Source organism: Amphiura filiformis, chromosome 11, assembly GCF_039555335.1.
Source record: "Amphiura filiformis chromosome 11, Afil_fr2py, whole genome shotgun sequence".
Lineage (NCBI taxonomy): Eukaryota > Metazoa > Echinodermata > Ophiuroidea > Amphilepidida > Amphiuridae > Amphiura > Amphiura filiformis.
Window position 1 is genome coordinate 50363499 of NC_092638.1, and position 288358 is coordinate 50651856.

General features: G+C 36.3%; 5 protein-coding genes and 1 long non-coding RNA gene across 7 annotated transcripts; 3 read left to right on the plus strand and 3 right to left on the minus strand.

The window, feature by feature from the left end:
* The first annotated feature begins 380 nt into the window (after window positions 1–380).
* LOC140164960 (uncharacterized) lies at window positions 381–4512 on the plus strand. Its single transcript, XR_011860611.1, has 2 exons — window positions 381–551; window positions 2826–4512. It is a non-coding gene; the product is annotated as an uncharacterized lncRNA (long non-coding RNA).
* Window positions 4513–10331: 5819 nt separating this feature from the next.
* Window positions 10332–11662, minus strand: LOC140164961 (late histone H2B.L4-like). The gene is made up of 2 exons (XM_072188367.1): window positions 11508–11662; window positions 10332–10728 (listed from the first exon to the last, which is right to left on the minus strand). The coding sequence occupies exons 1-2, from the start codon at window positions 11634–11636 to the stop codon at window positions 10492–10494; spliced, it is 366 nt and encodes a 121-aa protein (XP_072044468.1). The 5' UTR covers window positions 11637–11662; the 3' UTR covers window positions 10332–10491.
* A 14022-nt stretch (window positions 11663–25684) lies between these two features.
* Window positions 25685–152221, minus strand: LOC140164962 (collagenase 3-like). Of its 2 annotated transcripts, none has more exons than XM_072188368.1 (9): window positions 152080–152221; window positions 82267–82449; window positions 62777–63087; window positions 40440–40744; window positions 34591–34749; window positions 32643–32752; window positions 30913–31054; window positions 28545–28799; window positions 25685–27164 (listed from the first exon to the last, which is right to left on the minus strand). In XM_072188368.1, the coding sequence occupies exons 2-9, from the start codon at window positions 82417–82419 to the stop codon at window positions 26920–26922; spliced, it is 1680 nt and encodes a 559-aa protein (XP_072044469.1). In that variant the 5' UTR covers window positions 82420–82449; window positions 152080–152221; the 3' UTR covers window positions 25685–26919. The 2 variants fall into 2 exon arrangements, with proteins under 2 accessions (XP_072044469.1, XP_072044470.1); XM_072188369.1 differs by lacking the exon at window positions 152080–152221 and adding an exon at window positions 94270–94432.
* Window positions 152222–157239: 5018 nt separating this feature from the next.
* Window positions 157240–169558, minus strand: LOC140164964 (matrix metalloproteinase-18-like). The gene is made up of 8 exons (XM_072188371.1): window positions 169289–169558; window positions 167615–167898; window positions 162297–162619; window positions 161579–161737; window positions 160873–160967; window positions 159835–159982; window positions 158768–159040; window positions 157240–157469 (listed from the first exon to the last, which is right to left on the minus strand). Exons 1-8 carry the CDS (start codon window positions 169427–169429, stop codon window positions 157309–157311), a joined length of 1584 nt encoding a protein of 527 aa, XP_072044472.1. The 5' UTR covers window positions 169430–169558; the 3' UTR covers window positions 157240–157308.
* A 6551-nt stretch (window positions 169559–176109) lies between these two features.
* LOC140163746 (uncharacterized) lies at window positions 176110–187291 on the plus strand. Its single transcript, XM_072187062.1, has 7 exons — window positions 176110–176415; window positions 178418–178546; window positions 179188–179772; window positions 181120–181437; window positions 182927–182967; window positions 185353–185469; window positions 186702–187291. Exons 2-7 carry the CDS (start codon window positions 178492–178494, stop codon window positions 186924–186926), a joined length of 1341 nt encoding a protein of 446 aa, XP_072043163.1. The 5' UTR covers window positions 176110–176415; window positions 178418–178491; the 3' UTR covers window positions 186927–187291.
* A 7979-nt stretch (window positions 187292–195270) lies between these two features.
* On the plus strand, window positions 195271–200449 carry LOC140164965 (uncharacterized). The gene is made up of 5 exons (XM_072188372.1): window positions 195271–195471; window positions 196572–197009; window positions 197867–197895; window positions 198823–198933; window positions 199613–200449. Exons 1-5 carry the CDS (start codon window positions 195402–195404, stop codon window positions 199865–199867), a joined length of 903 nt encoding a protein of 300 aa, XP_072044473.1. The 5' UTR covers window positions 195271–195401; the 3' UTR covers window positions 199868–200449.
* Window positions 200450–288358: the final 87909 nt, after the last annotated feature.

Here is a 288358-nt window from a genome sequence, read left to right on the forward strand (position 1 = left end):
CAATTGGGTGGATTAAACCCACTTAAAATTTGATGTGAGATTCTTTTGTGTTGTAAACTGTCATCATTCTTTTGTCTGCGTGTAACACGGGTGGTAGAATGCAGTTTAAAATATCCTTCAAGGGCGCATCATTTCACATTTTAGGTGAGATAGTTGGTCCCCGTCGCGGCTATGGCCGCCATTGAGGTGCAGGAATGCGTGAAATTTGATTCGTCTATAGGAAAATATGATTTTGACTTCATCTTCAGTCTCAATCCCAACCCACAGCAAGTGAGCAAACATAAAGTCTTGATTTTTGCAGAGTATGTAGGCCTACTATATGTTTACAAAGCAATCGTGTAAAAACAGAATTTTGAAAAATATTCAGGGCTGTCCCCTTAGCAAATGTTACAATGGCTTTAATTACAATGTCATACTGTATTGTCTTTCCAGAAACTGGCACACGAAAGGTCCATTCTGCAAGGCATATCTTCCAAAAATCTGAACTATAAACACACGCTGAAGCAAAGCACCTGCAACCGAACAGCACAGCTTTCCTTATTGAGGAGGATGTAAGTAATTTCATTTACAAAGTTGTAGCCAAGGGGTGCAGCACACCACACAAAATGCCAATACCTTATTCCTATGTGTTCCTATATTTAATTCTCAGGCACGACAGGTATATATGAAATGAAAGTGCCCTCTGACAAAAAAAAAAAAATAAAAGAGAAAATCAGAAGGGCAAAAGAAAAGAAAAGGGACAAGGAACCCTTTTCTACCGAAATTAACCTGATCATGACCGAAAATAGTGTAAAATACGAAATTTTTGCGTGCTACGTCCCAATATAGCCTTTTTTAGAAGCTCAAAGACATACAACCTCTCTATGTATAATTGTATGATGCAACTTTTTTTGCAATGCAGAGTTTTTTTGTGTACCACCTAAGTGTTATTTTGCCCTCCTTACTAAAAAAGATGGCTATGCCCATGAAACTATGCACGACTAGTAGACTTAGTAAATTACAGATTAGTGCTTTAAATCTGTCTCCGCTCTCACAGTTCATAAAAAAAAATTAAAATTGCAAAATGATTGCAAGCGACTACTTTTGACTTTATGACCTTTGACCTCACACCTATTGAAATAGCATATCATGACTCTGCTACAATAATTTATCATTTTGGAAGGAAAATCTAAAAATTTAAAAAGATAGTACATTAACCCTAACACTGACCCATGCTTTTTGGTATCGGAAGTCAGAGAAGATCCGAATTTTTCAAGAAGAAGAAGAATTTTTGACTTGGCACCCCCGGGATTCGAACCTTTGACCCCTCGCATGGCAAGCGAAGGATCGCGGACCGGTAGCTGCTCGGGTTATTGCTGCCCGGCCAGCAATTCCGTGAGCATATCACACTTCGGTTGATTGCGTCATCGCAGACCCTGGGATGCATGCATGTTATGAATATTTCATCGTGGTATTTTGTGGTTTTTACTGTTGTTAGGGGTAGAGGACACTCTAATCTGGAAAAATACATCTTTTTTAACCCCCCCGGGATTCGAACCTTTGACCCCTCGCATGCCAAGCGAACGATCGCGGACCGGTAGCTGCTCGGGTTATTGCTGCCCGGCCAGCAATTCCGTGAGCATATCACACTTCGGTTGATTGCGTCATCGCAGACCCTGGGATGCATGCATGTTATGAATTTTTCATCGTGGTATTTTGTGGTTTTACTGGTGTTAGGGCTACCGTAGAGGACACTCTCATCTGGAAAAATACATCTATTTTAACCCTAACACTGACCCATGCTTTTTGGTATCGGAAGTCAGAGAAGATCCGAATTTTTCAAGAAGAAGAATTTTTGACTTGGCACCCCGGGATTCGAACCTTTGACCCCTCGCATGCCAAGCGAACGATCGCGGACCGGTAGCTGCTCGGGTTATTGCTGCCCGGCCAGCAATTCCGTGAGCATATCACACTTCGGTTGATTGCGTCATCGCAGACCCTGGGATGCATGCATGTTATGAATTTTTCATCGTGGTATTTTGTGGTTTTTACTGGTGTTAGGGCTACCGTAGAGGACACTCTAATCTGGAAAAATACATCTATTTTAACCCTAACACTGACCCATGCTTTTTGGTATCGGAAGTCAGAGAAGATCCGAATTTTTCAAGAAGAAGAAGAATTTTTGACTTGGCACCCCCGGGATTCGAACCTTTGACCCCTCGCATGCCAAGCGAACGATCGCGGACCGGTAGCTGCTCAGGTTATTGCTGCCCGGCCAGCAATTCCGTGAGCATATCACACTTCGGTTGATTGCGTCATCGCAGACCCTGGGATGCATGCATGTTATGAATTTTTCATCGTGGTATTTTGTGGTTTTTACTGGTGTTAGGGTTAAGGCTTTAAGGGAGTACTATAACCCCTGGCCAATTTTGTGCTTATTTTTTGCATTTTTCGCAAAAATTATAGCACATTGGTGACAAGTAAGATATGTATAGGGGCATGGACTCCCAACTACTGTACTGAAAATTCAGCAACTCAAAGCAAGTAGTTATTGATTTTTTGATCAAATATTGGTTTTCCCTCATTTTTGACTGTAACTCCACAACTGTTGTCTGTGCTGATATAAAATTTCCAGTGCAGTAGTTGTAGTCCTTGCCCCTATAATATACATATCTTACTTGTCCCCAATGCCCTATAAGTTTTGAGAAAAATGCACAAATAGGCACAAAATTGGGCAGGGGTGTAGTACCCCCTTAAGGCACACAAACAGCCTAGATACCATAATCCTGATAATAATGTGTAATAATTAATCATTGGCTATTATTTTATTTTATTCCAATTTCCAGGTGCAGCAGTACTACTGAGGATACTGGTTTCGTGAAAGACAAAGAGGATGATGGTTTGGAAGTCAACAGCTGGCATCTGTTATCTGTCGCATCACTCGCTAGCCGTACTATAGGGCTTTTTAAACACACTATATCCGAGAACTGCTAAAACCCACTAACCGCTCCACCCAAGAGGGGGAATTAGCAGTCTGGGTTTAGCAGTTCTCTGGATATAGCCAGGTTTTACGATATAGCATGGTTTTGGACCACCACAGTCAAAAGGCCGTAGTAGGGCTATTACTCGCATGTATTGAAAACTTTCCCAACATTATGTCAACAATTAAATTTTTTGAAGAAAATTTTTTCTGGAGGGTGAACATTTGATGAGAACTTAAATACTTGCATAGTAATTTATGTGGTGCATAAACTAACTAGTAAATGTTTGCTCCAATTATTAAAATAATAAGGACCTCAACAAATGACTCTGACATCATGTGATGTAATCGTAATGCATAGTTCCTTACAGGCTGTAAAAGTTGCATGGAATTATTTCTTTGGTTTGCCTCAAATTCAGCAGTGACGTCAATGTCTTTTCATGGCTGCGCCACACGAACCACCCTTTTTTGCTACACAATTAACTATATGCACACGATTCAATACGGCGCCCACTAAAATATGCACCTACGTCACTACTGAACTTGAGGGGAACCAATGTATAGCCAAGGTTCCCTAGTCCAAAAATACGGATCGCTAGTCCGAAAAAATAGGAAATGGTTCACAAGTCCAAAAATAAATAAGGTTTACAAGACCTTAGCAATGGAAAATCTGCAGCCATTAGGACTAGCGACCATTTTTTTCTTGGACTAGTGACATTTATGACTAGCGCACCTTAGGATTAGCGGATGCAGGATAGAGTAATTGTAGACCAAATTGTTTAGTAGCTGCTACTGGTTTACCTTCATCCCCGTAAATATGATGAGTATCCAGTCCACTAATCAAGGGTTTAGGACCAGAAGGCCTAACTGCAATAGCTGCCCCATAGACATTTTGATAATTTATCTAAAATATGACACTTGGCAGCTATTGCAGATAAGGCCTTGTTAATGTCTGTTATTTATTAAATAAATAAAAGAAGACCCTACATGTAAACCCTTAACATAAAACTAAAATAAAAGAAGGTACTACATGTAAACCCTTGACTTATAAATGCTTTTAAAGGAGTGTAAGTGTTCATAGTTTATTATTGGCAGACACTGTTTCTTTCATGAAAGCTGTGACTGTGCATCAATGCATTCACACCCAAAGCCTCCAGGAAAGACTAGCCGATGTCAGTCAATGCTACAATGTAGTCTTTTGTGAAGGCACCATATTAACACACAAGCTGGACTCGAATTTCAGTCAGGGCCATTGCCTGCAGTTTTTCAGTTTTGGCCTTTGTGCCCCTGATCTTTGTTAACTTCAAGGTGTTCTTCATTCCTCTTGACAAGTGGTGCCAAATGGCCTTGACAAAGGGTCCCCCCCCCCCAAATGAAGGTCTGAACAAAAGCCTTCTCAAAAGACTAGTGGCTGCCAATAGACTGTAAATAAATGGTCTTTTTGCACTCATTATCTCATACTTCATTACTAAATGTATTTTTACACCTATTTCTCTGGTACATAATTATTAGAAAGACAAGAGTTCATGAAATAAACAAAAATGCATGGTGAATATGTAGCTTTGATCATTGTTTTAATTTATTTTGAGATCTGTAAGGAAGTGAAAAATAAAAGCACTATTTTTTTTTCATTAAAAAGTATGAAGAAGGAAGTCCAACAAACCAAAACAGTTGAACACACCTACTTAATAGATAATAAATGATGGGGATTTTTTTACTACATGTATCCTCTATTGTGTGATGGAAGATATCCAACAAAAAGTCTGCACAAAAAGTAACACAGCTGAAATATGCCTATAAGTTCAGAACTAGTAATCGTTTCCACAATATTTCTACATAGAAAGAAGGATGATTTATTTACGCTCATTTTGATACCCCATTTGTGAAATGTCGTTCAATACTGATAACACAGTACATAGTGCTTTTAAAGAAAAACCACAAATTTAAAAGTTGCCATTTACAGCAATCAATGGTTTCAATCAATGACTTCATATCAATACAAATAACCGCAACTTTCAATTCGGGTATTTTTCTTTAAAAACACTGCTGTGTTGTTATTATTGAACGAGATTGGACTAATGGGGTATCAAAATGCGCGTAAATGAATCATCCTTCTTTCTATGTTGAAATATTGTGAACACAATTATTAGTTCAAACGCTACAGGCATGTTTATAACAGCTGCGTTACTTTTTGTGCAGTCTTTATTTTTATAATACAATTCAGCATATTCCCTTTAAGTGATTGTGATCTGGGACAAATCCAAAATTGGATCTAATCTATTAGAAATATTCAATCTAGAATTCAATCTTATTTGATTTTTAATCTAAAAAACATTTGGATGGATTTTTAAAAATCTAATTTGAATACATCTAATTTGATTTTAATCTAAGGGGTTAAAAATCAATCTAAGCAATTTTAATCCCATATATTAAAATTGAATTCTAATCTATTGGATTGAATATTTCTAATAGATCTTAATAAATTTTCACACATTCTGTTACACCTAATTTATGAGTCCCGACTTTCAACACAAGTATTGTTCTTCAATTAGTGAGATTGAAGTGCGTTTCTGAATCCGGTCATTATTTCAGTCCTTTTTAATATTTCATTTGTTCCATGACTTCCATCTGCCTCCGCTGCAAAATGTGACATGAAATGGCTCACAGTGGCATTGGTTAATGGTGTCTGGCAGTTGGTTGTTACTTGTACAGTGTAGCTCTGACCTTTTAGTAGGCCTGAAAAAGAAAAAGAGGATTTTAGAAAATTTGTCAGGGTAAAGCTGGGACAGTGGCACAACCCCCCGCATGGGGCTGTTACAGCGGCTTGGTTTGAAATCCTTGCCCACCCACTTCCCCAAATGAGCACATGCATCTGTATTCCCCAGCCCCCCCCCTTGGCGGTGGTGGCAGATTTACCCCAGCTAGCTGTTCCCTTGATTGCAATGAAAGTGTAGTTTTGCCACTGGTGCCCCAATCCCCCTCCACCATCGGTTGCACACCACAGGGTTCATTTATGTGCCATATTAGGGGCTGTGCAATAATTATCGGGGGTAATAAAATGTCCGAACGACCCACCAAAAATAGCTTGCCCCCCCTCTCAGCCTGCAACATAATCGCTTTCCTCCCTCTTTTGGCCTGCCAAAAATCTTTGCCCCCAACACATGGCAAATTTTTTGGGATCCCAATTTGCAAACCTTAAAAGGTCTAGATATGTTGCGAGCATGAAAATTTGCATATTTCAGCGTTTCCATACTGTTTTCCTAAGCCTTTTTTAGAGCATTTTATTTAAAAGGCACCCCATGAATGTGTGCCAAAATTGCTTGCCCCCCCCCCCCTCGGATCGCTTGCTTGCCCCCCCCCCCCCAATTTTACCCTCCTTCCAGGGCTCATAATTATTGCACAGCTGAGCCCCTTATAGGTATAAGGGGGCTATCATTTTCTTCAGAAGGGGGGGTCATGAATATACTGGGGGGTCATAGAATTTTAAGACCAAAAATAGGGGGTTATAATTTTGTAGCAATCAAAATAGGGGGTTATAGAATTATTAAGGGCTGGCGACTGGTGTAACTTTTCTTACACTTTTTTGAACAAAATGTGCACACAATCTTTATACAATGTAAGATTTTTGCGCTCTCCGTGCGCCTTCTTTACGCTTATGGTCAAAAATTTTAACGCGTTTCGTGTACTCCGCTCTAAAATTTTGACAGAAGGGGGGTCCTAAAATTTTTGACCCACGATAGGGGGTCGTAAAATTTTAGCCCGCGATCCGCGATGGAGGGGGGTCATAAAAATTGACTTCAGTCACCGACATATTCATGACCCTGCCGAAGAAAATTACATCCCCTGAAAGGTGAATTCAGTCAAATTTTGCCATCAAACACTGCATCATTTTATATCAAATTAAACTCCTTGATTATAAAGAAAGCCAAAACTGAAAATCGTTTTGTCATAGCACTTTCCGTAGCAAAATTACATCTTGTCACAGATTGACTTTCATGATATCATCAAAAACATTCAGCCAACATTAGAAGCTTCAATTGGCAAAACAAATCAGGATCTAGGCTCATGATGGAATTCCCGGCTCATGACAGAGCAGCTTTTCTACGGTGCGGGAACTGCTATCAAAATCCCTCTAAAATTCCATGTGCGATTCTCTCATTACAAAAATAAATCATATATTTGGGTCAAGTGAAGTATTGACAACATATGAATTCATATAGGTTTCCTTGACCGATCTTTTCTTTACGAGGAAAATTTACAAAATATTGTTGTATTTTAGCCTAGTCGTAAGAGATTCCCATTGAGTTTACATGTACGAACCTGTTATTCCCACCTAGACCATGCCAAAAACATGCCCACATTTCAACTCGATTATCTACCAAACTGGTCATAGATCTCCTACAATTTTTTGATATGACATAAATGAAAGTGTTACTTACCTAATGTATCCATTTTCAGTCGAGATCTATGACTGGAATTCCTGTAATTCGTTGCCAAACATTGGTATTTTCCTCATTTTGCACCACACAAACCAATGGAAAAAGTTACTTCCGGGTTGCCGAGAAGGCAGGGAAAGTAGGCGGGGCTTGTGAGAAAAACTTCTAGAATCGTTGTGAGTCGGGACGGTAGAAACACCGAGTGCATTAAAATATACGAACCCAATGTGGTGGTGTGTATCCCGCGCATGAAAATTGAGTATTTAACCCAAAATGGAAAATGGAACAATTTATTGGAAATCTGTTTAACAGATTTGACATCTTTTCTGCACTGTATTATACCTAAATTAAGAATTTTTTATAAATATTCAAAAATATAGGTCATCCAAAAAATTGTGATTTTTACACATTTTGGGGCAAAGGAAAAAATAAGCAAAAATATCAAAATCTGTTTAACAGCTTCATTCATCAAGTCATAACAAACGGCCTACATGCTTAATTTCTAATAAAATATTGAAATTGTGAAAAATATAGGTATTTATTGATTTCCATGTTTTTTCTTGCAAATATGCTAATAATATGCAAATTATGAAGTTGCAAAATAAAGTTTCTACATAGCATACATCTTTCAAGTGTGATGTTCAAAATGACAGACATCAAAAAGAGATTCGATGAAATGTGAAGGTGTAGTAACAATTTTGGCATGGACTGTCTGGTCAGGAAAAGTACGGCAAGTTGAGCTGTACGTGGAATAGTGTGTAACGGGCTGCTCCTGCTTTTCACACACTTCCTTCAAGAAACAAGTCTTGTTCCGCACTATTCCACTTACTCTCAGATTTCTTGTGTTGGGTGGCCAATTATTTAACTGAATGTGGTCCAGAAAGCTGTTCCATGTCGGTCGCGGTGCATTTTGCCGTTGTGTCAGTTGGACAACTGTTACTGACCAGTGTTAAGAGTAGAATATTGAAATAATCCTGTGTGCAATTTTGGTTAATTTTTATGGACAGGATTTTAAGATATGACCTTGTTTCTTTTTGAGGCCAGTTTAGTTGGGAGGAAAAGCCGATCATGAAATGTTGCCTATCGTATTGATACTATGGGCTATTCCAGAAAATAAGTGCACACCCCCTATAGAGGAATAAATTTTTACCCAAAGAAATGTCTGGATTTCCAAGTCTGCTTTCTGAAAACTGGAATTCCAGTTGTCAATGTCGCTTGAAAAAGCTTGGAAATCCAATTAAATGAAGGAAAAATCACGGAAATGTCTAAAATGGGCTCTCAAATTTTACTTTGAACTAGTTTCCTGGATTTTTTCGCCTCTGGACACTTAAAAAGTCTGGATTTCCAACAATCATGACTGGACAAAAAGTCTGGATATCCGAACTCCTCTATAGGGGGTGTGCATCTATTTTCTGGAATAGCCCAATACATGAAACAAATACTGCACGGTGGGTGACCGAGCCCTTGAAGATAAATGAATCGGGGGTAACTTGTAAAATAAACGTCGATCCCGAAGTTATAACGACAAAAAAGCAAAGCCCAATAATACAAAAATTTAAACATCCAAATGCAACTTAATTTATTCAACACTCATTACAAACACAATATTTGAGACTGGAAACATGATAAAGTAATCGATATAAAATCTTAAGTATAATTTTGTAAACATTTTGCATGTCATTTTGATCATTTTTAATAAATACAATATTTCGTTAATTTTCATCTAAATTTAGTTTTGATATTTTACATATTTTCAAGATTACGAATAACGGGTACAAATCACAAATAATGTTAGCATGTTACTGATTAACTGATGACATTCAGAATAAGGAGTGCGTTAATAGCCATGGTCGAGATTTTCGGTGAAAATTGAACGTCGCAACTCGTTATTCAACAATGCATCCCATCACAAAAGATTCAATTTCGAACCAAAGTTTCTTGTCATTTGATACCAGCAACTCTGAAAAGTTCCAAGTGAATTAAATTAAGGTACTGGTACATTTGTTTTCCTTTTTGATTTTGATTACGTTACTTGCGTTTTAGTTCTCAAAAAACAAGTTTCTCTAAAATAGTTCTTGATTTTACCAAACGTTTACGAGAACTTTTATTAAAATTTCGAATACTGAACACTGTTCGAATTTAAATCTTATAAACTTTATTTTCTGTACGTCAAAGATCATTTACATTTTCATAATTCGTTCTTGGATCACTTTATACAAATATTTTAGCTTTATTACAGACATATACAAAATATATTTACAAGTGTTTAGATCATAGAGTCATCGCAGCGCACACACGTTTTCAATATCACTGGTACATTTCAATCAACCAGAATCGTAGGAGTTTTTGTATATAATGTTTAAAGGCATTTGTGGTCAATTGTATATTGCAAAATGATTTGATGCGCATTTAGATTACAACGTGTACCCCTTTATCGAAATAGATGCATGGCAATTTTGTTTTCTGTGAAGTATTTGGGTTATATTAAAATTATGATTGACCTTTCAAGACGCCTTATGCTCTTCCTTATCAGGAAATTTTCAACTTTGCTAAGATTTTATTTAGAAGTCCCGAGAACTATCCCAAGTGATTTTCCCCATGTAGCCAGAAACTTGTGATCATGCATCTCGAATAAGGCACCAAATGGCAGATCTGTTCCAAAAACAAACACTAAAATCTTTATCGTTTCGTCCTTTCAGATAAATCTTGTCAATTTTTGCAATGATTAGTCTTTCCAAGAGTCCATCTCATTCTGAAGGAATGAAGTTAAACAATGTTAAATACATTGTTTCAACTTTTAATATCCATTTCAGAGTGAAATCAACGTTTGAGAACATAGTTCAGAACAATCAGCTATCTACGAGATACCGATCAGGCGGCACAGACATTTGACTACATGTTAGATGGCAAAATTGAATGCAGATTCGCCCTTAAAATTTGCTGACACATTTGGCTGTTATATGGTCGGAGCTGTGGTGTGAAGTCCCAAATTGAAGACAAAAATGTCAAGAATGCCCTATAAATGGCAATGATATTTCCCCTTCCTTACATAATTCCCGCCTGGGAAATCCCCGCCATTTTCGTATCATATTGAGACTACCGAGAAGTGGTGTACTTGGTCACGGCCTTGGTTCCTTCGCTGACAGCGTGCTTGGCAAGCTCTCCCGGTAACAGGAGTCGAATAGCGGTCTGCACCTCGCGGCTGGTGATGGTCGACTTTTTGTTATAGTTGGCAAGACGGGAGGATTCGGAAGCGATGCGCTCGAAGATGTCGTTGACAAAGCTGTTCATAATGCTCATTGCACGGGATGAAATACCGGTATCTGGATGCACCTGCAGGGGGGTTAAAGAATGTAACAAAAACGATTAACATTGTTTTTACCTTCTTTCTTTACTTTCAACATTTGATCGACTGCTTAGTGATAGAAGTGGGTAAATGCAATAGTTGGCCTATATATGAACATTGTGCAATTTACCAACTATATTGTACTGATCTAGATATACGGCAGCTATTGCCCACTTCTGGCACCGAACAGTCGATATTGAGATGTTGGTTCAAGACGTGTATTGTATTAGCTGCCCTGTAAATTTTATATTGTTCACATAACACATCTTGGTTTTAAAACTGCCTCTGGCAGTCGGTGGCGTAGTCAATGGACGCACCTTCAACATATTCCCCAGGACTGTAAGGAGGGGAGGGGGCGAAGGCCAAAAAAGTCCCCGCGAGCACAATAATACTGGGTTTTTTTTATGTCTTTTTGATCAAAAAACCCACTTTCCAAAATCCACCCCAGTCAAATAAATCCCGATTACGGGCCTGTTGCCCCCTATTGGAACCTGGCTATTACGATATTTAGAGTTTATTTTCGGGTTTTTTTGTCCCCCTCCCCCGAAAAAATTTGTTTACATTTGCTTAATCTTGCTCTTGTTTTCTCACTATTTGTGTGTTTTCATACGGGGACACTTTTTAAACATTAAGAGTCTTGTGATGATTGTCTAGTCATGCCCGTAGCCAGGGGTGCGACACCCGATTAAATCTGGTCCACTTTTCGTGGAAATTCGGCACCCACAAAATATATTTATGGCTAGTAAGTTCTTCATTCGCACTTTACCTGTTTGAGAACCTTGTAAATGTAGATGTTGTAGCTCTCCAATCGTTTTTTCCTCCTTTTCTTATCGACGGAACCAGACTTGGCCAGCTTACCAATTGCCTTGGAAGCTTTGCTTGCTTTAGGCGGCATTTTCTGCAAATATAATGATAATCGGGGAAAAGATTAAAAATAATAAATTGTAAGTCACACGCGAAAAAAGAGTGAGAACTAGACTTAGCTGTGGTCTAACCCACGAACACAGCCGTGTTGTGACCCCTAATGACCTTTGACCCCAAAATATATGAAAACGCCCATAGACATTGGCTAATGTTAATGCATGGGTGCACGTGGCACCACTTTGCTATGTTACTTGTGGCAGAAGGGGCATTTTGAAGGTTTTTCGTCTCAGACCGGAAGTGACCCTTAATGACATTTGAACCCAAATAAAAAAATACCACATATGAATTGGGTAACCACAATTCATGTGTGAACATACCGTTACTGTTCTATGTTTTTCCTATCAAATAAAAATTTTTGAAGGTTTTTCTTTTTATACCGGAAGTGACCCCTTAATGACCTTTGACCTCAAACAAAAAAATACCACATATGCATAAGGTAAACATAATTCATGTGTGCATACTGTGCACATACCGGCACTCTCCTATGTTTTTCTTAGCTTATAAAATTTTTTGAAGGAATTTGGTTTTATACCGGAAGTGACCCCTTAAATCTGTACGATTTACAGACACTGGACAATAACAATGCATGTGTGCAAGTGGCGTTACTGTCCTACGTAATTTGTGGGAGAAGTAGTATTTTGAGCTGAAATCACGTTTTTGACCCCTGTGACCCTTACGTGACCTTTGACCCCACAGATTTCATGTGACATGTATATAGGGGCATGGTCAGTGATGATTATGACCAAGTTAGGTCATTATTATGTTTTGATGGATCCAAGTTGTGATAATATTGGATCCAAAACATAATAATGATAAAATTGATGCTTTACGCCCAATATTTATTGGTCTCGCTATGAGTTGTAAAATATTGGACTCGACTACGTCTCGTCCAATATTTTAAAACTCATAGCTCGACCAATAAATATGGGCTCAACCGATCCAATTTTATATCAAAATCGGTGTACGGATGTCAGTGCTAGAGCAAATGTAAAGGTCGACAGAAGAAAAGAAAGATCCTGTAAGAAAAAAGACACAGCCGTGACTATAATGTCACGGCTGTGTAACTATAGGCCAACTTTATAGTGGGTAGCGATATGAAATTGGGATTACTTTGCCAAAAGCATACATTATACTAGTTTTGTATGGGTATTGCAGCCTACAGCTGCCAAACTCCCAAACTGGTAACCACACATCAAGTACAAGATTTTAAAATTGAGCCATTTTGGAGTTGACCCCTGACCGCTAGAGGCCATGAACGGTACAGGACCCCTGACCGCTAGAGGCCATGAACATTTCCCATCTTGTTGAAAGACATACCAGACCAAAAACCAATTTTTCGCCAGCCCATCGGGCTGGTACCTGTTTCTGGGATCGTGTTTGTATGCTCAAGAGATTAATTTTTATTGGTATTGGAATGACTTTTTGTTAAAACTTTTTGTGGTTGAATTTTTTTTAAAATATTTTAATTCGATGTGTAAGGAAAAGTAAGTATGTTTTGCCGTTTCAACGAATGAAAACGAGTGAGTATTACCAAAGTTATGTTTGAATTAATATGACTTTAGTTTTAGTTTTAGGTATAGGCCTAAAATGTAACAATAATAGTTAATATACAGCATCATATGGTCAGCAGAAGAAAAGTATGTCATTTCAGTGTCTTTGACCCGGGGTCCTTGACCACTGAACAGCGTGATATCATGTTGATAACAGATCTAAGAATCAAAATCTTCATCATATGGACCATATTGATGTCAAAGTAATTATCTATCCTATCCTGTGTCGTTTTATGGATAAAAATGACTCAAAATGCTATTGATGAAATAGTTGCTATCATGAACATCAGTTTTGCCTTTTCAACGGGAAAAATCCGATGCAAAATAAAGTTTTTAGGGCCTAGCTATAATATGGGCATACTTTATGCATGTACGCCTATAGTATTGAACAATGTACCCATTTGACATGCACTTATAGATAAATAAATTGTCTTACTTTATTAATCTAATAACTTCTAAGTTATAAATAAAATGACACATAACGTAAGTGAAGCTACTTTCTATCTTTTTTATTTGATTCATAAACTTACAGTCAAAACACACAAGAGTGAAGATTGCAGTGAGTAATCAGTCCTTTATAAATGTTCTTGCCACCATCTATCATATAAACTGGTCCCAAAAAGTAACTTACCAGGTAAGAAATTAGTCTGTCAAGTTCAAACGACAAATCGTATTATACTGAATAGCATATGAGTGGAAGCGGTGTACATTTACGCGGAGTTTGACACCTCATTTGTCGCAAACAGATCAAAACTTTTGAAGTTATGCTCATTTGAACAAGCCTACTATCAAATTTGAAAGTTGCAGGTCCGCCCCAATGAATTCACACAATAAACAGACACATGAAAGGATGTTCAGAACTTTTATTCTTTGTCAACTCACAAGAAGCAATAGGAAAGTTAGTCATGCAAAGAAGAAGAGGAGAGCACTGATTACACCTGTATACTGCCAACCATCTCAAGTGGTATGAGTGCAACTTTCATTCCAGTGGATAGGTTCGGTTAAATAAGCATAACTTCAAAAATACTCATCCGTTTGCAACAAATGAGGTGTCAAAATTCGCGTAAATTAACACTGCTTCCACTCATATCCCATTTAGTGTAACACAATTTGTCGTTTGAATTTGACAGACAAATTTCTTACCTGGTAAGTTTCTTTTTTGGAGCAGTTTAGTAAACTATACATTGCGAATTAATATCAAATTATTTTAAAATAAAAAATGTACATGTAAGGTGAGTTTATTTTATGTTATATGGCGAATTAAAGGAGTATTTCGTGATCCTAGCATCCTCTTTTTATGACATTTTTCAGTAGATATCCACAAAAAAGCTTATTCTAAAAATTTCAGTTGATTCCGATTTTGCCTTTACGAGTTATGCATGGTTATGTGTACACAATATGTTGCAATTTTGTTCTGGTATACCAGAACGAAATTCAAATTTCACGATTACTTTGCTAAACGAATTAATCTGCAAGAAATATTTTGTACATAAACATTATGTAGCCAGAGGTTTCCAGTAATATAAACATCTCAACTTTTTTTGAGAAAAGTTAGGGGATGATGCTGTGGATCACGAAATGCCCTTTTAACTAAAACCGGCAGTGTAGTATTTGTGACGTGGTATATCGAAAGCAGACACTTTTGGGCAGGATCGTAAATGGAGAAATAGCCAAACATCTACCCGGGGTGATTTTTTCACGATTTTAGTTTATGATGTTATTAAGGGGGTACTACACCCCTCGATAAATTTGTGTCTATTTTTGCATTTTTCTCAAAAACTAATAAAACAGTGGTAACAAAAGTTATGTATATTATTGGGGCAAGGAATCCAATTACTACACTGGAATTTGAGTGACCCAAGACAAGCGGTTTGTTATTTATGATCAGAAATAAGGTACCGCTAGGATGTACCTCGTTTCCTATCATATATACTAAACCGCTTGTCTTGAGTCACTGAAATTTCAGTGTAGTAATTAGATTCCTTGCCCCAATAATATACATAACTTTTGTTACCAGTGTGTAATTATTTTTTTTTTTTTTTAAAAATAGTCACAAATTTACCACATGGGTGTAGTACCCCCTTAATGTTTAAAATATTGTCTGATCGTTTCAGACCGGAATATAACTGGCATGTTGTATTTTTGAGACATTTTTCAAGGTAATTTCTACTCTCAACATTGTCAATAATATTTTTAAAGGCAGCTTATCTATTATTAATATTAAAGGCCCATTCAGTGATTTGCTCATCCGGACGATCGTAAAAATCATCAAAATTTTGGTACCGTACCTTTGTTATTACATAGATGTGCCAAGTCTGCGAATGGTTCAGCTAAAAGCCGTGTAGGCCTATTTAAGACAAAATAAGACATTTTACACGAATCTGTATTTTTAGATACTGACAGTATCTAAAATTAGCTACAAGTATTTGAATGGCGGGGCTTGAACTTCGTCAGTACTGCTGTTTTCTTCATTTTTTTGCCAAATTTGGCATTTCAAAAATACCAAATGACAATTTGAATGACTTAGGCCTATCCTTCTCTTTTAAGCAAATTATAAACAATTTTAATTTTTTTACTCTTGCGCTGGGATCACTGAATGGGTCTTTAAGAAATGTGGCGTATCATGTCAAAAACAGACATCTTTTGGACAGCTTATAAATTTGGAGGCTTTCACATAAAGAGTTATTTTGCTCCACAACGCCGTTTTCCCCAATAAAATCGGACATTCCTAAGCGAATAAATTGAGTTCGTAAGTTTAATTATAAACATAATTAGTAACATTTACACTACGCCAAAAAAGTATCCTTACAATTGGAAAAAAAATCCTAATTTTAAAACTAAACCATATTTGGGTAAATCCGGCACATTATGACACCCCATTGAATCCAATGCGACTTCAAGGAAAGTTACAAACATCTGTCTATTCGATTGCTTGCAACTTTACTTCTCTTGAGGTCACATTGGATTCAATGTGGTGTCATAATGTGCAGGAATATATAGTACATCTATTAAAAAAACCAAATTGACCCCAATATGGCTTACATAATTAGCTTACAAAATTTGTTATTTAAGGGGTACTACACCCCTGCCAAATTTTGTGCCTATTTCTGCATTTTTCTCAAAAATTATACTGCATTGGTGACAAATAAGATATGTTTATTATAGGGGCAAGGACTACAACTACTGCACTGGAAATTTTATTTCAACACAGACAACAGTTCTGGAGTTAACAGTCAAAAATGGGGAAAATCAATATTTGATTAATAAATCAATAACTAGGCCTACTTGCCTTGACTTGCTGAATTTTCAGTGCAGTAGTTGTAGTCCTTGCCCCTATAATATACATATCTTATTTGTCACCAATGCGGTATAATTTTTGAGAAAAATGCAAAAATAGGCACAAAATTGGCCAGGGGTGTAGTACCCCCTTAATGTCCAATTTCATTGTGGAAATTTCCCCATCACACATTTCCGCACAAATTGGCTTAATTTATATTCTAACATTACGCAAGAATGGTTTTCGTGCAACAGTTTTGGAAAGGTTTTAATGCCGTTAAGGGCTGGGGTATGAACGTTTGGACAGTATTTATTTTGGGACATTAGAGCACATCAGACATATCGAATTGCATTCTGAATACGAAGAATGTCATTCTGATATCAAATAATTTTGATTTTTGAAATTCGCAATTTAATACACATTTTATGGCAAATCATTAAAATTGATATTTTTGATATTTAACAGTACTTGAAGTAAACTTTATAAATCTGATGATTTATACTTAAAAGTGTATGTAGGTGGGATGAAAAGCCGACGATCAATTGAACATTTTGACCTTTCGTATAGAAGATATGGATTTTTTTCCCAAAACACCAAAAAAAATTATGTCTTTTTGGGAAAAAAAAATCCATATCTTCAATATGAAAGGTAAAAATTTTCAATTTACCGTCGGCTTTTCCTCCTGCTACATACACTTTAAGAATATGTCATTAGATTTATATAATTTACTTCGAGGACTGTTATATTTCAAAAAATTGAAAAATATCAAATTTTTATAATTTGTCATAAAATTTGTATTGTATGATTTTCAAAAAATGAAAATTATTTGATATCAGAAAGACATGCTTCGTATTCAGAATGCAATTCGATAGGTCTGAAGTGCTCTCATGTCCCACAAAAAATACTGTCGAAAAGCAATAAACGCTCATTTTAGATCCCTTAAACTTAAACACACCGTAAATTCATTCTACCCGGCTGTTTCTCAAAAAATACCTCGAGTTGATTTGGGGTTGAAAATACAATGATTTTAAACAAATTTTACCGAAAAATTACAACTTTTCAAGTCCAAGTATTGTCAACCTATCCATTTATCGTCATTTTTCTCAACATTCAAATGTACCGACTGTTTTGGTTTGGTCTGTTCGTAAAAAGATTTTGCTAAATGATGTTCAACTTATTCGCACTATTTAATTTACCCGGCTGTTGTTTCTCAAAAATGCCGCGAGTTGAGATTTTTTTAACAAATTTTCGCTCCAAAATATCCATAGTATAAAGTAAAAATACATCTTAACTTTGAAATTAAATTTGAGTATGAATTGTTGTGGATATTACTGTCAAATGACTTCAAATATCCATGAATAAAAAAGTTGCATCGTACAATCTTGATGTCATATTTAATGATTTTATTCAAAGATTTGATAAACTACAAATTTTTAATTGATTTAATACAAATATATCAACGTATAGGCCTATATTCAGTTTATATCAATTTTTTAACATTTCAATATACCGAGAGTTTTGGTTTGGTTCGGTCGTAAAAAATATTTAAAAAAAAAGAAGTCAAAGCTGAATGTTGCGTATAATCATAATAATAGTAGGCCTATGTTGATATTGTAAGCTTGTCATTTTTGGCGAAATCTGCGTTTTAATTTGTAACATTTATAGTTTTCATTTTCAATATTGCAATATTTTAATATTGTAAATTAGCTGACTTACGTATATGTTATCCCTTTCAAGCATTCATGCAAAAAGAACATGTAAATGTGACGAATTCCTTATGGAATTACTGACATTTATACAGTATGATATTAGTTAGTCTTTACAGTGTTTTTATTGATGATAATAATCATGATCATGTAATTGATTTCAAATGAAAGACCCTATTTTTCGCAGTACCATATTGAAATTAGTTCCATCTCGGTGTATTTCTGAAGATATCATCAAAAAACTGTCTAATTAGTCTTAAACGTGGTATACCGCAATCGAGACTAATTTAACATTGACGATTTCTTCAGAAATATTCATTTGGAACGCCTAATTTCAATACGTTAATGAGAAAAATAAATGAGCTTTCACGCGATACCAAAATCTGCATTTTGATGGGGTAAAGTTTATGATGAGTGTCAATCCGGTTACCCACCTTTGATTCATTATGAAAGTTTTCGCAATTTCGGCACATTCTGACATTACTTGCAACAGTTTTTGAAAGGTTTTAATGGCGTTAAACTTTTATAGACACTGTAAATTTTACCCGGCCGTTGTTTTTCAAAACATGCCGTTAGTTGAGATTTTCTGATTAAAAATACATTTTACGATTTTAAGGGGGTACTACACCCCTGCCCAATTTTGTGCCTATTTTTGCATTTTTCTCAAAAATTATAGAACATTGGTGACAAGATATGTATATTATAGAGGCAAGGACTACAACTGCTACACTGGAAATTTTTATTTCAGCACAGACAATAGTTGTGGAGTTAGTCGAAAATGAGGGAAACCAATATTTGATCAATAAATCAATAACTACTTGCCTTGAGTTGCTGAATTTTCAGTGCAGTAGTTGTAGTCCTTGCCCCTATAATATACATATTTTACTTGTCACTAATGCGCTATAATTTTTGAGAAAAACGCAAAAATAAGCAAAAAATTGAATAGGGGTGTAGTACTCCCTTAAACAAGTTTCACCCCTAAATGTCAATAGTAAAAATCATAAAAACGATTTCTCCCCAATATCGCATCAAGATAGTGGGGCAATTATTTTGTCCATGCATATTGAATAGACATGTGGCATATGTTCTGGACAGCAAAATATGACGGTCGTATGTCCCCCCTATTAAATTTGCAAGTTGCGGCTTTTATTATCAACCCAAATATTTCAACTCGCGGTCACTTTTCAGAACTGGCCGGGTAAAATGAAAAGAACAATGTGTATTAGAACCGTTGACGACTTGTTCTAAAAGTGTTGCCCCCCCCAAAAAAAAGGCATAATCTACTCAATGCTAAACACTAGTTCCAATAATTGGAACTCACGGCTTCGTTCGAAATTTGTAGTTACTAACAACTAGCTAAACACGGACTTTCCGTTTTGGACCGCACACACGCAAAACATTTTGCTTTTCAAATCTGGCGCGTTTATGGCACCCTAGCTAACTGCCGTGATTGGAAATAATACACTGCAAAAACAGTGTTTAGAAAGTGAAGGCAAGAATGTATTTAGGAATGTTATGTTTAGAATATGGATGTCAGATGTTTAGAAATTGAACACCATCACTGACCATTGTTCAGAAATTTGACACGATGTTTAGCTTCTAAACGTGTTTACAACGTGAAGGCAAAATTGTATTTAGAAAAGTGTTTAATTTCTAAACACTGTTTTTGCAGTGTATGCGTGATAAAAACCAGCAAAGAAATTCAAAAACATGGAACACAGAAGTCAGAGAAGCATTCGCATACCTGTTACGGGATAGTGACTCGGTAAAAACTTGGCGGGAAGACGATGTGCACACGATGACTCGCAATGAAAAACTGATGGACTGCGTGGTGTGATGATTTGCGGAAGCCAAATTTGCATGACATCACCATCACGCCGATGTATTGTTCACTCAACAAAACCAACACCTGGGCTGGGTTTAATCACGTGATAGCCACTTTCATTCTTCAAAATGGTCGATATTTCAGTCGTATTTGCATATTGGATCATTCTGCTTCTGGTGCAAGCGACCTTTTGTCCTTTGTTCCTCATCAAGGTAATTTTTAATGTATTAAATAAAATACATTAATAATTAATTGATTGATTGATTAATTATTTTTTAATTAATTGAATTAGTTAAAATTAATTAAATGAATAAATGAATGGTGAATGAATGAATTAATGATTGAATGGTGAATGAATGAATGAATGAATGAATGAATGAATGAGTGAATGAATGAATGAATGAACGAATGAGTGAATTAAAATTAAATTCATTACTTGATTTATTTATTAACTAATTAGTTTATCAATAATCATTAATTAATTATTGGTTGATTGATTATTAATTATTTAATAATTAATGAAATAATCTCTGGTATAGGCACAAAACGTCACATTTGTGTGTGTACATTCACATTATGTACAAAACACACCCCTACAGAATCTAATCGGGTCAAAATTCGGCAATTTGTATTTTTGGATCAATTTAAGGGGGTACTAAACCCCTCGCCAATTTTGTGCCTATTTTTTGCATTTTTCTCTACAATTATAGCACATTGGTGACAAGTAAGATATTTATTACAGGGGCAAGGACTACAACTACTGTACTGAAAATTCAGCAACTCAAAGCAAGTAGTTATTGGTTTTCCCTCATTTTTTACTGTAACTCCACAACTGTTGTCTGTGCTGAAATAAAATTTCCAGTGCAGTAGTTGTAGTCCTTGCCCTATAATATACATATCTTACTTGTCCCCAATGCGCTATAATTTTTGAGAAAAATGCAAAATAGACACAAAATTGAGCAGGGATGTAGTACCCCCTTAAAGTAATTATATAAGTAATTCAAACATAACCACATACTCTTCAGATGGGGATAATAGATGTCTCTCATAGAGAAACCCATCAAATTTGATAAGATTATCTTGTCATAAACGCCCCCCCCCCCAAAAAAAAATCAAATTTGAATAGTTTTCAGAAGGGGACATAAGAGAATATTGTCACACTGAAATGTGCAATCTTGTCAAATATTGAGTTGGAGATCTTGTCAATTTAGTTAATTGTTAAAATAAAACAGAAACTATATTCATTTGATCAGATTGTCGGATCACGTGATATACCTAATCAAATTAATGAAAATTATATCTCATCAAAACGAATAGTTACGGGGATCAAAAATAAATAAGTAGGGCTTCTATTCAAACATATTAATAGTGAGAAATTAGAGTGTGTTGTGTAGAAACAGCGATTTTGAATTCAATTTAAAAACCCCATGAGAACTACCTGCCGATTGGCCAAAATATTGTCCAATTTTGAACCGACCGAGGAGGGCATAAAATCGTCTGCAAATGCAAGTTTGACCGTAATTAGTTTAAGTCACTTGGTGGCAGCGATTTTGAATTCAATTAAAAAACCCCATACCTGCCGAATGGCCAAAATATTGTCCAATTTTGAACCGACCGAGGAGGGTATAAAATCGTCTGCAAATGAAAGTTTGACCGTAATTAGTTCAAAGCCTAGTCATAATTGGCAATTGAAATGAGCATTTCAAGTTATCAACCAATCAGAAATGCTGTTAGATGACCAATAGTGTCAAGGGGGTAATTAAAATAACAGTATATTCTCAAAAAACATTTGTCAAAAATGATACATTTTATTTTGTGGCATTGCTTGATAATTACAATGATCTTCAACAACTTTCAATATTCAATTATTTATCAAATAATTATACATTGATACAACATAAACAAGTCATATGGTTACATTTACCTATCGGACAAGTTAATTTAACAAAGAGTGTATAAATAATGGCTGATGTTGCCATGACAATTATTATTTACAAAGTTAAAAACTATGATTTGAATTTATTGCTGAAATACAAACAATCGATTTAAGGGCTCGGATAGCGACGTTTTCACGTATTTTTGTGGGTCCTGAGAGCACATCAAACATAATATCGAATTGCATTTTGAATAGGAGGAATGTCCTTCTGATATCAAATAATTTAGATTGTTTGAAATTCGCGATATAATACACATTTTATGGCAAAGGATTAAAAATTGATATTTTTGAAATTTAACAGTCCTCGAAGTAAATCGCTAATGTACTTAAAGAGTTTGTAGCTGTGATGAAAAGCCGTCAATCATATGAACATTTTCTATATCTTCGATATGAAAGGTCAAAATTTTCAATTGATGGTCGGCTTTTCATCCCAACTACATAAACGTTAAGTACGTATCACTAGATTTATAAAGTTTACTAAATATCAAAACTAACGTCTATAAACAATATCAAATTTTAAAATTTTGCCATAAAATTCTTTGAAATCAAAATTATTTGATATCAGAAGGACATTCCTCGTATTCAAAATGTAATTCGATATGTCTGATGTGCTCTCATGTCCCACAAAAAATACTGTGCACACGTTGCTATCCGATTCATTAATAGAAATATAGCCTATAGCTTTGTTCAATCATTCGCTATGATTTCCGCATAATGGCGAATACAAGCTTACTATAAACAGTCAGAGAAACAGTCCCTATACGTAATGGATGAAGCGCTCTGCGCGATTCGTCCAGCGCGGTTCTAGCATAATGTTATTTATTCATAATAAAAAACATTTTGACAACATTTAAAAAAATTTCATTGTAGTGTGTTTTCATACAAAACATTGTAGTGTGTTTTCATACAAAACGTTTGCATGACCTTTATAAACACGACATTTTTAGCCGACGATTATTTGAAATTTTTTAACTTTTCGTACGAAAGGTTAAAATTTTCAAGTGATCGTCGGCTTTTCCTCCCAGCTACATACACTTTGAGTACATATCATTAGATTTATACATTTTACTTCGAGGACTATTTAATAATTTGCCATAAATTGTGTGTTATATCGCCAATTTCAAAAAGTCAAAATTATTTGATATCAGAAGGACATTCCTCGTATACAGAATGCATTTCGATATGTCTGATGTGCTCATGTCCCACAAAAAATACTGTGCAAACGTTGATATCCGATCCCTTAATAACGTAAGATGATTAAATCATGGAAAAAATAAATTTCTTAAATAAGTTTCTTAAAACATTCCAGCAACTGTAACAAAAACTGCAGCATAATTATCATAGAAAAGTTCAAACGGTCACATCACATTTTCGTCATTTGCAACTACCAAAGGCTTACATTTTAGCCCCGTATATCGTTGTGACCGCATAGTGCCGAATCGCAATTGACTATAAACTGTCCGCGTCACCATCCATTATATTATTCGTCAATAGAGGGCGACGTCATCGATTTTTTTGCAGTGTATTCGATAGGGACGGTTTGTATAGCAATCTGTTTCGGCACCATGCACAAAACCACAACGATAAATACATCCATTTTTTACATAACTTAAAATCTACCAACAATCCTATTTATTAAACTCTATGAACATACTTGCTCTTAATATACAAACATATAGGCCTACGACCATTCACCTTTTTAAAATCACGATGATCAAACAAGATATACATATAAATGTAATATTTGTGCAATATTATTATCCAGAATTAAGCATGGAGAACCTTACACTAGGGGCACCGATCTTAAAGCCATAATTATATATAATATATTTTTAAATAAATTTTCTCAAATCTATAAATCGAGGGCTCATCATAACGCTGCATCATTTCCATTTTTTTAATATAAAATTGGATCAATTGAGCCCATCATTATTGGTCGAGCTATGAGTTTTAAAATATATATTTTAAAACTCATAGCGAGACAAATAAATATTGGGCGTAAAGCATCCAATTTTATCATTATTATGTTTTGGATCCAATATTTTCACACACTTGGACTCATCAAAACATAATAATGGTGAAAATTGGACGTTGGTACCAAACTAAACAATTTCAGCATTTTGAAAAGGGTGCTATAAAATCTCCTTATTTCAGAAAACGGTATATTTCCTTTTAGGCGCGAATAATAATCAGTAATCACCTGGCTGTGCATACACTCTAAATTTCAAGGATTTAAAATAAATCCCAAGGGACTGTGATTAGGGACCAATCAAGTTTCAGATTTAAAATTAAATCTTTAAGATTTAAAATTAAATCTTTAAGATTTAAAATTAAATCTTTAAGATTTAAAATTCAAATCTATTGGTCCCTAACTACAGTCTTAAGGATTTATTTTTAAATCCTTGTAATTTAGAGTGTAACTCTAAATGTGCGACTCACTGACATAATATGAAGAAGAGAGAAATTTAAAAGTTGGTCCCATTATAAATACTTCTACGACTCTAAAACAAGTCTAATAAATTAAACATCTCAAAAAAAGTAACCAACCCTCCTTAAATAATGACCATTATTCAAAAACGCATGATTGTATTACAAATCTGTAAAATGCGTTGGAAGCAGAATTTATGTCTGCACATTTTGACACCTCATTTGTAGCAATTGACTAAATATTGATGTCACAGCGTACATTTAAATCAATGTAGCCCAAGATTTGAAAGTTGCAGTAAATTGTATTGGTTTTGTATTCAGTGTAATGGAAGGAAATCTGTGCAATGATATCTGAGTGTTTTTGTATTGTAAAAATTTGTATGTAAGTGCAACTTTCAAATCTGGACCTCACTACATTAAATTGACCGGTGTTTTATTGTTTTCTGGGCTAACGTATCAAATGAGGTGTCAAAATGCGCAGAAATAAATTCTGCTTCCAACACATTTTACAGATTTGTAATACAATAGCCCCCTTTTGAATAATGTACATTATTTAAGGGAGGTTAGTTACTTTTTTTGAGATGTTTATTATTGCTATTCGTTTATTATTAATACATGCATAGATGAGTTAGCCTATGATGTGACCCATAATTTAGAGCAGGGTCTAAAACAAAAATGCCCATTTGAATTTGTTTCTCAAAAAGTATTTCTTCAATTGAAAAGATATTTTGGCGTGCATCATTCAGCAGACTCATACTACACAGATTTCACATCCATAGCTGACTTCATGCTTGAATGAGCACACATTACACGAAAGAGCTCACTGTAGTTCAAAAGTATTCGATTATAATGCACATTTTCCTGATACCGGGTGCTCGATTATAATCTAAGTATATAATGGTTGCCCGATTATAACGCAAGTTTTCCCGACACCGGGTGCCTGATTATAATGCAAGTGTCCGATTGCAATTGCCCTATTCTGGTCAGACAAAAAGTGGATGCACAGTAGCACATACTGATTCTGCTTAACCACCCTCCAGTAAAAGGATGCTCATTTTTAGGACTTTTAAAATCAGCAATCTCTCCATTCTTGTGTGATTACTCAAACTTGGCCTACATCAGAACACCTGTGGGATCAGTACCATAGGGTATGATTAGGCCATGAGTCTGTTGATGTCAGATGCATGTCAAAAATATTTTCAATCCAAGGAATGCTTTTTTACAATAATTATAGAAACAAATCCAAAGTTATTTTTGTTTAACTCTACTCTTTATATCCACGACGCCCTCAGTTGCAAAATAGTCATAGCATATTAAATCCTTTCAAAACCAAACTTGCAAAACCTTTGCTGTTTTAACATGTTAACTTTTGTGATATTATGTATAGCTTGTAGTACCTGAAAGCAAGAGCTGACAAGTTTGATAACAGTTTTGGTATCATTAATTTGCTTTAATTTAACTATAAATGTCCTTTACGCTTCAGCTTTTATCGCAGAACAACAGAGGGCGTACCAAATGTCAACTTGCTTTCTTGGCACAAGTCATTCATCATATTCATTGAGAATGAGTTCGGCTGGACATCATTTCAGATACTTGCAAGTTGCAATACGTAAGTTCGCAGCAATTGTACATCATTTAGGACTGTTATAGGGTCTACAGTGCCGACACTCAAGAATTCTTTTTCTATAGGGCCTATCAAATTTCCTGACTATTGTATCCTCATATTCACATTTAAATTCACATGAAATGCATTACACTAAGAACTAACATACGCAGTGTTTAAAGATAATTCGTTCTCCAGAATATTGTCTGTCTTCAAAATTGGGCGTGTATCCCCCGGCGCGGAGCAGCCAGGGGAGCAGCTGGCATCATAACGACTGGTATGTAGCTCAAAATGCACATTTATAAAACCCGAATTTCGGCTCTGACTAACAATAAGCAAATTCTACATCTTTGGGATCAACAGTGCAGCACAAGAACCAAAACCAAAAGGATTCACACGATATCCTCCTTGTCAGTTTCGAAAAGATAACCATGTTGTGAAGCGAAGTCAGGTCCTCACATCGCGTCCGGCGCGAGAGGCTCCAATGAATGTTAGACAGAATAGCGTCGTCGAAGTCCACGTCACCCCAGCGAGAAACACATGTCCTCTTAAAACAATAGCAATTTGTTATCCATCTAATCCAAGTTATTAGTTGGACCTCATCAGACTGGTCAGTGTGACCACAATGGCCTCATCCCAATGGCATAGTTCAACAACCGCAATTAAACAATCATAGCGCAAAATTTGACCTCAAGTTGTAGAGTATGAGTTTTAATACCCAAATCTTCAAAGGTCATTCAATGAATGTACAAATGTATTGGGGTTATAGAACTGTGCCCTGATAGATGAGCATGTTGTGGATCCTAGTGTTACTCATTGGATACCGGTCGACATGACTAAGATGCCGCAGTTTGAAAAACAAAATCTATGATTGTTTTCTAAACTGTGTAAAGAACATACATGTAGTACCAACTTTTTAATAAATAATACTCAATCATATAAATCTGCATCATGTGTGTATTCTACATGATCATCTAATAATTCATCTTCCTCGTCATCAATGTCCAAATTGTCTGGATTTTCCAATTTCAAAATACCGTTCTTCATCGACTTTCTTGACGGGCAACCAAAAAAGTCCATGCCGAATTCATTGGGTTCTCCTTTGGCATTAGCTACTGTTTTGAGTCGCGTTGTCATCTTCCAATACTTTGCACCTTTTAAGAAGTACGAATGACCTGGAAAATAAGAGCAAACAATTAATTAATTAATATATTGCATTTTCCCAACCGAATACTAGTACACGTCCTTGCTTAGGCTACCCTTGTCTGGCCCGTGCTGTACGCTATCATAGCGCCCTCACTTTACATTTGAGCAAAATGGAGTTTAGCAAATTTAAATGTTATACACTAAGATTCCAGATTTAGGAATATAACCTGAAAATCACTGGGTCTGAGTCTCGGATAGTCGGATAGGGTTTACACAATTGCCAAAATGTATTTTTCTCAAGAGTAAACGGAAAATAACGTGGCATGATGATATTCTAAACAACATTATTCATGGTCTCACACCACCGGGGTCTCACGTACTATGCAACTCTATTTTACTGGAAGGTATGGAATGCATGCATGGCAAAGGTGGTCTCTGAATACTGTACCCGATTCGGGTCCCGTATGCAAGGTATGGAGTCACCATTCATGGAATCTCTAGCACACGCTTGGTTAGGGGGCTGTGCAATAATTTTGAGCACTCGAGGGTTAAAGTTCCAACGGCGTGCCAAAATATGCTTGCCCCTCACTGCACTCGAGCAGGAAAATTTGCAGTTCAATAAGCGTTTCCGTATTGTTCTCCTAAGCCTTTTAGAGCGTTTTAATTAAAAGGCGCCGCATGAATGTATGCCAAAAATCGATTACCTCCTCTCGGCTTTGTTTGCCCCCCCCCTTCGCTGGCCAAAAAAATCTTGTCCCCCCCCCCAATTTGACCCTCCCCAGGGCTCATAATTACTACACAGCCCATTATACCTTGGAGCTTGTACAAGAGTCAAAACAGTCCCTTATCCAGACAAATGAGGTATCAAAATTTGCAGAATTAACCTGGGTTTGTTTTTGCTATTTCAGTTTTTAAATTTGATGCATAGATTTTGAGTTTTATCTCGCAATAAAGGAGGGTATTTACTTTTTGGTATAATTGAAGACAAAGATAAAAAGACTAGTTTGCGTCTGACGTCACTGTCAATCAAATTCTCTACGATCTTTGATTGGTTAATAGCGCGTACAAGGAAGGTCGATTTATCTGGTGCCGATCGGAGAAAAGGAATAGCAGTAAATGGCGAAAAATTACGTACTTTTACAAGGCAAAAAGCAACTTTTCTAGGCATTGTTGACATGCTGCCTTCGCGGAAGAAAGTTTCCTACTATAAATACCTAACTTTTGTGATGGTTTGTATGTTTGAAGGTGCAAAATTAACAATAAGGCACCCGGTTTTACCGCCGTGTTCAGCAACTCATATCATCACGACACTTGTAAAACAACCCGCGCTCGAGTTTGATTGACAGATGACGTCAGACGCAAACTGGTCTTTTTTTTTTATCTCTGTCTTTCATTAGACGTTTACTTACCATCATAATGAGTGAACCCCATTCGTATTCTATGAGGTAGTCCTTTGAATACATCTCGAATAGGTCTCGGGAATCCCTGATCAATTTTCTGCTTGCGTTCGTCAAATCGCCAAACCATGGTCTTCTTGAAGAAGAAGGTTTTTCGTGAGCCTATCGGAACCGCAGCATCAATAGCGTTAGGCAGACCCAACTCCTTGACCCGTTTCGGATAACCTGAGACTGGATATTTACTGTAGTAAACCCAGTATTTGTTACCTGTAGAGTATAAATAGTAAAATATAGTAATTAGGCTCTATAGACCATCCCTATAATTGGCATTTTCCTGCCGTTGTTGGGTTTTTCGTGAGCCTATCGGAACCGCAGTATCAATAGCATTAGGCAGACCCAACTCCTTGACCTGTTTCGGATAACCTGAGACTGGATATTTACTGTAATAAACCCAGTATTTGTTACCTGTACAGTATAAATAGTAATATATAGTAATTAGGCTCTATAGACCATCCCTATAATTGGCATTTTCCTGCCGTTGTTGGGTTTTTCGTGAGCCTATCGGAACAGCAGCATCAATAGCGTTAGGCAGACCCAACTCCTTGACCCGCTTCGGATAACCTGAGACTGGATATTTACTGTAATAAACCCAGTATTTGTTACCTGTACAGTATAAATAGTAATATATAGTAATTAGGCTCTATAGACCATCCCTATAAGTGGCATTTTCCTGCCGTTGGTGGGGGGATAACCTGAGACTGGATATTTACTGTAGTAAACCCAGTATTTGTTACCTGTACAGTATAAATAGTAATATATAGTAATTAGGCTCTATGGACCATCCCTATAATTGGCATTTTCCTGCCGTTGGTGGGGGAATAACCTGAGACTGTATAATTATTGGCTGTAGTAATCATCATCATCATCAGTCGGCTGCGGAGCAGGCGACTACAAGCTTTCTCCAACTAATGCGATCTTGGGCAAGCGAAACAATTTTGTTTGGCTGCAGCATCCCTTCAGTATCTCCCAGGAGGTGCTGGACATACTGTAAGTACAGTGTGCGCGGCCGTCCCGGTTTCCTCTTCCCATGTGGTGGAATATAAAGCGCATATTCTTTCACAGGCTCGCCATCTTCATGACGCAGTATATGGCCGAGAAATTTGAGTTGATGAATCTTGACTCTTGCAACCAGTGGAGTGGTGTTGGTCAGGTTGTAGATGGTTTCGTTTGGAATCCGATCCACACGCTTGATGTTTAACATGACTCTGTAGCAAGATGTTGCAAATGCATTGATCTTGTTTTCCATGTCCTTGGTAATTACCCATGACTCGCACCCGTACAGAAAGACAGTAACACACGTTGTCTGAAACAGCTTGATTTTTGTTTCGATTGGCAGGGACGGGCTTCTCCAAAGGCGTTCCAGTTTCCAGAAAGCTGCCCAGGCTAGTGCTTTTCTTCTTTTTAGGTCTCCAACACTAGAGCCCATCTTGGAACCCAAATACCTGAAGTCTGTGACATGGTTGATGGTACTAACATAGACTTCAAGTGCTGGTTGGGCGTTACAGTTTGCAGTCATATATTCTGTCTTAGGTGCGCTGATTACAAGGCCTAAATCTGCTGCTGCAGTTGCAGTCCTAGTAAGCTGTGACTGGGCCCGGTCTATGGAAGATTCCAGCAGGGCAATATCATCAGCAAAATCCAGGTCATTCAGCATCTTGGCAGGATACCTGCTTGACCGACGTGGGTAGGTAACAATTCCAGCGTCAATTCCAGAAGTTGATTTCATCAGAAGGTAGTCTACCAGGATAATAAACAGGAATGGTGCCAACACATCACCCTGAAGCACTCCAGTTGTTACTTGGAAAGGCTCTGAGATACTGCCATCTACCATAACGGCACTATTGGAGTCTTTGTAGAGCACCTGGATGGCATTGACCACAACCTTTGGTATTCCATAATGCCGCAGCACTGAAAACATGACGGACCTGTTGATGTAGTAAACCCAGTAATAAAGTGTGGGATTATGCCTGTTGAATTTTGGAACATAAAAACTGAATCTGAACTGAATGCAATTCACTCACTGGTGTTGAAATACCGTAAAACCTCGTCTACAAGCATACAATCAATGTTTTTGATGAAAGCTTAATTAATACGAAACAAGTATGAATATACCAATGCAATAGATTGGCCTTACAATAATACTTGTTTGTATATGCTTGGATCTGTAATTTATTTGCTCAAACTCCATAATGGCACCTGGAATAATTTAGTTTTCCTCAGAAGCACACTATATGCTTGTAGACGAGGTTTTACGGTATGACAGTTGGTATTCAGGCGTCAAACGGGTGATTATGCAAATTTACATCTACATAAGGCCTACCTTTGAAAAATAAAGTTTTGCCATCTTTCCTTTGGTACACTGCGTCAATACGAGAAGGCAATTTGAACCAGTTATCCCTGATTAATTTGCCTTCATTTGCGGATAGAAGCTTACCGTCCCAGACCTCCCAATAGCGAGAGCCCTGCAAGAGAGAAAAAAGATGCGTTATTTTAGACAAAAACGGACACGATGCATAGTAAGTTTTTAAAATAATGTTAACGCATCAAACACGAAACGTTTTTAAAACGTTTTAAACATTTCAGAGCTATTAGGGTAAGTGTGGGTAATTGGAGACTGTAGGGAATAGGAGACCATTAAGCTAAATCCAGACCTCACTGGCTGCACTGGGTTGCAATGTTGCTGTAGCGCCATCTATAGTTTGTAAAAACACTCTTGTAACATTTGCAATGCATTGGAGCTAGAGGTCGTCATTTATTGGAGAGAACTTTCTGAAAATGTATACCAAGGGACAAAATTGTCATCCTAGCATTTTGCTCTGATGTAAAAACACATTTTCAAGGTTTTTAAAATAATGTTAACCCATCAAACACAAAACGTTTTTAAAACGTTTTAAACAGGTTACATTTTGGACCTCGGTTTTGGTGAGAACGCTTTAATCACATTAAATGTCTGGTTTTATAAAGGTAATGAAAACGTTTGAAACATTTTGTATGAAATCACACTACTACAACTTTTTAAAAATATTGTCAAAATTTTGCAAACATTTTTGCCAAATATTTCGTCAAAACATAAATAATATTATGTTAGAATATTTTGCAGTAAGTTTTCAAACAAATGTTTTTGAATGTTATGAAAACGTTTCATATCATTTATATTTATAGGCCTTTTATATAACCCGGCATTTAAACGTGGCAACCTTTTGTAATTTTTTCCGTATAATGTTGAAAAGTTTTGTGTTTGCTGGGAGGCTATATAAATTTATTCTTCAAACATGTTAAAGGAAGGAATGATTGAATACCAAGAAAATTTTCTGAAACATATAATGTGAAAAGTGTCTTGCCTCCATTCTCCGTTAAAAAAAACTGAGGTTAATACTAAAGGAATAAAAAAATAAATAAAAAAATATCAAGACAGAGAATAAGAAAACAGAGAATGAGGGGAGAGAGATAGATGGAGTCAAACAGAAAGAAGGGGGGGTGAAGAAGAGAGGAGGGAGAGGGAAGGGGAACAGAGGGGAAGGAGGGAGAGAGAGAGAGAGAAACGCGTGAAAAGAGAGAAAAAGAGAGTCAGAGAAAGAAAACGAGAGTAAGTTGACAGCCACAGCGCCGGTAAGATTGGTATGCACTAATCAGGCCCGTACGCAGGGGGTGGGGTGCGGGTGGGGGGGGGGAGGGGTGCGGGGGTGCGTACCCCCAATTTGAAAAAGTATACAAAAAGTATGACAGCTTTCCTGTCTGATATAGTATAAATCAATCTGGAAAATGGCGGCCATTTTGAATTGGCTGGTTAGGCCCCGCCCACATAAAATAAAAAATGTGGCAAATACTTTTTTTTTGCTTCTCTGGTGTTTAACATATCCAAAAATTACTGGCTGTAGCAAAAAATTAAGCACCCTTACAATATTGACTATAGACTATTAATCTCCCACACAGATGTAGATTTCAAATACATTCGTCAATTCAGGTAGCCCAATTTGGAATTCAGATTAAGGTCATATCTTCCATAGGGGGTGTATGGATTTCAACTGGAATAACCCAATCTTTACTTACTTTAAATAGATATAGGACGCCACCAATAGATACTACTGTGTCGAAAACTTTGGTACAAGGTGATTGGACAGTGAATATGCTTGGTCCATTTTTGTTATTTGCATTTTTCCCTGCGTAAAAAGAAAAAAAAATATAAAGAAAATTCAGTTATATTGACAATTAAGCTAAGAAAAATCTAGTGGAAATATATTTTCGATTTTGTGTTATCAAACATAATCTCACACAAGTTAAAAATCACCGCCACTGATCGATTATTAGGTGTTGTTCCTTTTAATACATCGGTCGTGGGTTCGACTTCTTAAAGCACCATTTAGAGCTAATCATTTTATGAACATTGCTGATGTATTTTCTGTGCTAGAGCTTCCCAAAATTCTTTTCCAGTGACCCAAATTTCATAACAAAAATATGGCGCGACTCACAAATGCTGTTACTTACGAAACTTATCAGCGGCGTATCGGGCAAAATTTCTAAAAGGACACAATTTCCCGGGCAATTTCCAGATCGTCGTCCCGCTGAACCAGTTCCCAAATTTGCAATGTTAATGCTGAAATGGGCAAACATGTGGTTGCATGACCAATACGATGGACTGTGCACTTTAAGGTATTAAATAAAAACTCCCGCAAGTTCCACGACCCCTTTTGAAAAAAGTCGTGACCCCAAAAAGGTCGCGATCCACAGTTTAGAACCACTGGCTTACAGCTGTCACCAGCATGACCAGTTCGACCGGTAAAAAATATCCCGGGAAAATATCGCGCTTAGCAAGGGCAAGGCAAATTATGCTGCAACAATAACATGGGCCTGCTGTTAGGCGAAGGAAGAAACAGTAATGAAGATTGGTCTTTTTCTAACACGACAAGAAGGCTTGTCCCAACGTATCAAGTAAACGTTAGCCTTTGGGAGCAGAGAAAGAATATTAAATGCCCATGTCAGACTTTCCTGCCGCTTGCAGGTGCGACAAGGAGCTTGACGTATCAGCCAATGACAAGCCTCGATTCTGTCGGGGTGTATGCAATGCGCATACGTCACGCCGCTCAGCGACAAGCGGAATGACAGTATGAAACCAGCATAATGCAATATCAACATAGGGGTTCATTTTATGAAGTGCCGATCAATATTATTAAGATAAGCTCTTTAAAATGTGTGCTAAGGCCCAAAGGACTCTATATCATTTTTAAAGCCCTTATAACTCATAACTAATTTAAATCAAAATAGAGCTAATTCCGAAAATTAATAATTATGATATAATCATGTAGAATAGGCCTATTAAATGTGAGCGAACGCCACAAACCAGCCGTAAAGTCGGAAGTCGGCCAATTGAATTGTATTCTGAGTTACAGTGTAAAATGTGCGTGAAGGTCGTATTCATAGGTACCTCAAGTTGGTGCTACATGTATCTCATTTTGCTAGTGCCAGTCAAACACCTTTTAAACCAATCAATAATCCTATTGTTGAAGAGGATAATAAGCTTCTACCTGTGTCTATATAGAATTCTTTTAAACAAAGACTAGAGCTATTTAAAAATAGCTCTAGTCTTTGTTTGCTTTGGCTATAATCCTGTTCAAGTGGTGGGTTACAAAGCATTGTATTTTTGTATAATAACCAACAATAACAATGAGCGGACATTCCAGAACCTCGTTGACTTGGGGGTGATTTGAAATAACCGACCGATTATGACAGTTTGATATTTATTACCAGCAATATGGAAAAAGAAATACACGTATAGAACCGAAATAAGAACCATTTTGTTGAAGGAGCAAAGTTCCACAAACAACCCCGCTTCTGGATATCGTTTGAAGTCAAATGATATAGCATTTTAAAGCTTATGATATATATTTTCTAACACGAAATAAAACAAAATTGACCGGGGTCAACTTTGCGGCTGGTGGTTTGTGGTGGACGGTCACAAATATAAAACATAATTTACACATACTATCACACACATATTTACCATAAAGGTGCTGAATGCCAAGAAGATCGTCTTTCGGCAGACGAAAATTATGAATGTAATGATAATGCGGCCACATGAGGGCGCCAGGATCGTCGGAGTGATCTAAGCCAAGAGCGTGACCTATTTCGTGGGCAGCTATCTGGAAAAAACTATAGCCAGCTGAAAATGAAAAAGGAAAAAGACAAAATTAGTTGTGGAAATGTTACATTTGTTTCTGTTTACAACTGTGATATAAAGTTACATTTGAAGTTGTTGATGGAATGCCCATCCTTTAACGGGCGTGTATGCGACAAACCATTTCCAGACCACCTGTGTCGGGTAATTAAAGCACCCTATACTAGTAATAGTTTTGGACTGAAAATAATCTTACCCTAACCTTACACTTAATACATGGTATGTATACATACATAGAATATATAGCAGGGGAGATCTTTCTACAGTCTGTGAACATATCTACTTGCTTGAAGATGACATACCGACATCAGATGCCCAAATCACCAGGCGTGTCTCACCTCACATTATGAAATAGACTACATGTCTACATCACCATTATGTTAGTGCTACTTGAGCACGCACACATGCCACATTAACTTCCAAGATTTGAAATCACCAGTTACTCTGGGCCGGGATGTGAGACTCTCACATCCCTGCTCTAGGTAGGCATATAGGTAAACATACATGTCAAAATGATGGACAGGAAGTGTCATTTGGCCCAAGGACGTGTCAAAAGTGTCCCCTCTTGATACTCCTGGTCCATCATTTTGACATGTACTCCTGACAGTTCCCCTATTGTTATTTTAATAGTTGAGAGCTTCAGAGGATGGCACTCGCTAGAGGACCAAAAACTCAACCCTCTGAAAAGGTCTTCTCATGGAAACATTAAATCCTATTCACATTAACGTCTGTGCCAAATTGAAGACCTGAGCGCAAGAAGACCGTAAGTCCACTTGGCCCCTCAACATGTATACACTAAAGATACGTATAGTTTCTTAGGGTTTTATTATGTTTAATACATGTTCCAGGGTGAAAACATCATGAAAGGTTGTGAAAGATTTGTTTTGGCCCCAAAACATGTATAAAACATTACCAAACTATACGAAATTATACGCAACTTTAGTGTATACATGTTGAGGGGCCAAGTGGACTTACGGTCTTCTTGCGCTCAGGTCTTCAATTGTTTATACACATTCAATACTATTTTGTGTAACATTGAATAGTAACTTGTTAGGAACATGGAGGTAGTCATTTTCCACTGTAGTAGAGCAGATTTTGTTAAAAATCGCGCACATGTGGAGAAAGTCGTTCAAGTTACTACGAAAGATCTTTAATCACTTGATAACTCTTTGATCATATAAAGACACAAGGTCAGAAGGTAGTACCTAGTATGATACTTGGACGAAATGAGTATAAAATCGCAAGTTGGTAGTTTCGAGACATCCTGGCTGACTGAGTTGATGTTCTTTGTTTGCCGCGTGAATGGCCCATTGTGCCCCCATTCACAAAGGACATAGACATACTTCTTGCTTGAACAGGTGCGTACGAAACAAAGAACACCAGCGCAGTAGCCAGAGTGTCTCGAAACTACCAACATGCGACTTAACGCTCATTTCGTGTAGTAGGTCACATTATTAGACTTTTAGTTTTAGCAATATAATTCTAAGTTTAATTTGAGCACTGTGTACAAGCTTTATATACACCTATTAGCCCTATGCAGTGATATCAACCATTAGTAAATTATTTTGGTTAATAATCCTAATGCCGAGTGTCAACTGATCCAATATTAACATTAATCATACTGCAGTTACTGTCCGTTTTCCTATACACAATACACAGTGCTCTCACCATTGAGCTGTGACCTCTACAAATCGTGCCACGTTAAAAGGATAGGCATTTGCCTAGTTAACGTCATGTGTGAAAAATAACCGGCCAATATTAAAAGTACTCTCAAAAACTTCTAGCAAATATATTTCTCTAACATGACCTAAAATTACAGCTAGGTTAGATGTTCAGAAATATTCGTACTTTGGTAAAACAGTGAGTGAGGGCAAGGCATAGCTAGCCAAATCCCGTGTTAATTGAATGGAGATTTGACCGAAAATTTTGGTAAACGGACCGCTCACTTCTGAAGAATGCCACACGGTACAAGCTACATTTAAAGTACTCTCTGTTCGATCATCATGATGAGTTTTTTAAATAGTATGCCGAAATTTGGTACTGTAGGTAATTGACAAAGGGTCGTACTTCGCTGATGAGTAAGTGACAGTGAACATGAAAATCAGGGCCCATAACCCAAGTTAGTAGCTAGTTAGTGGAGGCCGTCACGGGACTGATTATTGATTATTGAAGTGCCTTATTAATAGATACGCACGATTTAGGGCAAGAAAAAAAAACCGGGACACTTTTGGAGACATCATCATCATCATCATCATCATTATCATCATCATCATCATCATCATCATCATCATCATCATCATCATCATCATCATCATCATCATCATCATCATCATCATCATCATCATCGACATCATCATCATCATCACTTTCTACATTTTTTCTAAACAACATAGGGCCTACCGTTTTAATAAGATTTTTTCTTGAAATGCATGTAACTATAATTATTGTTTAGAGCGTGATGAAATAAAACATCACGATTTTCATCACAAAACAAATATAATGCATAAGAAATCGTTTGTTTTAGAGCGTGATGATGAAATAAAACATCACGGTTTTCATCACGAAACAAAGTAATACATAAGAAATCGTTTGTTTTAAAGCGTGATGAAATAAAACATCACGATTTTCATCACAAAACAAAGTAATAGGCCTACAAAAGAAATACATTTTTCGAGAGTGATTAAATAAAACATCACGATTTTCATCACGGAACAAAGTAATACATAAGACATCGTTTGTTTGATTGCAATCAACCGCGACAGTTCGTCTCACACACATAACAATGCACTGCGATCAAATAGGTTGATGACAACATTTGATTGAATGGACTGCACTGCGCCATGATTACGTGCACCGGTTCAAATCCTTTGTTTGGAGCCAATCAATAATTTCACGTACAGCCTCTATGCAAATTAGAGTTTACACACGCTGCAGCTGGGGTAATCGACCGAAGCTGGTTGCCGTTAGTGATGGAATGCATGAGCTTATTTGCTTTATTGAATCGATTTACTGGATTAATTTCCTGTTAACTGGGTTTAATGCCACAAAGGTCGAATCGGGCTTGCCATGGACCATAAGTGCATCATGTTGACATTAACACTAATTCTCATTAGTCTCCGGCAAACAAAATATTATATATCATTAATGTATTTCAAATTTGTGCATATATTTTGCTACAAATGTCTGAGATTGGCACTGTAAAACAAAATGGTTCCGGCTGCAAAATTCCTAGGAAGGATGTGCATGACGGTTTTCATTTCTCAGCCTTTGCGATAGAATTAAGGTCATTCGGATGCCAGTTGTAATGCACACCTTAGCTGAATGTGTTATCCAATCCTCTACAAGTTTTATCTCACATCCCCCCATGCTTGTAAACTTGAACCTTTGCTACACATGTTATTTTTGGTTGTTTAAAAGATGTTTATAAATGGACATGTGTATATGTGACTTAAGCCATAACGCCGTAAGTCGCCGTTACACGTCTAACTTCATCTAGCTAATCGTCCCGGGCTAATCGTGCAAGGTGTACATTTTATACATTTAAGAGTTTAAGTTTAGCCAGGCTAGACCTGTATGACCTAAAGGACTAATCTTACAGATGATGTGACGACAGTTTTTTTTAATAAACGCAGGTTAGGAAACGGTCTATACTGTGTGCAAATTGTCAAATGTTCACAGGGCAGCTATTGCCCTTGTCCACTTCTGGCACTGAGCAGTCGACATGTACATTTAGGGGCGCACCATTAGATTTCCAGGGGGGAGGGGCATGGGAGTTTTTTTGAAAAAAAAAACTTCGCCCACTAGTGAGACGAAAAAAAAAACTTTGCCCACTAGTGAGACGAAAAAAAAATTGTTTTTGCCTCACTGATGAGTAAAAAAAAATTTCTCCCACCCAACTTTGTATAAAAATTTACATTAAAATTGAAAAAAAAAATACTTCGCCGCCGAAGGTGGCGAAAAATTTTTTTTTGGTGCTCTCGGAGGCGAAAAAAAAAAAAAAATTCAGCCGCCTTCGGCGGCGAAAAAAAAAATTCAGCCTGACCCAAACTCCCATGCCCCCCCTGAGAATCTAATGGTGCGTCCCTTAGAAAGTGGTAAGAATAGACATCCTTGAGGTTGCAGTTTATATGACCATGCACTTTACTGATCGATGTGAAAATATTGCCTCAGATTTGGCGCGATTTTTAAAAGCACTGGTCCTCAAGGTTGCCCGGTAGTTGTCGACAGTTTATCATCAATCATATTAAATTATCTATGACTCATTCCTATCACAATAATCCTAATCCTAATTATAAAGCAAAAGAGCCGTACTCCTATACACTAATCCTAAGATAACATGGTTGAACCTGCATGGCAAAAGGCTCCGATGACTTTATGAGGTTTACATGGTTAATGGAGACATTAATATTTTGAATGACACTTCGTACTTCGATGACTTTTATGGAGACATTAATATTGAATGACACTTCGTAGGTTATCATAGTTATACAAGATACGCATCAAGCGCGAGTGAATCACACGAGTTTTAAATCAGATAAATATTACCATATTATGTGTAACAATTCTGGTTTCAATCTCGTTATCGCGAAACAACACAGGTTTAGTGGTTTTTAACAAAGATAAACATCAAAAATGTCAAATAAATTTGTCGCAAATAGTTTATATCAATTGAGATCAAAAAGGACAATGAAGCAAGAACAAGCGCGGATAATGTTGTCGACTCCACCCAGAGGTAACAGGTATACTTGATGAAATTGTCGGAAGTTAGGAGGGGATATTGATGACATAAATTAAACCAATGATTGATATGTTGTCATTGATATTTAGATGACAAGCATGCGGGATACATCAATTCAAATCTAAGTCCGCGTATGCCTGACAAGTAGTGTCAAAAGATTTTCAAACAAGAAGAGTCCTTAAAAAAATGTTGGGAGTGCAAAGTGTCAAGGTTTTACTGCACATGTCGACTGCTTAGTGCCAAAAGTGGGTAGTACAATAGCTGCCATGTGTAGATGAGTGCAATATACTGTGTGTACATTTTGTAAATTGACAAGTGTTCACAGGGCAGCTATTGCCCTTGCCCACTTCTGGCACTGAGCAGTCGACATGTACATTTAGACCATGGTAAGAATTGCACCATTTAGTGTTTGCCATTTCATCTGCTGTCAATCCAGTCACGTTCGCACCAGCAGACGCAGGGTGTATAGCTGCTGTTTGTGTTTTCATTTACAGCATGCAATGTGCACAAGCACAGTGATGCACAAGAGAACTCACACACCACTGCAATTATACACACGGCAGCTTTCTGCCATGAGCCACTTCTAAAGGGCATCAGCACACACACATACCTCTCTCCGATAGAATGCGACGAACATCATTCGAACCTTTACTTCTCCATCGTGCCTCTGTGGCTCAGATGGTTAGAACGTCGTGCTAGTATAACGAAGGTCGGTTCGAATCCGGCCAGATGCACTGGGTTTTTTTCCAACTTTTAGAGAGCGACGATGATCGTATTTGCCGGAAGCCCTAACCCTAACCATTACCCTTACCCGTTCCTGCATAATACGGTCACCTCTCTACTGTTTATGTGCACTGGCCCAGTGGCCCTACTCTGGGGAAAGATTAAAATCTGTTAGTATAACTTTCAGACCTCTCTCTGTAAAAGAAATATTTACCATTGTTGCCCGTTTCCATAGTAAAAACTTCATCATTGTCAAAATGAACATCACCATCAACTTTCCCCCAACCGGCATTAGGTGAAAACGCATGCGCAAGATCTCCATCCGGGCCATCAAATATCGGGTGATCTTTGTCCAGAGAATGGCGCCCGCTATAGAATCCGATCCGAATATCAGCCTCTTCTGGTTTGGTTTCCCGAAAGGTCAATGTTGTCACTTCACTCCAAACTTCAAAGGCTCTTTTAATCACAGTTCGTACTTCCCAGTCTTTGTGGTTCCCACGACGAGGATAATTTAAAATTCTGAAACGAAACCAGAAAAATCGTGATATTAATGACAATAACGAATGGACCGCTTGACGAGACAATGGGACTTTTCAAGCTCTCGACTTTTCAAGTTGTTAGCGCTCCTTTTTTCAGCAGGGCATTCAATTTATTTAAATGAAGCGCCTAAAGTCAGGTGGGTGGTAAAAAGATACATCGTCAACAAAAGCCTCCTTTATAGAATTCAGACCCACACAAGCGCACATTTGGGATACGTGAGAACAATGGTACCACTTTACACATGACTGCCCTTACACATGACTGTATTGTGGTCACTTATTGATACTCGCCTGTTGTGTAAAGCGTTTATATGATGCCGGATCAGTGACCAATTTAATGGCGGAACCCCTTTCTCGAAACAATGGTACCACTTTTATGAATAGCCTATAGACGAATCTAAATTCACGCATTCCTACACCTGACTAGCAGCCGTTAGTTGGGTAGCCGTCGGCTACAATGCACTCAAAATGTGAAATGATTCGGCCTTGGCGGAAATTTTAAACTGCATTACATCACTCGTTTTACACCTTCCGCGAAAACACAGGCAGACAAAAGAATAACACAATACAGTTCCCTTCGACAAAACACACAGCATGGTCTATTCGCTGTTGAAGTGACATAATAATCGGATTAACTACACGCGGTATCTATGCATTGATGTACTTGCGAACAAAAGCACTATGTATGAATAGATGCGACGGGATTACCTGCGGAATTATCTCCATTATATATATTATTAGCTATTATTCTATTAACCCTCCTCGTCCTTGCATCTTCTCTAGGTGTTAGGCGGCTTTTATTTGCACAATTGACGCTCAAAGCACCAGGTTGGTGCTAGCGGCTACCCAAAGATGTCCGACCAAATCCTGACCATGACCTGGCTACTTGGATTCGTCTATACCGGGAAATCTAATCAGCATCAAAGGAACAAAGCATTACGTAATCTATTTCTTCTCCTTTCTATCTCTAACCTTCTTGGTCGATACCCTCTACCAAGGTCAAATCATTTCGACCACGGTAGCTTTCTAATGCTGCTATTGTCAACACCAATCTTTTGATGATTAGTTTCTGAACAATAGAAAAACCATAACTGAGAACTTGAAAAGGCACAATGTCTGTATATCTTTATTCTCGTCTTTTTTAAATAAATAATTGTTTACAGTGTTTTATTTTGAAAGTCACACTTTCCATTTTTTTTTCAACGCTAACATAACTTGACTTTTAATCGGTGGCGAAATCAGCCATGACATGAGGGCTACTACTGAGCATGTCCGACTCAATACAGTCGAGGTGACCGGCTAGACTGCTGCCCTCATTCGTCAACCTTGCGCAGTGTAGATACGGCTGGTGGAATAAGTCTAGTGACCGGTACATTCGAATGTCAATCCGGAAGTCGTGCTTGTCATTCCATTGACAATAGAAATAACTAAACCTAAGTGTCAGTTGAGATGGGATTAAGAATTTCCTTTCTGCTGAGCAAACATAATTGATTTGTTGGGAGTGGCTTTTTAGAGTGTAGCATGTTTAGTATCTTAATATCTTCTAAATGTAAAAGAGAGAAAAACGCACTCTCCATTAGAGTGAGAAGAGTGTAAATCACTCCTAAAAGAGTGAAAACCACTGCTAAAAGAGTGGAAACTACTTTTTCAAGGTATGATATAAGGAATATTACACGAAAGAAAATTAAAAAGCAATAATTTACTGAGGAGGGCGCCCTCAATTTTTCTGATTTTACACGATTGCAACATACTTCAATGACAACATACCCAACTATGTCGAAGAAATGTGTACAAGACCTGAGCGCAAGAAGACCGTAAGTCCACTTGGCCCCTCAACTTGTATACACTAAAGTTGCGTATAGTTTGGTAATGTTTAATACATGTTCAGGGGCCAAAACAAATCTTTCACAACCTTTCATGATGTTTTTACCCTGGAACATGTATTAAACATTATAAAACCCTAAGAAACTATACGTAACTTTAGTGTATACATGTTGAGGGGCCAAGTGGACTTACGGTCTTCTTGCACTCAGGTCTTCACATGCATTCATAGACTGTCATTATAAGCACTGAAATGAAGTAGTGATTTAAATTTCTTTGTAGATACTTTATTTGTTCGGCTCAAAATTAAAAGGGCATTTTAAACCCTGATCGTTAAACCAAACATTTTGGCGGGCATTTTGGACAATATAAATCTATTTTTATGGAAATATTGCAATATTGCTTTAAACGAGACAAACAAAAGCACAGACAAACAAAACACTAACACATGTCTGCATTCAAAGCCCAATTCCCTTGATTCAATTCATAACGAGATATATCAAAAGCAATCTTCGTATAAATGACACATGCTGAACCGGTAAAAATGTGTTTTCCATCTACCAAATCAAATGCAAACATTCTTTCTTTTCAAATGAAACCTGCTGCCACGAAATGAGCGTAAAGTCGCAAGTTGGTAGTTTCGAGACGCCCTGGCTATACTTAGTGTTTTTTGTTTCACACGCACCGGTTCTTGAAAGTCAAAAGTATGCCTGATTGTCCTTTGTGAATGGGAGGCACAATGGGCCATTCACGACGGACATAGGAGCTACAGGTGCGCGACAAACAAAAAACAGCAACTCAGCAGCCATGATATCTCGAAACTACCAACTTGCGACTTTACACTCATTTCGTAGTATAACAGGTCACAAATAATCAGCTTGTTCTATTATACATTATTTCCTTATACTCCAATCTTTTATAAAAACCATTAAGTCATATCAATGTAAATAACAATATTCATCATAGATGAAATATGACAGAAGGAAGCATGGGTATAATTTAGAATCCCGAAGGAAATAAAATATAATTGGATTCGGCTGGGAGCATTTATTCTCGATAATTTGGCTTTATAGAAAAAAATGTAATTCGAGTGACAGTGATTTCATCATTAAGTCTGCATATTGAAGTGTTAGATAAGGGTTGTGTGACTTACAACTTCACTTATGAGTGCGATAATGGAAAAGCAACAAGTAATGTATAAACGCAATGTTGTACTGTAAACGAAGCGAATTGTTAACTTTGCCTAACGACGCTCTAGCGCTGAAGTATTATTTTTAAGGTGGACAGGGCAAGTTCGTAATAATTGGTTTTTACCATTTTACTGTAATGTATTAAAACACATCTCAAAATGTAATTGTCCCTTTATTGGAAGGCCGGCGACCCATAACCTATGTCCTAAATTTTGATACCATAATTCGTCTAAATAGTCCAAACTATATTGTTGACATGGCGAACTTTTGCATGAAATCAAATGCAGATTCCAACATGTTCCAAAATTGAACTCAAGCCTATGTTGTAACATATTGCAGGATGTCCCAAACATTTCAAGTAGGGGCCCTACATCACCTACATCATCATGCATGATCTCAAACATCAAGACATAATCATCGGTATATACCTGTACATCCATCATGTCCATATATGCATATACTACTACTTGTAGTACGAGCGTATATTGGCCTTTCAATATCTGGGCAAAACATAGTGCAGTTACTGTCCGTTTTTCCTATTCAGTGCACACATGGCGCTCCAATTGATGATTGACCTCTAGCTCACTCACTGTACTGTAGATATAGGTAATGGACTAGTTAGTAAGCTGGTGGGAAAACCCTTCACCCAATAATAGCCATAGAAGCTCACATGTGAATTATAATGTTCATCCTTAACATACTACAATTTGAAGTAAAAAATGTCACGGGAAAGCTGTTGTCGAGTTGTTTTCCCGAAGAGAGTCTTCCAAAATTTCATAACAGTCGGACGTGTAATTTCAATGGCAAATTGTGCTATTCAGCTGACTCGCGATAGCTCCAACTTCGAACGAGCACCATCGTGTGATCGGTTTGATCAATTTTCGCCATAGAAGCTGTAAATAAAATTCAATTCTTTCCCTCTATAGTCATATAAAAATGATTAAAATGCGATTTTGGGAAGATTGTTGTCGAGCCCTCCCAAATATGGAGTTCTGACTGCCCGATAGGGAACTAAAAAATGGGAAAGTTTTTCCAACCCGTGTTAAGTCCAAAATCACATGTTTCTCATTTACTTGTGTGATACGATCACAATAACTGTGACAAGTTTGACATGAGTTGTACCATCGACGTGGCTGGAAAACAATAAGCAGGCTATTGTTCTCATTTCGGATACAAAGGCCACACTCACTATTGTTACTGTGCGTTTGCTTTGTAATGGTGCATCCAACTGAAATTATAATACCTATTTCATTACAGCACATTGAAATATCGCACAGGTAAATCAGAAACATATGTTTATGGATTTAACCAGGGCTATGAGACGCGTCCCTGATTTAACATAGTTGAGCTGTTTTCAATGAGGTTTATCTTGGTTTAATGGGGTGTAAGTCCTGCAAAGGTCGTGGTGAATTGGCTGCATAATGAACCTCATACTCCGCAACTTGAGGTCAAATGTGGAGCCAGGGTTGTTAAACGAGGGTTATTGAACTCTGCATTGGAAGTGAAAACAAAACAAGTAGCAGTTGGCGGCGGCCGGCGGTGTTCCACAAGCATCAAGAAGGTTTTTTGAAGTATGGCGGGCACAAAAGTAGAGGGCGTACTTTGATTTGGATAATCTTTTGTATGCTTTCTCAGCTGAGAACTATTACCCTGCTATATTACCCAAATCAAAGTATATACGCCCTCTCCTTTTATGCCCGGCATGTAGGGCCTACTTCAAAAAGGCTTATGAAGCATAAAGGACTGAGATACAACCGTAACCTGCGTTTTCGCTGGCTGCCATTGCTTTTGGACATCTAAATCATGTGGTTAGAATTTTCCTATAATGAAATATAGAAAAGTGTCTATTTTTTGCAGTGTAATATACGTCAATTGCTAAAATGGTGGTAACAGGGCAGTTATACATTGACAGTTCCTCCACAATCGATCAGTGGCTGTTGATGAACTCATGAATGATGTGATGATGAAACGAATGTATAAATCATGTTTCTCACACGCAATTCCAACTCGAACTCCGGTGACTCAGTCATAACATACATAAACTAGATCTGTTTCCGCACATTTGGAAATATTTACATGATAACATATTTTTACTCTTTTGACATTTTCTAGTTTTATATATGTCATGTTGTATTGCCCAGAACATAGGCCTACAAAGGTTAACTGGTTAAAACAAAGCCTATGATAAGACATGTAAGGCATTTGCATAGCAGGCCTATTTCTTGATCCCAGGGATATTCAGAATACCTGTCACATGTGTTCATTACCATATGTGATTGGCTAGGTAGGCCTACTGCAAGTTGTTTACATCATGATCCAGCCAGATGTGGTTTTGAATGTTTGCCAAAGTGTGGAAAAACAAGTGATTGTTAAACCCTAACATATGAGGGGGGGTCTTAACTTTGGTTTGGGTGGAGGTGTGTGGCAGGGACTCCGAAAAAACCAGACCCGAAATTATACCAACTTTTGGAAAATGTTCGTAAAATTTTGATAAAAAGTTATGTACAATCGCCACGGGTGATTTTGAAACAAATACCCTTTCGTAAACCAAATTTTCATACAATCGAGGGTCATGAATACACCTGACATTTCCACTAAGAACCCTTCCGGGCCCTAACGGTTAAATACCACTAATTATGTATTACACGGGTTTCAATGGGGAAATGGCCAATTTCGGGTGGAATTTTCTCATATTCAGAACTCTCACAGTTAAATGCCACTAATATCAGGTGAAACTATATGATTTAGATGCCAAATGATCAAAAACTCAACATACCTGAGACTTTTCTTGTTTTAACGCACTGAACCGTAAACACCTTAAAATGGCAGTGCGCCCTCGAAGCTGAAAGTTACAATATGGTAGGGCGAATATTTACTAAAATCCGAAGCCATGCGTATGAATTTTGGTACTATTACACCAAAAATGTCATATAATGAGAGAAAATATACCATTTTGAAGCATCAAACCCTAAAAAGTACTTTTTTGGCTATATAACTTGATCAATTTCAGCGATTTTGATGCAGTCTTTTCAGATGCCATGCAATCAAATAGTTACTCGTCGTATTTCCATGTATCGCCCAGGCCTATTAGTGGTATGTAACCTAACACGGACCAATATCCAATAAACTCTAACAGCACTAGCGACTCCAATCACGAGTATCTCACTTGACCCATGCGCAATGATCCGAACAGGCACACACGAAAACGTTGAAGGGCAAGTGTTCAAACTCTCGTGGCTCGCTATTCCCGGTCTTGTCCTCCGTACCTGAGGGGTCGGTGGTTCTAAACCGCAGCTGGTAGGAAAATAACTTTTCTCTGCATCTTCTCTGTTCCTTTTTTTTTACCTGTCCCTTTAGACAAAAGACAGAAAGGGAGTTGATGTGTTACTTTTCAGTGACCGATTGTTTGAATCCACACGAATTAGGCGGAACTGAACAGTAAAAATGTAATGTTGGCCTATAGGTGACCCTGGAATGACGTCACAAGCCGTTGACCTCCGTTGACAACAAATCCGATTCAGAAGTCAAAATTTGTAGTTTTCTGTGGTTTGTCCCTTTTCAAATCGGCCAAAATACTACCATTTCTATAACTTCTCGACATGGGGCCTCCAGCCAACAACAAAAATAAAGACTCTCCTCTGCATGTTCATGTGTTCACTGTTCAGCTTCACAAAAAATGCAATTTTCGCCAAGTATTTAACCTTTATTTTACCGAAATCGGCCCAGAAATTTGCTCGATTCGAGGTCAAAACAGAATGTAAACAAACTGAATCAGCTCTGCTACAAGTCTTCAACTAGTCGCTCTGCTCCACGATCTATTGTGGGTTGAAAAGCGTCATGTAAAATAAGTACCCGGAAGCTCCCGGATGGCCGGGGTCACCTATAGAGCGTTACATCTCATGCTTCTGAATGATTTTATGTTCTGTTGTATATAGGGCAACACTATCAGGAATTTATAACACTGTATTTATTGCATTTTATATTATTGTGCAAAGAGTGATATTTTTTACCACTGGTTGAAAATATTAAATAAGTTTTAGATAAACGAGAGAGATGGATGAAAATACTCCCAAGATTTTGGACAAATTATTCACATTTTATTTGTTTTTACGTTTCATCAAAGACCTTGCATTAAAGGTCTTTCGTTCCAACTTATTTTCCTTCTTGAACTTATTAAAAACGGTTCTCATAAGTTTTTGAATTAAAAGTTTGCCATAATTATAGCTAAAGGCTTATCAGCGAACCGCGAAAAGTGCTAAAACTTTGACTTATGTGGTTAAACAACAAGAGGGTTATAGAGGAAAAGCAGGGGAAATTCGTGGCCCTCGGGGTGCCAACTTATTGATATCACGAACAGATGGCCACTTCATTACAGTTTCCCTTATTTTGATGAGTACATTTCTGAAGTTCCATATTTGTAACAGGTCACGACGTTTAGCTTAATTCTAGAAATCCAAGACACGCTTAACGCTTTAGCGACATTTTGGTAACAACATATGGGAACCGTCTCGTGGGAACCAAACTGCTACAACATCCGAACAACTTTGAGCTTGTTGGGTTATTCAGGGATGAAACTCCACTTTTGACAAAAAGCCTTAAAAAACAGCGTGAAAATGACCAGAATGGCCCTAAAACCCTGGGCTGAAAATAAAAGAAATTGCGTAAATCTGGACTACAAAAAAGCCTGAAAACTTACATCCGTGCTATTCCCGTAAAATTTAGACATGGGGGAGTATAGATTTCATATATAGAGTCCCCCATTTCAGGTAACCCTATTTGAAATTCATACTGTATGTGGAAGGTTATAAGAGTGTACGGGCGCGGAAATGTACATGTATAAAGGATACTTTTTAGTATTTGAATTTCAAGTGGAATATCCCCAGGAATATCCCATTTTATAGATCAAAATAGAGTGATAATTACGGGGGGTTCTCCTAAGAAATAGTGTACGGGGATGCTCAAAGGTTTTGAGGTGCATTTTCATCGTTTTTGGTATATACCAATGGGGTGGTTTTGAAGTTGTTTCGGGTATACTAATGACCCCTTATTTTTGTGATGGTATTGAGATGGGCTGTTGTAAGTTTTTGGGTATATATTGATGACCCCCCAGCAAACACAAAACGTTTTCGACATCATTCGTAAAAGGTTATAAAAGCTTGTCAGAAAACGTTTAAATGTCGGGTTATATAAAGGGTATATTAAGGGTATAAAACGTTTTCATAACATTAAAAATAATTTTTTGATAATCTACTGCTCAGCAAACAAAAGATGTTTTACAGAAAACGTTTAAATGTCGGGTTATATAAAGGCTATAAAACGTTTTAATAACATTCCAAAAACATTTTTGAAAACTTGATACAAAACATTCTAAACAGAATGTTATTTTGGGAGTTGAAAAAATATTTTTGCGAAAAATGTTTGCCCAAAATATTTGCAATAACGTTTTAAAATCGTTTTCATGACCTTTATATAACCCGACATTTAAATGTTATTAAAACGTTTAAAAAAACATTTTAAGAACATTTCTGTATTTGCTGAGTGCAAATATTTGTAACATAATGTTATTTAAGTGTTGATAAAATATTTGGCAAAAAATGTTTACAAAAATAGTTTACAATAACATTTTTTGAAAACATTTTTAAAATATTATTGTAGTGTGTTTTCATACAAAACGTTTTAAAACGTTTTCATGACCTTTATATAACCCGACATTTTAATGTTATTAAAACGTTTTTATGTAAACCAAAAGCCAAAATATAACTTATTAAAAACGTTTTTAAAACATTTTTGTGTTTGCTGGGCCATCACCTATCACAAGTCTACTCTAAAATGATGGTTCACCATTTCAGGTAAAATGGTATAGAGATGGGGTGGTTATTTGATACAAGCGAGGTTAGTAATCGGGTGTTTTTTTGCACTACGCAGGTATAGAGATGGTCAGCATTCTGAAGTCTACTTTTAGCACCCCGTATGAATATTTTCCAAGAACCCCCTCCCCATCGGATAATTATAGCACAAGAAGTGAAAAACAATTTCCCACTGAAGTCGGGAAAGCAGACACTTACGCTCAAATAAATGACACAATGACTCTATGATGTGGGACCTGCATTTTTTTTGGAATTTTTTTTTGATATATTTTTTGGCATCGATGGGACACCGTACTTACAGTACAATTCTGTTGGTATTTAACAATTACCCTTGTTCATGACCTTAATATGACCGTTGACACATCCTAGTGTCTCAGCAAGTCCATATAAATTTTCGTTAAAAAACACGACCTTCAATAATTCAGGTATCATAGACATTTGATTTACATTGCAATATTTATTTATTTATTTATTTATTTATTTATTTATTTATTTATTTATTCATTTTGTTTATTTATTTTATTTATATATTTATATATTTATTATTGGTCAACTGACTTACTCATATACTTATCAATTATTTTCGTGGATTAAGTAGCTTTCATAAAAAAATCCTGCCCCATTAAGCAATTATAGGTTGCCATGGATATTGATTAATAAAATGGGTTTTAATTTAACAAATTTGATAAGTAGTAAAAGTAGGTCTACCTCTAATCAATTATAGGGCGTTAACATTTGGTCACAAAGTGCATTCATATCAATGTAATTAGTGAAGTAATTTCAATATTCAAGTTCACCCAGATACCTCTGCCCAAATACTGCCAAATAATATTAAGGGGGTACTACACCCCTGTCCAATTTTGTGCCTATTTTTGCATTTTTCTCAAACATTATAGCGCATTGGTGACAAGTAAGATATGTATATTATACTATAGGGGCAAGGACTACAACTACTGCACTAGAAAGTTTATTTCAGCACAGACAACAGTTGTGGAGTTACAGTCAAAAATGAGGGAAAACCAATATTTGATCAATAAATCAATAACTACTTGCCTTGAGTTGCTGAATTTTCAGTGCAGTAGTTGTAGTCCTTGCTCCTATAATATACATACATGTATCTTACTTGTCACCAATGCGCTATAATATTTGAGAAAAATGTAAAAATAGGCACAAATTGGTTGGGGGTGTAGTACCCCCTTAAATGTTCTAAATCCCGTTAATAGTAATCTTACAACAACCCTAGGTAATGTGTGTCATTCCTAATTTGGTGAAGCTTCCTTTATTTCCAGCATGCGCAAACGTCTACAAAATTCACGATTCAGTGCACGCACGGTTCAGTTTACATCTTGATTTTCATGATATTTTTCAGCGTAATGATTTGGAATTTATATTTATAAGTTAATAACTTAAAAATCTAAAATTTATGAATATAATTATACAATCGTGTGTAGTAGTCAGTGTAGTAATCAATGGCCATGCCCATGATGTATTTTGTTTGCTTTTATAGGTCGTATAGGCCTACAATCAATTGTTTGTTGCCCACCCTCCCTCCCTCCCTCCCTCCCGCTTCAGTTTCTGGGATCAATCAGATTAATTGTTATCGAATGACAGCTGAAATATGTTTCTTAGAGGGAAAAAGATCACTTTCAAGTCTTTTTGTGGTACTCTGTGCATAGTCGCTTGCAGAAAGGGTAATGTACCCCCTATTTTCTGGAATATTTCAATCTGAATATCGGGTTCAGCATGACCGACAAAGACGCGAGACCCAAGACACTAGAGAGCGACACTAAATGAGTTTGTAGCTGTTGGCTGTTGACACAAATGATCATTTGGATGTCAAAGTTGCTTTATCTATAGCCAATATTGCCACGCATTCTTCCGATTGCTATCACGCCTAATAACGCAATTAATTCGCCATGTCATCTTAATTCGGAAAACTTAACACTTATTATAGGCTTAAAAGTTTAAAATGTCATCATCAACGTCAACATGGTCAAAAGATTTCGAGTTTGGCTAAATTAAATGGCTTCCATACCTCAGGCCCTGTTGACATCTATCGGACATAGGCCTATAGGTGTAAAATGGCAATATTTCTTGGTTCAGCGTTAGAGGTCGAGGGTACCATTAATTTTGAATAGGTTGATGATTTTAAAACTCCCCATCCCATATGGACATTTACCATGTTTACCATACGTCCATATGTGGAGGTGGTACGTGAACATGTGATGTTATTATGTCAATTTATCATGACAAAATCAAACATGTCAAAATACTAGGCTTGCACGATTAAATCGCCAATAGTCGTAGTCGCGACTATTGAGCGATAATCGCGACATATGATCTTGATTTTGATCTCAAGATATATACATTAAATAACTTCAGACAACTATAATACATTAAGTTTTGCAAACTGAACGTTTGACATCCATACAAATTTATAGGTTATTTTGTGTTTATACTATAGACCTATTGCCATGGTTGTTATATTTGCCCAGTCTCGTGATAGAGAAAAAAATGAAGTCGTGCAAACATAGAAAGTAAATGCTTAACGCAGTTTTTGCTAAGTTGATGTACATTATGCAGTTGATTTACATTATAATGACGTCACACATTAACGTACCACATTCACATATTCGATTGATTCAAAATTACGATTGATTGATTTCAAATTTCAAAATTTTCAACACACTCAATTGATAAAATTGCAATGTTTATATATAAATATTTGAACTTTCAAACGGCTACCTCATTCAATAGATCAAAAGTAATTTATCTTAACCTGTAGTCCTTAGGAGCAACCTGTACTCTTGCAGAGAAACCTTTTCCAGGTATTTCCTATCATCTTTAATAAATTTAAGGGTAATTAATCAGCGAACCTCCCTAGACGCTAGACGCCTAACATCTTTACCTATTAGCACTGGGCATGCTAGGAGCTATTCCAAAAAATAGGTGCACACCCCCTATGGAGGAGTAAATTTTCAATCAAAGAAATGTCCGGATTTCCAAGTTTGCTTTCTGAAAAATACTGGAATTCCAGTTGCCAATGTCACTGGAAAAAGCTTGGAAATCCAATCAAATGAAGGAAAATCGCGTAAATGTTAAAAATGAGCTCTGAAATTGAGGATTTCTGATTTTGAACTATTGTTCTGCCGGATTTTTTTGCCTTTGGGCACTTTAAAAGTCTGGATTTCCAATAGTCACGACTGGACAAAAAGTCTGGATATCCGAACTCCTCTATAGGGGGTGTGCATCTATTTCCTGGAATAGCCCAAGGAGTGAAGTGGTCTTTTAAACCAGCCCATTATAAAGTATACACAAAAATGTCCCGAAAATGTCCTTTCAGGACTTTTTAAGCGTAGATAAACAAACAAACAAACAAACAAACAAACTAAGGTCAGCGAAATGACTAAGTGTGCTGGAATTGGATAAGGGATTATCGATTAGCATATGATTTATTGGTAGGGATGGGCTATAATACATTAATATGCATAATCGCCCGGCATTGAAACAGTAAAGACGACCATGTCCTTACATATCACATTGAAACAGTAAAAACTGTTTCAATATTACACTATTCGTGTGACTTTGACAAGCCATTGATCCCCTACAAATATTATTATTAATAATGTTCTTAAAAACGAAAACAAATCCCTCCATCTATAACAATTATCGAGACAAAATGGTAAACTTCCGGCCCAATCACATTCTATTGCTTTTCAAATGGTCATATGCAATAAGGCTCGTTTTAGGGTCAATTTTGGCAACTCTCATGGGACTGGACTTGTCCGGGACTTACAGGTCAGATCTAGAGGTCAAGTCATGTCAAATTAACGTAGTTAATCCTTGTCTCTAGTGAATAAATAGACATGTCTGATTTTCTTTCATGGGAAATAGTTACCACGTAGTTAAAAATTTTAGGGGAACAACTTTGAAAGTGGTGACAACTGCTTCAAGAACATATGCTGCAAATGTGGCAATTGCGCAGAGAATTGAACACGTTCAACATGTTCAAAGTGTGTTTTCTTCAAATTAAACATGAGAGAAATATTTGAAAGAAGTAGGGATATTGTATTCAGAGTCTTCGGTATGATTGCCGACGGTTAGTACAAAATTAGCACCCTTCCATTTCAAAATATGTTTGTTAATGTGATGATACGTGTTCAAATCAAGTTTTTGTGTTGTTTTAAGGGTATTTGGACACGTGCAAAGTATGTTTTCTTGAAATCAAACATAAGAGAGAGATTTAAAAGAAGTAGGGATATAATATCTACAGTCTCAGCTACAAAAGGCGATGGTTAGATCAAAACAATTACCATTTCATTTCAAGATATGACTCTTAATGTGAGGATACGTGTTAAACTTCAAATCATTTTTCGTGTTGTTTTAATGGCATTTGGATACATGCAAAGTGTGTTTTCTTGAAATCAAACATAAAAGAGAGATTGCAAAGAAGTAGGGATGTATTATGTAGAGTCTTAGGTATAATTGGCGACGATTAAATCAACTCACCATCATTTCATTTCAAGATATGACTCTTAATGCCGGGACACGTTTTAAATTTCAAATCACAGTCTTTGTGCGTATTGTGTTGTTTTATGTGAATATGGACACATACAAAGTGTGTTTTCTTGAAATCAAACATACTGAGAGAGATTTGAAAGAAGTTGGGATCAATTATGTAGAGTCTCAGGTATAATTGGCGTTGGTTAAATCAAAATAACCACCATCTTATTTCAAGATATTCAAGATATGACTCTTAATGTGAGGACACATCATGTTAAACTTCAAATCAGTTTTTGTGTTGTTTTAAGTTTAAGGGTATATTCGAACACATTCGAAGTATGTTTTCTTGAAATCAAACATAAGAGAGAGATTTGAAAGAAGTTGGGATGTATTATTGAGAGTCTTGGATACAACTGTCCATGGTTTGGTCATATATGCCGCTCTTCCATTTCAAGATATGACTCTTAATGCGGGGACAAATATTAAACTTCAAATCAGTTTTTGTGTTGTTTTAAGGGTATTTAGACACATGCAAAGTGTGTTTTCTTGACATCAAACATAAGAGAGAGATTTGAAAGAAGTTGGGATGTAATATAAATATGTAGAGGTTCATGTATAATTGGCGTCGGTTAAATCAAAACAACCACCATTTCATTTCAAGATATGATTCTTAATGCGGGGACACGTGTTAAACTTCAAATCAGTCTTTGTGCGTATTGTGTTGTTTTAAGTGCATTTGGATACATGCAAAGTGTGTTTACTTGAAATCAAACATAAGAGAGAGATTTAAAAGAAGTAGGGATGTAATATGAAGAGTCTCAGCTATAATTGGCGACGATTAGATCAAAACAATCAACATTTCGTTTCAAGATATGACTCTTAATGCGGGCACACGTGTTAAACTTCAAGTCAGTCTATGTGCGTATTGTGTTGTTTTAAGTGCATTTGGATACATGCAAAGTGTTTTTTCTTGAAATCAAACCTAAGAGAGAGATTTGAAAGAAGTTGGGATGTATTATGTAGAGTCTTAGGTATAATTGGCGTTGGTTAAATCAAAGTAACCACCATTTCATTTCAAGATATGACTCTTAATGTGGGGACACGTGTTAAACCTCAAATCAGTATTTTTGCGGATTTTGCTGTTTTAAGTGAATTTGGACACATGCAAAGTGTGTTTTCTTGAAATTAAACATAATAGAGAGATTAAAAAGAAGTTGGGATCAATTATGTAGAGTCTTAGGCATAATTGGCGTTGGTTAAATCAAAATAACCACCAGTTCATTTCAAGATGACTCTTAATGTGAGGACACATCATGTTAAACTTCAAATCAGTTTTTGTGTTGTTTTAAGTTTAAGGGCATATTCGAACACATTCGAAGTATGTTTTCTTGAAATCAAACATAAGAGAGAGATTTGAAAGAAGTTGGGATGTATTATTGAGAATCTTGGATACAACTGTCTATGGTTAGGTCATACCTGCCGCTCTTCCATTTCAAGATATGACTCTTAATGCGGGGGCATAATCAAACTTCAAATCAGCTTTTTGTGTTGATTTAAGAGCATTTTGGATACATGCAAAGTGTGTTTTCTTGAAATCAAACATAAGAGAGAGATTTGAAAGAAGTTGGGATGTATTATTTAGAGTCTTATGTATAATTGGCGTCGGTTAAATCAAAATAATCACCATTCCATTTCAAGATGACTCTTAATGTGGGGACATGTGTTAAACTTAAAATCAGTCTTTGTGCGTATTGTGTTGTTTTAAGTGAATTTGGACACATGCAAAGTGTGTTTTCTTGAAATCAAACATAAGAGAGAGATTTAAAAGAAGTAGGGATATAATATCTACAGTCTCAGCTACAAAAGGCGATGGTTAGATCAAAACAATTACTATATATTTCATTTCAAGATATGACTCTTAATGGGGGACACGTGTTAAAATCAGTCTATGTGCGTATTGTGTTGTTGTTTTAAGTGCATTTGGACACATGTAAAGTGTGTTTTCTTAATATTAAACATAAGATAAAAATTCAAAAGAAGTTAGGATGTAATATTTAGAGTCTCAGGTATAATTGACGTCGGTTAAATCAAAATAACCACCAGTTACCGCCCTTTCATTTCGCGTGTTTAACTTCAAATCAATTTTTCGTGTTCTTTTAAGGGTATTTGGACACATGCAAAGTGTGTTTTCTTGAAATCAAACCTAAGAGAGAGATTTGAAAGAAGTTGGGATCAATTATGTAGAGTCTCAGGTATAATTGGCGTTGGTTAAATCAAAATAACCACCATTTTATTTCAAGATATGACTCTTAATGTGGGGACACGTGTTAAACCTCAAATCAGTATTTTTGCGGATTTTGCTGTTTTAAGTGAATTTGGACATATGCAAAGTGTGTTTTCTTGAAATTAAACATAATAGAGAGATTTGAAAGAAATTGGGATGTAATATGTAGAGTCTCAGGTATAATTGGCGATGGTTAAATCAAAATAACCACCAGTTCATTTTAAGATGACTCTTAATGCGGGGCACGTGTTAAACTTCAAATCATTTTTCGTGTTGTTTTAAGGGCATTTAGACGCATGCAAAGTGTCTTTTCTTGAAATCAAACATAAGAGAGAGATTTGAAAGGAGAGGCGATGTAATATCTACAGTCTCAGGTATAATTGGCGTCAGTTTAATCAAAATAACCACCAATTCATTTCAAGATATAACTCTTAATGTGGGGACACGTGTTAAACTTCCGTGTTCCGTGTTGTTTTAAGGGTATTTAAACACATGATAAGTGTTTGTACTTGAAATTAGACATAAGAGAAAGATTTGAAAGAAGTAGGGATGTAATATATACGTTGTCTTGTACGATTGCCGATGGTTAGATAATGTGGGGACACAAACTTCAAATCAGTTTTTGTATAGGCATTTGGACACATGCACATCGTGTTTACTAATCTTTTTTGAAATTAAACATTAATTTGTTTATATTAATCCACGATGTTACAATTCCCGCCGATTTATACGGGCTGATCAAACTATACCGAAGGTGCAAAAGTCACAATTTACTGAATTTAGCAAAGCATTTTAGTAAAAGTACCATTAAAAGCGTCCAATTAGGGCAAATTCGGGTGATTTTGCTTTTTGTTGAAAATTTATCCCAGCCCCTGGGAGGCAGAGCCTCAAATTATAGATCCATAAAAGGAACAAAGTCGTTTGATCCAAAAATGTGTGACACTGATGGATATTGCACTGTAATCACGGTCAAACTGAATAATATTTTTGTAGTAACCGCCTCATAATTATATTATAACCTTCATCTTTATTTAGAATAAAAACATCTCTATTTCAGTATAACATTTAATTTGATCAAATTATGATAGGAAATAAATTTCAGGTCAAACACTTGTAATTCTTGTCGGTCTGTCTCCGGACGATGTCAAGGCAGGGAGCAGTTCTGGGTATTAGGGAGTACGGACTGTCACATCGCTAAACAGATACCTCGCAGATCAATTACGCGAACTGACCTGTTTCTCCAACAGGCTACTAGTATCCTCTTATTGCCTGTACGTACTACTAATTTACCTGGCTTTTGTTGTCGACCGACCAGTGTAATTGGTCAGTGGCACACTTACATGGTTTCTGATTTAAGTCTAGGAAGCCGGATTATCCTTGACCAAATTTATACTCTTAAAATAAGTTCAGTGTCCGATACCGTTATTTCAGTTTTTGAAAATTAGGCCAAGGATTTTTCCGATTGATGGTTAGTGTTGCAATTGTACAAACAATTTAAATATAATTATGTAAGCTTTATAATTTAATAATAAGTGTTATTTTTGTACGCTTGAAGGTCCTTGCTATTTAGTAATCATTATATGATCTTGATGACACAAATAGGGGTCTAATATGTGAAAAGAATATGCAGAGAATTCGAATAATTAAACAAATAAAGTAAATTAGTAAGCCTATACGAAAAATTCGTCTAAATTCCCGATCTAATTACTGGAGTAGTGCGTTGTTGATACAAACACACAGTAATAAGTGAATTAGCCAATCAGAGACCTTGTTACAATAGCACTTGATAGCTACAATCTATCCAGACATTGCGTTGTCCATGTGGACTGAATGCAACTTCCGTCACCGCCTCAAAGCAATTATTCACCACGAAACATGCTCATGACCTACTTTTAAGCAAATAATATAAAGAACAAAGGCTTGTAAAGAACAAAGGCTAGGTGAAAATATCAATAACAAAGATGTATTCAATTTTATAATGAATTTTAATCAAAGTTGTCGTTTTATACAATTATATCTATATTAAATCGGGTCTCAAAAATAATATTATCCATACAATATTAATCATATCTTGAACAAGAATCGTGAGAATATAGGAAATTACAATACTCGATTAAAAGAAACTTTATGGAAACTCTAACTCATTAATAACCGTTCGACTTATTTTGTAATTAAACGTTTTAGAGAAACTGATTGTACTTAAGATTTGCAATATAAAGTTGTATTGTTATTTGAGTCAAAAGTTAATAAATATTAGTAATTTTACTATTCGCTTCATATAAAAAAAAAACACCCAAATTTGGTATACTTTTCTGTTTAGTTTATACACGGTATGTATAATTGTGTGAAGGCATACTTGGACAAAATGGGAAAACTTGTGAATTTATGTTACCCTATAGTATTATGATCAATTGTCAAGGGAAACGCAATTTACTTAGGCTACGCAATCAATATTTTTGTATTTTACAAGGTTTCTCGGTACAAATCATGCAAGTTATAAGTTATAATTACATACTTCAAAACATATTAAATAGTTTACACCCGGGATTTTACAGTAAGCCTTTATTTTTGTTCACCTGATTAGAAGTTTCATCAGCTTTAACAGAATAATATTTTACCTTACTAAAAAAACACGCCAACTTTGCTCACGATGATACGTGCAATAAACTAACACTCAAGATCAAAATGTAACGAAATATCTAATGTTTCTACCGTTTGCAATCACATTATTTGAGTAAAAATCACAAGCATACATAAGAGAATAAGAACTAGAGTAATAATCATTGTGGTGATAGAATACCCAAGTTCAAATTTACAGAAAGGAAAAAAGGTCTCAGTATAAGTAAGAAGAAAGGGTTCACTTGTATGTTAAAACAATAACGGACATACTGTGAACAGGTGCACGGTAATAGCCGTCAATCACATCCTTTAGTGGGAAAACCCCTATATTTCTTAGGGCGTTCTTAACAGTAAACACTTAATACTCTGCGTGCTAAGTCCAAGTTTTGAGATATTTTCTCAAAATATCAAGAGCTATCTTAAGAACTACTAAACCAATACTAGGCTTGTTTGTACTCATTTTAATGCATTTTTCATACTGATTCCAAATATTGTCATGACAATTTACAATTCTGAAATTTTTCAAATTTATTAAAAAAAAAGAAACTTGTCGTCTGCAGTCCGACGCTGGCGGGAGAGACTTAATAGTAAGCACTTAACAGTGATTAAGTCACCAGCACGACCCCTTAACCTAAATAACAACGACTTACAAAAACTTTCTCAATCAATGAAAATATCCAGAGGAAACAAAGTAGTTTTCCTTGATTTTTTGTTTAGATTCAGAAATCGCCATCTTAATCATTTCCTCACGTATATTGTGACAGAGGAAACAAATAAGTATAAAACGAAACAAAAATTCTCTATTTCCGCTGGATTTAGCCATTGGGTATCTTATATAGTATTTGATAATACCCTTGGTACAATGGGCTCTTCCGAATGAAATCCGTACACCCCCTGTGGGAGACATGACCTTATTCTTCCACACAGGGGTGTGAATTTCAAATGGGTTAACTGAATGGGTGACTCCATTTGAAATCTACACCCGGAGTGTGGGAGATTAAGGTCATGTCTTTCACAGGGGGTGTATGGATTTCAACTGGAACAGCCCAATTTTGTTAAAAGTTAATTGAGGCATCAAAGTTAAAGTTGGATTTTGATTTCCCTAAATGAATTTAAAGGTGGGTGGACAGATTTTTTCATATTGTGTTTCCTATCTTACATTGAGCAGGGAAGTGCACAAAGCATTGACGTTCATTTAAGGCCATCCATTTACATTGATGTGTCATCCAGTGTATCAATCTTATCTTTATACTTTGCGTGCTGGACAAAACCATATAGATGAATCTTGATCCAATGAGTTTTCAGATGCGGTGATTCTTCAACCAAACAAATCTTTGCCCTCGTGTAGATTTGGTATACATACATAGACCCAACACTCACAGATCATGTGAATCGTGACCTAATATTGTTTTTCTTGGGGGAATCCTGAACTAATATATTTGGACAGAAGGTGAATCTCTGCCTAAAAATAATTTTTTTGAAGTGTGAACCAAGGTGCTTGAAGGGCTTAAGGATAAAAGAATCTGTTAAATTGAGTTATATAGCTCCAGCGGGTTTAATATAAAAATATAGGGTAATGCATCATCCTTTACACCCAAATAATGTGTCCTAGGCAATAAAAAGTAAATAATGGGTGATACGCAACTAAACCCATTATTAAACATGTTTTTGGGTGTAAAGAATAATGCTACACCCTTTATTTCTATTATCAAAATCTTAGTTTCGATGAGGTATGGAGGGTAAAGGCTGTTAATCTGGTCACACACCTTTAATGAGGAAAAATTCGATTGAATCCATCAAAACTTTTTAAAGAAACACCCTTAGAGAAGAAAACTCCAGAAGATTTTTCTATTAAAAGACCAAATCTGAATCAATTCTTAAATAATGTCAAAAACACCTTTCTAATTCTTGAAAGTTCAAATCTATTAAGACTATTTTAAAATACCCTCCGAGTAAAAAACGTAAGAAGCTTGAAGTATTTGTACAGTTTCAAGTTTTGACAAAATCCCATGGAAATGAACTAAGTGTGGAAAGATTTCTTCAGACATGTCAGAAGTATAACCTGAAGTGAGATATTGTTGATGATTTGCATTACAAACACTTGACAGAGATGAAAAGAAACACCGCTTTGAAACGCTCAACACTAAAGCGGAATTCTGGGTAAAATGTAATAATGAAATAGTTAACAACCGAATTATAATGCCATTTGGTATTAAGCATGACGCGTTGCATGCTTCTGAGGATTTAGAGCATGCATGCAAACCGCGTTCTCAAAAGTTTGGAAAATTTTAATTTAATCGAGCTTAAAAGGTTACGCTTTTTTACATAAACTTTATTTAAATTTGCGTGGTCATGGTGGTGTGAGTTGGCCTATTATATATGCCTATGCATGTAACTTACACGAGTCCAAAATTGCTTGACCCTCAGTTGGGAATCGAACCCCATTTACCCCTGTATCTGGCGCTTACAAACTATAAGGCAATCAGCAAATGAGAACAAGAATTGTTGACATTAAACTATTCGAACATCATCAAGTAAGTTCGAGACGGAGAAAGTAACACTAAATGCGGTACTTAAACATTAAATTCATCAGATCGACACTAGGATCCACAGCATGCTCATCTATCAGGGCACAGTTCTTTAACCCCAATACATTTGTACATTCATTGAATGACCTTTGAAAATTGGGTACAAAAACTCATACTCTGCAACTTGAGGTCAAATTTTGCACTGTGATTATGTAATTGAGGTTATTGGACTATGCCATTTGGATGAGGCTAATTTGTGACCTAAAGTGATCTTAAAGTCACCCAAAAGGACGTTTACACCACGTGAGATCTTTGTAATGCATTTTGAGTCTGATGCTATAAAAGACGTGGAATCTAATACTAGAAACTACGGAAGTTTTGTGACTTCCGTAAGATTCACCCTTATATCTATATTTGTTTACATCTACTGATGACTGAAGCGTTCACTATTAAGATGTCGTGCAGTTAGATTTTAACAGGAACATCGGTTCCAGTGGCCATAATCATGATCGCTTTATTTTTATCATTTTCCTTATAAATCACACTCAAAATATAAGTGAATACCGCAAACATTGTTAAAGTAAGTCCCTTAGCTTCTTCCCTTAAGTGTAAGGAACGCATACCCATTATATTCTGCCTTTTATTATCAATTCGCTGTCGAAGTGACGTAATAAATAATGAATGAATACAATTTTGACTATATCGCGCTGCACTACAAGCAGGTTGCACTCATCACCTGTGTATATCTGCAATTATATAGCTTTGAATACAATACCGCTCTTTTCAAAGATACTTATCTTACAAGTGCGAGTGATCAACATGATATGGTTCAATGCATAGGTACCGCGTGAACGTTGTAATGCAAGGCGATAGTCAAAAATTGTATATTCATCCATTGCTATGATAGTTAATCCGATTATTACGTCACTTCGACAGCGAATTAATATGAACTTTCCGAACTTTTATATTGGAATTTTATTTGCATTTTTCTCTTCTCACTCCCGGTTCTCACTCTGCGGAAACACTTGGAAATGGAACATTTATGCGCGCTTGTATGTTGCTGCCAGCCCAAAGAAGCGAAAAACAGATATTGTTAAGTTATTTGCAATGGGACACTGGGTCCCGCGCACTGGGTCAGGTTTATTGTAATATACATAACTGGGCCCCTTATTTTTTAAATTTTACAGACAAAATACTTACGAATATGTTAATTTGTGATTACTCCATTTATAAAATCCACCCGGGGCGTTGTATCTTTTCCTGCGATGATTGGTAGTCCCGCTCACTAGCTCATTATTATCATTGTCAAATCTTACTATATCCGGGAATCCACATCGAGGTGCCCACATTGTATTACGCGTAGTATTATCCATATGTCCTGATGGGGGAATCTTATAGAATTGTTGGAATTTGATGATAGCAGTTCCTACTTCTTGTTCAAGAATTTCTGGAGGATCTTCTATATGTACTGATGGGGATAGATAACCATTTGTTTCTAGATATTTGTATTCCTGCAAGAAAGAAAGACAATAAAACAACAGCATGTTAATAAACAAAACGCTGTACTTTTGACCTGGTAAATATGAAATATGATCTTCATCATATGGCGTGCGTTGTCTTTTTTAAAGACAGTTCTTGTTATAGTTGATGGGTGTTTCGTTCTCGAGGTATAATCACAAATTAGTGGTAATTATACCTATTGTTAGAACCTTCACGACCCAGAACCAGCACTCTTACCATCAACTGTGCTACCGTAAAAACTCGATAGTTAGCATATATGCTTACTATCGAGCGCTTTTAAAACATGCAAACATGAAGAGCCCCATCCACAAAAGTGTAAAGAATTTTGAGTAAATCATCGATACACATAGTTATATACCAACAAGTAAACCTGCAAATGTGTGTCTCAACCCCATCAGCTCAGTTTGTAAAGCGCCGGACTTTGGTAGGCCTACACTAAAAAGCGCTCGATATTAAGCACATTATGCTAACTATCGAGTTTTTACAGTATTAGCGAAGTGGGATAACATCTGCGCATTCTAGCGAAAAGCTATCTCCTTCATGAATTATTGAAAGAACAATCATTAAAAGTTATTGGGTTTAAACCCGGGACTTTTGGACTCCAGATTAGTTGGCTTATACCAAATGAGCTACCAAGAAAGCTTTTGTCATAGGAACATAATAATAATATATACTATATATAAGACGACCCGCGGTTCGAATTCGCATGGTCCGATGTTGTAACTCAGATTAAAATAATTTGTAATTAGGCCTAATCATACAATTAGTAACAATATGGAGCTCTTTAGGATACTTGATACATGTTTGTTTTCTGAAGTATCAAGAGGAATTTTGTCGGAGATACTAAATGATACACTGTGATCTATACTTTTTCTATTAAATAGTTAAGGTATAGCTATATTTAGTTCTTAACTGAAAACGGTACGAAACACATGTATTAAATCATCTGATGTGGTAAAATACGTAAATAAAGAGGTTTTTGATATATGTGATATTTTTCAGAAAATGACAACAAAAAGTAATGCAATACCCATGGGAATTACGATGTCACACTTCAAGCCAAGCCCACTTCAAAAGGCGTGAACTTATAAGTCCTGGTCATGCCTTGAGAAATACAAAATATTTGTACACCTGTAAGTTGGCATTACCTGGTGAGAATTTATGTATGTATAGCCCAACACTGATCATCTATGTACATGTGCCCATCCCTACAAGGTAGCATCGTATAATGCGAACAAAGCTAATTTCGTTCGCAACTTGTGGTCAAGGACCACAATACGGTCCCTGATGCTAAATTTAGTGTCTTGAGCCTTGAGGGCTCTTCTTATTAATTGGAACTCCAATGGTTGCAAGTCTTTACTGTGGAAGCGCTCCAGGATCTGTGATGGAAGAGTTACCGACCTTAGACCTGCCGGGCTTGCCGCCTTTATTTTATGTTTTACATTGTGGTCCTAGACCACAATTTGCGGCCCAAATTAGATATTTGCATCTGAAAGCTGCCTAAAAAAAACCCCATTTTTAGTGTCTTGATATAAAGGTGGATGACCCGATTGTAACACATGGTTCTTTCTACCTCACATTGACACATATTACCCAAACACTAGCACGGCAAATTGGATCTAGAAGCAAACTATACCAGGCATGGTTTTTTTTCCATACCGCCGAAACAGAACATATTCCAGCACTAAAATGTTACTGGGGTTAGGCGAAAAGTATGAGCTTTCACCGATACCAAAATCTGCATTTTTGAGGGGTAGGCCTACATGGGGATGAGGCTGTCAATAGAGTCACACACCTTTAAGCATGTTGGATCCGTAGTAGGCCTATATATCACGTTTGCAACATGTTTTTGTTAACTGGTGTTTCCAAAAAATACAAACGTAGAAATATGACAAACAATCAAACAAAATATTAAAATTATTGTTACGTAAACTAAAGAATACACAAAACACTGTTACGTAAACTAGAGAATACAAAAGAATACACAAAATACGTAAACTAAACAATACACAAAATATATACGCTATATATAAGAGGCCCTATTGAGGGCCCCACTTTAATATTAAAGAATATGTTATTTTGGGGTAGGCCATTGTCGGAACATAATAACATGCATGGTCAAAGATGTCATCATGTTATATTATTGGTTTCCCTAGGGAACTCAGAACAGCAAAACATAACAACTAACATCCCGCGCTTTAAAACGTCCAGGTGCAGGCCATTATATAATGTATAGCCTATAATGCGTAAACATGCTTTATGTAAAAAATAAATAATTATATAAGCGATCGACTTTGTCAACATGGACATTTGACAGTATGGTGTGACTTATAGGGCATATTCCTGCTAAATGCAAAGCTGTCCAATTTAGCTATTTCTGAAACAAAAATGACCCAGTGTCTAATAGGTTGGGTGGAAAATGTTTTAACTGTCCCTGGAACTGTCCAAGCAATTATCTAGATAAATGTGGTCACTGGCCACATTAGCAAAAATAATGGGCAGTTCAACGAACTTTCGAAATTTCATTTAGAAATACAATAGAAAATGGAACACAATAAAATGCGGAAATGTATATAATGTCCATTGGGTTCACTATAGTTTTAAGACATTTTAAAATAAATCGAAAAGTTGCAGACGAAATTTTAAATTATAACATTTATTGGCAGCCTATTTTGTTTCTTGCACCTGGTCCCGTTTACAGTGTCACACATTGTTGTGTTAGGTCGCAATGGCTCATTCATGTAAGACAAGGTGCTATTTTAAAAGTTGCACTTACGTACATTCAACTTCCGCAAAGTATGCAGAATATTCTATCCTAAGATTACATTCTTTGTGAGAGTTCAATAGACCAAGTGCAACTGCTTTATTTAGGAGCATAAAGACTGAAGACTGAAGACTTTCAAACCTGCAACTTTCCCGGTCCACTTTCATTACATAATGAGCCATTGTGACCGAACGCAACGACGTCTGGCCTGTAATTGTGAAAAAATAGTCTATACCAATAATTTTCATTTCTCGATTTATTTATATACCTGTCATAGTTATAATGCTTTGGTATTGTCCATTGGAAGACTCTTTTGACGGAAGCTCCTTAAACACATCATCATGATCGTGTAATGTTGGCCACACCCAAGGCATGTTTCAGTAAGTCATTTTACATGATACAACAAGTACACCATTGTGATTCTACAGAAGCTTACAGGTGGATTTGATTCAGACGTCTTTATCATCCCACAAATTGGGCTCATGATACGAATATCTATATAGACTGTGTTGCATTCCCCCTATATCCGCAAGATTAACCGCCTTGCATGGTTTTCATGACACCGCTCTAAAAACTCCCGAAAATACCGCCAATCCACAAAATAATACCAGACTTACAATCATTACATACGAGAAAGGATTTCATTCTTTCACTTAATCCTGTGGAAAGGCCCAAGGAAATAACGAAAAGAGGCTTGAACGCATTGGAACATCCAACACTTCAAACATTACCACAAACTATAGCACACGAGAAGAAATTAATGATGCTTTACCGCAATTCTTAATATGAATATACTGGGGAAAGAAGAACCACACATCGCACACTATAAGGGAGCGATCGTTATTTATGGCAGGGGGGGGGAATGGGTAAATTTAGGGGGAACACAAAATTTTTTGTGGTCTTGAGGGGGAACCTGAAATTTTAGTTGAACCAGGAGGGGGATTGTTAAATTTTAAATGGAGAAAATTGGGAAAACAAGGGGAACGCGAAAATTTTGAGCGGACGCGAGGGGGGAACGCAAAATTTTTTGTCGATATTTTTGCCAAAACACCCATTCCCCCCCTGACGTAAATAACGATCGGTCCCTAAGTATAACACATGTTTACATATGACAATACAATGTAAAAAGTAACATGATTATAGACAGGTAAGTAAAAAAACCAAACTTGACTTGAACCCCAGACCTTCGGATAGTACGTCCGCCGGATGCTCTAACCACTGAGCTACTGTCCCTGATAAATAGGTCTCAAGTCTGGTACTTATGGATACGAGACCAATTTAAGGATGTTTTTCTTTTTTGTTGCTAATAAGTAATATATTCTTGTTATATACGGAGAAATATTTTAGACTAAAGCGGATATGTACTTTGAAAGTTTGAAACATTAAATTCAGGTTTAACGCCATGGTTATAATCATTATCATCAAACTGTGAACTACTAAATAACGGTCCCTGCAACTGAAATTGCGATTAACATTCGCAATTCACATACTTAACTTAATCACAAAAACTTGTTTTTCCTATACAACATAGCTAGCTATTTACATTATTATGTAAAAAGATGAAAAAGACCGGTAATTGAATGAAACTTATGTCGGAAAAGCATTTTATTTGCGCTGATGTGACCGAGACGTGACGGGCCTAAAACGGGGATGAAACAAGCACCTTGCAGGTGTTGCACTGAAAGATGTTATTGGTTTTTTAGGGATTATCCGGCCTATCCTCACCCGACGCAAACCTGTTGATAATACCTTATACAGATTTAAACCCTTAACACCATGTTTCACATTTGACAAGTGCAGACAACAAAGACGTTTACTTCAAATAAATTTGGCAAGTTTTTCGAATTCTTCTATTTCTATAGCAAGTTTTGCGATGACTTTAGGTGTAGCTTCTTATTATGCGCATTTTTGTACATTGTCGGAAGTCTCCATTAACCATTACTGCACTCCTAATCCAATTTGTCATCCATGTTATAGATCATATAGATCCTTTTACCATAGCCCGCATGTGGAATGATGCTCTCGCAGATCCTTGCTATCAGACCTCTGACCAGCTTCAGCAAGTAGGTTAATAGTTACCTGGGCGCAAACCTGTCAGCAGTCTCTACAAGATGCATGGGTAATGCATGGAAATACCATGAATACGACGAGCAACTATTTGTTTGCGTGGCATCTGAAAAGACTGCTTTAAAATCACTGAAATTGACCAAATTATCTACGCAAAAAAAGTACATTTTGGGGTTTGATGATTCGAAATGGTATATAAATTTATTTTCTCTCATAATATGACATTTTTGTTGTAATATTACCAAAATTCATCCGCACGACATCGGTTTTTAGTAAATATTCGCTCTACCATGTAACTTACAGCTTCGAGGACCCACTGTCATTTTAAGGTATTTACGGTTCAGTGCGTTGAAACAAGAAAAATCTCAGGTCAACCTATGTTGAGTTTTTGATCATTTGGCATTGAAATCATATAGTTTTACCTGATATTACAGGCGTTTAACTGTGAGAGTTCTGAATATGAGAAAATTTCACCTGAAATTAGCCATTTTCCCATTGAAAACCGTATAGATAATTAGTGGTGTTGAACCTTCAGTAGGCATTCACGTTTATCAAATTTGGTACTCATCAATAGGATATGTACGGATTGCAAAAACTAATGTTTTCACTCACCATTCATCCATAGGTACCAGACTTACGGTGGTATTACACCCTTTGATAAATTTGTGACTATTTTTGCATTTTTCTCAAAAAATAATAACACACTGGTAACAAACGTTATGTATATTATAGGGGTAAGGAATCCAGTTACTACACTGAAATTTCAGTTTACTCAAGACAAGCGGTACGTTATTTATCATAAGAAAAGAGGTACCGCTAGAATGTACCTCATTTCTTAACACATATAATGAATCACTTGTCTTGAATCACTGAAATTTCAGTGAAGTAATTGGATTCCTTGCCCCTATAATATACATAACTTTTGTTACCAGTGTGTAGCTATTTTTTGAGAAAAATGCAAAATTATTCACACAATTTATTAGGGGGTGTAGTACCACCTTAAGACAGTTTGCGTGTGTAGCTCAGTGGTTAGAGCATCGAACGCACAATCCGAAAGTATGGGTTCAAGACTCCGCACAGCCAGGTATATGTGCGGAGTTTTTTTCTCTGGCATAGCTACATATGCATGTTATGTTTCCAAAGTAATTCATTAGAGAATTTAGAGAAAACCTTCTGATAATTACAAACACTCGCTGAGCAGCAAGACCTTCCCTCTAAGCTTTTAATCCGATAAGCTGATTATCTATTTGTTTTCATGAATTGGAAGACATTCTTTGATGTATTACTGAGCTCAATCGTCTGAAATTACTGGAGCGTGAGCCACCCAGGCTGATGGCTCAGCATAGTATTTTATTAACAGAAGGTTTTCTCCAAATTTGTTTCCTAATGTTCATGTTAAAACCGCTAAAAGAGTGCAATGCGTGGATGGTTCTTGTATCCCCTGTATATTAAAATGTTATAAATACCAATACGAAAGACATGGAAGATTTAATGATGTACAAATATTGGGCTATATGCTGTGTGAAAACAAATGTTGTTCATTATTCATCTGCTCAATTGACCCATAATTCAAAAACCAAGACCTTATGAACTACGAATGCTCATGCATGTCACAATTTACGTGGAACAACATATTTGCACATTGTGTGTTATGAGCTATCCAAGTTCTGGGAAATGTAATAAAAATATACATGCATTTCAAAGCCCCGAGGTAAAGTGTCAGATACAAATATATTATTTTCTCACGAATATGGTGATAGAAAGCACATGTACTTCTCGAAGATGGGAATAAAACTTGAGTCAATCAACGGGTTACATGCAAGTATTTAAAAACCACACTGGAACTTTGGAAACCAGACGCTTTTAGAACATGGGTTTGTTCGGGAACATAAGTAATGTTACTCAAATGAAAGCGTTTTGTCGGATTGGTCCTTAAATAACAATATGTTATCTGATTATGATTAATAAAGCATACTTCTCGCGGATGGAATAAAAATTTAGAACATACTGACTAAGTTAACCTTTTTGCCTTTGAAACTAAAGAATTAACTTAAGCATCAGAAGCTCTGTATGGTTTATTGTTTTGTTTCGGCAGTGATATACCATCCCCATACCAGTAGTTATTATTAGTTTGTTTCAGGATATACCATAGAATTCCATCTACAAGCATGTCTCTAAGAAAATGTTTTTGACGAAAGAGACGAAATGCAGATACCCTCCACGACACATTATTTGGAGTTTAAGCAACTATTCTTACTGATACAGACGGCTGTACAAACATGTATTATGGTAAGCCCCGTAGAATTCCATCTACAAGCATTTAATATGTCTCTAACTGACTTTTTTGACGACTTTTTCGACGAAAGGCAGATACCCTCCACAAAATCATTATTTGGAGTTTGAGCAACTATTATTACTGATACAGACGGCTGTACAACCATGTATTATTATCACAATCTATCATAAATACGATCATTAGATAAACATAAATAGCATGGAGGGCGCTTGTACTTTTCCCAATACGCGTAGGCCTACATTTCTCTGTAAGTGTAAGGGAACAAAAAACACACACCTGTTCTTGCCCGAACGACCCAGATCTTAAGAAATTGGGGGGGGGGTTCCGGCGGTGGCGATTTACTGGGATATTGAAAGTACTCCGTCCTTCGGAGGGGACGTTAAGCCGTCGGTCCCGTGTGCAGAGAGCCATACCTGTACATGTATCTCGCAGCCAGTTTCAAAAAGAGTAGGGTGCTAACCCCTGACTGTTCCCAACCCGTCCCGGTGTTCAAATGGACCCCAATGGCAATAAGCTTCAATAGAGGCTTTCTTGGGTTATCCAGGGTTGTCAAAACCCGAACAAATCAAAGAACAAATCAACTTAGAACAACGAATTCATACCTGTTGCATCAAAATATTTGATGCCGAATAAAAAGTATGAAGCGGGACTAACTCGTAATCAGACAAGTTTGTCAGTCATCGTGGAAGTTCAATGTACTTGAAATTATTTCAAATATAATAATAAGTCTTGATAAAGTTACCATGGAAACGAGATCCAAACACTTGTTTGCATCAGATGGCTCAAATAAAGCATGTAACATGAATGTCGTTTGTTAATATACCGAGGCAAAAAACTTGAATGACAATAGAACTGACGGAAGCAAGAGAGAACAAGAAAATGAAGTTGGATTTGGGGTGTATGATTATTAATAAGTTTGCTACCTTGCCTTTCAAGTTCAACCACACTATAGGCCTAAGGGGTCTTATTGAACTGACAGCAGCTTTACATTAGGTCAAGAGGGGTCTATGGGTGACAAATTGCGTTGCTAATGAGCATTTGGTGAAATTGTCCAGACATTGTAATTTTCATTTTGGCAATTGTGTGAGCAAAAAAGGCTAAAAGGAGATCTTTGGGAGCAATAACCTAGGGGTTTTTTTGGGTGCGGAAGTTTTGAAAATGAAATTTCGGGTGTAACACAGGGGGCCTATAATATGAGTGTATCAAATTTATAAGCGTACTGCCGAGTTGGCACTTGGTGGTTCGTAAAATACTTTAGTACATGCATGGTTTATACGTGAACCAGGATGCGTGATGACGATTGTGATTTAAAGGGACATTCGCAGATTCGCCAATCCCAAAGTACACTATTCCCCACTAAAGCCATTTTTTGTAGGCCCCTACTTTTGAAATGTGTATGGAGAGACCAATCTTAATTCTCTATTTACTATTTTGCCGATATTTCTGAAATGAAAATGGTTTAAGGGTAGGCCTATATCTCCGATTTATCAACCAGTTTTAAGTGACTTCAGATTTTTTAACAGATTTTGTTGCTCCTTGCTCGACATAATTTCTAAAAGTCTCTTTATATAGGGACATTGTGCAGTTTTTAGTTGTCACACACCCGTACTTAACTATCATATTTATAAGCTTTTCCTTATATGCAAGAAAAGATGCGTTCGTGGTTAAAGTCAGGAATTAAAGTATTAATAGATTATACTGAACTTGATAAATTTCTTGTCATTGCACCAGCGACACTCCGTGCGACCATGGCAGTAGAAATCGGAAACCATGGCGTTTAGGCAGATAATACATCCAGACAAAACATTTTGACGATAAATTAATAACCAGAATATCTTTTAAAACAATATTTAAAGGTATGCACCCACGAGCTGCGCCTTTTTCCGAAAGTATGCACGTACCGTTCTCAAAATAATGTATAACAGGAATGGCGTACCAGATTCGAAAAGTTGGAAGCCTTCCGCTTGCATTTTGTATTGATATATACTTCTGATATAATTGCCATCAGGACTCGGGCGTACGTGCGCACGGAACGACTGTACCGTTTCAGCAACAACCAGTGGCGTAAGGGGCTGTGCAATAATTATGAGCCGGGGGGTAACATTTCCAAACGGGTCACCAAAAATCGCTTGCCCCCCTCTCGGCCCGCCCAAAATCGCCTGCCCCCCCCTCTCGGCCGGCCAAAAATTCTTTGCTCCCCCTTGAACATGCCAAATTTTTGGGATCCCTAATTGCAAACCTAAAATGGTCTGGATGTATTAAGCGTTTCCGTACTGTTTTCCTAAGCCTTTTTAGAGCGTTTTATTAAAAAGGCGCCCCATGAATGCGTGCCAAAAATCGCTTGCCCCCCCCCTCTCGGCTTGCCAAAAATTGCTTGCCACCCCTTTCGGCTTGCCAAAATTTCTTGCCCCCCCAATTTTACCCTCCCCAGGGCTCATAATTATTGCACAGCCCCTAACCAGACCTGACCTTCCGGGGGGGGGGGGCAAGATTAAAAAATTTCCCAATTTCTGATGAAATTTGTGCATATTTTTGCCCCGTCTTCCCATTTTGTTTGTGTCGGTGTGTGTGTGTGGCGCGGGGGGGGGGGCTTTCCTCCGCACTCCCCCTCCCCTTCCCCCACTGATTACACCACTGCAAAAAACCCATAAAAAACATAGTGTTTTATTTTGTATTCGTCATGCATTGTCCTTCACCTTCGAAGTTAAACAACAATATACGTGGGAAACTCGGTCTGAGTGAAAACTGTGATTTGATATTTTTGTCACTCATCTCCGTAAATCCTGTGACTTCAATTTAAAGTGTCTGGGTTATATATCATGTAAATATATCGAAAAATATGATGCACTCTACCATGGGAGCAATTGGCAACATTTTCATGTAGAAAATTTATATCATTTTGAGAAAATTGGATAATTTAATTTTCCACTTTAAAATTGGTACCAGTAAGCGGAGCAGAGACCCCTGCGTTGGATCATCCTGCCAGGAGGAATGTATTGGATTCAAGTTTGTTTGTATACACATCAACATGCTCATCTGTTAGGTCGCAGTTCATAGACCCAATCATGTTTGAATGTAGAACGAACGTTGAATGTGGAATATAGGTATAACAAGAAATGTCTTTAAAAAAGACAACGCAGTGGAAATATGTTGCATTTTCACATTCGGCAACTTTAAAGGTCACATTTTCTTACCATAATAATTGAATGGAGGTTAATCATATAATGAACTATGTCGTTGAAACCGAGACAATTTTGGCCCATGCGCCATTTATGCATTGGGCTCGATTTTGAGTATTTTATTTCACAAACAAAAATGTTAAAAAAACACCCCATTTTGTGTAAAAAGGACTATTTGCAATGCCTTTTACCTTAAAAAAAAAAAAAAAATAAAAATATTGATGAATAAATATTGAAAATAATAATAATAAAAGGACATTTACAAAATCAGAGAACGCAAAGTGCTCTCTGTATTTTTGTTTTCGAATAAAGATAATGTTTGAAAATTAATTTCCTGGTTCATTTAAGGGGGTACTATACACCCCTCGATAAATTTGTGTCTATTTTTGCATTTTCTCAAAAACTAATAACACAGTGGTAACAAAAGTTATGTATATTATTGGGGCAAGGAATCCAATTACTACACTGGAATTTCAGTGACCCAAGACAAGCGGTTTGTTATTTATGATCAGAAATAAGGTAGGCCTACCGCTAGGATGTACCTTGTTTCCTATCATATATATCGAACCGCTTGTCTTGAGTCACTGACATTTCAGTATAGTAATTGGATTCCTTGCCCCAATAATATACATAACTTTTGTTACCAGTGTGTAATTATTTTTTGAGAAAAATGCAAAAATAATCACAAATTTACCACATGGGTGTAGTACCCCCTTAAGAGAGAAGCACGAATGAGTCGCCACTATCGATATGCACTAATTTTAAGAAAGTATGGCTTCAACAACTATAGGGCGGTTCTCACACCATAGCTGGACTATGGGGCTTCGGCCGTAATGTTTGAAAATTATTTTCCTGGTTCCTATTTAAGAGAGAAGCACGAATGAGTCTCCATTATCGATATGCACTAATTTAAAGAAAGCATGGCTTTAAAAACTATAGGGCGGTTCTCACACCATAGCTGGACTATGGGGCTTCGGCAGTATCTTGGTACCTCGGTATTCATCCATGATGGAATAGTGTTATAACACAAGCTAATATTTCAGCACAGTGCCACCAAACAAAAAGGTAAGTCAGTAAGTAAGCAAGCTAGTAAGTATAAGCTAGACATACACTTGTAATGTATAGACTGATACCACTTGGTTCAACAAAAATGCTTCCAAAGCGATCAGCTGCGTGGAAAAGTGTTAAATTGCTGAACACAATTTTTGCAGTGTCTTTGATGATGATTTTTGTTGATTCACGTTGCAGGGTTTTGAGAGTACGATGACATTAAGGAAGGTCGATGTATACTCCAAGTCCTAATGACATAAGTAGTATATGGCCCAAAAAACGGGTTTGAATTAAATCAATATCCCTTCGCTTATTAATGTCATAAATCATTTTGACATTGACGATAAAGAAATACAAAAACAACTATGTATGTCATTGTCTGCTTAATTTCATACTTAATGGTATTGCTCTAATATATATCGAGATATATATACCGGGAAATAATGTTTTCAAAATGCATGACACAAACAAGGTATGATGCCAATGCAGGAAGTTATCGAGGGACGTATTTGTTACGGTTGTTGGGAAAGGGCACATCGATTTGCCCATGCCAAGGCCGTCGTCTATTTTCGTTATGAACATAATTATATAACTTAATAGGGAGGGGTGTAATTATGTTGCAACATCACGATGATTCTGCCTCTGGTAACTGTTTTCCCATGAGAGATTTAAAATTTAAGAATCAAGGTTTTGAAGATAATTATATAAGAGATAAATCGGATCTCTAATTTTCCTATCCACTTTAAATGATTGATTTATCGTTGAAGCATGGAAGTACAAGATGCCTTGTACTTCCATGCTTGAAAGTAATAATTCAAGTTGAAGGCAAATATAGGTTTTAATTTTGATGATACCGTTTATAATGGTTATTACGTATAACATTCCTGCATGGTACAATGAGTCACAGCCAAGGGGAGATTTTTTTCAGAACGCGTCCGACCGTACCACATTATAGCTTTCTTGAAAGACTACTAGCAAATTGTCACATCGTAATCATGTTAATGCCTGACTGAAAGCATAGATGCTAATGTGCTGAAAGTCTCGCAACAATAGGATCTGAGCTCAACAAATGAGGTCACATTGGTTATTGGGGCATTACCTCAGTGGCATGATTGGGGTTCCCAATGTGACCATTCGCAACTTTACCCATGCATCTTATTGCCTGAAAGCATAGAACCTTATGTGCTGAAAGTCTCGCAACCATAGGATCTGAGTTCAACACTTCAAATGAGGTCACATTTTGTTATTGAGGTTCCAAACGTGACCTCATTGGCAGGATTGGGGCTCCAATGTGATCATTCACAACAAAATGAGTCACATTTTGTTATTGAGGTTCCCAACGTGACCTCAGTGGCATGATTAGGGTTCCCAATGTGACCATTCGCAACCCATCTTATTGCCAGAAAGCACAGAACCTTATGTGCTGAAAGTCTCGCAACAATAGGATCTGAGCTCAACAAATGAGGTCACATTTGGTGATTGGGGTTCCCAACGTGACCTCATTGGCATAATTGGGGTTCCCAATGTGACCATTCACAACTTTACCCATCTTATTACCTGAAAACACAGATCCTAAGGCTCGCAACCCTATAGGATCTGAGCTCACCACTGGCTCAAATGAGATCACATTGGGAGCGCCGATTATTGGGGTTCCGATTCCCAACATGACCTCACTGGGATTCTCATTACTGCAGGTCAAATTACAGTCGACGAGGCGTGCGCCATAAGCAAACTCACTCCATCCATGCTCCATAACCCTTGATCACAACGTCGCGAATACTGATGTTACTTCAAGGCCAATGCTCAGTCGTCTTTTGTCAAAGACGCGGGGCTCGGGAGTGGGATCTCTTGCCGACTACTACCCGGGACTACTACTAAGGTGACGCAACTCAAGTTCAAGAACATGAGGCGTTGTGACTGAAAGAGTTATAATATACAGTTATTTAACAGATCCCACAAGTCTCTGCCATTCTGTGCGGTTTTGGGCTACTCTGAAGGCGTCCTTGATTGTCAAGTTAATGGCGTTGAGATCGCCTATGAGCTGAGCTAGATATGTGCGGCGAAGGGCTCCTCCACGGCGATAGGCTTCTGTGGCCTAATTGTTAGGATGGAGGATGATGGAAAGTGACAGTTCCGGTCTCCTTATTGCGTGGCCCACAGTCCGTAGCCTGTTGCATGCGAGTGTCAATGTCGCGGGTGCAACTTTTGCCCGGGCATACAGATTGTCGTTACAGATAGGCCTAGGGGCCTACAGATTGTCAAACGACAATCTGTATCGTGCCGAAGACGAGAGAAGGAGAAGCTCGACAGCGAGGGCGGAGCCTGAACTGTAATTCATAGATTACAATTAGGGATGGAATCAAAACTCGACCGCCGGTTCCGTCCAGTTCCGTCCGGTTTCTATTGATCTAAATAATGGAAACCGGACGGAACCGGCGGTCAGTTGCCGCCGGTTGAGTTTTGATTTCATCCCTTATACTTAATGGAGAGATGTACTTGAAACGTGCGTATGTTGAAAGTCATCACACTTAACTTCAGATGGATCAGAGTATATTAAAGCAATATTTTTGAGAACGGCATAATATTTATGCATCCAGATTCATGCAGCAAGTCGGAACGAACAAAGCAAAGTGTTGTTATTGAATTCAATAGTTCTTTTCCCAACTGAAAGTAAACTTTGTCGGAGACAGCGTATAGCCTGTTGGCCAGACCGGCAATAAGTAAATACATCTTCTCATAGGTCAATGCTACGGTTGCTACCTGCCCGGTTACCTGTCCTTTGAGGACGACGAGATTGTACACAAACATGTTTTCTTCATGGTAATCATGTTCAGCTCAAGGAAATCTAGTCAGCTGCAAGTGAATTGAGAGCATTCCATAGTTGTTCCTGAAGGCTAAGATATGATTCCCCCAACAATTGAATGCTGGGTTTGGGCCTTCATGGTCCTCTCTTCTTTTTTTTCACACGGCATGGGTCAATCTTTTTTTCAGCATTCATTAGATGTTCATCACTCAAGACAAGAGTTTAGACGTTTTGTTTCACGATCCCCACCATCAGATAATAAACAAAGAGTTTTACGTTTACTATCCTGATGGGGAACTGATGCTAGGCACTACATCTTAATCTGTTTCGCAAGTCCGATGCAGGGACCTGCAATTTTGACACCGGACCGGATTGAACGAGCATCTGTATGTATATAATATATAAACTTGAAACTAAATCACTGCCCTTGGTATAATATCCACCACCTTCGTTTCTGTTGGAGGATGAAACCATTTACCTGGTAAATGAAGAGAATTCGACCCCTCCCCCCAAATTATTGCATGGCCCGGTTAAGCCATGTGGTAGACGTTGGACCGTGAATTTGGGACTTACGCTTTATCACGAACAATACACATGTATTTCTTCGGAACACAGTGGCTAGGCAAAATAGCATTGCAATAATAGGTGCCGACATGTCACGTATGCTTAAGCTTGAGGGGAAATAAACAAAATGAAATATTTGAGAATCATTATTTCATTTGAATCACTTGAGATATCTTCATGTTTCACGATCTATACAAAGTTCTATTGAGATCTTTACACATTATAACCTTTTCCAAGCAACAGTTCAGTTGACACTCAAAATCGTCACGTTCAAATTCAATAATTGTGATATACACTATACATGTTCGCGTTAAAGGCATATTCAGACTATATTCAAATAAATGCTTCAAGCTTTTAGGTTTGGAAATCTAAAAGGGTACTGATATTCATATTTTGATAAATCAGTAACGTTAATGGCAAACTCAAAGGCATAATGTTTGCTGCATGCCACGGACGCGAGGCACTCAGTGCCAGTGTATTTTTGCACGCGGGGTGCCTTTTCATAAATTTCGGTATCCATACTTTAAGTTTTACATTGAGAAGAAACAATTCTGACCCACTGCTGATTTTTCAATATATGTCTTGCCTGCCTGACAGCGATTTCAAAAGTCATTTTAAAATTGAAATGTGCATTAGTATAGGAAAGAGTAGAACTAGGGCCCTGTTCGCAAACCGCGATGCCCCTCGAATATTTGGCTGCTCTATTGGGCTACGGAGAGCATCAAGTCAATCGCAATGTGTATTCTGTTGCACGATACGCGATAGAAAGTGCCATTCGGGAATCGGGATGTTGACTTTTCTTGTTAAAAGTCAGGCACTTACCAAACACGTATTTTTCCACTCCTCTTGGGGATAATCCCATTCAAGGTTACGGAGACAAAAGAGAGGGGATCACTGGGTGTCAAAATACATACTTAAGAACCCACTTGAGAGATATTACCTGTGTAATATAATCGGATACCTTAATACGATCCACTCAAGGGAATTCAAATGACAGTAGCAAAGTGTTATGGTGACCATATGTCGGGAAGTGCTCCTTTAATAATACTGACTATTTGACTGTTTGGTGAACCATAGACAGTGAAGGAGAACTAAACGTGGAATTATCACACATTTGAAGATACTGTATGTCATATTCGATATTCACAAGAGATGGCAAATATTTTACCGATATCACTATGGACCACTATGGCCTCATCCCTATGGCATAGTCCAATAACCTCAATTAAACAATCATAATGCAAAATTTGACCTCAAGTTGAAGAGTACGAGTGTATTGGGGTTAAGGAACTGTGCCCCTGATAGATGAGCATGTTGTGGATCCTAGTGCAAGTATTTTACCGATATAGGGTCACACCAAAATAGACACAGTACAAAAGTTATTCGAAAGCCGGGGGGAGGCACTCGACTTTCGAAGTGACTGGGATGTGCGGACAGCAGTTCGAAACTATAGGGGTCTTTCGGTGAGAGCCTTCACACCGAAAAAAGGGGGTCTTTCAGTGAAAAGGCCCCCCCCACACACACACAAGGGGCGTCTTTACGTGAGACTGGGGAAAATCTTACCAAACAAGGAGGTCATTTAGTGAGACTGGGGAACATTTTGGGTAAAAATATAAAAGTTGATAACAAATTTTTGAAAAATTTGAAAATTGTTGACAAATTTGAAGAAAAAACATGAAAAAACAGGGTCTTTCAGTGAGAGATTTATTAAAAATTTCCCCAAGATTTTGAACAAAAGGGGGTCTTAGTGGCAAGAAAACAAAAAAAAGGAGGTCATTGGGTGAGATGGAGTTGAAAAATGGGGGTCAATGTGGCCGCACATCCCCGTTATTCATTTTTAGGGAGTGCCCCCGGTAGAAAAGTTATTCGACAGATTCTAGGGTGATCATCCAACAAAAATTGGAGACTACAAGTCTAAGGACAAGAATGGTATGGACATAATTGTGTTAGAAGCCTTCGGTCATTTTGAGTAAACTGTGGCTTAGCTTGTCTTGAATGAAGCCCTTTGTATTGACATGACACATCATTGGAAGAAGAAGACTGCTTTATTTTATGCGGAAATCACACATATTGCCTGCAATTTGTTGCGGTTTTGTGGACATGGTGTACCGACATTTATATTGTTTTTGATAATTTGCCGTCCTCGTTTCATTCTTTCAAGTTTAAAGGCTGTTATCTTGAACCGGACTATGCACTGAACCAACAGGTTCTGATTTAAAGCCATATTTTTATATAAAAAAAAAAAGAAAAAAAAAAAAAAAAAAAAGAAGAAAAAAGAAGAAAAGAAAGTTGTCTCAGCTTGCCTTGGCCAAAACCCTTTAGCCCCATGCGAGAATATACATACATCATAATATTTACTATTTTCTAGCTCTAATTATTTATATGTTGATGAAACATAATTATCAAAATCTTTCTTGAAAATTGGCATTTTTCAGTTTCTTGTTATAAATATAGAACATTACATGTTTATCAGCATTCACTGTAAAGTTGCGGAGTTGTTTAATGTCACAATATGTCACAAATGTCACTAAGTAGGTACTGTTATCAAATTCAATTTATATATGATTTCCTGTCGTTTTATCAACTCATAGTTTTGCAACATTACAAACATGTGACAAAGGACATTTATATGTTTGTTCTTAATACCTGCCAAAAACTAACCACATCACATTACCATGAGTTGATGATTGAATATAAAATATCGCAAAATACATAATAACAATGACGCTAACATCATTATCATCATTATGGCCAATATTTCTACACACGCACACATTATGTACATTCTGCGTATAGTTGTAGTATGTCAGCCCTAAAGTTAATATTGCATGTTGTCATGAGTCAGTCCCACCTTTTGTGTGTTTTAATATTTCAATTCATGCAGAGGTGGGTAAGTTCAATAGCTGCTATGTGTATAGATGAGTACAATATACTGTGTGTAAAATACTAAATGTTCACAGGGCAGCTGTTGCAATTACCCACTTATGTCGCTGAGCAGTCGAATTGTACCTCGTATTGTTGAATTCTGTTTTTCACGTTCACAAAAAAGAGATTTTAATAAATCAGGCTCATCAATAGAATCAAGAAATGAACAAATATATATACATACATAGAATTTTTTTAAAGGGATCTGGAATGAGCGTTTTGAGCGTTTCGACGGTATTTTTTGTGGGACATGAGAGCACATCAGACATATCGCCCCAATTGCATTCTGAATACGAAGAATGTCTTTCTGATATCAAATAATTTTCATTTTTTAAATTCACGATATAATACAAATTTTATGACAAATTTAATATTAAAATTGGATATTTTTCACATTTTTGATATATAAAAGTCCTCGAAGTAAATTTTATAAATCTAATGATATATTCTTAAAGTGTATGTAGCTGGGAGGAAAAGCCGACGATCAATTGAAAATTTTGACCTTTCATATTGAAGATATGGATTTTTTCACAAAAGACCTAACTTTTTTTGGTGTTTTGGGGAAAAAATCCATATCTTCAATACGAAAGGTCAAAATTTCAATTGATCGTCGGCTTTTCATCTCACCTACATACACTTTAAGTACATATCATCAGATTTATAAAGTTTACTTCGAGTACTGTTAAATATCAAAAATATCAATTTTAATCATTTGCCATAAATGTGTATTACATTGCGAATTTCAAAAAATCAAAATTATTTGTTATCAGAAGGACATTCTTCGTATTCAAAATGCAATTCGATATGTCTGATGTGCTCTAATGTCCCACAATAAATACTGTCCAAACGTTCATACCCCACCCCTTAATGCAATTATGGAAAATGTTAAATTACTAGCAGTAATTAAAGACGTGTTTTTTTGTTTGTTTAAAAAAACACAACAAAACAAAACAAAACAAAACAAAAAAACCCGCCAAAAACATCGGTAAAAGTATAGGCCTATATTTTAAAAGCCTTTGTTGGTAGAATTGTGTGAATCACACTTTGTGTATAAGAATATAAGCTTTGAAAGTTCCGAACATCTCCGAGTTTGTGTCGAGGAGAAAAAAAAGCGAAAAAAGAAACGCACTCCGCTTTGGATTTTAAAATTTTTTTTGGCATTATTCGTGTTTGAGAAATTAACTCTCTCCTCGCGAGTGGCGACTGCAGACGACAAGTTTCAAATATTAGAAAAAATTTCAAAATTTCCAGAATTGCAAATATTCATGACCATATTTGGATTCAGCGTGAAACATGCATTAAATGAGTACAAACAAGCCTAGTATTGTTTCAGTGGTTCTTAAGATATAGCTCTAGATATTGTTGACATATCTCAAAACTCGACTTTTTATGCTGAAAATGAAATCTATGACTAGAACACAGAGCATAATTAATTCGTTGTGTCACAGATATGTTGAGAAATCACACTATCCTATTGAAGAAATTATTTCACATAATTTGGTGCATTTAGAATAAACTTACCTTTTCTTGTAGATGCAATGGTAATTGAGTGGTTGACATTATTCCAGCTGACTCTGTTGTGACATCACCTATTTGGTTTTGTTTCGATATTGTACGAGCCCATGATAGGCCTATTACACATAAGACGACAATATGCTGAAGACAGTCCATCATCAATACTTGCTGACATCGGATACACTGAACCTAAAAAACAAAATAACAAACAATATAAAGTGAAAATGGTGATCACGTGACCAAACCGTATTCTATGTTATAGCATTTGCTATGCTCATATAGCCATGCATGTAATTGACACATAAGTGGCTCAAATTAGACCAAAGATGGAACAATCATATTCTTGTCAAAGTGTCTTCCTGGAAGCTCTCCTGAGTATCTTCATGGCTATAGTACAAGAGGAAATTCTTTAAATCCACTTCTTTACTGTTCTTTCTTAAAAGAGCAGCTCTGCTCTGGTCTTAGAACTTATCATGTTAGAGCAGATAATCTTTGGAAAAACTCAGTTGACACGCTCTAACTTTGATTCAATGTCACTTGGTCAATTCAAATATTCTATTCAGGGTGACTGATCATTTATGATAATGTTTGTAATGATATATTAATTAATGTAATGTAAATATTATTCCATTTTAATGTACTAGTTTATGTTCTACTCTGTTACAGGACCCCCTATAAAAGTAGTGCTTTGTCACTGAATTGAAGGAGCTACCATATAGGCCTATATATTATTTTTTTTAATTTTTATTACAAAGGCATTTATTAAGCGCCATTTCAAGCGATCACAGCGCATATACAAGCAATATACATAATATGAACAGCATAGTTATTAAAAGCAAAATTAAGACAAATTAAAATAGGCAATTAAAAAGCCTATACATAAAAAACACATCATAATTTTAAAAACACGTGGGCAGTGGTGTCATATACAACCTAAAAACGTGGGAAAAGATGGGTTTTTAATTTCCCTTTAAAACTGGACACAGAAATTGATTCACGAATGGTGATCGGCAGCTTATTCCATTCCCTTGGAGCAAAAGCTTGGAATGACCGATCACCCGCTGTTACTAAGTTGGTTCGCGGCTCGTACATAATATAATGAAAGCACCAATAAATAAATATATACTTCATAGCCTCTTTTTGAAATTTATATTCCAATAACAATACCCATCTCAAAATGAACTACAAGTTCAGAACCAACGAGATCCGCGATTCCCAGAGAAAAAGGCTCTGTGCATAGGTGTTATTTTGTTGTGGAAGGTTTACGCGACCGCTTTGTTTACACTAACTTACTACGTACAGTCGTATAGTATGTCAGCCCTAAAGTAAAACACTATGTATTTATGTACGGAGCGTGCACGTTAATAATATGTACACTGATGATGAAAAATACGGATATGTGATTGTAAATTAGTGATTTATTTTGGAACTTACTATGTAAAAATATGTTAGGATGAGGGTTAGGGTTAGATAAAACTCTATATCATGCAGCATGCCACTTCCACCTTGCAGACGCACATTCAAATTAAATAAAAATACATGTACTGTCCGAAACAGTGAGCTGCGGTAAATGCATGTGCATGACAAGTAACTCTACGATAATATTATGACGATTAAACTAATAGTTTCCCCTAGGGGAGCGTGGCCCAGCGGTTAAGGCGTTGAACTGTGAATCGAAGGGTCGAGGGTTCGAATCCCAGGTCTGCCTAAGCTCGGCTGGCTCTTTGTGTCCTTGAGCAAGGCACTTCACTCTACTTGCTTAGTGCTTCGGAGGGCACTTTAAGCCGTCGGTCCCGTGTACATGTATTTCTGACATTAATGCAGTGTGCACGTTAAAGAACGTCACAGGCTATTCGAAAAGAGCAGGGGATCATCCCGGTACTGTTGACTGTATACTTTAAAAATACACTCATCTACTCTAGGTTCCAGAGTAAAAATAAGTACAGCTTGTCTGCACGCAGTGCGATAATTCTCATACATATGAGGGAGGCACTAATAAGGAAGAAGAAGAAGAATAAATAATGTATAAAACTATGCATTCATTTCGCACTAAAAAGTGCAAGTAAAAACATGTTCTGTTTTATCGGACCTACACCAAATACAGGGTTCATTAAAGAGCAACGGGCAAGAAAAATGATCCTAAGGCACGAAGATAAGAGCGAACATGAACCCGAAATCTTGATATATAGGAGCATTATTTTCATAAAATCGCATAACCTTAATATCAGATATAAAATTAAAAGTATTTTGACACTGATAAATCATTAACAGTTACATCTCCTTGGGCATTACCTGAAAAAAGGAAAATAAACGAAATGAACGAAATGGTGTCAATCAAGTGTCATCTTTTTTTTACACCAAAAACACTCTGAGGTCATTATGTATTGTATTGGTTTAAAAAATGGTGTTTTCCCGATAAAACATACACGCTTTAGGTGTCTGTTAGCGCTTGTTTGAGGTCCTGATGACAAAACATAAGGTTCTTTTTTGCATGGCTATTGTTTTCGGAAAATTACTGATAATGATAGTTTTTACACGTGTCTTCATTATCCGGCTGTAACCTCGCCAGTCATATAATTATAATTGGACATTTTTTTGTTTTCAATGTTTAAATGAATTATAATACATTGAAAGAAATTTTTCTTGGAAACAATCATTTTAATGTACTGCCTGGCACCAAACGAAGTTGATATAAAAGGCTCAATGAAGCTGCATAATTAGTTGGATAAGTACAAAATGGGGTGTAAATTTTGCCGTAATTGAGTTTTTTTGGTTGATATATCAATATAGGTAAAGCGTATATTTTAAGCTACTTAACAAGACTTTTGACACTCACACAGTAACTTTAAATGCATGCATTATCTATATTTAATTGCTTAAAAACACTTCGCTAATTTTAATTGAATCTTAATTAAAAAAAATCAAAATCAAAATAATAAATAAGTAAGATTTTTAAACAGATTATTATTATTATTTCAATTAATGGTCGTTTGGACATTGTTTTCAATATTTAAATTAATTATTTAAATTAAAGGAATTTTACTTGGAAATAACATTACCTGACACTAAACAAAGTTGATATAAAAGGCTCAAGGCTGCATAAGCCCAAGTAAAAATAAAAAATATGTTTCTCGTCCGGGTTTTTAAAAATTAGGAGGATGAGGGCCTTTTTATTTTCTATTTTTTATTGGAAAACGATGTTAATATCTGTATTTAGCACCATATTTTGGGTATTCGACATACAAATTGATATCTGAGAAAAAGGAGGAGGCCCTTTTAATTTTATTGTTTTGAGAGGTAGGCCCCTCTAGTGGTCACAAAACTCTCCCTTAAATGATGTATTATGCATTTACAAAGCTGTAAAAAAAGTTTCAACTTCTGAAACATCTTTTTCAACAAGTTATAACTGAAAGTTTACAAAATAAAATGAAATTTGAAAAATCTTCAAAAAAGGAGGAGGGCGCGGACGAGAAACATGTATTTTTTTTACTCGGCCTAATGCGTTGGATAAGTGCAAAAAATGTGTTCATTCGACGTTCTTTATACAACACACAACAATACCGTAAAATTCCGTCTACAAGCATATGCCTCTAAACGAGGTTTTTTTTGACACAAGAGACAAGAGGCAGACACTCTCAACAAAAACGTTATTTGGAGTTTGAACAACTATATTACTGATAAAGGCGGCTGTACAAACATTTGTAAGACTAATCTATTGCAATATTTTTGAGAAGGGTATTGGCCTTTCATATCTTTCGTTAAAAAAAACCCTCGTTTAGAGGCATATATGCTTCTAGACGGAATTCTACGGTATATCATTACACTTTATGATGTTTCAGTTGAAAATTTAACATTTCCTGTTTTGCTCACCTTTCAGGCAATGAACATGAAAACACTCACTTAAATAGCGGTTGATTTTGATTAAATCGTAATGTTTTTGAATGTCAAAATATCTAAACAAATTAAAAGATTAATACTGCCAAGATCACAGAATTAGCTTCTCTAATTCTGTGGTCAAAACTCATTTTAATGACAGTTTTACATCCCTTAATACGGACAAACATCATGAACATGGCGGAAGTGCAGTTTGCACCAAACTTTTGGCAATGACATTGAACTGACCGATTGACCAATCATGAACGTCATGTAAATTAAGAATATTTACCATATATACTGTAATATTAGGGGGCCTATATTAAATGTAAACATTATAAACGATATAACGCAAATGAAATGAAACTAGTGGCAAATGGTGGTCATAGATCACAAACCTAGCTGGGGCGTGTTGGTGTTGTGGAGGTATCTGACCCCTGCAATATGTTTCAAAATGTTTCCCTGGTCACGAGGCTTGTTGTCACCAAGTTTGAGTTCCGTACCCCTTACAGATGTCCGCATTTCTAAAATTTGACCTCTGCATGACCTTTGCTCTGACCCCTGCAAAATGTTCCCCACCTATTCACCTATACATGTTTGGTTGCTGCATTCAAAAGAAATTAATCTGCAAACTTCGCGTTGAGGAATGATGCGCTTGGAATTGCCAGAAAAAGAGGAAGAATTGCCCCGGGAAGAATTGTTGGCCAGGTCAACTAAGTCAGTAACTGTTTTTGTGCAGCAGGCCTATCTATAATTTACCAGCATTTACTTCATAAAGTAGCCCCTTCCTAAATATTTATACTAGGATTTGGGCAGCTATAACCTTGTCCTTAAATATCACCCTGTTCTTCTACACTGGTCTGGACCTTTGGGACTTGGACTCTTCAATTAGCACGATTATGTTTAGCCATAAAATGTTGAACTTGTTGAAACACTTTATGAACATGATGAATAATTCCAGATGTGTTGCTTCCTCTGGACTGGCCTCTTTTATTTGGGTATTAAACATTTTAATTTTATTTCTTTTATTCAACTATGCCATAAAAATGTTAGCATGTAGTCATAAAATAAACATGTAAGAAACAATTAATGAAAATATCATGCAGAAAATTCAAAATTTATCACAATTGTTTAATGAAAGGAAAGCAGTAGACAGAACATCCGAAATATTTGGTCAGTTCTGTTGTGAATGGTACCCTGCCTATATGATGGTACAAATATTCATCAAGATAATGGACCTGTCAATCATTCAAAGTGATGTATGGTCACTTTGATTGGCAGGTCCGTTATGTGTATCTTGATGAATTTTTCTTTGATCTTATATTTTTCTTTATCAATCGTTATTATAAATATAAAGGGGTACTACACCCCTGGCCAATTCTGTGCCTATTTTGGTAACAGGTAAGATATGTATAGGGGCAAAGACTACAACTACTGCACTGAAAATTCAGCAAATCAAGGCAAGTAGGCCTATTGATTTATTGATCAAATATTGGTTTTGACCTATAATTTTTGAGAAAAATGCAAAAATAGGCACAAAATTGGGCAGGGGTGTAGTACCCCTTAACTCTTAATTGTTCAGAATTGTAAATTGTCATGACCATATTTGAAATCAGCATGAAAAATGCATTAAAATGAGTACAAACAAGCCTAGTATTGGTTCAGTGGTTCTTAAGATAGCTCTTGATATTTTGAAAAATTTCTCAAAACTTGGTCTTTTTTATAATATGTTGAAGCTTATGACTAGCACGCAGAGCATTAAATGACTCTTATGATATTCAAAATGATTGAAGAAGAAACACACACTCCAGACTAAAGAATTGAGTACTCAGTCTGAGTAGGTAAAACGATGCTTTATACAGCTTTCAATGAAAATTTTTGAGTATTTCACGGTATTTCGAAGTATGTCCTTGGTACTTATCAAGAAATAGGAAATACACAAAAAAAAAATTACCAGTATTACCAGGCAATTACTGGTAATTTGTTTTGTGTGTATTTAATGCAAAATTAGTATGAAACATGCTCTTTATCTCTGGCGTCGTCTGGTTATTTTGAAAGACAGTTGAGCCATTCCATGTCAACTCCAGGGATGTGCACCGCAGCACCTCTTCAATTTTTTTCTTTTTCCGTGTGGTGGTAGATATTGATGAGAAAGTAAAATCCTGAAAATTTGAGCTTCATACTTCATTTCGTTTTCCCGTGGCATCAATTTGAAATTTAGGGGGATCAGCGTAAAAACCGGGCGTAAAAAATGTGTCGCAACGCGAAAGTCAAAATATGAAATATGAGTGTTCCAAAACGCTACTAATTCAACGACGCAGCTTGAGAGAGCAAAAAGTGGGGGCCTGAGCCAAATTTTGACAAGCCATATCTCCAAAACCGCTTGGAGTTGAGCATTCATTTTTTCCATGTGTTCATTATGCTCATAGAGGTATGCTAGAAATGATTTTCAGCAAAATTTGAGTGGATGACCACTGACCAACCAACCCATTTTGTTGATGTGGTTGGAATGACATACCGTAGAAACCCGTCTACAAGGAATAGTAGCGACTGTGATGATAGCATATTTCACGCTAGCGCCCTCCACAATATTATATCATTATGGAATTTGAGCAAATCATTTACCGACACAAGCAGGTATACAATGTATTATTTTATCTTTATTTCGCATCTCACGAGCATAGCTCACTTGGCAAGGCATAAGACTTTGGTTCTTTAGATCGGAAGATGGTGAGTTCGAGCCTCATCACGGTCACACAAACTTTTATAAACTAAATATTGTTCAAACTTTTCATTTATATTTTCTTGCATTTTCTAAAGACTCCTTTCGTGATCATTTTTTTTTCATATTTAGTTTAATTTATTCTATTGTTTTTCTTTTATTGTTTCTTTTCTTTTTTTCTTGTTTAATTTTATTTTTTCTTTATTTTTCTTTGATTCATATAATATTGGCAGGATAAGGAGAGGAGGGAACTAAAGACCCATTCAGTGATTTACTCATCCGGACGATCGTAAAAATCATCAAAATTCACCTTTGTCATTGTCATAGATGTGGTAACATAGCCTGCTAGTGGTTCAGCAGAAAACCGTGTGACACATAATATACATTTGGCTACATTTTATTATACGATAAATACGAATTTATTAAACATGGTAACACATATTCTCTAGCAGATCGGTTATACGATGGAACTGGTAGGCATAGGCCTATTATAAATTCGGGATATTAAATATCTTCCTGACGAGACAGATCTGCGCATGTGGTCAAAGACGATTCCTTACTAGCCACAGACCGTCCGCTGGAATTAGTTGAACATGAACCATTCGCTATGGCTGTTGGTCGGACCTCTCATCTCTCCACATCGATTGTGACCTATAATCCCCGACATTGCCCTTATGAACTCACATCCTCCTGTTTTATTCCAATACGCTGGCGAAGTTACGTAATAATCGGATTAACTACCATAGCAATAGGTGAAAACAATTTTTGAATATACCGCGTTATACGCCGTAGAAGTGACGTAGTTAATCGGATTAATTACCATAGCAATAGATGAATACAATTTTGGCTATATCGCCCCGCACTACAACGTTCATACGGTACCGATGCATTGAACCATAGATGTCAAAGAAATGCTAATCACTTGCACCTGTAAGATTAATCTCTTTGAAAAGAGTGTTATTGTTTTCAATCTATTATATGATTGAAGACAGGCGATGAGTGCAACCTGCTGCAGTGCAGCGCGGTATATTCAAAAATTGTATTCATCTATTGCTATGGTAGTTAATCCGATTATTACGTCACTTCTACGGCGTATACACTGATACGTTCAGGCGGCACCTCTTCATTGAACCATATCATGCTGCACCTGTAAGATTAGTATCTTTGAAAAGACCAGTATTGTATTCAATCTATGATTGCAGACATACACAGTACAGGTGATGAGTGTAACCTGCTTGTAGCGCAGCGCGATATGTTCAAAATTGTTTTCACCTATTGCTATGGTAATTAATCCGATTAATTACGCAACTTCACCAGCGTATAATGGCCGAATAAATTCTGACCATCACTTGGCTTGTTGGATTCGTCTATACTACAATTCGCTGTCGAAGTGACGTAATAATCGCAATAACTACCATCAAGCAGATTGCACTAATCACCCGCGCGTATGTCACCAAACATAGATTGAATACCACTCTTTTCATAAATACTAATCTTACATGGCGAGTGATTAGCATTTCTTTGACAACTATGGTTTAATGCATAGGTGCCACGTGAACGATGAAGTGCAGGGCTATATATTCGAAATTGTATTCATCAATTGCTATGGTAGTTAATCCGATTAATTACGTCACATCGACAGTGTATGTCCATTGCTAGCTATGGTAATTAATCATGTTAGTGTTTACATCACTACTTCGGTGAAGACAAGAGAAGTGTGCCTTCTCTACCAACGCCTGTGATATAACAGGTGCAAGCGAAACAAAATTGAATGACCAGAATAGTTTCCTTTGTCAGATGAATTGATTGAAGTTTTTGAAGACACTCTATTCTTGATGGGACAATAGATTCAAATATGGAATAATTATTATTCCTCATCTATTTTTTTTTATTGAAAAAACTGCAATTGTGGCAACAGAACAATATTTATTTTGATATCATTTCAAGTAGAAACAAAATCGTGCTTAAGCCAAAAACGCACCCTACCTACCATTCCTCAAGAATTGGGATGGCACAAAGGTGCAACATAGGTTTTTATTGCAAAGACGAGGACAGACAAGTAGTTACAACACATCTGTCTAACCGTGGGTTTCGCTATTATTTAGAATAAATGCTTTTACTAGTTTCTATAAAACCACAAAATTACTAAAAAAACTATTAAAAAAACTAAAAAAAAACAACAAAAAAAACACACCTAAAATTAAAAGAAAAAAGGAAGATTTGAAGAAAGATAAAAAGAACATGTCAAAAAGATAAAATTAAACGAGAATGAAAAAACGGAACCGGTGCCCGGACCATGCTCTCTTCAGCATGTCTTCAGTTCCAAAGTCTGACGCTCTATCAATTGAGCTATACGATCCTGATATACGAAACAATCGTTATTATGTCAATACAATTGATTGGTGTTACAACATACTTAGATGGAATGCATAGCCACCCAGTGCCAGTATATATTTGCTCAAACTCCAAATACAAAAAGCAACCAATTTTATTGAGGGCGTTTCTTAGGTATATCCTTGTAGACGGGGTTTTACGGTATATGTGAGTAGGCAAACTTAACTGATGTTTTTAAAGCAAAGTCATCGAGTCCCAAAGCCAATATCTCTCAGAAATGTTGTCCAGGAACATATTTTCAACATACCTGAAGTTGATGGGGTGGGGCAAAATGTCTGACATTGGTTTTCAGGGGGGTCAAAATGTACACAAAATGTTCAATTGGAGTTTTGCATGGGTAATATCTCAGCTAAAAGTATTCTAATAGGCTCAATATGGGATAAGAGTAATGTCCTACCAAAGGGCTCTGACTGGCAAAAAAATGGACAAAAAAATTATTTTTACATGGAGTTCTGACCCCCCGAAGTTGATGGACGAAGTTGCATTTTGAGGGCCCTATATATCTTTTAAAGTAAAGGAGTCGTGAACAAGTTCACTGATGCCAGATTTGAATTCTACACCAAAAAGTACCCCAGGATACCTACTTTTCAAACTTGTTGGGGGTTCCCTTTATACATTTATGGACCTCCAAACATCGTCTTTTGCGTTGCGACACATTTTTTACGCTGATCCCCCTAAATTTCAAATTGACGCCACGGGAAAACGAAATGAAGTATGAAGCTCACATTTTCAGGATTTTACTTTCTCATCTATATCTACCACCACACGGAAACAGAAAAAAAATTGAAGAGGTGCTGCTGTGCACATCCCTGGAGTTGACATGGAATGGCTCAGTTCTTGTTTCATTCATTGGGCTATATATATATAGTGCAGTTAGTGCACACCCCTATAGAAGAGTAAATTTCAATAAAAGAAATGTCTGAATTTCCAGATTGGCTTCCTGAAATACGATTGGAATTCCAGTTGCCAATGTCACTGGAAAAAGCTTGTATGTATAAAAAAATCAAGGAATTGTCCGAAATAGACCCCTTAAATTTAGGATTTTCGATTATGAACTATATTTTGCCGGATTTTTTCGTATTTAGACACTTTGAAAGTCTGGATTTCCAACAATCACGAAATCCAGACTTTCAAAAAGTCCGGAAATCCGAATTCCTCTATAGAGGGTGTGCATCTATTTTCTGGAATAGCCCACAAGGCTATCCTAATTATTATTAGAAGGGGACTGGTTAAATGTTTTGGCTGTTCTGTCTACTGCTTTCATTCCTTTGAAACAATTGTGATACATTTGGAATTTTCTCCACTTGACAATATTTTCATTTAATGTTTCTTACATATTTATTTTATGAATACTCAAGACTACATGCTAACAGTTTTATGACATTATTGAATAAGTCCAATATTATTTTCTAGCGGTTGAGTGAAAATGCCCAAATTAATATCCTCACAGCTTTACCATGTTCACACACAAAACTTCAAAACCCGGGTGGACAGTTAAAAAAACCATTTGTATTTCTTAATCACCTTAAATATTTTTACCTCTATATTTCCGCAATTATTTAATTAAAATGACACCAAAATACGACTTTTTTGCATAAGCACAATAATGATACGGTATAAGATTGGATCGATTGAGCCCATATTTATTGGTCGAGCTATGAGTTTTAAAATATTGAACGAGACGTAGTCGAGTCCAATATTTTAAAACTCATAGCGAGACCAATAAATAAACCGGCGTAAAGCATCCAATTTTATCATTATTATGTTTTGGATCCAATATTTTCACACACTTGGATTCATCAAAACATAATAATTACTGTCATTGTACTATACTTATGTTTCAGTTGGAAATAGAACATTTCCTTCTTCGCTTATACTTCTCAGGCAACGAAAGTAAAAATACACGCTTAAGGGATCGGATGGCGATATATGAAGAGTGCTTACGTGTATACGGTATGTAAGTCGCAACCATTATATTACACTACAAACTACAAACCTAAATGAAAACAAATAAATCATATGCAGCATTATCCCTAATTTCACAAGAAGAGAACAAAATAACTTTTCTCAAGAATATTGTATCCAACAAATTCAAGCAAATGCTAAAAACCACGCTAAATGCTATAACTTATAGCATCGGAAACCACTGTGGCCAAACGTCTGCTTAGCACGATTGCTATAACTATACGGCACTTTTTGAAAATCATCCTAAAAATGTTTCAATACGATGTTAATGTTGTAACCATGGTAACGGATCCACCTGATGATCACCGAAGGCAAGTGTCAAAACTTGTCCAAGTCCATCAACTTAAAAAAAATTGCTATATAGATTTGAGCTATTATGCTTTGAGCAACCTTTTCATTTCATTGCCTGATACTGTGATACACATTGGTGTAACCAGGGGGAGCAACCTCCCCTGTGGGATGCCGGCCACCCTGATACTTTTAAGTATCTTAATAATATATGCTTTTTTTGTACCTTTTAGCCAATTTTTGACCATTTTCGCCCCCCCTGAAAGTTGCCGCCTTACTCCCCCATTCTGAAAGGCTACTCCACTGCTGATATAAAACCAACGGTCTATTTACCGCAAAATTTTAAGCTAATGCCGTAAAAACTCGATAGTTAGCATAAAAAAATGTGCTTTTAAAAACAAATCGAGCGCTTTTAAAACATGCAAAGCTGAAGAGCCCCATCCACAAAAGGGTTTGGAGCAAATCATCGATACACATAATTGCATACGAACATGTAAACCTGCAAATGTGTGTCTCAACCCCATTAGCCCAGTTGGTAAAGCGCCGGACTTTGGTACAATTTCATGTTTTCAAAAGCGCTCGATAGTAAACACATATGCTAACTATCGAGTTTTTACGGTACCTTCTTTTAATTATTCCTGAAAATGCCTCAATACGACATTAATGTTATAACGAAATCCATCATCATCTGGAAGTGTCAAACTTTTGTTTCAAAACAGGTTATATTAAACAATATCCCACATTGTGTTGAGTGTTGTATTACTCACCTTGCAATGAATCTGTAAATCGACCGTACTGCTAACTTCCTCGACAGGTTTGCTGAAAAAAGGCTTTTCCTGTCTTGTGAAAATAAAAGTTTTTTGCTGATTTTAGACCATACTTAAGTCTGTGGCACTTCCAACGTAAACATGTGTGGATAAGATCCTGTGAGTCCTGCTCGCGCTGCAGCACCAACTGAACTAAGTCACATTTCATGAACTTGTGAGTTGCGCTGAAATCTGCAGATGCTTTGGTGGTGCAGCACATGCATTCAGGCGTATAGTATTCAAGTAAGACTAGTATTTCAAAATATCTGGGGTAAAAGTAAGCTTAGCTTACACACCTAACACACCTAATACAATCTCAAGAATCACTGAGCCAATACTTAATACTGAGCCAAGACTAAGCATGTTTGCACTAATTTGAATCCAATTTCAAATAAATTCAAAATAATCATGGACAATTATTACCAGACAGTACATTAAAACAAGAAAGCAACAGGTTATAGTATTAACTATGAGAAAGGGCACTTTGTGTCAAACACTGTCTCAATCAAGCTCATCCATTAGGACACAATTCGTTAACCCCGCATGCTTGCACATTCATAAAATGACCTTTGTATATTTGGGTACAAAACCTCATACTCCGCAACTTGATGACAAAATTGAAGCTAGTGCTTTTCAATGAGGGTTAGCGACATTTGCCATTACAAGTGAGAGTATTATTTTAAGCTCATATTGCTGTGCCTCAAGTTATCAAGCAAAGGGTGAATTCACTACATTGACCATAAAAAAAATGCAACTTACAACCTTCACTCAACAAATTTAATGGCATAGAACTTATCCGTCAACTCTGTATTACATGTATTATCCACCAGGTTCAAGGTATTACCCAGGAATCTTAACAGAAAACCTTTTCAGATGTCAGAATTGGTTTAGTTGTCTGGATACACGATGTACAACAATGAAAGTTTAGTAAAGTTACTGACTTTTTAAATTTGTAAAGTTTGCCCTGAGGGATATTTGATTGAAAAGCGAGAAACGTAAATATTTCCCTCGGCGTATATTTAAAAGCAAATAATTCTATCCAACTTTAAGCTTAAGTATAAAACTTTTCAAAAAGTTTTAAATCTATGTTCTATTAGTTAATCATTTTCGGAATATATTACTGCATGGGAATTCTTACGCTGCCAAAATCTAAGTGTTAAAAATAACACAATAAGCATGATAAGTGTATAAAATAACATCATTTGTGTGAACAGAGGACCACAATAAACGGCAAATTTTTAACACTAAGAGTCAGAGTAAGAGTGTTCAGGACTAATCAAGTTAAATAAAGTGATATACGCGTAAATGTGCAAAAAAATGTCACAAGAAGTGTTAAATGGTCCTTTTTTGGTTTGATGGTAAAAGTACATTATTTTGAACACTAAAACTTTATTTTAAAAGTGTAAAAAAGCTATCGCGTCCCTCTGCCACTGCTTGCACATGAAAGGGTTCACGATACAACCATGTACATATCTAAAATGTCACTTAAAACACCTTTACCCTGATTCATCTGATCCTAAACCCAACCTCCTACTAACCTTCAACTTGAAGTTCAACCATGGCTAGAATAGTATAGAACACCCAACTTCCCAAACAACACTTGAAACATCTGCTGAACAAAATTAATAAAGCATTGGGAGCAACGAGTAAAATGAACCTTCAATATTTGGATTCATAACGATTTTTAGAGAAAAGCCGAATTGAAAAAATTAAAAACTTTTTCAATTCGGCTTTTCTACCACCATCATGACCATTAACTCCAAATATTTTGGTTACAAACCAACTTCCTGTTGAAATTTAATGCAATTTTCTTGACAGAATTGAAACAAACCCTTTCACTGTTACAAATAATAGAATTGTATGATTTTATGCCTTTTTATGTCGGTATTTTTTAGGTTAGGGTTAGGTTATAGATATATGCCATACTTACACCGTGCCGCGGTATCTAGCCCCCGGGGGGGGGCACTCAACTTTGGAAGTGACTGGTATGTGCCTACCGGAGTCGCGAAGTAGGGGCCTATCGGGTACAAAGCGTTATTTAAAAAAAGGGGGTCATTGGGTACAAACAAAATAAAAAAGGGGGTCATTGGGTACAATATTTTGAAAAAAGGGGGTCATCGAGTATAATATTTTAAAAAAAGGGTCATCGGGTAGAAAATTTTGAAAAAATGGAGCAAAATTTTGAAAATTTCGGCATAATTTTGAAAAAATGGAGCAAAATTTGATAGTTTCGGCATTTTTTTCTTGTATTTTGATGATGTTATTCTAGAAAAAGGGGGGTCATTGGGTAGCCGCAACCAAAAAAAGGGGGTCATTGGGTAGCCGCAACTAAAAAAAAGGGGGGGTCATCGGGTATGGCTTTTAAAAAAAGGGGGTCATCGGGTATAGTCGCCTTCAAAAGAGGGGGCCTATTGACAGGCACATACCGTCACTTCCAAAGTTGAGTGCCCTCCCCCCCCGGGTATCTAGCCGCAATGACTTGGAGTATATAAGACTCGAATAAGGGTAAGGCTAAAGCTAAGATAAGGGTTTATATAGGTATTTGATCAGAATTTTCACTAAATACTATGGTGATGAAGCAACTTCTGACGAAAGCTTGACACGACACCTTTGTCAATTAGACCGTGTATCAGTCATGCGTAGATTTCTTTTTGACATTGGGAATTGGTGTAAAATCCTTGAAGCAGAATGAATGGAGCGTTTTTCACTCCCATATAAATACATTTCCTGGAATAAGCATGATAAGTGTGCGAGAAAATTTGCCATTTTGAAGGTTAAATTGGAAGAAATGCGCGCGAAAATTTGAAATTTGTAAAACTAAATTGGTAAAATATGAGGTTAATTTGATTTTAAACAAGAAATGTCTTTAAAAAGACAACGCCATGGATGAAGATCATGTTTCATAATTTTGCATTGCAAGTACTTGGAAAGCTAGTAAATTTGAATGTTTGGCACAACTAACCGGGTGCGAAATATTGGCATTTATTGGTAAATACCACCAATGACATACTAGGAAATACTCAAAATTTTCATGTCGAAAGCTGAATTGGAATTGTGTGCTAAATAGGTCTACATTTAATTCATAATTGTAACAAACGGCTCAATTGAAATCACATCCTCTGAGTTTTACAACAATCCAACAATCTATATATCCTTAAGAATGTTAATTAAGGGATTTCATATCAACCAAATTTCATGACAATCCAACTATCTATTATCAGTAACTGTTAACCTTGATATGACCTTACATTGAGGATATGATTGCATAGATCATCCCCTCCCCCATACATACCGCGCACCTGATGAAGCCCTTCAGACCTCTTCTACATTCAGTGAAACTGGCTTTCCTTTTTAAAGGGATATTTTTATTTAGGAAACATCGTTGGCTAGGCCAACTGGCCAGGCCAATTGACCAGTATCCATTACCAGCAATAACACTAGGATCCAAAACATTCTCATCTATTAGTGCACAGTTCTTTAACATTTGTACATTCATTGAATGACCTTTGAAAATTTGGGTACAAAAACTCATACTCTGCAACTTGAGGTCAAATTTTGCACTATGGTTGTTTAATTGAGGTAATTGAACTATGTCATTGGGATGAGGCCATTGTGGTCCATAGTGTAAGTAAATGTTTATACTGTAGGATTTAGGTATAGGCAACCTTGTCCTTACATTTACCGGGACACTTCAATTATCATCAATATGTGTCGCCATAAAATGTTGAGCTTTTGTATAAACACTTGATGAATAAATTCAGATGTGTTGTTTCCTCTTTTTTAAAAGGTTTTGTTGCTGGTTGAATGAAAATAACCAAACTGGTATTAAAATATAGGTTTATATTTATATTAGTTACAATAGAAAAAATTTGAAAAAAAAGAGAAAAATTTGTTCAATAGAAACATTTGAGGAAAAACTTGACATAAAATGACTTTATATATAAAAATTCCTTTAAAAAAGGAATGGGGCGCCCAAATTATGTGAGCTTGGACGTGATATGGTGAATTCCATGGCATGGTGTTTAGATTTGGTCCCGGGGATTTGGTATCATAATGATTTTTTCTAGGGAAGAGTAGAAGATGATCAAATGCAAGACAAATGTGTTTGATTGGTGAAGGTGTATCACATGACCGTTTTGGATGAAATAAATTGAATCGGAATGAAGCTGTCGTGTCAATTTGCGATTATGTGGGGTGGGGGAGTTCAATTTTGGGGCATATTGTAGTGATGATATTGCTTTGGATATTGAATATTGTTGAATTTCGTTATGCAGGGGGGTATATGATGGATAGTATAGAAGAGGATCTACCCCTATGTTGACCAAAAGAAAAGTTTTTATGAATGTATAACGTCTGTGATACATATACATCATAACGTCTGTGATACATATACATCATCTACTTGCTAATACACTGAAAATCTAATAGAGATGAAGGATAAAAGACAATTACAGAACATTCATTCTTCAAAAGTAGCTATATGGGTATACAATGTTTACAAGATAAGAACGTTAATGTTTTGTACATGAACGTAACATCTTTGATACATAGTTGTTAACACACTGAAAATCTGACTAGAGATTTACAATTTGATGATATCCAAAAGAATACTTACTAACTTAGCATTGAAGAATTAAAATAATTACAGAACTTTCATTTGTTAACATACACGTAGCAATGATTAACAATGTTGAAAATACAAACGTAACGTTTTGTTCATAAACATAACATCCTCGACACATCTAGGATCCGCATAATTTGTTGATTAATGTCATAAACAGTCACAAAAGATTTATGGTCTGATCATTTTATCATTTTAAGGGGACCCGATATTGCATTTGGAAGAACCAGGCTTTTCAATTACTATCAAAACTGCTGGGTACCAAACTTTTTGATACAGCTTGTATAGTAATTTGTTCTAATTTCCATGCAAAAGGAGCCAGTTGTTTCATCCTTAAAACAAATAGGCTACACCATAATTTCCAATTACCCCATGCAGATAGATAAGACCTTGGTAAGATAAGCGTGTTAATTGTTATGTCACTATCACTATCTTGATCTTGATAAGATGCCTGACTTTGAAACTTTGGGTACAAAAACTCATACTCTGCAAGTTAGGTCAAATTTTGCACTATGATTGTTTATTTGAGCTTATTGGACTATGCCATTCAGATTAGGCTATTGTAATCCAAAGTGTTGGTCACCGTCTATCGGGTTCTAAGAGGCGGTAAACTGGTTACAAAGGTCAAAGTGGTTACAAAGGTCAAAGGTCTCGATTTATTTGGTGTTTTACAAATCCATTAATTTTGTCTTTTAAACAAAGAATATACGCACACCATTTTATCCTGTGCATAACAGAAAACAATAATAAAATAAAATCCAAGCATATTGTGGATTTATTTCTGAGCAAGGGCATAATTTTAGCAAAATAGCACAACAATTGCGGAGTAAATCTAGTAAGACTGAAATTAGAAGCTACTCACAAGTACATGCCAATATTGTGGGACGCCTCCGTAGAGGGCGCCCCAAAAAGGCAATTGGTAGAATCCAATCTTTCATCATCAGAATAATCATTGGTACATTAAAGGGTCAGGTTACTTACTCGAATACAAAGTTAGCTTCAAAAGTAATCCTAGACGGACAAGAAGTTGTTCAAAGTAGTCTAATGATCAAACTGGAAGGTTGTGAGATACATGTTGAATTGGGGTCGTCAACCCCAATTACTAAAGTAGATTGGCAGTCAAACACCAAGTTATTCAATTCAAGATCAGGACTACCACAAGAAGGCTGAAGGGCGAAGTGATACCAGACAATAATGGTAACATATATGCCAACATTTTTTTTATGTCAGCTTTCTGGAGACTTTTACATTTGAAGACATGACCCACACTTGGAAGACCCGTTTTAATATACATAGCAATGTGCTATTAAAGGAGCCGATGCACTCTTCTCTGTTCGAGAAAAGTATGTCGTATGGAAGTTCGAATCCGAACCATTAAACTTCATGCAAATTTCGATATTTTTGTAATACATATGATACATTGCATTGTGCGCTATTTCGGCCACCTGCACAGCCCAGGTACACCATTGCTAAGGTACTTGGCTGGTACTGTGCAGTACCAGCTAGGGGAGTACCGTCAGTACCACTGTTGATGGATCCTCTGCAGTGGCAGCATTGGTACTGTTACTGTATAGGTACTCTGTGTGTACCAGTCACGTACCTGTACAGACGACCGCAATAGGAATCTTATAGTGTACGTATAATGTTATCAGAGAACCATACCATTGCGCTTGAAGAAGTAATTCTGCCAAAAGCCCCAACGGAATACGGGTGTCACTTTCATATAAGATGTTATGTATGCAAAGCTGATGTATACAAATTTCTACGGATATTGGTGGGAATATTATGAGAACAAAATGTCATAAAGAGGAAATTAAAATTATCATGACTTGTGCATAATAAGTATGATGCTATCAGTTAAAGGAAGATCATGTATAAATGTTAGGATATTGATAAAGAACAGATCTAAACACTCAGCGGAAAATTAGTGTAAATCATGTAAAATATAAATGGGATTGCATATCTGATAAGACACTCCTGAGGGAAATAAATATTTCCCAGGAGAGTGGTTCAAGTGTTGGCATGATCTAAACCCTGTCTTTTATTATTATCTATCTATTTGAACCCAAACTCTGTAAGTTTTTCTAAATGATCCTGCAGAAGCGTGTAAAATAAACAAAGGTATTGTGTAATTTTCCGCAAAAGCACAACATTTGGCTCAGTTGAAGCTTTTGATGTGCCAAACAAATCGGGAGTAAGGACCAAAATGATTTCTTTCCAAGATGGCCGCCAAATACAAAATGGCCGCCACAAAGTAAAATTTCAACTTTTTGCATATTCTGGGTATTCACTTGTGCTTATTTATCACCTTTTGGAGTAGGAATAGGAGTGGAGGTATCAGCCAGCCATGATTTAATGAATTTGACTACTTTTACTTAATTCTTTTAGCAGAGATAATGTTTACTTAAAAATGGGATATCTTTATAGCACCATTCACAGTTGCAATGTATAGGATGCATCCATTCCACAATTTCATTACATTGGAATTGAAGGGTACATCCCGTCAGTCTGAAACACCGTCAGTCCGAACCACCGTCAGTTGAATTTTTAGGGTTAGGGTTCCTAACGCTAACCCTAACCCTAACCCTAACCCTAAAAAATTCGGACTGACGGTGTTTCGGACTGACGTGGAGACCCCGAATTGAAGACACTTCTGCTTCTGCTTTGATACTCCTCAACGCTACATTTGTAACCAGACGAGGAGAACTCTGGACCCTAGAGTTAATGAGTGTATTTTTGTAGTACAGACAACAGTACCGGGATGATCCCCTGCTCTTTTCGAATAGCCTGTGACGTTCTTTAACGTGCACACTACATTAATGTGAGAAAATATGCCTGTACACGGGACCGACAGCTTAAAGTGCCCTCCGAAGCACTAAGTAGAGTGAAGTGTCTTGCTCAAGGACACAAAGAGCCAGCCAAGCTCGGGCGGACCTGGGATTCGAACCCTTGACCCTTGGATTCACAGTCCAACGCCTTAACCGCTAGGCCACGCTCCCCCTGACACAATTCAGTAAAGAAAACATTTAACTCTTTCAAGTATTAAAGTTCAGTAAAGCTTTCGCGCCTCTAACCTTTAACTAAAGAAAAATACAAAATGTGTTACAAAGACGGCAATATAAAGTTATAAATTACCATAAAGCTTCCGCGGTTTGCGAGGGAGGAGGACAAGCATCACCCAGGCTCGACATTTCGCGCCTCATTACCAGCACTTTCATGTTAAATGTTTTCCTGTCTATGTTGTTGATAATGGTTTTGGTGATTTATATAACTACTATGACTACTGAACATGATGATGGTGGTATCACTCTCTGGCATTTATGATACTCATATTAGAAGTCCTGCGAATCTGGGACCTCTCAAAGACCTCTACACTTTAACTCTCTTCACGCGGGTGTCGACTGCAGACGACAAGTTTCAATTTTTTTTTAATTCAAAAATTTCAGATATGTACATTTTTATGACCATATTTGGAATCAGCATGAAAAATGCATTAAAATGAGTACAAACAAGCCTAGTATTGGTTCAGTAGTTCTTAAGATAGCTCTTGATATTTTGAGAAAATAATATTTTCTGAAATATTATTTCAAAACAGAGCATTAATACTGTGTCATTCTGTTGTCGTTCAGTTAGACATTCTGATGGCAACACTGCCAAAGTCTGAATACACCCTGAACCCTGGTCAACGGATGATCATGAACGGGTGCACGAGTATGAGGTAGTGATGTACTATGTCCCATCACTTCCATGCATAAATCTCTGCAGACTCATAGTGATGGGTTATTGAGATCCTGTACCTGCAGAGCCACTTCTCACGTTCATGATTATCAGTTAACCAGGGTGCAGGGCGTGTTCAGACTTCAGTGTTGCCATCGGAACATCTAAATGACCGATAACAGAATGACACAGTAAGCGTTGAGGTCTTTGATATCAGAATTTACAGGTCCAAGATTCGATCCCCGGTGGATCCAAAACATTATTATCCGCTCTATACTAAATTTGATTTGAGATGAGAAAGACCAGGCAAAGCCTCTTTTTCCTTGCCTCAAAACTGAACGAATCATAAACACCCACTCTATTCCATCTATATGTCCAGAATAAAATTGTTAACTGATTAATAATGGTATTTGTTTTTCATGATCTGAGCCATCGTGATACTTTGTAGACTGAAGAGAAGAATGATTGATTACAAGTCGTACTACTGTAAAAATTCAACAATAAGCATATGTGCCTATTAATGAGTTGCTCGGAAAAGAACGAATTTTTAGGGTAATTTGTTAAACTCTTTTAATTTTTTTTCTTTTAATTTATAAATATCTGTGTTAAAGATATGTGTAAATTAAAGAAAAAATTATTTAGCTTAACAAACTAGTCTAAAAATTCGTTCTTTTCTGAGCAACTCGTTAATAGACACATATGCTTAGTATCGAATTTGTACGGTATTGTACATAATACTTTCCGCGTCCTGAAGGTGGTGATCTGAACTACAAGTACAAGGTAGCTCATTTTTAAAGTTCATACAATACCACCTGCCATCTTGAAACTTGACATTTTTGCGCAAGTTTACCAAAGCACAAAAAACACCTCCTAATCTGACGTAAACCTATAGGAATTAGGCAAATTCTTCACTTCTATAATGGGAAATTTCAACACTATCGTTTGAAGGAAAAAGCCCATTCAACACTCTGACTTTGATCACAGGGTCTGTGCTTTGATGATTATCGCGCCTACAGTTTCTTTGCTTTAAACATCAGCTGTGATGCCCAGTGGCGGTCTATCTTGTTAATTCTTTCAGGTATTACGGTATTTTGCTTCAGAGGCGATATAGAGATCAAACGGGAAGATCAAACCCACAGTTAACCTGACGAGTTGACTGGCTGTGACTGATTGGGATTCACTGCCTTAAGGTATTCCCCCAGTCTACACAGTGTCCCAATAAAAAGTTGCACTTGAATTGAATTAGATGAACCTACACTACACCCTCTGTTTAATTAATTTCTATATGTGAGAAAATATTAGTGTGATTATTGTTTGTGAACAATACGTATTACGTAAAGGATAATGACAAAGAATTAAATGAGCTTATTTCCAAACCGTGTTTGTGGACTTAAAAGTCCGATATAGAAGTCCACAAACATGTTTCAGATTTAACTGCGATTATATTGCTGTGGGTTGTGATGCTATAGGTATTATAATTTCAGTTGGATGCACCATTACAAAGCAAACAGTGGATGGACGCACAGTAACAATACTGGGTGAGGCCTTTGATTCCCAAATGAGAACAATAGTCTGCATATTGTTAACCAGCATTGTTGTGGTAAATAATGGCTTGTTGATGGTACAACTCATTGTTGCTAATGTCAAACTTGTCAAAGTAATTGTGATAGTAATAGTATCACACAAGTAAATGAGAAACTTGTGGTTGTGGACTTAACACGGTTTAGAAAATTATAAGCTCTTCAAATACAAATGGTGTGTTATTGTTTATATCGCTCCATTTGTGCAAAATAATGGAGCGAAAAACAATAGCGTGACGTCATAGGTGTGTGTTAGATGATGATCATAATTATTAGCTGTCCGAAACTCATGGCCACAATCCGTGGCAATCAATTGTAAACTGCAGACCTTCTATAATGTCTTTGCAAGATGTATAGATAATTGGTACTACATCAGGGGTATATACTTCGGAGGTAGTGCCCCAGGACTACTGCATAGGAACAAGGAACATGACATGAGCATGATGAGGACATTCGTAGATCTAGATTGCGACTCTGATTGCGACCTCAAACACAGCAAAGAAATTCTATGTTTAACAAGACACCTTGTAGGTTCATGCTTCATTGTAAGGATCCAATCTTGCAGGTTAGGTGCAGCTTATCCATCGAGCCAAGTGATGGTCAGAATTTAGTCGGCCATTACTGGGTCCCGTCTGCACCAAACTGGTGTTGTTACCGGTTGTTACTGCCCAATTGGGTGGATTAAATCCACTTAAAAATCGATGTTGAATTGTATAGTGTTGTAAATTTTCATAATTCTTCTGTCTACGTGTAACACGGGTGATGGAATGCAGTATATCCCCGCCAAGGCCACATCATTTCACATTTTAGGTGGGATAGACCTAAGGGGGACCCAGCTATGGCTGCCATTGAGGTGTAGGAATGCGTGAAATTAGATTCGTTTATAAGCATGATAAGTGTGTATAGTTGGATACAGTTGCATGTGTTTACATCATTACTATACAGTTCTAGAAGTACATTGTAAACAATGATTTCAACTTCAGAGAGGAATTCGGATGTGTTTTAATAAAATGCGCTCATTTAAGTGCATGAAAGATGCTAACTTCACCAAACGTAACGCAGCCGAAATACATCATACATCATAGTTACATTCATCATAGAAATGATTGAACTATGCGATATGAAATGAGGAAACTTGGAGAAACTTGGCTCATAAAGTAAATTGAATGACTCAAATTTTTGGAGCAGAATGGGACGGATAAGAAAAGTTTTCTGTGATAACATTACATGTATAGAGCTTAAAACCAATCCCACAAGTAAGCAACTTGCAATTAGGCGTTAATTTTCTAACAAAGTACCTGGGGCTTGGGTAGTTCTCTTGTTGTTAGTAAATAGTCTCAAAGGACACCTTAACACTAGTATTCCCTACAGGATTTCTATATAGCAATCATGTTTAATTATGCATAAGAACAACGAAGTGCTGAATCATGGTACTCAGGTTAGCAATGAAGAACTATAGTAAAGTATACATGTATACGAACGTAAGTAACAGAACACAATTTTTACTATAAATAACTATTATAAACTTTAGTTATTCTTGTTTTTTCTCTTCAGATTTTGTGTTATTTCTTTCGTTTCTTAGTTAGTGTGTAACTTGTAAGTACCGCATATGCAACAACAGCATCAGTAGCATAACATTTTATTATAAATATAGCTATTAAGTTTTTAAGAGGAAACCCCGCCAGGGCATTTCTTCTGTGGTAAACCAAACCTGCCTGGTTATCAAATTAATCAGTGACAAGGTTATCTCTGAATTTGACAGGTGCTAATTGATGTTTTAATGTTATTGCATCAATTAGCACCTGTCAAATTCAGAGAGAGGCGATGACATCGTGTTGTGCTCTTGGGCAAGGCGCTTTACCTTACTTGCCTCTCTCTAAATTTGATAACCAGGCAGGTTTGGTTCACCACAGAAGAACTGTTCTGGCGGGGCTCCGTCTTTAAGTTATTATTATTTATCAATCTTATTGTTTTTAATTCTAATTTTGGTTGCTTGTCTCACTTCTTCCCTATAGTTTGCCTTTATACAGCAAATTGATATCTCACAGCAAATTACGTAAAAACCAACATATTGCCTCATGGACATTCATCTTATACATCGCCGAATCAGATATATCAACAGCTACCAACACATTACCTCGTGAATATTCATCTTATACATCGTCGAATCAGATATATCAACAGCTACCAACACATTGCCTCATGAATATTCATCTTATACATCGCCGAATCAGATAGCAACAGCTACCTACACATTGCCTCATGAATATTCAAGTTTATACATCGCCGAATCAGATATAGCAACAGATAAGGTCATATCTAAGTCAGAATGATGATAGCCTAAATGATATATCACTCAATTTGAATTATTTTTGATCTATTTCATTGGTGATATTGACCTATATTTGCGCTGAATCGTGAAAAACGGGAAACCTGAAATTGTACCGCAACATGATATACATGATTCATCAGAGTATGATGAAATCAACTATTTCTGCTCTTTTTAAATGGTGTGGTATGAACGTTTGGACAGTATTTATTTTGGGACATATTTAGAGCACATCATACATATCAATTGCATTCTGAATACGAAGAATGTCCTTCTGATATCAAATAATTTTGATTTTTGAAATTCGCAATTTAATACACATTTTATGGCAAATCATTAAAATTGATATTTTTGATATTTAACAGTACTCGAAGTAAACTTTATAAATCTGATGATTTATACTTAAAGTGTATGTAGGTGGGATGAAAAGCCGACGATCAATTGAAAATTTTGACCTTTCGTATTGAAGATATGGATTTTTTTCCCAAAACACCAAAAAAAAATTAGGTCTTTTGGGAAAAATCCATATCTTCAATATGAAAGGTCAAAATTTTCAATTGACCGTCGGCTTTTCCTCCCAGCTACATACACTTTAAGAATATATCATTAGATTTATATAATTTACTTCGAGGACTGTTATATATCAAAATTTGAAAAATATCAAATTTTTATAATTTGTCATAAAATTTGTATTATATTGTGATTTTCAAAAATGAAAATTATTTGATATCAGAAAGACATGCTTCGTATTCAGAATGCAATTCGATAGGTCTGAGGTGCTCTCATGTCCCACAAAAAATACTGTCGAAACGCAATAAACGCTCATTCTAGATCCCTTAAGAAGTAGCTTACACGTATAATGAGAAGGGGACCACAAAATTACCTTTTCATCGCAGTTAATTAAGATACGCATCATATGCCACCATTAGAGGCGGCAAAATTTGTTTTATTTCCAATTTTAAATACTATACGGTGTACAGAGTTGGGTGGGGGAAATCCCGGGGGAAATATATTTTGTTTTACTCATCAGTATATAGGCGATTTTTTTTCTCGTCTCACTATAATAGTTGGCGAAGCTGTTTGCTAAACTTCCATCTAATGGTGCAACCCTGATGCCAAATGGTATAATACTAAAAAGTAGATTTCAATGCCCAAGCTCAGTAAACATTTGAAAAAAGTATATGACAAGTGACAAAATAAAATTAACGACGAACCTTCGCTGCCGGCGTTCTACTTTTTATATTTTGTTCGATTTATAAATGGCAAGACTCATAACATTAGGCATGTTAAGCAATAGAATAGCATGCACGCAGTTGGGTGCATCACCTAAAGATCTTTATTATATAACTTAAAAGTGACAAAAAAAAATAATTTTTTGTTACTATGCGCGTCAATAAAGTTTATCTTATCCTCGCGTTCGCCAGTATTGCGCTTTATGTAATGGTAACGAGTTACTGGCGAACGCGAGAGTAAGATGAACTTTATTGACACGCATAGTAACAAAAAACGAACTTTTTTGCCATTTTTAAATTGAACAAAGTATAGTCAAGATCTTTATAGTTTAACTTTCATTGAACAAATCACCGCGCCGCTAAGTCCGATATACCGTATTTGACTGTATTGCTCATGTTGCTTGTTGTTCGTTCGCTTGTTCAACAAGATAATAATGATGCCAGAAAGGTCATAGAACACACTGTATTAATTTGCACCATTTTATATCGACAAAATATGCCTGTAAATGGTATAATTATGAGGTTCTTTCTAGGTCAAAATTACTCTATATTGATAGATTGCTTAATTTGAAATATTTCCGACTGTTCCATTGACCTGAATTTGTCACAGATCGTGACCAACGTGCAACGAAAAACCTAAAATAAATTTTGAAACATGATATGAATATTATTAACCATGTTAACCTGACTAAAGCAACATGGTCACATGTGCGTGCGACAAAGATTTTTTTACCTTATAGATTTCGAATTTTCTTGTTCTATGTTTTATTTGTGTAGCAAACAAAAACAAAATTAGATTTGTAAATTACCCGAAAAAAAAAATTAACATGAAGAATGACCTCAAATGACCCCTAGATAACCAATGTCAATATATCATTGTGTCCAAGTCCTATTGAAATTCACCAACGCATGTGAGAGAAATCTACAAAAGAAGTCTAGGATTAACATTTGGGTCAACATTTTCGTCACCATTTGGTCCTTATACATCAGACGCCTATAGTGAGTATAGTTCCCTTCAAACTGCCTTTGCCGTGAACAAAAATGATACCTGTGGGGGCACGTTGACGCGGCGGTACGGGCTCTGCCTTGTAATCGGTGCATTGCGAGTTCGAGCCCCAGCGGTGACATTGTTCACTTTGTGCTCTTGGGCAAGGCGCTTTACCTTACTTGCCTCTCTCTACCTACCCAGGGGTGAAATGGGGAGCTGATATGAATATTGTCTAAGGTATGAGCATGGCTTGGGCATTGTATGGCAGCGGATTCTAACGACAACAGAACTTAGGGACCGATCGTTATTTACGGCAGGGGGGGAATGGGTGTTTTGGCAAAAATATCGACAAAAAATTTCACGTTCCCCCCTCGCGTCCGCTCAAAATTTTCGCGTTCCCCCTTGTTTTCCCAATTTTCTCCATTTAAAATTTAACAACCCCCCTCCTGGTTCAGCTAAAAATTTCAGGTTCCCCCTCAAGATCACAAAAAAATTTCGTGTTCCACCCTAAATTTACCCATTCCCCCTGCCATAAATAACGATCACTCCCTTAAAGCGCTTTGGTACATGTGCACATGTGAAAGGCGCTGTATAAATACCAACATTTATTTTTTATTTTTACCTATATTTTACATTGCACATTTTTTCCATCGTTTTACATCGACAAATGCATCCAGAAACAATATTCCACTTTATATAATAAGGTATTTCTAGGTCAGAATTTATGATGTGGAATGGATCACTTAATTTGGAATGTTTCCGACTGTTCAGTTGGCCTATATTTGCCATGGAACGTGACCAACGGAAAACCTGCTAAGTTATTGAAACATGATATGAACATGGTGTACCTGAGATTATAAACAACATCGATTTCACGAGTATTAACATTTGACGAGTTAAGGCGGATCGGAGGGAAGCATGACATAGCGGTGTTTTCACTCAAATATTGAAACAAGTAAAGATGACGCTCAAGAGAAATGCTATGGGTTCTATAAAAGAGAGTACGCGTACATGGCTTAATATCTCCTTCCCATGTGCAATATTTTCTCGGACGCGGAAAAATACACAAAACGTTCATTTTTATATTTTATTGGCTCAAGAACAGCAAGAACTATGAAAATGCGATTTTAGGCTCATTTCTAGACCAAATTTTTACAATTTTTACGTTAGATGTTTAAAACTGGACAACTTTGGCTCCTGCCATCCCATTCGCATTACGTTAAGAAAGAGAATCATAAACGATTGCTCCGTGCGCAGACACACTTAGGTCCTTATAGGACCAGGCTCAAACAAAATGGTCAAGCCAGGCATAAGCATGCAGCAAGCTGGCATATTTTTGTTTGTTTCACTTTGTTCGCATGCACATAAATAAAAATGGTGCAGGGCCCACTTTACACAAAAGAAATAAGTTGCAATGGCGTCACGTATCAACCAATCAGAAGAAAGAACTTCAGCAACCAAGGTGTTGCCCACCAATCAGAAAAAAGAAACATCAGCAACCAAGGTGTTGCCCACCAATCAGAAGAAAGAAACATCAGCATGGCTCACTTTACACAAAAGAAATAAGTTGCAATGGCGTCACGTATCAACCAATCAGAAGAAAGAACTTCAGCAACCATGGTATTGCCCACCGATCAGAAGCAAGAAACACTCAACAACCAAGGTATTGCCCACCAATCAGAAGAAAGAAACATCAGCAACCAAGGTGTTGCCCACCAATCAGAAGAAAGAAACATCAGCATGGCTCACTATACACAATAGAAATAAGTTGCAATGGCGTCACGTATCAACCAATCAGAAGAAAGGACCTCAGCAACCAAGGCATTGCCCACCAATCAGAAGAAAGAAACATCAGCAACCAAGGTTTTGCCCACCAATCAGAAGAAAGAAACACTCAGCAACCAAGGTTTTGCCCACCAATCAGAAGAAAGAAACACTCAGCAACCAAGGTATTGCCCACCAATCAGAAGAAAGAAACATCAGCAACCACGGTAACCAATCAGAAGAAAGAAACATCAGCAACCAAGGTATTGCCCACCAATCAGAAGAAAGAAACATCAGCAACCAAGGTATTGCCCACCAATCAGAAGAAAGAAACATCAGATATTGATGGATCACTTAATTCAGATTATTTCCGACTGTTCCATTGACCTATATTTGTTCTAGATCGTGACCAGCGGAAAATCTAAGACGCTTTGAAATATGATATGTTATGATTCTTCTGGCAATGAAAACAATGTTTTATATGTTGAAGAGGCACTCAAATCTCAGTTTAACTTCAGTTAGTCTATTTGCAATACTCATACTTAACCCCATGAGAACTACCTGCCTATTGGTCAAAAAGAAGTTTTCATTACCAATTGGCCCAATCAGCAACAGTGTTAGAATAATATTTCACCACGCAAAAAAATTGGGGTGAATTATTTGCAAAGCTCCTTTCTGATTGGTGATTAAAGTGAAGATATCATGTAATTGACCAATCAGAGGCAATGTAAGATCGGCAGGTAGTGCTCAGGGTTAAGGTCCTTTACGAATCATAAAAGGCCAAGAAGGTATGACCCAAGCTCAAGCTGCGGGTTCAAGCCTCATTATAGCTCATTTTGAATAGAAAGTCACTGTTTTCTGTTCTTGATTGCTATAGCTTATACATTATTTTGATGAGAAGGGGAAAGCACTACATTAATTCAACATTACAATTAATGCTTTAATGCTTATAAATTTTATATATAGGCCTAAGCCTTGGCTTTATGGTGCTGCTGATCAAAACAGAATTCAACGAGGTTGGTGAAAATCCATGTGGTAAACAAGAAAGTACTGCATGAGCACGTCGAATTTTCTTTTGAAAACTGCACAAACATACTTGCAAAACATTATCGTATACCGATTACCAGTATATTCCTACACGCAATATACAATAAAATACATAAGCCTAAATTAAAGGTCAAACAGAACATAGTTTCATGATTTCATTGCTTCATAAAATTTGTTGTTTCGCTAATACCGGTATTTTATGCTGTTTATTTCACTCGTTCGTTATGTTGTGGAAGCGAAATTGGTGTCAGAAAGGCCACAGAATACATGAGCATAATTATTTTTGCGTAATTTTACACGGACAATTTAGAAAAGCCAATTCTTCTCGCAAGGCAGGTGGAGCGCTTAATTTGGAACATTTCTGATTGACCGATATTTGACATATAGATCGTGACCAACGGAAAACCCGATAAGTTAGACCTATTGAAACATGATAATAGATACATGATAACCAAATAAAACCACCAATTTCTGATCATTTTGAGGTAGTATAGATTGCATCTGATGAGAAGGGCCTGGGGAGAAGGGGAACCACAAATTTACCTGTTCAACGCAGTTTGACATTAAGTCAGGCACTATAATAGATAACGACGATTTTTTTAGCGGAATGGTGGTAAAAAATAGATAGCAAGGTCAATAAACTCATTAGGTGTTCCCAGGGACGTTACTTCATTTCGATCACGACAAATGACAGTTAAATTACAAAAAAACAACAACAAACAAAAAAACCCCCAAAAAACATGAAACTTTGCGATGCATGCGTTTTACTTTTCGGAAACGTTAGCCATGTTTATTGATGATGTCAACAATAATTGAGCGACTTCGTCAGGATTAATACTCTAAATCTATTATGTAGAAGTGTAGATGCCCATTGGTTTAGAGAATCGCGGCGCTGTCCAAAAATGAACAAGTAGAATGGCTCGTATATAAGGAAATGGTGGCTCTGAAAAGAGCCGGTTAAACTAGGTTCCACGTTCTTACTGGAAATGCGGTGGCTCTGAAATAAGCACTGAAACATAATCATGCCCATCAAGGTGATGTCCGAAAATGTATAAGTAAAACATGTAGAATGACCCGTATCTACTGAGGATAAGGAAATGGTGGCTCTGAAAAGATCCGTTTAAAATAGTTTCCACATTCAAACTAGAAATTCGGTGGCTCTAAAAAGAACACTGAAGCATTGGTATTGTAGTAATACGGTGTTGTATAGTAACGTCAGCTGGTAACACTGTGAATTGATTTGTGGGTATTTCGAATGGGCATCGTATAATGCAAAGCGGTTTACAAACTCTGCAAACATATAACCCTGCAAATATAAACCTCAACTAATTTACAAATTCGGGCTGCCAAATGAAACCGCTATAGCGGTTAGTTTTCAAAGTGTGATGTTCTCACTGCATGCGCAAATCAATTACGTTCATGTGTTGCCACTTTTTAGTTTTTTGCAATAAAAAAATTCCAACTTCCTACATTTGGTTTTGATCGAGACACATATTTATCTATCCTGTTTATGACGGATCATAATGCAAATGTATGTTACGTTTGATGAACTACTTTCAGGCATACTGCAATGCATGTACATGCAATAGTTCGTTTATGTATAAGCAACATTTTCAAAGACATTTTGACAATTTTTTTTTAAAACTTAACCCACGAAGACATATCACTGTGATATCAGTCAATATGACTGATAATGGACGCTTTTTAAAGTAAAGTAATCATATACGACAAAATTAAAGTACACTATAGACTAATTAAAGTACACATATATCATATCTCATTTAAGGTTGGTCTGAACCCTGGAATTATGGAAACTTTCGGGCCTCATAACTTCTAAATTGTTGGTCTAAAGTATATAAAAGTATACATATTTAGAATGGCAAAGACTTGATAAGTTCATCTGAGAGGTCAAATTTGGGCCAAAATGGCACTTTTGGCCCAAAATCCCAAAAATAATGGTTTTTGGCCCACTTCTTTTTTGTGCACCGTAACAAAAAAATTCTTGGCCAAAATTTTTTGAAACTAATTTTTAAAAACTAGATCAAAATATCTGGGACCCGTTTTTTCATTTTTTTGAATTTCGACTAACTTTGAGAAATTTGCGCCCAAAATGGTCAAAAAATGCTGATTTTTCAAAAAAATCATAAAAAAGCCCGATTTTGGCACAAATTTCAAATATTTTTGGTGAAATTGGTCAAAATTAAAAAAAAATGAAAAACGGGTCCTAGATATTTTGATCTAGTTTTTAAAAATTAGTTTCAAAAAACTTTTGGCCCAAGAATTTTTTTGTTACGGTGCACAAAAAAGAAGTGGGCCAAAAACCGTTATTTTTGGGATTTTGGGCCAAAAGTGCCATTTTGGCCCAAATTTGACCTCACAGATGAACTTATCAAGTCTTTGCCATTCTAAATATGTATACTTTTATATACTTTAGACCAACAATTTCGAAGTTATGAGGCCCGAAAGTTTCCATAATTCCAGGGTTCAGATCAATTTATGAGATTGACTTCAATCTGCAATCAGCGGTCCCAGGTTCAATCATCGCTAAATTCCACACACTGATTGAAAGAGCAATAGTGTGTGGAATTTAGCGATGATTGAACCCGGGACCGCCGATTGCAGATTGAAGTGTTCGTATTGACCGTCAATACTTCATTAAATGAAATATGATATGTGCACTCCTTAATTAGCATTGGTTAGAACGTTTTTGACAACGTAGTTTATCGTATATGATTACTTTACTAACAAAAATAGTTATTGATAACTGTGTGATTCTCATGAGAACAGTGTTATCTTGTTCTCTGTTTAATTAACGCTTTAATTCCTGAAACTGAAATGCTCAAATCCACAAAATAATACGGTATGGTTATAGTACTATGTGTCACAATATTTAGTTTGGCCTATACATCAAATTACCCTTAAACGTGACATAATGAGATTCGTTCCATTTTGCACAATTATTTGTTTGGTTTCCGTCGCATTTTTTTGAATAAGCACGATTTGAGATAATTTAACGGAACCTGAAACACAACAGTATTAAATGCACCAAATCCAATGTGTATACTTGGGCTCTCAATCTGTTCCGCACGCAAATTAATAAACAGTATTATTACCAAAATGGGACACGCAACCGTGACTTTTTATACAATTAAATTATTGTAAGATTCAAAGAATGAATAATAAGTACGAATAAAAACCGCATTTTATGACCCATATTCAAATAAGGCGCCCTTTAGGTAAACTTTGAATGGCACCTCTAAATCGGAATATGTAGTAAACAATGATACATTTATATATTTGAACAACAATTTCTTTCATTAAAAATTAAATGTCATAATAATTACTGAATTTTAGTTGATATATGTGGAGCTAAGTATAATGTCGTGCGTTGTTAAAATTTTACTTTGGTGTTTTTTGGTTGATTTTATAATGAAATTTCCCTAAACTTGGTCAACTTCATTAAAAAGCGTATCACGCTTACATTTTGACTATGTGACTCAAGTTTAATCTTGATGTGGTTCTTAAATTACGGTCAAAAGTGTAAGAGGCACTATGATCGCTAACCTAGATCTTAGATTTTGATTGTTGACAGAAATGATAGACATAAAATGTTTTGAATTATTTCGCAAGAATTAAAACACACGAAAATTAACTGAATAATCATGAACAAGTTTTAATAAGATTCGAATGTAATTAACGCACGCTCTCTTTCTCATGGACTGGGTATGTTGTCGGGTGGGGAGGGTGGGGAGTATAGATTGGAGGGGTGTGGGATGGGGGTGTATGCGTAAAATAATGGAAACCTTAAACCATCACTTTCTAATAATATACCATATACCATTACATTACTATTGCATCTTTGAGTAGTGTATACATGTATATGAATTATGATATTCCTAACATACACTCTAATTTTGTACTATTCATTTTTAATAGAATCCCTATTCATTGATTGATGCCGCAACTATTCGTGTTGATGAGATATACTGTTCGTTTATTTTTGACAAGAACCTATTAATTTTTTTTAATGACAAGGCAGTTTCTTTTCTTGTCATTATGATGAGAAAATCCGATTCATTTGAACAGAAATCTGTTAATTTTGAAGATAAATTTGCTCCCTCCGAATATTCATACTTGTCAAATTTGAATAGATTCTATTCATTTGTAAGGAGTTAATTTTTAGAGTGCATCGCGATTTATTTCAGGAATCTTATGTACAGCTGACGGTCTGATGGTGGTAACTCGATTTAAAATGAAATTATCAGCAAGCAGAAATATGAAGCATAGCATAATAAATCGAATCATTTGATAAAATCAAAGACATTTGACTTGTAAATTTTTCAGCAGTCTTAATCGGAAATCCCATGTTCATATTACATGTAGGTATGGGCGATATGGATTCTTCTTTCTAAAAAGTTTGTTTGCAAGCTACCCTGCGGGATTTGGTGTAACAAAACTCATTGCTAGTTACAACTAATGCCAATATGTAAAGATGTAAATGACGCAGATATATCAACTCAACTTCCCATAGGAATGTACAGTAAATTGGAATGCGAATCAACTAAATTAACTCCAAATGAAGTTAGTGATAGATATTCTGAATTCTAAATGAATAAAATAAAAGGATAATATCGCATTTCATACAGATATTCACCTTTGTTTTTGTGTCCCAGTTGTATGGTCTCACTGTCGCACTAGATCACCGAGGTTGTGCGGAGTTCTTTTCGGATTAGATTATCGCAGTTAAGTTTTTCGTGCACAGTACTAAGGAGCTGTGCAATAATTATGAGCCCCCCCAACCCGGGGTGGTAAAATTTCCAAACAGCTCGGCAAAAATCGCTTTTCCCCCCTCTCAGCCTGCCAAAAAACGCTTGCACCCCCTCTCGGCTCGCAAAAATTCTTGCCCCCCTTGCACATGCCAATTTTTGGGATCCCAATTTACAAACCTTGTGATGGTCTTGATACATGTTGCGAGCGCAGCGAGCAGGACAATTTTCCTAAGCCTTTCTAGCGCGTTTTATTTTAAAGCCAAAAATCGCTTGCCCCGCCTCTCGGCTTGCCAAAAATTGCTTGCCCCCTTTCAGCTCGCCAACTGTCCCCCCCAATTTTACCCTCCCCAAGGGCTCATAATTATTGTACAGCCCCTTATACGGAGTGCAATTCAGATGGTTCTCATAACGAGATGTGTGTTTGTCGATGAAATTAAGGCACCGGGAACTGGTTACTGGTTTTTCGTTTAAATGCCCGCGGGGTTTATGTGATCTCGATATAATTCAACATTGAGAATAGCATCCGCTGCGTACGGATGCTTCACTTCGATGGCATGTGATTTTTCATAAAATAATATCCGTATCAGTCTAGAAGTACCCCGGGGAAGCACCCACAGTACCAAAATTCACATAGCGTATAGCGTCGCCTGCAAGCGTACGCATGTTGTTGAGTTTCCCAATTCGACTGACTTGCTCGCACAGAGCACATCAGATCTGCGCACAGAGATAGTGTCAAGTCCTGGGACAAGAAACTATACATTAAGTTCTGAGAATTAATACGCTGACAAAAACGCACCTTCTGACCTATTTATGTCAGCGCCCAGCGGGTAGGTTTACTAGATTGGTAAACATTAACATTACAGTAAATGCGGAAAAGCGTACGCCAGGGTCAGCAGTGACTGACGGATTTCTGCCTGTCCCCTTCAATAGAGCAAAGAGAACGTGTGTGCAGTGTTAGGAATAAGCTGCCCTTTTAAAGGGTCGCGCCCTTTAGGTCTGGACATTTACGAACCTTCATCAAACTTAACGGGTCCGAACTCAAATTCTAATTGACACATATACCTAGGCCTATTCAAGGATCAAGCTTATTGGCATTATAGGAAATATAAAGCCAAAATAGTCCAAATCTATACCGTGATGGGCCCGAGAGCCCGCCCCGGGGAGCCCGACTTATTTTGTATCGCCTTGTGTACATGTACAATGCGTGTAGGGAAAGGCGATGGATATATAGGCCATTCTACCATGTCAGTTCATCAATGGGCGCGGCAACCCAGTTAATCTCCACTGGGACTGGGTGCAATAGGAAGGCGATTGTTTCCGTATGGGTAATCTTTTAATATTAGATCTTCCCAATACACCAAATTCCTCATTTTGAGAGACAAGCGTATAGAGTTTATTATTTGCTTTTGAACATTTTTTTTATTTATCTAGTATACCACCTTTATTGCATTAATACAAAGACAAAGATTGCAACCAAAAGCACAGTCATTTGAATATGCTGTTCCAATGACATAAGCTCACAAAGGATCTGGATTGGTCTAGATATTTTCCATGGACCTAAGCGGGTGTCCCTTACGGACCAACCTAGGTAAACAAATAAATAAAACAACAGTGTTGATAAGATTAATGTGTGTGGTGCCAGTGCCAGTGCCATGTCGAACATCAAGAAATGACCCTTAACTTCGTGTTTGTAAATTTTGGATTTGAAAAGGATGCCCTTTTTATTTACATCACAAGTTCGCGATTTGTCATCGTCGACGCTATTATTCTCTCGCATGACTCCAAGTGACAATCCAATTATGCACGGTCGAGTGAGTCTAATGCGTCTTGATCAATTGGCAATATAATTATGCACGGTTGAGTGAGTCTTTATACCTCTCCAATTGAAGATCCAATTATCATCACAGTTGAGTGAGTCTAATACCTCTCCAATTGACAATCCGATCATGCACGGTTGAGTGACTCTAATACCTCTCCAATTGAAGATCCGATTATGCACGGTTGGGTGAGTCTAATACCTCTCAAGTGACAATCCGATTATGTACGGTTGAGTGAGTCTAATACCTTCCAATTGAAGATCCGATTATGCACGGTTGAGTGAGTCTAATACCTCTCCAATTGAAGATCCGATTATGCACAGTTGAGTGCGTCTAATACCTCTCAAGTGACAATCCGATTATGTACGGTTGAGTGAGTCTAATACCTTCCAATTGAAGATCCGATTATGCACGATTGAGTGCGTCTAATACCTCTCCAATTGAAGATCCGATTATGCACGGTTGAGTGACTCTAATACCTCTCCAATTGAAGATCCGATTATGCACGGTTGAGTGACTCTAATACCTCTCCAATTGAAGATCCGATTATGCACGGTTGGGTGAGTCTAATACCTCTCAAGTGACAATCCGATTATGTACGGTTGAGTGAGTCTAATACCTTCCAATTGAAGATCCGATTATGCACGGTTGAGTGAGTCTAATACCTCTCCAATTGAAGATCCGATTATGCACAGTTGAGTGCGTCTAATACCTCTCAAGTGACAATCCGATTATGTACGGTTGAGTGAGTCTAATACCTTCCAATTGAAGATCCGATTATGCACGGTTGAGTGAGTCTAATACCTCTCCAATTGAAGATCCGATTATGTACGGTTGAGTGAGTCTAATACCTCTCAAGTGACAATCCGATTATGTACGGTTGAGTGAGTCTAATACCTTCCAATTGAAGATCCGATTATGCACGGTTTAGCGAGTCTAATACCTCTCCAATTGAAGATCCGATTATGCACGGTCGAGGGCGTCTAATACCTCTGCAATTGAAGATCCGATTATGCACGATTGAGTGCGTCTAATACCTCTGCAATTGAAGATCCGATTATGCACGGTTGGGTGAGTCTAATACCTCTCCAATTGAAGATCCGATTATGCACGGTTGAGTGAGTCTAATACCTCTCCAATTGAAGATCCGATTATGCACGGTTGAGTGTGTCTAATACCTCTCCAATTGAAGATCCGATTATGCACGGTTGGGTGAGTCTAATACCTCTGCAAGTGAAGATCCGATTATGTACGGTTGAGTGAGTCTAATACCTATCCAATTGAAGATCCGATTATGCACGATTGCGTGAGTCTAATACCTCTCCAATTGAAGATCCGATTATGTACGGTTGAGTGAGTCTAATACCTCTGCAATTGAAGATCCGATTATGTACGGTTGAGTGAGTCTAATACCTCTCCAATTGAAGATCCGATTATGCACGGTTGCGTGAGTCTAATACCTCTCCAATTGAAGATCCGATCATGCACGGTTGAGTGAGTCTAATACCTTTCCAATTGAAGATCCGATTATGCACGGTTGAGTGAGTCTAATACCTCTGCTCATGCTGCTGTTGAAGATCCGACTATGAACGGTTGAGTGAGTCCAATACCTCTCCAATTGAAGATCCGATTATACACGGTTGAGTGAATCTAATACATCTCCAATTGAAGATCTGCTATGCACGGTTTAGCGAGTCTAATACCTCTCCAATTGAAGATCCGATTATGCACGGTTGAGTGCGTCTAATACCTCTCCAATTGAAGATCCGATTATGCACGGTTGAGTGAGTCTAATACCTCTCAAGTGACGATCCGATTATGCACGGTTGAGGGAGTCTAATACCTCTCAAGTGACAATCCGATTATGCACGGTTGAGGGAGTCTAATACCTCTCAAGTGACGATCCGATTATGCACGGTTGAGGGAGTCTAATACCTCTCAAGTGACAATCCGATTATGCACGGTTGAGTGAGTCTAATACCTCTCCAATTGAAGATCCGATTATGCACGGTTGCGTGAGTCTAATACCTCTCCAATTGAAGATCCGATTATGCACGGTTGGGTGAGTCTAATACCTCTCAAGTGACAATCCGATTATGTACGGTTGAGTGAGTCTAAAGCCCAGTCTAAAGGTATATTAGATCCAATTATACACGGTTGAGTGAATCTAATACCTATCAAAAGGTCAAAAGGATTCAATTATGCACGGTTGAGTCAGGCCAAAGGTAATATAGATACGATTATGCACGGTTAAGTGAGTCTAATACCTATCACAAGGACTTAGATCCGATTATGCACGGTTGAGTGAGTCTAATAGTAATATCTCTCAAGTGGGTGTCAATCATCGATTCAGACATCCTGTAACCACTCCTCCACGAAGAAGAGTGCACACTCTGTTTTTAAGCTCTTGACTAGCATAGAAAAGGGAAAACCCAATGTCAAATGATATTTTCTAATCTGCGGGCTCTGTATAAGTTGTGCACATGCATACTAAGATACAAGGTATAAATTGTGTCTACATTTGATTCATTTTCCAGTACAAATGCAACATATATCTAGCAGCAAAAACAAATAATAATAATGATTTTGCTAAGAAAGAAGATAAACATATCAAATTACACTTGTTGTACTTGATCATGTAGATACTTAGAGAAGGTATGACGTATTTTGTTATTAAAAGGTAATTAGAGCTGGATCTGTTTCACGCATTTTCCAGTACAAATACTACAATAATAACTTGTAGCAAAAACAAATAATTATAATGACTTATACTGATGTCAAATCGCTATCACCATTTCCCTTCAAAAACTTTTAAGTAACTCCCAAGCCTAAAGCTTTGTTTACTACTAACAGTATCCAAGTGAAAATAGCAATAATAACAAAGTCTTACGTTAGCTCTCCCTTTTATAATATGTATCAATTTAAATCCCGGACTATCAATTACAAATAATCATGTATATCGGAATGTATAAAATTACATTAATGTTCTCTAGATTAGCTCAGGGATATACCAATATTGATATACATACACAGAGCGACAATTGGGGAGGTAACCATAACAAGCATGTATTTCCTTTATGATAAAACCCGAATACTACTTAAATTAACCTATTACTGTGACATTCCCTGTAGGTACCATGCCGAGAGTGACAACACCTTTCTAATAATTTCTAGCGCGCGACTGAAAGTTCAAGTTGGAGAGTAAAGTTAATTTAATATTTAACTTAAAATATGACTATGACAGAGTTGAGTTTTATAGGTATGTATGCTGCCATTTGGAATGTGCTTTGCGCCATACTATTTTCAATACAACTAGTTCACCCGTTGCTGTGAGAGTAACTGATGGCAATGCTATTTGACCCCTGATGACATTTTGACACAATCTCCTCATCTCGAGGATTCTTTCTACCACTTTTAAGCCCAGTTGGGCCTACTGACCCCATATGACCTTTGCCCTCGAGTGACCTCGGTTTGATTTTGTTCATGCTCCCGTGATATGGAGAATTACTTTCACCAAGTTTTACCCGAAATCAGGCGAAGTTTAAAATGCAGCCCCTGGATGACATTTGACCTCGGATGACCTCGATTATATTTTTTATGTGTTCCCTCATATCAAGGATTCCACCCACCAAGTTTGAGCCCGATCGGACAAAGTTTGAAATTTGAACCCTCCGTAATGACCTTTGACCTCGGTTGACCTCGCATTTCATTTCGCGCATATATTCCCCTGGTATCAAGGATTCCACCTACCAAGTTTGAGCCCGACCGGACAAAGTTTGAAATTTGAACCCTCCGTGATGACCTTTGACCTCGGTTGACCTCTGATTTTATTTACCGCATATACTCCCCTGGTATCAAGGATTCCACCCACCAAGTTTGAGCCCGATTAGACAAAGTTTGAAATTTGAACCCTCCGTAATGACCTTTGACCTCGGTTGATCTCGCATTTTATTTCGCGCATATATTCCCCTGGTATTAAGGATTCCACCCACCAAGTTTGAGCCCAATCGGACAAAGTTTGAAATTTGAACCCTCCGTAATGACCTTTGACCTCAGCTGACCTCGCATTTTATTTCGCGCATATATTCCCCTGGTATCAAGGATTCCACCTTGTAAGTTTGAGCCCGACCGGACAAAGTTTGAAATTTGAACCCTCCGTGATGACCTTTGACCTCGGTTGACCTCTGATTTTATTTCGCGCATATACTCCCCTGGTATCAAGGATTCCACCCACCAAGTTTGAGCCCGATTGGACAAAGTTTGAAATTTGAACCCTCCGTAATGACCTTTGACCTCGGTTGATCTCGCATTTTATTTCGCGCATATATTCCCCTGGTATCAAGGATTCCACCCACCAAGTTTGAGCCCGATCGGACAAAGTTTGAAATTTGAACCCTCCGTAATGACCTTTGACCTCGGTTGACCTCGGATTTTATTTCGCGCATACATTCCCCTCGTATCAAGGATTCCACCCACCAAGTTTGGGCCCGATCGGACAAAGTTTGACATTTTGACCTTTGACCTTGACCTCCGGTGACCTTCAAAACCACCCGGTCAACAGGCTTTTCCCGATACATATCCATATCCGAAATATCGGATCGATGCGTCGAAGCGCGGCGAAACGCATAGCCGGACAACCAGACAGACAGACAGACAGACTTCGCTGGTTATTTTAGTATAGTAGATATCATATTAAATGCATCATGTTATTTTCTTTGGATATATACGAAGTTAAAGTACAGTCCGCAAAAGAATCAAGGTACCAGTTATGTTCACCCCTGTATATCCTAAATACAGACAGATATGTCATAATTGGAACCGGCAGCCAATGCATCTTTTAGCTTGGATTTAAGACCTCATTCGTTGAAATCCCAAGGAAGATGCAAATTCAACAGTTGCAGCTTGCTCCATTACATGCGTTTTCGAACTAGTATAGCGCCGCGGTGATTCTGTTCCTTCCTACGGTTTAATAGATCACCGTCAATTCTCAATTGACCATAGCATTATGTGACAGATTCCACTTCTTGAAATCCCTGACCATAAAGAAATCGAACCCATTTACCAGGGAATCCGGTACTGAAACGGATCAGATACATTCAGATACTAGTATGCAAATGTGAAAAATCATGTTGTCATCAAGGCACCTAACAACTGTTGTTTTAGTCCCCTCGAATGGATTCTGACAAGGGATCCGATTATATAAACGAGAGAGTTAATCTAATCCACTCAAGTGGATTGCAATTATTTATTCAAACATCCAGTGCTCACATCTCTTTTATCGCCTCAACCTTGGAAGGGCTAATCCTTAAACAATTAAGAGTGTGACAATTTGGGGTTAAACTGGGGTTGCTTTAAAGCACCTTATCATGATGGTAAGCAAATGACACTTTCTTCCGTGTTATGGTAGTTATATGTTTAAGTTGTATATTTAACAATTATCCTATGCAGGTATAATATCTGTGGTATAATCCAGTTTCCTTATTAAAGAAAAAGGGAAAAAATTGAAACCACTAATCACTCTAATTATCCCCTGCTGATATTGATATAGAGCTGTCAACAGGGTGTGAAAAGTGTGCCAACAGGTTCCATATTAAATCATGATAATCATATGTGGTTTATCATTGGGGTAGGTCTTACCAACAGGGATTGAAATTAGTCAAAGGGGGTAATTACCAGTAATTGGGCTTGGTTTTATATATATCCTTTTTCGTAGCAAAATCCAACACTCTGCTCTCACAAGCAAAAACGCACGTCCCGAACTTGGATTTTTAATACGAAAAAAGATTTTTAACCAAGCCCAATTACTGGTAATTAATTTACTCTCTTTGGCCAATTTCACTCCCAGCTGGCCAGACCCATCCCAATGATAAACCATAGTGGATGAACCAATGGATAGAAAAATGTTATACAGAACCTGTCAGCACACTTTTCAAGCCCGGTTGACAGCTCTATCACTAGGATGAGCTGGTATTGGAGCGATTAGTGGTTTCAGATTTATTCCCTTTTCGTAGGGATACAGGACTGTATAGTCCAGGAGCCCCTGAGGTTCAGGGGCCTGAGCAAAAGCAAAAATGAAATAAGTGAAATAAGGGAGAGAAACAGAAAGGATAGGGCTGATAAAGGAGATGTTAAAAAGCCCCGCATGGTTCCTTGTATGGGCCCGAGGCTCTTGCTATACGCCCCTGAATCAGATACTGGTATACTAGTACTTCAAAGATGGAAACATCTTATTTCAAATTATATACGATGGCTCCATGGAGAATTTCATTTGCAGGATCTATGCTATAATATGACAGGTCAAACCCATTATGTTTTGTTTCCGCTCAGCTAAAGTGCTTTAATATATCATCAGTTTTGTCTCAAAGTGTTTTCGTTCTTATTAGCATTTCCTTCTTTTTGTCGTTTGTTTTGTCAATGTCAAAACACGTACAAAATATTGCCCACTTTTGGGCGATCTTCGTAATAAGTTTTGTTTAGATCACAGATCCTGGAAGAGATACGTTTCATATCGTGGGCAGGGTGTGAGTCCATCATAAATACAGTGCAATATAATAGCTGCCTTATGCAAAACACATATTATTTGCAGTTACAATCCCTCATTGTAAATTGTTGAAGTTCTGTATTAATTTTCTGATGGCCACTTAACTGAGGCAATAACCAATAGATCTTTCTATCAACCATCAAATTAATGCTTGGTCGATCCTTATTCATAAATCAATTGACTATTGTTAATTGTGATTACTTGAATCTGTTTATATAATGATATCGACCAATGCAAATTTGCCAATTTTGATTGATTAGATATTAAGTTATTGATTTATACAAGCATCGGCGCAGCATCGACGCGTCGCACACCGACACCGCCTGGCTAATAATTATTTGGTGGAGCAGAGACATTAAAATGAATACACGGGATCGATACACGTGAATTGCTATGCACGATTTTGATATCAGACGAAAATCTTCGGATAGTGGGTTAGAAATTGATGAATATCTCCCGCAAATGAATTTTTCTCAAGAAACCAGATGTGGTCTCATACACTTGAAAATACGTGTTGAACAGATATGATAGTCGCTAGAATGCGCTTTGAAAATTGGCCGTGCGCTTTGAACTCAAAATCTGACAATTTTATATTGCGTTGGTCCTGTATTACAGCGTGTAGTACAGCTGCACTCACTGTAGGCAGTATAAAAGTCGATGACCATTGACCTCAATGGGGTATACAAGCTTATTCACGCACAACCAAGATCAATTACACGGCTATTGTGTATAGCCTTAGTTATGTCCCTCGACTAATTATTGGTTTTAAAGAGCTTTAAAGGTTTGAACCAAATGGCTAATCGTGGCTGTGGATTCAATCTACCATGGCGATTCCTGCCATGAAGATATAGGGTCGATGACACTATGCGTCGCGACGGTCGGTCCAAAGACCGAACAAGTTTGGTTCTGGTGCCTAACCCATCAAGCTATCACCTTTACTTGTAGTTGGGGTTCTGAATGTGTTATTGATCGAAAGTAAGGACGTTGATTGAAATGATTGTAAATGGCAGCTATTGCATTCTACTGCACTTACTATGGCATTGCACTCTGGCCACAATATGTACTTCTCCATACCTGCATACTGTGTCTTGATTTGCGAGTCAGGTGCTTCTGAATCAGTTTATTCCCAGAATAAAACGAAGTAACTGGTATAGTAACTTACAACACACATACTGTCTTTTTACTAGGATGGTCCTCCCATCATGGGAGATATAGACATCATATCAGATTATTATACTTGTCAAAGGTATACATGGACTAAAATAACATATTTCGATGTGATCTCCTTACTTCCTATATAGGTATGGCTAACTCTATCCACGCGGGTGTCGAGCGCAGGCGACAAGTTTCAATTTATTTTCTAAAATTTCAACAATTTCAGAATTTGAAATTGTCATGACCATATTTGGAATAAGCATAAAAAATGCATTAAAATGAGTACAAACAAGCCTAGTATTGGTCCAGTAGTTTTTAAGATAGCCATTGATATTTTGAAAAAATATTTCAAAACTTCAACTTTTTCTGTTGAACCTATGGATAGAACGCAGGGCATTAATATTCCCAATTGTAGTTTGTAATTTGACGAAGCAGACGACAAAAAGGAGGAAATGCTAAGGACAGAAAACACTTAGGGACAAAATTGATGATATAAACCCTAAGCGGAAAGAAAACAGAATGCATCTAATATGACATATTTAAGTCTCCAAGGAACATAGTTTGAAATGAGATGTTTCCATCTTTGAAGTATTTAGTATGAGTTTAACCAGTGGACAAGAAATCAGTTACATCCATCGAGACATCGGTGTGCAAGACAACCTTTCAAAACTTGTTTTTTGTCTGCCAGTGTTTAGTGTTTTCACTGATTTCTGTGGTGTTTTTAGAATGTCGAAATGCAAAAAAGATTTATGACTGTTTTTGTTTTTAGAAAGGTGTTGTATTTTTCAAAATTGATTATAAGTGATGTTCAAATCAGATGAACTTGAACTTTATTCATAACAAGTAATTGGATTCTAAAGCGCACATTTTTATCAAATGATTGGGACCCACCTTTGAACAAATATGTGCATGTTTTGTTAAGACTCCCAAATACAGCCTATGTATGTGCTGTTGGCTCTATAGTGGTTCATTGTTCTGCAAATGAGACAGTTGACGCTCCGTAGCTTTTACAGAGATTTCGGGGCTTGCCCGTTCCCTATTTCACGTGCTCAAGGACATATATTTACAGGTGAATAAGCATCAAAAGATTCTACCGCACGGCTATTTGGTGCGGACTAAAATATCACATTAGTGTACTCAGGGAATGTGTAATGTGTATCACTCAAAGTAAAGCAGGATACCATCGCAACAACCATTGTAAAATTGAAGACCTGAGCGCAAGAAGACCGTAAGTCCACTTGGCCCCTCAACATGTATACACTAAAGTTACGTATAGTTTCTTAGGGTTTTATAATGTTTAATACATGTTCCAGGGTGAAAACATCATGAAAGGTTGTGAAAGATTTGTTTTGGCCCCTGAACATGCATAAAACATTACCAAACTATACGAAACTATGCGCAACTTAAGTGTATACATGTTGAGGGGCCAAATGGACTTGCGGTCTTCTTGCGCTCAGGTCTTCAATTATAATTCAGGTTGAAAAGATTCATTAGCACCTCGGGTTGCCGTCCGAGTCTGCATCTTTTCTTTAGATTTTAGGGTGTCCCTATATTCAAACAGAAGTCCTGCATGCTATCAACTTGCGCATTATCTTAGTATTTTTCATGGAAAAGCGCTTGTGTTAAATTGGACGCTTGATGAGCCGGCGGGTTGATAAAGTATTAGAAAGGTTAATTAAAAAGTATATCGCAACAATTACCTTTTTAACAGGCAAACCTGTTAGAATGTATCTCCAAAAGTGCAGTAGCGTTGCGCGGTATTAGCTGTACCATGTTCTTAAAAACACCACTTCATTATAAATTTGTGAAAACATGCTAAGTTCACCTGCTGCCGGTTTTCCCGTCTCCGTCATTCGAGCTTAACTCTTCAAACTTATGAAGACAGAATAAACCTCAGCTGGTTGTCATCTAGTTTAATAAACAGTGGTCGAATTCATACCTAACATAAGTGCAAGATTTCCCTTAAAGTGAAAAGGCTTAAGTTTTACAGCAAGTGTATAACATCACTAAAAGTGTAATCCTTAATCCTATGAGTACTACCTGCTAATTGGTTACAAGAAGATTATTATGATGTATTGAACCAATCAGCGATATCATAAGAAAGGTGGTTGGGCAAAAGGATTGGGATGGATATTTACAAGCTGTATTTTAATTGGTTACTCAGGTGAATATACCGCGTAATCAAGTTATTTAACCAATCAGAAACGCTGTTAGAAATGGTAAGTGTCATGGAGTATAAAATAAACTAAATTTGATAATTTTTGCGCTGATGAAGTACAACAGCTAAAAGCATAGTGCGCGATTTTAACCGAATATTGCGATAATGTTCTTAACAATATTTATATGCACAACATTTGCGTTCTAATTTTAAAGATTTTCCTCAAAACCTATAAAAATGAACTCCACAAGAAAACCAGTGAAATTAACTACTGAAGACATACTTTAAGAGAGATATGAAGTCCAAGTTACTTTTACAACTACCAAAAATTTCTTCAAAAAACAGTTAAAAGGTTATAGAATAATATTCCCGTCGCTGAAGTTCCGTACAATTCTTTAATATTTCTTTAAAAATAAGAAGAATATCCAATTCACTGAGTCTAGGAAACAAATTGGACAGAAGAGGCTATTTGATTTCAAATAATTATTTAACTATTTTACTTATTCCGAACTTACTCCAAAATGGTAGTTGCAATTGGCTTGACAGGGGTCTACGCCGATTCAATTACACGCGGTGAATCAGTAATTCAATAGTTGTAGTTAATTGTGAAGCTATAAAGCGAAATAGGTAACTTGTCGCTCAAATTTATTGATGTATGAGCCACATGAACTATTTAAATTCTTTTGTATTTCTTTGTTTTCAGCGACATACTATTATGTCTTAGGGACCATGTGTCCAATTTGATGTACTTTTCAGCAGGTCTAATTTGTTCAATTGGTTAGAATATCATTGTACTTAAATAAAAAATACATTTGGGCGCGACAAATGACTTATTTTTTTGATTGTTTCACAATTTCTTTTTATGTAGGACGCTGTTTTGACCCCAGCACATGTGTATTTTGCATGTGACAGGTTTCGTCCACAATTTTTAGAATAGGATCATATTATTTTACAAAAATCATGTATAGGATCACAAATATAGGCCTAATCGACTTGAAAACGGAGAATTTACCGGGAGAATTTATTAAATCAAAATTGAGACTTTAATTAGCAATAAATAAATAAATAAATAAATAAATAAATAAATAAATAAATAAATAAATAAATAAATAAATAAATAAATAAATAAATAAATAAATAAATAAATAAATAAATAAATAAATACATAAATAAATAAATAAATACGCCCAAAAATGCTTTCCCGACTTTCTATTAAATAGTTACATGAATTTTGAGACTAAAATGAACACAGTGATGTCATATGACAACTCCGCGATGAGGCGATTCAGCTCAGATATAGTTGTGACCCTGTTCCACAAATTGCGGACTAAATCTGTCATATACCATGTTCTTTACTGCTGAGTTTGTCTTCGTTTTACTAGTAAATGCATGACTCTGCATCAGTAATTAGGTTTATTGGCCAATTGTGCCCATATTAGGTTTATTTACTGATAAAATACGAAGGTATTCTAATAAAGTTTCCTCGCGTAATTGATCCAAAGCTCGTTGCGTGGCCTGGGAAAGGGTATATCTTACTTACTTGTTTGCTTGCTTGTACTTTCTCTAACTCAAATGAAATAATATTATATTCGTATGCCTATAATGCCTAACCTTTTAAACTTTAAGCTTATCACTATGTTCAGATGTTGGCATGTTCAATTGGCTTGCAATATTTGTGCTTAAATTCCTTGATTTGTCGAAATTCATTTCTTTTGATTAACCATGTTAACCCAGTTAATATTTTAAGTTTATCAAAAGCTGACTATTGCTGAAGTTCAAATGCAACTTTCATAACTTTCATCTTGAGAATGCCTCGGCCTATATCCTTGCGGATATAACATTATTATAGGCTTCTCAGGGATGGCTTTGCAGGGATATCTAAAAAAAGCAATAACTGGAGTTTTCCTCTTATTTTCCTGTAGGCCTATGTGTGCTTAGATCAAAACAGATCTGTATGGCAGAGAATGCAAACATAAAAACAAAGGACGCAGCATCAAACAAACAAACAAACAAATGACATCTACAAACATACACACCCCAACAAACAAACAAACAAACAAACAAACAAACAAACACATATATCGTATAATGGAAAATATAATAATGGCAGTCTCTGAATAAGGCCCCTTCACAATAAATAAATAAAATAAATGTTGACATTTATATAGCGCCTTTCACATGTATCAAAGCGCTTTACATTTATTGCGCCGTCGTTAGAATATAGGCATGCTCATACCTTTGGGCGGCGCTCAATGGACAATATCCCTAACAGCTCCCCATTTCACCCCTTGGGTAGAGAGAGGCAAGTGAGGTAAAGTGCTTTGCCCAAGTGCACAACACGATGGCACCACCGGGGCTCGAACTCGCAACCCTCCGATTGCGAGGTAGAGCCCGTACCACTGCGCCAACGTGCCCCCACAATTGATTCCAAGTTTACGAGGTGACTTTTAATTATTAATTATCTATTATTTTCTTTATTTAGTATTAGTTATCACAACCAATTATCAACCCGTTTTGACTGGAGCCGGCACTTAATTATTTTATTACTATGCTTACTTTTACACATAGTATAAGGTAGGCCTACAGTTATGCTGCATTATTGTTGATATGATTCATGTTAGAAAATAGCAAGTAAAAGTCATTAGAAGCAATTTTTAAGGACAAAATGTAAAATATAAATAAAATGATATATTTTGCAATTTTCAATTTTGGACGCGGGCGGTTAACAGTAAACTAAGAATTGATTGTGAAGAGCCTAATGAAAACTTATATATGACGCGCCGGTATCCACCATCAACAGGTGAATGATCCGAAAGTAACACATGATGATGCTTTCTAGGCCCATCACCTTATATTCAAAGTCTTGAAATTTGCTCCATAGCTCCAGTGGTTTAGGGCGGAGCAAAAATGTGCATCAATGTGCAAAAATGTGCATCACCGTGGCGCGTGATCCTATGGAAGGTCGATAGCGTCAAAAGACACCGAGATGCAATCTTAGACGTCAAAGATTAGACGTCCAAATAATAGTAAATACCAGATAAATTATGCACATTAATTAAATATCAATCACAACAGACGAATCACAGAGCCAGAATTCACGAACAGCCAATCTTCTATAGCGTATCAATAATTGACCAATGAAATCTTCGACACCTACATGTAAGCTTTTAGACGTCTAGCTGAGATTTCTTGGACGTGAGCAAATTGTTCTGCTTTCTACTGCTTTCTGCTTTCTACCTGTGTCCCACGAAATGAGCGTAAAGTCGCAAGTTGGTGGTTTCGAGACCTTCCAACACTGTCCAACTGTGCTGATCTTTGTTTGAATACACCTATGTGTCCTTTGTGAACATGGTGAATGGGGACATGATAAATACTGTATTAAATTCTGTCCCCATTTACAAAGGACATACCACTGCCAGTAACAGGTGTCTTCAAGCAACATACTGCAGTTACTGTCCGTTTTCCTATACACAATACACAGTGCTCTTTCCCATTGACGCGTGACCTCTACAAATAGCCTACTTTAAAAGTATATGGGGATATGCCTAGTTAACGTCGCTGTGTGAAAAATAACCGGCCAATATTAAAAGTACTCTTCTAAAGTTCTAGAAAATATAGTTTTGTAACATGTCCTAAATTTTTAGCTCTAATTTAGATGTTTGGAAATATGCGTACTTTGGTGTTTTAGTTAATGTTATAGGTAATAGTACATTGCCTAGTTAACGTCGCTGTGTGAAAAATAACCGGCCAATATTAAAAGTACTCTTCTAAAATTCTAGACAATATAGTTTTGTAACATGTCCTAAATTTTTAGCTAATTTAGATGTTTGGAAATATGCGTACTTTGGTGTTTTAGGAAGGATATGTAAACGACAGATAACACCAAAAAATATGAAGAAATTATTTCCAAACCGTGTTAAGTCTGCAAACCACCATGTTTCTCATTTTCAGGAACGCTGGTTAACAATAAGCACGTATTGTCTCATTTCGTAAACAAAGACCACACACAATTGTTCTCTAGCGCTTACTTTATAATCGTTCACCCAACTGAAAGTATAATCCCAGCTCATTGCTCCATTGTAGGCCTACGTGTAAAACAGACACATATGTTGTGTTTTTTTATCCAGAGAAGATATGATTGAATCAGTTGAGCTGTTTTCAATGAGTGTTATCTTGGTTTAATAGCTTTTAATGGGGTTTAAGTCCTGAAAAGGTCGAATTGAATTCTACTGTAGACATGACTGCATCATCATGAAGAACATCAACTCAACAGTTGGAACATCTCGAAACTCCCAACCTGCGACTTTACACTCATTTCGTGGGAGCAGGTCACATGTATGAGTCGGGTAAACAAAGAGAGCCTTTATAGCCATGTTTTAAATATTTTTTCTTTGGATTGTATTTTTTAAGATACTCGACGTACATACGAGGAGTTTGGTAGCTCAGCTATTTAAACTCAGATGTATTTGGGCCGGATAAAACTATTTTACTTCAATTAGGGTTTTCAGGTCAACCAGCAGAGATTTAGCTATTTTGGTATAAGAAAATTGAGTCAGTGATCTCCTGCTCGCGTTAAGTGACACTTCTATCTACCCCGACAAATCAAAGAGTGCGTGAAATGTGAAAAATGCGTCAACTATTTTCAACTCCACATGAGCATTATGCACATGGTGAACATAGTTATTGACGATTAAGTTAAGGAGTTAAGGTTAGCAACTATTTTAAACTGTTGCAATTTGGTAGTTCACAGCATCTTGCGAATAGTACGGTAGTGAGCTTTGGCAAACATTGCATTGATCATGTGGAAGAATTCAAATATCACAGATATACTTTTGTAGGTCCTGTGGTTCTTGAGTTATGTCGTAAAGAGGGCTGAAACAACAACACTTTTGCAATACGTACATAATTCATTAACAACAATAAATCAAACAAGTTTCCAAAGTCATTGATCATGTTGATTTGTAGAATGAACTTTTGAAAAACATTAAAGTGTTATTTTTCAATAATATATTGATTTAGATAACGAAAATCGATTTTATAATATATTTGACAATTTCTGCATTCTTGTTCACATATGAACACAATAACACCTGTCAGGTGTATTGCAGATACGGGGCCTTCTTGCACAACCGCTTAATCTGAATTTAATACGGAGTCCATAAAGTGCATACCAAAATGCGGATTGACTCCACCCTTTCTAAAATTAACCGCCATACGGCCCTGATTCATTTTTAAATATCGGATCACCCTTATGAGCGGGCCCATAGGATTATGGAATATACAAAATCTGCGGTCCATTTAACTAAACTTTGCGTAGTTTTGTGAACCTAAAACTCAATGGTAACTTTTCTCCGTAAGTGCTTAGCTAGCTAGTATCTCCTTAAAACGTGTCCCTCCTTAACCGGATCCCTCCTTAAACATGTTAAGGGGGTACTACACCCCTGGCCAATTTTGTGTCTATTTTTGCATTTTTCTCAAAAATTATAGCGCATTGGTGACAAGTAAGATATGTATATTATAGGGGCAAAGACTACAACTACTGCAATGAAAATTCAGCAACTCAAGGCAAGTAGTTATTGATTTATTGATCAAATATTGGTTTTCCCTCATTTTTGACCGTAACTCCACAACTGTTGTCTGTGCTGAAATAAAATTTCCAGTGCAGTAGTTGTAGTCCTTGCCCCTATAATATACATATCTTACTTGTCATCAATGCTCTATAATTTTTGAGAAAAGTGCAAAAATAGGCACAAAATTGGACAGGGGTGTAGTACCCCCTTAAACATGTTAAAGAAAGTGTATCAACGCATTCTCAATCCCATGACATACATAAATACTCATGTGATAATAAACATGATAAAATGTAGCATGATTGCATACAACCAATAAGACCTATGATGACAGGACCAATTCAAGCGTAAGCTTATCTCAGATGTTTCTGTAGATAAAATACCAGCCTTCCTATTTTAGTGATTAACATTTCCAAATTTCAATAAAACCATTAATTTTGATTATTGCCTTTATACACGCCCTACATTATTTCGCCAACTTCATGCAGAATATTTCAACTTCACTACAAATTACATTAGTAGAGTTGTCAAAACCGATAAGGGAAGTTTAGTGCTACAACTGGCACATCTAATCCGCGTGGTAATGTTCTTTTAAGAATATTAAAAGCTCACCTCGTCCTAGATCTAAGATAAGGGGGAGATGAGATTACATACATGTATGTATGTATACTATGTATGTATGTATGTAAACCAATATAAGTGAGGTTATATTATTCTATACTATACAATACATGTACAATGTCAGAACAGTAAAAAATGTGAGGACAATTTTGATGTCCTCACATTTCTATGCTGTCAAGGTCACTGGGCTTTCTTGCCCTGCGGGACCTTTTATATTGGAACTCACTTGGAATGTTTAGTCTTCGTATGGGAGTTTCCGGCCTCGGGCCTGTCGGCCCCGCGGCCTTGATGTTTTTCAATGATACTGGGCCCCCATATCAATAAAAAAACATCAAAGCCGTAGGACCGACAGGCCCGAGGCCTGACACTCCCATACAAAGACTAAACACTCCAACCTAGTGATCTTGACACCATAGAATATATATTCTACTTTTTAAAACTTTTACCCATAGTTTCCGTCATTTTTCAAGTCCGGCACTCTATCGAGGGCTAATTTATCGTTTAAGCTTCTTAACTGTACACATATTTTGTGGTTGGTGCTTCTTTGTTGCCCTGCAGGGCAATCTATTTGGATATCCAAATTTAGCGGTTAATGGGTTATTTTATCAATAAAAAACATCAAGGCCGCAGGGCCGCAGGCCCGAGGCCCTGCCCTCTATCGGGGCTAATTTATCGTTTAAGCTTCTTTGATGTATACATATTTCGCGGTTAGTGGTTCTTTGTTGCCTAATTGGATATCCAAATTTAGTGGTTAGTGAGTCTTTTTTTAACATTTCGAATCTCAGTTCAGTTCATATTTTAAAACTTTCATTTCGGGGTATGTGATTAAAAGAAATAGACTTTTCTATATCTCATTAACCAATACCAAGAGTCACATATGTAGTAAAAAAAAGCACCAACAACAGACATGAAAGAAGCCCCAAAACAAAATAAATAAGTTTCTTTCTTCAATACTTAGCTGCAACAGTAATAATATTAATCACCAAATGATATCAAAATAGATATAATTCTGTCAGCGGAGATCGCTCCATTTCCAATGAGGGGAAATGCGGTCTCTCGGCTCTGCAAAATGACGCGTTCTTCCCCGCTTTCGGAACCTTTTAGATTTGCTCTGACAAACCCAACTGACAAATTGTGTGTCCCCTCCCCTTTTTTATGTTTTTTGTTTATATTTCGTTTATGAAGGAAGAGATAACATGCAACAGAGCCCATTTAAGAATACAGATTTAAGCGCTCTTATAGATTTATACAATCTACTTCGAGGACTGTTAAATTTCAAAAATATCAATCATTTGCCTTATCGCGAATTTCAAAAAATCAAAATCATTTAATATCAGAAGGACATTCCTCGTATTCAAACTGCAATCGATATGTCTGATGTGCTCTCAGGTCCCACAAAAAATACGTGAAAACGTCGCTATCCGAGCCCTTAAGGTATCGGTTTTTAATTGAACCACCCCATGCATGGAACGCATTTAACGTCGGTCGGTCGGATCCTCCATAGAGAAGTGATACCGTAAAACGGACATCCTCAATCACCTATGTTACAATTATGACGTCATTCTGTTGCTTAAAGATGAGCACATGATGTCAGATCTTAGATATGATATATCATCTTACAATTGAAGACCTGAGCGCAAGAAGACCGTAAGTCCACTTGGCCCCTCAACATGTATACACTAAAGTTACGTATAGTTTCTTTGAGTTTTATAATGTTTAATACATGTTCCAGGGTGAAAACATCATGAAAGGTTGTGAAAGATTTGTTTTAGCCCCTGAACATGTATAAAACATTACCAAACTATACGACACTATACATGCTATACGCAACTTGAGTGTATACATGTTGAGGGGCCAAGTTGACTTACGGTCTTCTTGCGTTCAGGTCTTCAATCATGTCAATTGAGACGTGTTAACATTACTCATCTGTGTGATGTGTCTAAATTGATCACCAAAAATATGATTTATTTGTCCCCAAATTATATACAATCTGCAGAATGAGCATACTATCCATACATATTACGATAGCCAGTAACTGTTTGTCACAACTTGCACGACTTGTTCGCTGGACCAGATTGGACCGGGGATTGGACCAGCTTAGCACTCCAACTATGATATGTTTATAATTACGGTACATTGATTTAATATTATTCAAGTTTTTCAAAAAAAGTGTTTATAATTATTATAGTCGTAAGTCGGAATATTTCTTCCGTCAAACAGCGTTAATGTTTAAACTTTTTAAGCAGTGTATAGATGAGTTGACCTATGATGTCACCAGGGCTGGATGTCACATGTATTCAGACCGCCCTCTGTTGTTTCAAGCCAGGCAAAATGTGTATAGCTTGATGCATTTGTAAACAAGTTTGATAACATTTTTAGTATTATTTGCTTTGAAACCAAAGTCAATGAATAAAAATCAACGTCTTCCATGTAAACTATAGTGTATTTTGCCTGTCAGTTTTGATCTCAGACCAACAGTGGGCGTATCAAATGTAAACACACCCCAACTCATCTATAGCGCTCAAATTTACAACTAGACACCCGGGCAATTAGTAAAATCGTAGCATCTATCATATTAACTTGCCAAAAGCGATCGCAAAAACTCAATTGCCATTTGCCAATAGGCGAATATCAAATTTGAGCAAATATCATGGGAAAGCGTATTTATAGTCATATGATCTCGCTCGCACACCTTTCAGCAAATCACGAAGTTGTTTATTTTTTTCTTTTTACACAAAACAACCTGTTGATGTTTTGAAAGCCCTCGCGTGCAATGTTTACAAATTTTAAAACCTGTATGATAACACCTTACCCGTAAAGTTGCAAACCCTCCCTCGATAACATATAGTTTTATGTATAATACCTATAAAAATTGGCAAAATCAAGGAGTGAAAGGTGAACAATTATAATAGTTGACGCGCATTTCCAACACGCATAATCCAGCATAACATACAATAAAAGTCATTTTAAAACTTAATGGATTATTTCTGGGATTTATACGTCAAAGTGACCACTTAGTTGTTTTTAATTTGACATGCACAATTATTATAGGCTACCCATAGTTGGGAGTTGTCATTTATTGGATTTTATCACGTGGTAATTATTTTTCTTAATTAGTCCGCCAAGAAGAGAACCAATGATACGTCAGCGACATTCTTGACGGGCTACGTACACCATGTAGTGGGAACACGGGAGTGGGACCACTGTTCATAGATATAGATGCATGTCCAAGCCAGGAGGCCCCCTCCCTAAAATAGCCTTTGAAGCCCTAATTTGTCATGGATAATGTGTATGAGAACTGACATCAATTTAAGGTGGTCCATATATAGTGCCCGGATGCAACGGGATGCTATGGGTGGGAGAAGGGGTTTGGCAGACATGCACCCCCACGATCACGATCACGAGCTGTTATTACTGTACTGAATGTAACAAGATCTCTTATACACACCGCAACGCCCGCTTGCGCGAAAATCTACATGGTTAGGCCTACTGTAATACGCTATTCCAGTTGAAATCCACACACCCCCGATAAGGCACGACCTTGAATCTTATACACAGAGGTAGATTTCAAATGGGAGTCACCAATTCAGCTAACCCCAAATTGAAATCACACTCCCTCTGTGGAAGATTAAAGTCATGTCTTCCATAGGGGTATGAATTTCAACTGGAAGAGCCCAACTCCGTTCTGTCACCTCATACAGGCAACATAAAACATCTTATATCTTATCTCTGGCATGGAAAAGTGTAAAATTAACGTTAAATAATATTTTCCCTCCTGAATCAACATCCATCCATGTCTAGTAGGTGTTAGTCGACGCTTTTGGAGTTGCGTTTATCTGGTAGATTTCCTTATGAGTTAGGCTCTGTTTCCGTACCAGGAACAGACTTTCTTTAGTAACGCTAACATTTGGGTTAATAATGAAAGGATAAGAATTAGACAACGTGTTCGACAAATGTTGAAGCTTGTTTATAAATGCTGTATGGACTTGAAATTCACCCAATGTGACACCAAATCTTTGAAAAGGTAAATTTGACCCTCGTTTATATGAAAATATTTATCTACTAAGAGATTACTCAGAACATTATTTCATGTAATGATGCTATATAATAGATCTTAAGGGTACACGACGTATTGTTGGTCGAAGCTTTCAACAACAAAAAAACACTTTGATGTTTTGCAAAAGTTCATTCTACAAATCATATACTTTTAAAACGTGCTTGATTTATTGTTGTTAATGATATATTTTATGGGCGTTTTACAAAAGTGTTGTTGTTCGGCCCTTTTTACAACATAACTCAAGAACCACAGGACCTACAAAAGTATATCTGTGATATTTGAATTCTTCTGCACGTTCGCTATGAAAATGATCAATGCAATTTTTGCCCAAGTTCACTACCATTCGCAACATGTCACAAGATGCTGTGAACTATACCAACTCGCAACAGTGTAAAATACCGGTAGTTGCTACCTTTAATAATTTACTAGCACTTTCGATCCTGGAAGTGTAAGACGGTAGCAAATGAAAATAATTTAATCATGAATATTTTTTAATAAAGTGAATTGAAATTTTTATTTAACTATTTTTCTGCTGGATTTTTTCACCTTTGGACACTGAAAAAGTCTGGATTTCCAACAATCACGACTGGACAAAAAGTCCGTAATTCTGCGAACTCCTCTATAGGGGGTGTGCATCTATTTTCTGGAATAGCCCAAGATGGCGTTGTTCGTAGACATGATTTTAGGCCTACATGATGTATAGGCCTAAGGAAGTCCCGTGAGGAAGTCTTTCCATTCAGTTGCTTGAAGGCACACAAGCTTTTTATAAAATTATTTGACATTTTAAGCTCATAATTTCAAACGCTAAATCCACAGTTCAGATTAAGCCGAAGTGCATGTTTTACGTATAGTTCAGTTCTTTAATTTGTCTAGGCATACTGATCACAAAAGACAAAATGCATTAAAATAATTTATTTTAAAGTGCCGCTATCTCGAATCACTTATACTGAATTAGTGAAAAGTTTTAGGACCAATTTTAGCTTTAAACATTTTTATTGGTTCTTACATTGAAGAGGCTCCTAGATATTGATTCAATTGCATTTTCAGCTGAACAAAATTTGAAGAAAAAAACACCTAATTTCAACACTTTTTCCTTGACGCAGGAGCCGCGATATATAACTGCTATAAATGCTAATTCACAATGTATACAATTAAGTTATAGTTGTCCCAGCCAAGTTCGCTGACAACTAATTATTGGATATAGCCTATATCCATCACTTTAGTGATATTTGCAGTGTCTTTCTTGGAAGAAGGGCAGTAATTTCAAGTTGCCATAATAGAGAATGTATTAAGGTCGCTACAGACTCCTAGTATTCGGCGTGGAATATTCTATATAAATTATCGATTTTACGTCATCAAACATTCGTTAGAACTTAAACATATACTGGAAATAGATAACGAACACTAAATAGCGAATATTCTACATCCACTAAAAAGTCTGTAGCGGCCCTTATGTTAATAACGAATATGACAGAATGCATCCTTTATCATTATGAAAGCGAAGGCTTCGAAGTTGAGCAACATTTTAGGAAATGATACCTTCCCAGAAAAATTCGATTGAAATAATGAAAAACAGACCGTGCCCCAGAAAATAGGAAACAAAAACGAATGTACAGATCAGTAGGCCCTATTATTTCGTTAAGGAGTTTGCACTCAAATATTTAGGACAAATAAAGCTGACGCACAAGAGGACTGCGTGGATGGTATGGGTTCTTTAAAGGAGATTGGCTTGGTATAAGGGGGTAATTTCTGCCACATGTGCATGATTTTAGACTGTTCTAAATAGGCAACATTTGCTCTAATACTAGATCTGCAGTTGACTCATCAAAATAACTTTCGTCCAAATTTAAACATCAACAGATAACACGTGCTGCAAAATATGTCTCCGCTGATCTACCGAAAAACGATAGCTTGGGACTCGCGAGCCTCGAATTAGACTGTCCCACAGTCTCGGTTCGGTCCGGCCTGGATAATTGAACGATAGGCCTACATAATAACATAATAGCCTATCAAAATATGTCATAGTCCTTCACCCCCCCGATTCTAAATACACAGCGCCCAAAACCAATTCACAGCGCCCAAAACCAATTCCTCTTTCTACACAAATTGATGCCACTACACTAATCACACCTCCTATATTGAACGCTAAATTTCAGTGACCGCTATTGGGTTGATTTTTAATGCTATGTAATCTACATTACCAGTCGTTCTCCACGGACCCGAGGGAGGGTCTAGCCTCGAATGCGTAACTAGACCGTGTGCAAATTCGAAGTTTGATTTCTGGAGTAACTTAATATTGGTAGCGAACATGACGGAATTTTAATGAAGCATTTGTCATGTTTATAATGTAAGCGAAGAAGACTTCAGAGGTGAACAACATTTTGGGAAATAAATGTTTCCCAGAAATATATTCAATCGAAATATTGAAAAACATGTACACCCACAAATAAATTGAATAAAATGAAAAACAAAATGTAGATAAGTAACCTGACATGACAAATTTATGTTAGGGTCCTATGATAGATGCCGTTCTTTTAGAATGTCCACATCAATAATTTGACATAAATCCTGACAATCGCTCCATGAAACATTCTGAGAAACTTGCCGTAAATAAACAGTCTGGGAAGTTTACATTCCATTTAGTTCTTTAATGTCAATGTTCAAGTTTATCAAGTTCATGTACAGTACCGAGTGTTCCAAGAATGATTAGATAATCGTTATTGCTCGTTTAATAAGAAAGAAAGAAACTGCATTAATTTACAAAGGACTACGGTATGATGAATTTGGGGTGCAAACAAGAAGTGTCTTTAAAATTGACAGCACGGGGAAAGGTCAAAGTTTAGGTCAAATGTAACATGATAGATATTAAAGCTTTGAAACCACCAAAGGTCATGTCAAAGGTCATGTCAAGGTCAACATAGGTCATTTATAAATCAAAACGTCTGTTTGATATCGCTTCATGACTGTGAAAGCGTAAAACACTTTTCGAGACGCTATAAGGGAAACATCTTTTGGAGTAAGAATTTATATAATGCATACCGTAGACTATGAAGACACTATCCACCCACTCCTAAGTAAAACTTTCTCTAAAAGACTTCGCTCAACAAGAAGTTGTTCCTGATTATGCATGGCTTATGAAAAAGGAAGCTTTTACTCACGTTATGCAGAGCTGATTCGGACATGGAATTTGCGACTATTGAAAAGTAGACCTACAGCATGGCAATGGCAAATTTCGCATTATATACTTTATTGAACGTAATGGAGTTAACATTAAAATCCAAAATCACGCATGCAACAAGGCTATATCTAAAAATTTAAGAACTGATGATGTTGATGTTATTTCGACTGTTCAGTGCCAGTAGTGGGTAAATGCAATAGCTGCCCTGTGAACATTTGGCAATTTACACACAGTAAACTGTACTCATATACATAGTAGTTACACAAGGCAGCTATTTGCACTTACCAAATTCTGGCAACAAGCAGTCGATTTGTTCTTCGCTTTTTGTCCGTTTTTCGCATCGCTAAATGATACTTACTGTATGTATACATGAACTAGTGTAAGGTGTACCTTTTTGGAACACCGTGTAATAATAACTTACATGATTGCTCTCTGGCCTAATTATTTTACAGCCTTCATGAGACAGAACCAATCCCTCCCTTTATTTCAAACAACGTGATATTGTAAACACAGGCTTTGTTTCAAATAATGCAACACACTGTGGTTAAATAATAGGAAATCTCCCCAATTTCCCGTAAAGGAATTTAATTAGTTGCCTTTTGATTCAAACTTTGAGTTGATCTAGGCCCGGGGACCATGTCCATACTGTCCCATGGGACTCCCATGGGAGACTATATCGGAACGGCTGGAACGGCTCTCGGTCAACGCCAATTACCTGTTGGCTAGCCTTTAGGTGCTGCTGTATGTTTGCAATGTACACCATTTAAACATTATATGTGAAAGTTGCTGTAAGGAATTTAACAAAGTACTTTTGTCCTTATCATGTATTATATTGGTAATGATAATTTCATTGTTACTAATCCGAATGATAAAACTTCGATCAGTCTTGCAATAGATTAATTAATCATGACCACCCATCATGCCCATGGGCGACGCCATTTTAAATAATCTATTTGGCCAATGTGACGTCACCATGTATGTACCCATAGATAGTGAAGGAGATGTACCACATAAAATACAATGACCAATCTACCATTCATGCTTCACATGGTCAACTTCTATTATTTATGACAGTGCATATTTAAGTGAATCGCTTTGTCATTGGATCATCATTAAATTATACTGATATTCAATGAGCGACGCATTATGCTGACACAGTGTTTGAAAATGACACATCCCATGTTAAGTGATGATATTTTAAAATGGTCAAAAATGGGCTTAAAGGTTCACAAATGCATACAAATCTTAAATATCAGGACGGCTATCATGGGGAGGGGCCGGGGAGGGCAAGACTTCTCACTGCGCCACTTTGGATGCATGGAGGAGAGGGATGGAGTCCTATATTTATAGCAATTGCTCCAGATAGATGAATATCTGAAGAAATGATTTTGAGAAAATGTCACACCTGCCACAGTAACCATGGTAACGGTCGTATGATACGATTTGTGCTGAATTCAGAAGTGGATTACACTCATGATGCATGGTAAGGCCGCCATTGCTTCCTTGAACAAGAAGTTATAATGAAAGTTTCGCCTCGCTCCACCCAGGGGTAATGAGGAGCTGTAGCGTGATAATCACACATATAGTTTGTTACACCTCCACCCCCCTCCACCACATACAAGTCAGTAAAGTCACGGTTGATATGTAAAAGGTAACATACCTAGATGTTACAACTTTATCATGTTTATTATTGGGCTATTCCAGTTGAAATACATACCCCTTATGGAAGGCATGCCTTAATCTCCCACACAGGGGGTGTAGATGTCAAAGTAAAGGTAATCCCATTTGAAATTCACACTCCCTGTGTGAAAGATTAAGGAGTACATATAATGAGAGGGTTTATGGATTTCAACGTGAATAGCCCATGACCTTCGCCTTGCACTTTTGTCGCACACACGGAATACACCCGGAAATATTTTACATTGAATTAAGGAGGCGGGTTGTATTTCCTTCAATAAACGTAAAATTAATATTTATTTCTCAGTTAAGAAATATCCTGAGAATTGTAAAGGGTATCACGAAGCCTCACACACTGGTACTACGTCATTCTTTACATAATCTAAAATATTGTAAACATTAATCCTAATATTTAGAATTTGAGATCAAAGGGAAAACACGGAGCTTTACTGAGATTAATATATTATGGTGTCACAGTTTATTGGGATTGCTTTTTGTCAGTTTATATTTTGTTGTGAAAACGCAAAATTACAATCACAGCTAATCACGTGCAACACGTCTTTTCTAAAAAGGGTTTAATATTCAAAATTCAAAACTATAAGGGACCGTTCACAAGCACTTGTTACGGAGAAGGCCTGATGCAAATTTTTTTTATCCCTCTGTATGGGGCCTTTAAAAATATCACTTTAATTTTTCTTGAGAACTTGAGTTTACACTATTTTCTAAAGGGTTGACATTCATTTTTCATGGCCAAAAGGGGCCCGAAAATAATTTTAGGTCCGAAAGGGGGACCCTGAAAAAAATATGCGATTTTTTCTTTTTGCATCATGCCTCCCTGTTATAGGCCTAAGTGTTTGTGAACGGTCCCTAATGTAGAATGACTCTACCTTCACATGTGATGCAAAAATGGTTCAAATTCAGTCATTTGCACTTGTCTACAAGTTCCTGGAAGTTGAATGGACTTACACCATGTACACGGTGTTTTAAAAGTTGCAGTAAACCGTCAAAGAAAAGGTGAATGTTTTGACATAGGGCCGAACAAGCGCGTTTTCGTTAAGTTTTCTATGCCTTTTTAGGGCGTTTGATTTAAAAGGTACCACACGAATATTATATCTCTTCCCCCCTTTTGACTTGCCCAAAAATCATTTGCCCCTTTTTCGACATCCAAAATGGCGTTTCCCTCTAGCTCTTTTGTCCTACCAAAATTGCTCGTCACCTCATTTCGTCCCCCGACAGATAATTATTGCACAGCCCCTAACAATAAGTTGGACAAGTTTTTATAGTCATCAAAATTGTTTGAATTCAATAACCGAATCAACTGAGAGCGTGTTTAAAAAATACATAATTTTGTTTGAATATTCCATCGGGCAATTTAAGAGAGTACCCATGGAATTGCTGCAAAAACATGAAAAAAATCATACAACTGTATGTACATTCGAAACAACAACATAATTGGATAATGTTCGCATACCGTAGTTTCTATAAAGTAACGATTTTCACAGCTGAAACAAAAACTAAAATCTATTGAAATGTCAAAAAATGTTTCATTTTATTTTACATACTCATCTTGCCCGGGCACGTATAACATGCTAACTTAATTATTATGATTAGATCAAAACGTGAAATAATCCACTATGATCCATGCACAACATAGTTAAGGGTGCATTATGCAATTCTCATACCGCTTTCTGACTGTTGCATGTAGGCCTATAGTATTATTTGGGAATGCCATGCAGAGTCATTAGAACCCAACCGTGCCCATGGTTTTTGCTATCGGAAGGGAAATGAGAAACGAAAAAGGAGAGAAGATGAACAAAGAAGTCACTTGGTACCCCCGGGATTCGAACCTCGGACCTCTCGTACAAGATCACCGGCCTGTAACCACGGGTGTTACGCTGGCCCGGCCAGCGATTCCCTAGGAATGAGTTAGGCTGATTGCGTCACCGCATCACATGGAATGCATGCGCGAGCAGTGGTTTTAATTGTGAGCTTTAGTGAGCTCTGGTTAGGGTTAGTGTATCAGAGGGGAGGGGAGGAAGGCAGCGTCAAATAGTCAAGAATGGGCTAAAAAGTCATGAAAGAGGCCTTAAATCTTAAATATCAGGACGGCCAGCATACAGGAGGGTGGGTATGGGCAAGGGGAACAGAACTTCTCACAGGAGGGGCAGCTAGCTACCCTTTGCTCCCTAGCTACGCCTGGACACTTATAAACTTGCCGTACCTATCAAGGCTCCGATCCTATTATGATCCTAAGACCTAGACCCTTGGTGAAGTGATATTTATATAAAAGCAAATTCGTATAATAAAGGTAGGCACACATCAATCATGTAAATGTCAGACAGTCAAAAGATTTGCTTAGCCAAACCACATTTTGTCAACGTTTTCTACTTTCTAATAACATTAAAACCACAAGCAATATTCTTTAAAGGCCACTCCAAATATATGGAAAACATATTGGGAGCTGTGTAAAATTTCGTGGTATAGAGGTGAACATTGACTTGATTTTAAGCCTACTTAATTAGGTTGCCCTTGTAAGTTTGCCTGGTCAACTGGATGGGTCTTTAAAGTAACATGAACTGTGCAAGTTTGAGCTATTTTTGTGCTCACAATGTAAAGAGGAACCAACACATCTGGAAGTCCATTTAATCCAGTAACATTATTTTTATGAGGACAGATTAGTGACATTCACGCGCAAAACAGGGATATCCCAAAATGCAAATTGATTCAGGTGACCTTCGAGAGCAGGTGGTGTAAACTTTTATGCAGAATATGTGTAAAGTCCTAAGGGACGCACCATTAGATTCTCAGGGTGGGGGTAGGAAGTTTTCAAAAAAAAAACTTCACCCACTACATGAGCAAAAAAAAAAACTTTCCCCACCAACACTAAAAAAAACTAGTGGCAAATGGTGGTCATAGACCACAAACCTAGCTGGGGCATGTTGGTGTTGTGGAGGTATCTGACCCCTGCAAAATGTTCCAAAAATTTTCCCTGGTCATGAGGTTTGTTGTCACCGAGTTTGAGTCCCGTATTCCTTACAGATGTCCAGAAAATGCAATTTTGATATTTGACCCCAGATGACCTTTGATCTGACCCCTGCAAAATGTTCCAAATATGTTCCCCTGGTCATCAAGTTTGTTGTCACCAAGTTTGAGCCCCGTACCCCTTACAGATGTCCAGAAAATAAATTTATAAGATTTGACCTCTGCATGACCTTTGACCTGACCCCTGCAAAATGTTCCCCTGATCTTGAGATATGTTGTCACAGAGTTTGGGCCCCATAACCCTTACAGATATCCAGAAAATGAAATTATAAAATTTGACCCCAGATAACCTTTGACCTGACTCCTGCAAAGTGTTCCAAAATGTCCCCGGATTATTAAGTTTGTTGTCACCAAGTCTGAGCCCCGTACCCCTTACAGATGTCCAGGAAATTCATTTCTAAAATTTGACCTCTGCATGACCTTTGACCTGACCCGTTCAAATTGTTCCCCTGGACATGAGATTTGTTGTCACCGAGTTGGAGCCTCATACCCCTTACAGATGTCCAGATAATGCAATTGTAAGATTTTGCCCCTTTAATGACCTTTGACCCCAATTCTGTATGAAAGTTCTAGGCGTGGGGTATAGCCGATGCATAAATGCAAATTACATCATTGTACTATATAATATGTGGCAGAAGAAGCATTTTGGAAGTATTTGGTTAAATACAGGAAATGCACCCTTAATGACCATTTGCCCCAATTCTGTTTAGACCCTATGGGCGCTGGATATAACCAATGCATATGTGCAAGTTACGTAATTGTAGGGTGTAACCTGTAGGAGGAGAAGCATTTTGAAGTTATTGCCAGAAAGAAGAGGAAAGATCGGATAGCATTACAGTACCTAGCTGGGGGGTGTAAACCCCCCAGCTAGGTAAGAAAGAAAGAAAGAAGAGGAATCGGATAGAAAAACAGTACCTAGCTCGGGGGGTTGAAAACCAACCAGCTAGGTAAAGAAGCCGAATCGGATAGCATTAGAATACCTATAGTTGGGGGTGAAAGAAGCATCGGATAGATTAGAATACCTAGCTGGGGGTGTAAACCCTCCAGCTGGGTAACCAGAGGTGAACCAGTCAAATTTTATGGGCCCTTATGGGTTAGCATTTAGCATTATCAAGTTTCCATTTATGGTACATGCCGTACATGCCCACATGCACAGAGTGCATAAAGAGTTCATCTGTTGCCAGCGGAAGAAACTCACTTGAAAACAGACCCTAGCTGGGGGTGTAAACCCCCAGCTAGGCAAAAAAAAAACCTTCCCCACCTAACTGTGTATAATGCATGAAATTAAAAAAAAAAAAAACTTGCCGCCTTTGGCGAAAAAAAAAAAAACTTCGCCGCCTTCGGCGGCGAAAAAAAATTTCTTCCCCCGACCCTAACTTCCTACCCCCTGAGTATCAAATGGTGCGTCCCTAACAGCATGATAGGATATCATGATACTATCTGAGTTTGAGATTTCTTGCTATGTAGCAGGTATAATGCTACAACTTTACCACAGACATTCAAAAGTAGGACTGGTCAACGATTGTGGACCTTGTGTTAGAACACACCACACCACAGAGAAACGAATTTACCTGGTATCAAGGGTGAAAATAAAGCAGGACCAAGCAGGACTGAGCTGTTTAGCCCTCGGTAGGCTCCTGGTTCTTGTAAAAGCAGGAGACACTCTTGATGCAAAGAAATTTACACAATGATGACAACTTATTCAGTTATAATAATAGTGTAAACGTGTTTTAATTTGGTCAAAACGTTAACGTCAAGTCATATAAAGGTCATGAAAACGTTTTTATGAAGAACACTTGTTAAAATGTTATTGTATATGTTTTAGCAAACATTCTTGCAAACTATTTTGCAAAAACTTCTATAATATTATGTTAAAATGTTTTGCAGCAAGTTTTCAAATCTGAATGTTTTTGAATGTTATTAAAAGCATTTGAAAGAACGTAAAACGTTTTGTGTTTGCTGGGAAGCACCTTTAAGGGAACTCCAAAACGCCCTATATATTACAAATAACTTTATGTTTTAAACGGCACATTTGGGAATCAATAGGAAATTGCAGTATTTGAGGCCGGTAAGGTGAGATAAGAAGTATGTTACTACTCAGCCCCCTTTCGACTTTTTCAGAAAATAAACTCTTACTTTTAGATGGATCGGTCGGGACCTGGAAAGGCAAGCATTCTGAACCGTTTAAACTGATTTCCGTTTTGTGGCATAAATAATTTGGCAGTATCGTATGAGTATAATGTTCTGTGTGCTATCCATAGGCTCAACATAAAAAGTCAAAGGTTTAAGATAAATATTCTCAAAATATCAAGAGCTATCTTAAGAACCACTGAACCAATACTAGGCTTGTTTGTATTCATTTTAATGCATTTTTCATGCTCTTTCCAAATATGGTCACTAATATTTAAAATTCTGAAATTTTTTTAATTAAAAAAAAATGAGTCGACACCCGCCTGGAGAGAGTTGAGGTGGGAAGGTTAGCATATAGCATAATTATGTAAGCATAACATTTAGAAAGTGAAGTTCATAGTTCAGTCGTTAATGATAAGCGATTAATTATCGATGACCAATAAAATGGATCGTTATTTTCCGCGCCGTAAAGTACGAGCCAGTTGATTGGCCAAAAGTAATAGCCATAGCCATCAATTATCATGATCACCCTGGTGGGGTAAAGCGCAAAGCCGCATATACATGATACATTCACAGATATATTTTTACACACTTTGACATAAATTAGAAACATAAGATCTTTGCATCATGGAAATGAACATTATATTTTTCATGGAAATATTGGAAAACGCAAATAAATCGAACAGGCACACACAAAGATGCATGCCTTAACCAAGTGAACCTCTGAACCAAGACTAGGCTTGTTTGAACTCATTTTAATGCATTTCATGCTGATTCTAAATATGATCGTGAAAATGTAAAATTCTGAAATGTTTGTATATCTAGAAATAAATTGAAACTTGGCATCTGCACGTTAAAATTAGAATGATTTAAAACACTGTACTATTAATGTCAAAAAGTAGTATCTGCGATGTTATTTCTTTGCGGGTAGGCCTACTTTGTTTTTTTCTTTGGAGGTACAAATGCATTTGATGAAGCAGTATCTTATAGGATTATATAGCAGGAAGTTCATGAAGTTACAGGTGAGAAATAATTTAAACTTCAGTGAGTTGTTGCAGGTATGTTTTCTCTATGTATGCCATGCATCATTCACAATCAATACCCAATGCCGAGTAGATATCAAAATATATTTGTCAATATTCTATATTAATTAATGAAAATTAGAACATGAAATGTTCATGTTATGTATATTGTGAATATGTGGGACCTTCTTGTCCCTAAATCTACGATTTCCATCAAATGTTAATTTTATTATTCTTTACCCAAAATGCTAAAATAATATTAGTAATAGCTGCCAGGAAGGGTTTCTGTCCATTTTAAGATAACAAAGGAAAGTGATAGAAACCCCACCGGCTAGTGTGGCCGTTTAACGTCATCAGTTCTATTTGGCGGATATAAAGTCATAATTATGACTTGATGTCAAAATTGCTTTGTTGACCTACAAACGCAACAAATTTGGCTGATTCCATTTAGGTGTAAGTTGGGACATGTGTAAACGTTACAAATATGTCAAAAAATCAGGTTTGAAACAAATTAACCAATTTCATATTAAAAGATCGTATACATTATGGCTTTAATAAAACTGCAGATGTTTTATATTAAATTGAGAAACATAAACTTTATCCTTTTATGCAAACGACGTCTTGCCCTGACAAATTAATTACAATATTTACACCGACTTTGTCAGTGTTTCACTGTTATTCTAATTAAAATAATTTTCCTCGCCAAAATTTTAATCTCCCATGATTGAACGTGTTTCTTCATCATGCTGATGGCGAGAGGAAGAAGTTAAGGTCAAAGTTTAAGAATTAACAAAAACGTTCCCTCCAGAATATTTGTATTAATCAAAAGTAGAATTTGAGTTATACGGGCCCTTCAATTTAAGAGCTTTTAACAAAGGAGAAAGTTAAAAAAAATGCCCAAAGTTACAGGACTTAAACCCCTCTTCAGGCAAGTAAGTTTATTGGGACAGATGTTGAGGGAAGTTTTGTATCTAGGCTATAAAGCATATGATAAGTATCTAACTAATTTGGTCACAGATTTACAACCCCGAGGGTTCTAGTTGTCAGTATAGGTTCGAGTCTCTCACGTCTTTATTGAAGCGTAATTATAAGTGTTCATTATTGGGGTATTCAGTTGAAATCCCCACCCCCTATGGAAGACATGACCTTAATCTCCCACACAGGAGGTGTAGAATTCAAATGGAGCCACCTATTCAGGTAAGTACCCTGTTTGAAAATCACACTCCCTGTGTGGAAATTTTTCTTATCTTCCACATAGGAAGTAAGGATTTCAAATTGGGTTACCTGAATGGGTGACTCCAAAAAATCTACACCACCTGTGTGGGATATTAAGGGCACGGGGTGTATGGACTTCAACTGGAATAGCCCATAGGACTAGCTGTATCAAAACAGTAAACCCTTTGTAACTAAATTCTCGACATACTAATTATGATGAAGTAGAACCCATTTTCGTATGAATGATTATTTATTTTCTTAAGTCAAACATGTACTCAATCAATATATTATTAACCTTTGGCCCGTGAACTTCTTTTATACAATAGAGCTACACAACTTGACTGATGATTCATATTTTTGTGGAAGACAAGTACTGTGTCTCTTCTCTGAATACTGAGGACTGCTTCAATTTAAAGTTAAAAGTGCATTTCAGGTTCGATATGACATCTGCACAGGACACTCTTTCTATAAAATGCTACACTCAGTTTAAACATGATTTTTCAAACGGCAATTTATGTTAATTAAGATTCATTTCTGTAACTTTAGATAATTGCGAAGCGCAGTGTTTCAAAAACTATTTTTAGGATATTAAAAACTTGATTTATACCTAAAAGTGAAAATTTAATATCAAAATGTTGTGTCTTTCAACGACGAACCACTAAAATGTCACCTACGTGAATTCTGATGTGTGAATCGCTTAAAATTTATAAAAATATGTTGTGTACACTTAAAAAATTCGGCTGAGATTTTTTTCTTCTATTTTCGACGTACAGGTATACAGTATCAGATATTGCCAACACTATACACTAGTATATGGATAAGTCAATTCCTATTTCCTATATAGTGTTGGAAACATCCAGGGTATAGCCTACTATAGGCTACTCGCGAGCAGAAAATCATTTTGGATATTTATTCACTCACGCAACGACATTATTACACCTTTTTACGTTTGACCATTGACCTATATTCCAGAACATCCTTTTGAGTAGGTGTACCCCATTCAAAGACTCAAATTTAAGCTCCATGCTAAAAGGTCGATGGTTCAAGTTCAATCCAGATACCAAAACAAATAGTGATAATAATGTAATAGCTAGTAATGCAATATTGTAACAGAATGGTTTACACAATTTACTGAGTACAATGTTAAAAAAACAAATTCTGCCAAATTGGACCAGAAATTGGACCATTTTTAATCCATTGCGCTGCGCACATCACCATGATCACCATGATCACGGTTGTTTAGCGTACTAGCTGCGGGACATTAACTGAATCATCAGTGTGTCCATTATCATTTGTAACTTATTCTTTCTTGAAAAAGTTAAAAAACCAACATGAAGATCTATTTTGGTACAAAGAAACAGCCAGTTACCACGCTTTGTCGTTTTGCATGCAAATGCAATAGAACTAGTTTACGAATATGATTCCGAATTATGGTCATTGGCAGCTGCATGCTGGTACCTGCACAGGTAAACACCACATCCTTAAAAATCAATGTTTGCAAACAAACTAACAAAAATAAACAAACAAACAAATTCACTTACTCGATTTACTGGCTACAAGAGGTATTCCCCTGCACTCCCAGGCAAATTCAGGTTATCTCATTCGTTGCGAGATATATATCCAGAAATCATCCAGCCGCGCATAGCTCGCGAACTGAAAAACAAGATTATAATCCTCCTACAAAGTTTTCAAGGGTAAAATGAAGTCAAATTTGAAGTTGAACTTGAGCTAGCAAAGGAACTTGATTTCCACCGCTGAAGTTCGTCGCTTGGTGGCGTTATACCATCAATATGATCTGCACTAGTTAGTCCTACATCAGCATGATCAGCACAAAGGACATAATGTTTTTGTTGTCCCAAAAGGGCACCAATTGGCATTTTTTCTGTTTCGTATTTAGGGTTTAAATTTTCCAGATTTAAGCAGTCTAATCATGGTTATATTGTCGACTTTCTTATGTCAATAACTGACGTTTTTAACCCGATCTAATCCGATACAAAGTACAGACTTTTAACCCGACATTATTTGACAAAAAATGTCAAAATAATTTTATTTCTTTCAATAATAGAAATTCACATTAAACATTTGACGTATCTCCAACATTCCCTGTTTTGACATTTTATGAATAAAGTTTATCGCGATTAAAAGTTGTGGTTCAAAAATAAATCGCGCGCGCAAAACCATTCGCTTTAAAGGTCCTTTCAGTGATCCCAGCGAAAGTGAAAAAAAAAAATACAATTGTTAATAAATTGCCAAAAGTTTAAGGATAAGTCATTAAAACTGTCATTAGGTATTTTTGAAAAGAGAAAATTTGGCAAAAAAAGAGGAAAACAGCAGTATTGTCAAAGTTGAGGCTCCATTCAAATACATGTAGCTAATTTATATAGGCCTACTGTCAGTATAAAATTACAGATTTTATGTAAATGCCCTATTTTGTCTTAAACACACAGCTTTCGGATAATCCACTAGCACTATAGCATGTTAGCACATCTATAACAATGACAAATGTACAAAGATCTGAATTTTGATGATTTTTACGATTGTCCGGATGAGCAAATCACTGAATGTGCCTTTAATTAACAATATTAATGGAATAAGTCAGCTACGAATTAAATTTTGTAACACGTTACTTTTTTCTTGGGAAGACACTTAAACAGACGACAAGTTAAAAAAAAAGAAATCAGAATTTCAGAATTGTACATTTTCATCACCATATCAGCATGAAAAATGAATGAAAATGAGTACAAACAAGCTATAGTATTGTTTCAGCGGGTCTTGAGATAGCTCTTGATATTTTTTAGAAAATATCTCAAAACTGGGACTTTTTAATCATTATGCTGAAGCCTATGGCTAGCACGCAGAGCATTTAAGCAATGTCAAGGAAAGAAGATGAAATCTTCCAAACTTTTAGCGCTATACTTTTGTACGTGACCGCACTTGTAAATAGCAGTATAAGGAATATCCGGTTTGTTGAGATATCTTGTTTGAAAGTAATAATTTCAATGGGTTTACAACAAGGATTTATACTAAAACTCCGGGGTTTGAGTATAATGCACTGACAGAAAACAGTTCCAAGTTCTGACAACCCAAAGCAGACTCTTGATTGACAAATTGTGTACATTTTAATAAACATCAGGATTTATTTTGAATAGTCTATACATACGTGCTTGGATCGCACTATCACTATGGACCACAATGGCCTCATCCTATTGGCATAGTTCAACAACCTCAATCAAACAATCACTAGTGCAAAATTTGACCTTAAGTTTCAGAGTATGAGTTTTTGTACCCAAATTTTCAAAAGTCATTCAATGAATGTAGGCTACAAATGTATAGGGGTTAAAGAACTGTGCCCTGATAGATGAGCATGTTGTGGATCCTAGTGTATAAGAGGCTGTGCATTATCATGATTATCTGATTATAGTTATCAGACACGGGGAGGGTCAAGTTTGCCAAGTGACTTGCCAAAAAATGGCGGGAAAATGAGAGAATACATGCCTTTCTGATACATATTTTCTTGATTAAGGGTGCGCGATGTATTGTATCGATTTTCATTGTCTGAATCAATTATTGGAAAATAACACTTTGATGTTTGCAAAAGTTAATTGAACACATGACCTACAAAAGTATATCTGTGATATTTGAGATCTCCCACACACTCGCTATGAAATGATCAATGCAATTTTTGCCAAAGCTCACTACCTTTCGCAAGATGCTGTGAAATACCAAATCGCAATATCTCTTCATGTTGGACCAGCCACGCACTGCGATATGGACAACGACACGCATGGTCACTCACATTTCTTGTGAGTGCATAACCCAGTGCACACCATTAAAGTAGGAATCTCCTAATGTTGGACCACGCACTGCGATATGGACAACGACACGCATGGCCACTCACATTTCGAGTGCATAACCCCGGTGCACATCATTAAAGTAGGAATCTCCTAATGTTGGACCACGCACTGCGATATGGGCAACGACACGCATGGCCACTCACATTTCTTGTGAGGGCATGACCCCGGTGCACACATTAAAGTAGTAATCTCCTAATATCTTCCAGGCATAATATTTTCTGTTTTGAACAATGGCAATGTGGTATGTTACACCGACATTAGAAAAGGCTTAAAACAAAGGATTAGGTCCTAATTAATAATTAGTCCTATAGGCCTGGATACTTGATTGTCAATCAAAAATGATCAGGAACTGACTTTTTTTGAAGATTTGGCTAAGCTTTTGAAATGTGTTGTATTTCAGAAATGAGTCGAGCTATTTTTTAGAGCTGCCGTCGGCGTAATACGGTATAGCCCATATTCGTCAATTTACCGTGGTTGGATGGCGTTTCTTTAAAAGCATCTTTATGTTCACTTGACCTTCAACTTGAGAAAAGAGGTTTTTTTTGAAGTGATGTTGACTGAAGTCAGTCAGTGTGGAATGATGTACTTAGCTGTTCATCAATATGGGGACGTTTTTAAACATTGTGAGCATTTAAAAAAACAAACTGGGTTTTAAATAAGCATGATGGCTGAGGAAGCCTGACCACTAGCCAAGTTTCGAGAAACCGGCCATGTATGTCACTCCAGTGTATTAATTTATGACGTAAATACGTCAATTTTATTCAGACAATAGCGAACATCTAAATACTTAGTACAACATATGAAAGTAAAATGGTTTAAATTATGTTCAAATAACTTAATACACATGTATTTAAGGCCTTTATGTTATATTTTTCCATTTGTTTGGTTATTTTGTTCAAATGATACAGTTTATTTCTGCAGAGTAATAATTTATCCTATGGGAAATGGGTCAAGAAAGCCACTGGTCACAGTTATCTTCAAACGTATTGCAGTTATTGAGTTCTGACAAATAATAGGTCAAAACGAAACAAAACGAAAGTTTTCACTATTTCTCAGTGAAAATCATGTACATGGGAAAAAATTAAACCCATTACAATACCTGTGATATCTCGTATTGAATCTATATCTTTCCCTATGATTGTGGGCTTATTTCTCAATATTTGAGCAAAAACGCTGCTAGCTCCGGCACATCTCCGACTCGTCTAAACGTTGACATAATTATGAATACAATAATTTGACATGCATTGATGATACAATGACAAGGTAATAACATTTTATCAAGTCTTTCTCACACTCGAAAAGATACATAAATAAAAATGTTCACAGTTTATAATTTTACAAGCCAAATATTATAGGGGCACACGCTCTGTAATATATATATTTTTCAATGTGAGATTCGGAGGGATAAACCCCCACCACCTAGAGTACCCGCAAAAAGACTTTGAAGTGATCCTTGTTCTCTAATGAACTTATCATTTTTTATGTATAAAGCTTCCAAAGTAAAAAATACATTTTTTTAATCTGACAAATCCCAGAGAACCAAAACATTTATTAACATTGAGGAGTAATTTCTAAAAATAAATAAACAAATAAATATCTGGCATAATGATGTCACTCTTCATGGAAAAAGCTTTCGTTAAGTTACATACACAATGGTAATCATGATAATACTGCATTGAAAATAAATAATATCTTTATTGTGGATGTCCCCATGCATTGACTAATGCGGATATACGGTAGATGCTATCATCCTCCATAGAATATTTCCTATGCAACTATTCAAATAGACTAATTCCAATCAGCCGTCTACACTTCGCATGTACTGTGTATGCTTCGTAGTGACGACTGATTATCTTACAGCCAATATCATGACGGACTTCTGAAAACTATTCAATGCGACTTCAGTTGTGCGCCGTAGCGCGATTGACTAGTGGCGCCCGCATACCGCTTCGCTGTGACAAGATCGCGCTCTGAACTTCTAAAACAACAAACTCGGTCAAAAGGTCAATTTGGACACAACTGCGCATGCTCTATGCCACAGGAATCCTGTTGCAAAATCCGTCACTTTTTTTCCACGTAGTTTTCTCAGTCGTCAATCCAGACGGTTGACGACTGAGGGCAGCAGTCTACTATTCAAATGCGTGATCAAGACGCATGGCATCATGGGCCGTTTTTTTAACTTTTACTCGTGTGTTAACACTACGTACTGTTTACTCCAGTAATTACATTAGACCAAGACGGTCTTTTCATGCAAGACGATTTTAAATCTTTTCTCACAACTCAACATGTTATAAAACGTTTTAGTCTACGCCTGTATATCTGTTACACCGAAGAAATCTTAAATATTATTACAGTTTCTTAATTTCAGAATAAGTCAAACTTCTTGAAAGCTTAAAACAACTTTCTTAAATGGCACTTAAAAGTTAATACTGCAGCAGTTATGATAATAAACAATAATAATCTTTCGTTTAAAAACGTTATAAAAAGGCACATTAGGCTATCCTATACAACAATGGGCTATTCCATTTAAAATCCACACTACCCCTGTGGAGGATTTTGAAATATCTTCAACAAGGTGAGTATGAATTTCAAATGGGATGAACATAATAGGCAGCTCCATTTGAATTTCATACACCCTCTAAGAAAGCTTCAACCTGAATCTTCTACCGAGGGATTCAGTTAATTCCATTTGAAATTCATGCTCCCCCTGGGGGAGTGGAAGATATTTCAAAAATTTTCCACAGGGGTAGTGTGAATTTTAAATGGAATAGCCCAATACACGTGTCACCTATATTTTATTTACAGCATGCTCAACATAAGAAACTTTAAAAAGCTAATAATAAGAACGAATACAAATAAATAAATAAATAAATAAACAAATAAATAAATAAATAAACAAATAAATAAATAAATAAATCATGTTATTGTTATCCCTGATGTGATCCCATCAGCACAATTTAAATAATCTTGAGCGAATAGTTGGGGTGTACTATTGTTGTTCGACAGAAGCTGGTAGAGTTCTTCCGATGTTCTTGTGTATCTGTAGTAAACATTGCCTTTTAAAACGATGATATCACCTGTTTGTAAGAAAAGAAAATAAGAAAAATTAAATATATGATATTGTTATTTACTTCAAGTGGAATATTAATAGTGGAAACGAGTCATAAGATACGACTCGTTCTTTTCCATCCTGACTCTGACTGCCAGTTTGCCAGTTAAGACCTCTCAAAACTGTTTGCATTACGCGCTAAAACGTAGCTGGGGCGTTATGAAGACCAAAAGGCATTTCTTTGAAATTCAAATAGGCCATTTTCGAACGCAAAATGTTGTGCAGCCCCTAGTAGTCTTTCCGGGCAGTCTTCCAAAGATCATAATATGTCATGTCATGTCCCTTCAAGTCCGCAACATAATATATGCTGAAAGAAAAAGTCAAAAGTGCCAAATTTAAAAGTTCAAATTCTTTTATTCTTTTGTGTGAACCGTCTAAGTATTTAATTTGATTTTCGCCATTTTTTTTTCAATAAGGGCGCATGACACCAAATCACTGCGCGAAAGGTGCAATGGTGATGAGTTCCGGTTAAAAGTATATGGCTACTGGAGACAATGTGGTGTCCTTAGGGACCATGTTCTTCGTGAGGTTTGCATGTTCTGATTTAAATGAAAGATGCTAACCTATTAATGACTAAAATAGATATGAAATTATACAAATCGATTTCACAAGAAAAGTAGGCCCTGTCCGAATTACTGCTAACGGAACAAGTTTTAATGCTAGTTTTGGCGTTGAAATAGCGGCGTCGCTTTTCAACATTTTTTAATAAAAAACTGAATCTGTAAAGTTCCCCAAAATTGAAGCTTAAATGAAATTTCAGTCCTTAATTAATACAGGGATGACGTTAAAAAGTGAAAAAAATTGTCACGCCTGGTAGAAAACTCCGCTTAAAAAGTTGATTTCTACGTGCTTTTCAATGGAGAAGTTATTTGGTGGTTTACGCCCATAATCTTTAAAAAAAAAAAACACATGGCAATATTTAAGAAATGTTATTCTTTTTTCGCCCTCTCCTTTTCGATAATCTAAAAACAACCAGCACATTAAAGTATGACGCTATACTCGTATTTAATATAAGAGAGCAAAATATAATTGAAAACCTTTCATCATTGAGAATTGGCTGTCGTAGTGCACGTAAGAATATGACCGTTGCTGGCTCACGCTTTCTTTGTTACGAACCACTGATCGAAATGATCACAACACAAATCCTATGGCATATCAAAATTCGGAACAAGTGTATGAGCCCAGGTTTGAACCAGTAACCAATGGTTGACGTACACTACGACAGCAAATTGTGTCAATTAACCGGTACAATTTCATGGAACTTACCATTTTTATCAGCAAAAGCACCGGTCGGTCTGTTCGGTAAACCAGGGAATGCGTCGGGTTGGAATCTTTTGGGGAATCCTTTTTTAACGCCACCGTAAATTTCATCTAGTCGCCAGACCTTTTTACCACGGAGAAAATCCGTTGTGCCTCTAGTATTGTTATGTATGGCTGCTGTAATTGACTTCGGTAAGTCCGATGATAAGTATTCCTTAATTTTGAGACCACCCTTTGGTGTTGCTGCTATTGTGCCATCATAAGCGTAAAATCTCTCACCTATAATTGGATAAAACAACATAAAAATTATTATTATCATTGTCATCATCACTATTCTTTATTCTCCTTTGGCGTCCTCCTCCACATCATCATCACCATTATTATCACCTCCTTCATCGTTATCGTCTACATCGTCGTCAATATCATCATCGTCGTCGTCGTCATTATCATCATCATCATCATCGTCGTCGTCGTCATCGTCATCATCCTTTTGGCCTTATCATCATCATCATCATCATCATCATCATCATCATCATCATTGCCGTCGCCGTCATTATCATCATCATCGTATCATCATCATCATCATCATCGTCGTCGTCGTCGTCGTCATCATCGCCATCATCATCGTCGTCGTCATCATCATCATCATCATCATCATCATCATCATCATCATCATAATCATCATAATCATCGGCATCATCATCATCATCATCATCATCATCATCATCAACAGCATCAGCAGCAGCATAATGGCTCATCATCATGCATTATTTAAATATTATCAACCTCATCAACCTCAACCTCATCATCGTCATTGTCATCATCTTCATCATCATCATCATCATCATCATCATCCGCATCATCATCATCATCATCATCACTCATCATCATCATCATCTCCACTCATCATCATCATCATCATCATCATCATAGTCGCCGTCGTCGTCATCATCATCATCGCCGTCATCATCATCACCAACATCATCGTCGTCATTTATCGTTATCATTATCATTATCATCATTTTCGTTATCGTTTTATTCTTAATGCAGTATAAAACTACCAGTTTTATTACCTTTGAGGAATATAATCCTCCCATCATGCCATCTCTCATAGACAGACTGGATTCTTCTTGGCAAGCTTTTAAAATGTATTCTCTGATCCTCGCCATCAGGATTAGTTAAAAGATCTCCGTCCAACGTAAATTGCCAAAGCAGCGTATCCTGTAATTGAAAAAAACCCACTCATTTATTATCAGGCGTTTGTTAAAATGTTAGATCGTGAAAGCATTTGGTCCCTACAATAGAGGGCGCAGTTATTGAGAACTAGACCAAGTGACTTTCAGGTGGTGTACGGCACGCTGTGGGCATTTCGTTTCTTTCCTTGACATTAAGGTTCTTTAAAAAATATAAGATCATAATTGGCTGGATAATTGGGAACAATAAATTGATATATTCCATTAACTCCATAAGGTATGACGCTGGAACATATTCGAGCAAACTTAATAATCATGATAATGAATGATATTATGATACTGGAGAGGCCGTTTCCCCGTTGATTTTATATTTCATATGACATCGTCCAAACATCATTCCTAACCACAAAACTCTGTCAGTTTCAGTTTCATTTACGCATTCTATTGTTACATTTATTTATATACTTATTTCGAGGAATTATTTTAGTATATATTTCCCACCGCTGCATAGCTTTTCAATGTATGGGACTGAATTTGAAGAATGATCAATACACACGCATTACGTTTTAATATTTCTGATCTCGTAGAACAATTTTGAGCTAGCTTAAAATTCCCCTGTGCAAGGAACTTACTGAGTCCTGATCTACCTGTACATATTCGAAGCTGATCATGGCTGCGATGGTTACATACTTTAAGCTGACTAGGGTTCGCGTCTGCATATATATAGAGATGCGTCCCTGAATAATGCTAAATGGTTCTGTCTTGGACCAAAGTGGTCAGCAACTTTCTGTAAAGTGCAATGGTTTTATTACATCGCCAGCAATATTGTTTTGTGACCAATCGGAGGGATCGTTAGAGCTAGAGATGAAACGTACAATCCAGTTGATTGGTAGAGTCATCTAATTTAGTTAAACTTACCGAGAACACGTAAAGTTTTTGGTAGATAACAGCGACCGCGTTGAATGTTATATTACAGTATGCTGGAGGAAGGGGCTTATCCGTAGGTCTTGGTCCTGTATGAAATAAGAAGACGAAAATTTAGTTTTTGCAACATTAGTATAGGGTAAATCTAAGGTAATCGCGCAAAAACAAACAAACAAAAAAAAACACACACACAAAAAAAATAAAACAAACAAACAAACAAAGCAAAAAAAACACACAAAAAACCACAAAAAAACAAAAAAACAAAAAACACCACAAAAAACAACAACAAAAACAAAACAAAAAACAAAACAAACAACAACAACAAAACAAAACCCCATAACAAAACTAAACAAAAAATATAAAAACAAGCAGTGGGTGCAGATAAGGAATAGATATGTGCCCGGGTGCCGTTTTCAATTTTTTTAGTTTAATTATAATTCTCTATATTTGTTTTCAGGGTGTGGTTGGATGGGCGCTGTTGAATGCAATATTGTATGACATTGTTTCTTTACTTTAGGGCAGAAGGCACTAATTATCTCTGAATTTAGAGAAAGGGCTAATATAAAAATAAAATCATTGTTTTTATTCTTTTTTAAATATGCTGCACATATTGCAAGCCTGACAAAAAGTACCAAACACACAAATCAAACAAAGAAATGAATCTAACGGCTATTCAAACAAACAAATGCAGTGTTCTTACCATAAATTGCCTGTATTCCTGCAATATCATCAGCAGGAAGTTGAAAATTTGGGTTATAACCACGTTCATAGGGCCACATGAGAGCGTTTCTATTATCAGAGTGGTCCAGTCCTAGGGCGTGTCCGATCTCATGTGTCGCAACGTAGAATAAGTTTGCTCCTGAAAAAAAGAGGAAAAAAAAGAGATATGCCGATAAGATATAATAAACATTGTTAACAAAACGTGCATTTTAAAATGTTTGGGTAATTCCTTAGCATGTCCAGACAGAGTGCTACGATTATCATGGTTATATCAGGGGGTGACACTAAATTCACGGTTTTTGTATAATGTATTGACCTTTTCGGTAAATCCCATAAAATTTTGCGAGTACACCTAGGAACTCGTCATTTGACGTCACGCCGACTTGCAATGCGCCGTAACGATGTTGTATAAATGATGTGCGTGACGTCAAATGACGAGTTCTCAGGTGTACTCGCAAAGGCTTATGGGATTTACCGAAAAGGTCAATACAAAAACCGTGAATTTAGTGTCACTGTAGGTTTTGAGGAGACACAAAATAACTTGGGTATGATATCAACTTCGACCGGCGCGCTGGTCGAACCACCGCGGCGGTTGAACCGCGTTACATTGTTTAGAACAAAAGAAACCGGCTCCAACCGAACGGAACCACCTGGAACCGGCGGTCAACCGCCGATCGAGTTTTGTTCTCATTCCTTACCTGAATAGATTTGATGAGTGAAAACTTCGTCGTCATCAAAATGCACGTCACCATTTGTATCTCCCCAGCCGCTATTTGGGGTAAAAGCATGTGCCAGAGTCCCTCCTTCCCCATCAAACACAGGGTCCAGGTACACCGTGGTATGGCTCCGGGAACCGAACAGGAGATGTATGTCGACTGGATCATTGGCATCTGCTTTGATGAACTCAAGAGGGGCTACATCGCTCCATACTTTGAAGGCGTCTTCAATGATGGCATCAACTTGGTTGTGAGTGAGAGGGGAGTTCAGGTTGGTTTGAGATTGACTCGGGTAATTGTCGATTCTGTGGAGTGAAAAGGAACATTATCAGGCTGATCACTTTATGACAACAATATGAAATAACAAGAAGAAGAAGAACAACAACAACAACACTAGGCCCCCTAACAACAAAAGTGATAAGGGCATTAACAACAACAACACTGATAACGCCGGCACATGCACTCCAAAATAGCAATAAACACATTTTTGATATCACTTTGAATATTGCGTGTCACCAGGCTTAACACTATCCATCAATGCTCTATACAATCATGCATAAACATGTTTACAAAGTCACACACAAAAATAAACTACTTTTCCACCCGTAACCACAACAATGATAACTGCAATTTATGTTAAATCATAAATTTTAAAGGAGTATTTTGTGATTATTTCGCATCCCTTTTTAACTCGGTGGATGTGATTTCCATTGATCCCTTTGTTTGTACAAGTATAAATTAAGTATAAATTAAATGTAGACCTATTTAACACACATTTTTCAATTTAGCTTATAGTATGTCATTGGTGGTATTCGTGGTAACAACATTTCCAACCCGGTTAGTTGTGCATGTGCTACACACACAAAATTACTAGCATTCCAAGTACTTGTCAATGTAAAATTATGAAACATGAATTTCATCCATGGTGTTGTCTTTTTAAACACATTTCTTGTTATGGTATAAGTTTCAATAGATATCCACGAAAAAGATTATTTCCAAAATTTTAGGTGAATCCGATTCTATACGTTTGCGAGTTATGCATGATTATGTTCATTTCGTGATTATTTCGCATCCTCTTTTTATGCAGTATAGATGTCCACGAAAAATACTTATTTCCATATTCAAGTTTCCGTTAATTCCGATTTTGCGTTTGCGAGTTATGCATGTACATTACATTGTCACTATGTTGTAATTTCGTTCTAATAAAAGAACAAAAAGTACAAATTTGAGAATATTTTTGCCAAGCGAATGAATCTGCAGAGTATGTCATTGGTGGCATTTACCAATAAACACCAATATTTCCCACCCGATTGGCTGTGTCACACACACAAAATTACTAGCATTCCAAGTACTTGTCAATGCAAAATTATGAAACATGATCTTTATTGCGTTGTCTTTTTTAAAAGACAGTTCTTGTTTTGCACACAGTAGCAAAAGGTCTATGTAGCCAAAGGTTTCCTATGGTATAAAATTCCCAACTTAAAAAAGAAAGAAAGAAAGAAAAAAAGATAGGGAATGAGGCTGTGGTGGATCAAGAAATACTCCTTTAAACGTGACGTATTGCAATTGTTAAGTGTCGATGTACTCTAAACCACAGGAACAGAGTTACGCACAACTTCAAGTTCAACTGGTCATTGTTCAGCGTATACATAATACAACCTTAAAGGCCTACTCAGTGATGTGCTCAAATCATCAAAATTCAAGATTTTGATTAGCATGATTAGTATCATTTGATGTGCTAACATATATACCTGTTTAGTGGTCACGCCGAAAGCAAAGACAAAATAAGACGGTTTACACGAATCTGTTAAATTTCTCTACTTCAGTATAGAAATCAGCTACATGTAGGTCTATTTGAATGGAACTCAACTTTGACAATACTGCTGTTTTCCTCATTTTTTTGGATAAATTTTTCATTTCAAAAATACCTAACGATATTTTTACGACTTAGGCCCCTATCCTTCATTTTTAGGCAATAATATACACAATTATCATTTTTTACACTTTCGCTGGGATCACCGAATAAGCCTTTAAGTTACAGTCTACGATGTGCGTGTATTATATCGTTTATTTATTGTTTATTTAACCGGTCAAAATCGGTAAACGGTTGAACAGAAAGTTACAATTCTTTGGCTTTATACCGCAGCATAATTTCCGCACATGTTTCAACATCGCATCATACATGTCATGTGATTATTACATAAAAACTGAATGCTTAGTTTAAAACAGTTTTGAATTAAACTACCGTAAAACATCGTCTACAAGCATATAGAGTGCTTTTGATGAAAGCTAAATTATGGAGTTTGAGCAAATAAATTACCAATACAAGCCAGACCCATAACCAGGATTTTTTTTTTGGGGGGGCTGATTTGGAAAAAGTGGACTTTTTTTCAAAATTTTGACCTCTTTGGACTAGGGGAGGGGCGGATTTTGAAAAAGTGGACTCCCCCCCCCCAAAAAAAAAAAATTTGGACCTTTTTTGAACAAAAGGTATTTTTCGCTCGCTACGTGCGCAAATGGGACTTTTTGGGGGGCATTTGGGGATGGGGGGGGTATTATTTACTATTGTAAGACCAATCTATTGTATTGGCATATTTACGGCAGTGTTTCGTATTAATTTAGCTTTCATCATGTTCATCAAAAACACTCTTTATGCTTGTAGACGAGGTTTTACGGTATTAGGCTACACTGTAAATTCCTAGCTGTAACACTTTTTAGCCAAATTATTATTATTATTATCTATATGTACCTTTTTCAGAAAAAAGTTTCATATTTTGAAACCTATATTCTCCTACACATAACAATCCAAAACAAAATGGTTTACACTTGAAGTTTTTGAATTTTCATCTAATCGTCCCGGGCTATTCGCATCCTAAACACTTTTATCCGTCCTATATACTCTAAATGCTATATACCGTTTAGCTAAGCGACATGTTTAGATATCAAACATTAACCTGTATATAATCTAAACACAAGCTAAACACCACTGTTTATCTTGTGGTTAGATTATATATGGGTTGATGTTTGATATCAAACATATAAATGTAAACACATGCATGTTTAGGATGTGGTTTAAGTGTTTAGGATGCGTTTAGAATAGATACAAATTCAAAGTGTGATAACTTGTAAACTAAAGGGACGGTGTTGACATTATTTTGGATTTGTGATGTGTAGGAGAATAAGGCGAAAAAAAAAGATGTTTGTTTCCTGTAGCAGGTCCAAAAAGTCAAATGCGAAATGAGTTTTTTTTTTTAATCCATGTCTTGAAATTGAAAAAATACCCTTTTCGCTGCAAATTGGAATTGGAATTTACAGTGGGTTTCTCCGACACACAAAAAAAATCATATTTCTTCATATTCAAGAATATTTATATTGTTTTATCGTTAAAAAATTGGCTAAACGCCTAACGAATATAGGTTCATTTCAAAATGAAACTTTTTTTCTGAAAAGGTACATATAGATAATAATAAAAATTTGGTTAAACGCCTAAAAAGTGTTCAGCCAAGGATTTACAGTATACTTGGTATGAAATTGGACTTTATTTCCTTGACAAAATGATAAATTTCTTGTTTCTGAAATCAATAAGCTACAACAGATATTGAACTCTTTAATTCATGCGACAATTAATTCTAGTCAGAAAATACTAATTTTCTTTAATTGCGTCAAATATTTTAAGCGTCGCGATCCTCCATGTCTGATGTATAAATGGGGTCAGTCAGACTATACCGAGAAACGCAGGTACTGCATTTACTGCAAGTTTTTTTTTTATATATAGAGTATGTGAATACCGTCTATACGTCAGTTTAAAATTACAACATAAAAATACTGAGAATGACAATGAAACATAATTAACCTTCCTTTAATCTACGGTTACATATTTGATCAGATTATACTAATTTTAATCTGTTTTTATTGTTATTTCTATTATATTTTTCAGATTTTCAGGATAAAAATTATTGTAATCCGCAAGAAACCTGTCTCCATGTCAGGTTTACCTCGGGAAATATCGATTGACTTGTACCAATCAAAACAATGCATGAGGAAATTAATTTTAACAGGAATTGTGTTGCCCATAAACCGCAGTTTAAATGAAAAATCATGTTAATATGAAATAAAAATGAGGAAATACCCCATAGGTCTAGCTACCAAAACAAACAACAAGTGTATTTTTAAATCATGCACACAGTAGGATCCTTACAACTTTAAAATTTTTTTTTTTAATTGTAGTGTTAAACTTGGTTTCAGGTGTTGGATGTTTACCACATGCCAAGGGGGAAAAGAAAGACCAGAAGAAGGGAAATGATAAGCACTAGATAGACTAATAGTATTAGTTCTATAGACTAATAGTATTAATACTTATACTCTATGATATCAAATTTACGGTCCTTAAAAATCTTAGTGGCATGCTTGACGGGAGTGAGGAAATGGGAATTTCCCCCTCACCGTCCCGGCAACTTAAAGAAAAACTTTCGCGCGAAATGAACCCAATGTGTATCAACTTTCACTTCAAATACTATGAACAACCTAAATATTTGTAGGCCTACTCGCGCTGCGCGCAGATATTCCGGTAAAATTGGGCCGAACTAATGCTCTCTGGACTCTGGGCATTGTTTTTGCCCCCCCCCGACAAAAACTTGAGTCCAGGCCACTGGTCCATTACAAAGCGCATTATACTATTGCAGTGATTATTTCACAAGATTATCACACTATTGGTGTCACTAATTACACATTAATAACTCGCTGACCGAGCATGCAAAGTATAATTTTAAGCCATGCATTTTCATGGCAAAACAGATTAATCTATAGCGACTGGAAATTGGCATGAGAAAATTTCATGGTTGGAAATTGCCCTATATCGTGTTTCCATGGAATTTGTACCGTAAATTCCGGAAAATAAGGCACGGCTTAACTTGGTTTTGAACCAATGAAGGTAATACAAAAAATCCATTATACAAAATCTAATCATTAGGCTATGTTTTTGTGTTTATATTTTTTAATGTAAAAAAAAGTCACGATTGGAATTTGCACTACAAAAAGGATCCTACATATTTTAAGTTGTTTCAATAATTGTTCCCCGTATTAGGCCTCAGCTCCGTACTTTTCATTCCAGGGCAATGGACGGAGCTAGGCCAACCCTATGATGTTTTTGTTTGTGTCCGCATGGAATGACTATACAAATTCCCCTTCTCCTAATGCTCATTTGGGAAGCTTCTCTTTGTCCGTCCGTGTTTTGTTTGCTTGTTATTGTTTTGTTTGTTTATTTGTTTATTAACTTTGTTTAGTGTTTGTTTAATACTCACTTGTAAGTAATGCGGTTAACAAACCATCTATAACTCCGTGCTCCGGCCACATTGTATCTCCTCACTCTGCTAGAATCCTCATCTTGCACACGGACAACGACATCAGCTACACCACATCTGGGTTTCTTCATCATCTCCATCGTAGGCGGATCAAACTTGCCTGTCTGGTCTACACCAGCGTATCGCTGCATGGTTTGCAATGCTGAGGTAATTTCATCAGTCGATGGTAAATCGCCATCCTTGTTTGATTCCACGTTTAGATAATGATATTTTTTCAAAAAAGTCTGAAAAAAAATTAAGCAAAAACCTTATAAAATGTTGCTTTTTTTCTTGATTTACGTCCTTTCGTTACAATGACAATATCCACTCAAGAGGTTATAAATTGTAATATTTATATCAAGGACTTGTTTTAAACAAAAGTTATTGACCTCTGATATGCGTTTGAAAAGTACAATAAATGAGTGATTTACAATATAGATAACATCCGAATTGATTTCTGTTTAAAATGCAAATTAAATGAACCAGTTACATAGTCATCTCAAGTTCTGACAATAATTTCTGATTTTCAAATAATGTTTACAAAAAGTTTTTCTAAAAACTTTTAAGTTTTAAGTTTTTTATGTGAAAGATACATAAAACCGATGCCAAGAGAAATTGTGTCACAAAAATGTCAACAATCCAGATCTTCGTTGGTGAATATTTTCAAACGAGTACGCGGGTGATATGACAAGTGGACTGATTTCCAATGTATTTTCTATGTTTAGAACTTTAGCTCCATGGCTTTAATTATCTTGTAGATTTAAATAAATTTAAGCAAATATTTCTACTACTCAAAGCGTAACGTTTAAATTAAGGGTACACGATGTATTGTTGGTCGAAGCAGGCAAAAAAACAAAAAAAAAAAACCGATTTTCATTATCTTAATCAATATTTATTATTGAAAAATAACACTTTGATGTTTTGCAATAGGCCAAGTAAAAATAAAAACATGTTTCTCGTCCGGGTTTTTAAAAATTAGGAGAATGAGGGGCTTTTTATTTTCAATTTTTTATTGGAAAACGACACTAAATACCTGTATTTGGCACCATATTTCGGGTATTCGACATACACATTGATATCTGAGAAAAAGGAGGAGGCCCTTGTTATTTTATTGTTTTGAGAGGTCGACCCCTCTAGTGATCACAAAACTCTTCTTAAATGATGTATTATGCATTTACAAAGCCGTAAAATAAGTTTCAACTTCGGAAACATCTTTTTCAACAAGTTATAACTGAAAGTTTACAAAATAAAAAGAAATTCGAAAAATCTTCAAAAAATGAGGAGGGCGCGGACGAGAAACATGTTTTTTTTTTACTCGGCCATAGTTCATTCTACAAATAATATACTTTGAAAACTTGCTTGATTTATTGTTGTTAAAGAGTTATGTACGTTTTACAAAAGTGTTGTTGTTTCAGCCCTCTTTACAGCATAACTCAAGAACCACATGGCACATACAAAACTATATCTGTGATATTTGAATCTTCTACACGCTCGCTATGAAATCATCAATACAATTTGTGCCAAAGCTCACTACCATTCGCAAGATGCTGTGAACTACCAAATCGCAACAGTTTAAAATAGTTGCTAACGTCAATTATGATAAAAGTGAAATCAAAATGAATAAAAAATACTCACGAGGCCTTCAAGTATATCTCTAGTAGATGGCTCCGAAACTAATGTAGGTTTTCCTTCAACATCGATTGGTAAAGCATCCAATTGACAAAAAATTATAATAAAAATCACTGCTAAATGAAAATAATCTGCCATTGTTGTCATTGATAAGTTTCACAAGCCAAAGTAAATACCAAAAGTTGATATGTATTTATCATAGATGTGTAATTGTTCGTAGCGAGCTGTTGATTACACATCCACTGGCGAGTTTGAGGTTTTTATATACATTCGCAGTAGGTTAATCCCTCGATTTGGTAGAAAAATTAAAATTAAAAGTCCCGGATTTTCTATAGACTGAGGTGTTACTCATCATAATTTGACCACAGAACGTCACAACAAAATGATGTTATTTTAGTAGGATTTGGTTGTGTGGTTTTTGTAAATCAGGGATGTTTCCGGTTGGTGGAGCAATTATGAGAATGCATTGTTTTGGTATGTCATGTCTTCTTTGCATTCGTTTGAAAACAGAGTTCAAGTATAATGTAAATGACCAGGGTAAATGACAAGAATACATGCATGAACGAATATGAATGAACGAACGAGCGAATGAATGAATGAATGAATGAATGAATAAATAAATATTTAAATAAATATGTATGAATAAATGAGCCTGCCAATGGACTAAATTAATATATAATTCATTAATCTAACAGATAAAAATGAATAAACGAATGAATGGATGAATGAATGAATAAATTGTTGAATAAATGAGTGAATGAGTGAATGAATGAATGAATGAATGAATGAATGAATAAATGAATGAATGAATAAATAAATAAATATTTATCACATTTATCAAATAGATAAATATGATAAATAAATATATATTGTATAAACAGCAACTAATTGATAAGAAAGTGTGGTGCAGTGGTTTTCCCTTATCATGCTAATTGATATAAATAAAATAAAACATTTATTGTTTATTTATTCACGAAGCATAACTGATTTGTCCTGGGGATTTGTCCGGTCAGCGTTTCATTCAATTTATTATTCTTTTGTTTATTGCTTCATTTCTTCCTCTCTCCCTGTTCTGTAAAATTTTCCTTGAATTCCCTTCCCCTGTTATTTTTCCATAGTACCTTGCTTGTTTGCTTGCTTCTTTCCTTCCTTCCTTGCTCCTTCCCCTCCTCTATTTATTTTGTCCTCCCTCCTTTTTTCAATTGTTCCTCCCTCTATCCCTTACTTCCTTGTTTCCTGCCTTCCTTCTTCCCTCCTCCCTTTACCCCTCCCTTCCTCATTCCTTCCTTCTTTCCTTCCTTCCTTCCTTCCTTCCTTCCTACCTTCCTTCCCTCCCTCCTTCCTTCATTCCTGCCTTCCTTCATTCTTTCTTTCCTTCTTTCCTTCCTGCTCCCTTCTTTCCTTCTTTCATTCCTTCCTCTTTCCTTCCCTCCTTTCCACCCTTCTTTCCACCTTTCTTTCCTTCTCCTTCCTTCCACCTCCTTCCTTCTTTTCTTTATGCTTCCATCGTTACTCACTGAATTCTTCTATTTCTGTAAAAAATAACCAAACCTGGGCGATACCGGGAACTGAGGGTTGAATGAGTCATAAACATACTTCGGTGAATTGCAGGCCTACCGATTTCTAAACTTGAGGTGAACTCTATAAATGAAGGTGTCATATTTGCCACATTTTGTCATGTTTTCTCATGATCCATGTGACAATGTGATGTATGCATTCTTAAACGTATTTTTCACCGACTTCCTAATTCAATCGTCTACCCCGGCTGCATCTTAAAATCAATTTTAGCGAGAAAAGACTCATTTTGTTTAATTATGGCAAATATTATTTCAAACTTGACGACAATTACTTGTGGGTAAATCAAAAGAGTATAAATAGTGCCATATTGAAGCTAAAACAGTGAAATATGGTGCACAAGTAAAACAAATTTCGCGCAAAGCGCACAAAAATGGGCACTTTTTAGGCTAAAATGGCCAAATATGAGGATGACAGAGCTTAATGTGGTCAGAAACATATATACAGGCGTCAACCTGGGGGGGGGTGTGTGTCACAGATTGTGTGGACCATCTCCCATTTATATCAAAGTATTGGAATATTTATCACCCAACCACCCCCTCAGATTTACGCCCATGATACTGCAAGTTGTGTATTCCCAGAATCATTTTTGTCTGATCTCAATATATTTTCTGGAATCTAGATTAAAAGCGATTATAAATACTAGGCCCTATCACACGTTTTTGTCAAAGTAGGCCTAGTCAAATCCTAAAGGGACCACATTTTACACCAATACATGAATACACTCACACATCCTATAGACCTACTGTCAAATGTTTTCTATCTGGGTCGCGAAGCTGTCTTCTCTTACGCTGAATTTATACTCCATCGCTCAGCGATTCACATTTTACCAATAAGGTAGCGCGTTTTTCCCAATACTATAAAAAGCGCGCTACCTCATTGGCTAAAAATCAATCGCTCGTCGATCAGCGATGGAATATAAATTCAGCTTTAGGGTTATATATTGTGCATGTGGGTTAGTTAAAGAAGGCCTATTTGCATAGCTGCTCTATATACATTTGACAATATCTGCATTCAATATGTAATTAATATGACTTCTGGCAGCTATAATACTTTTCTCCCATTACACATGCATGCCAGATTTTGATGAACTCTGCCAAAAATGTCTCCCCTTTCTGGGTTTCCAAAAAATCGTTGGCCCCCATAATTTGTATCGCCCTGTATATTCAATAAAATTTCATTGAAATTGTGGAGATACGATATCTAACACTCCTCCCGTCTTTAGCGGATTCTCCAGGAGGAGAAGGGATTTAGGGAGGAAGAAAGAAGTTCCTTCTTCCTCCCTAAATCCCTTAAAGAAGGACGATGGAAGCCCACTTGTGTTTGACGATGGATGAATTATAAATAAAAGAAATGTTCATAAAACATGCGTGTACCATTTCATGATTGATAGTCAGTTATTTCCGATCCCGGTCGGCGCAAACCCAAGAACAACAGCCCACGACAATATCTATTTTCCATTATGATTTACTTCTACGCCTCCAAAATATACCTTAACGCCTAAGCCTTAACGCGGACCCTTATGATCAAAATATTTGCTATGATCATGAACTTTAAATTTTTGTTAAAATATAAAAAATCAGTATTAAGTCCTAAAATAATTGGAAAAATTAGACAAAAACCAAAAACCAACCCCCCCAAATAAAAAACAGTTTTAATTTCCTTTATTGACAAATAGGCCTAGTAAAACACAGGTCATGGGACGGTCCCCGGAAAAAATGAATGAAAAACAAGGCCGTTGAATATTATATATCAAGTTGGACTACAAACAAACTGAAGCAGATTAATATTGATATTAGGAAATGATTATCTTGGTTAAAGTTCAAGATCAACAGTTTACTGGAATCTTTACGTCAGTGTATTTGCCACATTCAATTACGTACGCGGTGTACGCCTACTATCAATATACCAAATCATTTTTTAACTGTCAGAATCATCATCAAAATAACTATGAGATGATAATTATTAATCCACAATAATTTGTTGGGCGGACTTTCACTGAATCCCAACATTTTTCAAATATCTGATGCGTTGCGGTAGATGTTGTTGCTAAACGCATCCTTATTGGAGGTGATCCAACAGGTTGATGTCCGATGTAACGGCTTAAACATTAATAAGTTGTCTAGTCAGATGTCTATTTTACTACATGATATCTTAAAAGGGTGATCCCAGCAAACACAAAACGTTTTCGACGTCATTCGCAAAAGGTTATAAAAGGTTGTCAGAAAACGTTTAAATATCGGGTTATATAAAGGGTATATTAATGGTATAAAACGTTTTCATAACATTAAAAATATTTTTTTGATAATCTATTGCTCAGCAAACAAAAAATGTTTTACAGAAAACGTTTAAATGTCGGGTTATATAATGGGTATAAAAACGTTTTAATAACATTCCAAAAACATTTTTGAAAACTTAATACAAAACATTCTAAACAGAATGTTATTTTGGAGTTGAAAAAATATTTTGCGAAAAATGTTTGCCCAAAATATTTTCAATAACGTTTTAAAAACGTTTTTATGACCTTTATATAACCCGACATTTAAATGTTATTAAAACGTTTTGAAAAAAACATTTTAAGAACATTTCTGTGTTTGCTGGGTCCAAATATTTTAACATAATGTTATTTAATTGTTGACAAAATATTTGGCAAAAAATGTTTGCAAAAATAGTTACAATAACATTTTTGAAAACATTTTAAAAATATTGTTGTAGTGTGTTTTCATACAAAACGTTTTAAAACGTTTTCATGACCTTTATATAACCCGACACTTTAATGTTATTAAAACGTTTTTATGTAAACCAAAAGCCAAAATATAACTTATTTAAAACGTTTTTGTGTTTGCTGGGATCTTAACCCTGGAATTATGGACACTTTTTACGCCTCCCTAAGACCCGTTTTTTTAAATTTTTGTAAAATTTGACCAACATAAAAAAATGTTCTCCAAAAATAGTCAAAAATGCTAAATTTGGCAAAAAAAACAAACATAAAAGACACGATTTTCAATCAATCAATCAATCAATCAATCAATCAATCAATCAATCAATCAATCAAGCAATCAATCAAGTAATCAATGACATTTCGTTACAAAATTATCAACGGCGCTCAATAGCTCAAAAGCTATTGCTATTAGCGTGGCTCTTCAGGAGCTTCTTAAACTGTTCAAAAGTACAATTTTTTATTTGACCTGGTAATGTAATCCACAATTTGGATCAAAACAAATCAATTTTTTTAAAAGCTGTCGATACTTCGCAATGTTGTGCCCCCCCTCTCGAAAAGCTGTATATGCCACTGTTTATATACAAGGAAAATATTTCACAGCCTTTACAATAATTAATTTTACGGTTAACTGTTTTTACAACATTTTGCATTATACTCAAATTATTCTAAACCAGGAGTATATTGGTTGGCAATAATTTCGGCAATTTTACTGACGGCAAACTTCATAAAATATCATGAATATAATGGCTTACACATCAGAAAACGTTTGGCAAATTAGTTGCATGTATGCCTATATTGTAAAGTTAAGGCGAGTGGATGGGAGAGCCATATAATATTATTATCCAGTTTGAGTGTAATAACTAAAAACTACAGTATACTTCATAGTATTTATAATACATTATATTTTGCAAAGAAATGAGTCAAGGAAGCCAATAATTCAATAAACATAAAAAAGTGCAGTGATTTATAGTTCGCTACGCACAGGCACAACGCCTAGACGTTGATCCACAAGCCTCAGCACACTTTCAGATTGTCGCTGACCACTACGGCCCACATCATTCCATAAACCATTTAACAACAACTCAGGGACTTTGCAGCTTCAAGAACGCACACCCTAGACATTCCACAAATAACCTTCGCACCCAGGATCAGCTCCCCGAGTTTCGTACGGGTTACAATGAGACAATTAGCAGTAAATTCCTTGTCCAGGGGAACTTTTCCACGAGAGTGTACTATAGGCACCACCAGGGTTCGAACCCGCAACCTCTCGCACCATAGTCGAACGCCTTATCGATTGAGCTTAACTTGACTGCTACAACATAGCCCATATCAAAAGTTGGGCGTTTCCCATCATGCACACGGGGCGGAAATGACACCCTTTATATCAAGCTTTGGATCTTATTTATAGAACCCATATGGCCCATACCATTCTTCTTGTATGTCTGCTTTATTTGTCTCAATCTCCGGGGTCTCAATATTTGAGTGCAAATGCCACTGATGGTCATGCTCCCCTCCAAACCGCCTTAAATATGTATTAAGCAATGCCATTTGTTTCCAAGGAAATCAAGCATTAAGTGCATCCCAAAAATATATATTTTGAATCGACGAATTTGATAGTCAATATGGTTACTAACCAACCGCACCAAACATTTTTTAATAAGAGCAAAGAACAATTGGACCTGTATTACTTGGTAATATTTTAATTGAAGTGCACAGTTGAATTGCGGAAATAATCAATGTTTTGATAAATCATGCAACATTATGACTGCGGGCATAACTGGTGATGTATTTTATAATTATTGTCATTTGCAGGTATTCCATAACCATGATACGACAGGCTCCTTGTAATGGAAGTACGGTAGATAATAGCTGGCATAGCTGCCCTTTTCTTCACTTAAAAACGGGTTCTTTGTCAAATTTAGCAATACGCTCATAATAACGTGGTCAAATTGTTAACCCTTTTACGAGGACACTTTTATTTGAGGCTATTCATATAGTTGTGGATCATTTCCTGTTTGTATGCACCATATTAAAATGATCCTATGCATCATTTTAAAATGACCCTATGAGTGTAGTTGGTTTTTTGACTACAAAAGATTTTCTTTATCGTCCCCATTTTAGCATCCCAAATAATCATAATCCAAAATGGCAATATCTTTTAAATAGTCATTTTATCCCCGACCATCATAGTACGATGTACTATGGCCGTACAATTGTTTCAAATATTTATTGAGTAGCAAAGTAATGTTTTACCCAATAGCTATTATTTCGTTTATACAAAACAAAGGTATAGGGTAAAATTTATATGAGGCTCTATAATTATACGGACATTTTAATTATTCAAAATTGTACACAACTTGTGTAAACGTTACGCTCTGTGTGTGGTTACCAGTGGTTACATGTGGCAGCCTTCTCGTATCTTTATAAACAGTATAGTTTGAATTTCACAAGTTTCTATGCATTTATTTCTATTGATGTGAAATAATTAATTAATTTCTTGTAACTATTTGTGTTGAATATTAATGTTGTAATGTTCTATACGTGCGAATGCGAAGGTTGACTTTTGTGCTTCAATCCATATTTCAGAAACCCTGCAGGCGTGAGTAAGAACACACTGCTTTGTCATGCATGTACGATAAGAAAATATAATAACCAACTTGTCACCAATTAGCCTGAATACTTTTTTCTGAACCCCGAAAAACCCAACCTTATCGTAAAGAAATTTAAACGTGGGATCTTCAGGTGATTGGTGCTCTACCAAGTAAGTTAATGGTGGTGAGGAGAGGAGAGGACTGTAGTTCAACTCTGTGTACAGACATACATCATAGTATAAAAGGTGAGTCATTATTGGTGAAACACGTTCTGTATGTAGTACATGTAGAAGAACCAATTACTACGTACTACATCAATATTTATCGATCTATGTAAGTCTGATTAGCCCATTATGGGTTTACTAATTAGTTTTATATTTTATTTGACTAATTAATGGAAGGAGATAATTATGGTTAACGTTCAAGTTTGAGGGACCGATTATTTTACATATCATTTGAAACATCAGTAATCAGTCCGGTCCGCAACGAAGATATGTAACCTGCTAACACGAAATGAGAGTAAAGTCGCAAATTGATAGTTTCGAAACACACTGGCTACTGCGTTGGTGTTCCTTGTTTCACACACACACCTGTTTAAGCCAGAAGTATGTATGTCCTTTGTAAATGGGGGCACAATGGGCCATTCACGAAAGACATACTACTTGCTTGTACAGGTGCGGGGCAAACAAAGAACACCAATTCAGTTAGCCAGGATGTCTCGAAACTACCAACTTGCGACTTTATAATCATTTCGTTGCAGCAGGTCACGTAGATCCTGAAATTGACGGGCAAGCGTTATCGATGAGAGGGATATCAAAGGGAAGAGTGTTTTTCTTCAGTATTTGTCACATTTTGGGATTATTTTTCGATACTAAAACTGCCCCAAAAGCATTACGAAATAGCAAAAAAATACAAACATGACGTTTATGTGACCTTGAATTGTTTAAGTACTTCATGATTGTAAAAACGAGGCTACATGCGATCTTACCGGATTTCCGCCAGAAAACGTATTTCGTTGCGGTCCAGACTGGTGTTGGAAGGAGATAATTATTTTTACATTTACGATTAAAGCCAGTATAATTATCTTTTTGATGAATTTGATCAATTTATCTTCAAACCTGATTTTCTTTAATACACATCTCTACATTTGTTGTATTTGTGGGACAACAGGGCAATGACATTATTATTTACAGTCTTAATCCATTAGAGAATGAATTTGGAGAAAACCTTCTGATAATTACAAACACTCGCTGAGCAGCAAGACCTTCCCTCTAAGCTTTTAATCCGATAAGCTGATTATCTATTTGTTTTCATGAATTGGAAGACATTCTTTGATGTATTACTGAGCTCAATCATCTGAAATTACTGGAGCGTGAACCATCCAGGCTGGTGGCTCAGCATAGTATTTTATTAACAGAAGGTTTTCTCCAAATTCGTTTCCTAATGCAAACAAATGGTACATTATGGTACCATAGAAGCCTGCATAGAAGATCATTTCAAAAGTGAAGAATTTATGGGAAAATTAAGTTTGTATCAGATCACGAGCATAAGGGGGGGGGGGACTAAAATGGAAATATAGAGGGGGACATAATATTGAACCACAGAAATAAGGGGTTGTATCATTAAAGTACACATTCATCATGTTCATGCATACATGTTATTTATACTTTGATCAGCTCGTAATCGGCGAGCCTTAAGTTATAACATCGCTGATTAATATCAAATTATTTTATTTTGAGAATTGTCTTGTGACATCTCGCCTTAAGCATCACAAATTATTAATTAAGTCCTATACTTTGTCTACTTCATTAATACACAAAATATAGACCAGATATAAGTCAACTAATAGCACTCTTAAAGAGGAAGCCACATCAGAGCAGTTCTTCTGGGGTGAACCAAACCTGCCTGGTTATCAAATTAAGCAGTGACAAGGTTATCTTTGAATTTGACAGTTGCTAATTGATGTTTTAATGTGATTGCATCAATTGGTACCCGTCAAATTCAGAGATAACGTTGTCACTGATTAATTTGATAACCAGGCAGGTTTGGTTCACCCCAGAAGAACAGCTGCTCTGATGGGTCTTCCTCTTTAACGTGGATCTACTTTTCGGCGTAGTGGTAAAAGCCTAACATTTCCCGCCTATATTACGAGCTGATCAAACTATAGAGATAATATTGACTACCAAAGAGATTGTTAATATTTGAAAATGTGCAATAATCACTCAAATTACCCATTTTTGTGTATAGTTACAGGTAAAGGTTTCAAAGAGTTGGTGACTTAATTGCTGCCCATAACCACGCCCTTAACATAATCAGCAACAATGACACGAGCAGCTGCCGATGAACACATGTTCCTTTTGTTGCCGATAGTAGCAGGTATTTAACGATATTTTTATTTTATATTGTATTTTGTTTTTCATTGATAATAAGGATAAGTTAAGCAGTTGTTTTCAAAGTTCCTTGCAATTTGACGGTTGTCACACGTCACGTTGTGGTTTTTCTCACACCGACGAGTACCAGATAAATACAGACCGTCCTTTGGATTATACTTACGGTAGAGGGCGACATAGTCAGTCTGTTTTTTAGTGCGAATTCTACGGAATAAAGCTTTTTCCCCGTGGTCGCTATTCGTCTTCGGTGAATCGCGTATGAGGCACTGATTATACAGGATGTATAAAAACAATTGGTACCCAATGTTTACTGAAAAGCCTGCTCCATGCAAATACAACGTTGGACCCTTTTGAAATGAAAGCAAGTTATTGTTCAGTTCATGACTTTTTTTATAACATTAATATACAAATTGGCCGGATCAAATGCAGATCTTAATCGCTGGAAACGGATGGGTACTAATAATTTTGTTACATTCTAATAACTTGCATACACTTCTTCCACAGTTCCGCCATTTTGGGTAAAGCACCAATAACACCAACCCCCTCATAACCCCCCCCAAGCACCCCAAGACAGATAGAATAAATAAAAATAACGATAACTCTTTTTATTTTCAATCTCTTTAATAGCGATATTAGCCGTTGCTTGTGCAACAACTGAAACACCTACAACAATATTAACAACAACGGGAAACGACCTGACGACGACAGCCATGATGACGAGCGCCGACCAGACGACGGCAGCTCCGATGGGAGGCGGTGGGGGCGGTGGAGGCGGTGGGGGCACTGACCCAACCACGACAGCCGCGATGGCGGGCGCCGACCAGACGACGGCAGCTCCGATGGGAGGCGGTGGGGGCGGTGGGGGCACTGACCCAACCACGACAGCCGCGATGGCGGGCGCCGACCAGACGACGGCAGCTCCCATGGGAGGCGGTGGAGGCGGTGGGGGCGGTGGAGGCGCTGGGGGCGCTGACCCAACCACGACAGCCGCGATGGCGGGCGCCGACCAGACGACGGCAGCTCCCATGGGAGGCGGTGGAGGCGGTGGAGGCGCTGGGGGCGCTGACCCAATCACGACAGCCGCCATGGCGGGCGCCGACCAGACGACGGCAGCTCCCATGGGAGGCGGTGGAGGAGGTGGAGGCGGTGGAGGCGGTGGGGGCGGTGGGGGCGCGGGGGGCGCTGACCCAACCACGACAGCCGCGAACTCAGGTGAGTCAGATATATTAGTCTCTTAAGGGTAGACTAGGTATTGTTCGAAGTAGCAAAAAAAAAAAATCGATTTTCATTATCTAAATCAATATATTATATCGACTTAGAACTTGGAGGTCATGTTGAAGTTGTCATTTCCATTCATGTTTAGGAGAAAATCTGTTGAAAATCGTCCCGTGTTTGTGAAATGTTTAGCCGAAAATATTTTTTGCCTATACTTTTATACAAAGCCAGAATTTCCAAATTTGCGACACTGGATTCGTGGTTGTGCATGGTGATTGACAGCTTAAGGGCGGGGCTAATAATAAGGTTTCTCGAGCGATGGCATGAAAAGGTGACCTAGAGGGCGCTATTTATAGCAAGTATGTTCACTGTTTGTACATGTAACTGACCAGTGGTACAGAAGTTACAATCTTGTTGAATCCCGAGACTGCCACCTAGTGACTCCAAATCTCTATAGGCATTTTGCAAGTGTTAAATATCCAAGCGTTTTGAAATTAAACAAAAGATTGATGAAGTGTCTAAGCCTATAAATATATTTAGATTCCACTCAAGTGTTTTCCGAAGCAGTCTATTTGCTTTACAGTGTAAACGTATCGTAGTGCCCTTGTATTGCATGCCAAATGGCGCAAACGATCTATATAGTAACGACACATGGCCGGTATTTACGAAAGGGTCTTGGACAAAAATGGGCAATGAGTCCATTGGGAATGACATGTCACTGAAACGTATGTCCGAGACAAAAAATACAACAACAAATTTACACCTCTGAATTAATTAATTTACATTAATAAACAAACAATTAATATAAATGAATAAGTTTGCTCTTAAAATGGTTGCTTATATTTTCAATTTTAGCTATGAAGTCGTGTCCCAGGTTTTGACAAATTAATGTTACCAGAAGTTTGCGTCAGTCAACAACGAGAAATAGCGAAAAAAGGACCATTGCTGCTTTTGTGAGAACAACAATATAAATTTGTGACATTACAAGGTTTCTAGATAATTAATTTTGCCGTAATTTACTTAACAGTGTTTTTAGAACTTCTATGGTTTGCACCATAATAATGCATTCATGGACTTTAAATTGGCAAAATACATTTCTACGAGTACATACTACATTCTGTCAGGAAAATTAATACGACCATTTATTGCCAATTTAGTAATAAAAATGACATTTCGCGCCATTACGGACACGCTTCCATATAACCATATGTAAACACCACATAATACTGTTCTTATAGACAATAATGGCTTTCAAATCAAAATGCGCGATCCATTTCCACCAATTATGATGTAGATTCAACATCTGAATTGTAATGCAAGTCATTCTTAAAATGTCCGGCCCAGGCCAAGGTGCCGACCCGACGACGACAGCCACGATGGCAGGCAACGACCATACGACGGCAGCCTCGATGACGGGCAACGATCAGACGACGGCAACTCTGATGGCAGGGATCGATCAGACAACGGCAACCCCGATGGCAGGGAACGACCCAGCGACGACAGCCTCGATGTCAGGCAGCAACCCCACGACGGCAGCATCGATGTCAGGTAACGCACTGACGACGGAAAACTCGATGTCAGGCAACGCCGAGACGACGACAGCCCCGATGTCAGGCAACAACCAGGCGACGACATCAGTGGCAGGCAGTAACACGAACCCAAGTGAGTCAGATGATATAAGTCTGTTAGCGTGTTTCTACTGACTTAACTTCACAAAAACGTACAGTATTGGGTGAAGCGTTAAACTCTAGTACTACGAAAGGGTGGTGGCGCCCCTTAAGTTTTTCGTTCGGCATAAAAAACCCGATTGTGTGTACACCCAAACGACTTAAGCTAATCGTAGATCCATCCTTTGCGCGCATGAAAGTGAAGCCCATATGCAGTAAAATTCTTGATTTTCATTTTGATCTTGTGGAATTATTCCAAGAGATGTCGATTTTTAACTTATTCATAAGACACAATAAGACATTCCAATCTTTCACAGAAACCATAAAATGGCATTTACTTTATTGTTTAATATTATAAAACGTGCAAGAAAAAAATTACACAATTTTCATAGTAACATTTTTCCGAACACCTAAAAAAGTCAAATATCCATTCTCTTTCAAAATATAGACGAATCCAACGAGCCAAGTCATGATCAGCATTTGGTCGGCCATTATTGGGTCCCCGCAGCACCTAACTGGTGTTCTGACTGGACTGCCCAATTGGGTGGATTAAAGCCGCTTAAAATTCGATGTTAGATTCTTTTGTGTTGTAAACTGCCATCATTCTTTTGTCTACATGTAATACGGGTGATAGAATGCAGTTTAAAATAGCCTCCAAGGCCGCATCATTTCACATTTTAGGTGAGATGGAGCCGACGGGGACCCAGCTTTGGCTGCCATTGAGGTGTAGGAATGCGTGAAATTGGATTCGTCTATACAAGACGTAATCTATATCATATTATTACTATATGCTAACAAATAAAACTAAAATAGTACGAACTGACCAGCAGGGGAACTTTGGATGGATCTTAATGATTCAAGAAGTATATCTGTGAGTGTACACAACCAAGGAAAATAAATGTTAAAAACTGTTTATAATGCACAACAACAACAACTAAAACTTAACAACCGACGTTTCGGGAGCATAAAACCACCCTTTCACAGAGGTAAAAACAACAAGTGTAAGACATCACCATCTGTTACTAACACTGGAAATAATTACAATGAAGTCATTTTGAAATACCGACCATGTGGCGTTATTAGACCATTAGCGCCCTTTAGTAAACAATACAAGGGTTATTCGTCTACTCTTGTAAATGATTAGGTATTAAACACTGACGGGTTGGCGCCAATATTTCAATTAATCTATCCATTGGAGCAATGCAAATCTCAATTTGAAGCTACATGTGTTGATAGGGCATTCAATATGGAGGAAATGATCTTCTATTTGGATCACAAGTTGGATCTTGCGTTGATAGGGCATTCCATATGCCTACATAGTATGGATGAAATGATCTTCTGTGAGATCACAAGTTGGATCTTGTGAATTGTACATCAAGGTGTGTGATCTATCATAACGCCTGAGGTGAACATGGTGAAGGTCTTCTTATTCTTGTTAATGCAAACTCGCTGACGTCATTCTTCTGTTTCTTATTTTTTGTTAGCCACCGATCAAGGTGGAGCGACTAATCCTGCTGGGAGTCAGGTAAGCTTATAAGGTTTCACGACTTTAGCTATTTTAGTAGCCGATTACTCCCTATTCCAGAAAAATACAGAACTAATTTTTTGGAATTAAAAAATTATTATACTGTTTTGCCAAATGAAACTTTAGTTAGTCCTAACTGGCAATAAAAGTCAAATCTTAATATATTTACAATTTGAGGCAAAATGGTCCAAAAACATGCAATTTTGCATGTTTTCTTACAATTGCAGTGACAAAATCGTAAGACTTGGCACAAGTCTAAGCATTCAAAATCTTGAGTATAGGCTAAGAGTTAGCTCATAATTTTAATATTACATCTTATTTTTGCTAATTGGTTATGAGAAAGATTGGAAAATGTGTTTTCCAAAATTTAGAATGCATAACTTGAAATTAGTCTTTGTTCAAGTCTTTGGGCCTGATTATCACAGAATACGAAAAAGGTCGAAAAACACCCTAAAAATGCATGTTTTTGGCCCTTATTTCCAAAAATTGACCAAGTACTAAAATTAGGCTTTTATTGCCAGTTAGGACTACCTAAAGGATTAAGATTAAGCTATGTTTTATTTAGCAAAACTGGATAATATTTTTTTAATCCAAACAAATTAGTTCTGTATTTTTCTGGAATGGGGAGTAGTATGGCAGCAAATATTCGCGACTACGGCGACTATGAGGACAATTTGCCAGTCAAAATCTGAATAAAAGTTAAAGGCAACCTATAATCCAAGACTGGATTAAAAAGACTAGTTTGCGTCTGACGTCAATATTAATCAAGCCCCACGACCCTTCATTGGTAAGTAGTGTATAAAAAGAAGGTCGATTCATCTGGTGTCTTCATCGGAAAAAAGAAATCGCAGAAAATGGCGAAAATTACGGTACTTTTACTGGAAAAACAACAACTTTTCTAGGCATTGTTGACATAGACAATGCAGAAAAATTACGGTTTTTACAAGGCAAAACTTTTTTCGATATTATTGACATGGTGCCTTTCTTATTACTACCTAATCATTGAGACGGTTTGTATATTTGAAGGTGCAAAACTAACCATAAGGCACGCGGTTTTACCGCCGTGTTGAGAAATTCAATCATAACGAGAACTCGTAAACAAATCGTTTCTAAGTTTGATTGACAGGTGACGTCAGACGCAAACTAGTATTTTTATCCCTGGCTCCGATTATAGTGCCTTGAAGAATGGTTGATCAGTGGTGCAGATATCGTATTATATAAACTCCCCAAACACACTTTAAACTGCTGACGGCTGTTGAGTTTCAACAACGTTTACATGGACGTAAAACAATATTATGTGGCATAAAGTTTGTCAATTTTATGAAAAATGTTGCCTTATTATGCTTTTAAAGTACACTGTAGTTGTCGACTACTATCATCTTGTTGTCAAAAATCAAAAAAGTTTAGAAGTCACAACTATACTTTTTTTCCAATTCTCAATCAGTATCTAGATTAAATATACTATAGTGAATAATGGCTATTTCAGAAATTAACTACACCCCAATAGAGAAGACATGTCATTTCTTGCTTTTTCCAGACCAGAATAATTTCAATAGTAAAAACGGGAATTTCTTATGTGGGGAGAATTCCATTAAAACTTGGGATTTCACAGGAAAAAGATAAACCTTCGCAACGATTTCTTCTAAAGTCATTTGAAATGAACATGATCGTTTTTTGGAATTCCAATTAGACTGGTAAATGACGACGATTTTTCGTACAAATTCCCCCGGGAAATTCCCACAAGCCGAAATTGTTGGAAACCCATGTCTTCTTTAAGGGAAGGGTATGAACGTTTGGACAGTATTTATTGTGGGACATTAGAGCACATCAGACATATCGAATTGCATTCTGAATACGAAGAATGTCCTTCTGATATCAAATAATTTTGATTTTTGAAATTCGCAACGTAATACACATTTTATGGCAAATGATTAAAAATTGATATTTTTGATATTTAACAGTACTTGAAGTAAACTTTATAAATCTGATGATTTATACTTAAAGTGTATGTATGTGGGATAAAAAGCCGACGATCAATTGAAAATTTTGACCTTTCGTATTGAAGATATGGATTAGATTTATAAAATTTATTTCGAGGACTGTTATATATCAAAAATTTGAAAAATATCCCATTTTAATAATTTGTCATAAAATTTGTATTATATCGTGAATTTCAAAAATTAAAATTATTTGATATCAGAAAGACATTCTTCGTATTCAGAATGCAATTCGATACGTCTGAGGTGCTCTCATGTCCCACAAAAATACTGTCGAAACGCCATAAACGCTCATTCTAGATCCCTTAAGGGAGGGGTGCAATTAATTTCTGGAATAGCTCATTGTCTATGTTAACATTAGAATTGTAATTGTCTTTGTTCTATATAGAAATTGCAGTGTTTTACCTGCTACACAACTGATGCTAACGATACAGATTGTATCGGAAAACAGGAACAGGAAACCCACACCGTTATGCGATGCCCCACTGATAAACATAAATGCTGGGTAAGAACCTAATGTAACCATACTAAACTCAACAAAACAAAGTCTTATTTGTTGAGCGGTCATACCTTTGCTTGTGAAGGTGGTCATTCATCCATGTAGAAACATAATGACCATGTCCTTTTTGGCGAAGAAGGAAGGAAGGAGGGAAGGAAGGAAAGAAGAAAGGAAGGAAGAAAAGCTAAGAAAGATGGTGAGAAAAGTTGTTCGCCGGTCCGGGTTATTATAATAAGACAGAGATGGCAAGCCACGAGGGTTGACAGTGCCCGGCCACCGATTCCATGTGCATGTAATGTATGTTCTCGGGAGTGTGGTCTTTGTGAAAATTATTTGGGGTTCAAGTATTTTACATGTTCAGAGATGTATATTGTGTTTATCGGGCCAATTCACTATTGGGGAGGGGTTAGGGGTAACGTTACAAATTTCTGTTTCTTTTGGGGGTAGGGTTAGGGGGCTGAACTTTTGTTAGGGTGGTTGAGTTAGCCAACTAACTCATTTGGGGGTCAAACCCCTAAATCCCGCATGCAAAGACCACACTGGTTCTTGGATCTCTGCGCAATCGGATTATGTGGGATGCTTGGGCTTGTTGCAGTCCCTATTTTGATGTTTGGTTAGGGTTAATTCACTTTTATTAGAGTGGCTACAGTATCGTACCTTATCCTAGAGCTTCCTAGGTGTCTGACGATAAAACATGCACCTTTGTAAAGGGGTAATAATTAGGATGAATAATTTGATTTTTTGAATGAATTAAAAAGAAAGGGGGCAGGACAATGCCTAGACGTTAATCCACCAGCCTCAGCACATTTTAAGGGCTTGTTCTTTTCGTTGAGCTTTTTTTGAGGAGCATGTTTAATTTTCGCTCTCTGTATGAAAATATGGAGGTATTTTTATGGTCCTTTTTGATGGTGATGGGGTTAAAATACAGCGTGGCAAAGAAAATATTCGAATTCAACATTCCCGAAATAAGAAAAAAAAGTTTTAGTCACACTTGCTGAACAACAGTGTAAATAAGCATATATTTCAAAACGTTTATAAAGATGTCCGACCAGGCCTGCACAATATTCAAACAAGGATAATTTTTAGGGAGTTTGGTCCACTTTATACAACAAAATCTCACTTTCATTCAAAGAAGGTTCACTTTTTTGGAAGTCACGCACCCATCCCAAAAATCATGCGTACGGACCTGCGTCAAAACCATATCTCTTAGAATCGATCTCTTTATATTATTTTGACAGACAACCTTAATAGAGGATGAAGACGGTGTGTTCGAGAGCTTTACTCGCGAATGTCGTGTGCCTGACGCTGAATGCAGTGATGCAGCCTGTCACACCACAACGGAAATGAAAGACTGCTGCTGTTCGACAGATTACTGTAATGATGGAAAATCTGTATCACCATCTTTGATACTTAACATACTGTGCGCCCTCTGGATTGGACTTTTACTTATCAATACTCAATAGAAATTGGTTAGAAATCAAATATTTCAATTTGTTTAAAAAAACCAGAATGTTGTAAAATTACAGAGCAGGGTCACGTGACACAAAACTTCGGACGCTCTGAGAGGTGGCATATCAATCTTCTATCACAGTTCAATAACAGAGATTTAAGAGTGAAGCTAAAGCAGCAGGCCGAGTTGGGGGTATGAGGCTATTATTGAGTTAGTTTCCAATATTCTTATAAAGTTTGGTTATTTCTTCATCATGTAGGCCTTAATTTACACGAAATTAGGATTAGGGTTAGGGTTAGGGTTATTAGAAGGATAATGGTTAGGTTTGGGTTCGGATTAGCGCATACGAAATCATTTACGTGGAGTATCATCTTAAGATTTTTTTTTTTTTTTAAGTTATTAAGCATATATAGGGATTTTAAAAAACGAGTTTGAAGAAAATTTATCTTCGAGTCCCAATTTCTTTTCTTGAGAAAAAGGCAGTTTTGTGATTTTTCTTCCATAGATGTTTTTATCCGTTTGTCAAAATGGAGACTCGGATGGCTTTTAAAATAGAGTACCACGTGCCCACGGATATGATGATTGATATAAAAAAGTTTGAAATTGACAACCAAAATCCGAAATATTTTTCATTTTATACCAAGAGAGATTTTCCAATTCAGAACAAAATATTTGATGTGCATTTTACGAAAAATGTCAATTTTAAGCTGTTGAAATCCAAAACGGAAACAAATTTCGTTCCTTCAGGTTGCAAGAGATACGATGTGCATAGAAATGGTCAAAGAGTGTGCTTTTCTAGCACTTTGGAGAAAATCATATTTTCAAATTAATGCAGATATCCCGTTTTGTCGGTTGCATAGGTCTATACATTTTTAAACATTGGATATTGATAAACTAATGATTGATGATCGATAATTGATTATCGATAATTGATTATCGATAATCGATAATTGATTATCGATAATCGATAATTAATTAGCCATAATTAATTCCACGCACAACCCCCCCCCCCATACCCAGAAGGAAATCATCCTTAGCGATTCCCAGTTTTGTCGGTTGCGTAGGCCTATAAATATTTGTTAAATGATTGATTATCGATTATTGATTATCTATAATCGATAATTGATTATCGATAATCAATACCCCTCACCCCCCACCCAGTATCCACAAGGATATCATCCTTAGCCATTTGAACATGAGAGTCTGTTTCATCATTAAAATGTTATTAAAAGGTTTTGAAAAAAACATTTTAAGGACATTTCTGTGTTTGCTGGGTTCAAATATTTTAACATAATGTTATTTAAGTATTGACACAATATTTGGCAAAAATGATTGCAAAAATAGTTTACAATAACATTTTTTGAAAACATTTAAAAATACTGTTGTAGTGTGTTTTCGTACAAAACGTTTTAAAACGTTATCATGACCTTTATATAACCCGACATTTTAATGTTATTAAAACGTTTTTACCTAAACCAAAAGCCAAAATATAACTTATTTAAAACGTTTTTAAAACGTTTTTGTGTTTGCTGGGTACTCTATAGAAGACTTGGGATTCCCAAAATAAAATTTTTTTGATTTACGAGGTCAGATGTGTCAAATTTGTCTTCTATAGGGTATGTACCTTTTATTTCTGGAATAGCCCAATGTTAGAAAGAAATTTATAGTTTGCGCATGGAGCCAAAGTCACATTGTGGTGAAATTTCCCGACAAATACCACGCAGCATTTCTGCATGCAGTCAGCATGGTCAGTCTGAATGGACATGATAAACAATTGGGTCAAAGTAATGAATGTGCATAGAAAGATCATTTTGCGAAACTTTTTGTGTGTCTCCTAACTTAAGAATAACGCTTTGTTGGAATTTGCAGAGGCAGATTCGAATCAGCGCGTTTGCGCGGTTGAGTCGCCATGTAGCGTATAGACAAATCGCCCTACTACGCGTGTGTAGACGCCCTGCTTGATTAGGTTAGCGTGCGCGAGTCCAATCTGCTATTGCGAAATCCAACATGGCGTCAACTTGAGACGAACAATAATCAAAAATATTCACGTAACACACACACCCCTGCATCCAACACGCTCAATCCACACACACCCCACACATGCAGATAGGAGTAGTGCTATTTTTATCAGATATTGGTAAACATTTTTCTCACATACCACCCACCAGTACCCACGGCACCCTAAACACAACCCACGTGCGCACACCCACCCCAACGCCACACAGTGTCATCGACCCGATTTCTTCATGGCAGAAATCGCCATGGTAGGTTGAATCCACAGCCACGCATGGCCATTTAGTACCGACCTGTTTAATAGTTTTGAGACGCATAATGGCCGCCAGAGGGACGTCCGACTAAGGCTATTGATAATAGCCTGGTAACTGACCTGTAGATGTCAGTGAGCATGGTTTACGCCATGAGGTCATTAGCTTTTAGACTGCCTCCACCAGTGGCCTACGATGCGCTATAGTTCGGCACATATAAAATCAGAATTTTTGTCAGTTTTTGAGCTCAATACGCACGGTTCTTTCTCAATACGCAAGCTAAAGACTATCATATCCTTTCAACACATATTCAAGTGTAAGCATCGAAATATGGCTTCTTTAGAATAAACAAAATACGGGAGATATTCGTCATTTTCTACCCCGGTATCCAAAGATTTATCGTCTGAATATGAAATCCATTCACGTGTATCGATCCCGGGTATTGATTTTAGTGTCTCTGCTGTACAATGTAATTATTAACCAGGCGATGTCGGTGTGCGCCACACCCCTAAAAACAGCACCCCTCACTTTATCGGATTAATTAATAATGTAAATTCTTCGTGGTTCCATTCAAAACGTAATGCAAGAAGATGAAAGAAAAAGAAACATATGGGGGAAAGAGGCTAGGAAATTTTGGCAAGGTAAAAGAGGCCCAAGCGATTCTGATTCCACGGGTACACATAAAAAATTGCACAATCAAATGGCTAACCATATAATGCTATGTAAATAAACTTTGCTTCGTAGATGCCATTATGTACATATAAATCATTCAGCACAACATATTAAATTACATGTAAGTGAAGACTATAATTATACTATATATATTGTAAATAAGATTAATTTGTTTTCTTTGCAGTTAGCAGCCTGCACAACCGATTCTTTTGTTTGGCAAGGCTCACTCAGTCATTTAATGAGGCAATACAAACGATCGAATTTGGTGTTGAAATGAGCTAAATTTTTAGTTACACCTTTTCGATGTAAAATTAATTTTCTCGGCCAAATGAAAAGCAATCATTTTCATTTTTCAGTAAATGTCAGGAAAAATTGTAGTGCTTGATACTGTATTTTTTTTCAAATTCTAGTGTTAAACTTAGGCGTGAAATTTAGTCATTTAGTGTAAGATTTTCGATTTTGATAGGCTTAAACTCTGTCCGCGAGCCTTTTTTTGATCAACCTTTTAGCTTTTCAAAGTAAGATTGTTCGCTAATGAAGGATTTTTCCCAACTTTCTAACGCACATCACCGTGAGCGATATATCATAGTTTTGTCAGAATTTGCGTTTTCATTTCACTATTTTAACTGCCGGCTGACCATTTTTCAAAATCAACGAGTGAAATCTAAGGCTAATACTAGCATTGTGGATCGATATCCCTGGGTTTAATAGGAATACCGGCATGGCTACAGTGTTGCTAGAACTTCAATATAGCAAAGAAATTCCCAGGCCTATAGCGCTCCTACTGATCATGTTTAACCAGAACACTCAATTGGGGATTTGGGCTACCAAATCGCTGGTCGGGCAATTTGCTTTCAATGGAAAATTGACCTGGATAAACAACAAAGGAAATATCGACTATTTCTGTTGGTTGCTCTCGAGATAAAAAAGAACTGAGTTAGACATTTTCGGAGTATGAAGGGAAAAGGGTAAAATAAAAACGGAAATTCTAACAAAACTATAATATATAGACCCACACGATGTGCTTTACAGAGGTGGGAAATATCTTTCTTTAGCAAACTATATTAGTTTGAGACGCTAAAAATGAATTCCGTAAAAAAGCTCGCGTGCGAACTGAAGGCCTATAAAAATCAAAAATATCACACTAAAAGACACAATTTGATGCTTAATTTTAACACCAGGATTTGTAAAAAAAATGTATATCCAAGCACCAAGTTTTTAACAGACATTACTGAAGAAAAAAAAAATATTGCTTTATATTTGACCGAGAAAATTAATTTCATAGCAAAAAGGTGTATTTCTGAATTGTGCTGATTTTAACATGTATCGATCGACTTTCAGCGCGACTAAGCATTTCTAAAGAATCGGTTGTCCAGGCTGCTAACTGTTTGTTAATAAAACACGCTTCGAAGTACGATTTGAAAGTACTTGGTACTCTGGGTCGGTAAACATGAGTAAGATTTAATATTTCCCTAAAAAAGTCTTCAGAGGGCTGAGCGTTCGAAACTCTAGCGAGTGCCATCTTCAGACCATCTCGCTCTGAAAAGGATTTTTCTAGACAAAGATGAAATCCTACTAAATCAGTACTAAACAATATTGATTCTTGCAAACATTGAGCCTTTTCAATTTCCTGGTTTTACTTTAGTTTTGGTTTTGTTCACGTGTTATTGTAGCTAATACCTCAACTGTATTTGTTATCGATAGCTTTGTGAAATTGTTTCTACCCTTTGTATATATAAACCAAAAACTGACAAAAAGTGTGTTCGGTTTCCATTTTAGTTTCTTGCGTTTTATTAGTTGGGGATGTAAGAGGGTCTAGTTACATATAATGAAAGACAAAGATAAAGATAATTTATCGCGTCTGACGTCACCTGTCAATCAAACTCGAGCACGGTTTGTTTACAAGTGTCGTGATGATGACTTGCTGAACGCGGATTTATAACCGGGCGCCTTATTGTTAATTTTGCACCTTTCGCCATGCCAAACCATCTCAAAAGTTAGGTCTTTATAGTAGGAACATTTCTTTGGTGAAGGCACCATGTCCACAATGCCTAGAAAAGCTGCTTTTTGCCTTGTAAAAGTACGAAATTTTTCGCCATTTGCTGCTATTCCTTTTCTCCGATCAGCACCAGATAGATCGGTCTTCCTTTGCGCGCTGATTAACCTGTGTAAACCAATCAAGGATCGTAATTGACAGTGACATCAGACGCGATAAATTCTTTTATCTGTGTCTTTAATTATAGTACCCTCTGGGATTTAATGGCATCTATTTCTTTGAAGTGCTAAGGTGTCTATGGCCAGATTTGATAGGTTCCCAAATTAAAAAGTGGTGCGTGAGGGTCAATCAAAGGTCAATGCAGGGGCAAATTTCAAGCTTGCTCAAATTTGGTCCAAAGCCATGCCAAACTAATCCCTTTTTCTCATAAAAATAATAACATACTGGTAACAAAAGTTATGTATATTATTGGGGCAAGGAATCCTAGCGGTACCTAATTTCTTATCATAAATAACGAACAACCTGTCTTGGGTCACGGAAATTCCAGTGTAGTAATTGGACTTCATGCCCCTATAATATACATAACTTTTGTTACTACTGTAAAAATGCGAAAATAGACACAAATTTATCGAGGGGTGTAGTACCCCTTAAAATCAGACACTCATCGGTATATGCTAACTGCACGTATCCACTCCTTTCGAAAGCTGTATCTTGCTAAACAAATTGTATTTAGGCCAAAATATCACAATCAATATTGATTTGAATTTTTTATCTTCATATTTTCAACCAAGAATTTCACTGTTTTGTAGTGAATCAAGGCCCGATATTGCCATTGACAATACATGGTACCATGTGTTCAGCGCTGGCATGTACAGAAGGCTATGTGCTACCATTAATACTACAGTCCATACATAAAAATATCAAACTCACTCGATAGTATGAACATGACGTATATTTGAGCCAAATTTGAACATCATTCAGATATTTTTCCTTTATGTACCATATAATATTCATAAATATTGGTCGGAAACCACCCAGTCGAGCCAACTTTATGCAAATTGATCATGCATCGACTCATGGCCACTTGACGCAATTTGCCTTCTGATTGGCTGATCGATATTACATAGCATGTACAAGGATTTGAACCGGTTTCCTTCATCATAATCAGTAGCGTAGGGCAGTCCATTCAATCAAATGTTGTAATCAACCTATTTGATGACAGTGCAGTTGTTATGTGTGTGTGAAACGAACTGTCGCGGTAGATTGCAGTCATGCTTTTGTTGAATGCATTTGAGTAGTCTGCCATATTTACGGTATGATACGTGATACGTCATGTACACAACCTCTATAGCCGTACATGCGCAGGTCAATGTGTACTCATTTACATATGATTATCCTCTCGTGGCAGTGTATGCGGTTCTCATGAATATTTCGCAAACAGGCCAATGGTGCTCCAATTGTATTGGCTGTGTACGGCGAGATGTAAATTGGGTGATGATGTCACAGCTCATTATAGCTTGTAACTAGGTCTGTGGTAACTTGTTGTAATGTGTTCTTTTAAATGTTATAAACATAATTATTGAACACATATCCACTGGTTTGATTGAAAATGGAACAGCATTTACCTTAAAATTAAAAAAATGCAACGTTTTTCTCACCCCACACAGGTGCAATGGGAAGCTGTTAGGGGTAGTCACAGTCGTTGTACTGATGAACCCTGCGCCATTTCGTAGACAGCAAACGTGGTTATAACGTGGCGGAATAAATGTAAAGCGCTTTGAGACTGTTTACGGCATAAAGCGCTGTATAAACAACTACATGTATTTTTTAATCGCATTAATTGTCAAGAAATTTGAACGTGGGATCTTCGGGCTTCTGGTTTGGTGCTCTACAAAGCAAGTTAATGAGTCAGGTGTTGAGGAGAGCAGGCAGTAATTGTATATAGAGTATTGCTTGGTGAAACTCACTGAGATGAATAGTAGCATCGTGATCTTGATGAAATGACGCTATACAAAAGCATAATACTAAAATGTGATGCGATCAAGCAAAATCAGTCGGAACTCGGCCATAATAAATTTTCAGTTTCCTATAGTAAAAAGCATTTACAAAGCTGGATTTTGCAGAAAACCCCATTGAAATTGAACAACCAGTTCCAAAGATATGAGCAATTTAAGAGTTTCCAAAACAAGAGGAAACAAAAGGAAAAACTTTCTTTGTTTGGCTATATCTCAAAATCAATATTTCCGAGTTCCGACTGATTTGGCTTGATCGCATCACAAATGTGAAAAAACAAGCAATTAATACGCTACATGCATTTGATATATATAAACCTTATCATCCTATTATCATGATTATAGGTTAGGTTTACTAATTAGTTTGATATTTTATTTGAGCCCTGAATGGAAGGAGACGATAATTATGATGGTTATCGTTTATGGTTATGGACCCATTAGTTGTATATTTTATTGAAACATTGGTACTCGAAGGATATATTAATAGCAGCGATATATTAATAGTTAACGTTTACGGTTAAAGCTATATACGACCTTTTAAGATGAAATTGGTTAATTTCTTTCAAACCTAATTTTCAGCATATTTCTAATGTTTACACTTGTCCCAACTTAGAACTAAATGAAATCAGCCGAATTCTTTGTATTTGGAGGACAACAGTGCAGTTTTTAATTAATGTTGTAATTACGACACTATTATCAGCCATTAGAGAGTTCCACGTTGAACGGCCAAGGTAGCCATTAGGGTTTTTTTTAATTTTACCTCATTATTTCAGCTCAAAATGGACATAAATCCTTCCTGGTAGTTGTTGCTAATTTTATTTCACCACTTTTTGTAAATAATTCAAAATTTAACGGAAATAGTACATTATTGCTTTAAGGGACCGATCAATTAGGCAAAAGGGCGAAGCAAAATGAAGAATTTACTTGAACATGGGATTTGTTTTAGACATGAGTATAAGGGGGGGGATATGACGGGGACCATAACGTTCAACTTCAGATAAAAGGCGCGAAAGCAAAAATTATGGTTTTACAAAAATAATACTGCAGAGTTTATGTTATAACTACCTTTATTTATCATTAATGCTCTGTGTGATAATCATAGGATTCAACATAAAAAGTTCATGAAGTTTTGAGATATTTTCTCAAAATAACAAGAGCTATCTTCAGAACCACTGAACCAATACTAGGCTTGCTTGTACTCATTCTAATGCATTTTTTCCAAATTTGGTCATGAAAATGTACAATTCTGAAATTTTTGAATTTGTAAAAAATATTTGAAACTTGTCGTCTGCAGTCAACACCCCTGTGGAGAGAGTTAAAAGTGCACATACATGCATATCAATGTTAATTGAAACCATTATGAGTATTCGTTAATACCAAAGTGATCATTAACGGTTTGAAAAGGCGCAATTACTCAAACCGCTTACTGTCATTTATTTTAAAAGCCTTCTTTGGTGTTGTTCCGGTATAAGGTTTCACAGAGCTGCTGACTGATTTGCTACCAATACATACGACAGCAACCATAGCTCTTCAAAAAGCATTTGATGATCTATGCAGCAACAATGACACGAGTAGCTGCCGATGGACACAGGCTTCTTCTGTTGCTGATAGCAGGTAAAACGACATAATTTATTGGTTTTTTTTTTATATGTATTCATATTTTGTGATTTTCATAGTAATTAAAAGTTAAACACTTGTTTTCAAAGCTATCCATAATTTGATGGTTGTCAAATGTCACATCATTGTGGTTTACTCTATGACGAATGCCAGAAAAAACACCGTCCCATCAGAATTCGTCCACATGTGGATATCACAACGATAACAATGGTATGGGTTTCCGGGTATAGACGAATCCAAGGAGCCAAGTCATGGTCAGGATTTGGTCGGACATCTTTGGGTAGCCGCTAGCACCAACCTTGTGTTTTGAGCGTCCAATTGTGCAAATAAAAGCCGCCTAACACCTAGAGAAGATGCAAGGACGAGGAGGGTGAATAGAATAATAGCTAATAATATATATAATGGAGATAATTCCGCAGGTAATCCCGTCGTATCTATTCATACATAGTCCTTTTGTTCGCAAGTACATCAATGCATAGATACCGCGTGTAGTTAATCCGATTATTATGTCACTTCAATAGAATAGACCATGCTGTGTGTTTTGTCGAAGGGAACTGTATTGTGTTATTCTTTTGTCTGCCTGTGTTTTCGCGGAAGGTGTAAAACGGGTGATGGAATGCAGTTTAAAATTTCCGCCAAGGCCGAATCATTTCACATTTTGAGTACATTGTAGCCGACGGCTACCCAGCTAAAGGCTGCTAGTCAGGTCATGGAGGTAGGTGTAGGAATGCGTGAATTTAGATTCGTCTATATGGTGTTTTATGAGGCACTTTGGCCGCAACAAAGACGGTAGCACACAGGTGTGCTTGCGTCACAAACTCACAGATGCGTCGAATCGTTGACGTCACTGTCTGGAGTAAACTTGAAAAACCGCTATAACAACCAACCTGGCATCAATAGCATGTAAACATAATTCGCACTATTTCGTGTTTGAAGAAATTTCATTACGTCATCAAAAGTAAAGATAGAAAACGTTTAGCATAATTCAGTGCAGAATCAATACATTTTCTTATGAAGCAATATATATATATATATGTGTGTACTGAGAAGAAAATTAATAACAAGATCCTCTTTTTTATGTTCAATATCTTTAATAGTGTTATTAGCTGTTGCTGCGAAAAAGGCAGCACCTACAACAATATCAACAACAACTACAGGGAACGAACCAACAACGATAAGTACAACAACAGGAATCGACCCGACAGCGACAGTCAAGATGACAGGCACCGATCCAATGACGACATCAGCAATGGCTACCAACGACCCGGCGACGACAGCCACAATGGTAGGCAACGACCAAATGACGACATTAACGATGGCTACCAACGACCCGGCGACGATGGCAGCCACAGACGCGACGACTACGACAGCTCCGATGTCAGCCAACGATTCGATGGCGGCAACCACGACGGCGGGTAGCAATCCGACGCCGGCCGGCAGCAGCCCAACGATGGTAACCACGATGGCGGGTAGCAATACGACGAATGCCGGCACCAACCTGACGACTCAAACCACGTTGGCAACCACGATTACAGGCAAGAGACATATCACTCTATGCACCCTATTTAAATAATGTCCCTGTTGTAAATACCTGTACATTAATAAACAAGGATACTGCATCTACTCCAGTAAATAATAACATAATGTTGCCATCACAAAACCATATTGACCAAATCATGAATGTAGTCATTTTGTTAATACAGTATACATATTGCACAGTATACAAAATCGCAGTGGTTTATAGTGCGCTACGCACAGGCACAACGCCTAGATGTTGATCCACAAGCCTCAGCACACTTTACAGGTTGTCGCTGACCACTACGTACGGCCCAAACAAATCCATAAACCATTTAACAACAAATCAGGGACTTTGCTGCTTCAAGAGCGCACAACCTAGACATTCCACAAATAACCATTGCAACCAGGATGAGCTCCCCGAGTTTCTTACGGGTTACAACGAGACAATTAGCAGTTAGTTCCTTGTCCAGGTGAATTTCAAGCTAACTCAATTTTAGTCGAACGCCTTATCGATTGAGCTAACTTGACTGCTCATACCTTTGGGTGGCGCTCAATGGACAACATTCTTAACAGCTCCCCATTTCACCCCTGGGTAGAGAGAGGCAAAGTAAGGTAAAGCGCCTTGCCCAAGAGCACATTACAATGGCACCGCCGCCCCGGGGCTTGAACTCACAATCCACCGATTACAAGGCAGAGCTCGTACCGCTGCGCCAACGTGCCCCATTTACCGGTAATGTTACGCAATTTGGTCACATGGTTGTTCTCATTAAAGAATTGTATAGCTTAATGTTAACAAAATAGTCAATTAATAAGACAATATCTTTTTCGTCTCTATGCAAAATTATTGACGATGTATTTTCGTATTTTATGTCAGGTGCCTCGCAAACGACTAATGCCGATCAGGTAAGTTTAATTTATATAATTATTATACTTTTAAGTATATTAAAAGATATAGGCCAAAGAAAAAAAAACAGTTTGTCTATGGTCACGGTGGACCCAATACACACATATTGTACATGGAAAACACTGTGACAATATGTAGTATATGCTTGGAAGAGTATACTGTATGCTAGCATACGCATGGTCACGGTGTATCCCGTTGTCAAAATACCACGTACTTTAGTACAGTAATAGCGCCCTCTGTTGGTCATAATTCACTTTAAAACGTATTTTCAACGTAGTGAAGAAATCGTAATGGTAATCCGGAATGCGATTGTTCCCAACTTGGTCTCTAAACGGAGTTTTATATCAACTAAACCGTAAATGGACACCTTCTTTATATTCATGTTCATACATGCATAACTTCCAATACAGAATTTCACAGCAAATTATTTGATGATTTGGCAGGACTTTTCGTGCAATAAAAAACAAACTGAGAAAATAGTTTTAAAATATATACTACGATTTTGCGAAATATTTAGAAATTAGTTCAGAAAGATGTCGGCTGGCCGTTAACAAAGCATCGCACTAACCAATTATGATATTTATGTGTATCAAAAATGATAGATGTGCAATTCTGAAAGAAATGTGATTTCTAGATGCGTACAATTTCTCATTAGAACACCACACGCTGCTGTACAACCAAGGTCAACGGCCACACTTTCCTTATTTGGTGTTATTCTCTGACTGATATTTCAAGACGTCATCAGTCATCATGATATAACACCTTTATAAGACACTCGAATTGAATTATGAATAATTATAAGACAATTAATGGTCGTTATTACCACCGGTGTCAAATAATTTGTAATCCTGCTATAAATGGTATAATTTGTAACTTTTATTTGCTATCATTTTTTTACCAAGTCTTACTGTCTTTGTTGTATATAGAGAGTGGCGTGTTTTAGCTGTTTTGCCGAAAATGTTAACGACACTTGTGCCGAAGAACAAGTAAAGATGACGCACAATCATATTCGTTGTCCCATCGGACATTCATGTCGAGTGAGTATATAAATTGGTCAGTTAGACGTACACACACATTAGGTTGCACTGCCTCTGACCATGTGTCGATGTCATCTCCCTTTTCAACCAAACCGACGGCAATAACTCTGAGCTGTCAACATTTAACCAGAATTGGCCAGTGCCACCGACAAGGGAGGTTATGGGGGTACGTTATCCCCTGGCCCGGGGTCCTAAGGGCCCGTAAAAATAAAGAAAACATACATTAATGGGCCCATAGAAGCAAAGAAGCAAAGACACCTCAGGGGGCCCGTAAAAAGGGGGGCCCGTGCAATCATTTTACCCCCGGGCCCGTAATGGTTCTCGCCGGTACCGAACTGCAACTTGCCTGAGGCAAAACTCACTTAATTAGCAATGCAAACATATGACAAATTCCGTTGGTTTGCAAGGTAGAAATGTGGGACAAACTATGGATTGGTAGCTTACATCAATTCGAAGGGCCAATTATAAGAATAATCTACAATGAATATAAACTCAACCCAGAAAGTATCGAAACGATTATAGATGGTCAGATATATCGGGAACTGAAATATATAGCATAATCGTTTCGATACTTTCTGGGTTGAGTTTAGTTCCCTCGTGTGTATGTTGTCGTGATGGTCGTCAAGTTTTACAGTATACAGGCCTAACTTTAATGCAGTCTTTTCCTTATTTTTGACAGTCAACTTTGTATACATTAAACGACGTGTTTGAGAACTTTACCCGCGGCTGTCGTGCAGATTGCAAAGAAGATATTTTGTGCGATTATATTGAGGGAATGAAAGAGTGCTGTTGTTCGACAAACCACTGTAATAGCAAATCATCTACCGCTATCGCAGAATCATCTACCGCATTCGTGTCACCATCTTTGGTGCTTAACATATTGTGTGCCCTCTGGATCGGACTGTTACATGATGTAATTATCAACAGAAAGTAGCATTATACAATCTATTGTGAAAATAAATAACACGAAAAATTGCACCAAACATGTCCAGGGTGATTAATTCTGATCATCTGATGATATGTCAAAAAATTAAATTTTATGTCATTAAATGAAAGAGCACACTTATGTTGTCAATATACAAGCGCCATTAGAATGACCAAAGGCCAATTCTCATTAAACTGCAAATCTTGTGCAAAAAGTTACAATTTTCGCCTGTTTTGTCATACGGTTGTAAATTCAATGAACTATGACTTTTCGAAAGAGCGCTTAGCAATTGATATGAAAAATCACAGATATTACTGCAGAAACCTATTGATGGGCGCCACCACAACCCCCTGATAAGGTGCTAGGGTAGAAATGTGGCACTAAAATGAGCGCTAAGAATGGATCTGCGAATAGCTCAAGTCGTTTGGGCATAAATACTCGCGTCATTTTATGCCATATGAAATACCTTAGGGGGTTGGTACAACCCCTCCTACTTTGTAATACCCCGGTTAATCTATCAAAATAATTAGGGATTCAATCATGTTTCACCGTTGTTCATCACCGTTTAACAACGATGCGGCCGCGTCGTCTGCGTGGTTTACTTCGCGAGGGCAGCTTTGGTGAAACGTGATTGAATCCCTTTCAACAACGAAAAGAAGCTAAAGATCGTATAATTCACGATTATTTTACGAGGAAATGTCAGTTAATCATTGTCACTAAGTCTTACAAAAACTTCGATGATTTCTCTGTTAATATCAGCAATAAAACTACAGAATAAAACGGCAAAGTTTAGCCGCTACCTGAAAAATACTGAATTCAACTTGTAAGCTTGCATACGCACAAAGGTTCCAGGCATGACGAATTTTAAGAGCTCTCGCGTAACGCGTTGTCTCTATCGCGTTCGCGTATACGCTACAGTAAGTGTGGATTCATCACGGATTAACAACGGTTGGCTCCTGTACAAAGGTATAGGAGGAGTTGTTGAATTTGTATTAATTGCTTTGCAAACATGAGGTGTTATAATTATTTTTACAGAACTAATGGCTTGACTGGTTTTATGAACGTTTAAGGACGAGCTCGTATTTAGTTACCATGGTCATGGATAGTTATCATACATCATGATGGTTATGGACTTTAAAGACCTTTGTATGAATATTGTGCTACTGCCTTTGATTGGTTGATTTTGTTGACAAAATATTGTGTACAGATCAAGGCATTTAATGGCTAAAATAATTATAATTGTACATGGAACAGGTGAAGAACGACCTATAAATGATAAGTCATTGGACCTCATCAGCCCTGTGGGGCTCTTCTAAATTGGACACAACTGCCATTATAGCTCAGTAACTATATGACGTTGATTAACTGTTAACCTGGACATTACTAGACAAAAATAGGGACATCGTTGTTGTTTTCTAGACTTACGCGGTTCGTTATTCTTATTGCTTTAAATAATATACAGTAAGCCAAAAAAGTAACGTACCAGTTATGTTTACCCCCTGTATATCCTAAACAAAGACATACATGTCATAATTGGAAACCAGTAGCCAATAGCTGCATCCTTTAGCATTTAGCTCGAATTTAAGACCTCATTCGTTGAAATTGTTCAAGAAATAAAGACACGACGATCCAAAACGCCAAGGAAAGTGCCAAGTTGCAGTTTCCTCCATTGCATGCGCTATTGATTTGTACACAAACCGTTCGCGAACTAGCGCAGTGCTTCCATTGATTAGCACGTTAAAACTAGCGTCATGTTTTCATTGATTAGAAAAGTGCAACTTTCGATTTCGTCTCTTCGGTATGTTTTAAGATCACCGTTTCTTTAATTCTCCACCAATTTCAACAAATAAGGTCTTGAATCAGAGCTAAAGAGTTCAGGTATTCGCTGCTTTAATTTTGACATATTTGTCTTAATTTAGGATATACAGGGGTGAACACAACTGGTACCTTAATTTTTTGGCTTACTGTATATTATGTGGATAAGCTAGGGGTAACATTGTGATTGTACCATTACTGCCATCTATACACATTAATATCAAACAAGCACGCTCTGAACCACCCACGTATACGCTGATCATCTCGTAATGGGCTATTCCAGAAAATAGATGCACACCCCCTATAGAGGAGTCGGATATCCGGACTTTTTGTCCAGTCGTGACTGTTGGAAATCCAGACTTTTAAAGTACCCAAAAGCAAAAAATCCGGCAGAAAAATAGTTTAAAATCAGAAATCCTCAATATGAGAGCTAATTTTCTACATTTCCGTGATTTTTCCTTCATTTGATTGGATTTCCAAGCTTTTCCCAGTAACATTGGCAACTGGAAACCCAGTCGTTTTCAGAAAGCAAACTTGGAAATCCGGACATTTCTTTGATTGAAAATTTACTCCTCTATAGGGGGTGTGCACCTATTTTCTGGCGGGACACATAACATCGTGGATTGATACAGAATGGCGTACACACAGCTAGGCGCAGCAACTACGCGAACTGCGATTGGCGTTTTGCGTGAATGACGCGTGCTTTTGAGAATTTACGCGTGCGTAAGTTGGAACTTTATTAACTCGCGCAGTAACAAAAACATATACATCCACTTATCGCACCACATGTCCGTATTTAAACAAACAAAGGTGAAAGGGTTCAAGTGATTTTGGTGGCACATGGGCCCACACAAAATTAACCGTTTATAGCTATGAATGTAAATGGTTTTGTAGAAACCACTATGTAAACATGTATATTATTAAAAACAAATGTACAGATAACATGTAAATATGCGCCAGTGTACACTCCGCGCGATTAACTTACACGCAAGATTCGGTATTGCGACCAGTGAAATACACACCTACGTCCACTACCGAACTTAATGCGAACCAATGTATAGTTATATTTTGATTGAGATTTTTTGTTTTATTGATAAACAAAATACTTTTTGAAGTATTAAAAACAACGTGATTCTAGCAGACATTGACTTTATTTCTCTGTGAATAATGTAGGACAGTAAAATGTTACTGATTGATAATCATGCACGTGGGCTTTTCATATTTAAACGGGAGCCGCACGTCTGCCACAAAACTAGGTTTTACTTTGATGTCCAGCTATAAAAGGCTAACTCAATTCAGAATATTTCAAATACGGTAGGTCTCTCCAGTTTTCTGGCATTGTCAACTTAATCTCCTGATTTTTAGTTTTAGAATATGTAAGCTCCAATCGACAATCTTATCTGATAATTATAGAAATAAAAGCGAAAAAATCTTAGCTACAACTAATGCATCACCACTTCATTGTCGAATATATTAACTAGAATAAAAAAAACCGAATGAAAATAAAACAATGAGAGAATGTTTTAAATCCTAACAACACCAGTGTAGTTCGAGATCAAGAGCCCTCTTAAGTATGTTAAGCGTTCTTGCCGCCAACCAATAAGCAATATTTAGAGGGCAGCACCAACACCGCAACTGAAGAATTCACGTAATTGAAACAAAAACTCATTACATAATGTAGAGCAGTGAAATGTTATTGATTGATGATATATATATAATTTAAGACGTATAATTATCACGGGATAATGAATGGCAAAATAGGTCATTTCAAGCACGATATTTCATACATGGAACATGTAATCCACAAATTTTCAACATTTGATGACTTGAGACCTTTTTTGTTTTTTGAAGTGTAAAGACCATAATGTTACAGTGCGCCCTTCTTTTTGTGAACAGATTGGAGACTAGTGGTTGGGTGGCAAATCGATGTGCAACGGGTGAATTTGGGACAATTTTTCATCAAAACTGTAAAACAATAGTAGAGCACGTGTTATTTCTGCATGTTACTCTGAAATTTGCAGTTTGCTATTTTTTCCAATGATTTTAAAGCACACTTTTTCAGATGCTGAGCATGAAAATAGTCCCTGCCTTTTTTAAGCACTGCTCAGCTCTAATTAGTGGTACTATTGGTAAATTGTGTTTCCAAGTCCAAAAATTTACTCACGTTTAGACGTTTCATCTTCCGATCGGAAGACTTCATCAGTAATTGCTGGTTCATCGCATTACTGATGAAGTCTTCCGATCGGAAGATGAAACGTCTAAACGTGAGTAAATTTTTGGACTTGTAAACACAATTTACCAATAGTATGATACCTAACAGTCCTGATGAACTTATTCAAGGATCTAATACCAATAGGTAACTCTATTCAGAACATCTTGAATACAGTAGGTCTCTCCAGCCTTGTAGCCTTGTGAAGTTAAGCTCTTTTTTATTTTCTACTTTCTGAACAATAGAGAAACCCAAATTGAGAAATTGGAAATGCCCATTATTACCAACAGTTTACCAATAGTAGAATATGTAAGCTCCAATCACCAATCTTATATACTTATAAAAGTTAACGAAGTCAAAATCAGCCCGATACACAAAATAGGCCAACAGGTTTAAAAAAAAATCCTACGTAAAGTGGAACTTTATGATTGTTTTCTTATAATTACAGAAATGAAAGCTAACAAAAACAAATCGTAACTAAAACTAATGCATCACCCTAAATGAACTTGACACCCTAAATGAACTTAATTAAAAGAATGAATGAACATAAAACAATGAGAGAACAAAAATCTTATCCAAGCAACACCAGCGTAGCATGAGACCTAGAGCCCTCTCAAAGTATTCCTGCAACCAACCGATAAACAAATCGACATCATGTTGTCGAGAGGGCAATATCAACGCTATGACTGCAGCATTTTTGTGCTTTGGGTCATTACATAATGATAACGTAGAGCAATGGAATGATATTGATTGATGGTATTTATCATTTAAAACGTGTATCACGAGATGATGACTTGCCACACACGGGCTTTCCGCATTTAAATGGGGCCACGTCTGCTACAAATTTTTATGATGTCCAACTAATAAACAGTGGCGGCGCTACGGGGGGACAAGGTGGGCATTTGCCCCCCCCATATTTTTCGTGCCCCCCAGTTTTTCCCCTACTTTTGAGGCAAACCCCCATAAATTACGTAAAATGTCCACTTTTTGCCCAAAGTTTGTCGATTTTGCCCCCTGAAATTTACTTTGCCCCCCATGTCACCCGAAAAAAATCCTGGGGCCGCCACTGCTTATAAGCAATAGGTTAACTTTATTCAGAACATTTTAGATACGACGAATACGGTAAGTCTCTCCAGCTTTATAGCATAGTGAACTTAATATCTTGATTTTTAGTTAATGAACAACAGAGAAACCAAAACTGAGAAATTGAAAAGGCCCATTATTATCAACATTTTACCAATAGCAGACTATGCAAGCTCCAATCGCCAGTGTTATCTATTTAAAAAGTGTAAAGTCTTGATGAAGTCAAAATCAACATTTTACACAAAATAGGCCAACAAGTTTCAAATCGATCCTACGTGAAGCGAAACAATTCTTACGATTATTTTCTTATGATTACAGAAATGAAAGCGAACAAAAGACTAATGACCACTACTTATAATATACGAATAAAATTAACTTGAATAAAAAATAAAACAATGAGACAAAAAATCATCATGATTTTCTTATAATAGAATTGAAAGCAAACAAAAAATCTTATCCAGCACAACACCAGTGCAGTATGAGATCGAGAGCCCTCACAAAGCATTCCTGCTACCAACCAATAAACAGACCGATATCCTGTTATCGGGAGGGCAGCACGACTTACAATAACTGTAGCATTCTTGTGTTTAACAGGTGTCAAGACCATGAATGATTGCCATGCATTTGAAAACTCGAAACAATGGACTGTAGAAATAACCACCACAGTCCATGATTACATACTGATGGTATTTTAATTTAAAATTTCATTTAAAAATCACTCCACTTCTGTCATGTGTATCAAGGGACCATTCACAAAATTATTTGATATCAGAAGGCCATTCTTCGTATTCAAAATGCAATTCGATATGTCTGATGTGCTCTAATGTCACACAATAAATACTGTCCAAACGTTCATACCCCTTCCCTTAAATACATTTCATTCGGGGGCTATAGCAAAAACAAAAAATGTTACGGAACAAAGGCGCCAAGTGTGGGAAAATATTGGATCCAAAACATAATAATGATAAAACTGGATGCTTTACGCCCAATATTTATTGGTCTCGCTATGAGTTGTAAAATATTGGACTCGACTACGGCTCGTCCAATATTTTAAAACGAATAGCCCGACCAATAAATATGGGCTCAATCGATCCAATTTTATATCAACATTGTACCAATAGCATATATGTAAGCTCCAATCGACAATCTTATCTACTTATGAAAGTCTAAAGTCAAGTCAAAATCTGCCCGATTTTACATAAGTTTAAAATCGATCCTACCATGCCTACGTGAAGTGAAACAAATTCTTTATGATTATAATTATAGAAATGAAAGCGAATAATAATATAATCCACAACCACAAATAAATGAACTTGAAAAAAAATAAAACAATGAGATAAAACAAAAGCTTATCGTAACAACACCAGTGCAGTACGACATCGAGAGCCCTCTTTAAGCGTTCTTGCCAACCAACCAATCAGCAAGTCGACATGATGTTATTGAGAGGGCAGCATCACCACTATTTTCTGCAGCATTCTTGTGCTTAAGGGATCTAAAATGAGCGTTTATTGCGTTTCGACAGTATTTTTTGTGGGACATGAGAGCACCTCAGACCTATCGAATTGCATTCTGAATACGAAGCATGTCTTTCTGATATCAAATAATTTTCATTTTTGAAAATTACAATATAATACAAATTTTATGACAAATTATAAAAATTGATATTTTTCAAATTTTGATATATAACAGTCCTCGAAGTAAATTATATAAATCTAATGATATATTCTTAAAGTGTATGTAGCAGGAAGGAAAAGCCGACGGTCAATTGAAAATTTTGACCTTTCATATTGAAGATATGGATTTTTTCCCAAAAAGACCTAATTTTTTTTGGTGTTTTGGGAAAAAAAATCCATATCTTCAATACGAAAGGTCAAAATTTTCAATTGATCGTCGGCTTTTCATCCCACCTACATACACTTTAAGTATAAATCATCAGATTTATAAAGTTTACTTCAAGTACTGTTAAATATCAAAATATCAATTTTAATGATTTACCATAAAATGTGTATTAAATTGCGAATTTCAAAAAATCAAAATTATTTGATATCAGAATGACATTCTTCGTATTCAGAATGCAATTCGATATGCCTGATGTGCTCTAATGTCCCAAAATAAATACTGTCCAAACGTTCATACCCCAGCCCTTAACAGGTGCACTGTGTCGAAACCATGAATGATTACCGTGCCTTTAAATTTTGAAGAAAAAAAAAAGGAAAAAAAATCATTCGTTTATCAGAGGGCAAGCTCTTTCGTCGGATCAGTTATTTCTTATGCAATCCGTCCAGAAATAATAACATCAATATGAAAAGTACCACTAATTATGGCTGGGCAGTGGAAAAAGGTGCTTAAAAATCACTGAAAAATATCAAGATGTATAGCAAATTATGTGCATAAATTATTTCAGATTAGCATGGAGAAATGATATTTTTTCTATTATTTTACAGTTTTGACGAAATATTCTCTGGGCATCGATTTGTTTACCCTACTGGTGTGCGCTCAGGTCCAAAAAATGAGGGCACTGTAAATTCGTTGTCTTCACACTTCAGTAGTTTAAAACAAGAAAAGTCTCAGGTCATTATTTTTAGGTTGAAATTTTGATTACTTAGGGATTCAGGCTTCTACTATATATTCAGGCTTTTACCACTACGCCGAAAAGTAAACCCATGTTAAGAGTGCTATTAGTTGACTTGTCTGGTTTATATTTTGTATGTTGAAGAAAGTAGACAAAGTATAGGACTTGAATTAATAATTCGTGATGCTTCTGGCAAGATGTCACAAGACAAATTTCAAAATAAAATATTTTGATATCAATCCGCGATGTTAAAGGCCCGCCGATTACGAGCTGATCAAAGTATACTATAATAACAATGTCTTTTCACTATGAGAGTCCATGTATGAGAAAATCATGCTTGAAATTACTTATTTTTCTATACTATTGAAAACTGTGTTATAGATAATTAGCGGTATTGACTTCCAATTTCATGAGGTTATATTTTTCATACCAAAACAACATCGGTATTAGCCCTATAGAACAGGGAAAGAGTTCGTCAAATAATTCTGCTCCCGTATCGAAAAAAAAATACCCTTCAGAACATTTATCCTTTTTGAAATTTCGAGCCTGTGCACGTATAAACGAAACTACTCTTTGGAACAAATCCTTTTCACACTCATGAATGCTCACAGAATAATTTTGAAAAATAATCCATCAGAACAAACTTACCCCATGGATTTCCATAAAATTCACACAGGTCTTATCAGTTTCATTCATACCCACAACTATGTTGAAAACATTAATGTTGTGACCCATATATTTATATAACAAAGATTCGAATATTTTATTCAAAGATGATTATTGTATTTTATACGCATAGCGGCTTCGTTTACATTTGGCGCTTCATAAAATTATTGTATTATTTACAAATTTCCTGAAATTCCTGTATTATTAATTTTGAGTACTCGGACATTTTAAATCAGCCCTTCTTGAAACCTCTTTTTCCTCATATATATATAGCATATTTAGTGGATGATCAAATTGATGTATGATAAATTACGGTGCTTATACAGCCAAAGGAAGTACAATATTAATATTGTTTTTGTCTTTATAAAATCGAGCGCTCTTTCAATAAACAAACCCAACTAAAAACGTGCATAACTTTTTAATATAAAAAAGGCCAGTAAGAAACACGCACTTGAATGCAATGCGACAATTAGCGAAAATTAACCTTTTTTATGCAGGGCGTAGTTCAGGGTGATGGGTGAGCTCCCCGGGGGTGCCACTCATATACCATTGCATGTTGTCATCACTGACCAGACACTTTTATTTTTCACCCAAAACACTGACATGCCCAAGGGCTGAAAGGTAACCCTTACCACTGACCTGCTATGAAAAAAGGATACCCAAATCACTGACCACAGCCATGGTGCAAACAAAGGTACCCATATCACTGACCTTACATGTCCCAAGACCGGGCACAAGACTAATATATTACACTTACAGACCCGGAAGTAAGAAGTTGTTTACAATCAGGAACGAAAACAGCGGCTGACGTCAAATGCTGGACTTTGATTTTTCATGAACCCAAAACGCCGACATATCTATTGTAAAAAAGGTACCCTTTTTCCCAGAAAACACCAAAATTTAGACCCTTTTCGCGTCCCGCGCGGGACGTGGCCTATGCTTAAAAAGATACCCTTTTACCGCGAAATTTTGGTCGGTGATGACTTCATTGACGGTTCAACTGGCACCCCCGGGGTGAGCTCTTGTGATTTTACAGAAAGTCGACATTCTTTTCCCTCCTCCTTTTCACATCAAAGACATCCCGTAATGTCCCTCCTATTTACTTCTCTTTCAGTTCGTCCCTTTCTTCTCGGCCTCTTTCTCTTTACCTTTAATCAATTTTACTCTTTCATTTTGTTTCCTTCTTTCCTCATTTATTTTCCCCAATTTATTTTTTTGCTTCGGGTGGACAAGTCGGTAAAGCTCGGGCCACGCCACTGTTTTTCGTTGTTTTTAGCGCGTATCACTGAAAGTGGTAAAAAAGGCTAAAAGAAAAACACTTTAAACGCCTACAAAATGTCCCAAATAACTTGAATATTTTATTTTATAAGTAGAATAAGTAGATCGCCGTACACGATGAATTATAAAATTGTTGGTTTCTTATACATAATTTCTAAGTGTGCTTTCAAATACTTTAATGTGACTTGAATTTTAAACTAAGAAGTCGTCGTAAGTGGCAGTATAATTTATATTCCTGAATTTATAACAATCTTAATTTATGAAAATAAAACTTTCACTTTATAAAAGATTAAAATATGAATTTTCACAAATAGTAACGCATCCCCGTAGGAATTACGACTTGCTTTAACTTTATTCGCTGGATTGATGTCACGGATGGCCCATCGTTAAAGTGACATGCGATACTATTGAATACGACGAAACGGTCTTACCTACTTATCCATCTATTATAAGAATAATTGGTTAAACATTCTAGTCGGACCGTGTAAGTTATCAAATATTTATATTATGACAGCTTGTGGATGAGAAAACAGCTGTTTTGAGCATCAATTTGATACCAGCTTCATCAGCTATCGCCTATTTCATGCATTCAGGATGACCCTCACAAAAGTATGGGGTTCATACTATACAGCCTGGCAGCAAGGTGAGATACACTAGTGATACTCCGCCATCCAACATCCGTTCCAGATACGTTTAGTCTGCTGATAAAACTCATACAATGTTTTTTGGTGTTTTTAGTGTTTTCTAAATCTTCAAGACCTACTTATTCGGAAATAGAAAACAGTTTTCGGTGTTCAATTCGTGCAACAGACTATTTAAGCGATGGTTAAAGAAGATTTAGTTAAACATTGAAAACGAATTCAGTGTGGTGGCAAGGAACAAACTGACCGCTTGATCGTGGTTTCCTCTCTAATCGGTACAAACATCTAAATGACTTTCTCTTGTCCCTTTGGAACAAACTGCTGGTTACGGCGCTTGAAAAGATGAGAGTGATTTTCGCCACTTATGTGGATTGATAGCTCTGCTTTATTGGTGCATAAGTGCACACTCCCTATAGAGGAGTAAATTTTCAATAAAAGAAATGTCTGGATTTCCAAGTTTGCTTTCTTACTGAAAAAAGCTTGGAAATACAAAAAAATGAATGAAAAATCATGTAAATGTCCACAATGATCTCTCAAATTGAGGATTTCTGATTTAGAACTATTTTTCTGCCGGATTTTTAGCCTTTGGACACTCTAAAAGTCTGGATTTCCAACAATCACGACTGGACAAAAAACCCGGAAATCTGAACTCCTCTGTAGGGGGTGTGCATCTATTTTAATATCCTAAATAGGTGTACATCCCTTATACATGATTTAGAGGAGGTCGGATACAATAAAATCACACAATTACAGTTTTATTCTATCAGTACTTAACCAGCGGTCTTCTTGTTGGTGATCCTAGAGTTCTTGCAATGTTAATGTTCTGGAAGACTGATGTAATATATCCTTATTCACTTGTCCTGCGAAAATCAGCGAAGTCCAGTGTACACTTGCGTTTATAAATATCCTTGCGTATGAAATCCTCGCACGAAAATGATGCTGCTTTCTCTTCTTGCGCTGCTTTCTCCTAAATATATCTCCTTGCGCTGCTTTCTCCAAAAATGGTGTTTCTTTCACCAATCACTCTTTTTAAAGGGAACATGTTTCTTTAACACAGCTCCGCTGTTTTTTGACAGATGCAGGGCTTTCACAAACCCAGCAAACTCCAGCAATTCGACAGAAGAACTTTAATCCTTTGATGAGGAAGAGCACATTTGTTTGCTCGCTATCTCCTTCGTTGCTGTATTAAAATAGCTCAATTATTGGCTACATAAACTGGTTAAAATGTACTTCTTTTTTGAAGCACGAAGACCATCACACACATGTAGAGTTTCTCAATCTCCCATGCCATCCTGTAAAGTCCAAACAAAAGCCTCAAGCTTTTATATCAGTACTCATGCAAAAACCCATCATCTATTAATAAACCATTACTTCAATCACATTTTCACAACATTGCTGCAATCTTGGGATTTCCCAAGATTAATTATACACATTCACCTTTCACATTAAATCACTTCCTGGGTTTTTTTTCTGATGGTGCAATAATGAACTGGGGATTTCCAAGTTCCAAACATAGCTCTGACTTTGTTTACAATAATTTGGGGGGAATTCCAAAATGACTTACTTTCCACACCATTATCTTGCAATTACAAGGGGCTTTCCCATCTCATGAAATACTTTCAGCTTGTAAACAAAGTTAAATAATTAAATTAAATCAAATTACTCAGGGCACATCACAGGGTATATTTAGAATTGTTTGGTGTTTACCATTCATGCCTGATTGCATAAAACCGCAATTATCACAGGTAAAGGTTTAATATTTCCTACATGGTTAAAAAACGACATGTAAAGATTGAGCTATTTCATGATTTTCGGGGTTTCTTTCAAATAACATGTCTAACGTACACTTTTCTATCCGCCGATTTCAAAACAAAAATATATTAACCAGAGCATATGCAATCTTACGTAATATAAAGATATAACTATAGTCGGTTCCAATTACAAAAAAGCAACACAGAATCAAAAATATATTTTAAGATGTTTCTGTCACGTTTTTTCACCTGAATAGCATTTCGTTATACATAAAATGCTTCCTATTGGCTAGACACTGGTAATTTGTCGCCGCCCGCTCGTCCACCCGCCAAAGCCTTTCTTAACATATTGAAACGTCATAATAATTTTATTCAAAAGCAATCTGATTCATTTCTGTTTTATATAATTTGTGTCAATAGATGACCTTTGGTATATAAATAAATTACTGTGAACGAAATTTGTATTAATTTGATGATTCGAATTTGATGTTTTTCATTTTGCAATTTTTTAGTATTTTACTTGACCCATTTGTCTAGCTTATTTAATTGTTAAGGAAATATAAAACCTACATCATTATATCTCTGTAGTTTGAAGAAATCGAGGCTTGGTAATATTGTTCGTCTTAAAATGACATAAATTTGTTTGCATTATTATTAAATGTATTATGACTTGGCCAATTGTATTTACGTAGAACGTTTGAAAATATTTGGAAAGGTCAGGTACTAAATTATCTTTTAGGTGTATAGATATTTGTGAAGGTTGCTATTTTATTGGTATATTTCCTTATTGATAGTTCTGATATATTGTTGTTCCGACATACAATCATTGTATCGGGTACTATTATCCAGAATACATCAAAAATATGATACAAACCATCTATTTGGGGTATGATCTCTTCCGCCTCACTTTTAATGTTGGTTATAACTCGAAATCAAAATGCTTGCATCGAATTTTGTTGGGCATAAACAATAAAGCTTTCTGATACACGGAGATTAAAATTTAAAATGAATTGTTCAGCACAAAAAGTCGAAAAATATTCATAAATTTGGCGATTTTTCTTTGAAACTATGTGATATATTGTTACATAAAGAGCTACATAATCATGATAATATTAGTTGATTGACGTGGCAGCAGAATTAGTTTGTAAAACTATTGCATTTTTGCGCCTCGTTTTGAAAGTGGGGTGCAACAAGCATTAGAAGGTTCAATCTAGGCTTAAATTTAGGTCTGGATCGATGGATAATAAATAATGATTTATATACCATCAGCTAAGTGGCGTAGAGTCATAGGGGCATCAGAGGGGTAGGCACATATCCCCCAATCGATTTGAAAATTTAGAAAATCCCATAGTAAAATGGCCGAAATACGGAGTTATGTGGCTTGCCCCCCAATCAGGCCCGGTGCTCCCAATCATGGTCGGTTCCCTCCAAGATGACGCTATGCCGCTGATCAGTTTCTCAATATTTGTAATATGACTAATTATTCTATTCTTGAAATCTTGTAGGCAATGATAAATAGCTTAACTCTTATGTGTATCTTGTTAACGATGATACTAAAATATTTCACGCAAAAGTAAGATTTTTAGCTCAGAATAAACTGAGATGAACAAGATAGCGATATTAGCCACCACTGGTGGAAATGTATTTAGAGTATTTCGCAAATGTCTGCGGCATTGCTGTAATTCAACTTGGACGAGGTCAACGAAAATCTATAAAAAGTTATACAACCTGTGAAATTAGATGAAGATCTTTTTTGTGAAATTGGACTTGACCATCATTAAACACGAAACCGGGTATATTTAGAACCGATGCAATTGTTTGGTGTTTACCATGCATGCCTGATTGCATAAAACAATAATTATCACAGGTAAAGGTGTAATATATCCTACGTGGTTAAAAAACGACACATAAAGGTTGAGCTATTTCATCATTTCGTCAGAACCTTCATCCACACTGCAGTTCACGTTTGGAATAGCCTACCAGATGGAGTAGTTGGAGACATATCTGACAACGGAGCACCATCCGTCAAGAGCAGAGTGCATAAGCATCTTATTTCTTGTGTCTGATGCTTTACTATACCCCTTCACTCTTGTTGTCCCTAAGCTGCTGTGAGCCACTGATTGGCATATGTGGTTGCCTTTTATAGTGCCTAGGTTTGTGACCTGTGTCACTCACCTTGGTCTGGGGCGGACATTTTAAAAATGAATTTAGAAAAGCAGCAACGACACCACTTTCATTACATTCCAGATGTTAAATCTACATCATATGCAAAATTTGAGGAAAAATGAACGAGGCCGTTTTATTTTAGGGCCATTTGTCTATAACTGGTCTTTACATGTAGCCCTATGGAGAGAGTGCCCGTTGAGGGCGCTATAACCCCCATTTTAGGAACAAAAATGTGATTTAAAAAAAAAACGGCCTCGTGCGAATTTTCTTAAATCTTCAGAGTTTGTAGTATGAACATGTAGAAAGATAATCAAGTAGTTACCCTACCTGCTCTTCTCCGAAAAAATAAAAAGTCCTATACCTCAATGATAATGAAACTTAGGTGCACTCCTCATGAGCTATTGTTCACTCTAGCATTTAAAGAAAAAACAGGGATAAAGACCATGATCGTAATTTCATAGAAACTTCACATTATGCTGAGTCCATTGCATGTTTCACTCGCACCTGTAAGACTAGTATCTTTGAAAAGAGCAATATTGTATTCAATCAATGGTTGTACACATACCCAGGTGATGAGTGCGGCCTGATTATAGCGCAGCGCAGTACATTCAAAAATGTTGTAAACCCAATAGTGTACGCTCGTAAATACACTACTTCTACAGTACCAAACAAGTGCACTTCCACCAAGGGGCAATTTAATGCAGCGAGGTTAACCGGATAAAAGAGGACAGAAATGGGGAAAAGATCCGAAGATAAGAAGTATCTTAATAATTATTTGGATTCCTGTTTTTTATTTGGAAAAAATAATAACCCTTAAATCCTTTGTCTTTCAAAGGCTATCTGAGAGAAACATCTACTTGCAAAAATCAAAAGAAACAAATTTTGACCAGTATTATCTTAATATCTTGATTCCTAGTTTGAATTTTGACAAAATATTGGCATTTTCATCCTTTGCCATTCAAAGCTGAGAGAAAGCTCTACTTAATAACAAATTAGCAGAGACAGCTCTTCACGTATTTGCAAGAAATTAATTATTTGAATCACACTTTCATATTTTGAATGGGACCGAGATATCCCATGAATCTACAACATATCTATTCTACGTCCAATGCAATTTATTTGCTTATACTGATTAACATTTGAAGTAGCTACACAAAATTTCAAAAACGCATCAATGCAGATCAAATTGCTTATCTGGACCAAGGAGGTAACATTGTGCACACGAAACGCGTAACTGTGCTTGTCAATGGTTAGCGACCGTGGTAATATATCTTAATTGCCTCAACTTGTAGCAACATCAATGTGGCTACGATCTAGGTAATTCAGTTCTACATTGGTTCGAGTTAATCTACTATTTAAGGTAGCATGTAGAAAGCTTTATTGCTGATTCTATTAAGGTAATGTAAAGGTGAAACTGCAAGACGAAAACAGCGATAACATCTATTTATGTAACGCGACTTAACCTATAGAACGGTGTAACAAACATAATAAAAACATTATACCAATGAACTCGTAGAAAACCAGTCTTGCCATTGCTATGGGCTCAATACGTTCATACAAACAATAATAAATAATAGGTTTTTTTTTGCTGAACCATGAAATGGCATCAGCATATATAAGTATAAATATCTTACTTACTTACTTACTATATATCCCAAGTAGGTATGACCTCCCCCCGTGGCAGTGGTATACCACAATATAGGCCCTACTGCCGAAGCCACATGGTTCAGTTATGGTCCGATAACCTCTCTAGTTAAATTGTGGAAGCTTTTTTTTTTCATTTAAAAAGTAGACATTTCACGAAATTTGACTCCCTGGATTTGACTCCAGACAGTGAACTTCAAATACAACAGTATATGTGTATGCATCTAAATAGACGTTACGGGGGAAACTACAATCGCATTCCCAATAGTTTTGTAACAGATTGTGCAAATCCTACACTCAGAGAAATATTCACACGTTATGTAAAAAAACACGATGTAAATTAAATTATACGCAATATATGTAAAAGTTTGTCAAAAACTTTTACCATGCCAGTTTGTAAATGCTTCAAATACATATTTGAACTGTAACGAAGCTAGTTTACCTAGTTTGTGTAATCATTGTATGAAATGAAGTAAAATGTCAGACACACATGTAGTTTTTACCTATTTCATGTAAGAAATTATAGCGCAGACCGAAGCAATGGCGGCACGATGTGTGTGTGATCGGGTAGCGCATACCTGCTGAAACTTCATTCAAATAGGTAGGTTTCGGAGTCATTAAGCTTGAACCAAACTGGAGATTCGTTCGATAAGTTATGCATGGATTTCTTTGAGACTTTAAAAATGGCTATTTATGGGTTCATTTTGCTAGATTGATCAACATTAGAATTGACATGCACCGGAACATTGCAGCGATCAATACTGTACTGTATACCGCGACGGACCGGCACTGCGTGTATCTAGCAATGTGTGTACGTGTTGAGATAGATCACAAATACCACAGGAGACCTTCTTTGGTAATGACTTCGATAATGTAGCCTAGTGTACCAAGTGTGGGACTCGAATTAGGCTTGAAGCCTTGATTAAGTGACAATGCATTAGTGTACTATAGCATTGTATCGTACATGCGAGAGAGAAATGCTTACATTGAACATTAACTAGATAGCGGGTTGAACTGATAGAATGAAAAGAAAAACAAAATAAAATAGTTCATGCATGAAATTGTATTGTTGCGGAATGAATCTAACAGTTGACCAAGATCTGATGACTTCAAATCTATCATGAATTATGTTTCAGCATAAAATAAAACAAACAAAGAAAGAAAGAAAGCCCCAATCCTATTGACCTGTTTTTTCGCTTAACTGGTATGTATTTTTTACATAATTCAAGGTTGTGTGAAAAATACCTATTTGTTATAGGGTTCATATATTATAAAATGTTATGTATTTTTTACATAATTTGTGTAAAATATTACATAACAATTATGTAGTAAAATACCTAATAGCTGAGGTAAAAAATCTACATAAAAGTTATGTAAATATTTTACCTAATATGTAAGTATTTTTTTTACTTATCTGCTATGTTTTTTTACATAATTCATGGTTATGTAAAAAATACCTATTTGTTTTGGAGTTCTATACGTACATCGAAGTTGTGTAAAATTTTACACAATTTGTGTATTTTTTTCTGTGAGTGTATTGAGTGCGAAAAGAGAGAGTCACTCAAAATCCCGGGGGCACTCACTAAAAATGGGTGACGGAGATGTGCGGCCACATTGACCCCCATTTTCAACTCGCTCTTACTCAATGACCCCCTTTTTTGTTTTACTGAACTCCCTCTCACCCAATGACCCCCTTTTGGGGGGAGGGGGAAATTCGATTTTTTTCAAATTTTTAAAATTTTATTTCAAATTTTATTACTTGACCCAAAATTTTTACCAGTCTTACTGAATGACCACCTTTTTTTGGTCAGATTTTCCCCAGTCTCATGGAAAGACCCCTATTTTGGAACCTTCTCACTGAAAGACCCCCCTGTATAGGCTCTCACCGAAAGACCCTTAGTTTCGAACTGCTGTCCACACATCCCCGTCACTTCCAAAGTCGAGTGCCCCCGGGCTCAAAAGGGTTAAAATTTCACCCCATTGCAATGATCACTGTAGGCATTCCATAAAAGTGATTTTTTTTACATTTAGAGAGTAATAACACTACCAACGGCGCTGAAGAAGCTAGTGGTGGCTGTTATGAAACGTCACAAAGGATTAATACAATTTATTCTTCATATTATGTAGGTGGACGTGTTGAAAGTAAAATGTAATTTAAGAGTATATGTAAATTGGGTATTCAGTCACACATGTGCCGGACCTTCTTTGATGTCATAGAGCATCGTTGCATTGTTGCAACTGTAATCTTCAAAATCTTTTCAGCTTAATGCCAAATAACCCACTGGGATGGTCAATATTGCCTTATTGCCAACAAAAATCAAGTATGAATAAATCCCAGTGTTAGATTCACGCCAGTCAGTGCAGTAAGTTGGGATTTGGAATACAGCTTTCCTGTCTCCGAATTTTAGCCGATCAATCTGAATAAGTCATTTGTACTTCGATATCAATTTCCATTTGATATTTTTGCCTAGTATTATACATACTAAAATATGCTAGTATGACATCAAAATTTAACGCATAGTTCCAAAGATGTGGATATTGCCATGTTATTCAAAACAATAAAATACCGAAAAACAATTTAATGTTTATGACCATAATCTCAACTCGACTTCCTAAACAAGCGACCTGTCGCGTGGATCAAATCAGATTTTGTGATTTTCTCAAAAATGCTAATTTTGCAGGAATCTATTATTGGCTAGTTGGATTTCTTGCGTCATTTCATTTCTGAAAATTAATACTTTTATATACAAACCATTATAGCGTTTAGAGAAACAATAAAAAACAATGTCTAAATTACTTACTCAAGGAAGCTTAGTGCAGGGTGATACATATAGTGTAAACCCATTGCTATGGTAACTAATCCTGTTACGTAACTTCCACAGCGAATTAAAGTCGAGCTTTACAAATCACTGTACACATGTATTTATCTAGTTACTTATGTACTTATTTACTAATATTACTTACTTTACTTACTTACTTACTTACTTACTTACTTACTTACTTACTTACTTACTTACTTACTTACTTACTTACTTACTTACTTACTTACTTACTTACTTACTTACTTACTTACTTACTTACTTACTTACTTACTTACTTACTTACTTACTTACTTACTTACTTACTTACCAGTGGACTTCGGTTGCATATATAAATGCGCACGTGACATCTACAAGTCGCCATACCGTATTAAACGATATAAGGTACCCGGATGTACATAAACTCCCCGTGCAAAAGTATAGGGGAAAATGACAGGTCGCAAGGAAAATTGCGTTTTGCAAAATAGTGGCATTGATTGCAAAGGGTAAAATAACTTGACCCGAAAGATAAACTCTTTATTAACGTTTTCCATCACGGAAAAAAAATTAACTACGGAAAAGCTAGATATAGCTGATTTACAAACTTATATTTAATAATTTCCGTGCTAAATGGGCGTGCCAATTGGCCACATCTATGACGTAGTGCTGGTTTCATACTATCATGCTGCTTGCCGCCGAGCGGCGTGACACACGCGCATTGTAGACAAACAGACACAATCAAGACTTGTGAATGGCTGATAAGTCATGCCTCTTGTCGCAACGGCATGAAAGTATGAAAGGGGACATGATTGGCTTTAAGGTCAGAACTGTGCAGGCGGCGGATGACATGATCGAGCCGGCAACTTGTGAAACCGCCCGGCCGTATGGCATTTTCCAATATAGTCGGTTAATTTTGTGGGGTTCATTATCGAACCCCAACGGTTTTAGCTTGTATTTATATTATTTATCACCACATAGGCCTATTTGTTTGTGATATTTCAAGGGTTTTAAAATTTCAAAATAATCCCATTCAATTACACGGTTGACGAGGAAAATTGACTGAATTTAGAGAATGCAATGCGGCCACCACCTGGAACTGTGGTCGCAATTTCAGTGATTGACAGTGAGGTAACACGAACATGGCACTGGCCATCTGGTCACGTGCGCATTTATATATGCGCATTTATATATACAACCGAAGTCCACTGCTTACTTACTTACTAACTAATTAGGCAAGTAGGTATAAATAACAAATACATGACTAAAAAAAAAATAATATGCAAATCGGTATACAATATTGAGAAATGCCATGAAAACAATCCATTGTATGGCGTCACAAGTCAACTCTTATTACATACTGACCGACCCTCATAGTAATCTAAAATAAATGCCATTGCTCATCGGTGAAACATTTCGACTAAGCTCTTAAAATAGTGTACTTTTAGCTGATACGATTATCATCAGCTCCATTCACTGATTGAAAAATGCGTACGTACCAAAATAACATAAGGTATAGTAAACCAATCTTTAAATCGTTCCTGAGAGTATAGCTTGATTCGAGTTGTTCGTATTAAACCGTGTTGAACATGCGTATTGGGTTAAGATGTTTGAAGTAATACGAGTAATACATGAGAATACGATTTCTCATCTCGTTGAGAATTTTTATTATCATAAAAATTCTGGCACATATAATATAATAACACCAAGAGCAGTCCCGACTATTTCGCCTCATGCACTTCAACGGAAAAAGGTCAAGTTTTGAAATATTTTCTTAAAATATTAAGAGCTATCTTAAGAACTACTGAACCAATACTAGGCTTGTTTGTACTCATTTTAATGCATTTTTCATGCTGATTCCAAATATGGTCATAAAAATGTACATTTCTGAAATTTTTGAATTTTGATTTTTTTTTAAACTTGTCGTCTGCAGTCGACACCCGCGTGAAGAGAGTTAAAACAGTGTAACAAGATTTTCCCGTGGCGCGATCCACGCGACGGGTCGCTTATCGATGAAGTTAAGGGCTCTGGTATGAGCGTTTGGACAGTATTTTTTGTGGGACATGAGAGCACATCAGACATATCGAATTGCATTTTGAATACGAAGAATGTCCTTCTGATATGAAATAATTTATTTTGATTTGTGAAATTCGCGATATAATACATATTTTATGACATATTTATTAAAATTTGATATTTTAAATTTTTGATAATAGTTATATAACAGTCTGATATAAGTTCATAAACATTGTTCAACTTTTTCTGTATTTTATTGTTTTTAGCAACACGAAAATATTCAAATCTTTGAACAAGAAGTCCGTTTTTGCTATATGTCCAGAATATTGTGTTTAATACTACGCAAAAATATCAAATGATAAAATGTAAATTGATATCGTGGTACAAACGAATTATCCAGATTGATTGGGTAAAATATAGAAACAGGAAAGAAGTATTCTTAGTCCCTACTTGCTGTACTGACCGGCTTGAATCTAGTGGGATTTATTTGTACTTGTTTTTTGTTGGAAATAAGGCAACATTGACCATCCCAGTGGGTTATTTAGCATTAAGCTGAAAAGATTTTGAAGATTACAGTTGCAACAATACAACAAAGCTCTATTACATGAAAGAAGTTCCGATGCTTCTTTGACCGAATACCAAATTTACAAGTACTCTTAAATTACATTTTACTTTCAACATTTCCACGTTACATATGTCAAACATAACTATATTAATCCTTTGTATTAGTTCGTAGCAGTCACCACCTCAAAATATTTAGTATAACAGATTAACGGACTGGGCCCGTTGTTTTCATTTTGTAATTATTTAGTGTTTTTAACGTATCTGTAGTTAGGTAATTTAATTATTTATTGACGAGACGATTTTGTGTAACTCTGAGTTTCTCGCTAGTGTGATCATCAGAGTTGTATGTATGATGACCGCATTAGCGTGAAACTCAGAGTTACAACTTTCAGTCCACAAGTTCTAGTTGTATTAATGCATCGAGCAGTCTGCACGAAGATATTCATCTTTCTCCAAGTATTTATTTAGGGGCAAGGACTACAACTACTGCACTGGAAATTTTTATTTCAGCACAGACAACAGTTGTGGAGTTATAGTCAAAAATGAGGGAAAACCAATATTTGATCAATAAATCAATAACTACTTGCTTTGAGTTGCTGAATATTCAGTACAGTAGTTATAGTCCTTGCCCATATAATATACATATCTTACTTGTACCCAATGGCACAAAATTGGCCAGGGGTGTAGTACCCTAATGGCCTAATTTCTGAATTAAATAAAGTAAATTGGTTAAGCTAGCGCTACGCTCTATTGCTTCAGTATTTTAATATAAGACAGTGTTTGTTTGTTTAAACGGTTACTACCTGCGGAGACACACTTGGGTCATAATGAGACCAGGCTGAAGCAATGTATTCAAACCAGGCTAAAAGGCCCATATAAACATGCGGGCCTTTTATGGAATGAAAAAAACTAAAACTAAAAACACACCGATTTAAAAGTGAAGAGCGTAGATAAGAGGCCACAAATATTGTGAACAATTTTACAGTCAGCCTTTGGTTCAAGACGCAAGGAAAATACCGCTTTGTGTTAGGTTGGCACTTGCCAACTGATGCCACACGGCATATGTCAGGTTGGACATACGTGAATATATCCTCAGAAGTGGCACTCATTTTGCAAACCACCTATTAGAAAGATCAGATTTATTACTGGAGAATAAACAATAATAGTTTTGGCCTATACTATCCTCCATCGTGTTACAGAGGAGAGGGCAGGTCTATTATTTTGAGACGTGGATGCCGGTATAGGCCAGGACGGAGCTACGTCATGCCGGTGAAAACAACCAAGTGCCGGTGAAAGGTCAATCAAATTAAGTCACTTGACCGTGCGGCCACCAGGGGCGTAGCAAGCGGGGGGACAGGGTGGACGAAGTCCATGGGCCCCGAGGGTTCAGGGGCCCCGAGCACAAAAGCAAAAATTAAAGAAGGGCTGATAATGGAGAGCAGGGCCGAATTTACCATTGGGCCAGATGGGCCCGGGTCCAGGGCCCCCAAAATTGCCCTCGCATCTTTCTTTTTCTTTTAACCCCAATAACAGCATATTTGTTTGGCAAAATAGGGCAAAATAGAAAAAATTTCCGCGTTTTGCGCGCATTCAAATAACAGAATTCATGTTGATCTGGGGCTAAAATAGTCTGAAATTGAAATTTTTTTCGCGTGCTTTGCGCGCAAATGTCCTAGTAACATCAGAACAATATGTTAGTCCCCCTCTATATACGTAAACCAAAACTTGGCCACTGACTTGAGTGCAAATGCCTTCCTCGGCACGTGAGTTCGGGGCCTCCAAATTTTGGCCTGGCCCAGGGCCCCATAAGGCGAATCCCGCCTTGGTTAAAAGGGCCCGTACTGCTCCTTGTCCATGGGCCCCTGATGCTCTTGTTACGCCCCTGGCGGCCACTGCGCATCGAAAGCGTTACACTTTGCGCCGAATGCGTGCTTGGAATGTTTTGTCTTTAAGCTGGAAGTCGTCAGGAAAATTTGCTAAAAATAACCCAAGTCCGCCCTCTCCTATAGCTGGTATACAACGATTAAATATTGTATTTGCCTGTCCTCTTGACAGATCCTCTACGACACGATAGAGAATAGTAGAAATTATTCTCAATCTCTGTCAGTTAAATATAATTTCAGTAATCAATCATGAAAACTCTCCTTATTATAAAATGAACGAAACTTGTTTACAACTTCATTTGCAAGTACTACAATCGCGTGTGTGTATTACGCATTATGCCTAAAACGCGCGCTTTGGCAATGGTCTTCTATCGTCTGGTAGACGACACACAGAAACCAATGAAATTTAGCGGTTACAAGCTATATCACACTCACTGACTGACTAAGAACTACATAACAGAATAATGTATATAGAAAGATTTAAACTCCTGATCTCAATACAATATATTTACCTCCGTAATTACCAGCTGTTGCTACTACAGCTTTCGTCAGGACCCGATCGAGCACCTTTGAAGTGTAACGTAATAAAGTGTGCTCGATCGGGTCATTCCACTGACGACGGCTGTAGTAGTAATAGCTGAAAATTACGGAGGTAAATATATTGGTATTGAGATCAAGAGTTAAAATCTTTCTATAATGGATTACCAATACAGATGAACTTTCATGCTAATAAAATAATGTTGTTTGTGTGTTTGTGTCGATACACAAATTGCTTTACATTATATTCCTCCAGTCGTTCACCATTGATATCCCAGAGATAGCCAAGCAGGGATAAGCAGGGAATGTGACCTCATGTTTATGTTGCTGGTTGCTGGGTATAATTTGTGTATTTAGACTAACAAAACATGTTGAGGTTATTAAACCACCGAGTCCTATTTAGATTGAGCTTTTGTGATCCAAACTTTAACTCACTTTTAAATTGGAGTATTATTTTGGTAAGAAAATATAATAAACAACTCGTTGTAGCAGGACTATTCCTAGATCTTCGTACCTGACTAACTGAATCCCTTGTCGAGGCAAACAAGTCATATGTGACCGTCCACGGCGAATGAGCCGTAAATTCCTCCCCGGTCAATTTTGTTTTATTTCGTGTTTAAAAATAAACATCATAACTTAAAATGGTATATCATTTGACTTCAAACGATATCCAGAAGCGGAGTTATGGTTAGTTAAACTTTGCTCCTTCAACAAAATTATAGCTTTTTACGTTTCTATGTGTGTCTCTTTTTCCACATTGCTGGCAATAAATATCAAACAGTCATAATTGGCGGTCATTTCAAATCATCCCCAAGTCAACGAGGTTTAAGAAGGTTCTCTCATTGTTAATTGTTGGTTATGCATACCTATACAAATAACCCACCACTTGAAAAGGATTTAGCAAAAGCAAACAAAGACCAGAGCTATTAAAAGTTCTATAGCCATCTAAGGTAGAAGCTTATTATCCACTTCAATAATAGGATTATTGATTGGTGTTGTGACTATCAAAATAAGACAGATGTCGCGCCAGCTTAAGTGACCGATGAATACGACCTTCGTACACATTTTACACCATAACTCAGAATACAATTTAGGGAATTTACGGCTCGTTTGTGCTGCCGGGTCACATATTAAACTGGTCAAGCAGGTGACGCGACGCATACCTAATGATATCGCCATTACAACTACGTCATTCTAAAACCGGTTAGTGGAATCTATAATGATGCAAAAATTTTGAATTGTTTTCAAATCGATATCGTCACTGGGCGGGAAAAACTTCGTATGTACTTTTGGCCCTTGAACATGGATAAAACCTTGTAGGTGTAGACGTTATATTGAAGAGATTGCTTCATCCATGTTCAAGGGTCACAAGTACATGCAGGACACACCTCATATTTACTTTTGGCCCTTGAACATGGATAAAGCCTTGTAGGTGTAGAGGTTATATTGAAGAGATTGCTTCATCCATGTTCAAGGGCCAAAAGTACCTGTAGGACACACCTCATATTTACTTTTGGCCCTTGAACATGGATAAAGCATTGTATGTGTAGACTTAATATTGAATGGTTTGCTTCATCCATGTTCAAGGGAAAAAAGTACATGAGGTTTTTACCGCCCAGTGGCGATATAACGACCATGTCTCGTTGTAGTCGTGTATTGTATCTTAAAGAATGGCACATTTTTAATTATGTCGGAATCATCAAATAGCGGAACTAAGAAACTTTATTAAAATAATCGGCAGAAAGTTCTATACAATCAGCAGAAATTTCCCGATAAAATTAAAGATGCTGTCACGAACCCGGGATCTAAACTACGGGTACGAACATGGTATCTATTGAGTAATTTGATTTGATTGAATACATGCCCAAAGCGAAGGGGCGACGGAAGAAGAAGTGGCGGCAAAAGAATTAGTAAAGAAAAATGGGCGGACAAAATTTGAAAAAGTATAAACAATTGAAAAAAATGGTACTATACATTTTGTTTTGCTCTTCACTTTTTCAAACCACCAAAAAAAAAATTGGGTCAACCTTTTCGGGCTGTTGAGGAAGGGGCGGCAAAATCGAATTTTCTTCAGCCCCCGGGGTAGGAGCGGCCACGGTACGCCACTGGAATAGATTAGAAGAAACAAACAAACACAGAAGTGTATCAATTAAATAGATGGTATTTCTACCAGTACACTAATCGGTTATCACAGTACCAGTGTGGTCGGTTTCTGTGTGAGTGGTACAGCTTTAGTCAGGTGTGTCTCTGAGCTTTCGACGGATGTGTGTCTGACTTCATCCGGATTGATGAAGTTAGAGACACATCTGACGAAAGCTCGACTACTCACACAAGTGTACTCAGCCGTGAAAAATGTTATTGTTTCAAATGGGGTGTCATTGTAAAGGGGAGTATTGAGCTATCCATTAATATACAACACGATATGAATATGTCACAAATAATTTGAGATACAGATGCTTGAAAAAACTTTCCAAACTTTTGTTGAGGATTATATAACTTGTCAAAACAATATTAAGGTTAGCAATTATTCTAAACTGTTGCGATTTGGTAGTTCACAGCATCTTGCGAATGGTAGTGAGCTTTGGCAAAAATTGCATTATCATTTCATAGCGAGTGGGTAGAAGAACTCAAATATCACAGATATACTTTTGTAGGTCCTGTGGTTCTTAAGTTATGTTGTAAAGAAGGCTGAAACAACAACACTTTTGTAAAACGTACATAACTCATTAACAACAATAAATCAAGCAAGTTTTCAAAGTATATGATTTGTAGAATGAACTTTTGCAAAAAATCAAAGTGTTATTTTTCAATAATATATTGATTAAGATAATGAAAATCGATATTTTGGCTGATTTGACCAACAATACCACGTCTACCCTTAAAGATATCGATCACGACATCAGATACAGTTTGTGTGTGGTGCACACTTATCTGTGTAAAACATGAGTAGGGGTGTGTTGGATGCGTTGGTGTGAGGTGTGTGAAAGTATCTGCTGAAATTACAACTTTAAACACTTTACACTATAACACGATAAAGTATGAATCTTGATTCTATAATATTAAACTCTCTAACACTGTATAGAAATAAATCTGCCTCAAGTGTAGATTAAGTTTATACCTAATTTTCTATTCTAGAGACTTTTAACAAATTGGAATCTTATTTTAAAATTCGTACCTTCAGGTCCTAATTCGGGACTACCCAGCAAACACAAAACGTTTTCGATATCATTCGCAAAAGGTTATAAAAGGTTGTCAGAAAACATTTAAATGTCGGGTTATATAAAGGGTATATTAAGAGCATAAAACGTTTTCATAACCTTAAAAAACATGTTTTGATAATCTACTGCTCAGAAAACAAAAATGTTTTACAGAAAACGTTTAAATGTCGGGTTATATAAAGGGTATAAAAACGTTTTAATAACATTCCAAAAACATTCTTGAAAACTTGATACAAAACATTCGAAACAAAATGTTATTTTGAGGTTGAAAAAATATTTTGCGAAATATGTTTGCCCAAAATATTTTCAATAACGTTTTAAAAACGTTTTCATGATCTTTATACAACCCGACATTTAAATGTTATTAAAAGGTTTTGAAATAAACATTTTAAGAACATTTCTGTGTTTGCTGGGTTCAAACATTTTAACATAATGTTATTTAAGTATTGACACAATATTTGGCAAAAATGTTTGCAAAAATAGTTTACAATAACATTTTTGAAAACATTTAAAAATATTGTTGTAGTGTGTTTTCATACAAAACGTTTTAAAACGTTATCATGACCTGTATATAACCCGACATTTTAATGTTATTAAAACGTTTTTACCTAAACCAAAAGCCAAAATATAACTTATTTAAAACGTTTTTAAAACGTTTTTGTGTTTGCTGGGTACTAACTTTGTCCACTTAAAGGTACTTAGAAGTCCACTATTTCTTCTATATGACATTTTCAGAATGATTTTAGAGACAATTAGAAGATAATTCTGTTGCTGGATTAAATGTTGACATAACCAGTTCAGGGGACATAACTATAACATAAAAGGGCATTTCGTGATCCACAGCCTCATCACCCCACTTTACACAAAAAAAGTTGAGATTTTTTATACCACTGGAAACCTCTGGCTACATAATGTTTATGTACCAAACATATTTTGCAGAGTACTTCGTTTAAAAAAAATATTGTTAAATTTGAATTTCGTTCTGGTATACCAGAACGAAATTACAACAGTGGCCTATGGAGCAGTGTAATACACATAATCATGCATAACTCGCAAACGCAAAATCGGAATCAACTGAAATTTTGGGAATAAGCTTTTTTCGTGGATATCTACGGAAAAATGTCATAAAAAGAGGATGCTAGGATCACGAAATCCTCCTTTAAATCACCGCAAACAGACATTTTCAGAAGGACTTTTATGAAAAACATTATTCAACCAATCAATTTCTTGCGATTTGAACACATATTCGACTACGGAGTAGTCACCTCATTTGAAAATGATTGTACATGATTGGTGTGAACAATCATACCACACCATTCGCTCATCGAATGTGCTTATCTAATCTCAAGGACAATATTGTTCAAGGTTGCGCCGCAGGCTTACAAAGAGACAATATTGTTCAAGGTTGCGCCGCAAGCTTACAAAGAAACAATAGCAATCAAGCTTAAACTTTAAATTAGCACCCGATAGAGGGCAGGGCCTGAAGAATGAGGGAAATTATGGGGTAAATATTTAACGGAATAAACTGCATAATCATATTATTTAGATTTATTCCGTTAAAAATCTTATTTTAACTTATCAAATTACTAGTTTTTATATTCTATGGTGTCAAATATTTAATATGTGATCCTGTCTTCTGGAGTACAAGGGTATACTCTCACATGATACTTAATATGTGATCCTAATACAGTATCTCATATTAGTTTTCATGTTCTCCTACCCACTATGGGTGATGAAATGTTCTTTAAACAATTGTTTCTCCGATCCAATTCGATTCATTTTCCGTTTGAAAGTTGACACCAAAGTCTGCACACAATCCTCAGACAATAGGTGATCAATTGGACACTTTGATTCATATTGAACCGGTTTATACCTATTATGTCAACCTCTGTTGTGTATGTAGTACATCTTCTCTTGGCAGTGCTGAGATCATTTCCATGTCTGATTGGGCCGCAGTCATATGTATGCAATACGCAATGGCGCAAAGTGATGCTCACGCCGCGCCGTGCCGCACGTTATCGAACCGAATTGGGACAATCCTGATTGTTTTGGATTTACAGCATCATCAGATTCCCAGATATCAAGTTATTGTGGATGGGATTAAAGCTTTGACTCTCAGCTCATTTTCTATGCTGTCCAGGTGCTATTTAAATCACAGGCGATAGGCTACACCACCACGTTATTATCAATATTATATTGATTCTCGTTTGACGCAGGTTTCTTTCTCAAATTTTGGCAAGAAGAGCTCCCTAAGCTTATTTGCGTGATAATTATATCAAAATAACTGGCCGCCCACGAGATTCACCGAGAGGCGTAACCCTGAGTGATGCGATACTCTCAAAGGCATATTTGATCGCGGTTGCTTCTGATAACTCTGTGTCTTGGGTTTACTTCTGTGAGTTGATATCGGGACATAAAAGCCTGCAAGCAAGCAAACCTGTCTACCTGCTATCTCTAAACTATGATTTGTCCATATAATCAGTCAACGTGCTTAAATTTTTTGAAGATCGAGTTTGAAATGGTTTGGAGTGCGTTTGTTTGTTTGACGAATGGGACGCGTTATCCGCCTCCCTTTCCTGTTTACATGATTCGGCCTGTAAGTAAACAAATATGTTATTTTACTGGACCATGTATATTAAAAGCAGTTATGTACTTCAAGGTCATATGCAACTTGTTATTCAGTTATTCATATCAATATTTTCCTAGAAACCTGCGGGTTTCCCGATGGGTTTTTAATGTTTCAGTACTTTGTCTTTAAGGTATCATGTTGTACGCGATTGGTAAAATACGAGCCATCGACATTTCCGGTATAGTGTTTGTGGTTCCTGGAGTCCTTAGCTAGAAAAACTCCTTCAAACCTACATGGTTATTGTTTGTTTGTTTTATTTCTTCTTTAACCTGGGACACTCAATCAGTTGAAAACAGAATACAGGGTGTCCCAGAATGATTTGTACCGTGTTTGCAAAAATAACTAAAAATAGAAGACGGGCAGTGTATCTATTTTTGATACCAGCATTATAATGTTGGACATGTCTCCTACTTATTCTGTTAATTTCAGCACGCTACCTTTATTTGTTTTGGCGTGGCATGCAATAATGTAAAATCGATGAAAAACGACTCGCATACCTTTGAAAAATGGCACGATACGATTAAATGAAGAACGTGGGATGTTTGGTACAGCATTTCGACGACAACTAATGTTGGGGTTGCTCCTTAAAGCTTGCCGGACAGCTGCAATGTTCGCTCTAGTTCTTATAGTCTTACGAGCACCTGAAGCTTCACTCTGCCGATTCCTGACAGTTCCGTGCTCGTCAAACTTCTTTACGTTATACACTATCGTCTAATGAATCTTCTTTGCGTCTCAACATAGCTGCCGGTTTGCCAGTAAGTTTTTGAAAGAAATCCATGCTGCTGTACAGTAAATAATTGAGGAGCCGTCTTTTCTGTACCACAACCAGTTCGATCTCTGCAAGCATTTCAAATGACATGGACCTCACACCACAATAACTATATTTAAAACTACCGCCAAAGAGAGAATGAGATTAGGCCACAAATCCTTAATTCCATATAATGATTGCTTCGTAACGTCATAAATAATAGATAGATATGAACAGGGCACAACTAAAATACCTGCATAACTTTTTCCAAATAACTTTGTGCTGAACGGTTAGTAATGTTACAGATTTTCAAAATAGGTTGCGTTGTCAAAACTTAGAATTCACCATTTTTACGCAATCTTCTCTAACTTCTACTAGAAACGTCCAATTTTTAAAATCTAAAAAATCTGAGAAAGCTAAATATATGTAGAACTTAAAATGCAAAACAATATGACCATTCAACATGCCCTTCATAGCTAAAAAAATCCATCTTTCCCGGTATAGATCATTCTGGGACACCCTGTATATCATCTGGTCTTCCTTGAGGCCCAGGTATCACTTTAAATACCTTTAAATTACTTTTTGCTCTTTCTTTCTTTCTTTCTTTCTTTCTTTCTTTCTTTCTTTCTTTCTTTCTTTCTTTCTTTCTTTCTTTCTTTCTTTCTTTCTTTCTTTCTTTCTTTCTTTCTTTCTTTCTTTCTTTCTTTCTTTCTTTCTTTCTTTCTTTCTTTCTTTCTTTCTTTCTTTCTTTCTTTCTTTCTTTCTTTCTTTCTTTCTTTCTTTCTTTCGTTCTTTCTTTTTGTTACTCGAATGTAACTGTAATTTACCAGGGGTGTAGTACCACCTTAATGCACTGTCTATAGGAAGGAACTAAATTTTTACTCAGCTAATTTTAATAGAAAGAAACAATCTTCAGACATTGTCACTCATATCAGCTTAGTTATCACAATAAAAACGACGCGATGCGTTTCTAAAAAATACTTTATTCAATGCATATAGCTTCAAATTACTTGACAACGATGTCTCACCAACCAACTCAAATATTACATGGGTTATGAAAATACTGAAAACGTGATATGAGATCTAATATTGGTTTACATACAAGCATCATTGACCACAAATTCAAGGATATCGCCTTAAATGTGTTGTTTCTTTACACAACCTTGGTTACCAGCTGAATATGATGCTTTTTGGCACAATACTAACAGTCCTCATACGCACATATGTCTTTGTTGTAAACATCACAAAAACTAAACGAAAAGTAACGATTGCAATAAAAAGTAATTGATTTGATTGTTTTCTTTATTGAAAGGAAGAGTAAAAACACATTAACAAATTCAGAGATGTCGGACACGGGGTCGGACGCCCACCTGAGTCTATGCACTCTTCCAGAATCAGTATCTTTAAGAAAGTCTGTAATTGCAATGTTGCATAAGTTGATTTTGTGTTTTCAAATTATTAGTTGTGTTTTGACCTGAGGAAGTGTGGTGGTTACATTCTTGCGTTAGTATTATCTGTTTCATTTTATCTGTTTCGTGAGTGTTTTTTGTCAGATGTGGATGCAAACGACGTTACTTTGTGCGGGTAAAAGCGAGGTGAAACTGGTACTCTATGATCGTTTGTATTGCAGAACTATCATAGTTTGTATTTAATTTATAACACATATTATTAATGTGTTAGACCATGAAACTTTTCAATTGTGAAACATGGAATGCGTCTTAATATGAATTATTTTGTAACTCAACCTTTAAAAAAAATCCCAAGTGTGTTTCATAGCTCTTCTGTGAAAATATTTTCTCAAAATAAAAACAAAGTAACGGGCGCGTCATTTGATGATATGAGGGGATGTATCACATTGAATAAAGGTTTTGAGTGACGGGAGTTTTGGTGAAAGCGCGAGACCCAGGTTTCTATACTATATACCCTGTAAGATTTTGATTTTCTTGATTTTCTTTAAAATTCGGCCACCGTTTAGGATAAATCTTACAGGATATATCAGCTTTTATTAAACCAAATTTGATCTTAAAAAATGGAGAAATTCGTTGAAATTTAAGCAAGAGACGACAGAAAACGAAAACGACTCTGATGCTGTAAAGGTCCTTGCCATTCAAAATAAAAACCACCTTCACAATAGGAAATTGCCCAACATACCAACAGACTGAATGTCCTCACCATGCTCACTCAACTCATTTCCAAGCTGTCTTATGATTTGACTAAATCCAGTTGATCTATGACCAGACCATGGTCCTAAAATATCCACAGAGCAATGCTCTATTATATCATTAACTTGCACCTGCTGATCCATGGTATTTTGTTTGTCTTTCTAGATACAAATGGATTACATGATAGAGATGGCCCTAGGGTGAGGTTGTTTGTGTTTGTTGTTAATATTGAAAAGATGAATCAGAAGTAGGTAATTTTTGGCAGTTTAAAAGTTCAAACGTGACACAAAAGTCCTAATTTCTTCTCAATAAAATATTGCTAAGTTTATGGCGTGGTGATGCGCGCAACCTGCTTGTAGTGCAGGGCGATATATTCAAAAATTGTTTGAAACTATTGCTATGGTAGTATAGCATCCTATTCAGCTGGTAGCCAAGGTCGTGTATTAAAAAACAACACATTAAAGGCGACATCCTAGAATTGGTGGTTAATGATGCTTGTACGTAAACCAATATTAGATTTCATATCACGTTTTTCAGTATTTTCACTGTCTATGTACCTGTAGTATATGAGTTGGTTGGTGAGACATTGAATAAAGCTGTTAAATACTGTTAAATAGAAACGCGTCGCGTCGTTTTTATTGTGATAACTAAGCTGATATGAGTGACAATGTCTGAAGATTGTTTCTTTCTATTAAAATTAGCTGAGTAAAAATTTAGTTCCTTCCTATAGACAGTGCATTAAGGTGGTACTACACCCCCTGGTAAATTACAGTTACATTCGAGTAACAGAAAGAAAGAAAGAAAGAAAGAAAGAAAGAAAGAAAGAAAGAAAGAAAGAAAGAAAGAAAGAAAGAAAGAAAGAAAGAAAGAAAGAAAGAAAGAAAGAAAGAAAGAAAGAAAGAAAGAAAGAAAGAAAGAAAGAAAGAAAGAAAGAAAGAAAGAAAGAAAGAAAGAAAAGGAGCAAAAAGTAATTTCAAGGTATAAACAACATTTTGAAAAGAGCAAAAGAAAAAGATGTGTTACTTTGATTTTACAACCACGCATGAGATTAATACTTTGTAACAATAGACATATCATCACAATGAACATATCGCAGATATTATACCCTCCAGTCAGTAAACACATCTTTGAGACCTACTTTTTGCTTTTGATCGATATGTTTTTATTTTTATTTCGGAGCTCAAATATTGCACAAGTTAGAGTAAAAGATGAGTGACGTGATATGCGTGAAATTCATACGAGAAATCGTCTTTGTGTTTTACCAAAAAATATTTTTCGAGTTGGACTAAACGTGATTGTACTTGAGATAAGAATGTCTCAACGTCAAATGAGCTGCTTAAAAGGATAGCAGAACAATATTTAAATAAGCAACATATCGGCGCCCAGTTCCGACTGATTTTGTATAGGGTCCACAACTTATAAGTTCCCCTAAATACTTTTTAAAATAAATCGAAAAATAGTTGACAAAATGCAAAGGTGTAAAAAGGTATGGATAGCCGTATTTGTTTTACACATATGGACCAAATTATAGCATCACACGTCATTGCGTTCAGTCACAATGGTTCATTGGGTAAAAAAAGAGACCGTTTTAAACAGCGTTAAAAGTTGCATCTGAGTCCATAGCAGTCAGCTCTCAAACAATACAGTAGACAAGGTCTATGCATGTGTTTGTTAAAGAAAACCTGATTGCTATGGACTCAGGTGCAACTTTTAAAACGGCCTCTTTTCTTAAACAATTAACCATTTTGACTGAACGCAATGACGTGTGACGCTATAAATTGGTCCACATGTGAAAAACAACATTTTTACATTTCGTAATATATTTTTTGACTTATTCTAAAAAGTATTAGGGGAACTTATAAGTTGTGGACCGTATAGGAACAAGTCACATAGGCCCATGTGTGAATGTAAAATACAACACTAATAACCTTTATTTTGGAAAAATACAAATTTTAAATATTTTGAGTTAGCAATACAACCCAATTTCTTGAAATAATTTGTGCATTTTTATAATATATTCAATAGTTTATAAATTATGTGGGTTAACACAAAGCATTTCCAGTGCAAACGATAATGAACAATTCCTATTGATCTATTTACTCCTTTCACATAATATACATTATGTCGGTCACTAATGTCATAGATAGCTCTATAAAATATGACGTTTTAGCCGTAACATTAAACTATGTTTATTGAGATTTAATTGCAATTTTACCTGAATGTATGATTTAACATACCATCAATCCCATCAATAGATCTATGTCATTTTGAAGCCACGTTTGTCCTATTTCAAATATGACCCGATCCAGTACACTTAGGCTAAAGTCACATTTTTCCAAAATTGAGTTATTACAGATTTACATATCATAAAGTAACCACTTCTCTTTCTATCAGTCCAAATCCCATGTTTATAACTGATTTGGTTGCGAAATTACAACATTTATACATATTCATAGTCTATCGTATTTACCGTTATTAGCCTGAGTGGACTAAATCGGGTACATTTCAATCCATGCCGGAGTACTGTTTTATTGGGCTAAAATAAGAACATTTTGCTACCATGTTTCATTCTTAAACACTTGAGAATGTTCCTGCAATCTTATTGGTTCTTACCCGTGTGATATGACACGATATCACACGGGTCAGCGCGTGTGCATCGACGCAATACTCGTACTCGCTATTTGAACCAATCGGAGGGGCATAGCAACAACGGGACTAATCGATTTTAAGCCTTAGGTAATTCCTTGCAAAATGTAGGATTTAATTTGATTAAAATTTGTAATACTTATAATATTTGAGAATTCATAACTGTTATGAACCAGGCCAATTTACACTGATTTCAATGGGGCTAATTAGGTATTTATGCGGCCATATCTTGGGCCCTCATGATCCGATTCCCACCAAATGTGGACTGTGGATGTTTTTCATCATGTTCTACCGAAATATGGTCATGAAAATGCTGGATTGCAAAAAAGAAAATTTTATGACGTCACACTTCGGTACTCTATTAATATGTCACGTCAAGAGCTTAGTCAGGAATGCTTGGAATGCGGGCTAAGTACGTAGGTTGTGAACTTGACCTTCATAGGGGTACTAGTAGAGGGTACATATATTATGTCATGAAAAGGATAATTATATTTGTTAACATTAACTTAGATTATTTTCAAAAATTTTCATTTTATTAAAAGGAATTATCCATGGAGTCTCAGATGAATTGAACAAACAATCGTCAGTATTGCAATCTGAATTCGCCTACGAAGCGAAATTTGCGTCATCTTTACAGACCAGACAATAACGTTATCCATGTAGTTTTTTAAAGCCCGCGTTTAATACGCGACACGCGTTGCTGTTTATGTCATCTCCTCAGGCACAATTATCTAAAACTATTAAAAGCATTATAATAGAAATAGCTCCGATGTGCGTAAATCGCCAAGGCAGACATATCGCACTCACATATCGCAAAACTAAAGTCACTATTTAATATTTCCATTGTAAAACGATCAACTTCATTTTACCTCCCCCTAAAGATTTCAGGGTTCTCATGTGGTGCTGAAATCAAGTCAATACTCCGATCACTCCTCCGTAAACTACCAGTGCTTCGAGCAAACTTTTCAATAATTAACTAATTAAGCTAATTAGGTGCAATTACGGTCTCAGTCAAATACTACTTATGTGACGCAACCGTGAGGCTTATAGTCAGGTTATGAATACTAAAGAGTTGTTCGATATCATCATCCATACAGATGAACATTCTATGCATAATATTTTCTCTGTCTTCTCTTGATTTCTTTTAACTGCTGATGTCAAAACTACATGTACACCTCACAAATATATTACTTAGCCTTTCAGGTCGGCTTTCAGGATTTAGGTATTTGACGGAAAGTTTTCAGGATGTTGTGTTCGTTGCACTGGGGTAAAGAAATACAATAAAATATACTTTGTTTTCATACAACAGCATATAACATGTGTTATTGTCAACTAGGAGCCACATGACGTGTTGAGTTTTCTCAGAGTTTTCTCAGAGTTTTAAAATAATGTTACTACTGTTTTTATCCAGATCTGCTTGTTGTCAGGTTTCTTGTACATCACACTGTTGATCCTGTTAGAAATAAAAAATTGCCTGATAAAAAGTGATTGGCTACTTTGCCTATTGTTTCTTGAACTTGACAATAATCTATATGTGACCGTCCACCACTTAACGCTCGTGTTTAGAAAATATATACCATATGCTTTAAAATGATTTATCATTTGACTTTAAACGATATCCAGAAGCGGAGTTATGTTTTGTTGAACTTTGCTCCTTCAACAAAAGGGTATCTTATACTAGTGGTACATACGTCTCTTTTCTCATATTGCTGGTAATAATAATCAAATGGTCATAATTTGCGGTCACTTCAAAACATCCTTAAGTCATTGTTGATTGTTGGTTAATCCACGACTTGAACAGGATTAAACTAAAGCAAACAAAGACTAGAGCTATTTACAAATTCTATACATACAAATTCTATACATAGGTAAAAGCTTATAATTATCCTCTTCAACAGTAGGATTAATGATTGGTTTAAAAGGCGTTTGACTGGCACAAATGACTGGCGAAATAAGAAACATGTAGCACCAACTTGAGGTACATATGAATACAACCTTTATGTACATTTTGCACTGTAACTCAGAATACAATTTGCTGACTTTACGAGCGGTTTGTGGGGGACGGTCACATTTGGTATGTTTCTGAAATTAAGAAATAAAATAGATTCCTAAATTAAGCAAGAATGACTAAGGTCAGATCTACACATTTTCATAACTCATAATTTAAAAAAAAAAGGAACATACACCTTTAAAATAAAATTAGCAGAATCCATGGCCTCATGTAAATGGTATCGGAACGATTACAATTTGGAAGCGATTTTTATATTCATCATTTCTCTATATTTATACGTTGCAAAGACCGACATACTAAAGCATTTGTATACACGGAAAGGAAACTATACGAGAAGCCCAACTAGATTAGAATAAAAGTAAAATGAACCATCTGCGCGACAATAATAAAGGAAATTAATATACTGTTACCGCTAGATTGATTTCGATTGCTCTATGTCAAAAGAAGCGTACATATTTGGCAATAAAACATGATGTCGAAACAATTTCTTTGATATGCAATTGCGGGCAACGGGTCATTGGAGCTTCTCCATATGCAGGCCAGTGCTAAGACAGCTCAATAATACTTGAAATTTGGTAGGTTTGTAATACAGCAAATTTTTTGTTGCATACGCCGACTGCATTAGATCCAGATTTTGAAACAAATCAAATTGATTTTCGTTATTGATATTGATAATGCATTTGATCTTTGCCGGTAGTTCCGGAGTTGAAGTAAATTTTCCCCACGTTGTGTTTTTGTTTTGTAATTCCGTTTCTTTTAAATATTGAATCGTTTTCTAGTTGTTTACGTCTAAATGCCCTTTATGGTTGATTGTAATAAACCATAGTACAGGAAATTAATAAATATTGAATAAATCAACAATTAATCGTAATTGAGAAAGACAATGAAGGTTGAAATATTTGAAAAGAACATTGATTCACAACATATCTTGCAAATCAATTTCATAATTAAGATTCTTTGAATACATTTTGATTGATTTACAAATTTATGTTTAATGGCGTCAGTTCAACTTATCTCTATGGTAACCGTTGTTTTGTTTATTCAAATCAATTAACGTGTGCATTCTGTATCTCATAATTATAGTATCCTTTGAATGCGAACTTATTACAATGGTATATCAAGGAAAGTCTTTCATCTCCAGTTATTTTTAAAAACCAATTAAATATTTGATTTTTGGCTTGTAAAGTAGTCAATGTTTTTCAGAATAGGTATAACCAGGTTATAACCACGTGTTCTTTTTAAATATATTTTCAAAATAAAGATGAAAGGAGGCGGCCTATATGCCTCATCCTGCTTAATAAGACAATGCGAGACACAATAAATATATGCGAGGATCGGATATAAATGATGCAAACCTCAGAAAGTACTATTTAAATGACTTTATGAAGCTCGGGCAATTATAATAAATTGAGAGAGAATAAAATCAGGATTCAACGGGAATTGAACCCCGGCCTTCACGATTACCGGTCGAGAGTTATACCACTGAACTCAGTGTAACTCGGGTAATATTATTACTGCATGCTCTCTCACTGTGCCTTAGCTTCCAAAAATTGTGTTCTATTTTTTTTTCAAAATCAGCAAAAGTCAACAAAGACCGTTTGTAACAGCTTCTGTGCGACCATTAGCCAATTGCAAAGCCTTGTTTACGTTCGACTTTTTGTCACTTTATCTTTAATTCCAAATTTTCAAATCCGTGCTTTGTCCCATTCCCAGTAACCTTATCTTTTATTATTTTCATTTTCTCTTCACAAAAGGATCCCTTGGGTTCCTTTGGGATCCTTTTATTGCTCACGATTTTCATCGATTAATTTATTCTAGCCTCGTCAAAAAATCTAGAATTTTCTTTATAGCGTCTCTATCGATGTCGCAATTCCATTATTTAGATGATTATTCCAATTTTCTGCTTCGTCGTATTTTGATTTACTTCTTTACATGAATTGTCTCTCTTACATGAATAAGTAAGTCTCCGGGTTATTTTTTTTTGTAATGAAATTTGTTTTTCTCATTTGGCTGATCTGATTTGACTTACTCTATGGTACATTTTCATTGAATATTATCTGGAAGTTCTTTGTAAGTAACATGCATTGTAGATACACTTTTCAGCAGTCATAGTGTATTAGGAATCAAAATGTAAAAAATAATATATGAATCTTATTTTGGGTCAGTAAAATGTAACACAATTTGAAATAACTTGGTACTCTAGGTCGGTAAACATAAGTAAGATTTGATCTTTCCCTAGAGAAGTCCTTTTCAGAAGGCTGAGCTTTCGGAACTCTAGCGAGGGTCATCTTCAGAGCCTTCTCTAGGGAAAGATCAAATCTTACTCAAAATGTAACACAGTTTGATATTAATTTTTTTGTTTGATCATACCACTCTACGTCCTCACCAATAATATCATCATAATTATCAGCAGCAGCATCATAATCAACAGCAGCAGCGGCATTATTATTATTATTATTATTATTATTATTATTATTATTATTATTATTATTATTATTATCATTATTATTATTATTTATTATTATTATTATTATTTGATGAAAGAGATTCCTAGCTCAGAATTACACGAACCTTTTTACTTTAAAGGTCAATGGCCCTACCACTCGCGTAGAACATGATACCTTAAAAACAAAGTACTAAAAAATTAAAGGCCTGTCGGAAAACCCTTAGGTTAGATTTCTAGAATAACTGAATGATAAGTTCCGTATGACCTTGAATTGCCCAACTGCTTTAAGATACATGGTCCAATATGTTTTTTCCTTACAGGCCGAATCTTTTGCACTGGGAAGGTAAACGAATAACGCTTCCCATTCGACAAACACACTCCAAACCATTTCGAACTCGATCTTTAAAAATTTAAGCACGTTGACTGATTATATGGACAAATCATAGTTTAGAAATGGCAGGTAGACAGGTTTGCTTGCTTGCAGGCTTTTATGTCCTGATATCAACTCACAGAAGTAAACCCAAGACACATAGTTATCAGAAGCAACCGCGATCAAATATGCCTTTGAGAGTATCGCATCACTCAGGGTTACGCCTCCCGGTGAATCTCGTGGGCGACCAGTTATTTTGATATAATTATCACGCAAATAAGCTTAGGGAGCTCTTGTTGCCAAAATTTGAGAAAGAAACCTGCGTCATGCGACAATCGATATAATATTAATAATAACGTGGTGGTGTCGCCTCTCGCCTGTGATTTAAATAGCACCTGGACAGCATAAAAGATGAGCCGAGAGTCAAAGCTTTAATCCCGTCCATAATAACTTGATATCTGTGAATCTGATGATGCTGTAGATCCGAAGCAATCAGGATTGTCCAAATCCGGTTCAAACAAATGGTAACGTGCGGCGACCCAAAAACGGATGGAAATTATATCAGCATTGCCAAGAGAAGATGTACTACATACACAACAGAGGTTGACATAATAGCCACAAACCGTTTCGATATGATTCAAAGTGTCCTATTGATCACCTATTATCTTAGGATAGTGCGTAGACTTTGGTGTCAACTTTCAAACGGAAAACGAATCGAATTGGAACGGTATTGTTTAAGAACATTTCACGTTGCTGTACTCTGTTTTTGTCTATATGACAGTTTTATGTTTTATTTGATACCTGAGGGTTTGTGTAAATGAACACGCAGTTTAAAACACTATTTCGAAGTCATCGCTAAATGTACTCCAAAGTATATACTAAAGAGGATGACAATGATATTGGGCAATATTGAATGCAGAATCTATACCAAATGGTGAAAAAATTAAATCTGAAACTGTTTCGTACTTGGAGAAAACGCAATATGGTTTTTCTAATAAGCCATGTCAAATACTGTATTTGAAATCGGTTTTGGTTGAACGAGAAAAAAGTATGGATTGGGCATTGTAACCGACACTCTATTACCCATGGGTACTTTATTCAAACTTGCGTTAGTTGATTGTTTTACTGTCGTTCATAATTATGCATTTTGGTGCTTCTTAGTGATTGTGCACCTTAAGGTGGTACTACAGCCCTTGATAAATTTTGTGACTAATTTTGCATTTTCTCAAAACATAACTACACACTGGTAACAAAAGTTATGTATATTACAGGGGCAAGGAATCCAGTTACTACACTGGAATTTCAGTGACGCAAGACAAGCGGTACGTTATTTATGAATAGAAAAGAGGTACCGCTAGAATGTACCTCATTTCTTAACATATATAATGAACCACTTGTCTTGAATCACTGAAATTTTAGTAAAGTAATTGGATTTCTTGCCCCTATAATATACGTAAGTTTTGTTACCAGTGTGTCATTATTTTGTGAGAAAAATACAAAAATAGTCACAAACTTATTAAGGGGTGTAGTACCACCTTAAGAGTTCCAATAAACATTTTCAGCAGCTAATCGAAAATCTTCAGAAATTAATTCCTAAAGATGACACGCGCGGGAAACATAAACACCACAACAAATTACACACTGGCAACAGCGCGTTCGATGAGAGCGTAGTGTGGAATAATGATTGTTCATACCAATCATGTAACACGTTTCTCTCACATTCCACGCAGCGAATTGTTTGAGGTGTCCACTGCGCGGTCGAATTGATTGAGGTGTCCACTGCGCAGTCGAATACGCGTATAATCGTTCTCTCTCTTTTTTTTGTTTTTTTGATTAAAGTCTCCCTGAAAATGTCTATTGCGATCTCCGTGGTTGTAGGTTTACGGGGATGTGTCACGGTTTCGGGGCACCTTTTCAGCGATTTTGGTATATCGATGGGTAGATTTTTAGGGGAAACCAATGCGCCCATTTTGTAAAAAGTGCCCTTAAAGCGCCAAATGATGGCAAATTTGGGTGCTTTTTATTAAAAATTGGTATACTGATGTGTAGCAAAACAGCAAAAAGTAGGTATAGAGAAAGTTAGCTGTTTTCCTGTCAGCAAAAGACCCCCATTTTTAAATTTTTGAAAATTTTGTATCAACTTTTATATTTTGACCCAAAAACAAACATTCTCCCAGTCTCATTGAATGACCTCCTTTTTTGGTAAGATTTTCCCCAGTCTCACGGAAAGACCCCCTTTTTGGCCTCTCTCACTGAGAGACCCCCTCTTTCGGTGTCTAGGCTCTCACCGAAAGACCCCTAGTTACGAACTGCTGTCCGCAATCCCTGTCACTTCCAAAGTCGAGTGCCCCCTCCCCCGTGGTAGACACCAATTTTTTTAATCTATGTGCAGATTTATGAAGAACTTTGTGCCGTTATTTTAATAATGGTGATTTCATGTCAATGTTTATTAGTTCCTATGACTCCGACTTAATTATAATGAAGACACAATACGCAATGGAAACAAGACATGATCGTTATATCGAATTGAATACAATACCTTTGGTTTTGTCTTTTATGATTCCTCTTTTAGAATGACGTATGTAGTTGCAATGGCGATATCGTTAAGTATACATCGCGTCACCTTTGTTTGACATGACTTTTAAGCTTGGTCAGGGAATTTAATGAGTCGGTTGCGGGGGATACTAAGAAGTCACACTATAATCAAGGATTATTCCATTATAATTAAACTAACACTAGGATCTCAAATAACCCGATTCCCGAGGGCACAATTACACCAGCAATTGTACATTCACAAAAATATGTAATAACTTATATTTTACAACATAAGGTCAATGTTTACTGGCAAAAAGGGGGTTATAAAATCATGTCATTGGAAACGAATATATATCTTATAAATCACTGAGATCATTTTATACCAACACAACCTTCGGGTTGATTTTTTCGTAGAGTATGCCCCTATCAGTTCAGTGAATTCACAATACACCTTCGCAGCCTTAAACCAGCAGTAATGTCAAGTTGCTCAGATTTACTTCAGAACTGTTTGCACTGTGGGAGAGGGGAAGGAAAACTATAAACGTCTTTGATTAGACCATCGACGCGACAGAGCATAAATGTTTGCCGATTGGCCAACTTCTACTTTCTGGCATTAAAGTTCAATTTTCAAACAATCAACAAGACTTAAAGAGAGCAATATTTGGTCTTATGTTCATTATATACCTTTAGTGGGTGATATACGTACTGTAGTTCTTTCAATCCGGACTTGAAAATATGTGGTGATACACAGAAGCGTACTTGATCACGGCTATAAAGACAAGACAGATAGGTGATGCCATTGTACGGCTACACATCCAATATTAATCCACACTTAATTACTTTGCTCTTATAGACTTGATAAGATACTGGTGGATGCCTATATAATTCAAGTTTAATGAGCGCATTAATGGGTTCAAATTGGATGCATTCACTTAATACTGATTGGCCTTTAAATAAGACGGATACCGTACTTTAAAGGGACTATGACATAAATTATGAAAACAGATTATGATAAATCTAAGAATTTCTGTACACACTATTTTGTTTAACTGCACACCAAACGATCAATAAAATATATTTATATAGGTCAATGCGGTCAAAATGTCGCATTTCTATTGAATACCAAATACAAACTAGTCCCAAATCGTGGTCATAGATCACAAACCTAGCTGGGGCGTGTTGGTGCTTTGGAGGTATCTGACCCCTGCAAAATGTTCACAATTTTTTCCCTGGTCATGAGGTTTGTTGTCATCGAGATTGAGTCCTGTACTCGTTACAGATGTCCAGAAAATGCAATTCTAGGATTGGACCCCAGATGACCTTTGACCCGAGCCCTGCAAGATGCTCCATAATATTCCCCTGGTCATGAGGTTTGTGTCACCAAGTTTGAGTTCCGAACCCCTTGCAGATGTCCAGATAATGAAATTATAAGATTTGGTCCTAGTTTACCTTTGACGTGACCCCTGCAAAATGTTCCGAAATGTTCCCCTGATCATGAAGTTTGAACTGACCTCTGCAAAATGTTCTCTTGGTCACGAGGTTTGTTGTCGCCGAGTTTGAGCCCGTACCCCTTAGAGATGTCCAGATAATACAATTCTAAGATTTGTGCCCAGATGACCTTTGACCCGACCCCTGCAAGATACTCCATAATGTTCCTCTGGTCATGAGGTTTGTTGTCACCAAGTTTGAGTCCCGAACCCCTTACAGATATCCAGATAATGAAGTTATAAGATTTGGCCCCAGATGACCTTTGACCTGACCCTGAAAAATGTTCCGAAATGTTCCTCTGGTTATGAAGTTTGTTGTCACCGAGTTTGAGCCCCGTGCTCCTTACAAATCCAGAAAACGCATTTCTAAGATTTGTCCTCCGCATGACCTTTGACAGATATCCAGATAATGCAATTGTAAGATTTTTACGCCTTTTGACCTTTGACCCCGATTCTATGTGCAAGCTATAGGCACTGGGTATAGCCGATGCACATGTGCATATAACGTCATTGTGCTATGTAATATAAGGCAGAAGAAGTATTTTGAAGGTACTAAGTTATATACCGGAAATGCCCCCTTAATAACAATTGACCCCAATTCCATATGCACCTTATGGGCACTGGATAAAGCCGATGCTTATGTGCAATTGACGTCGTTGTAGGATGTTTTATGTAGGAAAAGAAGCATTTTTAGCTGAAATCACATTTTTGGCCTATTTGACCCCTCTGTAATATTTAACCCATTAAAAGTCAAGTGACATATGGTCGTGGTCAATAGATTAAGTTAAAGCTAGAGCAAAAAATAAAAAAATGTTTTTTGCCAAAAAGACAGAAAGACAGAAAGAAAGAAAGAAAGAAAGAAAGAATGAAAGAAAGAAAGAAAAGTCGTTGTAAGTAATAAACATCATTTTGAAAAGAGCAAAAGAAGATGTATTACTTTGACTTCACAAGCACGCATGAGATGAATACTTTGTAACAATAGATATGTCATCACATTGAACATCTCGCAGATATTATACCCTCCAGTCAGTAAACACACAATGATGACACTTCATTGAGACATACGTTTTTGCTTTTGATTGATATGTTTTTATTTTGTTACACAACTGGAAAAGCAATCACTCAAACACACACATACGTACTATACTGGTTATAATGAAGCACACTTTCAGAGCTCAAATATTATGCACTTTATAGTTGAAGATGAGTGACGTGATCTGCGTGAAATTCATACGAAAATTCTTCATTGTCATTTACAAAAAAAAAAAAAAAAAGAAAAAAACATGATTCAAGCCAGAATAAACGTGATTGTTCTTGAGATAAGAATATCTTTACGTAAAACGATCCACTACAAGTGATGAACAATTTTGTGACACCTCAAAAAGTCAATTGAACAGAACGATTCAAATTCTATCCTCTAAGGTCAATATGCGATATCTGCTTTGTTAATTGCTAGCATGTGCTTCCTTTTACTTTGGGAGAAAAATGATTCAAACCATAAGAGTAAAATCTTCCAAGTAAATAGGAAGTACAAAATATGTTCTTGTCACTCGAAAAAAACCCAAACCGGGAATGTTCTTTACTTTTAACACACATTTGTAACGTCGCGCTATTGTTTTTTTCTTCGCTCCCTTACAATGCACGAATGAAGCGATGATTATAAACATCTCAAAAAAAGTAACTGACCCCCTTAAATAATGACCATTATTCAAAAACGGGTAATTGTATTACAAATCTGTAAAATGCGTTAGAAGCAGAATTTATTTGTGCACGTTTTGACACCTCATTTGTAGCAATTGACTAAATATTGACGTCACAGCGTACATTTAAATCAATGTAGCCCAAGATTGGAAAGTTGCAGTATATTCTATTGATTTTGCATTCAGTGTAATGGAAGGAAATTTGTGTAATGATATCTGAGTGTTTTTGTATTGTAAACATTTGTATGTAAGTGCAACTTTCAAATCTGGACCTCACTATACATTAAATTGACCGGTGTTTTATTGTTGTCTGGGCTATCGTATGAAATGAGATGTCAAAATACGCAGAAGTAAATGCTGCTTCCAACGCATTTTACAGATTTGCAACACAATAGCCTCTTTTTGAATAATGGCCATTATTTAAGGGGGGTTAGTTACTTTTGTTGAGATGTTTATTATCACACCATTCGCATCACTCTTTTTCTGAGATACTAAACAGTATCACCTGCGCCAAACAACGAGAATAGTTTAGAAAAAAACTTCGGAACGTCCACAGTGATTTCACTATTACCATTTTCATAATATTTGGTAAATTTCAGTTATTTTGGACTTATTGTAAATTTATCATCAGCTCAATTCATTGTCAGAATTTTAGTGCTAGAAAACGTTATTAAACCGTTATAAACATGTTATAAATGTGTTTTGGTTTTGGTCAAAATATTTTGAATAACATTTAAAAATCGGGTTATATCAAGGTCATGAAAATGTTTTGAAAAGGTTTTATATGAAAAACACTGCAACAATATTTTTAAAACGTTGTCAAAATGTTATTTGAAATTATTTTTACAAAATATAAGTTTTTGCAAAATATTTTGTCAACTCTTAATAATATTGGGCTAGAATGTGTTGCATCAATTTTCTGAATGTTGTAACCCGACGTTTAAACGTTTTCTTTAAAACATTTTGTGTTTACTGGGAAAATGTAATAGACCTCAATGCATCTGCAATCATTCGATTTTTTAAAGTATAGCTTTCACAGTTAAACATTTTCTAAACTTATGTTTTAAGAGTTTGAGTCATAGAAAAAAACCACCGTATTCCGCATTAAAATTTGAACCCGTCGCACCTCTGAGCCTAATAGTTGTAAGCTCACATTTTATCCAAAAGAGTTAGCCATGTTTTAAACATATGATGAAATTTTAGATGAATGGAACAAACAATCGTAGTCAATCAGAATAGTAAATCCACGAAGGGACTTTTGCGTCATCTTAACGGACTAGACAATTACATTATCCATGTACATGTAGTACTAGGTTTTTGTTAAGCTCGCGTTTAATACGCGACACGCGTTGCTGTTTATGCCATATCCTCGGGCACAAGAATCTGAACTATTAAAAGTATTATAATGAATATAGCTCCGATGTGCGTAAATCACCAAGACACTAGCGTCAGACATATCGCATTCCGCAAAACGAAAGTCATTATAATTACTTAATATTTCCATTGTAAAACGTTCAAATTCATTTTAGCTCCCCCTAAAGATTTCAGGGTTCTCATGTGGTGCTGAAATCAAGTCAAGACACCGATCACTCCTCCGTAATGTACCAGTGCTTCGAGCAAACTTTTCAATAATTAACTAATTAAGCTAATTAGGTGCAATTACGGTCTCAGTCAAATACTACTTATGTGACGCAACCTTGAGGCTTATAGTCAGGTTATGAATACTAAAGAGATGTTCGATATCATCATCCATATAGATGAACATTCTATGCATAATATTTTTCTCTGTCTTCTCTTGATTTCTTTTAACTGCTGATGTTAAAAATACACCTTTATATTCGCATCTGTTTATTCAAGAAAGAACCTCTCAGATATTTTATATAGCCTTTTATGCCGGCTTTCAGGATTTAGGTATTTGACGGACAGATGTGTAAAGAAATACAAAAAAGTATGCTTTGTTTTCATATAACATCATGTATTATCAACTAAGAACCACAGTATGATTGTGTTGAGCACAGAGTGCAACATTTAACTCTTTTCATTTTCTTCACATAGAGTTTTACATGTTACTACTTTTATCTATATGTTGTCAGGTTTCTTAACCCCATGAGAACTACCTGCCGATTGGCCAAAATAAATTTTGTGTCCAATTTTGAACCAATAAAGATCATCTGCAAATGCAGGGTTGACCATAAATAGTTTAAAGCCTGGTCATAATTGACAATTGAAATAAGCATTTCAAGTTATCAACCAATCAGAAATGCTGTAGGATGACTAGTAGTGTCCAGGGGTTAATCATCACACCGTCGATCATGTTTTCTGGCCTCAGTTTGTTTGACTAGATCTTCACCTGATGAACTTGCTTGACTGTCAGCAGTGAGTTATAGTGACTGGTTACATTGCCTGATTGCTTCTCGAATCTGGCAATAGTCAATATGTGACGTCACATGTCAAAACTAGACACTTTTGGGCAGGATTGCAAATTTGTGATGTTATTGTTAAAATATTGTCTGATAATTTCAGATCGGAATATAATTGTCATCTCGTATTTTTTGAGACATTTTTCAAGGTGATTCCAACTCTAAACATTGTCAATAATATTTTTAGAGGCCGATATCTCAATTTCCAATCTTATAATACCATAACTTATGAACTCAATATCTTCGATTAGGAATGTCCGATTTCATTGGGGAAAACGGCGTTGTGGAGCAAAATATCTCTTTATTTAAGATATGTAAAAACCTCAAAATTGATAAACTGCACAAAAGTGTCTGGTTTTGACATGGGACGTCACATAAAGTATGTTTCTGAAATTGAGATATAAAATGATTCTTGAGACTACCATGCGATCTACATATTTATGCACCGCTGTGTTTGCATTTTCTAGTCTAAATGTCTTTTATTGATGATTGATATCAATTATATATATTACAGGAAATTAATAACTGTATCCAATAAAACTACAAATAATCGTAATTGAGAAAGACAATGAAGGCCGAAAATACATGAACATTGATTCACAACATTCTTGCAAATCAATAATAATAATTAAGATTCTTTGAATAAATTAGAATTTTATTGATTTAGAAATTTATGTTAAATGGCGTCAGTTCATCTTATCTCTATGACAACCATTGTTTTGTTTTGCTTTATTTTGTTTATTCAATTAAATTTACGTGTGCAATATGTTTTGTATGCAGTGTCCTATCGAATACGAACCCATACTTGCAAGCGGTCAAGTTAGCTCAATCGATAAGGCGTTCGATTATGGTGCGAGAGGTTGCGGGTTCGAACCCTGGCGGTGTCTAGTTTGCTCTTGTGGAAAAATTGAGTTAGCTTGATATTCACCTGGACAAGGAACTTACTGCTAATTGTCTCATTGTAACCCGTACAAAACTCGGTGAGCTGATCCTGGTTGCGAATGTTCTTTGTGGAATGTCTAGGGTGTGCGCTCTTGAAGCGGCAAAGTCCCTGAGTTGTTGTTAAATTGTTTATGGAATGATATGGGGCCGTAGTGGTCAGCGACAACCTATAAAGTGTGTTGAGGCTTGTGGATCAACGTCTAGTGCCTGTTACTTACCTATATCTTACAATAATAATTAAGATATTTCAATGGTATATCGAGAAAACAAGGTACTATTTCAACTCGTTGAAGTAGGTGAATTTTTTGACATGTAATTTTTGACATGCCAAAATTTGAGAAAGAAACCTGCGTCAGATTTTAGAATAAGTATGCAAAACTAACCACAACTTCTTTTTAAATATATTTTCAAAACAAGACAAGTAAAAAGAGATGATACAGGTCGAAACTGTTTTGGTGACCATTGGCAACTTCAAAGACTTGTTCAAGTTTGACTTTTGTCACTCTATATTCAACTAATAATGAATTATTTTCAAATCCTTGCTTCGTTCCATCCCCCATAAACCTTATCTTTTATTCTGTGCATTTTCATTTTCTCTTCACAAATGGATCCCCTGAGTTACTTTCCAAATGTATTGGGTTCTTTTTATTCTCACAGTTTTCATCGATTAATTTATTCTAGCCTCGGCAAAAATCTAGATATTGCTTTATAGAGTCTCTATCCATGTCACAGTTCCATTATTTAGATGATTATTCCAATTTTCTGCTCCTTCTCGTCATCTTATTTTGCTTTGCTTCTTTACGTGAATTATCTCTCTTACATGAATGGGTAACAGTCTCCGGTTATTTTCTTTTCATAATGAAATTTGTTTTTCTCATTTGGGTGCTCTAATTTGACTTACTTCCTTTGTATTTTATCTTGATGTTGTGATTTTATAAGATCTAAGACCTCTGGCAACACCACCTTGTCACAGGTCAACGACCTTTTGCCGCCAGATCATCAGAGGGCCTGAAGACGCACCTAGGATAAGGTGCGATACTACAGCCTCTCAAATAAAAGTGAGTCCAGTTGATCAGTTTTATGTTCAATTTAATATTTTTGTTTGATCATAACGTCATTATTTCTGATCATCGTCATCATCGCAGTTATCATCATCATCATCAACAACAACAACATCATCATTAGAATCATCAACAGCATGAGTGGCATATTGTTATCATTATTATTGTTACAAATATTATTCATATCGCGAACAACATGATACCTTAAGCACAAAGTACTGAAAAATTAAAGCCCCATTGGAAAACCCTTGAGTTTCTAGGAAAATATTGATATGAATAACTGAATGACAAGTTATATATGACCTTGAAGTACGCAACTGCTTTTAATATACATGGTCCAGTAAAATAACACATTTTACTTACAGGCCGAATCTTGTAAACAGGGAAGGGAGGTGGATTACGCGTCCCATTCGTCAAACAAACAAACGCACTCCAAACCATTTCGAACTCGATCTTCAAAATTTAAGCACGTTGACTGATTGTAGAGACAAATCATAGTTTAGAGATGGCAGGTAGACATGTTTGCTTGCTTGCAGGCTTTTATGTCCTGATATCAACTCACAGAGGTAAACCCAAGACACAGAGTTATCAGAAGTAACCGCGATCAAATATGCCTTTGAGAATATCGCATCACTCAGGGTTACGCCTCCCGGTGAATCTCGTGGGCGGCCAGTTATTTTGATATAATTATCACGCAAATAAGCTTAGGGAGCTCTTCTTGAGAAAGAAACCTGCGTCATGCGAGAATCAATATAATATTGATAATAACGTGATGGTGCAGCCTATCGCCTGTGATTTAAATAGCACCTGGACAGCATAAAAGATGAGCTAAGAGTCAAAGCTTGAATCCCATCCATAATAACTTGATATCTAGGAATCTGATGATGCTGTAAATCCGAAACAATCAGGATTGTCTCAATCCGGTTCGGTAACGTGCGGCAAGGCATGAGCATCACTTTGCGCCATTGCGTATTGCATACATATGACTGCGCCCAATCAGGGATGAAAATGATCCTAGCATTGCCAAAAGAGGATGTACTACATACACAAGAGAGGTTTACATTATAGGCATAACCCGTTTCAATATGAATCAACGTGTCCAATTGATCACCTATTGTCTTAGGATAGCGTGCAGACTTTGGTGTCATCTTTCAAACGGAAAACGAATCGAATTGGAACGGAGAAACAATTGTTTAAAGAACATTTCATGTTGCTGTACTCTGCTTGTATCTATAGACAATTCATGTTTTACTTTAATGTCTGAGGGCTCGTATAAATGAACATGCAGTTTAAAACACTATTTTGAAGTCATCACTAAATGTACTCCAACGTGTAAAGAGGATATTTGTGAACACATCATCGACCACTTTTCTCAAATAAAATGTTTCGTACCTAGAGAACACACAACATAGTTTTTCTAATAAGCCATGTTAAATATTGCGGTTGAAATGCGTTTTGGTTCAGCGATAAAAACAAGAAAGTAAGGATTGGGCATTGTAACCGACACTCTATTACCCATGGGCACTTTATTCAAATACGCGTTAGTTGATTGGTTCACTGCTGTCCATAATTATGTATTATTAACACTTCTCAGTGATTGTGCACCCATAAGCATCCCAATACACATTTTCACCAGCCAATTGGAAGTCTTCGGGAATTAGTTCAGATTGCCTGCACCAATCATGTACCGCGTTTCTCTCATATTCGAATGAGGTGTGTTCAAATCGCAAGCACTTGATTGGGTGAATAATGTTTTGATGATCACGTATGATCGTTGCTTTTCGTAAAAGCCCTTCTGAAAATGTATCTTTGTGGTGATTAAAGTATAGTTTGATCAGCTCGTAATAGGCGGAAAATGTTAAGCTTTTACCACTACGCCGAAAAGTAGACCCATGCTAAGAGTGCTATAAGTTGACCTGTATGGTCTATATTTTTAGTGTTAAAGAAAGTAGACAAAGTATAGGACTTAAATTAATAATTTGTGATGCTTCTGGCAAGATGTCACAAGGCAATTTTCAAAATAACAAATTTTTATATTAATCCAGCAAAAGAAGTATCTTACAATTCTCTCTAAAATAATTCTGAATATGTCATATGTGACCGTACACCCCGAATCAGCCGTAAATGTCCTAAGTTGTATTCTGAGTTACAGTCTAAAATGTGCATGACGGTCGTATTTATGGGTACCTCAATTTAGTGCGACATCATTTTGATAGTGCCAGTCAAACACCTTTTAAACAAATCAAAGAGGATAATAACCTATGTCTATAGAAATCTTAAATATCTCTAGTCTTTGTTTGCTGTTGCTAAATCCTGTTCAAGTGTTAGGTTACAAAGCATTGTATTTTGTCTATGTATGTATAAGCAACAATTAACAATGAGAAGACATTACTGAACCTCGTTGACGTGGGGATGATTTGAAATGACCGTCAATTATGACTATTTGATATTTATTACAAGCAATGTGGGAAATAGAGACATGTAGAACCAAAAAAGGTACCATTTTGTTGAAGGAGCAAAGTTCAACAAACCATAACCCCGCTTCTGGATATCGTTTGAAGTCAAATGATATACCATTTTAAAGCTTATGAAATAATATTTTCTAAACATGAAATAAAACAAAATTAACCGGGACCGAATTGACGGATAAAGTTAGTTTGCTTTTTAAGCCCCGAATAAGAACCTGTAAGTACGGATATGATTTTAAAATAAGATTCCAATTTGTTAAAAGTCTCTAGAATAGAAAATTAAGTATAAACTTAATCTACACTGGAGGCAGATTTATTTTTATATAATGCGGCCCATACACGTTCAATTATATTGATCAATATCAAAGACCCTTGATACAAGAGTGGATATAAAATCTACCATTGTACACACACAATGGTAGATTTTGTATCCACTCCTGCATCTAGGGTCCGCAATATTGATCAATAACATTGATCGTATATGGGCCGCATACCTCATACTAAAGTTTCTTGTCATTTGATTGGCCAGCTACTATTGATTATTTCTGCTATTTTTAGCGGCCAGCTGCAAAGGGATTATTACACTCCGCGTCCGTGCAATAGTCAATTTTCCATTGCACGGACGTGGAGCTACCATAGCAACGCTGACAGACGCGCGAGCGTATAGCGAGAGGTTTTCACCTCAACTCGCCAATTATAGGTTCCGGTGTTACAAAAGGACTATTGCACTCCGCGTCCGCTATGTAAATAGATCACCCCTTATCTACTTTAGAGATGGTGGCGTTGAAAAGAGTCGTTTGTAGTAAAGGACCCCTTTATTATTCAGTATAATACTGAAGATAAATCTAAGATCTGGAATCCATTATACATACAAAAAGCTAATCGTACCAGAATAAACTGCAAAAGGCTAGTGACCAAACATAATGGCATTGAGCTAACAAATTAGGAATTAAAATTTAAATAAAAAATAGGCATTGATAATAAACCACAATAACATCAGAGCAGATAAACGTTGTTTTTCTTCACAAGTAATTCTACGTGACTTTTTTTTTTATTTCTGAAAGGGCAGAAAGGGATGCAAAGTTTAACACAAATCTTTGAAATACCCATAAACAAATGGCATAAAAAGTATATAAATGAAGACTTTAGTGGATAAAGTAGATAAGTGCCAAAATAACAGTTTTGAGAAAAATGGGTTTAATTTTTTTAAATATTGACCACAAACTTAGTTATTTTGGACTAAAACTGGCTGTAATGAATTGATATGGATATTGTACTTAATGTAGCTATCAATCAACGATTTGTCATTTATTGATTTTCTATAATCAATAATCAGTATTTTGTACTTGACTACTTTTTCCACTAAAAGCATGCGTCAGATTTAAACAATTGGACTTTTCACAAAATTGAAAGTTAATAATAGTTAAAAGTATACATTTTAAAAAATAATGCCCATATTGAGAGGAACAATTTGGTGTATCATTTATGCAAATCGGATGTTGTTGAAAATTTGACCTCGTTAGACCTTTGACTGACCTTGACCCTACAACTGCTCAAGTAAGCAAGTTAGATATAGCAAACTATATATTTTTGTAATCCTTGTACCCTAACGAGTAATTTGGAACCAATTTAAAACAAATCGGACCATTTTGAAATTTTGACCCCCACTTGACCCATCACGTGACCCCTACTTGGAGGGCGTCAAATCGACCCAAATTTTCAGAAAAAAATGTTGTACCCCCAGTGACTTATAATCTGCCAATAACTCAATTTCGTCAAAATAGCACTTGATTACTTTATCTACTGGGGTCTTCAAATTATCTGTTACTATATATAACTGGCATATATATCAGCATTAAAGTTTGGGTACATTTCACTAACATTTCAAAGCAAGGATTTATAGAAACTGCTTTCCACATACACATTATGAGAGAATAGATAATGTAGTTTTGATGTGACTTATTCTGGTACTGTCTAAAGGAAGGATTCGTACTTAGCTAATTTGAATGTGTATAATCAAAGAAACAATCTTCAGACATTGTCACTTATATCAGTTTAGTAGTCACAATTAAAACATCGCGACGCGTTTCTATCAAACAGCTTTATTCAATGCATATAGCTTCAAATTACTTGACAACGATGTCTCACCAACCAACTCAAATATTACATGGGCTATGAAAATACTGAAAAACGTGATATGAGATCTAATATTGGTTTACATACAAGCATCATTAACCACAAATTCAAGGATGTCGCCTTTAATGTGTTGTTTTTTAATACACGACCTTGGCTACCAGCTAAATGTGATGCTTTTTGGTGCAATTCGCCGTAGAAGTGATAATGTAACATGATGAACTACCATAGCAATAGTTTCAAACAATTTGTGAATATATCGTCCTTCTCTACAAGCAGGTTGCGCGCATCACCACGCCATAAACTTAGCATTATTTTATAGAGAAAAAAATAGGACTCTTGTGTCACGTCTGAACTTTTAAACTGCCAAAAATTACCTACTTCTGATTCATCTTCTTAGTATTAGCAATATTATACAGATGGATACATAAACAAAATCACCCTATGGCAGTCCTTACACTCTCTATCTTGTTGTCCACTTGTATCTAGAAAGACAGAGAAAATACCATGGATCAGCAGGTGCAAGTTGATGACATAATAGAGCATTATGCTCTGAGGATATTTTAGGTCCATGGTCTGGTCATAGATCAACTGACTTTAGTCAAATAATAAGGTCGGTTGGAATGAGTGAGTTGAGTGAGCATGGTGAGTACATTAAGCAGTATTTCACATTTTAAGCCTCTGTGATACTAGTATTCGGGGCACGGTGGCTCAGTGGTTACGGCCTAGGACTCATAATCTGAGAGCTTGCTCGACGTGCGTGGGTTCGATTCCCCGTCCCACCACCGTGTTGCGCCCTTGGGCAAGGCGCTTTGCCTCGCTTGCCTCACCCCACCCAGGTGCAATGGGAAGCTGTTAGGGGTAGTCACAGTCGTTGTACTGATGGACCCTGCGCCACTTGTAGGCTGCAAACGTGGTTCCGACATATTCTAATGACGGCGGAATAAATGTAAAGCGCTTAGAGGCTGTTTACGGCATAAAGCGCTATATAAATGTCTACATTTATTTTTTTATTTTTTTTTATTCGCCGTAAAAGTGATGATGTAACAGGATTAACTACCATAAGAGTAGGTTAAAACTATTTTTAAATACATTGCCCTGCACTAAAAGCAGGCTACACTCATCACCTTTGTATATCTGTAATCATAGATTGAATACAATTACCCAGGGAGCAAACCCCCATATTTTGATGCAAACTGACTTGGCAAGATATAAAAACGTGTCCTATATAGATGGATTCTATGGACTATAGGCCACATCCCTAGGGTGGACACGTTTTGAAATCAGCTGCACATGGGGTGTTATGGGGGGGGTCAAAGTTTGCCCCCCGAAAACCCATTTTTGCAGCGTAATACTTAATGTAATACACTAAATGTGACAAAATCACCTTTATTTTACACAAAGATTATTAAAATTATGCCATACATTTGAATGGACTGGGCCACCATGTTGGTGTGTGTGTGTGGGTGTGTGTGTGTGTGGGGGGGGGGGGCTGGATAATGGGGGGTATCAGATTAAGTAGAGCTGCGCATATATGGCATGTGTGGTATCATATTTCGTTAAATTTTGCAGTCAATACACTACTCTGATTTGCTGTTTCACATTCTTTCCATGTTTCTGGATAGATATAACAAGTAACTAGATCCTCTTAATCTTCACGATTTAGGTTCCTGTAGACCCACTCCTACTTATAGAATTGACCACCTTTCTATCCTGAATACCCTCTGCCTAGTAACAGAGACCCGACTTATCAAAAATTCCGAAATTTATAAGAAATTTATTTATAAGAAACCAGTCCTTGACCCAGCTATAGCCATTATAGAGCCTAATGTAGCAATGCAGCATCATATCTGCGTCTCTCAGTATTGCTCACCTCTCTCTCTCTGACCACAAGTAAGCGCATGGACCCTGAGTTTGAGCCCTTACTCAGTCCTCAGTACGGTACCTCTAATGCCCCCTGGGACTCCCCGACTCCTAATCATATCATACCTCTAACAGAAAGACCTGTAACTGCATTCCTGGAACCTCTAATTCCATTCCCAAGACCCATGACCGTCCCTGCGGTCATCTTCAGTACCTGTAAACCCATATCCGGTTCCCCCTACCCAATGCCCACGGTACCCCTTACCCTGTTCCTGGTACCCAATCCTGGGTCCCGTAACTCCACCCCCAACTCCTTACCTATTCCCTGGGACCTCTAACACCAACTATTGGAACTTTAACTCCATTTCAGGAATCCCTAATTCCGTCCCTGATACCCACGACCCATTCCTGGGACCCTAACCCCATCTTCATTACCTGTAACCCCATACCCAGTTCCTCTTATCCTATGTCGGTACCCCTTACACCATTCCTAGTACCCCTCTAAACCTTTACACTATATCTGGCACCTGTAACACCAACTATGGGACCTTTAACTCCATTCCTGAAACCCCTACTTCCACGAGACCCATGACATGTCCCTGGGACCCGAAGCCCATCTTTGGTAGCTGGGTAACCGTACCTGGTATCATAACCCCATCTTCAGTACATGTAAGCACATATCCGGTTCCCCTTTCCCAATGCCCGATACCCCTTACCCCATTCCTGGTACCCATTACACCAACCCTGGGACCCCTAACTCCATCCCCTGTACCCCTTACCCTATATTATATTCCTGGGACCTATAACACCAACTATGGGACCTTTACCTCCATTCCTGGGACCCCCAACTACGTCCCCGAGACTCATGGCACGTCCCTGGGACCCTAAGCCCATCTTCGGTACCTGTAACCCCAAATCCGGTTTCCCTTACCAAATGCCCGGTACCCATTTCCCCGACCATGGGAGCAATACGTTCCCAGGACCCCTTACCCTATCCACGGGACCTTTAACATGATTGCGACCTCTAACCTTATTCCTTTTGCACTAGTGTCCCCTAAGCCCCATCTCCGGTACCCCTAAACATGCCTTTCGTATTCCCAACTCCATCCTCAGTCCACCTAACTCTATCCCGGTACCCATTACCCAACCATGGGACGTCTAACTCCATCCTTAGTACCCCTAACCTTATCCCTGGGTCCCCTAACCCCCCTAACATCAACTATGGGACTATCCCCATTCCTGGAACACCTAACTCCGTCCACTGAACCCCTAACCTTGGTACCCCAAACCCCATTGCTGATCCCATAATCCCATACCTGGATCCCTTAACCCTTCACCTGGACCCATAAACTATTGTCCCCGTTACCCTTGTTACCCTTTACCATGTCTTTGGTACACCTGACCCCTTTCCTGGTACTCCTAAAACATCCTTGGACTTTATCAGTGGACGAGACATTACCAGCTACCCTTTCTTCATCGGAAAACCTACATGGTTAGAGAATAGCAAGACTGTTCCACTGGATCATCTTGCTAGTTTTGCAGAGGCTGACAACAACCTGACATATGACAACATAGATCAGGCAGTTGTTCATTTCAGTCTTATTCTAGCAATGGCATCGCCCAGTGTAATAGTCGTACAGAGCTCAGGGCTCACGAATTTCTGAAGAGTGATACTACTAAAAAGAGATTACCGCCAACCAAGGATGCATTTCGCCTTCACCTGGAGAGAGCAGCATATGCATGCATCATAGACAAAACAGCACACATCGCTAAGCCCTTCCTCTCAGATCCCAAGGAATGCGGATGGATTTTAGAGGGGGACATCGTAGTTCCACAAGTAATGAGAAATCCACCATGGCCACCAAATGTATCAAAAGGAACCAACTTCTCCTGCAGGAAAGGGTACCAAAGAAACTGCAAGTGTTCAAAAGCATCCAGACGCTGCAATATCGGCTGTATCTGCAGAGGACATCCTGATACCTGTAGTCGAGCAAAGCTGCAAGAAGACTCGGAAAGGGAACTGGCAGGTGAAATGGAGTCAAGTGATGAAAAAGAAAGTGGATCTGAAGAAGACATCCAATGGGGTATTAGAGGTACCATTGCAGAAAATAGTTCCTATAAGAATGAAACATTCCACTGAAATAGCTAGAAGTCTTAAGGCACCTTTAACATTTTCTAGTATTCTAGATAGGGACAGTAATAATATACGGTACACAATATAGCCTCATTAACGTTTCAATCATTCGTCAATATATAGTATAGGCCTACATGTACACCTTAAATTAAGTGTAACTCTTTGCAGGATGATAAATTGACAAAACCAATACCACCTTCAGTGTTTGAAATTAAATTTCCTTTCATTTGACACCAAACACAATATACTTTGAGCAAAAATTACTAAAATGGACCCCCCACACGTGACCCCCCCTGTTGTAGGCCCCGTGCAGAAGATTTTTTTACGTGTCCACCCTAGGGGTGTTTATTTGACCCCACTAAACTGTTTGACACCCATGAGGTTTTTATATCTTCCCAATGCAGGTGGACCATCTCTGCTCCCTGGGTAAATGGCGCTTTTTCAAAGATAATAAATTTTGCAGGTGCAAGTGATCAGCATGATATGGTTCAATGCAGAGGTAGGGCCTACCGTGTGAACATACTAGTGGAATACGATATTTTCAAATATTGTTTTTTGAATATACCGCGCTGCACGTTCACGCGATACCTCTGCATTGAACCATATGATGCTGATCACTTGCACCTGTAAGATAAGTATCTTTGAAAAAACCAGCATTGTATTCAATCTATGATTGCAGACAGTGCAGCGCGATATGTTCAAAATTGTTTTCACCTATTGCTATGGTAATTATTCCGTTTAATTACGTAACTTCGCCAGTGTATATTCTGGAGAATTATCAGCTATTTAATTTGTTGAAATGCAAGAGTATATAAATATTAAATGACTGAGGGTGCAATGGTAAAAAATAACTATGTCAAATTTTGACAAATGAAACAGTCAAACCTTTACAGAGTGCTATATCACTGCTGAAACATAGACAGGTAATATTTGTTTTATATAACGATACGAAACAAATACGTTCCCAGTCGTTGAATAAAATACAAATAATGAATATTATGAGTGCAATGGTAAGAATGTTTTTCTAAGTTGAAAATGGAATGTTCCATTCAACTCAGCAAAAGTGAAATGGAACATTCCATTTTTCAATGAATGAAAATGCAAATAATATTTCCATTGCAAGAATGAAAAAAACATTTAACCAATCAAATTACAATGCTACACTTAGGTGATATATAATACAAACTATAGTCAACGGCTTAAATCAATGTCATCGTTTAATAATTGCAATTAACAAAATGATCAAGATAAAAGAAAATAATTGTACGCCCGAAGACGTTAATCTCTTCTTTTCACATTATATTCGCTCATTTTCAAAAGATCAAGGACATTATCTTGACATTGAGCGCTTCAGCAATTGTTACATCATTTTGGAGTCATCATTATGTATTATTTTCTGAATGAAAACCGATGTTGCATTTTAGGGTCGTTCACATAATTTTAAAGGAAGGTGACCTGATATATTTGAAAAATCGAATTCTTTAAAACTTACGTATAACATAAAATGTCATCCCTTTCAAGCATTCATGCAAAAAGAACATGTAAATGTGTTTTGTAAATGTGACTAATTGCTTATGGAATTACTGCCATTTATACAGTGTGATATTGGTTGTCTACAGTGTTTTGTATTAATTGATTTCTCCCTATTTTCTCAGTACCATATTGAAATTAGAAAAAATCATCAAAAAACTGTCTAATTAGTTTCAAACGTGGTATACCACAGTCGAGACTAATTTGACATTTTTTTGATGATTTATTCGAAAAAATACGGCAATTTGGAACGCCTAATTTCACTTTTTTAATGAATAAAATATGAGCTTTTACCTGGTACCAAATTCTGCATTTTGATGGTGTGAAGTGGGGGATGAGGCTGTCAATCAGGTTACCCATCTTTAAGAACTATGAAGAAATGAATCTCGTTATTGGGATTTTTAGACAAAAATGTGCAATACTGCATTACAATTACATCCTACTTCCTTTTTTAATTAAGAAAAACATAGAAAAATAATTTTGATAGCTTATGATTTATGTACATGTATTGCTATTGTCATTAACAACGTTGTTGATTGGTGAATAAATAAATAAAAAAAAAAAAAATAAATAAATAAATAAATAAATAAATAAATAAATAAATAAATAAATAAATAAATAAATAAATAAATAAATAAATAAATAAATAAATAAATAAATAAATAAATAAATAAATAAATAAATAAATAAATAAATAAATTTCGGATTTATATAGCTCCCTTTTCCAGATCTTGGAGGATTCAAAGCGCTGTAATTTCGCTGCCATGGTGAATCATCACAATCAGATCGCCTCAACTAGACCAGTTGCTGGCGCAAACCTATCTGCACTTAAATTGTAACAACCACCAATTAATTATCTGTGCAGCTCCCCAAACAACTAATCACCGATTTTTGAAAGCATGAGGAAACCGGAGATCCCGGAGAAAACCTGTGAGAGCGAGCATGGAACCAAGATAAACCAAGTGCACATACAATCCTTGGGTGGTGAAAGGCGAGGAAACAACCGCTGCGCCAACTCGCTCTCCCACATATAGACATATATATACTAATGTCTAACTAGTGTTATTGTAAAAAGGTCGTTGATTTGTCAGAATAGCCTACTCATAAGCATTAGCATGATCTCTAGTATCTTGGACTTCAGAAAATCAGACGTGATTTTACAGAGTAACATTCATTGAGTGGATTGCACAGAGTGGATTGCAATACAAATATATAAGGACCAATAAAATATAATAGTTTTCCCCGAGTTATTTTAGTACAAAGTCCTGGCTTGTTATCTGTACTTTCATCTTCAATGAATTTTACAGAAAATATTACAATAGGAACATGTAGCAGCCGACAAGTGCATCATTTTGATATGGATGTACACATATATGATTATCCCTGCAACATAAGTCGGCAAAGTTCGAAGTTTTAACACTTTGGTTCTAGTATTTATTCTTGAACAAATATTTAAGTGTTTCCACGGGAGAATTCACTTTTGCTTAGCTTCATTTTAATTTAACAGTAGTTATAAATTGATGAATTTATCACTATTCTCACAACAAAATATGTTCACTTACGTGAGCGTTCGGCTTGCGGTCACTAAGCTTACGGTCGCTTAATAGTAGTTGTTAATGTTTCATGAATTTTGACCATCATATATGCTAGAATCGGGGATGAAATACTAAAGGCGTTATGGCGATAAATTAAGGATTTGATTAATATTTTTTTGACAAACACCATTGCGTAAAAGTGCCGCTATAATTCCATCGTATTTAACTTACAAGGTCACAAAAGATAATTGGAAGAAAGTGTCAGCATAATATTTATCTAACTCTTTATTTCCGAAAATGTTCAATTCTAATTATGATATTAAATCAATGATTGGAATGCTGTTTTAGGATAAAAGGACCAGTGTCATATTTGTCAAATTCTTCTTTTATGAAACCATAACATCAAATTATGGTCCACGCATTTTTTCTTTCTTTCAAGTGACAAATATTAATACAGATATCAAAATTTACCGCCTCTGGATTTCCACGCAAACAATATACGCTGGCGAAGTTACGTAATAATCGGATTAACTACCATAACAATAGGTTCAAAACATTTTTTGATTAGAGAGATTGCGATGTTCCAAACGCAGCACGTGGAACGTAAGTTTTCATGTACGTTTTAACGTACGTTAATACGGTGTTAAATATTGCTAGTCTCGGTTCCAAACTGGATTGTGCTCATTCGTCACGAAGGAGAACAAGTCAGCCTGAATGAAGACTATAATATTTGATCTAATCTATTCTAGGTCGATAGAGGGCATAGTGATTGAAAAAATAACAGTAAGCTGATGCTCTGCCTAATTCAAACAGGCCGCTTTTGATTTTGACTAAAATTTTGACCTACATGCTGATTAAACTTAATTGGTTTTTTTGTGCTCCCCAAATATTATAAAAAAAAAAAAACATATATTTTGGTAGATTAAATATCACTACATCCATACATCATGACTTTACTTTCAAAATGAGACTTTTTCGTCCTGAAAATTGGGCGCGTTGCATGGACTTAGATATGAGGTAAAATCAGCATATTTCAACGTAGCATCTGCGTTTTATTCTACGTTGGAATCCAAAATGGGAAATAACATTATGTTAAAATATTTTAACCCACCAAAAACAGAAATGTTCTTAAAATGTTTTTTTCAAAACCTTTTAATAACATTTAAGTGTCGGGTTATATAAAGGTCATGAAAACGTTTTTAAAACGTTATTGAAAATATTTTGGGCTAACATTTTTCGCAAAATATTTTTTCAACCCCAAAATAACATTCTGTTTAAAATGTTTTGTATCAAGTTTTCAAGAATGTTTTTGGAATGTTATTAAAACGTTTTTATACCCTTTATATAACCCGACATTTAAACGTTTTCTGTAAAACATTTTAGCAGATTATCAAAAAATGTTTTTTAAGTTTATGAAAACGTTTTATACTCTTAATATACCTTTATATAACCCGACATTTAAACGTTTTCTGACAACCATTTATAACCTTTTGCGAATGATGTCGAAAACGTTTTGTGTTTGCTGGGATGGTAATTAATCCGATGTATTACGTAACTTCGCCAGCGTATAGGATAACTAACGCAAAACACACACATAATACCACACACCACCTTTTATACCTGCGCTTTCTTTCACGGTAGATTTAAGAAAATATAGTTCCTTTCAAGGCTATGAATATTTTCTTTGGACACACCATTATTAAGACCTCATTCGTTGAAATCGTTCAAGAAATAAAGACACGACGATCCAAAAACCCAAGGAAGATGCAAATTCAAAAGTTACAGTTTGCTCCATTGCACGCCCTATTGATTTGTACACAACACAAGAAAACTAGCGCCGTGCGTTCCATTAATAAGCACGTTAAAACTATAGGGTTGTGCTTTCATTGATAAGAACACAAAAGTGCAACTTTTGATTTCGTTTCTTACTTAGGTTTTAGATCACCGTTTCTTTAATTTTCAACCAACTAAAGACATATTTGTCTTTGTTGAGGATATACAGAGGTGAACATAACTGGTACCTTAATTCTTTTGCGTACCATTCCGCCATCCGACACACCCCAACACACCCCTACGCACTCTATATGCAAACACCCCCTGCACCCGGTTGGGGCAGTTACAAACGTCCCCTATACATGCTATACATACACAAAACCGCAACCTTCCCTTCTTTGTTTTATCTTATAAATGCTAGTTGAAGAGAGTCGCAGTTTATTTACACGAATGTGCATTAGTGTACAAAAGTGTTTTATAAATGCACAGGCTGCGCTTTCTTTCACGGTCGATTTAAGAAAGTAAAGTTCGTTTCAAGGCTATAGATATTTCTTTGGGCACACCATGCTTTTAATTCTTAAATCCCTCGTAATATTGCTTGTTATTAGCTAGAATTCGTACCATATAACGCTTTGTTTAGTCTGTTTAACCCGTGTTTAACAAACGTGACACATGTGTAAAATCAGGCAGAAAATAGATAGTTCATTGGACTAAAAACACCTTAACTTGTGAAGTAGAATTGAAATGAACGCAACTGCAATTATTTAAAACGAACAAGCGCAAAATGTGTGGGACGTCTGAAATCACCTGTCTATTCAACTGAGAAACAGTTTCAAGGTAATAGGTTGAAAGAGAAGATTCATATATTAGGAGTCCATAAAGGTTTTCTTACAATTTTTAATCTACTAGTGCTGACACAGTTTTTGAGATTTTATGAAATTTCTTCCCATATTGTAGCACTGATTTTTTGATTTTGATGGTGCGTTCGAATGGAATGTCATACAGCTGTGAAAATGACGTGACATGTGCGTTTTACTATGCTAATTGATATACTAAAAATTAAATTTACCATCGTAAAATTCGAGACAGTCAGTACGGGTGATCAAATTTTCTTATTCAGAACGCATTGTTTTAGAAAATGTGCAATATATCTAATTTCAACCAAAATTGGAAATGTGGCATTTATTTTATTTTTGTCATTTTCGCCGGAAAATAAAGATTAGGGTTAGTTTAGGGTTAGGGTTAACTTAGAGTTAGGGTCTAGGGGGCCCGGTACCCCAGGTCAACATAAAAAGCGGTAACCATGTGTGTTCTTCCTTTTTCAAAACCCCCTTTTCACTGATTTTTCATTGATTTTACCCCCTTTTTTGCCAAATCACTGACAAAATCAGGGTAAAAATGCTCTCCCCCTTTTCAAGGTTTTCAATGAGAAGATTTCCAGACACCCCTTTTCAATGACTCCAAATATTTTAATATATTAAGTACAAAATGTGCAAGTATGAACATTACTTTGTGTCTGTTGTACTCCCGGGTTGTACTCCCAGATGATCCTGTGTTATTAACTGGGGTAATTACAATGCCTGTATACTGATTTTAATTGAAAATGAACCAAAGAGGAACAATCCCTCGAAGTTTTGTGTACAGAGGTTCCTTTAAAGTATTGTGGTACCCAAGTTTTGACACAAGACCCCCGGGCTTTTTTTTAAAATTTCGCGGAGACAATGCTCAGAATACCCCCTTTTTTCGCGATTTCGCGGTCCGCGATTTCAGTCAACAAAATACCCCTTTTCCGCGAAATTTAGAACACACATGGTTACCACTTTTTATGTTGACCTGGGGTACCGGGTAGGGGGTTAGGGTTAGAGGTTGGGAGGATTGCAATTATCAACTCTTGCCCTGTTCAAATTTAAATACCAACCGTTGCTACATTTGTGGGAGATTAAAACATGCTACTCCGATTACGATTGGCCGTGATGATTGAAATGTCTACAACAGTGAGCCCTTTGCTTGTTTTGTAGTTTCAAATATGCAAACCGTCTCAAAAATTAGGTCTTTGTAAGGGACGCACCATTAGATTCTCAGGGTGGGGGTAGGAAGTAAAAAAAAAAAAAACTTCACCCACTACATGAGCAAAAAAAAACTTTCCCCACCAACACTAAAAAAAAACTTTCCCCATCTAACTGTGTATAAATGCATGAAATTAAAAAAAAAACTTGCCGTCTTTGGCGGCGAAAAAACAACAACTTTTCTTTCCCCGACCCCAACTACCTACCCCCCGAGTATCTAATGGTGCGTCCCTAATAGGAAACTTTCTTTCCTGAAGTGTGCACCATGTCAGCAATGCCTAGAAAAGTTACCTTTTGCCTTGTAAAAGTACCGCAATTTTTTACGATTCCTTTTCTCCGATAAAGGCGCCAGATGATTCAACCTTCCTTTTTAGTTTATTTTTCTGACTTTGATTATAGCTATCTAATTATCAATTTATATTATCTAATCAACGACGTTGTTTATGATCGCGAATATCAACTCATTTTAAATACCATCAATGAAATATGTTGTCAAATGTATTCATTTTAATCTGTCTTAATTAAAAAGAAATTAGGACGTAATGTGAAATCGTTATTAAACATCTTTATTTAATTGATCCAAATTTTTAGATTAGATTAACATTAGATTAAACATTCAGTTTTAATTCAGAAAATCATATAAATTATAATGACTAAAATAATGATGAAACAATGGCAGAAGCGCTCAATGTCGAGTAAATGACCTTGACCTTTTGTAACATACTATCAAAATGATGAACAAGACATTCGAAAATGATCAAAAATAAAACGTCAAGGTTGTTCTCTTCAATTCCTGCCTTTTTATCTTGACAATGACTGATGATTCAGATACGGTTTATTTTTCAAAAGCCTTTCACTGTCCATGTATAATAGGCAATAGGCAAAGACTCGAATAAACAAACGAAGCGTTTCGTAATTTATTCATTGTTTTCATAAAAAACACATTTGGAATTATTTTTAAAGGTTCAGTTACAAAATAGTTCATATTAGGTTTAAGACGTATTCCATGTTTCACAATTGAAATGTTTCATGCCTTAGATCACTTTCAAAATGAGTAGCAGTTTCACCTCGCTTTTACCCACACAAAGTAACGTCGTTTGCATCCACATCTGACAAAAAACCCTCACGAAACAGATAAAATGAAACAGATCATACTAACGCAAGAATGTAACTGCCAAACTTTCCTCAGGTCAAAACATAACGAATGATTTGAAAACACAAAATCAAGTTATGCAACATTGCAATTACAGACTTTCTTAAAGATACTGATTCTGGAAGAGTGCATAGACTCAGGTGGGCGTCCGACCCTGTGTCCGACATCTCTGAATTTGTTAATGTGTTTTCACTCTTCCTTTCAATAAAGGAAACAATCAAATCAATTACTTTTTTTTATTGCAAACGTTACTTTTCGTTTAGTTTTTGTGATGTTTACAACACAGACATTATAAACATCTCAAAAAAGTAACTAACCCCCTTAAATAATGACCATTATTCAAAAACGGGTGATTGTATTACAAATCTGTAAATGCTGCACATTTTGACACTGTCATTTGCAGCAATTGACTAAATATTGACGTCACATTTAAATCAATGTAACCCAAGATTTGAAAGTTGCAGTAAATTGTATTGATTTTGTATTCAGTGTAATGGAAGGAGAAATCTGTGTAATGACATCTGAGTGTTTTTGTATTGTAAACATTTGTATGTAAGTGCAACTTTCAAATCGGGATCTCACTACATTAAATTGACCGGTGTTTTATTGTTTTCTAGGCTATCGTATCAAAATAATGAGGTGTCAAAATGCGCAGAAATAAATTCCAACGCATTTTTTTGAATAATGGCCATTATTTAAGGGGGGTTAGTTACTTTTTTTGAGATGTTTATGTACGTATGTGGCTGGCCTGTTAGTATTGTGCCAAAAAGCATCATATTCAGCTGGTAACCAAGGTCGTATAAAGAAACAACACATTAAAGGCGATATCCTAGAATTTGTGGTTAATGATGCTTGTATGTAAACCAATATTAGATCTCATATCACGGTTTTCAGTATTTTCATAGCCCATGCATTATAAGTTATAAATTATGAGTTATAAATTAATATTAAATATAATACAAACGACCATAGAGTAGAAGTTCCACCTCGATTTTACCCGCACATAGTAACATCGTTTGCATTCCCATCTGACAAATACCGCAAGAATGTCCGACTTTTCTCAGGTCAAAATATAACTAATGATTTAAAACACAAAATCAACTTACAAAAGTTACAAAATAATTCATATTAAGACGTATTCCATGTTTCACAATTGAAAAGTTTCATGGTCCAACACATTAATAATATGTGTTATAAATTAAATACAAACTATGATAGTTCTGCAATACAAACGATCATAGAGTACCAGTTTCACCTCGCTTTTACCCGCACAAAGTAACATCGTTTGCATCCCCATCTGACAAAAAACACTCACGAAACAGATAAAACGAAACAGATAATACTAACGCAAGAATGTAACCACCACACTTTCCTCAGGTCAAAACACAACTAATAATTTGAAAACACAAAATCAACTTATGCAACATTACAATTACAGACTTTCTTAAAGGTACTGATTCTAGAAGAGTGCATAGACTCAGGTGGGCGTCCGACCCCGTGTCCGACATCTCTGAACTTGTTAATGTGTTTTTACTCTTCCTCTCACTAAAGAAAACAATCAAATCAATTACTTTTTATTGCAATCGTTACTTTTCGTTTAGTGATGTTTACAACAAAGACATATGTTCGTATGTTGCTAGCCTGTTAGTATTGTGCCAAAAAGTATCATATTCAGCTGGTAACCAAGGTCGTGTAAAGAAACAACACATTTAAGGCGATATCCTTGAATTTGTGGTCAATGATGCTTGTATGTAAACCAATATTAGATCTCATATCACGTTTTACTGGATTTTCATAGCTCATGTACCTGTAATATTTACGTTGGCTAGCGAGATATCGTTGTCAAGTAATTTGAAGCTATATGCATTGAATAAAGCTGTTAAATACTAAATAGAAACGCGTCGCGTCGTTTTTATTGTGATAACTGAGCTGATATGAGTGACAATGTCTGAAGATTGTTTCTTTGATATACACATTTACATTAGCTGGGTATAAAATGTTGCTAATTCCCATACAGTGGATTAAATGAATAATGATTCAAAGTTGGTATGTTATCCCTTTTCCGTCCTTCCAAAAATAGAACAATTAGTCAATCAGAAAGACAGACAAATAGAAAGAAAAAAGAAATTAAGAAAGAAAGATAGAAAGAAAGAAAGAAGGGAAGAATGAAAGAAAGAAAGAGATAAAGAAAGAAAGAGACAAAGAAAGAGATAAAGAAAGAAGGAAGAAATGAAAGAATAAAAGAATAAAGGAATGAAAGAAAGAAAGAAAGAAAGATAGAAAGAAAGTTGGGATGGGTGATTGGGTATCATGGCTGCAATGGGAGGTAGGACAGGCATTGTACGGTAAATCTATGACGGATTTTACTTTATTTTGATGAATATTGAAGACCCTTTTCATTTATCATTTTATTTATTTATTTTCAATTGTTTTTTTTTTCTTTTTCTAGGTCATTTTGCTTATTTTTTTCTCAGAAATGCGTTTTCCGCTTTACCTCCGAATTCCGCAATTTTCGCGGAATTTCCGCAACGCGGAAAATTCTTGGCTTTATATTATACCCTCCAGTCAGTAAACACAGAATGATGACATATTATTGAGACATACGTTTTTGCTTTTGATTGATATATCTTTATTTTGGAAAAGTAATCACTCGAATATACACATAAGTACTTACTGATTATAATGATCAACACTTTCGAGCTCAATATTGTGCATATTAGAGTAAAAAATGAGTGACGTGATCTGTGTGAATTACATTCAAAGTAAACAGTCAATATAGGATAATTATGCTCTTTACCTTTAACACACACCTGTGACGTCGCGCTATTGTTTTTTCGCTCCATTATTTTGCACGAATGGAGCGATGATTGCAATAACACACCACTCTTAAATGCCTTACTCTTTTTTTTTCTGAAAAGCGATATCTTTTTAGAGAAAAATTACTGGCATTTACGAAAGTAGTGTGAATAATTATTTCACACTTATGATCTATTCCTTGGCTAATGAGCCTTTACGGATAACATAAATTTGCATCAATGATGTGCAAATGAATATTTTTAAAAATATCAAGAAATAAAATTCTGATCTGTAATTAAACTGTCAACGTCTTCGGATACCCGTAAAATAATTTTAACAAAACTCAATATGGTACGTTAGAAAGGAAAGGTTTTTGTATTAATGCTCTGCGTGCTAGCCATATAGGCTATTAAACTGTCCAAGTTTTGTGATATTTTCTCAAAATATCAAGAGCTAACTCAAGAACCACTGAACCAATACTAGGCTTGTTTGTACTCATTTCAATGCATTTTTCATGCTGATTCTAAATATGGTCATTGAAATGTACAATTCTGAAACTTACCGCGTGGAGAGAGCTAAAGATAAATATTTCAATTTGTTTTAAAACGTTACGTATCATTAAAATAGTGGTGTTTTTTAACATTATACTAAAATTGAACCTACGCTCGTATATCCATTCTGAGTGTTAACAGTATTACCCAACACAAAACCGACAGGATCTCAAGTGATTTCTAATGTCACCTCAACATCACAAAGATAAACAAAATGAAATAAAGATGAAAGCAATAAGAAATATCAAATATGAAAAAAATCCTCTTATTTGTTCAACCTTCGACACATCCTATAAATTCTGTTCGTAAAAAGGCTCATAAGAGAGAATCTTTCCCAATAAATTTTTTGTCATGGGGTTATACTAAGCCTTAGGCGACAGTTTAGATCACTCAAACCTTTCTCCATGGGGATATCATATCAGATATTATATATTTAACATTCACTTAAAAGCCTCTCTGTTTTTAAACATAGGTTTGATGGATACTATAGACTAGGTCAGTAAAAATATCTCTACGGGTTTGCATAACAACCATAATTTTTATAAGGACAAGTAAACTTAAATATTTGACGTTGATGTCCAGATAAGGAAATGAAACATCCTCTGTTTGTTGGTGGGCTGCTACTTTATGATTATCAAGATTGCTTGACAACAGCCCTGGTTAACCCAAGGAAGCCTCCACTCCAAAGGGCAGGTTACATCCATTGGGATCCATGACAAACTTTTTCAAAGCTGACTGTGAGATGTATTGTAATCTGTATACCGGACGAATGGCTTTAAGTCCCCTCCAAAGGACGGATTACTTTCGTGGTTCCTTTACCCAATTATAAATATATCATGGTAAAAGCGGAATTTAATCAATCGAGTTCAGACCTTTTCCCCAAGTCAATTAAATTTACAGGTGATCTTATTGACAACCAAACTCCCCTCCATCCTAAACCCATCACAATTGAGATTTTGGCATCTGAACGAAGTTCAATTTTTGTGCGTGATTTAGATGTATGAACAAATGGTAGCCTTACTCCCGTACAACTTACACTTGTACTGTTCCATGAGATTCGCATATCCAAACCTTTGATAGGCGATAGGCTTCTTTGTATTAAGGTAGAAAAAACCTTTATCAAAAACAAAGTGCACCAAACTACCCCCCCAAATAAAAAACAAAAAACAAAATCTTATAATCTTGCCAGGTCACATCAGGACAAGGACATTAATACTACACATCACTATACAAAATACAAATGGGATGATCACCACGGTGCTCAATTTAGTAGAAATCTTGAGTCAAACATTTGTCAAGAAATACTTGCAGCGGCTAAAGGTTGTATTGTAACAAATATTGATTTGGCCGTTGAATTGATTACGCAGGCGCTCCAGTCTGCTGCTCAAAACATGCTTGTAAATAAAGAAAACCCTCAGAGAGTCGGTTTGAACAAAAATACATGGTTTGATAATGAATGTAAGAAAACGAAAGCTATGAAATTTTCTTTGCTCCGTAAATTTAGAAGAACAAATAACATAAGTGATTTTACCAGATATAAAAATGTTAAAAGTGTGTATAAAAGTTTGTGTAAAAACAAGAAATTTCAGTACAAACAAAATCTCCAGCAGAAGTTAGAGAATGTAATTTCTAATCCAAAGCTATTCTGGAATACTGTGAAAAGTATCCTGAATCCACATAAGACTGTTGCTCAATCCTCGTTGAGTATGGGTGATTGGTATCACCATTTCAAGTGTGTTTTTAGTCACAATGACCATGTTGAAAATGACATCCACCTAAATGGTGCTGAAAACAATGAGAACTCATACAATGATTTAATGGAGATTCAAGTTGATGATGACCAGGAATGTGATATTGATTTGAATTCACCTTTAAGTATGGAAGAAATAACAAATGCCATTTCTTCTTTGAAGCCAAATAAGGCACCTGGGCTAGATGGCCTACCTAGTGAAATTTTTAAACATGTTTCTAGTGATGTTCTAGAACTTATTCATACATTGTTAAATCATTTGTTTAATAACGGTGTTTTTCCAACTGCGTGGAGTAGAGGAATTATTGTACCCATACATAAAAAGGTTCTATGGAAGAACCTGGTAACTATAGACCAATAACATTGCTTGATGTATTTGGGAAAATTTTCACCTCTATTCTGCATACAAGACTCGCTGATTGGTGTGATCAAAACAATAAAATTCCGGAAAATCAAGCTGGCTTCCGTAAAGGATATTCGACTGTGCATAACATTTTCACATTATACAGTGTCATTCAAAAGAAACTTCTCCGATCAAGAGGAAATGTTATTGTTTATTTGTTGACTTCAAACAAGCTTTTGACTGCAACAAAAGAAAAAAACTTATGGCGAAATTAATCTCCGTTGGAATCAGAGGTAAAATGAAGAACATTTTGACAGGCTTAAACAAAACCGTCAAAGCCTGTATTCGCAAAGGAAATACAATCTCTGAATTTTTAACATGTACTACTGGACTCAAGCAAGGCTGTCTACTTAGCCCATTACAATTTGCTCTTTTTATTTCTGAATTGTCAAACTTTCTTGATAATAACGGTGCTCATGGATTTCAATTGTACCCTGATATCACAGAGATCAACTCACTTTATTATGCGGATGACATTGTTATTATGGCTGATACAGTCGGTGGACTCAAGAAACACATAGCCTCTCTCCAAGAATTTTGTTTGAACTGGGAAATGAAGGTTAACATCAATAAAACTCAAATCATGATTTTCCGGAAAGGAGGGCGCATTCGAAGAGACGAAGCTTGGTTTTATCAAAACAATCGCCTTGATGTTGTTAAATCGTACCGTTACCTGGGTATTCAATTGTCTACTGGTAATGCATGGGGCAGAGCGACACGAGCATTGGCTGATCAGGCGAGTAAGGCGTTGAACGCACTTAGAAAAACGATGTCTGCCGTTGGAAATATTTCTTATGACTCATACTTCAAGATATTTGATACAACAATTTTGCATATTCTTACATACGGCTCTGAAATCTGGGGTTACAAAAATATGATTGCATTGAAAAATTCATTTCAAAGCATGTAAACATTTTTTACAGATATCTCAAAACACTCCCAATAATGCTGCTGTTGGTGAATGTGGTAGACTTCCAATTTATGTTACTTGTATGATTCGTTGTGTTAAATTTTGGTTCCAACTTCTAAATATGGACAATAACAGGTATCCAAAAAAATGCTACCTTATGTTATTGTATCTTGATGATAGAGGTAAATCAACCTTGGTAATGCATGTTAAACACATTCTTTTAATGCATGGCTTTGGCCACGTTTGGTACAATCAAGGTGTTGAAAATGAATGTCTTTTTATGTACATATTTAAACAAAGACTTGAAGATGTTGCAAAACAAAACTGGTATTCTGATGTAACTTCACTTGATAAGCTACGCACGTATTGCACTTTCAAGTGTCAATTGACTCCTGAAAATATCTTTTTGATGTAAAACACGCCTCATATAGGCGTTTTTTAGCTAAATTAAGGTGTTCCAGTCATATTCTCAAGATTGAAACAGGTAGAAGACAGAAATTGGATTTGGAGGACCGGGTTTGTGATCTGTGCAGGGATGGGAATCTTGAAGATGAATATCATTTTGTCATGGTCTGCAAGTTTTTTGATAAGATTCGTCAAAAATATCTCCCATTCAGGTATGGATCGGAACCGAGTCCCCCAAAATTCATTTCTCTCATGAGTTCTGATACACCATCTGACATCAGTGGTCTCTCATTATTTGTTTTTCACGCTATGAAACTTCGTGAAATGATTGAATTTATGTAATTATTTCTTCATGTTATTTATATGTCTTCCTCATATGTAATTATTATATTTGTAGTGCAAAGGGCCAAGGGCCTATATGTACAAATAAAATCTAAACTGAAACTGTATAGATAGGCTTCTTTGTATTAAGGTAGAAAAAACCTTTATCAAAAACAAAGTGCACCAAACTACCCACCCAAATAAAAACAAAAAACAAAACAACAACAGCGAAGCGCATAGAGCAATGTGCAAAACATCCGAAATAAAAATACCCAACAAAATGATGAAAACAATGAATAAATAAAAATAAATAATAAATATAACATGTGTATGGCTTATACAAATATCAAAGGATAGATAGCTAGATATAGGTTGGTAAATTCTGATAATTTGTAGTTTCAATTACTTATTTAGTTAATTAGATCAAATGTAGACTAGATTATTTAGTTTTAAAATATAGTGTAATTGGATTTCAACTTTAATTGACAATTGTACCATTTCTTTTTAACAATAATACTTCTCACATAATGTTTTCGCTCTTATAAATTACTACTACTTGCATCCAGCTTTCCATAATCAAATGATATTCTAACATTCTACAAATAAATAGTCTTTAAATAATCTTATCAAACCTAATTAATGATGAAAGTTATATAGAACAATAAGTATATAATTTTATGATTAACTTTACTTATTTCAAACAACGTTTTACTTTTAACAAAATAACAAAGGGCAGTCACGTGTTACTTAATATAATATTTGAATTCTTCAGATGCGAGCATAATTTATTCAATAAAGAGGATGCGCTCACTTATAGCTGCCAGAGATATTTTGTCAAGTACTGCTATAGTTGCTTACTGCCAGTCGGTGGCAATCGTAACAATTGGGCGACTAAACGCTGGAGCAATATAGTGAAAATATTGCCACTGTTGTGGATATTACATGTGCTGCTACCTATTGCGATAGAGTTGACTCTAACCATTATTAGATGGTTGCGAAACAGTCACATGTTATGGATCTGATAACAACGAAGGGACATGAAGTGCGCGAAGTACAATTGTGACTTTCACGCGTAGATAAATAGAGGTCGTGAGCCTTTTAAGCCCCACAACCTGACAACATCAGTTGGTCTCTTGTCGTCCTGTTTTCTTCCGCGGGGAAAAAGTGCATGTACAACTCTTTAAAGACATGGGGAGTAGATACTGCATTTGTTTTTGAGAGGGCAGTCAGTCAAATGGTATTTCAATGTTCTGAATAAGAGATCCTCAGATCTTTAGAATTTCAGAAAGACATCGATTTCCGGTCACTACTGACCATGAAGAGAAATGTAGAAATTTAAAACCTATTAGAGAGTTGTATCGCTATCATGCAAACAGACTTTGGAAATTCAAAACCGTGGCCGTGTAAGAGGACTTCAAAGTATCCATGTATTGTGGGCGAAATGAGGTACCTTGATAAATAACAGAATTTCATTAATAGACGAAAATGGAGCCTCAAAGTCTTGTAGAAGAATTTTAAACATCTATTATTTCTTTTCAATTTATTAAGACATTTTCATATAAAATATAAATACATTGAAAAGAATTTGCAACAAAATCGTGGATAAATACATATAGAAAATATTTAAAATAGAACATTGACATTATTATGTGACCAGCGCACATAGCCAAGCCTATGCTTTCTTACTAAAGTGAAATACAATTTGTCTTCTTCTGTGATCGCCTCAGCTTCTTTGTCTTTCGGAGAACGTGTTGCTAAACATTAACAAAAATGATTAATGTCATAAGCAAGACATTAGTGTCACCAATCCAATACTACCGCTAACATTTTATGACGACATTGTAAGGGTATCACACAGTAATCAGTCACCATAGGCTATTTAATAAAAGGCACTCAATTTAATGTTCACGTGACCCATGGGCGCCGCCATACCAAGACCACCAAGTGATCAGTAGATGTGCTACAATGCTAAGATATAGGAATTGTTGAGACAAATATCATCAAAATTGCTGAAAATGTATAAAGCAACTTAATTACACATTGGGGGATTCTATTTTTTAGTATGTTTTCAAGAACTAAATTTTGGTAGTTTGTACTGACGGAAAAAAGGTCACTTTTCCAGACATCCTGTCTAGAGGCTGTAATGTCAGCGCCCATCTGATCACGTGGGCATTAAATTAAGGGCCTTTATATAAATACCCTAAGACGACTGGTAATGGTTTATTACACGTAAAAACACACTTTTATGTTCCTTCCTCAACCGCTCCATCATATAATAAGGCCAATGTGGTCAACAAGAAGAGGAAATTATACGCCGCTTGTTTAACAAGAAATCATTGTTAGCTTTAGCACTAAATCGTCGTAATTCCACGACTTCATCAGTATCTTTTGTCACCATTATAGACAATATTGTGACATTTGTTCTCACATTGAATGGGTACTTTTCCTCAGGATTCATGAAAGTCATTTTGTACACTAAATCGCCCATAGAAATCTAAGTAGTTGTTACGAGTACAAACAGCCTTCTGAATTCGCGACGAATTGTATTTCATCAAACTTTAGGATCGTATTGAAAGCAGTAATTTCAAAAGCGATTTCATTAAATTTATTTGAATTACTTTGTCTTCCAGTAATAAAGAGAAACTTCATCATCCACAGCCTCATCACCGCTCTCTCTCTATTTATGCCATAAGAAACCTGGGACTACGTATTGTTCGTGTGCATAACTATTCTTGCAGATTACGTCGTTTGACAAAGACATCTTCAAATTTGTATTTTCTCTCTGCATGCCAAAAGGCAAAATTGACACCGCAGTGGCTTAATACATGCAATTATGCCAGGGGAGTGGACACTTGTATTTTCCCCTGGATTACATAATACCCTAAAGACATATTTTGTCATTTGCTGTCAAACATGCCTTTTTCTGATTTGTGACGTTTTTGACACCCTGAAATGATGTACAAGCGCACATCAATTGCCCGTTAAAAAACACCCTTTCTACGCGCTCTTTACACAAGCATGATATCTACCTCAGGATACAAATTGCTCCCGGGAAAAATTGCGTATTAACGCGAATTTTCAGTGTCAAAATCCACCGAATTTTGGATATAAAGTATAAGGCTCATTTCCCTAAAACGTTGATGTTAGATTTCGCATGTGAGTAAATCCGGCTTAAATGCACTGTATAGGAAAGAACTCATTTTTACCCAGCTAATTTGTGTATATCAAAGAAACAATCTTCAGACATTCATATCAGCTTAGTTATCACAATAAAAACGACCCGATGCGTTTATATCTAACAGCTTTGTTCAATGCATAATAGCTTCAAATTGCTAGACAATGAAGTCACACCATCCAGTGTAAATATTACAGGTATCTCGACTATGAAAATAATGAAAAACGTGATATGAGATCTAATATTGGTTTACATACAAGCATCATTGACCACAAATTCAAGGATATCGCCTTTAATGTGTTGTTTCTTTATACGACCTTGGCTACCAGCTGAATATGATGCTTTTTGGCGCAATACTAACGCCACATACACACGTATGTCTTTGTTGTAAACATCACAAAACTAAATGGAAAGTAACGATTACAATAACAAATAACTGATTTGATTGTTTTCTTAATTGAGAGGAAGAGTAAAACACATTAACAAATTCAGAAATGTCGGACGCCCACCTGAGTCTAAGCACTCTTCCGGAATCAGTATATTTAGGAAAGTCTGTCATTGCATAATAATTGCTTTGATTGTGTTTTTGAATAATTAGTTATGTTTCACCTGAGGAAAGTTTGGTGGTTGTATTCACCATGTTTACGTGTTATCGTGATGGGACCGTGTCAGATTGGCGTGCAATGAAAATGATGTTACTCATCTCGACTTTACTTTATGCGGGTGGAACTGATACTGTAAGGTGTTCGTATCGTTATTTTGTAACCCATTTTTCAGTCTTTTTAAACTGCTCGGATGCGTGAACTATATTTTAATTGTGAAACACGGATACGCTTAGATCTAATATAACTGACTCCTTTTGTTGGCTCTCTCCACGCGGGTGTCGACTGCAAACGACAAGTTTCAAAATATTTTCAAAACTTTAAACTTTTCGGCATCATCAGCCTATATAGTTGTCCAAATACTTCGAAAGAGAAAGGTAAGGTTCTGAATCCTTCCACATCAATGCCTACTGACATCAACCAACACATTGGAAAAGCAGATTCTGTCGGCAAAACACATCAGACCACAGATCTTTTCCAAAAATTCCAGTAAAACGACAATGAGCAATCATTATTGATCTGCTAACTCTTCTAATTGTGGGCACGATATTCTATGCCCTTGACCAAGATTTCAAGGAAATATAGAATATTATATTAATATACTGCTATACCAAATCCTACTTGGTCTTCTTTACGACTCCTTCCAAAACAGCACCCCCATGATCTCACTATTTTTTCGAGGCATTGACATGATTAAATATTACTATGTTTTGTTTATTGGTTTGACGTTCTGCTAACTCAGTTGCCCCTTTCTAATCTGTGAATCAGTTTGTTTTTAAGGGGGTACTACACCCTTCGATAAATTTGTGACTATTTTTGCACTTCTCTCAAAAACTAATAACACACTGGTAACAAAAGTTATGTATATTATAGGGGCAAGGAATCCAATTACTACACTGGAATTTCAGTGACCCAAGACAAGCGGTTCATTATTTATGATAAGAAATGAGGTACCGCCAGGATGTACCTCGTGCTATGAATAATTTTGTAAAATAGGGGAAATCAAAGTTGAAAAAGACTCAAAAGCATCTGTATACATTAGAATGATATTGCTTTTAGCTGTTTAAGCCTAAAATTTGATGTTTTGTTTGAAAAACTAATAAATGATCCCATCAAACAACCGTGAACTGGGGAAGAGAGACTTTGGTACATTCTGTTAAAATGATTTTGTGAGGGGTAACAGCATTTTTCATCAGTTTCAGTGGATCATTTTACGTCACGAAATTCTTATCTCAAGTACAATCACGTTTAATCAGTCTCAAATATTTATTTTTCACGCAGATCACGTCACTCATCTTTATCTCTAACGTGCACAATATTTTATTAGCTCAGAAAATGGGGTTCATTATAATCAGTATAGTACGTATGTGTGTGTTTGACTGATTGCTTTTCCAGTTGTGTAACAAAAAGAAAACATATCAATCAAAAGCAAAAAATGCATGTCTCAATGATGTATCATCATTCTGTGTTTACTGACTGGAGGGTATAATATCTACGAGATGTTCAATGTAATGACATATCTATTGTTACAAAGTATTCATCTCATGCGTTCTTGTGAAGTCAAAGAAACACATCTTCTTTTGGTCTTTTCACAATTTTGTTTACCCTTAAAATTCTTTCTTTCTTTCTTTCTTTCTTTCTTTCTTTCTTTCTTTCTTTCTTTCTTTCTTTCTTTCTTTCTTTCTTTTTTTCTTTCTTTCTTTCTTTCTTTCTTTCTTTCTTTCGGTTAGAGAATGTAAAGCTCGTTTCATGGATATAAAATATTTTTTTAATCATACATGTATTAATATTGCGTCCAATTGCGGGCAGTTTTTTTTTCATTGGATTATACATATTCATTCATTTTAAATTATCAATAGTGATATATTTGCACCATCAGTAAGTGTTACTTCGAAAAAGAAAGGTAAACTCGCTGAAAAATTGATAGTGGTTGTTAATGTTTCATGTCGTTCCATCTGTCGCTATTAAAGAATAGAGTCTTGCCTGTGAAGAAAAAATGATGTTTTCTTGGGGCGAGTTATGTACAGTATCTTTATTGGCGAGCATTTTGTAGCGTTAGACCATATTATACCGTTGCTGTTTAGAATACGCGTGTGTGCATGGTTTTTTTTTTTAAATCAGTCACTTGAATACTGGACATTGTAGTATGCATAGCCAAGGGCATCGGACATTTCTGATATACCCGATCAGACCTTACATGTACTGCGATTATATTTTTATAAGTAACGGCACTACATTTCCGAAATATCCAATGCCCTTGGCTTTACAAATATGTACACATTTCAATGCTCATAGTCCAGTGTGAGTGAATGAGTTGAAAAAGCAATTTTTACCTTTTTTACTCCACATACAACTAATTTGCTCTCCCTATTCCTTTTTAAAGGAATTTTTATTTAATCTAAGCTGTTGAAGTCCACCGCATTCAACTTGCATTCACTAATGAAGGTCACAAATGGTAATTATAAGAAAATATGCTCATTATGACCGATGCGAATTATAGAAACAGTTCAAACAATAAAATAACTACACCTTTATCTTGACACTTCCTCATTTGCTCTCCCTATTCCTTTTTAAAGGAATTTTTATTTAATCTAAGCTGTTGAAGTCCACCGTATTCAACTTGCATTCACTAATGAAGGTTACAAATGGTAATTGTAAGAAAATACGCGGCATAATATTTTGCCAACTCTTCATTATTGAAAAGGGCCAATTACTATTATGATATTAGATGATTGAAAAGCTGCTATTGGATAAAAGGACCAGCATAATATAATACTTTTGCAATTCCTCTATTTTGAAAAATCTGACTTATATATATGACCTTTAATAATTGGATCAATATTTGTTGTCTATTCACGGACAACCATATTTGGCTTGCTACCACGAAATGAGCATAATGTCGTAAGTTGGTAGTTTTGAAACGCCCTGACTAAAGGCAAAAAATATAATTGATATATGGAATATTGATATGGAATGATGTGCACGCACTTGGGCGCAGAGCTTACGCTAGTTGTGCGTTACGTAATACGTGACTGGCGTACGCTAATGTGAATTTACGCAAGCGTGAGCTGGGACTTTATTGATTTACGCAGTAACAGTAGCCGAATAATGTTCGCCCTATTTAAGGCTTTAAATGGTGTTTTTTTTCATACGCACCTTTTCAAGCCAGTAGTATATCTGCATGTTATCTGTGAATGGGGGCACAATGGGGCATTCATGAAGGATATACCACTAGCTTGTACAAGTGCGCGAAAAACAAAGAACATCAACTGTTCAGCCAGGCAGGATGTCTCGAAACTACCAACTTGCGACTTTACGCTCATTTCGTGGTAGCAGGTCACACACACATATGATAACAAAAAAGTAAGGTAAATAGTAAAAGAGCAAATTGTTTTTATAAGGACCTTACTTTTACAAGACTACACAATACTTTATTCTACAACCGAGGTAATGTACAACTAGGTGGCTGTATTCTAATCGATTAAAAAGGATAATAAGAAAAAGGGCCAGTGTAAGTGTGTGGTAAATGAGAACATGATGAAACAGAAAGACAAAAGTGTGTCTTAATGAAAAGTCTGTAATATACAAAGTATTTGATGTCACAGTCTGTATATGCAATGTTTTGAACTATCTTATGTAATATGTTGATGAATTAAAACAAAGGAAACCAATTCAAATCAAATCAAATCAAATGAAATCAAATCAAATCTTACGAGGTGTTTTGGTTACACTATAGAGTTTGTACCAACATCTATATGGATTCCAAAAGATAGCTATGGGATACTTCTATCGAGTGATTTCTAACGATTTTCATAAATAAGGCCACAAATGTATGACATTATAGTGTTGGTAAAAATACACATTTTGATGGTTGTTTAACCTTCATACCAGCTTCCCTTCCGAAGATATCGTATATTTCCCGTTTGGAAAATCTTAGGGAATTTCCGGAAATCTGAACTTAAAATGAATATAGAATAGATGTATAATAGTAGCCTTGAATGTTCATTACATATTAAAACCAAAATGAACTGTTTTTGAGTCACTATGTTTGAAACATTCATTTTAATAAACAAAAGTTGTAGCTTCCGAAATACTCAAAAAATGCCATTTTCCGAATTTAAGTACAAATTCATAATTAAAAAAGCAAATGAAATATTTCAATTTTCTTTTTGAGTTAAAGATTCGAATTTGATTGCAAAGGTGGTTTCTAGAAAAGGAGTAAATTTATTTTGTTGCAAAAGAAATAATGACATAAAATAAGGATGGCTTGAAAATTGTACCAAACCTATTCTTTTAGTTTCTATTCATCAACACTTTATTCAAAACCAAAATTAATCAAATCGAATAAGTAATAGTTGCACAATTAAAAAGCTGTTTTTCTCAAAAAGTCGAAAAGTGGATGTAAGGGCTCTTGCAACAAAACTCTTCATTATTATGATATTACTCTTGAAATTCCCGCTTTTACTACGATTCTTCTGCGTCTGTTGGAATACTATTCGTCACGATTCCAGGTTAACAAAATGGCTGTCTCTATTAGTAACACCTACTCGGATTTCTATGGGCGATTGAGTGTACACAATGACAGACATTCACATCCTCAGGAATTTCATCCCCAAGTGTGGTGTTACATGATGAAAAGGTAACCATTCAATGTGAGAACAAATGTCAAAATATTGTCTACATGGTGTTGAAGATGGTGAAGAAAGTTGTGAAATTATAGTGCTAAAGTTAATACCGGACTCTTGTTCAACGAGAGGTTTAATATTTCATTTTCGTGTTGACCAGTGATAACATCGCTGACATTATTTTGTAGGATGTGGCTGTCGAGGAAGGAACTTAAAAGTGGCTTAGTTTTAAAGTTTAATAAACCACTGTGCGAAACCTTTACGATGTCGTCATAAATTGTTTAGCGTCAGTATTTGTGACGTTTGTTTGATCGTAATGTTTTACACTATGTTCTCTGAAAGACAAAGAAGTTAGAAGTTGAAGCGCTCCAAAGAAGAACAAAGAAAGAAATAGAAAAGAAGAACAAAATGATGAGGATGAGGATGGTAATGCTTGATAATGATAATGAAACAACTCTGATATACATTGTATTGCACTGATTTCAACTACAATACAGTCTACATACTGCATATAAATTTATTTATATAAGAACAGGATGGTCATTATTTCGAAACTCAATCACTCGCTTACGTACGTTTTCCAGTTAGAGGATGTCCACAATGGTATAATTTTCTCCAAAGCAGAATATTCAAGAGGCGGTCTTTTTTAATGAAATATTTTCAGGAAAGTATGGCAAATTAAAATCATGTTATTTTCCTTAATGAAATACTATCTGGAAAGTATGTCGCTCCCACCGATCAGTAGAAGATCACGTTATGTTCTGCCTTCAATATTACTGCTTGTTTCTTTTAAATATTAAGGACCTTAATGGAAATAAGCCTTTATATTTGAGCGTTTTGAGGCTATTAGTATTGGTGTTATCAACCATTTGTCGTCACGTGTTGTTGTTTTTATTGCATTTCACTTTGTTAAACAATAGGTTTTGCGTACTGGTCCCCTAATAATGTGCCATATGTTCTATTTTAAATATATTATGTGTTCTTCGTCTGAGTATTTTGTTGCAAATACATTTTATTGTGTTCTTATGCAATGGTTATGATGTATAAATAAATTGAAATGAAATAAGAGATGTCAAAGAATCTACTTTTATCTACAAGGCTAACAAGTATATTTTACAGAGGCTCGATTTTCGTCTCATTAATAAAATTCTCATATTTATCAAGAAAATGCCATTTTCCGAATTTAAGTACAAATTCATAATTAAAAAAGCAAATGAAATATTTCAATTTTTCTTTTTGATTTAAAAATTCGAATTTGATTGCAAAGGTGGTTTCTAGAAAAGGAGTAAATTTATTTTGTTGCAAAAGAAATAATGACATAAAATAAGGATGGCTTGAAAATTGTACCAAACCTATTCTTTTAGTTTCTATTCATCAACACTTTATTCAAAACCAAAATTAATCAAATCGAATAAGTAATAGTTGCACAATTAAAAAAGCTGTTTTTCTCAAAAAGTCGAAAAGTGGATGTAAGGGCTCTTGCAACAAAACTCTTCATTATTATGATATTACTCTTGAAATTCCCGCTTTTACTACGATTCTTCTGCGTCTGTTGGAATACTATTCGTCACGATTCCAGGTTAACAAAATGGCTGTCTCTATTAGTAACACCTACTCGGATTTCTATGGGCGATTGAGTGTACACAATGACAGACATTCACATCCTCAGGAATTTCATCCCCAAGTGTGGTGTTACATGATGAAAAGGTAACCATTCAATGTGAGAACAAATGTCAAAATATTGTCTACATGGTGTTGAAGATGGTGAAGAAAGTTGTGAAATTATAGTGCTAAAGTTAATACCGGACTCTTGTTCAACGAGAGGTTTAATATTTCATTTTCGTGTTGACCAGTGATAACATCGCTGACATTATTTTGTAGGATGTGGCTGTCGAGGAAGGAACTTAAAAGTGGCTTAGTTTTAAAGTTTAATAAACCACTGTGCGAAACCTTTACGATGTCGTCATAAATTGTTTAGCGTCAGTATTTGTGACGTTTGTTTGATCGTAATGTTTTACACTATGTTCTCTGAAAGACAAAGAAGTTAGAAGTTGAAGCGCTCCAAAGAAGAACAAAGAAAGAAATAGAAAAAGAAGAACAAAATGATGAGGATGAGGATGGTAATGCTTGATAATGATAATGAAACAACTCTGATATACATTGTATTGCACTGATTTCAACTACAATACAGTCTACATACTGCATATAAATTTATTTATATAAGAACAGGATGGTCATTATTTCGAAACTCAATCACTCGCTTACGTACGTTTTCCAGTTAGAGGATGTCCACAATGGTATAATTTTCTCCAAAGCAGAATATTCAAGAGGCGGTCTTTTTAATGAAATATTTTCAGGAAAGTATGGCAAATTAAAATCATGTTATTTTCCTTAATGAAATACTATCTGGAAAGTATGTCGCTCCCACCGATCAGTAGAAGATCACGTTATGTTCTGCCTTCAATATTACTGCTTGTTTCTTTTAAATATTAAGGACCTTAATGGAAATAAGCCTTTATATTTGAGCGTTTTGAGGCTATTAGTATTGGTGTTATCAACCATTTGTCGTCACGTGTTGTTGTTTTTATTGCATTTCACTTTGTTAAACAATAGGTTTTGCGTACTGGTCCCCTAATAATGTGCCATATGTTCTATTTTAAATATATTATGTGTTCTTCGTCTGAGTATTTTGTTGCAAATACATTTTATTGTGTTCTTATGCAATGGTTATGATGTATAAATAAATTGAAATGAAATAAGAGATGTCAAAGAATCTACTTTTATCTACAAGGCTAACAAGTATATTTTACAGAGGCTCGATTTTCGTCTCATTAATAAAATTCTCTTATTTATCAAGAAAACTAATTTCGCCCACAATACATGGATACGTTGAAGTCTTGTTACATGAGCACAATAAAGGTTTTGAATTTCCAACTTAGGTTTACATGATAGCGATACAACCTTGTAATAGGTGTTATATTTCTACATTTCTCTTCATGGTCAGTATAGTTTAGTTGTGACCGGAAATCAATGTATTTCTGACATTCTAAAGGTGTGAGCTGAGGATCTCGCATCAGAACATTGAGATACTATTAACAGGTGACTGTCCTCCCAAATACATAAGCAGTATCTACAAACGTGTTACAAAACAGATACTGCCTTATTACTCGGAAGACACATGTTTTTGAGTATGTCCAGAAAACCGAAATGCTGTATCTACGGGTTGTTACGAGTCGTTAATGACTAAAGGCCAAAAACACCTTTTCCCCAAATTCACTTCAAATGCACAACAAAACAAACTGTTTAATTAAGTTAACAATATCTGAATTTTTTAATCAAAAGTAAAGTACGATTTAACAATAAAAACACACATACAATCAGTCAGAACCAATCAAATGAACTCTTTAGCAATGTTACTTATCCAGCAGCCATCTTCTGTTGTTAATTGTGAAGTTCTATTTCTCAATGTTCTTGATATTCACTTGTCTTACGAAGATCACAGTTCAGCGAAGTCCATTGGCGACTTTTATATCCTTTGCATAACATCCTCGAACATTTGATTATCTCCAAAATGGTGCTATTTGCACCTTTCACACAGATTTCTTCATCAAAACAGGCCTCCCTCCTTATCCGTTTAATTTCTACTAATATTGACAGATGTGTTGTTTCATTATAAACCAGACTTCAGCAAGTCGACAGAAGAATATAAATTTTGCATTTTGTTCATTCATTAAAAGTAAAACTTTGTTTGAAATTAATAAATATTTGACATAATATTAAGTAGTAAAATAATCCCAGTGGTTATCAAACTAAAAAGATTTTTCGTCATTACTATAATATGAATATGACTTTCATCATTAATATGTGCGGTAAGATACCAAATTTGAAAATTATTTATTCCTGATTGCCAGAATATCACATCATGGAAAGCTGGCTGCACGTAGTTGTATATGAAAGCAAAACCTGTGAGTTAAATTATTGCTAAAATTACATGGTACAATAATATTGTGAAATGAAGTTGAAATCAAATTACTAGCATTGTTTTAAATAAAATAAAATAATCTAGTCTGCATCCGATCTAATTATGATGTCTAAATAAGTAATTGAAACTACATATCATCAGAATTTGCCAACCTATATCTAGCTATCTATCTTTTGACATTTGTTTAAGCCTTACAGATGATTGCATATATCTACTATGATTCAAAGCGCAAATTGTTGTTTTTTCTTTTTGTTTTTTTGAGTGGCATTGGAAGTACGTAGATGCAATTACCCCACATATTATTGTGTTTATTTATTCATTCTTTTCTCATTTTCCTGGGCGTTTTTATTTAGTTTTTTTGGTACGTTGCTGTGTGCTCGTGTATTTTCTGTTTTTGTGTAAGTCGTGTAAATGGTGACAACTCTCTAGTCCGAACGTTCTCTAGTCCGAAGGTTTGCTAGTCCAAAGGTTCGCTAGTCTGACACGTAATTGCCATTCGCTAGTCCGAATTCAGAAAAAGGTTCGCTTGTCCGAATATGGGGTTCGCTAGTCCGAATAATAAATCAGGTTCTCTAGTTCGAATATAGAGTCTCGCTAACACTAACCCTAACCCTAACTCTAACCCTAATCCGAACACTAACCCTATTCTTATTCGGACTAGAGAACCTTCGGATTAGCGAACTTAATTTGGTTTTTGGACTAGCGAACCTTCGGACTAGCGACCCTTCGGACAGAGAGAAGTCACGCCACAAATACCGTAATATTTGCTATAACAATTAATTATGTGTGGTTCGTAAAGATGTTGTCGACCAAACGACAGTAGGTTTGTTTTGGTGTTTTTGGGAGGGGGAGGGGGTGTCCTCATTGTTTTGATCCTTGGTGGGACTGTCCTACAGGTGCTTTGCACCTGTTAGTCCTTGCCTTTCACTGTTGCAAAATTTTATCTATACTTCCTTTTTTTTGTATGTACTTTTGAATATTCATGTGCAATATATTTTGATGTTATATTATAATTATTGTATATACCAGTGATAAAGTGTAATAAATAAAAAAATAAATAAATAAAAATAAAAAGTACAAGAAAGCGTACTACCAAAACAATCAAATTTTACGTTTGGAGTTGAAGCACTCCAGCGATTTGTATATAAGAAGCTCATAAATTAGAACGACTGCGAGTGGTATACCACCAGGTGGATTAGGCTACACTTTTTTTTGTTCCATCTAAGGAATCATGCCATATAAGGAAACATATTTCAGGCCTAAATCTTGACTTGGTGTTATGAGAAAAACAATTTCAGAGGCAAAAATCTCAATTTTTAAGGTAGATTCAAAAATCTCAATTTTTAAGGTAACAGAGTGTGTGGAGACATAATTATTAGTAAGGTCACCTCTACTTTTATTGTGAAACACAAATCTGACCACAAACGGATATAAGCCTATTGTCTTGGAAAAGACACTTTCCCAATACCCAATTTCCCAATCTAATCTGTGTTTGTTATGAGCCCCACTGGTAATAAACCGCGACATTTGGAGTGAAGGCTTTCATGGGATGTCCAGGCCTATTATATATTAAGCAATCAAAATAATCAAACAAAATACCAGCACACCATTAAAGAGAGGATGTCTCTTTTTTTTAAATCTGGACATCAACGTCGTAAAGTTAAGCTTACCTGGGCTTATAAAATTATTATTGTTATGTAAACCCGTAGAGATTCGTCTTCTTACTTCTTCTATAGTATCTGTCTAACGCAAGCTTAAAAACAAAGAGGCTTTTTAGTTAAATATATATTTTGTCTAATAAGGTATCCCCATAGAGAAGGTTTGAGTGATCTAAACTGTCGCCTAAGGCTTAGTATATCCCAAGGCAAAAAATTATTTGAAAAGATTCTCTCTTGTGAGTTTTTTTACGAACAGAATTGATAAGATGTGTCGAAAGTTGAACAAACGAAACAAGAGGATTTTTTTCATACTTGATATTTCATATTGGTTTCATCTTTATTTCATCTTGGTTATCTTTGTGATGTTGAGCTGACATTAGAAATCACTTGAGATCTTTTTAGTTTTGTGTTCGACAATAATGTTAACATCAGAATGGATATAGGTCTTGATAACGTTATCAGTTTTAGTATGATGCTAAAAAAATGCCAATATATGAATAATACATGTTGTTTGCTCAAAATATGGAATATATCTTTAAGGGAAACAAAGCATTATCTCCCTATAATAAAATAATTTATGAAAATTGATATCTGAAGACGTAACGTTGACAGTTAAATTACAGCATAAAACGGGTTTGTTCATGTGGATATATTCATGTGCATATTTGAAGT

What these genes read in the sequence shown, in the direction of transcription:
- LOC140164965 (XM_072188372.1), top strand. Translation starts at nt 195,402, where the DNA reads ATGATCTATGCAGCAACAATGACACGAGTAGCTGCCGATGGACACAGG. An exon ending in TCTTCTGTTGCTGATAGCAG is followed by an intron (nt 195,472 to 196,571) that starts GTAAAACGACAT and finishes TATCTTTAATAG; the next exon opens with TGTTATTAGCTGTTGCTGCG. An exon ending in CCATCGGACATTCATGTCGA is followed by an intron (nt 198,934 to 199,612) that starts GTGAGTATATAA and finishes TATTTTTGACAG; the next exon opens with TCAACTTTGTATACATTAAA.
- LOC140164961 (XM_072188367.1), bottom strand. Translation starts at nt 11,636, where the DNA reads ATGCCGCCTAAAGCAAGCAAAGCTTCCAAGGCAATTGGTAAGCTGGCC. An exon ending in TTTACAAGGTTCTCAAACAG is followed by an intron (nt 10,729 to 11,507) that starts GTAAAGTGCGAA and finishes ACCCCCCTGCAG; the next exon opens with GTGCATCCAGATACCGGTAT.
- LOC140163746 (XM_072187062.1), top strand. Translation starts at nt 178,492, where the DNA reads ATGACACGAGCAGCTGCCGATGAACACATGTTCCTTTTGTTGCCGATA. An exon ending in TTTGTTGCCGATAGTAGCAG is followed by an intron (nt 178,547 to 179,187) that starts GTATTTAACGAT and finishes TCTCTTTAATAG; the next exon opens with CGATATTAGCCGTTGCTTGT. An exon ending in CTGATAAACATAAATGCTGG is followed by an intron (nt 185,470 to 186,701) that starts GTAAGAACCTAA and finishes TTATTTTGACAG; the next exon opens with ACAACCTTAATAGAGGATGA.
- LOC140164964 (XM_072188371.1), bottom strand. Translation starts at nt 169,429, where the DNA reads ATGACAACAATGGCAGATTATTTTCATTTAGCAGTGATTTTTATTATA. An exon ending in GAGATATACTTGAAGGCCTC is followed by an intron (nt 167,899 to 169,288) that starts GTGAGTATTTTT and finishes ATTTTTTTTCAG; the next exon opens with ACTTTTTTGAAAAAATATCA. An exon ending in GAGGATTATATTCCTCAAAG is followed by an intron (nt 159,041 to 159,834) that starts GTAATAAAACTG and finishes ATCCAATTATAG; the next exon opens with GTGAGAGATTTTACGCTTAT.
- LOC140164962 (XM_072188368.1), bottom strand. Translation starts at nt 82,419, where the DNA reads ATGATGGACTGTCTTCAGCATATTGTCGTCTTATGTGTAATAGGCCTA. An exon ending in CATTGCATCTACAAGAAAAG is followed by an intron (nt 63,088 to 82,266) that starts GTAAGTTTATTC and finishes TCTTTCTTGCAG; the next exon opens with GAATACAAATATCTAGAAAC. An exon ending in AATCACAAATTAACATATTC is followed by an intron (nt 40,745 to 62,776) that starts GTAAGTATTTTG and finishes GTTTCGTTTCAG; the next exon opens with AATTTTAAATTATCCTCGTC.